Here is a 288,358-nt window from a genome sequence, read left to right on the forward strand (position 1 = left end):
GGGCTCTGGTGCTTGCTAAGATCACCCTTTGGATGTGTCACTTGTGGAGCTAATTGGATGGTGCTCTGCTGTGGTCTGAAGCCAACCTCCCAGTGTGTTGGTTCTGGAGCCTCTTGGGCGGGCAGTGCGGGTCCAGGTTACCCACTGCCTGTAATGGCCAGGTACTACCTGGTAGAAGCTACAAAGTGATCCGCAGTTGGTTACTTCCTGTGCTGGACCTGGAGGCATGTGGGAGAGGCCATGCTATGAACCGAGATGGCTGCCACCAGGACCGGGTCTGGGAAAGCCCTTCAAAAAGCCAGGACCTTCCTAGACCAGCTGTCTGTTCTCGTAATGTTCTACCACTGATAACACCTCCAGCAGTATAGAATTGGCTGTGGCAATGTTTCGATGAGTCCCCAGGGTGGAGTAAGCAGTGTTCACCACCCCAGTTCAGAATCAGATTTGGCCATGGGAGTTGGGGGAGTACTCAACATAAGAAAGATGGCACCATCCTGCCTCCTGCTGGGGAGCGGGCTCCCCCAGAGAAAATCCCAACTGTCCTCCAGCCCTCACTCTGCATCCACACACCCTAGTCTGTCCCTTGTATGCCTCTGATACCCCTTGAATCACTATCCCTCTGCCAGAGATCAGGGTGAGTGCCTGCTATTGAGTGAGTCTGTGTGGGTCCTTTAAGAAGACACCTGGGTTTCCCATAACCTTCCATCCAACCTGGATGGTTAAAATCCCCACTTTTTTTTTTTTTTTTTACAGCCAGATTTTGTGGGGGCTCCTGTTTCTAGCACCACTACTCTGGGCTGGAAAGCCTGCTGTTAGGCTGAGGTCCCTTGCTTCTCCCTGGAGACACTCTGTGGCTGAGGTAACCCTCTCAGTTTTCAACCACCACATGGAGGTTTGGAGCCAACTTGTTCCGCATCTCCGCCCCTCCTACCAGTCTGAAGACATGGCTTCTTCTTTATATCCTTAATTATAAAACTTCTGTTCAGCTAGACTTCAAGTTGTTCTCCAGATTGATTGTTCTATAATTTTGATGTGATCATGGGATGAGGCAAGCACAACACTTATCTGCTCCACCATCTTTGATCTCTTTCAAGTAAAATATTCAATGTTTTGCCTTCCATCTGTCTTTAACTTTTCATTTTCTTAAATTTACTTTTGCCATAATACATAATGATATTTTGATCCTGTTAATGTGCATAACAGTATAGAATATTCTAACAATATAGATTTATGCATATTATGTTTTTAGGCTAACAACTTAAAACTCACCAATCTTTAATTCATAAAGATAGACAGGTATATACTCTCACCCATATGCACACACACACAATTAGACAGCTGAGGATAAATCCTATTTCTATTTTGGATACACTAAAATTTTCAGCATTTTTTTCTAATAAATATACTTCTAAACCCTAGCCCATTTATTATACTTTGAGAGGGAGAATGAACAAAATAGGCACTTTTTTTTGGTGTTTGCTTTATACTGTGTAACTGTTTACAAAGCGATATTTCCAATTCTCCTGCTCTTCTGTCTATTCCGTGTTTCTTTTGTCTTTGATCAGAACTTCAATTGGAAGTTAAATAAAATTTTAACTTAACCCCCCTAACGTTTTTGGTACATTTTGGTGAACACAACAGATAATTAATGAGAGGGGGTGGGGGAAGGAGAGAAAGAGAAAGAGAGAGATTGAAAGGAAATGTCTGACAAATAGCTACATATCATATTCAAAAAACTGGGTTCAATTGTTATAATACACAAATCATGTCTGGGTGAGTGCCTGTAATTATGTGAAAGTGCCCCTGTTAATACACTTTGAAGATGTGATTGTTTCCTGCCCTTTGGTCAGACTTCTCAGACCCTGTATAAATAGTAAATACACATGTATAACAAATATACATTGTAAACGAATATTGAGCAATTCTGCAGTTCCAAAATTTCAGCTTCAGGATTAGGAATCTGTTAGCCACCTACTTGGATATAATACTGTATAATTGTTTATTTGTAAATTCAATTTCTAGCCATCTCTGAGTTTTTATTTCTTCATTCCTAAATTCAATCTCTCATATAAATATATTATTTTAGTATCTTTCAAGAGCAGTCTTTCCTCTTTATTCACTTTATCATCATCAAAGCCTAGAACTACATGAAAGAAAGCTACAATAATTTTTCAGATTTTCACTGACTCCACCTTCTCCCTTTCTCTCCCACACATTTAAATAAGCAAATATGCCAATTTTATCTAATCATTAACTGAAAGTATAAGGAAGGTCATGTCTTTGCTTCCCATGATCCTTTCATATACAGATTTCCAAGAAATCTAGGGAAGTGATACATCTCACTCTGTATTTACAAATATACCTTCTATTTCTTTGTGGTAGGAATCCTTCACTTTAACCAAGCTATTTAGTCTTTAAATAGTCCCCCACAATTTTCCTCAGGCCTTGAAGACTCTGCTGTCTTGTGTCTGTATGATTTAGAATGCCACAGCTCTTTCGCTTCAAAGTTTATTTAAATGTACTCTCTCCATACAAGATTTGGATTTCTGTGTAATCGATCAGGTCAGAGATGTCCAGTGGGTGGTGGGATGGGTGAGTTTCATACTACATATTCCTCTGGGGATCAGATTTTATTCAATGGTAGTACCTGACCGATCTCTCTCTCTACTCCATTAAATATGAGACCTGTTAATATACAATAATGTCGAAGCATTACTCATGAAAAGGCACTGGTCAGTTATATTATGTGAGGTATAAAATTTATTGATAACCACTGAAATAGGATATTTATGGAGAGCAGCATATCATACTTTGATTCCCTGATAATTGGCATAAGATATTTTGTTAGAAGGTATTTAAATAATATATTACAACTATTACCAAAACAATCAATATTCACTCTAGATTCAATTAATGTCTAAATATATGCGTCTAAAAATTGATAGTTTAAAAATTAGTAAGCAAATATGAATTGCCCATATACAAAGAATATATAATGTTTATGTATTAGTGGAAAACACCAATGTTTTAATATTACTTAATTTAATATTCAATGTGATATACAAAAGCCACATTTTCCTGCAGATAGAGTATAAACAAGAGCAATGCTTGTAAACACTGAAGCACCATTCAATTATATATTATACAGTAGTTTGGTGTACATTGTATAGTACTATGACACATGAAAGTCAACATTGCCCTGAACTTGTTGTGTTCAAATGTATATTAGAAAATGATACAAAATAAGGAATGAAATGTAAATCAAGGCATACAATATTATAGCAATATATTTTAGCATGCATAATGCCAATATGAGTTCTGATTTAGTCATCTCATGAAACTGCAGCATCAAATCTGTCATTTATATAAAATTCCCCAAAGGAAATTTAGATTTTATGGGAAATCGGGATGTGGTATCATTTATTTTGAATGATAAATAAAGCAATACTTGAGAACTGATAGAAGGTTGGCATTATTTTAGTGCAACATAGTTATATCTTTTAGCAGTCACTATGCAGTGATAGTGTCACACCAAAGCTTTCTGACCTGGGCAAAATCTATTTGTAGGTAACTTTTTTGGAACTTTTGTATGTGTTTGTATATGTGTGTATATTTGGTACCTAAGTCAAGAAACAATTCATTTAAATTTTAAAGGCTATCAAATAAAATATTTGCACTGACATTTAGTATATTTAAATTTAGACTATTATTTTAGTAAAAAATTAGCATAATTCAAGCCCACACATTTTAAATGAAAAACATATTCATTTATTTCCTACCTATAATTTTTTTAATGACCTTAGGTATCATGTATCATTGAAAGCATCAGTTACTTTTCAATAAATGCTACTGGAATAACAACTTAATGACATTATGGGAACAATAAGGCTTGACTTTATTATGAGTTTGTGTATATGCACATTTTCAAGTGGTTTTACATTGGGACTATATTTATGGATTAGGAGTCTGTAGATTTCCATGAAGAGATATCAGTTTTCTTGAAGGGGCCATTATGAAGAATTATGGTAATTTTCTGATTGTATTCAGATTATACGATCCACAGATGAACGTATCCTTGGATCTCTCAGTCTGGAGTATATAGCCCATCCTTAATGTTGTATAGTTTTTGACATCGTTGATGTTCCTATTTATTGATAAATAGAAAAGCATACCTGGCATTCCCAGTACATTTGTGATTTAGATGCTAAGAAACTGTCTTCTGGAATGAATAGACTTGATCAAATGGAAAAAATAAAATAAATGTACAATCATCTTAGATGCTAAATTCCAAATTGAATTACATTCTTTTGGAAAACTGTCATTTCAGCAAGTTCTGAGTATCAATACTGTTACAATTTCCTTGAATTGAATATGTACAAGAAACAATTTAGATAAGTTTTCAATTTGGTAGTCTTTGAATTAAATAAATGATCAAAATTAGACTGTATGGAGTGAAAAGTTTATTGAAACAGGGAACATTCATTTGTATATTTCATAGGTTACTTTGAGTTTTGGTTTATATTAGAACACTCCTATAGAGAAAAGAAAGCTGCTCTGATACAAATTGGCATTTTTTTTTTTTGTCATCATTCAATTGGGTATGATAAAGTAAACTAACCCTAAAAATAAAATAATCAACCACATCAGATAACACAATTAATTGAAGATGTCAGTTTGTTGTTTCTGATGAAGATTCTTTAATTTTCTTGCTTATTTTTTCAGCATTCATAATTGATTTGGAACTTAAAATGTCATTAACACATACTAATATTTAGTGTCCTAAAGATAGCAAAAACATTTTCTCTAGGTTTATTTATCACATTTTAAAAGTTACCAAGAAGATGGAAAAATAGATCTACATTGGTACTTTATAAAACATTGCTTTTTTTCCTATGACATCCAGTCTAGAAAAATATAATCAAAATATCTCTACTTTTAAAGTTAGATAATAGGCAGCTTAAGGAATTATACTGAAGAATGAGTGTTCAGGTTTATTAAACAGAAATTCCAGAATATAGATTTTTTATTTATTTTTTATTCTCATCTTTTCAACTCTAAAAATGAAACTTGTCCGGCTGGTCAAAAAAAATGTATTCAGATTATACGATAGTTTTTGTTTTTTTTCCAGGAAATGGAAAACATTTATAGTTTATGAATATTTCTCAAAATAATAGTTGTATGGAACACAAGCAAAAGCAAAAAAAAGTAATAGCTTCTACCAAACTAAATTAGAAATGTCCCCTCACCCAATAAATCTATTATATGGTAAATAAAAGGCTTTCTTCTAAGCAACAGATACATATGTAAGAAATATTGGTTTTTAAAAGTACATTGAAATGACACATTGCTTAAATGTTCTTACAAAGGTATTTGAAAAATCAAAATAATCTTTCTGAATACCTATTGTTTCTTTTTAAATTCATAAATAAAAGCAACTGTTTAAAACAGATTACTGTTATGTGTTTCATAGTGTAGCTACAAAGAAGACAGCATAAAACTATTCAGTAAATATTTAATCAGCCTTGGAAATTAGAATCATATGCAAGCCTGTTACATGGACCAAAAAGGTCAAATTCAAAACTAAAGCACACTTTCTATTTTTGTTGTTACAGAAGTATAACACAATTTTATTTCAATTTTTGAAAGGAAAAAAAATAATAATAGAGTAGGTTTTTTTCCAAATACTATATGTCAAGTTAAAATCCCAATGATGTAAGACCCCACACTTAAGCTGTGAGAGTGGACTTTCTATAATTATTTCCACTATTTAGCTCTCTGTGGCTTTTCTTCTTTGAATAAGACATAAGAGACAGGGATTTAACTCGGTAGCTTTTGGCAACATCAATGGAAACTGTGTTTTCCCCACATAAAGTTGGAAAGCAAGGACATGAAAACTTTCATCTCAATCTGATATTACTGTAATTATGGAAAATTAGGTCCAAGAACAGGTCAAAGTCAGTATTACCTTGTTCACTTTTTTAAAAGGATTCATAGAATTTCTTTTGTATTTTGGTAAAATATGTTGAAGTTTTTGAAATTGTGCATGACTTTCCAATAGCCTAAACTACCTTATCCTAGGATAAACTACCGTGTTTTCGACTTTTCTATTGAAAATTAAGAGGCAGTCTGAGAGCAGGATATTAAAAAAAAGGAGAAAATATGCTACTTTATCTGACAACTGTAAACAAATTTCAGAGTGATTATAAATTCAAATTACTAAGTCAATGTATCAGGTAGAAATACTTGCCAATGTGAGTGACAGAAAAAAAATCTTGATTAGCAGTAGTTTCACCAATTTCAGAGTTAAACAACTATGATACTGAATAAATTGTTCACAGTGCATATCTTAATCTTTCTCCATTGTATCAAGAGTGTAGAGTGTTTCTTCATACATGTGTGTCCATGATTGAAAGATGATTGCTTCAGTTCTAGTCATCCCATCCAAAATTGAAGCTAACGTAAAAGGGAAAGCGAAAAAAAAAATAAAAATGATCATGCTCCTTCATTTTGTCCTTTTTAATAAAGACAGCAAACACTTTCCTTGAAACTACTCTTCCCTAGTAGGTAAATATTTATAGTTTACTGGTGGACAGTGTTCAATATTTGAAAGACAGGCTGGTGATCTGAGTAAGGAGGTTTGTAATTACGTGTATCTGTTAGGGGTAGGAAAAAAAAAAGAGAAAGGTTTTGGGTTCTTAAACATTTGGTATGAATTACTTTTAATTTTGAGAGTTTGAGTCTCTTTCAACTGTGTACACAAAGTGGGGGGAAACACTCAATAAGCTCTTCTTACAAGTTTCTGAGTGTGTTAGACAGCATATTATCTGATCTTGAATTTGTCCCATTTCGATCAATAGGTGTTAATGTTATTCATATAGATTCTTTTATTCAGCCCAGTAATTTGAATTGAATGATATGATAATATACTCATGTTCTGATTCATCCACATTTTTTATCCAATATTATGTGCCTAGTTCTGTGATAGATGTCATAGTTTATTTGAAGAACCATTGACTTTCAATCTTTCAGGGAGATTTTATACAATTGAGGAAATAAAACTATTGTATAAATAAAATAGTGCATTAGTTGAAGTTAGCATAAGATGGAAGAATGAGAAAATACAATATAATTAACAAATGCTATGGATTTCTAGAGATGATACATATACATATTTGTCAATATGGTTGTGTTGAGCTATAAACACCAGAAGGTATTTGTGGAGCTAGAGGAAATGGAGGAAGGATATTCTGTGATGTGATAGATGATTTTATGGCATAATGTTAGCATTTCCTTAGCAAAAGTTTTAAGTTTGTCAGAGACAAGGAGGATACCCATCCAAGTCATCTATGGGGCATTTCAAAGTGACTTACCCTCTCCTCTTTGTAGAATGGAGAAGCATTTTTTGAATGAGATATTATTTAGTGTGGAGTTTGGCTACCTTTCAAGTCTGTATAGGAACAAAGAAATAACCACTCTCCTAGTTCATGGGAAATATTGAATTTTTGGAACAAGAACAATCATTTTAAGTGCTAGAATAGAAAGGGAAGTGTACTCTAACACAGGTATAAAGGCATGATGAACATTTAGAAAGTAATTAAAATAATGACAGATTAAATTAATATCTGGTAAAGTTGGTGATAGTTGAAAAGGAAAGGTAGGGAAATGTATGGGAAATATTCTCATAAATCTACATTCTAGGATTTCATAACATGCGATGGTGCTTGGCATTTAGTATTAGGTGTTCTGTAGTAGTGGCCTTAAAAAATATTTAAAATTGTTTGAAATGACAAACTCATGTTTTAGACTGGTTCAGGTACTGTTCTATAAAAGTTAAGGTGCAATTACAAACATATCTTTTTCTGTTCTTTATGAGCCAGATGTTTCTTTCAAACCACAATCATCTCTAGAACACAATGACATATCAACTTTTAGAATTTAATAGTTTATATTTTTAAAAATTAGTAGGGGTTAATCAGACAGTAGAGATAATCAAAGTCAATAATGGCTTTTGGTTCTGTATCAAAATATAGATACTTTGACCACATGCCGCAAATTTAATGAATAATTATAACAGACTACCAAGGATGACTGTGGGTTTTTCCTTTTATAATGTAAGCTTCCTAAGTAGAATATGCAGACATCGGGTGTACTAGAAACACTCGACAGTCACTGCAACAGAATATTTCATATGTTTACAGTTAAATAATCTCCTAATTGAGTATACCCATCCAATGCAGATTCTGAAATAAACTGAATTCCCAAATGCTTTCAAAATTAGAAATAGATTTCCCCTGTTGTTAATTGTAAAATAGATAATTTTAGTGAGTTTGCATTTTAGAGACTTAACAATTATAGATATAAAACAAAACAACACACACAAAAATCCTTTCTCTGACCCTCATTTTTCATTTTAATTCTGAATAAATAAAAGTAGAGGGATTAATTATTTAAAGATGGAATTTGAGTCAATAAGAAGAGACTAGGTCTTAATAATTATGTTAAGCTATGGCCATCCAAAACAGAAAAAGAAAAGCTATTGAAGGTAAAAGTTTTTAGTGTATTCAGAGACAGTTCAGTTCACCTGTATAAAGCAACTAGGGATCTTCTTTCATTTTATAGCCAAACAAAGGATAGGGAAATTAAACATGGGAGAAATTCCTATTTTATATTGAGCTCGATCGAATGAATGGATATTCATCCAACATATTTATTTGTATTCTAGGTGCTGTTAATATTGCTTGTTGGGTGCTAAAATAGTTAATATTCTAGGTGTTGGGAAGTTGAGGTGAACAAGACAGACATTCTAATTCTGAATGTGTTTACATTCTGAACAGCGTAGTTTAACTGGCAAGTGTTTTGCCTTCCAACAACAAATAAGAAACCATAGTCCCAGTAAATTTGACAGAAAGAATTATTTCCGATTGAGGTCAACTTTTAGAATGAATCCCATTGGGGGTAATAATGAATGATATATAGGTTCTGTGTTTCAATATTAAACAGTTTCCCTGACTGCAGCAACTAGGGATGTGTGATTGTGTAAGACTTGTATATCTATTCCTTATGTAGTCCATATTATTTCCTAACTTTTGATTTGCAGATAACTGTGGAGAGGTGCAGGGATTTTACCTGGAATACATTTTTTACTCATTTACTCATTAGCTTGTTCAGATTTTCAACAAGTATTTATGGATTGACTAATAAGTGCCAATGAGAGTTTAGTAACAGGAACCCATTGCTTTGTGAGACCTAGTGCAAAAGGTGTGGTGTTGTTTGAATTTAGATACATGGATTTTCAAACCATAGTTCTACAATTTACAAGCTGGTATTTATATCTTAGGGTAAGTTACCTAACATTTCTGTGTTCTCAATCTGTTCCATAGCATATTCACAGGATTATCAGCAGCCTTAAATGATAAGAAGTATACAGAGTATGTGAGAGAGCTCTCAGTATATGATAGGTGTTCCACAAATGTGTGAAATAATTCACTGTGGTAAGATTTATTTACAAAAACTACTTTATATCATGAGAAAGCACTAAAGAAAAATTTGATATAATTTCAGGCCCTGCTGCTTATTTGTGATGTAACTTTGCTCAGATCATTTACAATTTCTATGCCCTAATTCCTCATCTGTTAAATACAAAGTATAGCACCTATTCTCAGAAACTCCAATAGCTTTTGGAAGATCACCCTAGAAAAGGATGGCTGAAATGATTTACAAACAGTGAAACATTGTATAATTTTTAAAGCGTTATACATTTTGTTTGCTTTTTTCTTAGTATAGCCTTTCAAAGTTACATATTTCAATATTAAAACCATTTTCTTTATTTTATTTTTTCTCATTAACTTTGTCTTAATTCACATTCTCACCGTTTTATGCTGTGTTCTGTTTTGCATTGCTTTGTAATCTCTTTACTCTTTCATTTTTAAACTAGAACATATCTTCTTGATATCTCTATTGTTCAAAAGACAAAACACACAGGTACACACACACACACACACACACACACACACACACACACCGTAAATGCATAAGAAGCCTACCAGCATTCTCTTTCTCTGTTTTGTCACAGAAAATTAAGACTTATGCAGAAAATGGCAGCTATTTGTCACATTGATAATAATAGCTAACACTTAATTAACTCTTATTATGTGGTAAGCAGTATGCTAAATGCTTTTATTTGTGGGAATCTATAATTCTTACAGCAACCTTGTGAGGTTGAAGTTTAATCATTTAAATAACTTGGATGATAATTAGATCAGAAAGAGTCCAATTCTAATGATTCCAGAGTACAATGCTTAAATATTACAAAATATTTAGTTTTTAATGGAAAAATGTCAAAATCATAGAGTTGCCTTTAATTTGGCAAATTAAATTATAATAAAAGAACAGGAGGACAGTTTAATGGTACTTATTATTTTAACATGAGTTATTTTTATAAATGCATGGAATATATGATATGCACGCTATATTCTACATTTGCTATATATTCTTTATATTTACCCTTTCCTTTATTCTATCTTAGTTATGATGTTAGGTTTTCTAAAAATAACTTTATCTTTGTGGATACCACTCTGTAAGTGGTATAATTTACTGTTCATCGGCACACCAGAATAATGAACCCTGAAATCATTTTTTATTTGTATTTCTATTAATATATATGAGGATGGATTTGGATAAAAATACAAATAAAAATCAAATTTATCCTGAGGACAGTTTATTAGGGGTTGTTATGCAAATATTTATCAAATGACAGAATTATGTAAATAATCAATAATGTCAAGCAATTTCTAGGGTGGGATCAGCTCCCCTGTAAACCTATTTTACTGAGAAAAATTGCAAGGCTATCGTTTGATTTTCACTCACAGTAAACAAGACTTTTGTTTTAAAAGGTTTCATTCAAAAGTTCCCTGCACAGCAAAGTTCATGGCACTCAATTTATCTACCTAGAGAAGATGAAGGGCTTAACTGGTCCTGTGTGATTGGAAACTCTGGCTTTAGGGAGTCTCCCAGAAATACAGCCTGGTAAGCCACCCCTCTGACTCTCTCATTGTTATTATATAAATGCTATGATTTCTTTTTTCTAAAGAAAGAATGAAATTGGCTATTTTTACCTTGAGACAAAGCATTTTAGATGCGAACAATATTATTTTTTCTGTCAGAAAACATTTTATCTAAGCACATTGAGTACACTTCACTAAATCAGCACAAATGGTTACAAGAGCAAAGTCAAACATCTCTAAGTCTAGATTTTATTAAAAATAGGGCACGTTTTTGGAGGTGGAAATGTTATGTAGGCATATATAAGGGGGATGAATTTTGACAAAAAATAAATAAATAAAATCATGTAATACTTATTTTTCCAATATATGAAGTATCTAATTTTATGTCATGCTCTGTTATTATGGGTAATAGAACACTGAATAGTGTTGTTTTTTTTGTTTTTTGCTTTTTTTTTTCCTTTTTAACTACTGTATGAGTATATATACACACACAATAGAAACCCTAAGATATTCAAAATAACACGAACAGGCAATTGGCAGAAAAAAATCATATCATCAACAACTAGGCAATAAAATTGAACAAATATGAAAATTGAATAGCAATGAAAATTGAAACTAGACAGCTTCTAAGATTAGAATGCCAACAATTAACTTTTTTTTGGTAATCATCACTGTTGGTGAGAGTGTGTGGAAGAATGGAATTATATGCTTTATGGAGAGGGGATTAAAATCTGTGGAATATTTGGAAAGATAGTTTGTCACTAATTGCTGACAATTAAATACAAAAACCTTTGATTCTAGCAGCAGTAGAAATTTATTTTTCAAATATACAGTCAAATGCATACAAGTAAAATGTTTATATTTACATTCTGAAAATGTTAATATAAAAGTGGAAACAATCTAAATAGTTATAAATGAAGAGGTGGTTAAATGCATTATTTTGTAGTTATAAGGTATATTAATATATGACCATCAAAAGAATTAGACCCATATTTTCTAGTATTGGGTCTAGTATCTAATCTAGATTGCCAAGATATATGGAAAATTCAATAAAATACACAGCACTGTGAATATCATGATCTCCTATTTGTGAGGAAGTAATTTAAAAAATAATATATATAGATACTCTGAGTATTTCTGATGAGGGATTGAGGTATGTGATATGGAAAAATATTTATTTTAATGTATATGTGTTTGTTATTGTTGTTTTTTTGTTTTACATATTTGTATATAACTATAGAAGACTAAAACCAATTGTTTAAAAAAATTGATAACATATCTTGATGTGCAGAATTGAAAAGTGGTGATTTGAAGAAAGAGTTTAACTTTTCATATTATGCCATTTTGTATATTCTTCCAAGTATGATTTTAAAGTGAAAAAATATTACACTTAAAGTGAAAAAAAAATATTTTATTATTTCTAAATCTGAAATATATTAAAAATCGTTCTACTCAGTCAAATTGATAAATGAATTTATTTTTATTTTAAATGTTGTATGCTGGAATAAACCATCAATTACATTAAGTCCCCAATAGTTGTTTTATTTTTGTTTGTTTGTTGTTTAATTAGAACTTATTGGAGTGGCAATGGTTAGTAGAGGTATATAGGTTTCAGGTGTACAGTTCTGTAGTACATTATCTATATATATCACATTGTATGTTCACCACCCAGAACCAGTTCTCCTTCCATCATCATATATTTGATCCCATTTACCCTCATCTATCACACCCCTCCCCCATTACCCTCTGGTAACCACTAAATTATGCAAATAAAAACACAACAGTTTCATTAAAAAAAAAGGGATTCTTAATTTTGCTTCTACAAAGGAGTCACTACAGGACATTTTAAAAAATACAGACTGCTGGTTAGACTGAAGATATGCTATATGAACCTTTTTGATCATATGGCCTGAGTATCTGTCTCTTTATTGAATTCCTTGTACTAATTTTAAGAAGGAATTTAAGGAGCAGTCAGTGGACTCTCATTTAAAATGTCTTATTAAGAGATATTTCAGTTATTTTTTAGCTCTGTGATTCTCAAACTACTGTGGTAGTTTGTTTATTATACAGAATAATTGTTCAACTCCCATATGGACTGATTTATTTTATCTGTTAAGAATCATTGGAATCAGGGCGGTCGGTTAGCTCTGTTGATTAGAGTGTGGTGTTCTTAATAACAAGGTTACCGGTTCGATCCCCACATGGGCCACTGAGCTGTGCCCTTCACAACTAGATTGAAAGAACTACTTGACTTGGAGCAGATGGGTCCTGGAAAAACACACTTAAATAAATCGAAGTTTTTTTAAAAATCATTGGAATCTCTCATTTTAGTAATAACATAAAATGTAGAAATTGATTTTTATGCAGAATGTAATTTGCGTTATACCACGTAGCAGAAAGCTAAATTGTCAGTTTTTTTGCTAATAGAATTAGTACTATATTTGAGAATAGAATAACAAATTTGTATTGTATACAACTTTCACCTTGGACAGTATATATTTATTTCTTCTATATGTGAAATGTTACCATGGTATAAATAAAAACATATGAATGACTTTGATTTGTATTAAAGTTGTAGTGTAATTCACATCAAATCACATGACAAAACAGAGGACAGTATCACAGAATGGAGACAAATGAGTTTGCCCCCTTTTCTGTAAGCCAATCAAAGTTCTAGCTAGAAGACAAGAAGAGTGAGTCCCTACAGTACTGAGAAGGCACAAGAGAGAGAGTTATGCATATTATATATAATGTGATTAATATCTTATCACTGAAGGTCCTTGAAACTGACCAAATTACATTGGCATTTATCTTCATTATAGTTTGAGTTACATAAAGATGGAAAAGAGGAACTGTGTGTTCTCCCCATCACCAGATAGTTAGGTTAAAGTTTTAATATATTTGTATCACTTCTTCTTTATCTATGCAAACATAATTTAGAGTTTACATATGTAGATATATTGTTAAATATTAACTATTTTATATCATTACAAACATAATTGCAGTGAATTTACTTTGAAAGCAGTCAATATGAAAAACTCCATTTTTTACAATACACTAATGGGGAATCAACCACCTCCAACCTATTTAAACAAAGAAAATACAGGGAAACATCTCTTTTACATTGTCTTTGGCAATCGTTTTTTTTTTTTTTTTTTTTTAATATTTGACACCAAAAGCAAAGGCAAAAAACACAAAAATCACCAAGTGAGACTACATCAAACTAAAAACCTTCTGCACAGCAAAGGAAACAAATGAAAAGGCAACACTTGGAATGGGAGAAAATACTGGCAATCCATATATCTGAGGAGGAGTTAATGTACAGAATAAATAAGAAACTCATACAACTCAATAGCAAAATAAAAAGTGAATAAAAAATGGGCAATGGACCTAAATTAACATTTTTCTAAAGATGACATACAGATATCCAACAAGTACATAAAGTGGAGATGCTCTCCACTAACCATAACCACCATGAGATATCACCTCATATTTACTGATTTTTGCTTTTGTTGACTTTTCTTTTGGTGTCAATTCCAAAGAATCATTGTCAAGATCAATGTCAAGATTTTTTCTTGTTTTCTTCTAGGAGTTTTACAATTTCAGCTCCTATTTTGGTTCATAAATATTTGCAAATGTTGTACCCTCTTGATGAACTGACCCCTCTTTTGTTATATAATGGCCTCTTTATCTCTTGTAAAGGTAGAGGTTTTTACTCAAACTCTACTTTGACTGATATAAGAATAGCTACATGCCCTCTTTTGGTTTTCATTTGAATGGGGTATCTTTTTCATTCCCTTGAATTTTAGCTTCTGTGTTCTTAAACCAGAAGTGAGTCTATTATGGGCAGCATTTAGTTCAGTCTTTTATTTTTATTTTTTTATCCATTGTACCATTCCATTATTTTGATTGTACAATTTAGTCCATTTACATTTAAAGTAATATTAATAGGTAAGAGCTTACTTTTGCTATTTTATTATTTATTTTTTGGCTGTTTTGTTGATATTTTGTTTCTTACTTCCTCTGTTGACCATGAAGTTATCATTTTTACACAGATGTGAGGATTTATTTTCTTGCAGGTGAGAGCTGAGAGAAAAATTTCATAATCTTTTGGTGTTCTTTTTTTGTATTTCTGACTATGTTTTCTTTTAAGCCAAATGATACCTTAATTTTCACAGTTACCTACCAAATATCTTCATAATTTAGGAATGTAATAAACATAAACCTGTGAAATATTATCCTGGTAATTTTATGAAGTCAATATATTTTTTCCTAGTTGGTGTTAAAAACTGCAGTTCCAGAGTATATTGCTGAGAAATTTTTTTTTTTATTTTCTCTTTTACCACCTTTTATGGGTTGAATTGTGTCACCCAAAAAGATGTTGAAGTCTTATCTCCTGTATACCTTAATACCTACTGACCTTACTTGGAAATAGTGTCCTTATAGAGGTAATCAAGTTAAAATGATCTCATATGGGTGGACCCTGACCCAATATCATTATGATTTCAATGTTCTGTCCTCCAGAACTGTGAAAAAATATTTTTTCGTTATTTTAAGCTATCTGATTAGTGATACTGTTTAGGAAGTCCTAGAAATAAAAACACCATCTATAGCTTTCTTTTCTTCATAGACTGGCATCTGGATTCCCACCCATCTTTCTGTCTTGAAAGTATGCAGTACAGAGAAGTACTAGCTCCAAATTGATGTTGTATGAGAGATAATGATGGAAAGAAAGAAGCCAATACTGGTTCTTTTTACCTGCAAAGGCAGTTTCCACTTAGTAGATGTTTTATTTTCCTTCTTTGGGTGTTTAGAGGGTAAATGGAAAAGATAATTAATTGCCCATATTAATTTATAGTAATCACATTCAAAATCAGACAATTAATGTTTTAATTTGCTTAATATAGTATGATGTGGTATCAGAGAGACTTGGACATTTCGGTCTTGAAGTCCAAACAATACTGTGGACTCAGAAATGAGGTGTGATTTGACTTTAGTTCTAATATTCAACATCTGGTAAACTTTATTGAGGAAAAATATATTCTTGGATTATGATGAATGACTCATTATAAGAAGAATGTACCCTTGAAAGATATCCAGTGAGTTTCTGTGCCACTGAATATTACACAGAAGTGGCTACCTGTGGATCTTAGAATTGCTCAATACAATGGAACATGTTAATTAAGGCAGTCTCAATTCAATACACAAAAGCAAGTAAATTATAACTCAGTACAAGGTCAGCAAAAGGTTATTTTCTTGTTTTATACAATAATTCTACCTAAAAAAATGAATATCAAACTAAATTACTCTACGACAATTATAAAGTACAAATTCAGCCTAGAAATATGAGAACATTTATTTGGAATGTGGTTGTCCACACTGAAAAATAAGAGCATTTTATTTCTTTCTGTAGGGTCCAACAAAATTCACACTGATGTGCTGTAAAGAAAATGATTATATTGTATATACACTGATTATAAGGCAGGGTCTAAATGATGCTTGTATAAGTAATAATACTATTTAAAGGACAAAAAGAGATCACTCCTTGGGGGAAAATAGTCTCCAAATGGCTTATAGCATTTTACCTGGTAGGAATATTTAGTATCAGAACTTATCCATTCAACCTTAAGCTACAAATAATCAGTATATTTTTCTCTTTCTTAAGTTCTAGGTATTATTTCAAATCTTAAATAGTCTATTGCTATACTTTGACATATAATACAGTGTAGTAAAAAAAAAAAAAAAAAACACAAAACAAACACTACGACAAAGATACTAATGTGTGCCAAGAAATAAAGGAACCATGTCAGTGTCACAAAATAAGTGATTTTATAATTTGACTCCACTCCTATAATTTGATTGTACTCATACAGATATCTCTATATTTGGTTTTCATTGCTCCTTTGATTAAAAAAAACAAAAAAACAAGAAACTAGGGAGACAATGTTAATGATATGTGGTTTATGGAATGATATAATTGAAAATTAAATGTATGTATGACAAGCTTAATTTTAGTGATTTTCTTCACTTTTATAGATAACCTCATTATTAAAAAGGCATACATATTTGAAAATCTACAATATTAGTAGGTGAAATTCATGGCAGATATTGAGGTATATTGATGATAAATAACAGTCAAATTGTAGAGAGATATAAAGAGAAAAATTTTGTTGCATAAGACCTTTTTCCTTGTCATATGAGTGCATGAGTGTGCATGCGTATATGCATTTATAGATAAATTAGATAGATGATAGATAGATAGATAGATAGATAGATAGATAGATAGATAGATAAACAAAGAATAACTCTGATGAATGGTTTGGATATTTTATTTACTTTTGAAAGCCCCTTTCAATGGTTTCCAGGTAATAATAACAAGAGTAATACCAATACTAATGTTACCATTAATAGTTGATTAAAATGGATTGCTTATAGAAGTGTGGTTTGCCATAGAGCTTTTTGCTTCATATTCAGTTTCATTGAAAAAAAAAAATTAACAGGTATTTTTACTAGAACCTACTAAATGCAAGATACTGTCCTAAGAATCAGAGATTGGGGAATGAATGACAAGAAAAAGTTCTGCCTTCATGATATTTAAATGAAAGACAACATACTTGTTTATGTATGTTTTTAAAATATTTTGTAGGTTTTCACATACTCTGAACAAAGCCACTAAACAGATATAGATTTTTTTTTCTTTTGAATTTTAATTTGCTACATTCACCTCTAAAAATCAGTTTTTATCTACTTTGTGTAATTGGGAATCTGATTTCACTTTTATAACCTCCAAAATTTCCACACTATTTGGTCATCATTTAAATATCTTCTTTAAATTAATATGTACGTAAAACTGTATCCTTCAGTCATTTCTTTCTTCTTTGTTTTGTCCTATGTCTTCCAAGTTCTGAAAATAATTGACACCTTTTTAAAATTAAAAATAGCTCACAGACTCTACAAACAATCCAAATAAAACAGACAACAATAAATGCTTCTCAAAAGACATCTTAATGGAATATTTTCATTTGATTTAATATTATCGGTTTTTCTAACTCATGCCCCACCAGGTTTCCAGAATTCAGTGGTGTCTTTCATGTAGACCAATGAGATTTAGCTATGGAGTAATCACTCTAATTTTCCATAAGCTTAGAAAATGGCTCTAGACATACCATGTGGCTTATCTCTGGTAAAATTTTCTGGACCAGAAAAAAAGTGTTTCTTTCTTGTCCTGAATATATATTAATATGTATTATTGGAAAGCCCCCATGAAGCTCTCTCTCTAAGAACACAGGAATATAATTGAATAGTGAACTCATGTTCCTGAGTCCATTTTAAGACCCCTTCTTAAATCAGAGACAATGAAGACATCATAGTAAGTTCAAAGCTCAGAATGTTTTCCATTCTATGAGTCCTACAGAGTCACGCAAGTCAAATTTATCAGGGTATACACAAAATGATGTTTTCTCATACTGAAGTCTTCTGTTACACATAGATGGAAAAAACATATGGTTGTGTTCCTGACAATCCAATTTCAAGAAGTCAAGTCAGCATGCTTTGAGTATTTTTTTCTGTTTACAATATTCTGCAATCTCTATAAATAGATTTTGATTTGTCACATGTGAGTAGAGATTCCACCAATGGTGCAATGGGTTGAACACATCACTGCAATTGATCTATTCCATCTTAAGGAAAGCTTTGAAAATGGATTCATGACATATCATTGACATCAATGTTATTTTCTTTTTGGCTGAAGAGAACTATATTCTCCAACTCATAAAGATTTTGGCTTATTTGAATGTAATGGTTCCCCAGAGTCACTATATAATGTTACCTATTATGAAAAGTTTAAAATGAGGGCACACTCTTTGATATTTCTCTCTCTGAAATAGGAATTATACCACTTCACTTTGAAATCAGGCAAATTCCTGACAGCTCAGTGCGACAGTATATTAAGAGGTAACAGTGTGCATGACTCTGGGCCCAGCCCTTAAGAAAGTGACAGCTATGTGTCCTTTGCAATACTGATTTATGACACTCCATTTTAGAATTCAGCTTTCATATTGTAAGGAGCCAAAAGCCCATGAAGAGATTATACAGGTGCTGTGATAGCCAACACCATAAGAATGTCCATATAATAAGTAGCAGCTACCCCTATTTGAGTAGGTCCTCTTTAGCATCCACTCCTGAGGACACTTCAGATTATTGTAATACCTGACCACAACCACTTAATGCAATCCAAAGGAAAACCACATAGTTAAGTTCAGTCAACACATAGGAGCATGAATATAGCAAATCATTGTTTTAATCTACTGCATTTTTATGTGATTTATTTGCAGAAGTAAATAACTTTTAGGTTGGTGCAGAAGTAATTACAGTTTTTGCAATTGTTTTTAACCTCTTAAACCACATTTACTTTTGCACCAATGTAATAAAACTAAACCCTTCATATTTTAAAATATTTCCAGTCAGAGACTCTACCATTATGTTAGTAAAATTATTAAATCATCAGAATAAAACAAGAGACAGGAGAGTTTTTCTTCCATTCTGGTCTGTTTAGTTTCACTTTTCTAAGGTTTTGGGCTGCATTTATACCAAGTTATCAATTTTCCAAATGTGAGTATTTTGTTATTATTTATTTAATTCAACAACAACAACAACAAAAACAAAGGGTAGTTTATTTGTTTGTTTGTTTGTTTATTTATTTATTCATTTATTCTCTCAAACTCCTTAGTACTATGGTTCTAATAAGGTTAAATAAAGTAAAATAAAATAAATAGGCCACAGCTTGGATTTCACCCAATAAATTGTATGATTGCTCATCAAACTCTTCCATATCCTTACTTTAAATATCCAACTATGTCATAGAATATTTACCAAATTGGTTTTCTAATCCACATGACCCAAAGGCACTGCTTTTATCCTCTAGTCACTGCTGTTGTTGTTCTTTTTCTTCCCCTCCAAGCTGTGAACATTACTGGAGACCTTTTCACCTTCATTTGGATTACTAGTTAGGAATTTGATATGGAGATCTTCCACGCTCTCCACTCTCCCTGTATAGTGAATGAAAGCCTCTAGTTATCACGTACTGTGGCCAAAGAATTATCACTTCTCGAACCACAGAACACATCAAATGTTTGGCCTTTGAGACCACCCAGCAGCTGCCTCTGTCACTCTGTATTTACATTTGTTACAGCTGGAATATTTTGGAGATTAATTCAGCCAGTTTTTAAATGTTTCTCCAGTGATTTCGAGAAAACAGCCGTACAGAAAATTTATTTTCAATATAAGCATGGACTGCATTTCATACTCTTTAAACTTACACAATATATTAATTTGCGTATCGAGAGATATCATACTGTTTATGAAATGAGAAGCCTGCTTATCCTCTTGTAAAGCTCTAGAAAATCAATCATAATTGTCTTTTTTTCTGGAATGGAAATTATTTTTAAATATGTTTTTAAGTTTCAAGGTAGATCTAGTCCCATGACTTCTAAAGGGTGAAGCATCATTCATTCAGTCAACAAATAATGTATGTGCATGTATTGTGTGATGCACACTATCTATTAATAGGTTAGGGCCCATAGAAGCTACAACACCCATGCCATTATCAAAAGTCAGAAAATGAATGAAAAACACAGAAACAAACAAAATAATTTTATACTGTGATAAGCACTAATCAGGAAATAAACAAGGAATTTTATATACTGCATGCCAAAAAAAATGTATATACATGACATGTGTTCATCTTTTGTTATTGATATATATATTGAGTATTGCAATTTTAATACTTTTTTTTCTTTCTTAAAATATGTATAGATTTTTTTTGTTTTTGGCACCCTCTGTATAACAATGCGGTGATGAATGGATGGGCAGAGAATCCAAAATGTTGGTAGGGAGCCAGATATATTGGAGGTAAAAGGAGTTGCATTTTAGAAAGAATTAAAACAAGCTTTATCTATTTGAGCATTAAAATGTTAGGTAATGCAGGTAGAGTTTAATGTGAAAAGGAGAGTGTTTTGAAAATTGGAGAAGTGGGAAGAAGTTCAACCACATCATGAATTATATTCTATAGGGATATATTTATATTTTTTTCCACTGGGCTTCTAGGCAATTTAAGCACATAAATACTTTTTGAAACAAATCTTATGAGTTCATCCAAATCATATTGTCTACTTATTTGTTAGGCTGGAGTGTTTCTATTGTTACCTTATATAGATGATGGATACAGATGGTGATCGACAATAGACATATAAATAGATAGATGATGATAGATAGATAGATAGATAGATAGATAGATAGATAGATAGATAGATAGATAGATGATAGATAGATTGAGACAGAATGAAGCAGTGTCAGTTTTTTTTAAATTAAAGTTTTTTGGGGTGCCAATCATTAGTAAAGTTACATACATTTCAGGTGTGCAATTCTGTAATACTTCATCTATATACCACATTGTGTGCTCACCACCCAGAGTCAGTTCTCCTTCCATCATCGTATATAAGAAAAGATGAAATTTGCAACAACATGGGTGGGTCTTGAGATTATTATGCTAAGCGAAATAATTCAGACAGAAAAAATGCCACTCTTTCATAGTCAGTAAGATTGCAAGACTGCTTACGGAAGAGCCAAAATTTTATATTGCTGGTATAACTCCTAGAGAACTACTAGCACAGTGCTGAATATCTAATGGGTTCTCAATATTATTGACCAACTGACTAAACTGCATACATTTTTGCTAGTTTCATAGGCATCATTTTTTTTTTAATTTTTTTTTTAAATTTATTGGGTGACAATTGTTAGTAAAATTACATAGATTTCAGGTGTACAATTTTGTATTACATCATCTATAAATCCCATTGTGTGTTCACCACCCAGAGTCAGTTCTCCTTCCATCACCATATATTTGATCCCCCTTACCTTCATCTCCCACACCCCACCCCCTTTACCCTCTGGTAACCACTAAACTATTATCTGTGTCTATGAGTTTCTGTTTTTCATTTGTTTGTCTTGTTCTTTTGTTGTTTTTGGTTTATATACCACATATCAGTGAAATCACATGGTTCTCTGCTTTTTCTGTCTGACTTATTTCGCTCAGCATTACACTCTCAAGATCCATCCATGTTGTCACAAATGTTCCTATATCATCTTTTCTTACTGCCGAATAGTATTCCATTGTGTATATATACCACAACTTCTTTATCCATTCATCTATTGAAGGACATTTTGGTTGTTTCCATGTCTTGGCCATTGTAAACAAAGCTGCAGTGAACATTGGAGCACACGTGTCTTTATGTATAATAGAAAACCCTAGAGACTCCACCAAAAAGCTATTAGAAACAATCAACGAATACAGTAAAGTTGCTGGCTACAAAATCAACGTACAAAAGTCCATTGCTTTCCTATATACTAACAATGAAATCTCAGAAAAAGAAATACAAAAAACAATTCCTTTTGCAATTGCAGCAAAAAGAATAAAATACCTAGGAATAAACTTAACCAAGGATGTGAAAGACCTATATGCTGAAAACTATAAGACTTTTTTGAAAGAAATTGAAAAAGACACCAAGAAATGGAAAGACATTTCGTGCTCATGGATTGGAAGAATCAACATAGTTAAAAAGGCCATATTACCCAAAGCAATATACAGATTCAATGCAATCCCCATCAAAATCCCAATGGCATTTTTTAAAGAAACAGAACAAAAAATCATCAGATTTGTTTGGAACCACAAAAGACCCCGAATAGCATCATTATTTTTTAATAAATTATTTTAGACTGTCCATCATTCAACTCTCCTTCCAATTAAGTGAAGATCTATTTTGTGGGCAATCCTTTATTGATATATTCTTGGGAAAAGCTTCATACTCCCATTCAGGTAGAACCAACTAAAGATCATGTGATTTAGGTTCAGTCAATTGGATGTTTCCTTCAACTTCTAAGAGCTCTAATATGTGAAACAGCAAATAGGGACAATAGGGCTCAAATTCTTAACATCAACTGTTATAACAAGCTGGCCATTTCCCCCCTTTATTCTAGTTTACATTCATTCACTCCTTGGAGTGTTACCTGTTCTTCCCACACCATTGATTCTGCAGTATTGTCATTCCCCAGTATCCTAACAGTAAAGTTCATGCTGCTTAAGATTATTGACTTCTATGATATACTAGTTTATCCCACCCAAATAGACTAAATATATTTATATTATTTATTGTATTAACATTTATAGATTAGCATATAATATTATATATTATATTAACACAGGGATATTCATTAATATTTCCTGTGAAAAATGTCAATTTTCATATTGTAACATATTGGCAAAATAGGTTAATTAATGGCTCCTAGTGTGTCTTTACCAATATAGAATTACATTTTTCTAAAAAGACATATGTTTCTGCTGTAACAGACAAAATGTTCAATAGGTTTTCAAACTAAAGACTTACTTAAATAGATACTTCTGAAGTTCAAAGAAGCAAAACTTAATCCTCTACTAATCAAATATATATTTCTCGTTAAATATTTGCATGCATTTTGGTTTTGTTTACATTTAAAATGAAATATATGGGAGCCTCAATTGTCAATCAACTGAAAGAATGTATATCAATGCTGTGCTAAAGAAAGCATGAGCCTTTCATTTTGTCTACACCAATACGTCTTTTCTCTGACGTGTGTTTTTCACCTTATGAATTTCTTCATGCAAAATTCTCTCCCTCCTGTCTATACAGTTCCCCTCAAACCAGCTAGGAGCAGATCAGTTCTCATCTTCTCCTGTAGAGTTTTTTTGACAGCTAGAACTGAGTACTCTAAAGTCAGAACTCACTTGGCACTTTTAATTTTTCATGTCAGTTTGCAAGTATGATAAGGCTGGTATTTCTGAGTCACAGATAGAATACAAAGCCCAGCTTAAGGAAACATTATATCTTACACATTTTGGTTTCCCTTTGCAGTTTTCCCAAAGATTTAATACGGTTGTTGGAAAGATCTAGATAAAGAATAAGATATAAGGCTTAGAGGGAAAATATGAGGTATTTTGCGTGATGTTTTCACATAAGGGAGGAGACACTAGTTAGAAAAGACATTTTCTCTGAACTTCTAATCTGTGCAAATTTGCCCAGTGCTTCTGATAATCCTGGAACAGAAAGAGGATCTTGTTAAATTCATTAAGAAGTTTGCCTTTATTCCTCTCTCAGAGATTTTTATACAGTCTTCTGCCTCTCCTCATTGTTTTTAAAACTGACAAAGTGCTTGCCCATTTCCAGTGCAAATAATAGACTACAGGCCCCTTCCAATTCTGAGCAATGACTGAAAGAATCAAAAGTAACTTCATTGGTTTTCCAGCTTTTAGTAGGCCCAGGTTTCAGTCTTGCCTGAGGCCATTTCTAGACCAGGAAAATTTAGTGCTGTGTTTTGTCCACATTTAAGAGATTAAATAACTGTAGGTTCGTTCAAAGAAATACATATTGGCAGTGATTTCGTCTTTCTTTCTCTTTCTCTCTTTCTTTCTTTCTTTCTTTCTTTCTTTCTTTCTTTCTTTCTTTCTTTCTTTCTTTCTTTCTTTTTCTTTCTTTCGTTTGTTCGTTCATTCGTTTGTTCTTCCTTCCTTCCTTCCTTCCTTCCTTCCTTCCTTCCTTCCTTCCTTCCTTCCTTCCTTCCTTCCTTCCTTCCCTCCTTCCCTCCTTCCCTCCTTCCCTCCTTCCTTCCTCCCTTCCTTCTTTCTTTCTCCTTCTTTTTGTAATTATAGTTGGTATACAACCTTATATTAACTATACTAGTTTCAGATGTACAATATAGTGATTTGACACTTTAATGAGATGTGATCATCTCATTAATTCTAGTAATCAAATGTCACCATATAAACTTATTGCAATAGTACTGATTATATTGCCCTTCCCTTTTCACCCATTCCCCCCCATTCCTTCCCTTCAAGTAACCATCCTTTTGGTCTCTGTTACTATTATTTTGTGTATTTATTTTGTTTTGTTTTTAGATTCCAAATTTATGTGAAACCATATGGTATTTGTCTTTCTCTGTTGACTTATTTCACTTAACATAATACCTTGTAGATCCAACCATGTTGTTCACAAATGGTAAGATTTATTTTTTATTGTTACTTAATATTCCATTTTGTGTGTGTGCATATATATATATATATATATATATATATATATATATATATGGACACACATATTATATATCTATATCTATATTCTATATATTTATATATCTACATATCTATATGTCTATATGTCAATATATCTATATATATATAATCTTCTTTATACATTCATCTATCAGCAGCAGTGATTTTTGAAATTTTGTTTCATGGTGTATTACTGCACATTTTCTTATTTACCTTATAATTCTCCCTTGGCAATATCAAGTTGGGTGTCTGACATATTAAGAGGCAGACTGTAAAATAAGATCACTATTTGCACATACTACCTCTCTTTCCCACTTCCAAGCAGAACTTAACTTTCTGTGGTTAGGCTCTGCATTTTTTTGCCAGGTAGAAATAGTGAAGATATGTATGTTTATGGAGGTGACAAAGACCTGGGTGTGTTCTGGGAAACTTGAGATAATGAAAGATGCAAAAAAAATATGTGTATTAGTTTCCTAGAGCTGCTGTAACACAATACCATATACTAGGTGGCTTAAAACAACACAAATTTATTATTTTATGGTTCAGAAGACTATAAATCTAGATTTAAGGTGTTAGCAGGATCATATTCTCTCTAAAAGATCTAGGGAAGGCTATTTTCTTGCCTCTTTTCAGCTTCTATAGATGGCCAGCAAGCTGATATTCCTTAGTCTGTAGAGCCATTACTCAAATCTCAGCTTTCCTTGTCATACGGGGTTCTTCCTTGTATGTCTCTCCTAATGAGGACTAATGAGGACACAGTTTTATTGGATTTAAGGTCTACCTTAATGTAGTATGAACTCATCTGAACTAAATCCATCTGCAAAACTCTATGTCCAAATAGGGTTACATGCACAGATACAGGGGTTAGGACGTAACACATCTTGTAGGGGATACAATTTAACAAGCAACAATATGAAGGAAGAAAGGAAGGAAGGAAGGAAGTAAAGAAGGAAGGAAGGAAGGAAGGAAGGAAGGAAGGAAGGAAGGAAGGAAGGAAGGAAGGGGAAAGATGTTGCAGAAAGAAATGGAGAAAAATGTAAGAGCTTGTATAGTTTTAATTGTTGAGAATAGTTTTTAACTTGGATTGGTTTTGTTTGAGTCTTTTGGTGATGAAGAAGTCTTTTTAAGCAATTATAGTATATCACAGATGAGGAAAGAGGAGGATATAAATTCCTACCCTGGACTGTGATCTCCTAAAGAACAGGAAGTGAGTTTTTACTGCCCAATCCCTCAAGATATTGAATACCACCAATACTATATTATAATTAGAATAGAGAAAATAATTTTAAATGACAAAAATTTATGAGTTAATTGCTACACTGTTTATGAATATGTGCTATGTATTATAAATGGTATTCTCCTCTTTAAGTAAAGACTGGATTCGTTTTTTTCAATTTTCATGGCCAAACTATTTCTTTTAATGTCACTTCATAAAATTAGGTTGGAAGATGTCCAGAATTTTTAAAAATTACGTTAGCATGATGGTGCCAGAGAACATACACAAAAGAATTAAAACACGATTTGCATTTCTACCACTTAAACACAAATACTGTCTCAATTATATACTTGGTATAATATGGAATATACATATACATTAAAGTAGTAGTTTCAAGCTTATGATTTTATTGTTTTCTGAGTATAGCTATACATTTTAAATTAAACAAATTCCAGATTATTTTATGGCAAAATAAAATATAATTTTATGTCTTATTACTACTGTCAAAATTTAGGAACAACAGATTTGACTTCAAAGTTGCACAGTTTGGTTTTATTCTAGTTTTTAAAGTTTCTTATTTCAAGATTTTTTTTAATAACATACAACATATTCATTTAATCATCAAGTGAAGGAATGATATTTATAACTGATTTGAAATTCTGATATTATAGGTCATTTCCACAACAAAGATATTTAATTTATTTAACCATATAACATTCTATTTTTTATCTTTTTACATAAAGCAAGAAAGTTAAAGATGCTAACTGATCTTATTTTCAAGTTTAAAAAAACATGTCTACATCTATAGTTTTCAGTAGATGACATCTTACCTTATACTGTAGACATGCAGTTTTTCTTTAAACTGTTTGTTTGAGATAATTCACTTGAGATAACTGATTGTCAGGCAGTTTTAAAAAATAATACAGAGAGATCCCTTATATTCTTTACCTAGTTCCCTCTAAAGGTATTGTCATACCTTTATTGCAAAACCTATCATAACCAGGATAAGGATACTGGGATAAATCAAGATATAAAATATTTCCATCACCACAAGGACACTTTATATTACTCTTTATAATCACACTTCTCTTCCATCCCCACCCATTCCTTAAATTCTGGTGACCATTAATAAGTTTTCTATTTCTACAATTCTATCAGGTCAAGAATGTTATATAAGTGAAATCATACAAAAATGAAAGCTTTAGGGATTGGCTTTTTTCATTGAGCAGAATTCTCTGGAGATTCTGTCAGATTATAACTGTATCAATAGTTTGTTCTTATTTATTTCTGGGTAGTATTCCATGGTATGGCTGTAACACAGTTTGTTTAACCATTCGCCAGTTGCAGAGCATCTGGGTTGTTTGTAGGTTCAGCTATTAAGAAAAATGCTGCTGTAAATATTCTTCTACAGGTTTTGATGAGAATGTGAATTTCATTTTTCTGGGATAAATTACCAGGAGTGCAATTGCTGGACTGTATGGTAGTTGCATGTTTAGTTTTTTTCTCCTTTGTTTGTTTTTAAACTGTCAAACTCTTTATCAAAATGGTTTCACCACTTTACATTCCCATCAGAAATGTGTAAGTGATCAAGTTTCCACATTAATTCCTGCATTTGGCACTGTCACTATTTTATTTTAGCCATTGTGATAGGTATAGAATGACACTCCATTGTGATTTTCAATTTGCATTTCCCTAACAGCTAATAATGTTGCACATCTTTCCAGGTGTTTATTTTCTGGTGTGTATTCTATTCGATATTTTTTTTCCTGTTTTTGCCCATTTTTGAATTGTTTGTTTTTTCACTGTTGAGTTTGAAGAGTTCTTTATATATTCTGGAATATAGTCTTTTGTTGGATATGTTGCTTAAAAATATATTCTCTCACTCTGTAGAATCTTTCATTCCATGAACAGGGCATTACATATGCAAGCATTTTTAATGTTTATGCAGTGTAATTTATCAATGCTTTCCTTTTATGAGTTATGCTTTGGTCTCAATCTTAAGATTGTATTACTTGGCTCTAGACTCAAAAGTTTTGTCTCTTTTTTTTGTTTATTTGTTTTATAGCTTCATACTCTCATAGTTTTATAGTTTATATTTAAATCTATGATCCACTTTGAGATAATTTTGTATAAGGTATGATATTTGACAGAGGTTTGGTTTTGCTTTTTGGATTTTTTTTTTTTTTTTTTTTTTTTTCCCGATAGATATCCAGTTGCTCCACTTACTGAAATGGTTTTCCTTCCTCAATTGAATTTTATTTTTACCTCTGTCAAAAATTGGTTGAGAATATTGGTGGGAATATTTTTTCTGGATTCTTTGTTCTGTTTCATTGATCTGTTTCTACCCCTCTGCCAATACCACTTACTCTTTATTACTGGAACTACATAACAAATTTTGAAATTTAGTAGATTTCTATCGCCTGCTTTATATTTCTTTTTCAAAATTACTAATTACATTTATTTCTTTGTCTTTGTGCACAAAAAAAACCTTGTGGGGATTATGATAGCAATTGTGTTAAATCTGTATGTCAATTTGGAGAGAATCAACAGTTTTACTATATTGAATTTTTCAATCCATGAACACAATACGTCTCCCCATTTATTTATATCGTTGATTTCTTACATCTGCTTTATGCAGTTTGCAGCATACGGGCCCTATACAAAGTTTGTTTGATTTACATGTAAGTATTTCATTGTTTGTGTCATTGTAAATGGGATTAGATTTTTTAATGTTTATATACTAGCGTATATTTATAACGTTTTTCAAACATTAACGAATGTGGGTGACATCAGTAAGACGGTAGACTAGGAAGCTTCAGACCCTCATTCTACCAAAAAATTATTAAAGAAACAACTAAAGACTGCCTGAAATAACTTTATAGGGCCTCTGGAAATCAGTCAAAGATCTACAGCACCAAAAAAGTGCTCAATCAAGAAAAAACGACATTCAAACTGGTAGTAAATTTTGTGAGAATTTTATTCAAACTTGCCCAAAATCCTTCTTCAGTGTGGCATGACTTGGTTTGAGGGAATCAGTGGCCCTGTCCCCAGTCTCTGGTCATGAACTGGAAGAGCAGAGCAGACATAATTTGCAATATTATAACATGTCTAGGGCCTGCCTAATTGGTCTCTGTGTTACCTAACTCACAGTTCAGATGGCCGAAACCACTAGTGCTCAGGTCTCAAGCTATAAGAAGCAGCAAAAAGCAGTGGGCATCATTCAGAAAAATATCAGTGGAACTACAGACCGGCAAATGCTGTGGCTAGAGATTACTTAATGAGGGGTATAGTAAAACAGTTAAGGCTACAAAGAAAAGAAGGTGTTAGATTTCTAGGGAAATTGACATTTAGAAAGAAGCCCTGTAAACAGGGGCATTGTAAAAATGAGAGCTTGCGCGCGGCGCGCGCGCGCACACACACACACACACACACACACACACACACACACACACACTCAGGGGAGACACATTCTCAGAAAATACCTGAGAAGACTTAATTGTATTCCTCATTTAATTTAATCCTTATTCAAAGAAGCAGATACTGTTATATTCTGTACTTTATGCAAGAGGAAACTGAGACACAGATAATACTTAAGTAACTTGCTCAGTCACAGATATAGAAGCTTGCTGAGCTGGGTTTGAAGAGAGTGAGTGTCTCTCCAGAATCTGTGCCGCTGAGATCCATAATCAAACGCCTTTCTCTGAGATAAATCTTTGCTGTATCTTATCAATATGTTAAATTTTATGATTTTTTTTTTTAAATCATGGATTTTCAATCGTTAATGTTTTAAAGTGAAAAATCCTATGAAATTTTCAAACTCTTGTCAAGTTTTATCGTTTCCACAACACTTTCACGGTCCAAGCTTGAAGTGCTCTCCTTCCCAAAGATCATGCATCTGTTTACCTTATAGGACATAATGCGTTCTTGCTTATATTTTAGTGATTTATAACTTATATTCAGTAGTATTCAAAAATTGGGACTTGTTTGTACATTAATTTTCTTAACCCTACACGATTAGCAGTTATTAATTCTCCATCCTTATCCCAAATCTCATTCTTTACCTATACTGATGGGTTAACACATTCTTGTGATAAAATTTTGACTCTATGTTAATATCCTATTTACTTTTATTATACAACTTTTCCATTTTCTGTCAACTATGAAATATTATTTTAAATGAAATTTCTTAATGTTGGTAGGAATGCAGTGAATTTGACGAAGTTGTTGAATTGTTAATAGTTACTAACAAATAATTTAAGCAATACGCATAGGACCCCCTAATGTGTTGTGTATCTTTTAACCTGCTAATTTTAAATTTTGGTAATATTGCTAATTGTATTGCAGAACATTATCATAAAGATATGGGAAATACAAAAGAGTCTCCACATAGACGTATAAATTATAATATTATTTCTTAGTAGAAAACTGAAAACAACCAGAATATTGAATAGAAAAGAAATAACTTAGGTACTCCTCCTTTTTGTTAATCTGCTATTAAAAACATTGCTAACTTAGAGTCATTAATATCATACAAATATTAATATACTTTCCAAATAAAACTATACAAACCATTTTTTTTGACAGGCACTCAATAAATGTTTTTTCAGCTACTCAAAACTGTTTATAGGACAATTATTAAAAGTCAAATAAAATTGTGTTTTCTTAAGGATTATAGCTTTTGACTTGAATATTGACTTGATTCTCTCCTAGTGAGGTAAATTACCTTTTCCATGTAGATGTGTGTTATAGTATTTATTGAAATGTATATTTTTTCAAATTTCAATATTGAAAAAAAAAAAAAGAACATTATCTCTAATCCTCAAACAGTATCAGTAATACTGGAGATGGAGGGAAGGAATCAATGTTTTATATTGATATTTTTAGTCCCAGGAAGAAGTGGTCATATAAAATTTGTTGAATAAGTATATTTTGACTGAAATTAATTTAGTTATATGTTATAGAACTTTAATAAAGACATTTCTATGGGCTGTCTTAGGTTTCTGGAAAGTAATTAAACATTTCTCATGATAACTAATCTAATATTCACCAACAATATCCACCACAATCTATTAGTTCTCCTTTTTCACAACATTCATCTGCTCACTGTTATCAAAGGGCAACTATAATTATAATATTTATAATAGATATAGATGTAGATATATAGGTATATGTATATATCAACACTTTCTTTAACAGTATATACAAAATATAGGCCAATGTAAAATATGAACTACAGTTGACTTCTGAATGTGTCTCAACACAAATATCAGAAAAATACCTATTTCTAAAACCATCAGAAGATATTTAATTTAAGCAGGAATAACATGTTCATCATCTCAAGTATCTATTCTTATTTTCTGTAGACGTAAAGGACACAGAAGTAGTTGTTGGTAATGAACTCTGTTTATTCCCCTTCTATTTTCTGAAAGAGATTTTATAAAAATTGTATTGTTTCTTCCTTAAAACATGCATACAGTTTATAGCCATGTGCATCTCACATTTTCTTTGCGTGAAGAATTTGATTATGATTATTTTAATATAGAGATATTTAGATTTTCTATTTTTTCAATTTTGGTAAGTTGCGGTTTTTTAGGAATTATCTGTTTTATTCATTATTGAACTTATTTGTAAAAAGTTCATAATATTTTTCACTTTATTCTTTTAATGTCCATAAGGTCTTTGGTAATATCTACCCCCTCTTACATTTCCTATCCATGTTCTTTTCTCTCTATTTATGTATTTATTTATTTATTTATTTATTTATTTATTTATTTATTTATTTTTCTGAATCTCTTTAACAGGTTATTAAATTTTGTTAAACTTTTCAGAGTAGCACAATTTGTTTTTCCACATTCTCTCTAACACGTGGTATAGCCAATCTTTATAATTTCAGATATACTAGTGGGTAATGATAAGTAATTATTAAATATTTTTATGTTCATTTGCAATCCATATCTCCTTAGCAGTAAGTAATATTCAGTGAGAAAATAGCAGGAGTACATAAGCATGTTAATTTATTTAATAAGAAGAAATAATTTATGGCAACAAGTGGAAAGACAGATATTTAATACAGAAATATTATGTTTTTAAAATTCTCAACGGTCGAAGCAATAAATCATATTACTTAGAGAATGAGAGGGAGAGAGAGAAGATTGTATATGTAGATTTGTTGCTTTATTTAAATGCTAAAGGGAGGCTAACTAAATTACCTTGGTGTGGTATATTTGTATATGCTAAGAGATATATTTTAGTAATGGTTTTACACATTTGCATGACTAATTTACTATTCTTCTATCATCTTTTCAGAATAGTTTATCTGTGAAACCTTCATTATAATGAGTCTCTTACGCCTATTTTTTCCTTTACAAACAACTTCCCTAAAACTCTAAATTTATTTATTTCTAAAATATCAAACTTTATACAACTGGAGTGAATTTCAAATGCTTGTAACTTAAGAACAGTAGTTATTATTTTGTGCATGACAATGTTAATTAAGTTACTTTTTATCCTTAGGCCAGGATTGATTTCAGCCCAATGACTTTTAGAGTTTTACTCAAAACAGGCTTTTTCAGGACCACTCTGACAATTGCATTTTCTGTGGAGGTGAAAGGCAAGTCCCAAGAGTTCAGAAAATAAGTCTTCCTATCTAAATTGTGTTTCTGAGCCACTGAGAAAAATGAGCAACTGATGGGTCATGTGCCATGTTGATAGCAGGACTCACTTGGTTTCCCATTGCTCTCCACAGAGCTCTTAAATCTCATTCATTCTGAAGATCTGTGGAGAAGGCAGTAAGCTTGGCTGAGAGCAGCAGTGGTAATCAGAGGGCAAAAGGGAAAAGTCATACATTCTTTCATTGACATTTGATTTCCTGGCATATTGATGAATTGACTCAAATTAAGTAATGAATATCTATTCTTATCTCTTTCATCCTTATGCCTTCCTGATACATTTCTTTTTACATTTGGGTCTCTGTATGTTTGGTTTTTAGGCTTTTCACTGATCCAATTAAATCTTAGATAATAGGCTATCCTCTCCTTCATATAAAATTGTATATTGATATTAATGTTTCCTCTATTACTCTCTGTAGCAACACAGAAAAATTATAGTCTCTTATTCATGTAGAACATCTTAAATGATCCCAATGCAATGATCAAATTGCCCTCTAAGTTTTCCTGTGTTTTGTTTGTTTGTTTGCTTGTTTTTTAACTAAGATTGACTAGTTCCTTCAGATCTTAACTGGACATGTTTTTCTACGATCATGGTCACCTTCAACTGGGAATATTCTACTCGGTCAATGTCCCACTCCTGGTATATACAAAGGGTTAATTTTTTTCTCCATACTGTCACCATTACTTGTCATCTCTTGTGTTTTGGATAATATCCATTTTAACAAGTGTGAGGTACTATCTCACTGTGTTTTCTGAACATTAGGCGTGTTGAGCATCTTTTCATGTACCTGTTGGCCATTTGTAAGACTTCTTTGGATAAATGTCTATTCAGTTCTTCTGCCCATTTTAAAATCTGATTATTTGGTTTTGTAATTGCTTTGTACAAGTTGTTTATGCATTTTAGATATTTGCCTTTTATCAGGTATGTGATTTGCAAATATATCTCCCATTACATAGTTTCCTTATCATTTTATGGATTATTTCTTTTGCTGTGTAGAAGTATTTTTAGTTTAATGTGTAGCATTTATTGACTGTCTTTTTCTTCTGTTACTTTTATTTTTGCTTTTGGTGCTATATCCAAAAAAAATCATTGCCAAAACCAATCTTTTTTATATTTCTTTTCTAGGAGTTATGGTTTTAAGTTTGGTGTTTAAGTCTTCAATTCATTTTGACTTAATTATTGTGAGTTGTATAAGATAGTGTTCCAATATTGTTTTCCTGCATGTTGTTATCCAACTTTTCCAGCACCATATATTGATGAAACTATCCTTTACCCATTAAGTAGTTTTGGTTCCCTTGTCAAATATTAGTTATCCATATATTGGTGTGGGTTACTTTGGGCCTCATTTTCTGTTCTGTTGATCTATGTATGTATTTGTATGACAGTCCCATATTATTTTGATTACTATAAATTTGTACTATAGTTTGAAATAAGGAAGTGAGATGCTCCAACTTTGTTCTTCCTTCTCAGGGTCGTTTGTGGTTCTATACAAACTTTAGTGAACTGTTGGTAGGAGTGCAAATTAGTGGAGCCACTATGGCAAACAGTATTGATGTTCCTCAGAATATTAAAAATAGAACTACCCTATGTTCCAGCAATTCCACTGGTATTTATCGAAAGGAAATGAAAACAGGATCTTGAAGAGATAGCTGCACTCCCATGTTCATTGCACCATTATTCACAATAGCCAAGAAATGGAAACAACCTAAGTGTCCACAGATAGGTGAATGGATAAAGATGTGATATTATATATATATATATATATATATATATATATATCACAGGTGAATGGATAAAGATGTGATATATATATGTATATATATATGTATGTATATATAATATATGTATATATGTAATATATATAGATATAGAGATAGAAGTAGAGGTGGAGATACACACAAAATGGAATATTATTCAACTACGAGAAAAGGAAATTGTGCCATTTAAAAGAACAAGGATGGACCTTGTATTTAGCATCATGCTAAATACATTGTTTCAGACAGAGAAAGGCAATACTATATGATATCAATTATATGTATAATATGAAAAAAGTGCTGAAAACATAGAAACAGAGAGTAGAATGGTAGGCACTAGGGGGTATGAGGTTGAGGAAACGGAGAGTTATTTGTCAAAGAGTACAAACTTCCAATTAAAAGACAAATAAGGACTGCTGTACAACATGGTGATTATTGTTAACAATATTATGTAATGGAAGTTGCTGTAGAGAGTAGATCTTAAGTGTTCTCACCACGAAAAGTAAGTTATAATTATGTGATGAGATGGAGGTGTTAGATAAGGGTAAGAGAATAATCATTTTGCAATATATAAGTGTATCTAATTAACACATTGTACACCTTAAAATTACCCAATATATGTCAATTTTATCTCAATAAGAACTGGGAAATAAGTACTACATGGTGTGGTCAAGAAATATGGGGAGTGTTTAAATAAAAATATACATATATAATATATATGTGTGTATATTATATATTTATATATAATGTATATACATATATACATATATATTTATATATAATATATATACATATATAAATATGTGTTATACATATATAATATATATAATTACATTATACAGTTACATATAATTATATATAATATATAATTAAAAGACACATAGCCATTAATCCCCCTCAAAATACTCCCTCTCGCTTCAAACACACTTATCCCATCATTCTTGCAACTTTTGAAGCAGTTCTGGAAGTCCTCCTTCTTGAGTGTCTTTAGTTGCACTGTCATGGCTGCCTCGATGTCCTGAATCAATTCAAAACATTTACCTTTCATGGTCATTTTGACTTTGGGGAAGAGCCAGAAGTTGAACGATGCTAGATCAGGTGAATAAGGTAGATGAGGACACACCGTAATGTTTTTATTTGACAGAAATTGCCATACCAGAAATGATGTGTGACACAGAGTGTTGTAATGATGGAGGGTGATTTAAGGAACACTTCTGTCAACCATAGCTCACACCTGACTGCACCGAAGGAGCTGAAACTTGTCACACACTGTTATTAACGTTCAACATGCCGCTTCCCATTTTGAAGATTCCATTGGACGGCAGCAGGATTCACTGTAGGTTTTTTTTGTTTTTGTTTTTTTTTAATTTATTGGGGTGAGAATTGTTAGTAAAATTACATAGATTTCAGGTGTACAATTCTGTATTACATCATCTATAAATCCCATTGTGTGTTCATCACCCAGAGTCAGTTCTCCTTCCATCACCATATATTTGATCCCCCCTTACCCTCATCTCCCACCCCCCACCCCCCGCCCCCTCACTGTAGGTTTTTATCACACCTCATATATATGAAGTACCATGGAAATTTTCAGATATGTTCTTTCAAATGCCAGGTAAAAATAACAGATAAGGGGAAATAACACCACCAGTCAACATTTTAGAATTAAACAATCAAAAAAGACACTTAAGGATGATTAAGAATTGATGCATTTGTAGGGCATACTGATTCTTTAAAGCATTGTATTTCTGAGAAAGAAAACATCAGTGGGGACTGTCAGTGTCTGGGAATGCTATGTCAAGAAAATGGAGATGAGCTAGAACTTGAAATAAGAGTAGGTTTTATAAGTGACTTAAAATTCTGTTAAGTAATAAGGAAAGTTTTTTATTCCAAATAAAATCATCCTACTCCTTGTCCCTTCTGTTTGATGTTTGTACAGTGAAGGGTGATGAGGAGATCATGGATTGGCATGTGGCAGCACAGCAGGTGCTAAACAAACACAACACATTGTGTTCTTGCACTAAATATCATGAAAAAAACACCTTCTCCTACTTTCCATATGCATAGAAGTGTATTAAGTTATGACTTACCTCATTATACAATATAATAAATGAAGTCCTACATTTTAATTATATACAAGAATAAGTATACATACATATCTACATTAAATATAGCTTTGTAAGTTTTAATAAAATAATGAGCATAATAGGAAACTTTATAGTATGTTTTATAGTAAGTACGTAATTAGTCAAATAAATCGTCCTCAAAATTATTGTACATCATAAAGTTCGCTGTGATTTAAAAAAAAGAAGATATGTCAGTGGGTACTTGAATGTTCAAAAAATAGATGCAGGATGCACAATATATAAAAGTGCCATCATTTTAGTAAAAAAAAATCAATGAGCCCAAGGAAATCTAATGACAAAATATAAAAAATAGTGTTTATTATTCCGGAATTAGGACAAAAGTGACAGAAACCTAACATATTGGTTAAATAGTAAGAGATTCTGAGAATTATTATTTGGAAAAACCTATAAAGCAAGGAATGTACTACATATAATACAGGCAGTCATCTTTTGTCTAGAGACGGTGAGTAATGGTCTTGACTTGTCAGGTTGAATTATTCACATAGAAACTATCAAGACAATCAAAGAAAAGTCTTTAAATTATTCCTGTGAGTTAATGTTGGAGTTTATTTTGTTTAAGACACTGCTTGCAGCACATTGGGGATTTCATATCTCTAGAATATAAAGAAGCTTCTGACATTTTAGTCCTCTATTGCTACTTCACGTGTGCACACATTTCCAGAAGTGCCAAAATTTAGTCAAATGGCTGAAAATGATGAAGCAAGAGTGAAAGTACATGATCACCATCCCAAAGGGAGTTAAGTCTCTTTCTCACTGACATTTAGGCAATATGAACTTCAATATACTCAATGGGGAAAAAAATGACAATTTCTTGATTGATGAGGAGTTGGTGATGTGGAAATAACTGTGGCGAGCTCTGGACAATAATCGCAATATATTTCCTTCACAGCTAATATAGCTTCAATACCTGAAGCTATATTCAGGTTTTGTCATAGTAGAATAATTGCAGCATGGTTCTTGAATGATAGAACTTTAGTGGAAAGCCGTTAATATGAGCATTTGCTTGTTAAATTATTTTAATAATGTTTGCAATTTATGTATGTTTGCTGATAAGTAAAATGCTGTTTTCCTTATTTCTTTAATGGATATGTATTGACTCATCTTCCCCTCCCCATCACCACCCTATAGTTAGATTTTAATGATATATGTTATTTGCTTTTAGTTAAATTAAATCTAACAACAACAATAATAATAATAATAATAAACCTCTGGTCAAACTATTTCTGTGTTCCCTCTTTTAGATATTAGCCAATAATTATACAAGTATGTTCCGTTTACTTCACTGTGTTTTACTCTCTGGGTTTTTAAAACACTAAGGACTAATCAGAAATTAAAAGCGGCTGTAAACACTCAAGCTCAATTTTCTCAGACACCGAATTTAATGCAGTTAAAAATAACAGATAGTTTATTGTATTGGTCAACATTATGCTAGCAACTTCTAATTATTGGATGTAAATTTAGGGATAGCCCCCAACTTACATTTTTGTTATGTTCTAGAAGCTGCTGGCTAAGAGGTTTAACACTGAAGTGCAGATTTTTCATTTCATTCCTACTCAAAACCAAACAATAAAATGTGATTAGTTGTTAAGGCCAGCTCATAAATACTATTACCATGATGTTACAGAATAATATTATATAATGCAACATTTCCATTATTATTACACACAGCTCATAACCTGGAATCTAGGGAAAGTATATTCAGAATCTTATTGGCTAATGTAGGTCTATTTTCTCAAATTAAGCAGTGGGAATGGGAACTCCTTGGGTTGCTTTGGCAGTAGGAAAGTGATTCCAGAATGAGCTTCCCCAAGGTGACATCGTTAGGTGAACAGAGATTAGCCAGCAGTGTACTGAGGTTGCAAGAAGCCCACATAGCTTATTTATTAATTACACTTTAAAAAGGAAAATAAAGCTCTAAATGAGAAATTCTTAAATTTTACTATGTGTGACATCTCCTGCTGTTCTCTGGATACCTGGAACCACACTGTTGAGATCCAGCCTTTTCTAGAAAATGCCTCACATTCCAAATAACTATTGTTTCTTATTCATCTTACTATAATGAAACTGCCGTTCTTTCAGAGGAGATGCTTTAGGATAATATTTTGAAAAGAGATTGGTAAAATAAATTCACAAAAATATTTGAAGGCTAATGGTATATGCTTGTATTGTATACACTTTATGCTATATCTGCATTATAATTTCACAGCAGTGTTCTTGTAGAAGAACTTTTGTGAGCACCACTAAAATTGTACCATTAATATATGTGGCTCAGTTACGTGCAGGGTGCATTCTCGTCCCAAAATAATATAGGGTTATGCCTTGTAAAATAAAGAAAGAGAAAGTATTCAACACTATGATTTTAATGGTAATTGATAGAAATCTGTCTGTCTTGAAATAATGCCTTTAGTTACAGAAAAGCACAGTAGTTTGCTTATCTTGAATAAAATACACCCAATTATAAAAATAATGGAAATAAGATTGATTGTTTATTTTCTAAACAAGATGATGGAGTTGATAAAAAATAAAAATGTATTTTGTTTAGCATGTGTTTATAGCATGTAATCATTGCTGGCATTGAGTATTTAGTTTTTTGTGCTTTTCTTTTTGGATAGTGATTCTACATATAGAATTTCACCATATCCTCCAGCTCTTAGGTGGAAAGTAACATCTGTTGTCTCAATTAATAATCATTTTGAGTTTATTCATGTATTAACTTATTAATTGTGGATATGTCTGTTAACATAGTAATCAAGCATAAACTCTGAGAAGTGCTATCCTAGATAATGAGTAAGAAACATATATTTGAAATAATACTACTTATGAAATAAGAGCTAATATTTATATAGCACTTCATGTGCTTCTGGCACTACTCTATGTGCTTTAACATATTAACGTCTGGACTATTTACAACAATTCTGTGTTATAAATTCTACTGTTATTTCTATTTAACAGATGGAAAGTATGGAGCTGTTAAGTAACTTGGCCAAGATTACACAGCTAGTGAATGTAGAGGTGGGAGTATGTAACATGTTTTCCTTACCTAAAATATTTTCCAATTTTCAGGCACAGGAAAATATCCAGGACACTTCTGAAGTCATCTGTCTTAATTAAGAAGGTAAGCTGTCTTGAGGGATGATGTTCTTAAATACCTAAACACAAAGAAAACACATAGGCAGTCACAATGGTTTTTGGTAAGTTATGTGGTGAATGAAATAAGATGTTAGTGGAGGAAGTAACAGAAATATGGTAATTTGGTAAGAATGACATCTCTGCATATTTTCAAGGAGGGAGAATATAATTTGACTAACGTGTGAGGTATGCCTTGTCAGGCTACAATGACAACTTGCAGATATTCAGAGAAGAATTCATGGTAGCATGACTAAGTTAGAGACAAGTGGTAGGAAACAGAATAGAGAGAATCTACACGTGGTTTGTTAGATATTGGAAAAAATAGGCCAGTGAATAATGCCACACAGGCTTCTGGACTGGGCAGCAGAGTAGTAGCTGTTGATGATCACTCATTGGGACAAAATAAAGGGAAAAAACATCAGCACTAGCAAATTTGAGTTGGAGGGTAAATGACTGATTTAAGTTGTAATGTGGGGGATTTTATATATGTGACGGCATGGAGACAGGTTGGGTCCATTATGAATATTTTACTGTAATTAGTTTTTTTTTAATTATAATTTTTTTTAAAATCAGAATTCAAAGCAAAGTATTATAGGTATAGGTAATTTTATAAAAGTTCTTATCATTTATGTAACAAAAGGATGGTTTATTGGTTGTGTACTTAAAACATAAGTCTGCTTTTAATACATTTTTTAAAATGAATTTGTCCTATGTGACTTTTTAAAAAATAAACCTTGCAACAAAAGAGAATTCTATCAGTCTTCAGGAAAACGGTAGTATTTTCATCTTTTTAACTTCATTGAGTAGTCACATTTGTAGAAACTAATAATGTAAATCAATTGATATATTGGAAAATAAATAGAAATTAGAAAAGAGCATTTTCTCCTGCTATCTTACTGATCACCTGCTGCTAATAAGAATTTTTTTCTGAAATTGAAGTTAGCCTAATTTTGTCGGTTCAGAGTTTATACAAATTAATATATCTGTGCTTGTGCCACCAAAAAAATAAAAATAAAAATATCTGAGATGGTAAAGTTATTTCTACTTAAATCAAAATGTTCTCCTGATTTTAGAATTATGTAATTTTCTAATATTTATGTTGTGGCACATTTAGAAGCATCACCTGTAGCCCACATTTTACTATGTTCTGTATTTGGTATTTACTGTTAGCTTACGAAAGTATGGCGAGATATACATATCTGATCGTTGCACTTTAATAACTGTGAGCAGAATGAATGTTGTGAAAAAGGAAGGGGAAGTAACAGGTTATGATGAAATCTTGCATTCTATTATGGGGTGGTTATTACATTAGTTATCATAGGAAATGTTGAACACTTATCAGGAGCCTGAGGAAGCTCACAGATATTTCTTTTTTGAAGTCCTATAGCATATATCTAAATCAATACTGTCCAAAATGTAGTCATCCAACAACTTTTGCATGACCAATTTTTACCAGGAGTTGAAAATATCCTTGGAAAAAAGGGATTCCCTCCCTCCCGTACCTAATACCACAATGTAGTTTGAGAAAATTTTTCAAAAAAAAAAAAATGTTTAGAAAAAAATGTTTTTAGTTTATAATCAGAATTATAGTTTTATAGTTTAGCTCTTCTGATACTTTATATGAGATACTACCTCTGAAAAATAAATGTATTTTAACAAAGGTTTAATGCAGAAAATTGAAAATATAAATAATGTGTTATTTACCATGACTATTAATAGAAAATTAGAAAGTTGATTAATGACATTATAAACATGACCTTAATGAAGCTAATATTAAATAAAATATACAATTAGTTATTTTTCATTTGTTTGCCAAAAGAAATTCTCATGTGCTATAGGAAGTGTTGTAAAAACTCAGAAACCAAAATGATATATCGTCTGCTGTTGTAGGTTTAACATTTGAGTGGTGGAAGAGAGAGAGTATAATCTGATTTGTGTGTTTGGCCAGATCACTCTATTGATCTTCTACATTCCAACATTCCATTTGGCAGATGAAATTGAAAATGAGCATTCAAAATGATGCATTTTATTTTCAGTGCAAGTAGTCGTTAAAGCTAGAAGTCAGAATGCTAGCAGCTACTATATCCTAATAGCTGCACTGCAAAATATTGAAAGGAAATTCCACATTACCACATTCTGCATAGTGTCCAAAACAAGCAAAATATTTGATTTATGTATCTTCATACCAAAATACAAATAAGACCTAGTTCTCTACCGTTACATGGAGTTTACCATGTTTAGTCTGGCATAGTAATTTTATTTAAAGATATATTCACCTTTTAATTTCAACTCATAAAACCAAGGAATACATATTTATATAAAGCATTACAAATTGTGCCTAAGCAGCTTAGCTACTATGCACTATATTTTTCTACTTTGTCTTTTTTATACTTTACATTGACTAAAAAGTGAGGGTTTACACTGTCCTTTAAACTTTTCTGAATGTCTTGTTAGTCAAGGTTTTATTCATAATTAAGGAAAATGATAGTTTCCCAAAAAACAAAATTGCAGCATACTTACTTGTTACTGTATTTTATGTTATATCTTTCATAGAAGTCTCTTACATACTTGGCAGGAGAGGAACAAATTGTAATGATCATTTGAGTGTATATTTCCTTACCAAAGATATTTTTTTTCATTTTTCAAGCACAGTAAAATATGCAAGATACATTTGAAGTTATATAACAATAATTTGAAAGGGACTTTAAGTTTGCCATCTAGAGAAGTAATATATTTAGTTAAGATGGAATGTACAACTAACTTTAATTTTTTTTTGTATCTAGCATTTAGTTCTGCTACTGTTTCCTTTAATAAAAATCTGAAAAGGTATTTACCTTCTGTGTCTTACTTATTTACATTATCACAAAGAGCCTAATCAAGATGAGTTCTTGCCATTTGACTACCGCAGTTAAAGAATTAACTTTACCAAAAAGAGATAAGGTCTTTGCCTGCACTTTCTGGGAGGCAATCTCCCAACCCTTGGAATAGCCTGGCTGATAAAATATCTCTGTTAACCTGGGAGTTTTGGAACATGCCTGGTAGTCAATGCTGCCAGGAATTTACTGTGGAAGCTTTTGGACCAGAAGGTATCAGCTAGACCTCTGGAGAGTCTAGAGGCTAAGGTCAGCCACATGGGCAATCAGCCATGTCTACATGACTAAACCCCGATAAAACTGTAGATACCAGAACTTGGGTGACTTCCCTTGTTGGCCAAACTCCACGTATATTGTTATACATCTTTTCTGGGAGCTGTTAGCATTGTTCACAGCTCCACTAAAAGAGTACTGCTAGAACCTTCAAACTTCAAAATCTCCTAGACTCTATCCCATGCATGGCTGATTTTAATATGTATCTTTTTACTCTATTAAACAGTGACTGTGAGTATAACAGCTTTCAGGGAGTTCTGTGAATCTAAGTCAATTATCCAACTGGAGGGGGTTTTGGGGACCTCCAAACTTTGCAGAATTAAATATTAATCTTTAAAATTTGGTTTTGGGTAGAGCAAGAGTTAGGAACAGTTTCCGAGGACACGTATTATGGGTCTAGGGATATAGAGAAGCTGTCAAAAGTTTGTAAAGGTTAAATAAGTTAATGTTTTAAAACACTTAGCACAGTGCCTGGAGGAGATTAAGCACAACATAAATATTACCTCTTACCATCTTCATTCTTTGACATACAGATAAAAATCTTTTAAGTACAACTTTAATACAAGTGCTAATGAAAGGAATATATACACAGTCTGTCACGGTTATGATCCTAAGTGATTTTGGGTTGACTTTTGGCCAATTGCCATAGTTTCTCCACTCTTCAGTCTCCATTCACTCTCTAAATAAAGGGATTGAGTTTTCAGTCCTGGTTCTGTGTTCTAGAAACTCCTTTTCTGTTAATGTGATAAAGTTTCTGTTCTTAGGTTTGCTGGCCACCGACATGAGTTCATCTGCTTTCCCAGATCTTTTTCTCAAGTAATGAATGAAACATTATTTTTCAAAAATTATTTTCTGGCCTGCTGTTGGATAGTCTCAGGAACTTTTTATCTTGTATTTATATAAAAGTATATATTGATCTAATTTGTAAACAATTTTTGTGTAATGTATGTATTACATTCTCTCTCCAATCTATTAATATGTTTAAAATGCTTGATAATCTTTGTATAATTATTAAATTTAGCACCTAGAAATCTAGTGATGCTTCCTAAATTCTTATTTATAAAAGTGTCTTATGTATGTTCACGTTGTTTTATTTTGAAATAATTTTTTGCATAATTTTGTTTATTAATGATAGGGTCACTAATGCTCAGTTTTTTTCTTGAGGAAAATGTATTTTTATTGTTTCATGCATTTTCATTATATATTTACCATATTACCAAAATCTAATTTTTAATTACATTAGTCTAGATAATAGAGTGACAGATATTAGTATATTTTCTGACTTCTTGTCAAGTTATTTTAAAATATACTTTTTTTCCTCAAACAACACCTAACACATATGTATTTCACGAAACAAATTTTCAATTAATTACTGTCACTTAATATCAGTGGTCATTTTCTTTTCATATCTGAAAAAATATTTCTAATATGTTTTGTATTGAAAACCAGATAATGAATGAAACATACCATGCTTCTCAGGGGGGAAATATTTATTTATTAGATGTTATTAATAAATTATCTGCAATTTTTTTTCAAAAAATAGTTTATAGTTTGTTTCTGGTTATACATTTAAATTAATCTTAAATTCATTCATATAATGATATTTTGGTATATTTTTCCATTATCTATATTCTAGATCAGGATTTTGTGAATGAAAAAGGGCTATGCAGTAAATTTGACAAGCTCAGGGTGGCCACAAGGCAGGCCTGACAAACTCATGGACCTAATAAAACCACACAGGATGGTCTGATCAGAGATTGCTAACTGGCAGGTCACAGTGGGTAGTCAGTTTCCAGGCCTATTGCTTCATTAACAAAGGTCAGTCTTTAAGTGAGCCCAGTCCATTGCTTTTAAGTATCTAGGATCACATACCTTTGAAATGTCTGAGTAACTTTCTTTCCCTTCCCCTAGAGGGCACAACTGCAGACACCAGAGCACAAGGCCACAGAATTTCTCCTTGTCATCTTGTTTCCTACATACCATCTCGATGTGCTGTAAATTAACTATCCTGTACTCACCAATATAAAAGAAGCATGTTTCTTCATTCTTTCTTTTATTGAAATCTAGGACTTCCCTGTTATGCTTTCTCCTGCCTCCTTAATCTACCACCAGGAGATTTCATGCTCCTTACTATGTCTTCTACTTTGATTCTAGTGTATAAAATAAGCTGCAAAGCTATCATTCTCCAGAGCATTTGAGATCTTGCTCCCTACCACATGTTAGTTTCACTCAAATAAATTCATAAAAATTCTCTACAGGTTTGAATGTTTCTTATGTATACAAGTCATCAAACTTTTTTTTCTTCAAATGGCCATATAGTTATATTTTAGACATCTTGTTCTTATAGTCTCTGTTGCTAAATTAGCTCTGGCATTATAGTACAAAAGCAAGCATAGAAAATATGTAAATAAAAGGATATGGTTGTAACCAAATGAAACTATATTTAGGAAAATAGATGGTCAACCCATGGGCCACAGTTTACCAAACTCTGTTGTAGATTATTGATATATAAATGGATAAATCAGTTGATAGATTATCTGAATACAGTAACACACTATAATAAACTTCACCATTTTTATTGCTAAAACTTAATGTTCATATAATCATATTATCCCATAGAAACATTTGATTATTTAATATTTACTTATATAATCCTAGACTTATAAAACATTTTGTTTTGTTTTCTATGTAAATTTAAGAATAGAGAAAAATAAATGAAGAGCGCTTTAGGGGCATGTAGAACACTATCAGAAACTCTAAGGTATCTGTAACTGGAGTCTCAGAAAAGACACAATATTTGAAGAAATAATGGTTGAATTTATTCGCAAATAAAATGATAGATAAAAAATTTACAAATTAAAGAAGCCCAGCAAAACCCAAGTAGGAAAAACAAAAAAGCTTAACTTTAAGGCACTGAAAGCCAAAGATAAAGAGAAAATCAAAATTCATCTTAAAAACATCCAAAGGAAAACAGCATATTAGGAATAATGATTTACATGATCATTGACTCCTTATTAGAAGCAATGCAGATGATAGAACATAATTTTAAAGTTCCACCTAAATTGATTTGTACATGCACTGAGAATATCTTTTAAAACTAAAATTAATATAAATGTATTTTTCAGATAAAAGAAACAAAGACATTGCCAGAAAACCTGAACCTTAAAAAATGTTAAAATAATTTGTTTAAAAGGAAGGATAACGATATAAAATGGAATCTTAAATCTGGAAGAAGAATTAAAGAACAGAATAAATGATGATTAAAAACATATATTTTTCTCTTAATATTTTTAATAATAGATAATTGTTTTGAAGCAAAATTATATCATTGTCTTGTAGGATTTAAAATATGTAGTCATTAACATATGCATATATAATAACTGAAGTATAAAGGACTTGGGTTGGCTCTATTGTTACAGGTAGTCACAAGGTTTCCACATTTTACATCATATGTAAATGTTATTTCTAATAGACTGTGAAAACTTATGGAGATGTATTTTAATCTGTAAAGCAAGCCCTAAAAGTATGTGTAAATAGTTTTATCTAAAATGACCTTAGTTAAACTAAAATGAAAGTCTAAAATATATTCCAATAATCTGAAAGAAAGGAAGAAAAGAGGGACAGAAATAAAAGAGATAAATAAACAAAAATTAAAATAAAAGTCTAGAATTAAATTCAATCTTAACAATAATTGCAATATTAATGAACTAAACATACGAATTACATGGAATATATTGACAGAATGGGGAGAAATAATTCTACAAATTATGTATTTTAAATAAAGTTGCATAGATATATTGAAAGTAATTGGATAGAAAATGATATACCAACCATTTCAAACAATAGGAAGCATGAGTAGATTCTGTGTGAGATTAATATGAGGGGGGAAAATGTAGATTTTTAAGACACATATAACTACAAGAGATGAAGGGCAATATTATATCATGATGAAAAATGAATTTTTTAGAAAGACTAAATGATCAAAAATGTTAAATAACAGAACTTCTAAATATGTGAAACAAGACTGATAGACATAAAGGAAAAAATAGAATATATCATAAACAAAAAGTATGATATTAAACTTGATTTTCAGAAAAATGATAAAAACACCTAGAAAAAAATGTCAGTAAAAACACAGAATATATGAAAAATATTCTCAAGCATCTGGAATTAATTGTGATGTGTAGAAAACTGAACCTAACAACTTCAAAATATGCACTAATTTAAATTGCACATGGTACATTGAGCAAGCTATACCATTTGATCAAATAAATGTCTAATAATTTAAAAGGCTTAATTTATACAAAGTTTTTTGAGTGAAATATAATTATAGTAATCAATAACGTATCTCTGAAAACCAAAAAATTATGTGAGATTCAAAATACATATAAATCATTCTGAGACCAAAGAAGAATCTCTCACACATGTGCACACATATAGACTCATGCTCACATACACATTAAAATATTCTGAACTAGAAAGCATAACACATCAAAATCAGTGTAATGCAGCTATAAAAATAATTGAGGGGTACATTTATATGCCTAAATTTTATATTAGGTAAATGTATAGCTTTTAAAAAATGTATTTTTAAAAATTTTATTAAATGTATTGAGGTGACAATGGTTAATATAATTCTATAGATTTCTATATCCAGTCAAGATGGCAGATAGGTAAACATGGTGCTTACCTTCTCGCATGACCACATCAAAATTACAACTAAACTACGTAACAACCATCTTTGAGAATCACCTAATGTCTAGTTGAACTGAAGCCCTACAACTAAGAACATGCAGAAGAAGCCACCTTGAGACTGGTTATGGGAGAAAGCTGGAGAGTTATTCCCAAAGTGAACTCAGTGTGCCCAAGCTCAGCATTGACCTGAAAGAGAAGGCTGGCCCCACTCACATCTTCAAGATACAGAGCTTCGTACGTGTTAAATAAATCTATGTTATATCTACCCAGCACCAGCACACCAATTAATTCAAACAAAACATTGAAAATAAACATCAAGTGGATTGTTTCATTCCTTACAAACAAACATATATATATATTTCATGTGTACAATTTTATAATACATCATCTGTATATTGCATGTGTAAAGTAAATATATAGTTTTACACAAAGACTCCTAATATGATCCATGTAGATGAATTTCTAAGAATAGCCAAATTAATCTGTGCTGATAAATGCTCAGAATTGTTATTTTTCTCTGGGCAAATGCATATAGGAATTCAGAGAGAAGGGGCTAAGAAAGAGATTTCTTTTGTGATGGTCTTCTGTCTCTTGTTTGTAATTTTGATTGCAAATGTTATATCCATGAAGAATGACTATCCTGAAGGCCACTAAAAAAGATTCTTTCAAGCATGTTAAGTAAAACTATTGAGTCTAGAAAAATGCAGACTGAAATTTCAGAACATCTTGGAAATGATAAAAAAAAAAAAACAAACTGGAATTTGTGGGATAATAGTTATGAGAGAAAATTTATAGTAAAACGTTTTATATTAAAGAGGTCAATACAACAAAAATATCATTTATATTATTTTTTATTTACATTGAAGAGATACCACCTCACACCTGTTATAAGACCTATTATCAACAACACAATTAAAGTGTTGAAGAGGCTGTTGAGAAAAAGGAAACTGCATATACTACTGGTGGAAATGTAAACTGGTACAACCACCATGGAAAACACTATGGAGGTTCCTCAAAAAATTAACTAGAATTACTATATGGCCCAGCAATTCCCCTGCTATGTACCTACCCCAAAAATCTGAAAACATCTATCTATAAAGATATATGTTCCCCTATGTTCGCTGCTACATTATTCACAATGGCCAAAACATGGAAACAACCAAAGTGTCCTTTCATAGATGATTGGATAAGGAAGATGTGGTGCATACATACTCAGCCACAGGAAAGATGAAATACTGTCATTTGCAACAACATGTATTGACCTCTTTAATATAAAACGTTTTACTATAAATTTTCTCTCATAACTATTATCCCACAAATTCCAGTTGTTTTTTGTTTTTTGTTTTTTTTTTATCATTTCCAAGATGTTCTGAAATTTCAGTCTGTATTTTTCTAGACTCAATAGTTTTATTTAACATGCTTGAAAGAATCTTTTTTAGTGGCCTTCAGGATAGTCATTCTTCATGGATATAACATTTGCAATCAAAATTACAAACAAGAGACAGAAGACCTTCAGATTATCATGCTAAGAGAAGCAAGTCAGAAAAAGTCAAGAACTGTATGATTTCACTCACCTGTGGGATGTACAACTGAAAGCAACAAATGAACAAGACAGACAAACAAAAACTTATAGACACAGACTGTAGTTTAGTGGTTACCAGAGGGTAAAGAGGCTCAAATACTTGGTGATGAAAAAACTGATTCTGGGTGGAAAACACAAAATGCAATATATAGATAACTGTATTATAGAATTGTACACTTGAAACCTATGCAATTTTGCTAAACAATGTCACCCCAAAAACTTAATATAACATTTTTAAAACAGACTGTTTATCTATGTACAATGTATATATAGAGAGAAGAGGGTGGAGGGCACATGAAGAAAAGTCACACTTCTATGTTTTGTACAATTAGCTTTGGATGCATAGACATATTTTCCATATTTATAAAACAAAATTATATTAAAAGGGCAGATCCAAAAAATGTAAGAAATGTAAGTCAAATGAATTTAACTATTTGAGCTATTTGCATAGTTTATGTAGAGCAATATATTGAGGGATTTTAAAACAGGATAATCTGACTGATGGGGTATGTCTTAAAGAGAAAAAGAACGCAAAAAAAAAAAACTGTTTTCACTAATATAGTTGATATTATTATATTTATTCTGAAAATGGCATTTAGGATAAAGCAAATTATTAATCATGACTATGTTATTATGAATCAAGTTTTAAGCATAAAAGACACATATAAGTATAAAATTAAAAAGGAAAAATTTAGAATACTACATACAATCTGGAAATATCATAATGAACTTATGATTTATTTTCTTCTTAATATATGTATGTTGCATGTCTCTTTATTTTCTAGCTTTACCCCCTAAAAGGGAATAGAAACAATGATCAACTTGGTAGTGTGAATATCACTATTGACAGATTATGGTCTCTACATACTATTACTACTAATATGAATGAAGTACTCGGAGAAATATTGATTCCACTGATTTCTTGTTCAATGACAAGAAATACGCAAATGTTGTGTCATACCAGAAATGAAGGAAACTGTCAAATATTAAAGGTCACGTCAAGAAAATGTAGGGGCTATTCTGCATTTGCTCCCATTGGTCAAAAATGAGAAAATGTTTACCATCAATAAGCATAATAATTGTAAAGTATTGAAATATATTAACTACATTTGAATACAGGATATTGTATTTTGCAAAAATATATAGTAATAACACGTAGGTCACCTTTGACTAATTCTGGAAAGCAACTCCATATTCTGAATAGTGACAAGTGAAAAGGAATAAGCTTTTAATCTGCCTATGAGGTACAAACTCTGCCTCAGAGTAGTCAACTAATTTTTAAGGGAAAATGATCTTTACAGTATTTCAGCTAAACATGAAGAAGGGACAATAACGTTAGAATCTCAATGTTTTGCAATCCATAACAAAACGATGGAACTGGGTAGCTAAATTCATTATTTCATAATAGAATAAGAAAAAACAATGGTTGTCATTTATTTGCTTCCTTATGGAAGACTACACCACCTTTGTAGTAATTTTGGTAAAAATGAAACAATCAAAACCAGAATGAGATTATGTCTCTAGAGTTAACGTCCAGTTTAAGGAAAACACAGAGGACACCTCAATATCTTCAATGACAGTGCATGGAGATACTTAGCAAAATCACAGCTCAACGGGATGAATAGCCTACTTTCTTCAACAAACTTGCAAAATAATTAATAGAGAGGTAGGGACAATTTTAAATTAAAAGATTCAAGAGAAATACGAATGACAACTCATTTGCTTTTTTGTTTTGGTCTTTCCTGATTGAAACAAATGGTAAAAACAATTATAAGACAATTTGGGAAGTTCAAACACTCACTGGATATTTGATATTAGAAATATTGTTAATGTTTTAGGCATCACAATGGTTTTGGGCATGTGTATATTTCAATTAAAGAGCTATCTTAAAAGTACAATGATCTATAGATAAACACTAACTGATGCATAATATTGATGGCTTCCATAGACAAGTTTTATACTTACATACTTTTGCAACTTACGTTGGTAATCAGCTTTTATTTATTAACCAAAGATTTTTATTTTGTTTTACTGAAGTAATGATATTCAAATACAAAGATTGTATGGATAGTTAGATAAAGAGATGATAGTTGGGTGGAGGGATACATACATACATCCATACATACATAGAGGTGGTGATATGGATGTATAGATGCATGGACGGATGGATGAATTATTTAATACATGAAGATGAATGAGTAAGGTGAGAGAGAGACAGTGACAGAGAGAGATGAGGTGAAAGAGAGAAAGACAGGGGAAAGGACAGGAAGGAAAGGAAGGAGAGGAGAGAGAGTGTGAATGAACGTGCGTGTTAATGCACGAACACTGTTCCATAAACTTACTAGTCATCACAAGGTATTTTCCTATTTTACTGAGTGATTTAATTCCCCGCAACCCTTTTTTCCCTTTCCAATATTTCCACAAACATAATCCCAAAGGAGAAATTGCAAATACTTAGATCTCTAGTAAAGTTGTTCTTGCATTAGTATTTAGGTTAAATGATCGAAGTTGCTTCAGAAATAAGTAATTATGTGTAACATTAACATAAGTCTTTGAAAGGCAAATAGAATGACCTTTATTAAAGCTGAGAACAATGCAAAGATGAATAGCATGCAATTTCACATAGAAATAAAAATAACTGTTCTATGCAGAATAATGATAACTGAATAATGGGAAATGGTGGCATAATTTTACCTATATAAAATATATTCAAAACCAGTAAGAACTAGGCAATTAATTAATTTAGTTTTACCAAGATTTAATATACATTTATTCTTACCATGTGGAACATATTGTATAAAGATTTTATACTGAATAAATGATATTTATTAAGCCAGAAAGAAAAAAAGGGGGATTTATATCAAGTTTTAGCTACATTGTTTGAAATATACAAATATGAAGATTTTATCACTGAAAAAAACCTCAGTTGTGTTTCTTCATCAGGAACTACAATTGAGCCTAGAACTTTTTCACACCTCGATTAGAAACAAAACAAAACAAAACAAAAATGCAGAAAATAACATAAGTTGATTGGCTTCTGAGACAGCAAGAACTTTTTACAGAGACCTGTACAGCATCGCACCAATAGGGGTGATGCCTGGAAAGAGATTAATAGCTGTGTCTTGTTTTATGCAGGTTACCAATTTGTTAACTGGTCATACTATAAAGGGATAACTGGAAGGGGGACCAAATTGTGGGAATCCAAGAGTATGTGCAATGTACAACATGTTAAACATACACATGTGGCAGCACAACTGGTGCATCTAAAAGTTAAAACCAGTTCAAAGAGGTGATCTCAGGGTTATTCAAACAATTAAGGAAGGGAGAAGGAGGTCAGGGCATTGTAGGTTCACGTATAACATTTTTGGGAAAAGCCTTTTTTTTCCCTTTGAGCCCACAGTTAATTGTTTGCTCTGTAGAGATTCTCTGGAATCTTTAATGAGGTAATCTAGCTTCATTGCTGTATAAAATGATACTACTATTATCATTATTTACTTCTATATTTGGTTTATTTTATGAATTCTATTACTTTGTAACATCATGACTCAACCAAACATTTCTTAAGTAAAATAACTTAGACAATATATAATTTATTTGGTTATTTTGTATAGCTAAATATTAAGTCTGGCAAAAAAAAATCCCTGGTTATCATAGAATTGTTGGCAAAGTCATTACGGAAAAGAAATTGGTCCTTAATAAATGAAACCTGAATATATTTAATGAACAACAACAAAAGGAGTGTGTATTACTTTGCTGTATTAAAAATCACACTTTTGAGGAATTATAATGATATGATTCAAGGAAAGATACAAGATTCTAAAAAACCCCTTTTTTATTCCTATTTTTGATCTTCAGCTACTCAGCATGTGTTTCAGCTTAAGAAATAGCAATGTATCCACTAAGTGTATCTAGCTGTAGACTCATATGATTCTAACAAATTAGAACAGTAAGTGGAAATTCAATTAAAATATATATTTGATGATTTTTTTTCAATACTAGGCACTGTAATAACCTGTCTTTGTTTAGACATACTGTCCTTCCACAACCTTCTAAAAAGTACATAACACTGTACTATGTCTTTCAATTAAATTGTATTTTGTACTTTGAGAATTGTATTTTGAGAATTGTTTGGCATCTTCATGACACCTCATAGCCCACTATTCATGTGGAGTGAAAGCCACAGACCAATTCATTATTCCTTTTATAATTATTTTGCCATTTTCTCTGAAGACAATCTAATTGTAACTCAATGAGTTAATTCTGCTATTCATCCATTATACAATATAAATAAATGTCTATAATTTTTCCCTATTTTAAATCTAATGGTGTTCAAACTGTTTATAATTAGGGTCATCTATCAAGATTCAGTCAGTTTTAATTCATGTAACATTTCCAGTATAAAATGCGGGATCAATGCAATTTAATATTTATTTTTATATTATTTATTCTATTCTGGAAAGCTGCAACGTTTTCTTAAGGTTTACAAAAATTAACTCTCTAAGCTCAAGGTTCCATTGCTAAATAAACAGTAACTCTTACTGAAAAATATACTACCTTAAATTTTACTGAATATTCATGACAGACCATTATTTATGGAATTGATACATTGGAAACTTTAATTGTCCTCTTTTAGAACATTAAGTATGCCTGTAAGATCAATTCAAGAGAATAAAATAATACCTTTTAAATTTTAAACAATAAATATTCCTTCTGGAGTATCCATCTTCATTCTTAGGGGATCTGCCACGTTATTCTCTGCTCATCACAAGATAACTGTATCAATCTCTGTTTCACTCTTTTTTTCTCTCTCTTTCTCTTCTTTTTTCTCTTTTACCGCCCCCTCTTTCATGAGATTATAGGACATTCCATTTTGATACCAATTTTAAATCTTTTCCAACTCTTTAAACAATGGAAACTGTAAATTTAGAAAAGGGACACATCATTGTATACTGTTTTTTGTTGTTGTTGTTGTTGTTTTTATTTTTTTTAAGTAGAGACAGACATAACATTTCCTGGAGTTTTACTAAACATTTTCTTATCTCTGGATGTCTGTCTTAATCATCTGCATTAAAATATGTCTGTTATTAGATATTCCCAGGGGATTCCCAGACTGGATTGTTAAAATAAATGAATTATACAATTTAGATATTTCAATCAAGATTTATTTCTTGTTCCTTTATTGTTGCAAGATCAGGGTCTGCCAATTTTTAGGTTTCATAAATTTTAAGGCATTATTAGGCCTGGGAAAGGATAAAGGTATTTATCAATTTCGAAAGAGGTTCTTACCATTTTGGAGTTTCAAGAGTGCAATACACCTTTTAAAATCCTATGGAGTGTTACACTATAACTCTAATTATAAAATAAATCTTTGTATAGCTGTAAGAGCCTTCCGCAGCCTCAGTAGCCTTATTTTTATTTTGTTTTTTTCTAGGAGTATTAGTTTAGCATAATTGTCTGTTTTGCTCTAACAGGCTCTATCAGGCTTCTAACAAAACTACCAACAAAGTAAGTTGGATCAGTGTGCAGTGGAGAGATATTTCCAAATGTGTTTTTTTGTTGTTGTTGTTGCTGTTGTTGTTGTTGTTTTTAAATAATCTCTTTGTTTTACTACTACTTCCATCATTTGACTATCTTGTGCCCTCTAGGAGATCAACCAAACTCTAAGTATTTTCTTAGTGCCTTTTCTGAACGTTGTCTACCTTTATTATGAGAATTCTAAAAAATTTTCTCTGAAACTCTTCCAAGTTGATTAATGTGGTCAGTGTTGTGTCTTTGTGTGTGCCACTTTGATGCCTCTCCTTGGGACTGTATTCACAATTTTTTACACTGTTTTCCTCCTTATTAATTCTCCTGCAAATAACTTTCTCTCTCCTAGAAAATTAAGATTTCACATTCACATCTCTTCTTTTAACTTTTAAGAAGGTTCTTACTGAATTGTTCATTCTACATTAGGACTAGGGCATTCTAGTAGACCAGAGAGTATTTCATGTCTTCAGGCATATACATGAGAGGAAACCAAAACTAAAATTAAAATAAATAATTAAATGAGCACTAATAAATTCTTTAAATCCAAATATGAAATGTTGAGATAAATATGTTGTAAATTTGGTATTAGAGACTGTTGCAGACATAAACATTTGTAAATATCTAGCCCAACACCTCATTTTACAGAAGAAACTGGGATGTAAAAATCCAAGCAATTTTATTAAAATGATCTGAAACACAGAGATAACTATAGTAACAATATCAAAGGAAATTACCTTAATTACTTCTTTCGAAACTCATCCAAGCTTTCAAACTTCGAAGAAATCAAGAGTCTTTGATATTCATTAAGTTAAATGTTTGAATATTCCTATTCATTCAACAAATGTATGTCAAATACCCGCTATATACCTTACTGTATTTTTTGCAATGGGAATACAATGATGGGTTAAGACTTGCTCCCACTATTTCATGAATTACAGTAAAAGGTAGGAGGGTACATATAAAAGATATAATACAAAGTTTTACATTTATTAACTTATAAATGAATGATCTATTGCTTGAATATTAGTGTCAGTCAAAATCTTTATTGATAAACTTAATAACAAAGCATTTTTTAATTGCCATAGTATTTTAAACTTTAGATTTCTTATGGCATTCACCAAAACTTTCTGGAAAACATACAAATAAAATCTGTAGATATTTTAATGTGCTGGACTTTTTTATATTAATTTTGTAAGATATTCAGCTCACTACACTTTAAAAAATATTCTATGTTCTGTTACATATGTAGAATATATAGAAATCCTTAGGATGGCTGCTTAACGCAACAGCTAATAAGAAATTTACCATGTACATTCAAATGCATCTTATGAATAGAATATGCATAATGTTTGAACATATTTGAAAACACTTTAAGTAATTTACTTAAATTTCCCCTTTCATTGAAACAGTAGAAGATATTTTAGTAATTCTCTATCTAACACCTTTCTAGATTAGCTAATGCTCTTTCTCACTGTAAAATGTACTGACTGATTTCTATGATAACTTAAATGTTTGGCATTAGGAAGCTTCTCTTATATGCATTTTGATTCTTATCAGGTACAAAAATGTTCCAAAACCTGTTTAGGAAACATGGATTTGTGGTTTTATAAATAATGTTATTAAATATTATATTTACTGGTTCATATTAATGCAAATAGAATGTGCGAATCAAATGAAGTAAATAACAAAAACTGTGGGTGTAAACACATTAACCTTGAAATATTAACAAAATTTAAAACAAGCCTAGAAGGATTCTACATTTAAACTCTTGCAGAATTTTCTTTAAACTCTTTTTTCACTTCAAAGATACCCAGACAAAAATATGTATATGATACCTTAGGATGTGATAAGTTAAAGCTTGGCAATATAGAATTTGATTTAAAAAATCGCTTTTTTGAATATATATATATATATATATATATATATATATATATGTGTGTGTATATGTATATATGTATATATAATATATGCATATATATACACATCTACATATGTTTACATATACACACATACATATATGTATGTGTGTATATATATGTATATATATATATAGAGAGAGAAATATTTGAGTATATATATGTATATATATATATATGCATTTGAGTATACACAGATATATAAAGTGAAATAAATAAAATTTTGAGTATATATGTGCTATGCTTTTATTTGAAGACCTTTGCTCCACCTATATAATGTGTTAAATTAACATGTAACCAATTACTATATTACTTTAATTTCTATTTGTTTAATCTCATTTGTTTATTTGGTGACAATAGCAAATGTGTTGTTATCATTAGGAAGAAGAAACTTGGCTTTTCCACCCTATAATCTAATAGCTTAAATAGTTTTTGAAATTCACTACCACTCTTCTTTCAATAATTACTATTTTAACAAATGTATGTGGAACCTAAAACAAAGGGTTGAAAAGATTATTATGTTGTTCTCTACTTATGACAGGAAGGTCAACGTCTTTGCATCAACTGATTTTTTTTACATGTGGAATTCAGACTAATTTGACATTAGTTATTGCTAGTGCCAAATATAGTTATAAAACACTTCACACAAAAAAATGGAAACAAAAAAGATAAAATAAGTGCCAAAGTCATCTTCTTTACATTTCACATTTTGGATAATTTTGCAGGGACTGAAAATATTATCTCCTATATTTTAGTGACAACAGTTTTGAAGGGAAATTCTCTGATATTATTATTTTTTAATTTTTCCTTTTTTATGATACAGCTTCATATATGTATGCTTCAAAAGGAAAGAAAAGTTATGTGAGACAAATAAAAAAGCCATGGTCCCTGATTATCATTAACTCAGAAAACATCAAAGAATAATGATGATTGATGAGTATGAGAGCAGAACAATAAACACTTAGATACATTTTTCTCTATTTCAATGTTACATTGAAAAGATAGGTGAAATCAGGAAATTAAAAGTATAATTACTATATATCCCTCTATGCAGTGTGTAATAACAATAGATTGGAGTAAAGTGATTTTTTTCACATTAAGAGAGTCTAAATTTTTACGAATATTAAGGTAATTTTATTAACTATGCCTTCTATAGGTCGGAGGCAGTTCTGGGTAATGACAATATTATACAAAGACATAAACGTCATGGACTCTCAATGAGCTTCCAATTTATTAGGGTAGAGAGACTTGTTATAGCAGTTCTTCCACAAATTAAAAAAAAAAAAAAAGAGGGACTTTTTAAACTGACCAATGAAAAATGAGTCAGTTTGGAGGAGGCAATGGTCAGTGTGACAAGGCCAACAGCAGTGAAGTATTCTAATCAGATGTAATTCATGAGCTGATTCTCTGAGTCAAAAGAATGTCACATTAGGAGAAATAAAATAATAATTTTATAGTTGGATCATGGGGTGTCTCTGTGTGTGTGTGTGTGTGTACTTATGCACACACAGGTGTACACTCTTTTGTTTACAAGGCCTCACCTCAGGAAGGGTTTAGGAGCAACAATTTATTTAAAAAGAAAAGCCTGCGAAGGCATTTGTTTTACCTTTTTCATAAAATGAATAAATGTCAGTTTTTCCATATCAGAGTGTTGGCTGGGTCATGCTGATGAAGTAAAGCAACTCAAGTTTGTCTTCCCCAAATCTTTGTGGATAAATAGACTGGGCCAAGGCATCACGGCCCTTCAGATGCTTGTTTAAAAGGCTTGACTCTTAGGACATTGACAATAGAGAGGGTATGTAAATTTTTTTATAAGAGAAATTTTATGCAGTTTAGTGAGCAAGAGAAAAGCAATCCCTGACATCTGGGAGCTGGCTGGACATCTGGGACCCGATAGAGAGTTAGTTCTTAGTGTTCTCCTGTTGAACATAAATAATTTCACAGAATATCAACATCAATAAAGTCACTCTGACCATAATGGTTCAACACAAAAACAAGAGCTCTCTATGCTCATGTCTGAACACAGTCAGAGAACATTATTCAAACCATAAAAATGAACAGATATCTCCCTATTCTAGCTAAAACAGTGAATGCTGCCTTTTTAGCAATTACCGTGTTAGCTTCACTCTATTCTTCCGTCATTCCAGATTAGAAGATACACAGTCACAGAATTAAACCCACATCCTAACAGTGAAACCAATCCAATCCAAGGACAAAGCCTTGCTTCCTTAAGCTCTCCCTAAAATCACAGAATGAGTCCAAAACCCATAAGTACTTTCTAACACCCTCTTACTGGGATGTCCAAGAGTCCATTCTAGTGTGTGTGTGTGCTGTTCCTTCTTGTAACTGTAGCTGTGTTCCTGGTGGTTTTCAGCTACAAGCCATTGAAATTAGTGAGGTAATGTAGCTATGAAAATATTCAATCACTTATTTGATTTCTAAATTAAGTGTAATATAAGAATGAATATCATATTTGAACTTTCTCAGAGCAAACGTAAGGGGCAAAATTTATAAGACATATGGAATTTAGAGAAAAAAGTATTTTGATGAGTTACTGTTCTCTCTCTACTGGTCCTAGAAAAATGCATCTTCAAATTTCTTTTTTAAATAATTGCATCTCAAAAGTAGCAGATATATTGTTAAAAAGTAACATGATTTTTATTATGTTAATCACCATTAATGCTGTAGCACTCTTAGTTTTTAAGTACTTTCCAATTATGTTACTAGGCTCTTTGAAGGTATTTTAAAAGAATGAAGCTTTCTCTCAACATACTCAGTTATGTATTTATGAGTCCTGTTATATTTCCATAGTAGTGGTAAGAAGCAATGTTTAAAAATTTTTAATTTATTCTTTCATACCAATACTTTTAGATGCCTTAAATATTAATAGTAAGGAAATGCATCTTTCTATTGAATTGTGATTGAGATTAGGTGATGTTGAGAAATATAATTTAAAAGTTTCCATATTTATTAAATACAAATGTTATATCATTCATTGGTAGTTAATACTGGCTTATAATTTTTACATTTTATCACAGAAAACCAAAATATTGTTTAAAATATAAAAAAAAAATTATGTAGTTTTTAATTAGTTCTGCATTGGTAAATGTGTCTGTTTAGATTCTTCTATCTCAAAAAATAAATAAATAAACACCAGCTTTATTATTTATTTTGTTGAATTTCTATGCCTGAGTACTCATTGTTTTTTGTGTATTCTATGTAACAAAGAACATGGGTGTTGTGCCATGTAAAACAGAGCAATATACAACAATTTCATATAGAAGAATATCTCAAAATATTTAAGACATAAAATAATTGATATGAAGAATAATCAAAGGAATATTTTTGAATTTATCATTTTAAATGTTTACTTAGTCATCTTTTTTCCTTTTTTTTTTTTGCATTTTTGAATCGACTGTATTATAAATTTACCAGATGAATGTATTGGGCATACTATGCAAGAGTATTAGCATGTTAGTGAGTGTTCTTCTATGTATTTTACGATATGTGGATTCTAAGTAGGGCAGTGAAGACTGGTAGGAAAAAAAAAATCGATTCATTTGAAATATGGTGCTAGCAGAGAGCGCTACCAATATCCTGAATCACCAGACAGATGAACAAGTGGTTCCTAGAATAAATTAAACCTGAAACATTGCTGGAGGCAAAAGTGACAAAACTAAAGCTGTCCTACTTAGGCCACATCATGAGAAGGCAGGGTTCTTTGGAAAAGACAATGATGTTGGGTAAAATAGAAGGCTGGAAGAAAAGAGGAAGACCAAATATGAGTTGAACTGACTCCATAAAAGAAGCCAGAGACAGGAGTCTGCGGGAGCTGAACAGGGCTGTGAGGACAGGACACTGTGGACACAACTCATTCATAGGGTCACCAGGAGTCAGACCGACTCAATGGAACATAATAACAAGAGTTCTTCAGGGCAATAGAAAAAATAAAGTGTGTACATATATGTAAACAGATGTATTTTAAGGAATTGGCCCATTTGATTATGGAGGCTGGCAAATGTAAATTCTGTTGGATTTACAGAATTTACTGCAGACTGGAACTCAGGGAAGAATTGATTTTGCAGCTGAAGTCTGAAGGCAATCTGGAGGCAGAATTTCCCATTTGTCAAGGAGCCTCCATCTTTTCATATATTTAGATGAAACCCCTCACATTGTGGGAGGCAATCTGCTTTATTCAAAGTCTACATATTTAAATATTATTTTCATCTAAAATCTACCTTCAGAGCAACATCTCTACTGGGGTTTGACCAAATATCAGGGTATTGTGGCCTAGCCAAGTTGACACATTAAATTAACCCTCTCAATTTGTAATATAATTTACATATCATCAATATGTTGAATATTGAGGGTGCCAAAAAAATGTACACAAGTGGACACTTTGGTCAGCATTGCTCAAGCAGTAGCTTGCCTTAATCAGAAGTGTCTGGACACTGATGGTAACCACTTTGAGCAGCTCTTGTAATTGCAGAAGTCAAATGTGATTTGTCTTCATCTTTTGTAATCAGTATATTGACTATTACAATTTTAGTACACCTTTCCTTTCTTAAAATGTGTATACATTATTTTTTGGCATTCTCTGTATTTAATCCTCAAACTTTAAGTGGAGTAGTGCTGCATTTCTGATCTTTCCCCACAGAATTTTACTCGCTTTAGAAAAGAAAGAAATGTATCTCCTATCTTGAAATGAACTCTGAGTTAATTAAACTAATTATACTAAAGTACTACTGTGAATTTCTTGTGGAAAGGGTGTGATAGTAATATATTTTGTGATAAATATTTTGTTAGGCAGGTAGTATAACAGTGTGTGTTAGTAGATAGGTGTTTAAAAAATAGGGAAGTATTTCAAGCATTAATATCTGATTACAGGGAGAATAATTAAAGGTTAAGCTTTCCTCCAAAAAAACACTTGCTTTCTTGAGTGAAAAACAATTTTTTAATGAAAAAAAAAGCCTTGGAAAAATAAGAAAAATATTTTGTTCATGAAGATCTATTATAGCAATAAAAATGCAAATATTTGTTTTCTTAATAATTATATAAGTATAAAATAAACCATTAATTTTGAGGAAACGTCTAAACACCCTAAATGTTTGAGCATATTGTTCTTTCATGCAACATCAACTAACTAGTAGAATTAAGGTCTGGTTTCTTTTGCCCTCCTTTTTTTTTTTTTCTTTTCCCTCCCTCCTTCCCTTCTTTCCTTTCTTTCTCCTTTTTTCTTTCACAAGCATTGTGCATTCATTTTCATTTAAGACAATACAGAAGGTAACTTTAAAAAGAGTATCCAAAATTTAAAGTGAGAATCTATTTTCTTTATTATACCTATGCATATGTGGACAGAGTACCTAGTACTTACTTTTAACAAGGTTTTATTGCTTCTGTAGCTGAGTGAAATATTTAACACTTTTAATTGTTTCAGAGGCATGATATACTTCATAAGCAGTATATTTTATTTTATCCTAAATGCTTACGATCTAAAGAATGGACACGATTGTTTAAATTTTCAAGTGATTTTGTATTTAGTGTTTATTAGTTAGAAATCACTCTGTTATGACCAATGAAATTGGTAGCACAGCATACATATAATGAAAATTCCAATTTTGCTAGCTCTTACTCAAGCAGTATCTACACTGTTATTGCTGATGTCGGTAGGTCCAACTCATGAAATAGCACAACATAAGCTTCAAATACAAGGCAATGACACTTTTATAACTCATTAAATTTAATGGGAAGTGTGCACACATGTAACAAAGAGCAGAAATTTTAGCTAATAAATCTCCAAGATATTAACTTTTTCTTTTATATTTTTTTAACTCTACACAGACATTATTCTACATCTCAGCATCTTAGATGGTTAATGGATAGTTGGAAGAAGAAAAAAAATCTGCAAAATGTGTTATCAAATCACACATACACACATACCAAAAAACAAACATTGAGAAAGCACTATCTCATTAAAATGACTTATTAAAAAAGCTTTTGTTATTTTCCCTAGCAGTATTGGTGTTATGAAAATACCTTGCTAGGAATTCCTTGAGTTAGTGTTCTAGAGGACCCAATACATGTGGATGTCTGGTGATGGTTTTATATTTTAGATTGGCTTCATGTGTACATGTGTGAACAGAAATAGCAGAAACATATTTGTGGTAATATACCAAAAAAAAAGAAAAAGAAAAGAAAACAAAACAAAACTTTATTTCAAACAGTAAAGAGAGATACGCTTTATTTCCACAGTCTTTTTAAAATTTATGTTTCAGTTATAGTTGGGATACAGTATTGCATTAGTTTGAGGTGTACAACATAGTGAATAGACATTTATATACCTTACAAAGTATTCACCCCGATAAATCAAGTACCCATCTGGCACTATTACAATACTATTTACTAAATTTCCTATTCTGTACTTGACATCCCTGTGACTATTTTTATAAGTGGCAATTTGTACCTCTTAATCTCTTTTAACTTTTTCAACCATCCCCCCAAATTTCCTCCCATATGGTAACCATCAGTTCATTCTCTGTACTTATGAGTTTATTTCTGTTTTGTTTGTTCATTAATTTTATTTTTAGGTTCTGCATATAAAGAAAATCATATGGTATTTATCTTTCTCTGTCTGATTTATTTACTTAGCATAATACCCGTTAGGTTCATCTGAGTTGTCACAAATGGAAAGATTTCATTGTATTTTACAGCTGAGTGACGTTCCATTCTACATATATATAATGGAGGTATATATATATATATATATATATATATATATATATATATATATGCCTCCTTTTCTATTAATCTATTGAGGGACCCAGGTTACTTTCATTTTTTGGCTATTATAAATAATGCTGCAATGAGCATAGTGGTATCTATCTATCTATCTATCTATCTATCTATCTATCTATCTATCTTTTCAAATTAGTGTTTTGAATTTCTTCAGATAAATACCCAGAAGTGGAATTGCTGTGCCATATGGTAGTTCTACTATTGATTTGGGATGTGTGGCAGGGAACCTCCATACTGTTTTCCATAGTGGCTACAACAATTTACAATCCCACCTAGGCAATACACTCTTTGACATTGGTATCAGCAATTTTTTTAAAATGTGTCCACTAAGTTAAAGACATCACAAGCAAAAATAAACAAATGGGACTACATCAAACTAAACTACTTTTGTACCACAAAGAAAACAATCAACAAAACAGAAAAGCAACCTATTAAATGGGAAAATGTACATGTAAATCATATATATATATATATGATAAAAAGTTAATATCTAAAATATATAAAGAACTTATACAGCTCAACATCCAAAAAAAAAAAAAAAAAGGAAAAAGAAAAACCTAATTAAAAAAAGTGGGTAGAAGGCATGAATAGACATTTTTCCAAAGAGAATATAGAGATGGGCAACAGACACATGTAAAGATGCTCAACATCACTAATAATCAGGGGAATGCAAATGAATACCACAATTAAATATGCCCTCACACATGTCCAGAAGGCTATTATCAATACATCAACAAACAAAAGAACCCTGTCTCACAAATTCTTTATTTCTAGGTAGACCTAGAATATTCACTCTTACATTGAGGCTCATGCATAAACATGAAGGGTATTTGAATTCCCTAAAGTTATGTAGAAAGTTTTGATTCATATTTTTAATTTTTCTGGGTTTTGAGGGAGAACTGATGTTCAGACAAGGCACCCTCATTTGGTGTCTAGCCAAGCCAGCCATCCTTTCTGATGCGGTGAAGAAATCTTCATATTTTAAATATCACCCTGACATTTTCAATATCCATAGTCTTAACTATTTTCTTAAGAAGAGGTCAAATTCCCTCAAAAAGTTATTACAGTAGTACCTCAGTTTTTGAAAGTCTCCGCCGTAAATTTTATGGATCTATGGTATCATTAGATAGTAAAATTCATGCTAAATTGTTGTTTTAGGAGTTGATTTTAAAGGTCTGAGCCGGATTAATCCATTATGTATTACTTTCTATGGGGAAAACTGCACCTCAGATTTCAAACATTTCAGAACGCGAACGGTCTTCCAGAATGGATTGCATTCGAAAACCAAGGTACCACTCTGCTAATTCCCTCGGGATTTTCTTGAGAATGTCTGATTTTTATTTTTGGAGAGAGGAAATTCCTGAAATTTGCATATTTTCTACAAAACTATAGAAGACTCAGTATTAACTTACATTATTCCAGGTACTTAATATCATTTCAACACAAGACAGTTTCACCCCCTGTAATTCAACTCTTCAAGTCTGTACTTTGAATTAAAAAAACAACAACTCTTCGATAGAAACTAATGCTGTTTTCTTCCTTCCTTTCTCCTTTTCCCTTTTTCTTTATTTCTGTCTTTCTCTTTTTCCTTTTCTTTCTTTCTTTCTCTTTATTTCTCTCTTTCCCTCTTCCTTTCTTCTGCCTTTCTTTCATGCAGAATTTAATTAGATTACATTTGTCACAGTTAATAAACATACAAAGGTGGTTACTATATTCTATTATTTGCTAAGACAAATGAAGATATTATTATTACAAAATTAATATGTCCCAACTATAGGGCAAGCAAAACTATGTTAAATATCATTGTTTTCCAAAATACCCCAAACACAAAGCACCTACAATAAAGCATCATGCTAAGTATTTAATTTATAAAATGAGCTTCTAGCTTGTGTTTTAGTGAGAAATATTAAATCTTGAGACATCTTTGCCCAGACACCTTCAAAGAAATTTAATATGAGGAATATGCAATATGAAAAACATATAATATACTATAATAAAACAGAGGTCCAAACAATCAAGAAGTCTGTGTCATTTAAAATGTCCCTTTAAGGTTTGACCCTCTCCCTTGACCCAGGCATAAGATATCCACAAACAATTCAAGAACCCAAACTTCATCCGTGATGGGAGTAGAGGAGCAGTAGCATACTTGGCAAGTTATTGCATTAATAATTAACAGTGTCCCTTGTAATAAAGATTGTTATTTATTTTTTGATTTTAGTATTTCCTTATGAACTTTTTACTGATTTTCCCCAAATGCATTATAAAGACACAGTTTTTCTTCATGTTCCCCTCTTCTCTGAGGTCTCAAACTGAGTTTTCCTTATAAAATCAATAGAAGTGACTAGACAACGTAGAAACCTGGAGATTTAATAAAAACAAACAAACAAAGAGGAAGCAAGAAATGACCTCTCACAGGTGATTCTGAGACCCATTCTGAAACTCAGAATCACAGTTACTTTAATCTCTCTGTCCATCTCCAGGAATGAGAGAAAAGTCCATGATTAGTCAAGTTTGGGGGAATTTGGTAGGCAGTGTTTTCTATACTGCATCTGTTGATGCCACTTGAAGTTTCACTCCCTATTATGAGAGTGAATGCTTATGTCCCCCAAAACTTCATATGTTGAAACCCTGGCTTTACTCAGTGTAGCTGTACTTGAAGATGGAATCTCTAAGGTAGTAATTATGGTTAAATGAGCTCAGAAGAATGGGGCCCAGATCTGGTAGGATCAGTGACCTTATAAGAAGAGACACCAGCGATCTTGCTCGCTGTCTTTTGGGATGAACCTACGGAAGGTATTATGAGGACAAAACAGCTGTCTGTGAACCAAAAGAGAGGTTTCCTAAGAAACCAACCCCTGCTGGAAACTGCCTAGCCTCCAGAACTATGAGGAAATATATTTCTGTTGTTTAAGGCATGCAGTGGTATTTTGTTTGTTACGGCAGCCCGAGGAGACTAGTGTGTTTCCCCTACTCCAGGGAACAACTCCAAAATCGACTTCAGTACTTAAATTTTTTTCTTGTCTACTGTCTTCTGACTAACATCTGTTAGTACCAAGGCAGCCCTTCTACATCAGATCACGGTTTTATTTATACTTCTTCAATTGTCCAGAATTCTTCTGCTCACTCTGGACACCTACTAACTACCACCATTTCACTTGAATTGTTATATCAAATGGAAAATATAAAAGCTAAATCATGACTTTGGTGATATAGCGAGAAATTCTTGTTCCACAAGGTTAGGTTAGGAGAGCAATGACCAGAGATAAGAAATAGCATGGGGGCATTAGACAAAAAGGGAGGGCTAATGCACTTTATATGTATATGTATGAATTCTATTATATGCATTTTTGTTTGTTTTGTGAATGTTTTCTGTCTTGGGGTGAATCAAATTGCATTTAACAGTAGAGTTCAGTTATCCCTTTTACCTTGTGAGCGATGATGCCCTGAAGAAAGCAAATCGATTTTAATTCTGAATATGTGGTACTATTTAAAACATCAGTGGACTTTGATAGTTTTTATTTTAAGCCACTCTGAATTCTGACCCCATTCTGTCACTAGGCTGTTCTTCATTTCATATGCGTGCTGTATATTTGCAATTTTACATATTTTGAGATTCTTTCAAAGTTTTCTTTGGTTTCTTTAACATATTTGGTATATTAAAAATTTAAATTATTGTCATCTAACCAGAATGCTCACTGTATTCTTCTTTAACTGATCGTGAAGAAGCATAAAAAAATGATGACATTGATAATTTTAGTGATGTTTATTTCCTTTGAACTTTAATAAAATAGTTGAATGACATATGAAAGGAGGAGATACATAATGTGTAGGCTTTATGAAATGGAAAAATACAATAGAAATTTCTACTTCAGTTTTGTTTTAACTCTAAGTTGACAGTAGCCACTCCTCTACTTGTCTGTATATGGTTGTACAAATGACAAGTGCCTGGATACTATAAGCCTTTAATATAAACAATCACATTTCAAATTAGTTTGCATGGGTACTTTTAAAATTCAAATTACTTTTCACAGTTAAAAAGCAAAAAAGAATAGCTGAAAGATGTAGCCTGTCTTAGGAGTAAGGTAAATCTGCCTGGTTGAGAAAACTGTAAACACTTTCCTCAGGACCAAATGAGAGTCAGATAAACTTAGCGTTTAGGAAAGCAGAGAGTGCACTACTGTAACTTTGTGAGAGGAGCCATCTGCAAGAGAATTGGCCTTCTGTGTGTTCTCTCATTCCTACTTTACAACTTCATGTTCCCCTGAAGATCTGTTTGGAAAACTATGCAGATGTGGTCAAATTGATTTTACATTTATTTAGTAATTTACATCGTAGTGAATTTTTATTGTATTGTCTTATAAATTAGGCATGGGCAAATTGGTGAATAAAATGCATTCAGATTGAACTGTGCTCTCTGATATGCTTTTGTTTGCTTTCTAAGTCACTTTTAACAAAGAAAGTAGTACAGATAATAAAACAATAGGAATCTAAACTGAATAGTTTTATCCAAGTCACCATCAACCCAGAATTATGAGTCTGAAAATACTGTGAAATTTCTCTCTTTATATCTGCCACCCTGTTTTACTTATTTGAAAGAATGGAGAGTGGTTGTTGACCTAAATTTACTTACTCCATTCTCTGAAACTTGGCACCATACTCAATCCTGGTTTATATCACATTTTAGAAAAGAGTAACTGTGTGTTAATCTTGTTTAATGGCTGTAAGACCTGAAAATACAAAGAAACTAAAATGATCATTGATGTGATGTGTATAAAGGTGAATGGCATTTACTCTCAAATGTACTCACTGAACATAACATCTGAGATTGTTTGCTGTTTTCTAGTCCTGAGGTGCCTACATATATCTTTGTAGATTTGTTCAAGCCATGCCTTACCTAAAAATTACAAAGTTATTATTTTTCCCAGTGTGTAGCCAAAGACAAGATACAAACCATTCTCTCTGATCTTAAATTCATTTGGGTACATATCATGTAATTATTTTCTGTTTTCTGATTTACCAAAGACTTGTCATCCTACTTTATCCTTTCAGACCATTTTTCATCCCATTTTTTTCAAATAGGCAAAATGGGGGGGGAGGGGGAAGCATCCTATGCAATTATTAAAATTAGTTCCTGCCAACTTCTTATACGTCTCTTAACTCTGAATCATTTGGGTTCCTAATAATATTTCAAGTCCGTTCCTTTAGAGAATCTCACCACATTCTTAATTGTGATGAAGCCATTAACATAGAGATCGTTTTTTTGACAGATGAGATAAAATTGGTCTTGTCAACATCACAACTAAAAAATACTTTTAACCTTCTATGCCACAAAGATCTATCACTGAAAATAAAGCAGATTTTGCCTTAATTACAGGATAATTTTCAATTTGAAGCAAAAGGAAAAACACTTTGAACTCAATAATAGGCTTGTGTGTTGATAAGTTCAGCAAGTAACATATTAAAAGAAAAAAGAAATCAGTGCTCTCAATTTGGAAAAAATTAAAATAAGCAAAATGTCTTAGATTTTATAACATCTTAGACTAAGAACAATACCATGAGTTAATAACGTTCAAATAGTTATTCTAGATAAGAGGAATATTTTTAAAGCAATACTGAATATAATAAACTTCCTTCAATGGATCAAGTTAGGCTGTACACAAATAGCCTGTTTTTTTCTTTAGAGTACGAATGGATTTTTAAATATTTCTCTGGTACCTTGCCTTGGGCTTTCCTCAGAAAGAAAACTAAGCAGAAATTTCCTGAAGAGATTTGTAGTGAGATAGTGAGATGGAAGAATGGAAGTGACACTGAATAAAGCTAGTGCAAACAAAACTTTGATCTGCTATTTAAAGCTTCATGGATTCTAACCTTTTAAACTTGTATTTTGCGAGCACACAAATGACCTTTAAAACTAAGTGGTAAAGTCTATTAGATTCATTGTAGTTTGATACTGGTGGTGGGTGTTGGATTTTTTTTTTTTCTTGATATATCTTTAGAAATGCTTCTGTGTTCCAATAAATGGTGATTGATAAATAGCATTAAAAGAAAAGGGAAAGAGAACCTGGTCAGAAAAATATTTCCTGTCCATGCACGTTTTCATGTAAGCAAACAATTGAAGGAATTTTCCAGTGATACTTTAAAAAATGTATGCCTCACAATATTCAGAAGCAATGGTTCAACTCATCTCACTTAAGCTGTTTAGCATACAATTGAAGAGTGCAAGATCTAAATTTTGAGAGTACATGTGCCTCTTTCCCAACATGTGGCCTTGGAAAACTTAATTAGCCTTCCTAAGATTTCCTTTTGTAATGTACTAAATGAGGCCAAGACCAATACACCTGATAAGATTTTTTTCAGGCTAAAATAAGACAGTGTTTATAAACCAATTATTTTGGCGCCTGATTCATGCTCAGAACTCAATATATTTGAGTAATTATTATAGATATTATCAGGAAAATTTTTGTGCACATTGGTTTTATACCCTTTAATATTTCATAATTTCTGATATTTTGTAATTATTGACTTATTTTTATGTTTATGTATTTTCCTCTTTAATTACATTGTGAGAATTGCCTTTGGATTGATATCCTTCTGAGGAAGTAAACCCAATACAATGCACATAGTATGTATTCATTATTTGTCTACTATTATAATTTTATTAATACTGAAAATTATTGCCATTAAACAATTCAGTTATTGGCTACGAAAAGCATACATTTCCAGTACTCTTATTGATAGATTTGTCTTTGTCTTTTTTTTTTTTTTTTTCTCATAGCGTGGTTATTCACAGAAAAAGCTTACCTCTTGATCTCCACCTTCCAGTTCACAGGATAGGCAAATTCTCAGAAACTTTTCTCTCTCCTGCCATTTGGCCCTTGTTTATAGAAGCTCATTTTATCCACACATAAGTATTTTTACTATTTTTTTAATAACATCCTTGGTGCTTGTACTTTGTGACTCTTTGCTCTGTGCTTAAACTCAGTGCCCTTCTCCCACAAAAACGGAAATTCTACTTTAGAATAAAAATTATATAAGATGTATTACCACATCATATAATTTATTTTATATAAATTCAACCCTCTTGAAATGGAGCTCTCACAAAATGTAACATTAACATCTGGAATTTCAAGGAAATGACATGTAAGGAATTTTACCTCTCTGTGGTCAAAATTTTATAGGCCTAACAACATTTATATGGGATTATCAGTTTTTATATATTTTAATCATGCCATATCCTATAAAAACTATTATATAACGAAATATATATATATTTTAAATGACATATATATGCATATATACACATATATATGTGCATATACAAAATAATACATATATATTTTATATACATATATTATGCATATGTATAATATATGTATATAAATAGATATTATATTTGTATATACACATATATGTGCACATATATGTGTATATATGCATTTATATATCACAATAATGTTTTACGTGAATGTTCTTAAAAGACCCAGATAGGGTTTAAACAATCAAATATGAGTAGGCCATATTGAACATTCCTGGCTGTATTTAGTGATTGGTAGAAGTACATTTTTATTTTTAACTATTTATATTAGTAATGAAAGTGAATGCTTCCCATATTATGAATCACAGCACAAAGATAAGTGGTATTATTTATCTCTATTTTATTTTCACCAGGGAATTTGGGAAACAATGGAACCAGGCAAAGCATTTGAGGTAGAGGAACTAATTATAGTTATGGTTGGGATGTCTCTTCAGATGTCGCTGCTTATGAATGTCAAGAGAGGGATTAACATGGGAAAGCACAAATATGTATCTTTGGAACTGTAGGAAGATGGGGTGGAGAGAACTGAAAATTAAAAAGGTAAACATTAACAAGAAAAACCTGAAGATTTAGGAGGCAAGTCTAGTTATCATGTGTAAATATTAAATAGAGGAACAACTCTGTCCATAAACAGAGTTGTTGGAGAAAGTAGGTTTGAGAAAGTAAGTCCTAATACTAAAGTATTTGCCTATGTTTTTTATCTGTGATCCCACTGAAAGTGGGAAATTTAGAATAAAAAGATATTAATTGTAACTGAGAAGAAATCTAAGCACATTAGTGGGTCTCCTTTTGGATGACAGAGAGAGAGAGAGAGAGAGAGAGAGAGAGAGAGAGAGAGAGAGAGAGAGAGCTTCTCCCTGTGCCTCTTGTGTTTCTACAGGGACAAAAGATCACAGGTAGAAATGAACAGGGAGCCACAGTACACACGATGACTTTTCGTGGATGTGTTCACAACAAGAAGATCCTAGATGAGGCTGTGAAGTAAAGGGTTAGGATAAGACCTGAACTGTACACTTGATGAAAAACAAGAATGAATACAGAAACTTTTCAATAGAGAGACAGTACTTCCCACATACAAATCTACTAAAAAGACAAAATAGCTTAAGGCTATTTTATCACCAAAGCTATTTGTTTCTTCAGGAGTTATCTGAACTACAGATGATGTGTAACTCCAACGTACATTAGAGACTCAAAAGAAAGGAGAAAAAGTAAGGTTGTGTCAAGGTTACAGGTAACACAACATATATTTTTAAAGTATATTTAATATTATATGGGACCTAACTTGGAGAAAATATTAACAAAAATGTATACATAATATTAATTGTATTATTTTACCAAGATTTATTATGATTACTCTAAAATATTCTAAAATATTCTGTTTCGTTATGAAGTATTTTGAGAAAAAAAGTACTTTAGAGATAAAAAACTAAAATTTTCTTAAATGGTGATTTAATGATTATAATAAACTATTATCCACAGGTGGCAAAATATGGATTAAGGGATGCGAACATCTTAAAAGTTTAAAGGACTATTAAGTCTCATGCATCCAGTATCATTTAAGTTCTCAGTATTAGCATTACTTGGAAACTTAATAGAAATGCAAATTCTAGGGCCTGTCCTCAGATTTAGTGAATCAGATATTTTGGGGATAGGTTTCTGCAATTTGTGTTTCATCTAGCACTCCAGATCATTTTTATACATGTGAAACCTGAGGAACCACTAATCTGCCACTATTATACTTTAATTCGGGTTTCCAGGGAAAAACAAACAAACAGAAAAAAGAAAAAAAAAGCACACTTGAATTAGATTTTCAAAACAAATACAATTTTAGTATAAGCATGTCCCACATAGTGCATTTTTGTTATAGATCATTAGTTGTTTGTCTTAATTTCAAATTTAACCTAGTGTCTTATATCTTATATGGCAACATTAACTTAAATGGACAAGACTGGAGATAGATTGGTCGATGTAACCCTTTCATTTTAAACATGGAAATACTCAGGTTTAAAAAGATGTAATAAATGGCCATGTTTGTCCAAAGGACAGTGTGTAGCTCAGTACTCTTTTCACTACAACCTTTTGATATAGCCGAAACTCAGTGAAAAGTTGCCTTAGTCTCTGGACATAACAAAATGAAATAGACTGGGTGGCTTAAAGAACAGAAATTTATTTTCTCATAGATCTGGAGACTGAAAGTCTCAGATCAGGATGCCGGCACTTGGTTTCTGGTGAGAGTTCTTCCTGACCTGCAGATGGCCTCCTTCTTGCTGTGTTCTTACATGACAGAGTGAGAAAGAAAGCAGTCACTCTGTAGGGCCTCTTTTCATGAAGGCACTAATCCCATCAAGAGGGTCCCACATAACCTCATCTAAATGTGATTACTTCCCTAGAGCCCCGTCTCCAAATAGCATCTCATTGAGGGTTAGGACTTCAGCATATGAATTTGAGGGGTACACAATTCCGTCCATAGCAAGGATTATTCTGTATCATATAAATGTAAAATAATAAAATAACATAAATTGCAACTGCGCCTTAAAATATATATTTAGATATTTAATACAAATAAAATAAATATGGAAACTCCCGGTAAAATATAGTATTTTTCAGAAAAATTCTGGAGTTTTTTTATCTGCATTACCCATATTCATGAAGGTCTAAACTGTGCAACAGTCAATGAAGCCACATGATCCAGAGTGTATACTGAGCCTGCCTATCTTGTGTAGACCAAAGTGAATATCAACTAGCAAGCATTCCATTTTATTTTTTAATTAACAGACTATTTTTTGAACAGTTAGGTTTGCAGAAAGTACAGAGGTCGAGTGTATCTCCTTGCCTACCATCTCTGTTTCACTTATTATCAACATCTTTTTAAAATGAGTACACTTGCTAAAATTGATGAGCCAATATTGATATATTATTATTAAAGTCCCTAGTGTATGTTAATTAGGGTTTACTCTTTGCATTTTGTATTCTATGGATTTTTTTAACTGTATGTCAGGTGTCCACCATTACAGTATTATACATAATAACTTTCTTGCTCTAAACTCCCCTTTGCTATAGGATTCATTACTAAATCCTATGTTTTCATTGATTGCAAAATAAAGTCTTTACTGCAGATACCTAAAATGAATTATCTGAACAAAGAAAGAGAAACATCTTTAATTTCCACAGAAGCAATTTCTATAGTTGTATATTTATGATTGCATTCTTCTTTCTTTCTTTTTCAGTAAGCTTAAAGGTCTGAATTATAGGGACTTTAGAGATGATTTTTTTTTTATATCTCCTCAAATTCACCCTGAACACCACCAACTAAAAGTAAATGAAACATGGAAAATAAGAATAATTAGAAAGGACTCAAAGAAAATAAGAATCTTCTTTTGTGAGCCTCTTGGTAGCACTAAGTGACATAGAGGAAAAATGTATGTTTCCTTTCTAATAGCAAAGCAATTTTTTTTTTAAATTTTCTGTATTCAAACACTAGCATCTGGTTGGTTACATTTTAGCTAAATTTCAGGTTGTTAATAGTCAGTTCAAACAGCCACTTCAAAGATTTCTCTCTGCAGCCGTGTTTGATACTGGTATTTGTTCTTAGTCCTTTGTGGAGTGCATTAATTGGATAATTTTATACTAATTGAAACTGTTTGCCAAACAGTTACTTTGGCAATTTGGAATGGAAATCCTATTTTTGTCTTGCATGCAGGCTCAGTCTGGATCTGGGTAGGTGCAAGAAAACTGATAGGTATGCAATTTCCTCTTAACATTCCTTGTAATATCGTTTCCTCTTAATAACCTTTTAGCTTCATGGTTAATTATGTGCAAGCTGCATGCCTTGATAGATAATGGGAAATTTTATTTATAAAACTTTTAGAATTATTGTGCCTTTCTATTTCTGCTGGGTAGAAAGCTATATCTATTTGGGTCATTGTATTTTTTCTTTTGTTTTTTATTGGTTATTTAAATTCTAACACAAAATTTTTATTTCCTTTGTTTAATAAAAACATTGTCAAGTAAAAATAAGCTAACCTTATGAAGCACTCATTACTTTTCAAATATTGAAATCTAACGTGTTTTCCTAGAAAATTTGACCTGTGATTTGAATTAGTAAAAAGCATTTTAGTTAAACTACACAATGATATTCAGGAAACCATTCATGGACATTGAACAAGGAGGAAGTGTATAAGAATAAATTACTAAATATTACAAAATGTAGTGTCTTAAACAGTGTTAGGGTTGCTTCTACAGAGAATATAAAATGTTTCAAAGAAGTATGAAATAATTAGGAAATGTATCAAGAGTAATATATTAATACAGTATACAATTATAAACAATATGAATAAATTACAGGTAAGAAAGAGATGGGAAAGGAACACGAAATATGGAAACTTTACAAAAATTATAAGCATGTAACAATATTTCAAATCCTTTGAATCAGTGGTGATATAGCCAAAGAGAATCGAAACAACAAATTGATAACTGAAGTATGTGATAGAGAAAGGAGCAAATATAAAATGATCATGAATCACTTGAAACCCATCAATTCTCCAATGCTTCATAGTAAAGGACTTGGCCTGTTTTGTGATGAAACAGTGAACAATGAGATGGTCCCCAAATACTGGTGGATTGAAAAACTGACTTTAAGAAAAAAGAAAACTGACTCTAACCACTACCATTTTGGGTAGTGGTATATAGTTTTAACCCTTCCTGTTGGGAGGGTTTAATAACTGGGTTCATGTCTGTACCTTTGACTTTGTCATATTCCATATTTTACCAGTAACACATTAAACACATATGAAGCACACTCATTAATTTTTTAATTATGTCAATAAAAAATGGGGGAAATATATTAATATCAAAACCAATAACCAGAAGGATTATAACTAATTAGAAACAATGGTCAAAATATAACAAGATTAAATTACACAAGGAGAAATTTAATTTTCAATACTTGGGGAGGGAGAAAGCTAATGCTTCATTTATAGCTGCTATTTATAAAGTGTGTATCAAACTTTTAATTAGTCATAATTTTTCAATGATCTCAAAGTGAAATATAACCATAAAATAAGCTATTTTTATCTACATTGTCTGTTATATCCAGAGTTATAGATCTGCCTTTTCAGAACGTCATTTCATCTTATTTGAATCATTACGGTAAGTTTTTGACAGGGTACTTTTAAGAAGAATGTAGGAAATTCAAACACATTTACCCCATAGCAAGGGTAGTGATGCAATTCAAAAGCATGACTGATTAATAAAATTATAAGAATAAATAAAGTATTTTCAAAAGGAAATCCATTAGAGCAATGTTCAGATATTAAGTAATATCAAGCAGTTATTACACTTTCCTTTATAACAAGAGTAAGGTATAATAGAAACAATAACTGGAAGATATAGAAACAATCTCAACTCAACATCAACTATATGTCTCTAATACAATTGTGTAAATGTAGAATTTGCTATTAGAAGATACTCAAGAGTGGTTTGGAAAACCATCCTTCAGTTCAATAGAGGAGATAGAAATATGGTGGGAGAAGATACTCTGCATTTCCCTTCTAGTTCTAAAATAATATGACTGTATGCTAACTTGATAAAGTAGACCAGAAAATGCTGAGAGATCCAGCTCAAGATCTTAAACTAGGGAAATAAACCCTGAAGAAATAGGACATAAAATTGCTTCCCTAAAAAAACAAAAACAAAAAAATAACCTGTATCTAACATTATCAACAATAAATTAATAAAATTTCTGACAGTATAATTTTGTCACACTGACTCAAAACTTATAACAGGCATAAAAGAATATATGCTTAGTGAAAAATACGGTTGACTATATGAATGTTACCAAGATCAGTACGTATGGAATTATTAAAATCAAAACCCTTTATACCCAAAGCAGACATTGCATTTTCATGGTGGCCTTTTTATATTCTAAGGAGTTGATCTCTAAGCGCCCTGTGATTTTCACTGTTTTATGCTTCTGTGATCTTTTATCACTCTATGGTATAATAATTTAAAATAGAGTTCATTAAGAGAAACTCTTTTCTCAATAACGGTGTATTGAAGACTTGCATGTCCATTACCTGTGTCTGCTGACTCAACAAAACAACCAATTGAACATTTTGACTTTTCAGTTTTCAAGCAAATATTTGACATCATATTGGTAAAGTTTTAATCCCTTTGAATTAGTTTTCTTATCTCGAAGATTGCTGTTACCTATATGCCTTTTGGAAAGGTTCTAAGTAATAACAAAAAGTATATCTTATTGAAGTCTTTTGGAACAAGGAAGCATGTAGAAGATACTATTAATGACTTTTTTATTAATCCTCATACTTGTGTGAGGAGTATATCCTTGATATGCAGGTGAAAGAGGATTATATAGCCAAGCAGTGAGCCAGAGTGTTTCGATATAGCTTATGGAACTATGGCAAGAGTTTCTTTTCTGATTAGGTTTACTATTTGCTGAGAGTTGGTCTTTTTAGAAATAATCTCACAAACAGATTTAAGAATTATTTTTAGGAAAAATAAAAGTAAAAATACAGTAGTTCTCACTATAAGCCTATGAAACAAAGTTATAGTAACTCAAGGTCCATATAGTAAGTTAGCCTTAAATAATATGTGTGCCTTGATTGGGAAATGAGATATAAATAATTTAAACTTTGGAATCATTGTTTTTAGTTTTATAAATATATTTTAAATGTTGGTTAAAATACTTTAGGTATCCATATGTTCTTTTTAGTGTAAAATTAATATACATTTGCTATTAGATATTTGCAATTGACTTTTAAAATCAATTTTTAATTTCTGCATTTATTTTTTCTCTATTTAGCATAAACAATGTGAATGACATTTCTAGAGTTTTGAGATCGCATATGTTATTTACCCTCAAGTTGCTTAATATTTATTGAGATATTAATTTGAACTCTGAAATGTTTAAAACCAAGTAATTGATTATATTAACAGTCCCTGACCTACATATAGTTAGTTGTTCAGTTAAATCATGTGTTAAGCAATAATTTGATTTACAAGGTTATCGATTTTCTTTGTTAAGCAATCTTACTTAAAATAGAAGTGATAATAGAATAACATTTTTAGCAAATGATACATTTTAAATTAGTCAATTCATTTGACATCAGTGAATAATACTGTGATGCAGCTCATTCAAATTTAAAATTAGAAAATCATTTTTAAAGATTTTAAGTGGTTTGCCAAAATTCACATAGGTAATATATATGCAACTCAGTATTTTTTTTACTGCAAATACAAGGTTTCAGTCTCATGACTAAATCTCAAAGCTTTCCTCTTTGCTGTAGCAGCACTGGTTGCAGTCATAGCAGTTGTTCATAGTTTTTCAAAAGGGTAACCAGCCACATGAATGTTGGTGGATAATTGTAAATCAACACTAATTATAAAATACACCAAAGTTGTTCCTAATGACAATAGTCCCTGTGGTATTTCTTCAAACAATTTTGGCCTCTTAGATTTTACTTCTTAATACATGTTCTTCTCCCGCTATCACTTACATTTTGATGTTGGAAAGCCATCCTTGAGGGACTTTAGAGATGGCTAAAGTTACCTTGAGCTTGAATGGAAAAGAAGACTGCCTGGATTTAGTTTATTATGCATGTAATGCACCCCCCTAATCTGAGGTTCTTAAATAATTATCCAATAAAGTATAAAAATATCCTTAAACATTAAGCACAAATAATTATTTAAATAACAAACATTTCACAGCATCATTAAAGCAGGTTATGTCACATTGAATAAAAATCCATAACTATAAATTAATTTCAATGTATAACACAAGTATTTTTGCATTGCTAATTCTTGCTGTTCGTCTATTTTATAATTATCTCTTTACAAGTTCTACTAGAGATGTCTCCTTATATATTATACTATTATCCCAGGATCTATATTCAGAAAACCAAACTTTCTGCTTCAACACATTTGGCATGTGACCATCAGACTGATTGTCTTAGTTTTCACATGTCAATAACCTATGCAGTTTCAATATTTTTTTTAGAGGATGTTCTTGGTCTGTCTCGCAGATGCCCTCAATAGTCTGAGCCTGTATCATCGCACTGTTCTTCACAATTTGTCATCTTTTGGGAGAAAGAAGACCAGCTTCTCCTGAATACCTACCATTTCAAAGTAGTATCCTAGAAGTATTTATTTGCTTAATTTAATATTCTCAATGCCACAAGTGAGGTTAAGTTTAAGAATCATGCATTAAATATTAGAAAGTAAATTGAGGGTTTTCTTTTGTTTTGTTTGTTGTTATTGTTGTTGTTTTTACCAATTTCGCACTCTCAATAAAATTGTTCCCCTTTTCACAACTTTATATGTGTCCAGGACACTCTATAATTTCTCTAAATATTCAAATCATGTCCCTGCTTAAATTGTTATCTTATATCTGATTTGCTTATAAGATGTTTATAATTCAAAAAAGTGTGAATTTATTATCTGAAGTTATATTTCCCTTAAAATTCAAATTCATAAAATGTAAGTAAGGTGAGGGCATAGACATTGGTTTGTTCTTTATTGAATCCCTCAAACCTGGTACATACCTGGTATGGGAAGAATAGGTAATGTACATGTGTTGATGAAAGAGTTATTGTGTTTATATCGTTCTAACATTCCTATAAATGTTAATAATCTTTGCAAATCATGTACTATATTTTTAGTACCACGTTTCTAAATATCATAAAATAAACGTAATTTCGGAGGCAGTTTGAATGCTGACATTATGAACACGTGGACATAATAGAGGGCTAATCCTGTAGAGGGTTTTTATAAGAGTTTATTTGAGGCAAATTGATGATATATTCCAGGGAGCAAAATCTCCAATGCACCATAAAATAATACTTTTGCAGCTTCCTTTACGCACTTGAAATTAAGGAGGGAATTTCATAAGGAAGATTACATGCATGTGGCAGAAAGCAAGGAAGGGGGTTTAGATTACAGGATAGTTAACAAAATCCTGTGCTCTCCTGGGGATGGTTATTCTTATTTCAAAGGTGTGTTAACCTAGATGCACAAAAACAATGGACAGGGCTTGCTTAAGGGAAAGATAAACCTTTTACTAAAAAGTGCCTCCCAGGGGGTGACTCCCCACCATGACCTGCCCAGTTAGGAATTTATGATCAGATCACCCTGTGAGGTTACTTTCCATAGAACCCCTTTTTTCATCCACAAATAGCACATGACAAAATAGCTTTTCTCAACTTAAAAGCTCATCTTCAGCAATTGCTAGGTAGGGCATAGATGTATTTCAACTTTTAAAAATATTTGTTTCTGTTTTTTGTTTCTATTTTACTAAAAACAAACTACAAACTCAGAACTTGAAGGAAAGACAATTTAAGGCTGGGAAGATGCCATTTTAAAAATCTATTCTTAAAAAAAGTGTTCCACCTGTTTACTGGTGAGAACTGAAATTTTATATTATGTCAGAGTCTCCTAAGTATTGAATATGTAAACAAAGAAAAGGTGCTTCTGAGGTACATAGATTTAGGTTAATACACAGATACATGTAAAGTTTAGTATTTCTTTCAAATTCTTCATGCAAGTGTATAAGAGCCTGGGCTAAAATTCCTTGGAAGTCAACATTTTAAACAGATAGCTGAACAGGATGGATCTTCATAAACAGTAGTTTTTAAAATTCCCATATCATTTCCTTACCAAAATTCTGTACATATGAGGTTTATTTTTGTTTAGTTGAACTAAATACTAAAGATATCCCTATTTTCTATCCTTTCAACTTTTCTTACAAGTTTAATTTTTTCTTACTCAACTCTGGAATTTCTCTTTATTTCTGGAAGACAGGAGCTTCTACTATTTTGTGGGACTCAGAATGTAGCAGACTCACAGAATTAAAATGAGTCATTAGAGCAGAGTAGTGAAGATCATGATTCTTGGATTGAAGTAGATTAGGTTTGTGGTGATTTCACAATGTATCAACAGTATAACCATGAATGAGTTAGTTAACCTTTCTGACTATTGATCTTGGTACAATTCTTTAAAAATAACTTTTTATTAAAAAAATTGAATAAGTAAACCTAAAATCCTATTATGGAGATTAAAATATGTAATTAATTTAAAGCAGCAGCTAGAATCTAATTAATGTTTATTAGTGTTAGATTTAGTATATTATTTGCTAGAATATCTTGGGGAAGAAAATGTTTTAATATTGGTAAATTGGAGGCAATTGCATTATTTTAAATTATCTCACAACTGTTGCTATTTCTTTAGAATGTTAAATTACCATTGATACACAAGTCAACATACTTCCCCATCATTTACATTTTTATTTGCAAATTCTTTTGAGTATTACTATTATTTTGATGTCCAAAATATATTAAAAACTTAGATTCCTTAAATGTGAGTTTTTGTATTAAAAAATAAAATTCTAATACGTGTCAAGTGATAGAAAAACATAATTGGAAAGTAAGATCCTATATTTAGAAATTGCTTTTGCAGAAATATTTTCAGTATATATCAAGTGAAACACATATCAAGCAATGTAATAAAGCTGGTCAGAAAATAAGATTCTATAGTCTGAAACTGATTTTACCAAAATATTTCAGGGAAATAGTTTCATAAAATAATATTCAACTCAATCAAAACCATGCAAGCACATAAAAGACTGAAAAATATTAAATTTTGTGAGATTCAGTGTTCTCAAAAACTTAAAATACACAGATGGCCAAAGTACACATGATCTTTGGGTAGTCTTGCTCCCTAATGCCTCTGGGTGTGCTGTGCTTTGTTTGTCAGAATGGTGTCAAGTCTGTTAGAACAGCTTGGCCCATTTTGACAGAATTTCTTCCTAAATTAAGACAGCAAGATCAAGCTTGTGATTTAGTGGGGGAAACTTGGATTTTATCACCAGCTCTCATTGAACAAAAGTTATTTCTCAGTGCATAATTTGCATTTCCTTTTCTATTTCAAAATGTGTAATTGTTTTCAATGTTTCATTTGAAATCTTAACCACGCTTTTTATTTAACCTTTAAAAAAAATTGATAGTGCACAAATAGTGAAAACAATGTGACTAAATTTACTTTTTCATCAGACCTATGCGCTTCAGATCAGAGAAAATTAGATTTGAATTCTGCTTCTACCAATTCACACCTGCATGGTTTTATTACATATTCTTTGAAAAGAGTATTCAATTAAACTCAAAATATTATGAGTTTTTGTCAATATTGCAGAACCCAACTGAAAGTTATTTACCAGCATGCTTAGAAATTGCTTAACAAATTGGGTTTATGTCTGCACAGATTGCTGTTGTTTCTGTTATTTATTGTAATTATGGATAGACTGAAGTCTCTAGTAAGAATCCTATTTATCATATTTGGTTCATAGAGAACTGATGACGACCTGAGTGTACTGAAAAAAGAACTAGAGTTAAATTAAACTGATACTTAAAGAATATCTACTGTATACACACCCAATGTTATGCATTATGTACATATTACATCATTAAAATGGTCACCATCTTACAGATGGGAACCATAAGGTCAAATATTAAATTTTCGTTCAGTTTTTGTACTCATAGAAAATAGTCAACCCAGCATTTGAACCTAGGCCTGTCTCCAAAACTGCCTCAGATGTCCCATTGTGTTTGGATTCATAGTTATTCTGAATTCAATTAATACTTCTGTATTTTAGGAAATTATACTCCCTCTAGGATCATATTAAGTATGATATCATTAATTTATAGTCAAAAGTAATTTCTTAAAAATAACTCAATATTTGACATTTGATTATGTCAATATTGCAAGAGGGATTAATTCTATTAACATTAATGAATTTTGTGCTAGAATTGTTTACTGATAAAATATTCTATGTAACCTTGACTATCTTTTTTCACATATTGTTAATCATTTTACCAAATTTGTTTCATAAGTAAATATAAATCACATTTAAAATCCAGCTTGAACAACAAAGAACAGTCTGAATAATTCACAAGGCATATAAATCACTAAAACTACGACTAAAATAATATCTGGCACTAGTGATTTCAAGTCATTTGTGTGAAAGTTGAATTTCTAAATCTTATTTAAAAATAAAAATAAAATAAATAAATAAAAATGTGATGCTTTATGTATAACAGCATGACACTAGGTATTATAAAACAGATCACATTAGTTTCCTATTTATATACATTAATGATAATTAACAATACAAATTGAGGTCTGATAAATTTCATTCTGTGCTATATCCTTACATTACAAATTACTGATCAACAGATTTGATGAGATAAAAATTTAAGTTAACTTTTGAGTCATCAGTTAAGTAAGCTAGGTAATGAAGAACTACATGTACAGCAAAGAAATCACTGACCCAAAGTAAAAGAATACAATAAAGACTTTTAGAATATAGTTATTAGTGCAGTATTTTATATTCCTCTTAAAGCATGTTTTCATTTTTTAGCTGTGATTGTGTGTGTATGTGTGTGTGTATGCACAGACACAATGTTGTAAGAAATGTAAGAATATCTCCGTATACTCATTATTAATGCTACTTTTTTATTAATTTTCTTTATATGATTTCTGCATTCCATACAAAATATTTAGAGATGGACTACACTTTGCAGGAGTTTTACACTGTTAAAAGTTAACATGCAACAGTGAAAATATATTTGTCTTTGCTGAAGTCACATTGTACATGGAAATGCCTGGGTTTCCTTTTTAAGGGAAATTATTTGCATGTGTTCTAAAGATTTTACAATCTAACAGAGAAAAAACTAAGTGTTTGCAATGCATCCAGAGTCACTTATGTTGTCTAGTATGTACCCTTTCTAAAGGCATTAATAATGTATTGAACCAGTAGTGTGCTACTAGGGATTGCAAACCACATTTGTGTCCCAGAATGCATTCCTCCCAGATACCTGCATGGCTCACTTCATTCAAGTCTCTCCTTGAATGGAATATTATCATTTAAGCTTTTTGTGAATACTCCCTAATCTTGTTTTATTTTTTGTTGTAACTTTATACAAACTGACACAATGTGTACTTTGTTATTGTTGCTGATGATGTTTTAGGTTTGCTTTTTATCAAGTTCTCTCACTAGAGTGTGAATCCACAAGAGTGGAGACTTTGTTTTTGTTCACTCCTCTCTCCCAGCACCTGCTACAGTTATGCACTCAACAACGTTTGTTGACTGTTGAATGACAAGACAAAAGAAATGTAAAACAAACCCAAAAGGTATCTAAATAACACATAAATATAGGTACTAAAAAATTCTTTGAATAGAAGGAAGCATTTAATAAAAGACAAAAATCATTATTATAATTACAATGTTTGCCATGAAAGTGATAACTTTAATTCTCACCTTCACAGTCTTTGTTTCTCTTAGAATTCTGTGATATTAAGAACACTGAAAATACACTTTTGTTACAATCTACACTTGGCAGTGAGTGTAGATTTCAGCACATAAAAAACACAAAGCAAGTGAGGGAGAGGAAGACTCTGGATTTGGCATTATCCTCACTGGTGTATAGGACAGATGCTGGGGAAGAGGCCTGGATGCAGAGCCATGCCTCCAAAGTGTATGTTGGGTTTTTGAAAGGCTGGACAGATATAGGTGGGATTCTAAAAGGAGATAGCATTTGGCTGATCAATTAGTTATCAATCAATTAATCAATTAATTTATGCACATTCTACTGATTATTCTACTATTAAGTAAGGCACATTCTACTATTATGCCTTTCAGATCATTAATATATCCCTTCTCTCAGCTATCTCTATGTCCATAAGTATGTTAGCTTAGTATGGACTCTCAACTAGATGGATACAGTTCACTTTTATATGGTCTCCCCATTTAGCCTTATAATCCTCTTTATACCTGCTGCTCTGCTTCCAGAATGATCTTTCTTATATTTAAAACACATATTGTCACTTCAGTATTCAAGATTCCGCAAAACATCCATCAGTACAGATGTTATTACAATTTCTGTGGTTGGTTGGTGGTGATTGTCTGTCTCCAGCCACCTAGAATATACATTCTGAAAGGGAAAGGATTTTTTTTTTTTTTTTTGCTGTTTTGTTTCCTGATGCAACCCCACTAAATATATGCTCAATAAATATTTGTGGAATGAATAACAATAAATACTCAAATAATTGCTTCTAGTGTTTCATTTAGTTCTGATTAAGCCTAGGTTAATAAGCCTGGCAGTGACTTCTAACACTGTTGTGTCTTCTATAACTACTCTCCCAGCTGCTTTTACCTCATGTCTTCTCCCCTTAATCAAAGTGCATCTTCCTTGTCCGTCTGCACCTCCCTAAGCCACTCCACATGCAAATCAACATTGATAACACTAGCCCACTCCCTTCCTCTCCCTCCAAGAATGATACCCTCTTATGAACATCTGTTATTTAGTAAGCACACATAAGCCATAACATTTAGTATCATTTCGGAAGTAGCAAGTAATTGAATACTGCGGGAGCTTAAACAAACGGAAGAGAGAAGGAAGACAAAACTATACAATTATGACAGATCTTGTGCATTCTATTAGAGGTGGGAGAGAGCAGGGAAGCAGCGCACAGATGCCGTGTTGAGATAGGGCTGCAATCATTATCACAGTCTCCTGAATGACTTCCTTGCATCACACACACTGTCTTCCTTACCGTGTATGCCTTTATTCCTTTACTGGTTCTCTTTGTCAAAAGTTTTACCTGTTCAAAAAGGACCTTTCAAATGTTAAACAGATTTTAAAATATCGACAGGTATTTCATACCCATTAAATGAATGGGAGGGAGAGTTGTAAAAACACTTAAGCTTTTTCTGCCTCAACTGGATTTGGTCCACACTGGGAATTAATATTGTAGGTGTCTGTTTCCTTTCTGTACCCAGCTGTGAGCAGTTAGGAAAACAAAGGCAGGAGATAAGGTGTAGGTTGATATAGCATGCAGTAGTCCTCATTATTCGCAGTTTTACTTTCTGAGGTTTCAGTTACCCGCCATCAACCACAGTCCAAAAATATTAACTAGAAAATCCTAGAAATAAAGTACTCATAAGTTTTAAATTGCGGGTGTTTCTCAGTAGTGTGATGAACTGTCACACCGTCCTGATCCATCCCGCCCAGAACATGAATCATCCCCTTTTCTGGGGTATCCATGCAATGTCCTCACCTGTTAGTCACTGAGTAGCTGCGTGGCTATTAGATCTACTGTCAAGGTGTTGCAGCGCTTACATGCACGTAACCCTTATTTTACTTAATAGTGGCCTCAAATTTCAAGAGTAGTGATGATAACCATTTAGATATTCCAAAGAGAAGCCATAAAGTGCTCCCTTTAAGTTAAGAGTTATGTATGTGTAGGAAAACACATAATGTGTATAGGCTTTGGTACTATCTGCAGTTTCAGGCATCCACTGTGGGTCTTGGAATGCATACCCAGTGGACAACTTTGCCTTGTTTGAAATTCATAACATTTAAATCACTTTGATACCTATCACCCTCTGGAAAAATACTGATTCAGTTCAATTCACATCAACTCATATAAACTCATGATCATATTCAAGACAACTGAGAGGTATGAACAAAGATACCTGACAGGCAGAACCAGTGACACAAACGCCTCAGTCAAGTTGAGGGGCATGTTTCCACTGAGAGGAGAGAACAAGAAAGAGAAACAGGGAAAGTAGTATGGAAATAGGATCAGAAAGAAGTTGGCATTGAAATGGAAATGAAATCTTACTATTTGCAACAACATGGATGGACCTAGAGGGTATTATGCTAAGTGAAATAAGTCACAGAAAGCCAAATACCATATGATCTCACTTGCATGTGGAATCTAAAGAACAAAACAAATGAACAAACAAAACAGAAACAGAATCATAAATACAGAGACAAACTGATGGTTGCCAGATGGGAGGGGGGCTGGGTGAAAAAGGTGAAGAGATTAAAAAAATACAAATTGATAGTCACAAAATAGTCACAGGGATGTAAAGTGCAGCACAGGGAATACAGTAAATAATATATATATATATATATATATATATATATATATATATATATATATATATATATATATATATTAATAACTAGGTATAGTGCCAGGTAAGTATTAAACTAATTGGGAAGATCATTTTAGAAATTTATAAATATTGAACCAATATGCTATACATCTGAAACTAATATAAAATAATGTTGAATGTCAAGTGTAATTGGAAAAAAAATAATCAATCAATCATTAATTAATGTGCAGAAGTCCCATGGGGACTTTCACCTATTTTGTGGTTCTTTTCTAAGGCTGGCCCTAATATAACACGATTTAGACTTTGCTCAGTGTAAGAAGGAAAGGATGAATTTTTCAGACAGAGATTTTCACTTAACCTACCTGAAAGTTTGACACATGATTCTGTATTCTATACATGATATGTTGATTTGAAGATAATTTTTTATTTCCCCAGTGATTTCACTAACAATTAAAGGAATACAAAATTTTCTTTGCCAGAAAGAGAGGAAACTTCATATTTCTCCTATATTTTTTAAATGAAAGGGGGATCAAACTGGGATTGAACTTAATTGAAAGATGATATATTGATATATGTGAGCGGAATGAGGATAGTGCGAAAGGCGATGGCACGTGTGCCATAAAAGAATGACCTATTAGGACTTCCAGCCAGATAATCCTACCATTAAAGAATAAGCTTGTCTGAATGCTGTGTGTGTATGTGCTATCTAGCCAAAATAATGCTATTGAAGTTTTTGCAGTAGTTGACAGTTTTCTGATCTATTGCCTTTGTCATAGGAACGAAGCCCTGGCAGAAACATTTGGCCACTTTTTCAAATCCTTACATGTGAGGGATGTACTAAATGACTAAAGGACAAATGTAGTCCTGCTTAGTGCAAAAACGATGTTACTGTGCAATTGAAGGCAGTTATTAATTTATTTTTAGTTGGATGCTTATGCCAGAGAGCTCTATTTATGCAGGCCATTCAAGGAGAGTGAGAGAAATTGCTCAGCCTGAAGGAACATCACAGTGAAATCTTTCTTAAACAAGATCTGTTCTTGCATACAACACACTGTCACTTTCACAAGCTGACATTCAGGGGGGAAAAAAAAGATTAAAAAAATGTAACAAATTTCTTTAAGCTTTTCTCCAAATATTTTAAATTAAAGAGTAAAAATGAGAATAATTTTCCACCTTCCCACCTTATTTCTCCTCATGTCCACAGGAGAAGGACTTGGAAATATGTCTTGCTTCTATACAAGGTATCATTCTTATACTTAACAGGCTTGGATTGCTTATATGCCTTTGAGCTTTTTAAGTATTGAATAATTAAAATATGCATTGACATTTTTTGGCATTCAAATGTATATTTAAAATCACAGCTTTATCCGTTTTAAATAGCTTAGATAATAATCATCCCTGATGAAAGAGTTATTCTACCACAATCTGCTTTATTGTACTCTAATTTGAATGTAGGAAAACTAATTTCTAGACTATAAACTGTTTTCATGTAAAGTTACATATTTAGAACAACATGTTGGAAATATACGATACTTTTACAGTAAGTGAATAATGAATCCTAAATCTGTAGCTTAACCATGCCAGTTTTACAGACTCTCATACTGTTTTGGGTTTTTGTTGTCTTTTGTTATGTTTTGAAGTGTTCATAGTGAATTTTAGGCAAAATTCTCAGAAATAATACAATATTCTTATGTATCAGAAGTGTTTTTATTTCCATGTTGGTTAAGTCTAGATAGTATACACCAAGGGCTTTCCTCGTCTCTAATTCTGAGGTGATGGTGATGTTTCAGTAAAAACTAAAATTTGTATAAAATATTCTTTAGAGGAATATGTATTTCATTATGCATTACTAAACACTCTTATTTCATGTTAAGTATCATAGAATTATTAGTCATGAAAATTATGTTGTCTTAAAATTTATGAGTAAATTTTTCAATATATGTCAAGATAATATGATTATTTAAAAAAGTCAAATTTATTTAGAAATACCCCAATCATTTTCTACTTGAGCAGAAGCTTGTGCATTCTAGCCATTAGGGCAATGTCTTATGTTTTCAATGAGATGTAATTTCTATATGTGCGTCAAAACATAAAAATGTTGAAATTTTACATGAAGTTCTAGGCACATGATGTAACTAAGTAAAATTCAACACAGTGTTTTGTTCTAAGGAAGATGGTTTGCTTTATGGTAAGCAAGCATATCTAAATTTGGTCCAAGAAAGAGAATCCATCCACATCTGAGATGTGAGCGAAGTGAAATAATTTGTTCAATCATTGTAATATGATTAGAAAAGGTAAACTTATTTCAAAACTTAAAACAAAGTTAATTTAAATGTTAATTTTAAAGACTTTTAAAATTCAACATGAACAAAATGATATGAGAAAATTAGGAAATATAATTTCAAAGACAGAGGAAATGGAGTAAATAATGTGAAGAATATGAGCATAACAAAGAGTAAGAGTGAACCTTGGGAGGAGAAGGTGGCAAAAAAAGGCAGTCTTAATGGCGTCTAAAACCTGCATATAATTTCCACAATTTATCTCTGATAATCAATACCTCAAGCTTTAGTGCTTCTTTCTGGACTATTTTATCAGCAAATTCTCTGTGACTTTTTAATTTAATTTAATTTTATATTTATTATTATTATTGCTATTATTAGTATTATTTATTTGTTTATTTATTTATTTATTTTTTGAGGGTATTCCTGTTAGAAAGTAAGAGGCTTGCTTGGAAGTAGAAAAGTTCCGCTAGTAACAGCATAGTACCTGGAGCCAGAAGACGAGGGGTAAGGGGAGTTGAGCAGAGAACAAAAAACCCAGCAGACTCAAGGAAGAGAGGTATTTGCATAATTTCCCCAGTTTTATAGTGAAAATATGAGGCAACCAGAGATTTTTAATTGGATGCATTGAGGAGACATTTCAAAGTACCTGTATTTCCTGAAACTATATTGCTATTATTTTATTCAAGATTAAGAGGTCCGTTCAAGTTAGTAGCAGTGTAGACAAGGTGCTGAAAAGTTGGTCCTAAGAGGAAAAGGGGGAACAAGGCGTGACTGAAACTGAGGCTGATCACTTTACCGCTGTCGTTGTTATGAAGATTATATACTATGTTATAGGTAATATAATCTGGCTATATTTAAAGATCAAACATAGGTTTGCTTTAAAATTTGTCTTCAAGAAGGACTTTATTTCCAGCTTGCATGATAAAATGACTCTATTGGCAAGGCAGAATAGAATATAAGCTCCAAAAATCTTAAGTCACATCCATATTTGCATTTTTTTTCCAACAAAGATATGTAAAATACTCTGTGAAACCCTCCTGCATTAGCTCAGCAAGGGATGAAGAAAAATTCGAACACACAGAAAATACCACGTATTGAATTGCTTTTGCCAATGGTGTACAAATGTAATAAATACAAAAATTACATAGCCAAAATAATGCCTGTGGTTTCTCTCAGAATGTGAGGTGGCAAGTTTGTAAAAACAAAATTGTTTTAATTCCACTCGGTCAAGTAAGGTCAAGGTGAGAAAAAAAAATAAATGTAACTTTCTTTTTTTTTACGTTTAATTTTAATATACTTTCTCATTTCATTTTCTTTTCCTTTTGTGTGTTCTTTGTGCTTATAAAAGATCGTGGTCAAGTAATTAATTTTTAGTATTAGTATTTTCACAAAGATGTGAAGTTCTTTGCTTTGTTTCCTCTGATCTCTAAATGCTCACCTTGCATTTAGATTCTACCCTATTTATTTGGAGTCAATAATGCAACTCCAAGGGTTGTGAGCACTAGAATATTACCTTTGTGCACTAATTAATTGAATATGATAATGAGGGCATGACTACAAAGTCAAAGTAGGAGAAAATGAGAAATAAGGCAATTGATTTACCAGTGCATAAAGAGTGAAAACAGATTTTATTATCTCTAAAACAATACTTTTGAATAGTTATATTTTTACATATATAGTCATATGTTCATATTTTAATAGACATATACTATGAGAAGAGTCTATTTTATTTTAGCTTTTTAAAGTAAAAAAAAAGTGATAATGCCTTAAACCTAAGATATGAAGCTAAACTGTGTGACTATTGTATTAATTTTTCTTTTGAATTACTGTTAGAAAGATTAATTTGTCTCTAACATATTTTGTAAGCTTTAAATTTGTTTCTTGAACATATATAAGGCATATTTTGTATCCAAATCTTTATGTTATGAACTACAGTGGAGAGAGTTTCTTGAATATTTCCACTATAATTTAAGAGCAAAAAAAAAAATTGTATCATTAAGAAACAGCTGTTAATAATTATACAATGATTATTGCAGACAATGCAATTGCTCTAAAAATTACTAATAATCAATAGTCAATCATAAATGAGAGATTTTGTTTGTATTTTTCATGAAACAGTTATTATCTGCTTAGTTTAAAAGGTCTCTGCTCACCCTATTCAACTCACAAAAATAAAATTGGTGACATTTAAAAAATAAATAGATAAGTAAATATCTTTTTTTTGCTTGATGCTTGATAATTTTCCTCATATTTTAGGCCTTTTTTCATGCAAAGTTGAAATAGGTCCATAAAATACATAAACTGTATTGAGAAAATGTGTATTATTGATATCTCCACACAAAGCGGATTAAGAAAAAAGAGGAAATTTGTGAAGTTGGCATTTAGTATCATTATATCAAAAAAATTGCTATTGTATTCAAAGATGTGGTCTACTACAAAGCTTTTCCCCAAAATGTTACTCTGGCCACTTTCAAAGGGAGAATATTACATTATTTAGAAAACTGAACTGATGAAGTATGGCATTTTCTCTGGTCTTATTAAATGTAAAAATCATGGGGTATTGTTGCTAATATAAATTTTTTGGCATTTGCATGTTAATTGGTAAAGTTGTTTTTTTTCTATTTTTTAAAAAATCATCTAAGGAAATATTCTTTCACCAAGTGTAGCTGCTCCCAACATAAGGAGGATAGTGTGAAGAAATTTAATTTTAAATTCAGACAATTTCCTGATAATGCTTGGTTAGATAAGAATGGGATCAGCCATTAAATCTAGAAATATTCCTATAAGAAGTAAGGATATTATATCATTTTGGGTTTTCACCAGATATATTTGTTATATAATGATATATCTATCATCTATCTATCTATCTATCTATCTATCTATCTATCTATCTATCTATCTATCTATCTATCTATCTATCTGTCTGTCTAACTATCTATACCTATCCATCCATCCCCTTTACAATACCACACAATTTAATTATCTGCTTCCCTATTTACAGCTATTGTTAAAAATAATCCCTTTTGTACCCCTTCAAGTACCTTAATTAATATGACTCATTTTCTCTATTTCGTTATCTAATTTTTCTCAACTACTGGCCTCCTCAAGTCAGGTTATTTTCCATTCCTAAATCAATCGGAGTATTTCCAGTCTCACTGTTGTGATTTAAAATACAAGTGACAATCACTGTGACAAACATTTTTATTTTAGTAACTGATAGATAAAAAGTAGCTCTTACTTTCTCCTAATTCAACCATGATTTTAAGAAGAAATAATCTAAGAGTGTCTTCTTTCCATATTTTTCTACTTAGTCAAGTATGTATAAACTGATTTTTCCAGTAAAGATTAATATAACATTAATATTTCAGAACAAGCTTAGCCTAATGCAGTAACTTGGGGCTTCTCCATCTAAAGCAGTGATTCATAAAATGTAATGTACATTTGAATCATCTGGGAGTGCTTGTTAAACATGCATCTTCTTGGATCTACCTCCATATTCATTGAAGCAGAATTTCTGGGGGATTTCTTTTTTTATGCGGATAAATATGGATCATGCTCTGGCAAAGACTTAGCAAGCTGAATGAAAGTGGTACCCTCTTAAAAACTGCAAATTTAAATTCCTTCTGTCTTCTTTGAAATTCATCTTAAAATTCACAGAGTGCAATAAAATTAGACATTTTTATTTTCTATAAAAAGGGAACTAACATTTGTCAAAAGCTGGAAATTCAAAGAGTAGGATTCAAATGCAGATCTGTCTGGCTCCAAAATTTGTTCACTTTCTGCGACAATATGGACATCAATTTTAGTTTAAGAGTTACTTGTATGAATATATGAATTACTTTGGTATTTTTCATTGCATAATCATACAGGGTAAAAAGCAAAAATATGTGGAATTACATTTTTTACCTACATTTAAGCTGCAACTTTGATTATTTTGAAAATAATGTGAATGAAATCTTACCTTCTTATGCTACAAAACCACTATGATTTTATATTTTAATTTTCTTAACATTTTCCTTTCTTTGAATTAATTATTTTCCTATTTTTCCTAATGGTTTACTGTTTAAAACCCATTCTGTGCCTTATGTCCTTCCTTGATTTTACACACCTTTGTTCTAGAACTTTAATCTCATACCTCTACAACACACTGCTTCAAAAAAAAAACAAAAACAACAACAACAAATAAATGTGTGAAAAAATACTGCAAGGCACTTTTTTAAAGTACTTTATTTTAAAAGAGTTGCAAAAATAATGTGAAAACTTCCATATGCCCTTTACCTCTGCATTTCACAATTGCTGGTATTTTATTACACTACTTTCACAGTCTCTCTCTCTCTCTCTCTCTCTCTCTCTCTCTCTCTCTCTCTCTCTCTCTCTCCATATGCTCTGGATGAGTAAGTTATACATGCCTATGCAGTCAGAGTGAAATTATCAAAATCAGAAAATTAATATAATTATATAATCTATAGGCATTCTAATTTCATCAATTGTCCCACTGGAAGCAAACTATTAGGTTGGTGCAAAAGTAATTGCGGTTTTAGCAATTATCTTTAACCTTTTAAACCGCAATTACTTTTGCACCAACCTAATAATTTACTAGAACCCAATTATGGATTATCTGTCTTTTAGGCTCCCTAATTTGGAAACATTTCTTGGTTTTTCTTGGTCTTTCGGGACTTTGGCATTTTGAAGAGGAAAGGACAACTGCATACTGTGTTTCAGGAAAGTAAGACCTCGCTGGACAAGAAGCTCTAATGCATCTTTTGGAGCAAAAATTAATATAAGACCCGGTCTTATTTTACTATAATATAAGACCAAATCTATAATATAATATAATATAATATAATATAATATAATATAATATAATATAATATAATATAATATAATATAATATAATATAATATAATATATACCAGGTCTTATATTAATTTTTACTCCAAAAGATGTATTAGAATTGATTGTGTTGCTAGGTCTTATTTTTGGGGAAACACAGTAGATTGTCCCATAATGTGATTCATCATGGTTATACATTCAGCTTCTGCTTTCATGGGAGAAATTCCATAGAAAAACTGTTCAGTTTTCAATGATTCATAACAAGAAAATATGATGGAGATTCACCCTATTACTGATGATGTTAACTTTTGTAACTTGGTATAGGTGGGTTTATTTCATGTTCCTCCATTGTAAAGTTAGTTACTATTTTTCCCTTGAAGTACCTTGTGAGACATACTTTTTAAAAATATATTCTCATTTTCATGTTCATTATTCTTTCGCCCATAATATATGAGTGATTGATGCCTGTAATAATTATTACTATTCATTAATGATCTTGCCAGAAAATAATTATTATGAAAGTCAAGTGGGTATTTAATAATTGCATCATTTATTTTACATTTATTACTTGGAAATCAGCTGTAAATTAGAGCCTTCTCTCCTCTATTATCTATCTGTCTATTATCTATCTATCTATGTAGCTATGTATCTATCTATCTACTATTTTTATTCATAATTGTATGATTGCATGGATTCTCATTTTATTCAGTGGGTTATAAAATATTTTGAGTCTTGTATTAAGACAATAGAAGAACTATTTAAAACATTTAGTATTTCATTTCTTACATTTGGCACCTGATACATTTGGAATGTATGTATGGTGAGATGTATGGTTTTAATACTTATATTCTATTTGTCCAAAACACTCTCCAGTTGTTCCCGCACCATTACTTAAAAGTTCATCTTCCTGCCATGATTAGAGATTCACATTTAACATATATCCTCTATTATGAAAATGTAATCATATATATATATATACACATACATATGTATATATACATATATATGTATATATATGGATACATATATATGTAATACACATGTTATATGTATGAATATATATATGAATACATATATATGTATGTATATACATATATATGTATTCATAAGACCTGACATATTTTCATTTGTCTTCCGTATCTTAATTGTATTTTGTCTTCTTAAGCAGTACAGTGATAGTCCTTGAATTTCCTTTACCTAGGAGAGGGATGCTATATTATTAAGAGTAGGGATATTCTTCTAAATTGTGAATTACCACTTTCATCCGCAAAAGAAGCATGCTTTGAATGAAAAAAGCTATTTCATTTGAATTACACTTTTCTGGTACAAGAATCTAAACTACATCTTTATTGTTTCTATTCCCCCTGGTATATCTTTTGCAATCTCGATTTTTAACCTTCTGTTAAATACTCTATGTCTTCTATGAAGCAAATAGTTGAATCATTTTTTTGTAAATCAAATTAGAAATACTTGTATAATAAATGACTTGCACATTTATTGATGAGTTTGCTAAGCTTAGTCTCAATTTTGCCATATATACATTTTTTCATTTTTCTTTTTTTATTGAAGTTTATTGGGGTGACAACTGTTAGTATAGTTACATAAGTTTCAGGTGTACAATTCTGTAATACATCATGTATATATGACATTTTGTGTTCAGCACCCACATTCAGTTCTCCTTCCATCATCATAAAAACATTTATTCATAAAGATGTGTGTACTTCTATGTTAATTGCAGATTTATTTACAGTGGTCAAGACATGGAAACTACCAAAGTGACCTTTCATAGATGATTGGATAAAGAAGACAAGGCATATATACACAATGGAATACTATTCAGCAGTAAGAAAAGATGAAACAGGACTATTTGTGACAACTTGGATGGCTCTTGAGATTATTATGTTAAACAAAATAAGTCAGACAGAAAAGTCGAGCACCATATGATTTCACTGATATGTGTGATATAAAACTGAAAACAACAAAGGAAAAAGACAAAGAAATGAAAAAACAAAAACTCATATAAATTTTTAATCTTACGTGGTATGTTGTATTTTCCATGTTTCTTTGTTCCCGCAGTATATGTTCATTGTTCTTTAACTTTATTTAACTTTTTAAGGAATGGTTGCATTTTTTTCACACATAAAATGAAGTATTAAATATTCAATTAACAGTACCTAATATGTATATTTTTTAATTTATTGGGGTGACAATTGTTAGTAAAATTACATAGATTTCAGGTGTACAATTCTGTATTACATCATCTATAAATCCCATTGTGTGTTCACCACCCAGAGTCAGTTCTCCTTCCATCACCATGTATTTGATCCCCCTTACCCTCATCTCCCACCCCCCACCCCCCTTAACCTCTGGTAACCACTAAACTATTGTCTGTATCTATGAGTTTCTGTTTCTCATTAGTTTGTCTTGTTCTTTTGTTGTTTTTGGTTTATATACCACATATCAGTGAAATCACATGGTCCTCTGCTTTTTCTGTCTGACTTATTTCGCTCAGCATTACACTCTCAAGATCCATCCATGTTGTCACAAATGTTCCTATATCATCTTTTCTTACTGCCGAATAGTATTCCATTGTGTATATATACCACAACTTCTTTATCCATTCATCTATCGAAGGACATTTTGGTTGTTTCCATGTCTTGGCCACCGTAAACAAAGCTGCAATGAACATTGGAGCACACGTGTCTTTATGTATAAATGTTTTCAGATTTTTGGGTAGATACCCAGGAGAGGGATTGCTGGGTCATATGGAAATTATATTCGTAATTTTTTGAGGAACCTCCACACTGCCTTCCATAACGGCTGCACCAGTCTGCATTCCCACCAACAGTGTATGAGGGTTCCTTTTTCTCCACAGCCTCTCCAACACTTGTTACTATTTGTCTTGTTGATGATAGCCATTCTGACTGGGGTGAGGTGATATCTCATTGTGGTTTTGATTTGCATTTCTCTGATGATTAGTGATGTTGAGCATTTTTTCATATGTCTGTTTGCCATTTGTATGCCCTCTTTGGAGAAATGTCTCTTCAAGTCCTCTGCCCATTTTTCAATTGGGTTGTTTGTTTTTTTGTTGTTGAGTTGCATGAGTTCCTTGTATATTCTGGATATTAGCCTCTTATCGGAGGCACTATTTGCAAAAATCTTTTCCCATTCAGTTGGTGGCCTCTTTATTTTGTCGATGGTTTCTTTTGCTGTGCAGAAGCTTTTAAGTTTCATATAGTCCCATTCGTTTATTTTAGCTTTTACTTCCATTGCCTTTGGAGTCAAATTCATAAAATGCTCTTTGAACCCAAGGTCCATGATTTTAGTGCCTATGTTTTCTTCTATGCAGTTTACTGTGTTAGGTCTTATGGTTAAGTATTTGATCCATTTTGAATTAACCTTGGTACATGGTGACAAATAGCAGTCCAGTTTCATTCTTTTGCACGTGGCTATCCAATTCTGCCAGCACCATTTATTGAAGAGGCTGTCTTTCCTCCATTGTATGTTTTTAGCTTCTCTGTCAAAAATTATCTGTCCATATTTATGTGGTTTTATTTCTGGGTTCTCAATTCTATTCCATTGGTCTATGTGTCTATCTTTCTGCCAATACCATGCTGTTTTGATTATTGTAGCCCTATAGTACAATCCAAAGTCAGGAAATGTGATACCTCCATTATTGTTCTTTTTCTTAAGACTGCTTTGGCTATTCGGGGTCATTTGTGGTTCCAAACAAATCTGATGATTTTTTTGTTCTATTTCTTTAAAATATGCCATTGGGATTTTGATGGGGATTGCATTGAATCTGTATATTGCTTTGGGTAATATGGCCATTTTAACTATGTTGATTCTTCCAATCCATGAGCACGGAATGTCTTTCCATTTCTTTGTGTCTTCTTCAATTTCTTTCAAAAATGTCTTATAGTTTTCAGCATACAGGTCTTTCACATCCTTGGTTAAGTTTATTCCTAGGAATTTTATTATGTTTGCTGCAATTGCAAAAGGAATTGTTTTTTGCATTTCTTTTTCTGAGATTTCATTGTTAGTATATAGGAAAGCAATGGACTTTTGTACGTTGATTTTGTAGCAAGCAAATTTACTGTATTCGTTGATTGTTTCTAATAGCTTTTTGGTGGAGTCTTTAGGGTTTTCTATATATAGCATCATGTCATCTGCAAAGAGTGATAATTTAACTTATTCATTCCCATTTGGATGCCTTTTATTTATTTCTCTTGCCTGATTGCTCTGGCAAGGACTTCCAACACTATGTTGAAAAGCAGAGGTAATAGGGGACAGCCCAGTCGTGTTCCTGAATGTAGAGCAAATGGCTTCAGTTTTTCACCATTAATTATGAGATAAGCAGAGGGTGTGTCATATATGGCCTTTATTATGTTAAGGTATTTTCCTTCTATACCTATTTTATTAAGTGTTTTAATCGTAAGTGGATGTTGTATCTTGTCAAATGCTTTTTCTGCATCAATTGATATAATCATATGATTTTTCTCCTTTATTTTGTTTATGTGATGTATCACATTGATGGATTTGCGTATGTTAAACCATCCTTGTGCCCTGGGGATGAACCCCACTTGGTCGTGATGAATAATCTTTTTAATGCATTGTTGTATTTGATTTGCTAGAATTTTGTTTAGGATTTTTGCATCGGTATTCATCAGAGATATTGGTCTGTAGTTTTCTTTTTTTGTGCTGTCCTTACCAGGTTTTGGTATCAGGGTAATGTTGACCTCATAAAATGAGTTAGGGGGTACTGTCTCTTCTTCAATTTTTTGGAAGAGTTTGAGCAGGATTGGTATTAGATCCTCTTTGAAGGTTTGGTAGAATTCACTAGTGAAGCCATCTGGTCCTGGACTTTTGCTTTTGGGAAGGTTTTGGATGACTGATTCAATTTCGTTACTGGTGATCAGTCTGTTTAGATTTTCCAGTTCTTCATGGTTCAGCCTTGGAAGGCTATATGTTTCTAAGAACTTGTCCATTTCTTCTAGGCTGTTGAATTTGGTGGCATATAGTCCTTCATAGTATTCTTGGATGATCCTTTGTATTTCCGTGGTGTCCGTGATAACTTCCCCTTTTTCGTTTCTGATTTTGTTAATTATTGTCTTCTCTCTTTTTATCTTAGTAAGTCTAGCCAAGGGTTTGTCAATTTTGTTAATCTTTTCAAAGAACCAGCTCTTTGTCACATTAATTTTTTCTATTGTCTTTTTGTTCTCTATTTCATTTAGTTCTGCTCTAATTTTTGTTATTCCCTTTCTTCTGCTGACCTTGGGTTTTACTTGTTCTTCTTTTTCTAGTTCTTTAAGGTGTAACATGAGGTTATTTATTTGGGAGTTTTCTTGTTTCTTGAGATAGGCCTGTAATGAGATAAATTTCCCTCTTAAAACTGCTTTCGCTGCATCCCAAAAATTTTGGTAGGATGTATTTTCATTGTCATTTGTTTCTATGTATCTTTTGATCTCTCCTCTAACTTCTTCTTTGACCCAGTCCTTCTTTAAAAGTATGTTATTTAATCTCCATGTATTTGTGTTTTTTCCCGCTTTCTTTTTGCAGTTGATATCAAATTTCAAAGCCTTGTGATCAGAGAATATGCTTGGTATGATTTCAATCTTCTTAAATTTGTTGAGACTGATTTTATGTCCCAATATATGGTCTATCCTTGAGAATGTTCCGTGTACACTAGAAAAGAAAGTATAGTCTGATGTTTTAGGATGAAGAGCTCTATAAATGTCAATTATGTCCATTTCATCTAATGTGTCATTTAGGGCTACTATTTCATTATTTATTTTCTGTTTGGATGATCTATCCATAGCTGTCAATGATGTATTTAAGTCCCCTAGTATAATTGTGTTTTGGTCAATTTCTCCCTTTAATTCTGTTCATAGTTGCTTGGTATATTTCGGTACTCCCTGATTGGGGCATAAATATTGATGACTGTTATGCCTTTTTGTTGTACAGTCCCCTTCACCATTATGAAATGTCCATCTTTGTCTCTTGTTATCTTTTTCACCTTGAAGTCTGTTTCATCTGATATCATTATGGCTACACCTGATTTTCTCTGGGTACCATTTGCTTGGAGTGTCAATTTCCACTCTTTCACTTGGAGTCTATGCTTGTCCTTGTAGCTGAGATGTGTCTCTTGGAGACAGCATATGGTTGGGTTTAGTTTTTTGATCCAATCTGCTACTCTGTGCCTTTTTATTGGTGAGTTCAGTCCATTTACATTTAGGGTGATTATTGATATGTGAGGATTTCCTGTCATTCTGCCTTTAGTTTTCTGGTAAGGCTGTGTCTCCATTGTTTCTTTGCCTTTTTGTTGTTGTCTATTATTTCTGTGTGGTGGTATTCTATGATGTTTCCCTCTGTTTCTTCTTTTATTTCAGTATATATTTCAGTTCTGGATTTTTTTTGAGTGGTTTCCCTTAAGTTTATGTAAAAGAAAGTTTGATATTTAGAGTATTCCATTTTCTTCAGCACTCTTACTTTCTCCATTCCCATATTCCGGTTCAGGCCTTTACTCTCCCCCTTTTTGAGTTTTGGTTGCCACAAATTTTTCCTGTTGATGGTGGTCGAATAGCCTCCTTTAGTATTTCTTATAGTGCAGGTCGTGTATTAGAAAATTCCCTCAGCTTCTGTATGTCTGGAAAGGTCTTTATTCCTCCTTCATATCTAAAGGATATCTTTGCTGGATATATTATTCTTGGCTCATGATTTCTCTCTTTCAATAGTTTGAATATTTGGTTCCACTCCCTCCTGGCTTATAGAGTTTCTGCTGAAAAATCTGATGATAATCTAATGGGCTTTCCTTTGTAAGTTACTGTCTTCTTTTCCCTGGCTGCCTTGAGGATTCTTTCTTTGTCGTTGATTTTAGATAGCTTCAATACAATGTGCCTTTGAGAAGGCCTGTTGGGATTGAGGTAATTTTAGGTGTTCTATTTGCTTCTTGGATTCGAGGGTCCAGTTCTGTCCACAAGTTTGGGAAGTTCTCATCGACAATTTGTTTGAATATATTCTCTGTTCCCTTCTCTCTTTCTTCTCCTTCTGGTATGCCCATTATTCTTATATTGCTCTTTCTGATGGAGTCTGTAAGTTCTTGTAGAGTTCTTTCATTTCTTTTAAGTCTCAAATCTCTTTCTTCTTCCTTCCGTGTCATTTCCAGGTTTCTATCTTCTATGTCACTGATTCTTTCCTCCATCTGGTCAACACTACTACCTACGCTGGCTATTTCATTCTTCATTTCTTCTATTGAGATCTTATTCTCCAGAAATTCTATTTGGTTCTTTTTTAAAATTTCAATCTCTTTCGTAAAATGCTCATGCTCTTCTTTGATTGTGTTTCTGAGTTCATTAACTGCCTATCTGTGTTTTCTTGCATCTCGTTGAGTTTTTTCAGAACTGCAATCTTGAATTCTCTGTCATTTAAGTCACATATTTCTGTATCTTTAAGTGCCTTTTTGGAGACTTTTCACTTTCTTTCTGAGCTGTCTTATTGCCTCGGTTATTCATGGCAATTACTGATTTATTATTTCTCTTGCTAGACATCTACAAGAGTGGCTTCTTCAACAGTTTGATAGGAAGAGGTCTTTTTTTGTTTTCCAGTACTTGTTTACCAACAAGTACTGTTTTATTTTCTCTCCGACTGCAGCCTTTTTTTCCTCTCTCACACGGTAGTGCTATGTTTTCTCTGCACTATTCTAGCTTCTCACATAATAGGGGGATTCCCTGGGAGATGGGCTTCTCCTCTGTTAATAGTTTGCCTGGGTCACAGGGCGCAGTGTCCCTGTGGGTATGCAGAGAACTTTTGAAGTTCCAAAGCTCTTACTGCATCAGGTTCAGAGCCCATATGTTTCAGCAGTTTTGTTTACTCCTGCAGGGATCCATGCACATAGGTGGGGCCAGGGGCGGGATGAGTTGTGAGAGGTGGCCCAGAGCAATGGCAGCGACCACCACCACAGCTGATCTTGCTTCCACAGCTCTCTCCCCTTTGCCGGAACTAGTTGGGCTGAGAATCTTTGTCTGCAGTCCACAGTTGTCAGAACAGCAAATATTCTGTTCTTTTGATTTGACACTGCTACTGTTCTGTTTCTAGCACCGGGCCGGTGGTGGTGGGGTGAGCTCTGGGAGGGTAAGGGAGGGGTGTCTAGTCTCAGTGCCTAAGGCTTCCATTCTCTGTTCAGCAGTGAGGGCTTAAACCACCGTTTTCAGCCTCTTCCTTCACTCTTTTCTCCGAGGTCTCTGCCGTGAGCTTTGGGTTCAGCCGTGTTATATGCTGCCCCCTCAGCCCTTTGGGCCATAAGTGGAGCCCTAGCAGTCTGAGTTCTTCCCTCTCCCGCAGGTGTGGTAGTTCCGGGAAGCAGCGATCTCGGAGCACTGAGCTAGGTCTGCTTCCTGAGCTCGCTCGGCTCTGTCTCCGCGCCTCTCCCTTCCCTCCTCCCTCGCTTGTGCGATTCGCCCACCTTTAGGTGAATTCAGTAGTGGGCCTCTTCGTCCTGCCTGCCTGCTGTGCAGGGAGTCTTTTGTGGAGTTATAGTTGTTTCATTTGTTGTAAATTCTAAGGGAGATTTACAGAGGCTCACCTCACGCTGCCATTTTGATGACGTCTTTGGAAAGCTCTTTATCTTTCCTTCTATTATAAATGATAGTCTTGCTGGGTAGAGTTACCTTGGTTGTACGTCCTTGCTTTTCATCACATTGAATATTTTGTGCCAATTCCTTCTGACCTGCAAAGTTTCTGTTCAGAAATCAGCTGACAATCTTGTGGGGCTTCCCGTATAAGTTACTAGTTGTCTTTCAGGATTCACTGTTTGTCTTTAACCTTTGCCATTTTAATTATAATGTGAATTGGTTGGGCCTGTTTTGGATCTACTTTGGGATTTTCTTCACTTCCAGGACTTGTATGTCTATTTCCTTTGCCAGGTTGGAAAAGTTTTTAGTCATTAGTTCTTCGAATAGGTTCTCAATCCCTTGCTTTCTCTCTTCTCCTTCTGGTAGCCCTGCAATGCAAATTTTGTTATGCTTGATGTTGTCTGAAAGGTCTCTTAAACTATCCTCATTTTTTCAGATTCTTTTTTTTCCTTTTTGCTGTTCTGATTGTAGTTTTTATGCTACCTTCTCTTCCAAATTATTCATTTGATCCTCGCCTTCATCTAGTCTGCTGGTGGTACCATTTAGTGCACTCTTCATTTCAATTATTGTTTTCTTCACTTTTGACTGGTTCTTTTTTATGGTTTCTGTGTCCTTTTTCATTCTTGCTATCTGTTTGTTTACGTTCTCATTAAGTTCCTTGAGCATCCTTATAACCAGTATTTTGAACTATGTCTCTGGTAGGTTGCTTGACGCCATTTTGTTTAGTTCTTTTACTGAAGTTTTCTCTTGTTTTTTTATTTGGGATGTATTTATTTGTTTCATCATTTTGGCTGCCTCTCTGTGTTTGTTTCTATGTATGAGATGGACCTGCTATGTCTCTCAGTCTTGACCAAGTAGCCTTATGTAGTAGGTGTCCTTTGGGGCCTAGAGGCATAGTCTCCTTGGTCACCAGCCCTGGGTGCTCCAGAAGTGCCTCTTGCGTAGGTTGTGTGTGCCCTCCTGTTGTTATGTTTGAGCCTTGACTGCTGTTGACATATCAGTGAATGGGATTGACTCTCAGACTGGCTGTGGGGTTTAGCCACATCCACAGAATATGGGTGCTGTGCAAGGTGCTTATCTTACTGAGTAGGATCCACCTCAGGGGGCTCTGGTGCTTTTAGAAACAACACTTTGTATATGCCACTTGTTTGGCTAATCGGGGTGGTGCCCTGCTGTGGTGTGAGGCTCACCTTCAGGTATATTGATTCTGGGATCTCTTGGGAGGGGCTCTTGTGCAGGCCCATGTCACTCACTGCCTGTGACCAGCCTATACTACTTGTAGGAACGACAATGTGATCTGTGCTTTTTCACCATCTTTGGCTAACCTGGAGGCCCATGGAGGAGGCCTTTTTGCAAATTGGGGATGGCTGCCTCCAGTACTGGGTCTGGGGTAGCTCTGCAAAAAGCCAGGGCACTTTGAGGCCTGCTGCCACCTGCCTGCTCCCTTAAGGTTCAGCCCCTGATAAAGTCTCCTATGGTACCCTAGTTCGGTTAAGCAGTGTGTCAGGGAGCCACTAGAATGTGAAGAATTTTAGTCAATAGGTTCATGTAAATTCTGATTTGGTGCCAGTGCAGGACCTGTAGCTACTCAGCAAATGTCTACGAGCACACTGAGGACAGTCACTACCCGCCTGGTGCAGACAGACTTCCATAGTTTTCCACAGGTGGGGCTGCCTGCTCTCAGAGAAAGTGCACCTGGCCTGTAGAGTCTGGTACCTAGTTTCAATTAATTTCAATCCTGAAACTGCTTTCAAGTGATCTGGACTACCAGTGCTTAAGCAGATTGTAGATAAAAAATATATATTCTCAAAAGGAAAATATCATCCAAACCTCAGTTTTTGCTATAATTTTAACACTATGTCTGATAAATCAAAACTGGCACAAGAATAAAAATATCATATGAATGAAAAACAGAGAAATCACAGGTAATAGAGATTCATAGGAGAGTTACATGATTGGTTAATTAGATGGAACATAATTTTAATATGTGCAAAGATGCAAAAGATTGAGAAAGTTGGTAGAGAATCAGAAGATACAAAAAAGTGAATCAAAATTCTACAACTGAAAAATTCAGAACTCAGTGAAGGTATTTGTCAGCTGATTAGAGCTGGCTGAAGAGAACATTAGTGAATTAAAAAATGTCACTAGAAAATAATCATAATAAAATCCAGAAACACAAAAAAATGAAAAATACTAATGGAAACATAATAAATGTAATATACATGAATAATAGACTGAGAGAACTTGTGTATGTGGAGAAAAATATAGATAGAGATAGATAGGTAGATAGATAGATAGATAGATAGATAGATAGATAGATAGATAGATAGATAGCATAAAAATATTCAGAAACAATAGTTGAGAATTTTCAAAAAATTATGAACGACAAATCCTTAAACTCATGGACAGTAAAAAAATAATAATGAGAATAAGAAAATATTTTGACCTAATGATAGTTGAATATTTTTTAAAGGGTTATGGTACCTTCTTGCAGGAATATTGATACCCTTAAATGTACATATTAAAAAAAATAGTTGAAAGGATGAAAATAACTGGACTGATTTTCTCTCCAGATAGTAGGAATAAAGAATAAATTTAACCCAAAGAAAAACATAATAGAAAGGAAGAGAGAACAATAAAAACTAATTAATGCAATTTTTTTGTTGTTGATGACATTCATGAAAGAGATTATGACAATAAACTAGACTGAAAAAGTCAAAATTTGGTATTTTCAAAATACTAATAAAATTGGTAAGATTGCCAACAGCCAAAGTAGATGTTAATGAACAATATCAAAACAAAGAAGGGGTTATTACTACTACATCTTCCTGATACTGAAAAGACCAAAAACAATATTAAAGGAAATTGTGCAAATATTATTGAAAATTCAGATTAAATGAATGTATTACTGAAAAAATACCAAGACTAGCACTCAAAAATATATAATCCTGTGTATTACAAAATGAAATATTTAATAAAAATTCTTCCACAAAGGAAACATCAAGTACAGATGGCTTTACTGATAACTTCTATAAAGCAGTAGGAATTCATTATTGTCAATGTTATGCAAACATATGCAAATAAGGGGTAAATATGGAGCTCCTCCTAGTTCGTTTTATGAGTCCAGAAAAACCTTGATTAAAAAACTTGGCAATGATATTTTGAGAGAAGATAATTATATATCAGTTGTATTCATGAATAAATGTTAGATAAATGTTAATACATATAAAAATACCTCATGACCAGATTTGATTTATTTTGTTATTAAAAATACTTTAAAATTTCAATAGATCTAATTCACCATGTTTGCATTGTAAAGCAAAATAACATGTTTATTTTGAAAAATGATATGTAAGAAAGATGGACCTGAACTGGGATTAAGAACAAACTGGAACCCACTTTATCTGTCACCACATCCAAATTTCCAACTTTGATGATATGAATTATCTTCAGGAGAAACTGGGCCCCATCATCATGGAGCAAAACATGCACCTGGCCAAAGAGTCAGGCTTGTTGTATGCCATGGTGCTCATTTGCTCCAGGGATCAATAATCAAATACTAGAGATGCCATTGATTATTGTTCACTTTTAAATTAATATATACTATTTACATTTTCTCTAAATGTTATTTGGGCCCCAGACTCATTTTCTTCCCTAGTTCCTGCACTAAATTTGAATATCTAAGCCTTCTCAATTTTTAGTAGAATTTATTGAAGATGAGGAGGGTATATGTGGAACCAATTGATTTAGAGCCATGTCTTTGTTCACCTAATTCTAACATGATAATAAGGGGATTAAAATGGTAAAACCCACCAGGAAAACAAAACAGATGTTAACAAATGAATGTAAGATAGAAAAACAGATGGAGTAGGTAAAAGTTTTGAAATAGAATTGAGAAATCTGCAGCTCAGCATATAGTACTGTGATAAGAATAGGCCAAAACTGTCATTCTGACTGATCGACTCCAAATTCAAATACCAACTATAAGTAGCGATACATCAGAATAAAAAAATTAGGATTAATTTAAAATTGTCCTTAACGTTAGTCAAGTCCAAACCTCTTTGCACCTCTACACACAGCAACCATATATTTTTCAACAAGCCAGAACATTTAGAAAATTTTGTTTATCCAAAAGAAAAGTCTACACTATGCTAAACTCCAGGGGCTCTCCAGTGTCAGCAGTAGTTCTCTGTGTTCACTTGAATGAGATTTCAGATACGGTAAAGGCTAGAATGAGGCAATGAAGCACCTATGGTACAATATGTAATAAGGTAATCACTTTCAGGTTCACACAAGTGCAAGTTTCTTATGATTAGTATGTACATGCTATTACTTTTTACATCATTTTGTTTACATACCATATGCATACATCTTGCTTATTCAGTCAATCTTTCACTTTTAATGGAAGTATTTAGATTCTTTGTTTTATGTAATTATTGATTGTTGGATTTATTTTACCATTTTTTTCTCCTCTGTTTTTTGTATTTTTTTGTACTATCCCCCCTTCTTCTGGTTAATAAAATATTTTTAAAATCTCTCCAATATACATTTATTTGCTGTTAAAAATATGACAGGTGTTTTCTGGATACTTAAAAAGAAAAACATACACAAAATATATTCTCTACAATTGCAAGGTTTTCAGACTGTATCAGCATTGAAATGCAGAGTGTTATGTAACTAGAAGAGGGATGTTTAATTAACCTTTCATGAAATGAGTGAAAAGTAAAAGAAAAAAGACCTTCTGTTCAGAGTGATGTCTAAGGGTAAACTTGAAGATTAAATATGAATAGTTAGATGAAGATCCTTAAGAATATAAGAAACAACATGAGTAAGCATTGTTCCTTTTGTTGTCCCTCTTTATGCTTCCATATTTTTTTTTCTGAATGAGGTTGTGTGGTTTTATATTGTCCAATCTCAGACACTCAGCACATGCATTTTGTAATTTATCATTTGATTATTCTTTTAAACTTTCTCATTATTGAAGTCAAAGAAGTTATAATTTATCTTATTATTGTTACAATTCTGTGCCCATTTTTTAATGGGCTTATTTTTTTGAGCAGTTTTAGATTCACAGCAAAATTGAGCAGAAGACAGGGAGATTTCCTGTATACTCTCTGCCTCAACACATGTATACTTTTCTCCATTATCAACATCCCTGAACAGAGTGGTACATTTGTTACAGTTTATGAACTTACAATGACACATCATCATCACCCAAAGTCCATAGTTTACCTTAGGGTACAGACAGATTTACAATATGTATCCACCATTATAGTATCATATAGAGTAGTTTCATTATGCCTATTTTTTAATCTTTATTTACCAATTACTTTGTTCTAAATTTATACCCTTTGCACTTGCCATTCCTTCTCCTTATAATTTTCTTAAACTACATATGGACAATAAGAGCTCAGGTTAAATGTGAAGTGTTCAAATAAATACTTCCTAGACACAAAATTTAAATATTCTCTAATCCAGCCAACCCTTGTTCAAATTACCTTCAAAGCATATATTACTATTCAGTATCCTTGTCTTTTGTTTGTGTCTTTACTATCAATCTCTGTAAACACACACATATACAAACACACACACAAACATGCACACACACACACACACACACACACACACACACACACACACGGTCCATAACAGCAGGTACATTGTATTAGTTATTCATTTCCTTTACTCAGACGCTAGATCCCTGAGACCTCCCAAGATCTGAAAGAATGATTCTATTCAATTATATGTATACTGAGAGCAAAAACTTCACTTACATTTTCTGAATTCTATCCATTAGAAATCTGTCTCAAAGTTAGTCTATAATTTGGCCCTCATTTACTTAGTTCCAAATAAAACTTTCAACAGTTTTATATTTAAGAATAATTATTACATTAATATTTTTTGAGTGCTTACTCTCTACATGACACTATACTGACTTCCAACAAGCATGTGTAACACATATTACTCTTACATTGTACAACCATGGCTGTTAAAGATACCTGTGTTATAAAGGTGTTTTTGAAAAGTGAAACAGAATTATTTGAATATATGCACTATACAACTTAGTGTTTCAGAGTTCTGTACCAAAGATGTTTCCAGTCATTATAGTATATTTACACAAATTTCAGTGCCATAAAGATTACAATGAAGCACAAACTCATCCCACAGAACATATGGGAGAGATTTAATCTCCTCATCACGCTTAAAATACTATATATGTTAAAGCACAGTAAACTAATGTTTAGATACCTGTGAAATTTGAAATTTGAGTACACTTTTTAAAATATGTATTTGAGATGTAAATCTTATTCCACAACCAGAATTCAACTGCCCAGATACTAAATGCTAGCCTATGTTTGTAATAGGAAAAAAACTGTGAGTAGCCAAAATGTTATCACCTATTCACTGGATGAACCAATATATATATTTTTATGTCCATATACTGAAACAGTACTCAGGAATGAAAAGGAACAGACAACTGATATAGGCAATAACATGAATCAATATCAACACCTTTGTATCTCTGAAAGAAGCCATATACATATACAGTAGGGTACACACTGGGGAATTGCATTTAAGTCATTCTTTAGAGAAGGAACTCTTCATCTGTAGTGCTAGAAAGCAGATCAGACATTGCCTACCCCTGAGATTTCGGTATAGGGATTGATTGGACCAGGGTATGAGAAATCTTTTGCAGATGACTGAAATATTCGAAATCTTTATTTTGAAAATTTTTGCATGAATGTATGCATTTTTCAAAACTAATCAAACTATAGAATTAAAATTGTGCCTTGTATGTAAAGCGAAAAAATAATAAGTTGCTTAAAAAACATGTTAACATATCATACACACATCGAAATAGCTAAAGTTAAAGGGAATTAAAATATAAAACAAATGAGATTCTCATAGATTTTTGGTGAAAGTACAAATCAGTATAGGCAATACAGAACTGTTTGGCTATATCTAATACAGCTGAAATGTGAGTACCCTATGACTTAATATACGTATTTCCCAAATATATACCCAATAGAAATAAGTGTATATATTCACCAAAGGACATATAAAAGGATGTTAATTGCACCACTAACTGCATTTGCTAAAATCTAGATACAAACTAAATCTACATTAATTTTTAAGTAATAAATGAGTTGTGGTATATTCAATGGAATTTAATGTCATATTTTACCATTTTAATACCATATTTAATACCATATTACAACTCAAATAAACAAATCAATTCTACCCAACAGGATATATGAATATCACAAGCATAATGGTGACTGACAAAAAGTCAGAAACAAAATGATAAAAAATATGTATTCAATTTATATAAAGCTTAAAAACTATTCATATTAATCTGAATAGTTGTTATACACAGTAGAAGATAAGTGACTGAAAATGGTCACAGGGACAATTTCTAGATGTTTCTTCTGACTGGACTTAAACAGTGCATTCATTTCTTGGCGATTCATAGAGATGTACACTTAGTATTAGCTGTGTATTTTCTATATGTATATTATACTTCATACTTCAGTAAAAACTTTACTTAAAACAAGTTAGCAGTGCTTTAAACATTCAAGGGAAAGTAAATCACTATAGATCACTGTTTTTTTTTACAAAGATGGTTTAATAATCCTACTAAGTCCATATCTTGATGTACTTTATTTTCCAAAGTATTTAAAGAAAAATTAGTAAATATCACTCCATAAAAATTTTAAAACACATTATTTGGGAATCTTCTAAGTTAAAGTTACATTTGTTTATAACTGCCAAATTTTAAAAAGTTAGTCATAGTTTAATAGTTAATATTTATTTAGATATTAAATAGGCAATGCATTTAAAAATATTATTATGAAAAATATTATTTTCTAAAAAAGACTTGTAAATATACACTATAAATTGCTGTTCTAAAATATTTTTCTATTATCTTGTCTTAAATAGCATATATGCATGTAACACTACATATTTCATTTAGAATTTAGTCTACCACATCATTCTCCAAATACAAATATTTTTGTTATTATTATGATTATGATTATTATTGTTTTTATTATTATTGATAATAAAGAGAGCCATGTAGCCTATTATGCACACTGTTTGCATTAATTGTCAGGAAATAGTGTTACAAATCACAAATTATTAAAATAAATTCTAAAAAAGAACTTAATCCTTGCATGGGCAAGTGAGAAGCACAAGCATTTTTCTAAAATTTATTGTTCAAAAATAGATGATATTTTAGATGGGAAATGTGTACTCCATGATCAGTCCCTTGAAATGTCCCTGCTGTGCTAAATGTTAAATGTATCTGATAATGTGATTATAATGAGTCTCATGTAGACTTTTCCAGTTATCTATTCCTAAGATCATACAGAAAGTGATGACATATCTGGCAAGAGAAGACCATACTTTCCTGTTGGTTATAATATTGAACAGTTCTAACTAACATGTTTTCTTTAAGAGAATAATAAGGAATGAAGATAATGGAATATTTTACTAAGTTACAATTGACATTTAATATATAAGAATTTGTTAAAGTGTTAACCTGGAAATACTCTGGGTTGTTTGATTTATACTATTAAATGTGCTATGATTGTTCTTAAATGAAAATATTTTTTGAAAGATAGAAAAACTCAATCTGTTGACCATTATTATACCAGTCTTTGCCACAAACCTGTGTATACCTATTCTTATACTGAAAAGTGCAAAATTATTGAAACAAATTTTATTAATAAAAATTACTTTAAATAATAAACCATATTTACTTTCACTATATCACAGTAATTTTTATAACTTTCATTAAAAAATCCTCATAATAATTTGGACATAATCAAAATCTGGAGAATTCCAAACAAACCTAGTAGTTTATATTGCTTTTTTTTGCATAAGGTGAAAAAGTATTTTGTGTTACTCAGTGACTTTCCAGAAAACCCCAATATATTTTGAATGTAAATCTTTTAACAGTTTGATTTATCAGAATTCATACTTGTCCCTGAAGAAGACAAGTTAAATATAAGTCATTGGAATAGAATCTCTACAGGAATAACAAAGGTAAGTTATTTTGCCTACTTCGTAACTAATATGGCAACAGGACATTTAACATAAAAATAAAGAAAAGTTAACATAATAATCATTGAGAATTTTCTTCTTCCTGAAATGAAGAATCCTGGTTGTTAATTTCAAATATTGTAGAAGACAAACATTAAACAAAAATAATTTACATGATAATTGAACATATTTGTACAAATAGCATTTTTGTTCTTCAAACTATTTTTCAAAACTGAATGAAGATAAGCACTAAAAATACTTCAGTTTATGAGGTATGATCAAAAAATATGATGAATGTTTAAATTTACAAAATGTATTATAGTAAAAGACACATTGGCATTAATCCCCCTCAAAATACTCCCCCTCACTTAGAACACACTTATCCCATCATTTTTGCCACTTTCTGAAGCAGTTCTGGAAGTCCTCTTTCATGAGTCTCTTTACTTCATTCGCCATCATGACAACACTTCATATCACAGATTGTTTCAGGTACAGCAATTTCTTTCTAACGAAAAATTAAGGTGTGTCCTCATCTATTTTATTCACCAGATCTGGCACCCTGCGACTTCTGGCTCTTCCCCAAAGTCAAAATGACCATGAAAGGAACACGTTTTGAAACAATTTAGGACATCAAGGCAGCCATGACAGTGCAACTAAAGACACAAAAGAGGACTTCCAGAACTGCTTCAGAAAGTGGCAATAACAGTGGAATAAGTGTGTTTGAAGCAAGGGGGAGTATTTTGAGGGGGATTAATGGCAATGTGTCTTTTACTGTAATATTTTTTATCACACCTCGTATAATAGCATCAAAAATAATTAAGCATATACATAACAAATTTAAGAAAAGAAGTGTAAAGGTATGCTGAAATATACAAAATTTTCAAAATCAAACATCTAAATCAGTGGAAAGATTTCTTGTATTCATGGAGCGGAAAACTTAATATTGATTAGGTGGCAATATTCCTCCTTTTACATAAAACAAAATGTATGTCATATCTGAAAATGTTGAAAAAAGTAAGATAAAATAAATGTTTTTTGGCTCTTCTAATTACAAAATTATCAGAGAAATCTAATGTGTCCATTGATTATGTTAACTAGAAATAATACCCCACGGCTTTCTCTGTACGTATGAATTCAATTTTAAAGACTTAAATTTTAAAAAGTAAGTGCTGAAATTGCTGTTTTCCTTATCTTGCAACTTAAGAACTAGAGTTACAAAGTTAACTTAGAGCTGCAGTACAACAGAAACCTTTTTCAGAAGAGTCAAATCATTTAATGTACTGAGTGTTCCTCCACTCTGGTGAGATATAGATATAGTGGACATGAATATTAATAGCCACTATTTGAAAATTAGCACATAATCTCCCAAAATATTTTTAGAGATTTTATAATTTGAAGAATTTATTTTAGGTTAGGCGTATATAGACTTGATATTGCTATATGGTGCATATGAATATGATGACATATATTTTTTACAAGCAATTAATATCCAAGTTTTCAAAGAGAAAGAGTAAAAGGGGAAGCTGGAAAAAGACAGATTTGAAAGAAAAAAAAAAGCACTGTAAAAGGCTAATTCCCTTTGCAAAAATCGTTTGCTAAGATGCCAACAATTTCATCACACAAATTTGAGAGTCACTGTGGCCAGTTTCCAGTGGTATTTGTTAAAAGTGTCTTAGGCTCCTGACAATTCCATCAGAGCCATACAAACAACTACAACTATATTAACCACTGAAATATGGAAACAAATATTCCCTGTGTTAATCAGTGATCTCTCCTCTAGGCAGTCAGGATAGAGAATGTCCAAATGGACTCAGGGCAAAGTGGTTGCTTCAGAGAGACATGAAGACTTAACAAGACCTATATACCTACTATATCCCTGAGAAAAAGGAACTGTGATATACAATCAATGGTATTGTCTAGCTCTATGAAAATTATAACTATCAGCACAATGAAACCATAGAACAAAAAGATACTTAACAACATATAAAATGAATATAAAGGAAAATAAAAAGTGTCTCGCAAAGCAGAGGCTCATCTATTGAGCTCTCTGAAGACCCTAATCAAAGAAATAACCTCAAAAGTGTCTTATAAATTCTCAGTGAACAAAATGAATTCTGCTAATTTAGGATTTAGGAATATAAGTATCACATAGTATTCAAATTGCCTTGACTTACTCATTTGACATGAATGGACCAAAATAAGTTGAACCATGAATTAAAAACAAAAACAAACAAATAAGCAAAACCATTAACCAAGGACACAGACTGTTCTGTTCATAAGGGAATCACAAGGTTTTTTTTGGGCAAACATTTTCAAGTTAATATCTATATAGACTCTCCAAATTGTCAAATCATGTATCAAAACACACTTAAAAACAAAGCTGCATTAATTTTTGCTTGGGCAAGGTAGAAACAGATAAAAATTTAGCCACTCATCAAGCACAGGAAAAGACAGGATTTTTGGATTTGGAGGAAAAATAGAGGTTAGGTAAAATATAAATGAAACAGTGTTTTGATTGGCTCAGAAAAAAAAAAAAAGCAGGGCTGTATGAATGAAGATTAATCTGAAACCTAGGCTGAAAGTAGACTCAGTTAAGATAAAGGTGGGTTTCATGTTGAGTCTCAAAATTCTTTCTCTGTATCATTTCACCTGCTTAGATTCAAGTTTCTTTTACTGTAGTCAAAGTGATTAATTTTAGATGAGTTTTTCAAAACTATGTCCCTGATGTTAGTTAATCAAAGTAATTTTAACTGGTTGCCGTCTACTTAAATTCTAAGTTCAAATTGGAACTATGTTCATCAAAATCTTTGTATTTTGTTGGTGTGTCTTCTTGATATTGACTTCTGGCTGTATGTTTAAATATTCCTGTAATATTCACAGGAATTCTGAGGGCACTTGTACTCAGTGTACAATTTCATTTAGGCTGACATTAGGTAAGTAAAGTTCTGTGTGTTTGATTGTTTGTTTTTCTCCACAAAGGCCTGTCTCAAGAAAAATTTAATACAAATAAGATTTAAAATTTTAGGTTTATTAACACTGTAGCAATTACTACTGTGGGATTTAACAGTGAAGTATCATGTTCCACAACAACTCAGGTTTTGGGCATACTATTTTACTTTTTATCTGTTTGGTCATTATTTTCTTAAATTGCATTTAGTAAGTACTGTTCTTTCGCCTTTCCCTTTTAACTTTTTTAGCATTTGTTTTTTCTCTGAAACTCCTATCCTTGTTTATCATTAACTCATTGTAGGGAGGGCTTCCTCATTAATATCTTTTTTTTTTTTAAACTCACAGTGGGAAGCTTACCTTTGATGGAACATGATAAAATTTGCTTAACAGAGTCAATAAAAATAGAAATATTTGGATCAGTTGGGTTAGAATCTACTCTGTTCCTGAGAGCCAAGAAGGGATCAATTATGATGCTAATCCCTGATGTGAATGTAGAAATAAGTCCAAAGAAGCCTATAGCAACTCAGTGGCAAAAAGCCCATCATTTGTTTCTTCACATTTTTTCTTATTTTAAATATGTATCATTTTCATAAAGCTTTATCATTATTATCAGTTCCACACATTTGTCTTCCTCACTGAGTCTGCTTCTATTTCATTTGTTTCCATTTTTGAGGGGGTTTTGATTCATTCACTTATTTCTTCATTTGTGTTTCTTTATTTACCGCTGTATGTTGAAAGTCTAGGACCGTTCAAGACACATAGTAGGTGTCTGATATTCAATAGACAGTTATGTATTTTTTTAATAAAAACAGCATGGGTTTTCTGGAAAATAAAGGAAAGCAGAAAGTTTGTTTCCAGAGATAGAGTAGAAAGACCAGGAGTTTTGAAGTTAGATAATCTCTGATGAATCTTCCTCAATCCTTTTGTTCCTCATTTGCAAAACAGGAAATGATATATATCATGCATGAATTTCATGTAAGTCAAATGAAATGACATATAAAATATAGCTGATAAACTGGTATATTGTGCTTAGTAAATTTGGCAATGAACAACACAACGATAATTACAATAACAGCAAGATACAATATAAGTTACCCATACTTCCAATGCTTAAATGCAACATTTTAGTGTTTCCATCTCTATTATTTTTTTTTCTACAATAGATGTTTTTTCTTGGCAAAGATAATGTCCTAAGGAAATATCCTTCACTTTAACTTTTAAGTATAGCCTCAAGATTATTTTCTAGTACTCAAGATATACACTTTAAAAATCTTGTTGGAAATATTTATTTCCAATTTTTATTATGAAAGAAGTAAGATTTTTATGAAAAAATATTTTTATAGCAAAGCTTATATATGCTTGTTTTTTTGCCACATGTGCAGTTTTAACTATCATTATTTGAAAATATTTTCCTAATGAACAAATTTGTATTACTCAATTTTTGAGTATTTTGAAAATATTTCAGATATTAACGCTCTTTTGTATTGTCTCTTTTGTGAATATCCTTTTCATGTTTTATGCCAAAAGTTTTTTTCTGATTTATTTATATGTGCCCATTATATTAATATCAATATGTTGTCATAATCTGATTAAAATAATTTTCAGTTTATTAAATGTACTTTAATTGTATTTTCAATATTTAGAAATTTAAATTATATGCAATTATAATTATTCATAATTGTTATTATTTTTGCTTATGTGTGCCTTGGCATTTAAATGTCCAAAGTACATACCTATTCAAATAAATTTCAGGCTTTCTAAAATTTAACTTTCTAACATACTTGAAATGTATTTTGATGTGTAACATGAAGAAAAGATCTAATTTGTTTACTTTCCCTTTAAAAAATTATGTTAATGTTGACAGGTCATAGTTCAAATGTCATCTCTTTAAATATAGTTTTCTCTAATGGTTTTTAGTATAACTTTACATGACAGTTAAATATTTAATCATAGGTTTATTTTGATTTATAGAATAAGGTGAAGATCTATTTTCATTATCTTTATAATTATTATTTTTCCATGCCATTTTTGCCATCCATTCTTTAATTTTTAGGATCGTATATGGAACATGATATAGATATTTGATGCATTTTTATATCCACTTTTTAGTTTAGTGTCCGCAAATTGTAAAAATAATAATTACAATAACTAAACAATGGGAGATTGTAATAGTTTCGCTTATTCAACTGTGAAGCTATCAAATTAGACTCCTTGTAAAATGTACTCCCATTATCCTGATCAAAAAGGCTCAAAATACAGGAGACATTTTTGACTTATCTTTTTGCTCATTATCTACATTCATACAGTTTTTAAAAGTTTAAGTTCTTCATAAACAATATTTTTCAAATTGATCAATAAATTCTATCCTCTTTATGACCTCTGATTTAGATTTTCATGTCTCATCAGAAAAAGAATAATACAGCTTCTTACTTTTTGCCCAATATCTTTTCTTTCCTTTATCCAGTTCTTCATTCTCAATGTGGTTACTTTTTACTTTTAACATAAATTTCTGATTATATTCTTCCTTCATTGAAATGTATGAACTGGTGCTGTGCTACTCAGTGAATTTATGTCAAGTTTTAAAAAATTGTTCCATACACATCTCAACCCTCACTCCCAATAGGCCACACACTATTGATGCAGTATTAACTTCCATTATGCCCTCAAACTGATTTTTCTCTTTGTCCTTCATTGTTTTAAAACTTTTATGCCTTCTCATTTTCTGTTCCTATAATGAGTTCTCTTTATCTGTTTAATCCCAATATATTATGTTCTAAAGATTTTCCTAAACCAGTTATAATAACCTCTTTTAAGATACTCCATAGCATATTGTATCTATTTCATCGTATCATTATTACTTTGGGTTGTTTTGTGGGCACTAGATATCTGTCTTTGGGGTATAGCACTGAACTTTGGTCATTTTATATAGTAAAGCATCTTTATAATTGCATTATAATATGTTCAGTAAAGTATATGTATATATATGTATATATTTATATTATATATATTTAGCATATATATATTTTTTATTTAGTATATATTTATATACTTTCCAAAATCATATTATTTTTGTTTTACTTTAATAAAGTCTCTGTTGTTCTTTAAAACAAAATTGAAAATTTGTTATAGTACTCAGTGTTCTAATTTTGAGAAAAAAATAAATAAATGAAATGATATTTGTGATGATTATAAAATTTTAGAATTTCTACCAATAATGCAGCAAAAGTATTTAAACAAACAAATAAGGGAAAGTAAACAGTAGGTGGAGGTATTCTAACTGTTAATAAAGTGCGTGGCCTATTTGAGGATTGTTTGAAGCAATGGTATAAATTTTTCATATACATTTTCAGGATAAAAAGCAAGGCACTTGATTATTTTAGCCCTGATTAGTAATAGTAAAGCTCATTTCAGTGATATAAACAAAGGAGTTTCTATAAGGAAAATTAAGAAAATAAGTGAAGAAAAGCAAATAAATTGTAAAAGCATGTCAAGGGAAAGGAGAGATGAATCAACAGAGCATAAAGGAGTTAAAGACTGTGAAAATACTCTCTATGATATTATGATAATGGATACATGGCATTATACATTTGTCCAAACCCATAGAATGTACAGCACCAAGAGTAAACACTAAGGTAAACTACGCACTTCAAATGATTATGATGTGTCAATGTAGGTTCATCCATGGTAAAAAATCTGCCATTCTGGTGAGTGATGTCAATAATGAGCGAGGCTATGTATGTACGGCATGCATAGGGGGAATATAGGACATTTCCCTACTTCTCTTCTCTAAAAAAAAATGTCTTTAATGAAAAAAACAAAATGTATGTCTGAATAAAGGATCTCAAAAACCAAATAGCTCTCATAATAAAATATTGCTACTGACAGTGAATCAGAGCGAACACATTCCTTTATAAATATGTAAATATTTATAAATTGCATTTGACCTTTAAGTAATAAAATTTATTTTTGATAATTTACAGATGTGGTCAAAATATGTTTTTGAAATGTCACACCATGAAGAAACTAAATCTGATATTCAAAAATGTTGAGATAAATATGCACATAACTTGAAATTATTTCAATGTGATTATAACAAGGTGGTCAAATATGTGTACTATTGCCATTCTAGGTCTATACATTATAATTGTTTCTGCTTCACTTTTGTTAGAAATGTTTTTTGCATAATATATACTATTAGCTTCTGGTTCTCAACAGTCAAATAGTTCCATCAGTATGTTTTACTATGCAATATATCAAGGAAAGCTGATTCATACCAATGATGATTCATTTCCATTTAATAGTATTACGGTTATATAAAATATGTAGTTCAAGTTAAATGTCATATTCTTTCAATTTCTAATCTCTAAAAAGCATCTTATTGAAATTATAATAAAAAATGAATTATATTTTCAAAAACTCAAAGAAAGAAAATGTATATCAATATAATGATTTTCAATAATTCAGTACACACAAAAAGAGAGTCTTGGGGATGCAACCTAGAAAGGAAAGCCTTGTAATCCAGATAGATCCCTAGAGTGTTTGCAATGCAAATAAAAGCAGAGTCATAGGGAGACTCTCAGTACAGAGTCCTGAGGGAGAAGTCGTGAAAAGTAGGACAGAAATCAATTAAAGAACTGAATAAAACCTCCTCTTCAATCTTAGTCTGGTATTTTCCTCTTAAATTAACACCATATGCCTGACTACTTCTAAAGATAATTTATCAGTCTTCCTCAAAAGGGTCAACAATCCAATTTTTTGCTGGTATCCTAGGGTTCAAGGATCCCTGTTCAGACTTTTATTTGTCCACACAACCTAAAGTGAAGTCTGTTCATTAATATTGCCCAATTTGTGGCTCAGGTACCTCTGCAATTCGGTAGAAATTATTTGCTCTTTGAAATACATGATGCTGTATCATTTACATATACATATATATGTATATTATATATATATTTATACGTATATATACACACATATACGTATATATACAAATATATATACACATATATATGTGCATATATATAATTTAAAAAACCATGACCCCTACATTAAACAACACATGCAAATAAATAGTTTGAGATTACTATTTGATCTATTGCAAATGTTAAGATAATATTCTAACAGAAAGAAAAGAAAGTAGAATGTCTTCATGACTTATGTCTAAAACAAAACACAAAAATCACTAACCATATAATAAGAGATTGAGCCTTATTACAATTTTGGAGTTCTCTTCATCAAATCAAGCAGTTAACTGGGAGAAGGTATGTGTACATCAATAACCAACCAAAACTCACATCCAGAATATACACTGTATACATATTTCTTTATCTATCCTTATATCAAAATCACACTGTCTTAATTGCTTAATCTTTACATGAAGTCTTGATACAATGATTTCTCAAATTTGTTTTTTAAGATTGTTGGGTATTATGAGGCCTTTGCATTTTCCAAGTAAATTTTAGAATCAACTTGTTAATATCTACACCACCAACAACAAAATATCTGGGGACTATAATTGGATTTATATTGACTTTACACGACAATTTGAGGTGAGGTGACACCTTGATACTGAGAGTGATTCCAAAGTAACAGACTCTTAGGATGAATTTTCTTAATTGATTCTTGGGTTTTTGGAATTAGTTCTGTAACCTGGTTATATTTAAAGGTTCTAATGATTCTGTTTCAGGTAGTGAGGAGAGCATGGATAGTCCATGGTGTCATGTGCAATAGAGAAATCCAAAATCTTACCACCGGATACACCAGATCAAATTTTATAAGAGCAACTTCTGCCTCTGAAATGCCATCAGAGCTACAACAATAATGCTTCCTTGGGTCTCCTAACAACCTGCTCTGCAGATTTCCAATTGACAGCCCCCTACAAGCATGTGAGTCTATTCTTTAAAATCAAAATTCTCTGTCTCTCTGTCTCTCTGTCTCTCTGTCTCTCTGTCTCTCTGTCTCTCTGTCTCTCTGTCTCTCTGTCTCTGTCTCTCTGTCTCTGTCTCTGTCTCTCTCTCTCTCTCTCTCTCTCTCTCTCTCTCTCTCAGTCTGTTTCTTCCTCTTAATATATATAAGATTTATATATAAATACAATGGTTAGAAGCAAATAATTTATATGTATATTTGCTTCTATTTCTCTTGAGAACCCTAACACAGAATTTCTATTTTCCAATCCATAAATACATGAATCCAATATCTCTTCATTTCTGTAGATCTTCCTTAATTTTTCTCCAAAACTTTACAGTTTTAGTTTAGAGATCTAGAACATCTTTGTTAGTTCTTTTTATATAAATGATACCTTTCTGATTGTTAGCTTTTAATATAAAGAAAGGCAAATGTTTCATATACTGCTCAGAGACTTTGCTAAATTGACATATTAATTTTAAAAGTTTGAATTATTTTGTTACAAAATTATGTCATTTCTAATGAAAGCTTAAATATTCATTCTTCTTTTTCAATTTTTACACTTTTTTTCTTCTTCTTCCCTTAATGGACATTCAATATAATTTGAATAAAAATAATGATGATCAACATCTTCTCGTGTTCATGAACTCAGGTGGATAGTGTTCAATATTTTACAAGTATAATGTTGACTATAGGTTACTCACATATTCATATCCTTTATCCAATTAAGGTGTAACATTTCATTCCTAAACTTTTATATAATTTATTTTACGACCAATTGTTTATTTTGGTAAACAGCTTTTCTGTATGTTTTTTTTTTTTCATTTATTCTATTGATGGGATTAATTGCCTTTATTTATTTTTATTGTTTTTTTCTGTATGTTTGAATTTGATTTCCAATTCTTTTGTTCAGAATTATTGCGACTACTTTATGGGAGTGAGTTATAATTTTGCTTTTTCCCAATGTCCTTTTCAGGTTTGACTTATGGGGCCTGAATTCTGCCTGGCTTCATAAAAGGAGGTAGAAACTAGTTTTTATTTATGTCCTAGAAAAGATTGTTGTTTAAGATTGAGATTACTTAGTCCTCAAATGTTAAGAAAAATTGACCCGTAAAGACTTCTGGGCCTGTAATTGCTTTGTGGAAGGTTTCAGATATAAATCAAATTTCTATAAAAGATATGTCACTATTTAGTTTTTTTATTTCCTTATGTGTAGTTTGGTAATTTGTATTTTTTAAGGATTTTTTTTTCCCATGTAAAATGTGAAATTTATTGGATGAAGTTGATCATCAGATATTCTTACTATCTTTTTAACATCTGCAACTCCATTTTGATAGCTCTTTTTATTTCTAATATTGGTAGTTTGTGGTCTCTCTCTCTCTCTCTCTCTCTCTCTCTCTCTCTCTCTCTCTCTCATCTTAAGTAATCTTCTAGAGCTTTATTATATATTTATTTTCTTTGAAAATCAACTTCCTGATTTCTGAACCTTTACTTATAGGTTTACTTTCCTTTTCTTCATCCTACTTTCTTTGATTTTATTATGCTATTTAATTCATTTTTTCACATTGTTTTTCTACCTATCCTCATTTTTTTTTAATTAAAATTTATTCAGGTAACAATGGTTAGTAAAATTACATAGGTTTCAAGTGTACAATTCTGTAATACATCATCTGTATATCTCATTGTGTGTTCACCATCAGAGTCAGTTGTCCTCCCATCACCATATATTTTACCTCATTTACCTTCATTTCTAACACAGCTATCAAAGCTCTAAATTTGCTTGAATACTGCTATAGCTACATTGCACGTTTTAATGTTATGTTTTCACTATTATCTAGTTTAAACTATTTTCTAATACCCATTGCAAATCTTTCTTCATCCTTTCACTGTTTAGGTTCCTGGAAAATAAATCTTAAATCATTGTTGACAGTATTTGCATTTTATACACACACATTTAAATATAGTGTTGTTGCTTAGCAGTTTTTTTGTATTTTGTTTTGTTTTTAATTTTATACAGTTGAAATCATATCCTGGATTAGTTCTACATAGTAAACAATGAATATGTTTATGTTTACAGTTGCATTATAGGAAAACATAATTATATGTATATTGAGTTTGTGTTACACTAGATATCAAAAACACTTTTTCATGAAATCATCAATTTTTTGAAAGTTTTAAGTGCTATATTCATGTCATTCACATTTTTAAAGATTTTTTTAATGAAAATGCAGCTAATATACGACATTATATCAGTTTCAGGTGTACACTATAGTTGTTCTACCTTTATATACCTGAAAAATTGATCACCATAAGTCTAGCAACCATCTGACACCATGCTATGCTATCAAATATTATTGACGATATTCCCCACTCTGTACATTACATCCCCATGACTATTTTGTAACTACCAATTTGCATTTATTAATCTCTTCACCTTTTTCACCCTGTCTGAAACTCCCTGACCATCTATCACTCCAATATAGTACCCATCTGACAGCATACATAGTTATTACAATATTTTTGACTATATTCCTTATGCTATACCCTACATCCCGTGTAACAATAATAAAAAAAAAAATTTACTTCTTTATCCCTTCCCGTTTTTCACTGATCTTCTAAAGGCCCCTCCCATATGGCAACCATCAAAATGGTCTCTGTGTTTGTGAGTGTGTTTCTGTTTTGTTTGTTTGTTTGTTTCATTCTTTAGATTTCAGGTATAAGAGAAATCACATTGCGCTGTCTTTCTCTGTCTTTCAGCACAACACCCTCCAGTTCCATCCATGCAGCTGCAGGTGAAAAGAATTAATTCCCTTCTTTGGCCAAGCAATATTCCATTGTATATATGTACCACCTCTTCTTTATCTTCTTCCGTCGAGAGACACCCAGGCTGCCTCCACATTTTGGCCATTGTACATAATGCTGCAATGAATATATGGATACAAAAGTCCCCTCTAAAAAGCGCTTTCAATTTCTTCAGATAAATACTCAGAAGTGGAATTACCGGGTCGTTCTTTGTCTGTTGTTGTAACCTTTGTTTTAAAGTCTATTTTGTCTGGTAAAAGTATTGCTACCCCAGCTTCCCCCCCTCCCAACTTTCATGAAATAAGTCTTCCCATACCTTTGCTTTCAGTCTGTGTGTGTCTTTCAAACTTAAGTGAGTCTCTTGTAGGCAGCATATGTAAGGGTTTTGTTTTCTTATCCCTACAGTCATCCTATGTTTTTGATTGGAGCATTTAATCAATTTACATTTAAAGTAATTGTTGACAGATATGCAGTTATTGCCATTTTATTATTCATATTTTTTATCTTTTTTTTATTATTTTCATCTTACGTCCCTTTAACATTCCTTGTCATGTTGGTTTGGTGGTGCTGAAGTCCTTTAGTTTTTTCTTGGTCAGGAAGCTCTTTTTCTGTCCTTCAATTTTAAATGATAGCCTTGCTGAGTAAAGTAGTCTTGGTTATATTAATAGATCCTTTCTTTTCATCACTTTGAATATTTTGTGTCAATCCCTTCTGGCCTGCAAAGTTTCTGTTCAGAAATCAGCTGACAATCTTAAAGGAGCTCCCTTATAAGTTACTAGTTGCCTTTCTCTTACTGCTTGTAGGATTCACTATTTGTCTTTAACCTTTACTATTTTAATTATGATGTGTCTTGGTGTGGGCCTGTTTGGTTTCATTCTCTTTGGTACTCTCGGTGCTTCCCGGACTTTTATGTCTATTTCCTTTGTCAGGTTAGGCAAGTTTTCAATCCTTATTTCTTCTAATAGGTTCTCAATCCCTCATTTTGTCTCTTCTCCGTCTGGTAGCCCTGCAAATGCAAATGTTGTTACGCTGGAAGTTGTCCCAGAGGTCTCAAACTATCTTCATTTTTTAAATTATTTTTCCCTTTTGCAGTTCCAATTGGGTGTTTTCTATTACCTTGTCTTCCAAATCTATCCTCTGCTTCATCTAGACTGCTGTTGATTTCTTCTAGTGCATTCTTCATTTCAGTTATTGTGTTTTTCATTTCTGACTAGTTCTTTTTCTTGGTTTCTATGTCCTTTTTTATGCTTGCTATCCTTTGATTGAAGTTCTCTCTAAGTTCCTTGAGAATCCTTATAACCAGTGTTTTGAACTCCATTAATTTAGTTCTTTTTTCTGGATTTTTCTCCTGTTCCTTCATTTGGGATGTATTTCTTTTTGTCCTTATTTTGGCTGTCTCTCTCTGTTTCTTTCTATGTATTAGGTAGTGTTGCTATGTCTCGCATTCTTGCCAGGTGTCCTTAGGCAGTAGGTGCCCTGTGGGGCCCCGTGGCACAGTATGCCTGCTCACCTGTACTGGGTACTCCAGGAGTGTCCCTTGTGTGTGTTGTGTGCTCTCCTGTTGTATTTGAGCCTTGATTGGTATTGGCATGTCAGTGAGACTGACCCTCAGGCTGCCTGGTTTTTGGGTTGTGATACGTCCACAGCTTACAGGACACTGTATAGGGAGTTTATCACAGAGAATGGGATTTGCCGCAGAGGGTTCTGGTGCCTATTGATGCCACCCTTTTAGTGTGCCACTTGTGAGGCTAACTGGGTGGTGCTCTGCTGTGGTCAGGAGACAACCTTCAATTCTGTTGGTTTTGGGGCCTCTTGGGAGGGCTTCCATGCTGGCCCAGGTCAGCCACTGCCTGTGCCCATGTGAGGACTACCTTGTAGGAGCTACAAAGTGATCCACAGTTTGTCACTGCCTGTCCTGTACCTGAGGGGTGCACAGGAGAGGCCATACTATGAACTGAGGATGACCTCCACCATGCGAGGTCTTGGGTAGCTCTACAAACAGCCAGGACACTCCAAGGCCAGCTGCCAGATGCTGGCTCCCTTAAGGTTCAGCCTGTGATAAAGCTCATATGGTATGGTCTTGGGTGTGGTGGGGCCTCAGTAAGTCACCAGGGTGGAGCAAGAGGAGCTCACAAGGCCAATTCAGATTCAGATTTGGTCACAGGCATAGGCATGGCCATGAGAAAGGGCGACACACAGGAAAAATGGTGCCCATCTGCTGGCTGCACTGAAGGAGGACCCCACAAAGGGAAAATGGCAACTATCCTACAGCCCTTGCCTGAAGTCACACACCTCTGTCTGACCCTGTATGTCTGCAATGCCACCTCCTATCCCAAGTCACTGTCCCTCTGCCAGAGCCCAATGTGAGTGGCTGGGAGTGAGTCTGGGTGGGCCCTTTAAGAAGACATCTGGGTTTCCTACAACTTTCCATCCCACCTATACTGTTGGGGTGCCTACTGTTTGTCACAGTCAGGTATTGTGGGGGCTCCTCGTTCCAGCACCAGTACTCCAGGCTGGAGAGTCTGGTGTGAGTCTGGGGTTCCTTGCTCCTCTGCGGGGAACCCCTACACCTGAGATATTCCTCCCAAATTTTATCTGCCGCACAAAGATTTGGGACCAGCCTGTTTGCCGTATCCACCCCCACTACCAGTCTCAACATGGGTTTTTTTGTTGTATCCTTAGTTATAAAGCTTCCATTCAGCTAGACTTCAGATGACTCTCCAGGTTGATTATTCTATAATTTTGTTGTAATTTTGTTGTGTTCACGGGATGAGACAAGCACAGCATTTATCTACTTCATCTTGGATGCCTCTCCACAATCATCAATTTTTATTAATACTAAATTCACACTGAAAGAAGCGTTATGTGTTTTGTCCCTCAGTAAAAAAAAAAAAAAAGTGTAGAATCAAATATTAGCAATAGTTTTAGTGTCTTATATTAAAAAAAAAAACTTGTGTAACAAGGAATCTAAAATGTTCTGTTTTACCATTGACTAGAATTGTAAATCATTTCTTATATATTGAGAAAACTAAGTTCATTTCTCCTTTCCTGTACATTTGTTTTCTAGATATTTAGATGATTGACAGGTGTGCAAGTGTACTGAGAAACACTGTGATAAGTTTTCGCAACCCAGGAGGTATGGCTATGCAAATACTAGCAGATGGCTATGTAAATGTAAATGTACTTGTTATACTAAAGCTTGACATAGTGGCACATTTAATTACTTTTAAATATATTAATATTCTTTCCAGAAAATTTATATTAAGAAATGATTAAGAGGATTTTCATCTATTGCAGAATTCTTACCTGTTAGTCAGGTTGATGGGTATTGTGAAATCGTGGGAGAAGATTTAATAGTCAAAGATTTCAATCTCTGAGAGGATTACATGGCAGATGGCAATGTAAAGAAACTACTCAACTATCTGAGTGCTATGTTTACTTAGCCATCTGCTGGGTATTCATTCCCCTGGGCTTCAAATTTTACTTGGAGGCTAGGAAGTGTGCCTACAGAATCAAAGTGTTGTGGGGTCCAAGAACTAATATATATATATATAAATAACACACACACACACACACACACACACACACCACACACACGTATATTACATAGAGAGTGCCAAAAAAAGTATACATATTTTAAAAAAGAAAAAATCTATTGAAATTGTAATACTCAATATATACCAATAACGAAAGATAAATACAAGTCATGTTTGACTTCTGCAATTACAAGAGGTGCTCAAAGAGGTTACCATCAGCGTCCAGACATTTCCAATTAGTTGACCAAAGTGTCCACTTGTATACATTTTTTGATACCCCAAATATATATGTAGTTCATATATATATATATATATATATATATACACACACACACATACATATATATGCATATGTATGCACATATACATACATGTATACACACATATGCGTGTATATATGTATATATACATGTATACATATTTACATGTATACATGTGTATATATACATGTATATATATATTTAGGAAAGCATTTTGCTGTTATGTAGCTTGTTTTTAATTTTAAGTAGTGTTGTAAGACATTTTGTTGAATATTCTAAATAGAAGCATACAGGTGTTATTTAGTCTTTCAACTGAAAACCTTGAACAAGAATCCACCAATATTTAATCTTAGTCCAGTTAATTTTTTGCAATGTATTTAAGATTCTTTTTGAAAAGTAATGTTTTATTGATAAATATATTATTAGTTGCATATTTGTAAAGCAGCATATTTAAATAATAAAGTAGTAAAACTAATTTATAAGGAGAAATTAAGACAATATTTTGAGGCGTAATTCTAATGTTTATTCAGATTTTTTTTTTTAATTTGCTATATTTTTGTTTGATTTTTACTTTACTTTTCTTCCTTATTGAGTTTTTTGAGTGAAACAAAAGTCCAGTTATCAACCACTTGGGTGACTACTATATTATTTATATTGGAAAATATTTATTCAAATGCATGTATTCTGGAAAATAGAAATCTATAAATGTATATTGACCTTAGTGTTAAAAGAATACTCAAAAATACCTGTGACCCTTGTCAAAGTGTACAAACTCTCACCTGTAGTAATTGAGTTAAAGTTTCCTGTCATTACCATAGTGTTAACAAGTGATTCTTGTTACATAAATTTTTGTTCTTTATGAATGAGAATTTTCCTGATATAAATGAAATACTAGAAAGTTATTTCAAATTATAAAAATCACTATTAAAATTTTATGACTGAAATTGTCATGTAACTAAAGTAAAACAGGTAGTTGTGGGACATACTGTATTTTGAGACAGGCATTTTCACCAATGATAACTATCAAGAACAACAAACACTCCCTGAGAAAAAGACAGTATGTGCTCTGTGAAATTCAGAACGATAACCTCTGCAAACCTTCAGGATCCTGATAAATTGAGATGCCCAGGGATCAGTCAGGTTTTATTTCCAGGGCAATAGATGAGTTATTACCAGGGTCTTGGATGAGTTGAATAAAATGAACACTAACATTTAATAGCTATATAAGAGATTTAATATGTAGGTTTCAAAAGTAGCTTGCACATCTTGCTCTTCTGTTGACAGTTTGAGTAAAAAATTGTATTCAATTTTCTTACTTGGATATTTTGTATAAACACTTCTTGATGTACACATGTCTAAAGCTATTTTCTAATAGAAAATCATCTTTACTGAAGCTTTTATGGGTTTATTTTCCAGGACATCTCTGAGGATCAAAACCCTCTAGTTTAGCCATTTATACCAAGTAATTAATACTCTACTGATCTTTGTTAAAGAATTAGTTCCCATTAGTAGGGCAATCCAAAAGAAATTTGTCTTGACCTTAAACTGTGATCTCATATAATAATGTTGCTTGGAGAAATAGGATTGTTTATGTGACATAGAGGGAAAATTACATGTGTTAACAAGTAACAGACTTAAGTAGTTTTCTTTATCCCTGCTGTAGTTAAAATGCATGTAATAAATGTGCTTTAAAATCAAGTAAATTATTTTATTGTTCATTAAGTCATGAAGTATGAAATACATGAAGATATCATTCTTAATTAGATATCTGGTGTGTTCATTTACAAAACTGTATTGGTCTTTAACAGTTCTTGATTACTATATGTTATCAATGTTTCATAATATTTTCTAGGAAATCTATGTTTTTCTCTTCTCATAGAAGTTGCAGTGTGTTTTAAATAGATTTGTAATACATTTTATACAATATTATTTATAGATACTCAAGTCAACTCAATTGACTTGTTTAATTATTCCACTGGAAAGCTGCAACTAGAAATCAGCAACATTTAATCTTTGCTAATTTATCTGCAAGTACAATTAAATGTTTGTGTGTATTTTAAAAAAGAGCATTTTAGAGATGAATATATATGTATATATATATATGTATATGTACACATATATACATATATATACACACATAATATTTTTATATATATTAGATTTAGAAGATAAAACTAATTTAGAAGATAACATTAAGACATTAAACCAGAAAAGATGAAGCACATAATATTGTCTTTTTTGTTTGCTTGTTTACTTTTTTATTTGTTTTTATTTCACTGCATTCCCAGGTTGATTTTTTCAAATAACTCCACATTTTGTAACCATCTACTCAGGTGCTTACTACATTATCAGTATTGTGTATGCTAATACGACTAGTACCATGTGTTTATACTTTAATATTGAATACAATATCAGTGATAGTAATATGCCTCACTTTCCTGACTATATATGAAATTTCTAGACATGCCCAATCAATGCCTTTTCCCAACATTCAGTGTAAGTCCAGATATATAGTATGTGCTCAATAAAGTATTTATTGAATTGAATTGTTTATGATGATAGGTATATAATGTCTCTTCATTAGCCATTCTCCCCAATAATTTGAAAATTTCACAGCTGCTTAAGCAATTAAAACAAGTAGGACAAAACTACGTTTAACAACATTGTCATTATTGTAGTTACTCTTGGGCAGGGAGATAGTCAAGACTCCAGGTTAGTCTAAATGACACATATTGTGCAAGTGGCATTCATGAGTAGGAAAGTTCTTACATCCAAATTTATTCTACTTATTTTCGTCAAATATTAAAATACTGAAGGACCCTATAGACGTCTCCTCTTGTATTTTCTTTTTGAAAATTTTAGGCTAATCTGAATATATGGTAGATCCTGAGTATCAAAATAACTATTTTAACTGAAAGATGACAGTCTAGATATACAAACGACTTGTGAAGGCAAATAAGGTAAAGGAACTAAATTATTGAGGGCCCAGAGGCATCAGACCTTACTTCTTTAGTTTCCAGCACTACATTTGAGGAAGCAAAAGAGAGCTATGATTAAAGTGAATGAGCAATTCACTTTTCCTAATTTCTTAAAAACCTAACACAATATTAAAACACAAAAATGATTACAGTTTATAGTAGACATTCCTAGACATACAATGATTTTTGTTGTTGTTATTAATAACATGGAATTCAAATAGCTGTACAGTCAATTTTATACTTACGCTTTTAACCAAAATTGTATATTGAAGAAGGAAAGACATGTCCTGTCCATGTATTTTAAATGATAATTATCTGAATATATGACTCCCATATTATTAAATCTCGTGTATTGTCTTTCTATGTTATTCCTCTGAAATTTATACAACATTATATGCCTTTTCAATGATGATTTAAAAGCTAGAACTGTTTATATTCTATCATCTGAAAATGTGAATTTTTACCACTGTAGATTGCCCATTTGTACAAATCTCTTTTCAGAGATAATTGAACCCAACTTTGATATTTGACATTTCATTTCCGAGAGGATATAACCTTTATCCTTTGCGCTATGGCAGGTTGAAGGTGATACATATGACAACCTATTCCTTATCTTAGATGAAATAGGAAACTACAAGTTCAATTTCAAGGTGACTGTGCATAAGGGATATTTCACTCTGTTAGGGAACAGTGAGATTAAAAAGTTATTGAATAAAAAGTGTCCATCGAGCTTCCTTTTTCTCAAATTTTAGTCTTGTGTCAAAAAAAGGAAGTTTTATGAAACACAAATTGGAAACAATTTTAGCTATAGATGGACTAAAATTATCAATGTAAAACTACTTAATAACGGGGGTAAATCCAGGTCTTTGGAGATTTTCTTTAAAAAATTAACAGAATGTAAATTACAAAATTAAATATGAATATGAATATTTACTTAAAATGAGATTATATAGCACAATAAATTACAAATGTTAAAACTGTTGCAAATACCACACACCTCACAAAATCAATAAATGTGAGATATGTAGCTTATTTAATAGTTTTCTATATCTTTAAAATATATTTTTACTATTTTGATTAAATATTAGATATATTTTCCTATAGTATGATTGATAAAAATGTTTCTATTATAAATAAATTAGAAAAAATATTTCATCCTCACAACACCTTATTAATAATTTAATGCAAATTGGTAAGGTTTATGCAAATTTGGAAAAATTCTATAAAGTTCCTTTCATACACAGGCTATATTTGGCAAATTTTTCCTCTTCTGTTTTCTAATTTCCTACATTTCAAATCTCATCTCTCTTCCACAACTTGCATTCTTTACGTCCTGAGAAGTAACATCACCATTTTTGTATTTTCCTGAGTGGTAAGGATTAATTTGTCCAACATTCATCCTCTTTAGGCTTGACTATAAGGAAGGAACTAGACTCTTACAAAGATCCTAGGAAACCACCCAGTCCTTGTTAATTATGACATATAGACATTGGTATCTCTAACCAACATTTTGTCAACAATTATGCCAGGAGATAATTCTACCACTTCTTTGCCAGGATATTTACAAGACACCAACCATTGATCACAAAACAGGAGTGGTACCACAACCCCATATTAAGTTTGCAGGGTGGGGGACAGCTGAGTTTCTACAAGGCTGTATTGCTCTTGCATCCTTACCCAGGCTCTGAAGAACAAGAAAGGCTAATGCTTCCCAATCATGTTATTTAAAATGCATAAGTCCCAATGTTTGAGATCACTCTCCCACAGCTCCAAATTGGTATGACCAAGAGTGTGTTAACTGCTACTGATTGTACATCATAAATTTTCTCCAGGTCATCAGGTACATTTGCTGCGTGTCCATCAGGTCATGTTTAAATCATGTCTATTATTTCAACATTGTCTTTGGTAAATTGGAAAGAAGAAAGAATCTTCAAAGTTAGTGGTAAGTAACAGCTTTGCATACAAAATAAACTTTTTTTTTTATAAAGAGCTCAACATTTTTGTATTAAAACAATATAATATGAAATAATTGTCAAGTAATTCTTCTATGTAAATATTGAATTCTGAATGAATTTGTTCAATCAGAGAATTTATTTATTCATTCAAATATTATTTCCTGGGCATCATGGTAGGTACTGTAATATCAACAAATGTCTTGCTTTCTTGAACTTTGATTTTATTTGAAGGATACAGAAAATAAATAAATGTGTGATATGGATTGCTATGAAGTTAAATGAAGCAGGATAAAGAGATAGAATAGGGTAGAATAATTACTGGAGCTTATATAAACTAACAATAGTGTTGAAAGTAACTCATATTTAAAGTGATTAGTTTAACTGTAAATATAAAATTAACAGTTCTGGCCAAAGTTGCTAGTTTTTCCACTGGCAAAATTAAAGTGTTTCATGAGGTAAACCTTTGGTTCCCAAAGTGCGTGTTTGTGTGTGTATGTGTGTGTGTGTGTGTGTGTGTGTGTGTGTTTTACTTGCCTTTTCTTTTTATTGTGATGTAATTGACATATAACATTACTTTCAGTTGTACAACATAATGATTCGATATTTGTATATATTGAAAAATGATCACCACAATGAAATCTAGTTAATAGCCATCACCAAACATATTTTCAAAAATTAGTTTTTTGCCTAAATTGATTTTAATTTCATATTTTGACCACCAGCTTTAGAAGATAGAAATGTATTTTGGGACATGCTCTTTTAATATTAAACATAGGAAGCATAATTCAATAATACATTTGTTTGCTATAAATGTAGATTTTCAATAATAATTCAAATATAATTTTTAAATATCTGTAAAAAAGCAGGGAAGATATCAGAATACTTTTGAAAGGCATTTTTCAAGTTTGTAATAGTAGAGCTTTATTTGGTCTTTTTCTATTTTCTTTCAAAGCGGTTTAATGCATTCAAATAGTTTCTGCATATTCTATGTCTTTCCCACATCATTAGTCTAGAGCTACTGCTGAGAAGTAGCATTACAATATCAGCTTCCACTGAGAGGCTATTTACACCACTGGAAAGTATGGAAATTCGGAGATGGTGACAGGTATTTATAAAAACTCTCTTGAATTATCACGTTTACCTGGTTGGCGATGCTGGACCAAAATAGTGCCCTCAATGTTAAAAACAGTATTTAATGATTCATTAGACCCATACTATCAATTGAAATATAGTCGACCAATTGTCAATATAAGAAAATATTGAGATAAAAGTAGAGAGGTAAATATTGGGAGAATGTGAGGGGAGTATGTATGGGAGAATGCATTTCTATCACATTTAATTTGCAATTTCAGAAATGAGGTTGATTAAGGAAACAATAAGGCTAATAACCTGGGAATTTCTATAAAATATTACTTTAGATTATTAATTTTAAGTCCCTCTATGTCTATTTTAGAAGAAAGGAAACAATGATAATTATAGCTAAATAATAGTAATTCTTAGAAGAAACTGTCTCTTGCAAAGAAAAAAAATCCCCTTAAGAGAAATGAATTTGGACAATGTAAAAAATATTAATCTATTTAAAGGCCCCTGGGAGGTAACTGGAAGAAGACTGCACCTTAATAATTTTTATTGTGTTTAAATAAACAATATAAAAAAATAAACAATATAAAATAATGATCAGGAAATGTACAGCTAAAATCACTGACATAATTCTTATAACATGCAGATCACAAACTCATCGAAGGTCCTACTTCACTTAGAATTATAATAGTTGATATACCGTCCAGTATTTATGGAGAATTTATAAAAAACCACAAGAGAGCATACATGGCTTAAAGTTTACAAATACAATCATATACAAGTGAAGTCATTGCTACATATGTTATAATCCTTTGCAATTTGGATTTTTTTAAACGACAGTATGCAATGACTTGTATGTATAATACTTAGCAGAACCTTGTAACAAACAATGCCTACTTGTCCAAATGTAACATTTTCAGTGTTACATGAATCGAAACATAAGCCATCAAAGTTACTGACATCATGATATTTGTCAAATGAGTAAACTGAGTTAGCATTGTCTAGATGTTGTGTCCAGAAATTATGCAGCTCTCTTTAGATATCAAGCTCAAAAGGGTCAGATCAGCATCATCCTAAATTCCAGAGATTCATTGATTCTCCAGATTTAACAAGAGGGCAAATGACCTTGAGAGGCTAGGCAGTTCGGAATCCATCAGGGTGAAGTTCGGCATGTCTAGGGCTTCTTAGCTTCTGACATCAAGTGCTCACCTCCAGGATCAGATTGTTAAATTGGTTTTGAAAATTAGAAAATCAATCAGATAAATCTAGACTCGTGGTTGTCTATATATTCTTCTGTGTTGTTTGGTTTTGTTGAGGGAGATACTGGTTTTTGACCTCAACAAACTTTCTTATATTTCCTCATATGCTTGTCAGAAAAAATTTGTCAGATTCTGCAACTATCTTTCTCTCAGGTTGTATTGCACATGTCCTAATTCCCTGGGATAGCCGTATTCATTTCTGTTGTTGTTATCAATCTTATGTCTAACAAATACAGTATTTCTAGAAGATGCTACACTAGGCATTCTATGTCTTTCACTCAGCATAAATCAATGTACTGCACCATTCAGGATACTGTCCATTTGCACACTTTGGCGGGAGCATTATTATTTGCAACTGTAAGTATACTAGATTCCTTAATGAAATGACTTTTCTGATGTCAACAGAAACATATTTAAACTAGAGTAAGAAAATCTGCTTAAATGCCTGAAAATATAAGAAAGTTTATTTTTGGAAAAAAAAAATTGTATTAAAGTGAAATGTTTAAGTGTTTATATTTTTAGAAAGCCAAAAAATTGATTTGATTGACTGGTTTTACATTTCACAATGAATACCTTAGGGACTTGTATTTCTTTATTACTTATGAGATTTTATTTTTACACTTTGACAGCTCTCACTCCCTTGTTTTACAGAGTTAAATTTCCTCTCATTTTTATCAGCAAACTTGCCTTCTCACCAGCATTAAATTTTACTCTTTCCAATATGATCTCTATCTATCCAATCATAGAATGCTACAAAGACCTGTGAGAATATCCTTATGCTTTGTGTCTGAAGGCACTGGTCAGTTGAATTATTTTTATCCCTCTGTACTAGAAATAGGATAAATTATCTGGAAAACTGAGCTAAAATACAGTTTATGGTGAATCATTCTTTCACATGAAATTGTATGAAGATCTCCCTTGTTTATGGTGGCAGTTAATGCACATAAAATGGACTGTGACCTGGTCTTGGACTCAATATATTTGCACTTTAAAAAAATATCCAAAGGCATATAATTAATATCCACTGCTTTTATGTCCCACAATTTGAAAGCTCTTGGCACATAACAGAAATGACTTTGAAAAATGGTTTCAGTACTTGGACAGATGATACAGAAGATTTCAAGGACTAACTTTCAAGGACTACCTTCTAAATAGTTACCAACCTCCCCACCCCCCAGGTCAGGCCTTCATAATAAAATCACAAATGTAAATGTCACACTTCTTTTTTTTTTTTTTTTTTTTTTTTCCCAAATGAATTCCAGGAGCTTTGGCAAAATTATTGAGATGATTCTTACTCAATCTTTTAGCATCTCTATGGATATGAATTCTTTCATTCATTTTTTTGCAGGTAGTTAAGGTTGTTTTAGCCTGTATGTTTAAATAAAGTCCTTTTCACAGCTTTTAGGAATGTTTTAGGAATGCTTATTTAATGGGGCTTCAGAGCTCAGTTTCCTGGGGTCCTGCCTTTTCTATATATTCTTCATTTCTTTACTGAAGAATTGAGTAGGTCTCATTATAATGGCATTATAAAAAATAATATTTCTGTCACAATGCAACCTTCTTAAGAGCAATGCATTATTCAACCTTATTCAATAAAATACAACATAATATGGGATGTCTGTGAAACCAGTATCCATATTAGAATAATTTTTAGAAAAAAAAATACAAGAGAAATTCTTCCTAAACTTAAACTTGTTTGAAAAATATAATAATAATAAAGCAAAACAAAACAGAACAAACAAAATCCTGAAACCTAATGTCAAAGCCTGAGTTTAAGAAACTAAAAGACACCTTTTTTTTCATTGATAATGATTAACAGCAATTTATCTTCACCCAGCATTCAACAGACTGGAAGGTTGGCTTCCCAAACGGTGGCGTTCAGATCTCAGCAACATAGTCATAGAAAGTAAAAGGGACCATAAAGGGACATGAATGCCATTTATAAAGAGTTTGTGACTGCTGTCAACTCTACTGAACGATGCAGATATTCTCTCAGAAATAAGTGGCTTTCTAGCAACACTGACATATTTGTATTCACCTTTTTGACAAAAATAGTAAATTGGTTACTGTGGTGAAGAGCCCAGCACAGTGCGACCACATCCTGTTGTTCTTTACAAATAATTGCATGATGATATAAAGCACTCCCAAGTGGAAGGAAGTCCACTTAGGCTGCAGTGAAGCTACAAGGCTGGTCCATTCTGGCTTCTAAATTTCCAGGGGGTAAAAAATGACGTATTACCGAGGGAAAATGCATAATAATTTTAATATATTAATTTGTGAGCCTTTTCACATATAAAAGTGGAATTGTTTTCTCTTTTTCCTACCTGACAAAGGGATTGTGACTTAGATAACATTTAAAAAAGAAGCAGACTAAACACATTCAGGTGCTCACATGCGTGCGTGCGTACACACACACACACACAAACACACACACACACACACAATTGAAATATTTGTTTTTTGCAACTTTCCATACATAACAATACATGGCATCTGAAAAACAATTCAAATTTAAGACACGAATCAAATAATTTTATTTAATTTAACCAACTTCAAAAACATATTTGAATTAAGGTCCGGTTTTGGAAAGAGAGGTAAACATTTTAAACACACATACACACTCGTGCACACATGCCCCCACACAGGACAGCCTTTCAAAATGAAAATAAAAACAGACAAAGTAAATAAGCCCAAAGATTGGAAGGAGCCTATAGCATAAACTCCATATGAGCAGGGACTTTGGTTTGTTCTTTACTGTATGCTCAAGACTTTAAACAGGCACATGGTTAATATATATTTGGTGAATGAAGGAATAGGATAGAAAGCAGGAACTATCACATACAATGACCTACTACCTGTAATGGGCTAAGTACTGTGTATGGTCCATATTACTCTCGTTTTGAAAAGTACTAGAAAATAGTAGTTTTTCAGATAGAAATAAGGAATGCATAGGATATGTAATACTTCAGAAAACTAAACTCTGAAATTTCTATTATATGCAGTTCTGAAAGCCTTGAAAAGGTTTTATTTAACTATACCAACTGAACACTCTTAACCATTTGCAACATAAGAATAATCAACAATACTCTAATTTTTTAATGATATAACAACAATTTTATCAAATTTACTTTGTTTACAAACAAATAGGCAATCAAATGTTTCATTTGGTTTATCAAGTTCATTAATGTCCTCAATATTCACATGATTTATAATATTGATGAATATTAATAAAGTATTTTTCAATTTGAAAATATGTTATTAGATGCAATATGAGGGTCAGATTTGCTCAATTGAGGTGGAGGAAAAATTTATTTTACCATATGATGTCTTATGAAGTAATAGCAAAATATGAAATTCTATGTAGATTGTATTAACATTACAGAGACTGTAGCCAAATATTTGTGATCATAAAACATTGCCTTGAATATTTTTAAAATTTAATTTAATTTTATTGTTAGTTTCAGGTGTTTGAATATTTGTTTTGTTTTGTTTTTAAATTCATATTTGTATGAATTTACTAAAGCAAGTATTCAAATCTGTATAATCAAATTTTCCCAATTTGAAATGTCCTATGTGGATTGAATTAATAGCCCAAACTTTGTTTCACTCTTTCACTTTGACTCCAGGCTTAGCTTTGGGACATGCTTTGGAAATGGAATAGTCACAGACTTAGCACCAGAGAAGGCACACGACAGCACTGGCTTGTGCTTGCTTGCTTTCTTGTGTGTCTGCCATTTCTTCGAATACATACTCAGGCTAGCATGCTGGGGGTTAAGGTATGGAAATATCAAAGTCAAGTTGCCTCAGTTGTCCATCCAATGCCAGTATAGGTCCACTAACAGCCAAACATGTGAAAATCCTGGCCAAGATGAGGATTTAACCAACCATCCCAGATAAATTATATATATATATATATATATATATATATATATATATATATATATATATATATATAAATTATATATATAAAATAGGATAGAAATATATATCCTATATATCCTATAATATATATCCTACATATCCTATATATCCTGTAATAGGATAGATAGATAGATGATAGATAGATAGATAGATAGATAGATAGATAGATAGATAGATAGTTAGTTCTTGTTATGTCTCTCTATAGAATCAACGGGTAATGGATATCAAAGTAACCACACAAAAGAAGTTATGGTATTAATTTTATTTGCATGCTTCTTCATCCTTTCAGGAAGTTGCTAACCTTACATTACTAAATCATCAGTACAGCATTAAAGAGCTTGGCAGTAATTAATTCAAGTTTGATTCATTTCTATTAAAATATCTGAAAAGACTGCACTAGTGAAGTGAATTGGTAGTGTCCTTTCTGTGTCCTCATGGTGAACCAAAATTTGACCTCATCAAGTATTCTACTGATATCCCAGATAAATTCTCTGAAGTATTTTCCCTGTGGATTTATCTTTAGTTTGTTCTCTAAGACCTTTTAGGAATTCATTAGCAAAGAAGACAAAAATCTGCCTATTTTCACTTGTGGTGTGTGAGTTTATCCTGGTAATTTCTGACCCCTTAAACTCTGAATTCACGAAAAACTAAAAAGACTTAAATAAAAGCCCCCCCCTTCGTTTCCAAGGTTATAAAATATAAAAAGCTATCTTGAAGCAGTATAAGTAGGTCACTATAATGTTCTCCTAATATATATATATATATATATATATATATATATATATATATATATATTTCTGAGTTTCATAATTAATACTATTTCCTAAACTTGAAATTTTGAAAATATGGGTGCATTTTTCCTCAAATAGTCAGGTTCAATGAAATGGCCTAGTAATGTAATATAACTAAATTCTGAACAATTTGCATCAATTTATTAAAAAATATAAACTTATGAATTTGCTAGTATATATATGTGTGTGTGTGTGTGTGTGTTCTATATAACGGGGTATTGTAGATTGAAAAATGCCTTCCAAATATGTCCACATCATAATCCATTTGACCTGTGAATGTTATCTATATGGCATGAAAAAGACTCTGTAAATGTGATTAAGTTAAGGATCTTACAGACCGGAGGTTATCCATTACCACAGTGCATCTGATGTAATCATGAGACTCCATATAGAAGGGATGCAGAAGGGTCAGAATCAGAGGCAATGGATATGTAACAGAAATACAGATTGGACTGATGCACTTTGAAGATGGAGGAAAGGCCCACAATCCCGGAAATACAGACAGCCACTAGATGATGAAAAAGGTAAGGAAATAACTTCTTTCATCAGAACCTCCAGAAGAAAACCATCATTGTGAATTGTTGAGATTTTACCCCTGTGAAATCAGTTTGGTTCTTCTGACCTCCTGACTGGTGAGAGAATATGTTTGTGATCTTGTAATCCACTAAATTTGCAATGATTTAATTTGTTACAGTACAAATAACAAACTGATACATGGGGCTAGTGAGCTTATAAATCGATCACCTGCTGTTTTATGGCAGTGTTTAATTTTATGTGTTTGTTATTTTCTCAGGCCTTGATTGCCTCTGCTTCTAATATTCCAGCATCAAGTGCACAAATGTCTGGACTTGATACCCATTTCCTTTTAGTCTTTATACTTACAAGCTGATAAATACAATTCAGCATCTCCTCATAAGGCTGGAGCACGCAGACATAACAATTGAGTCTGCTCCAAATATGGATCTCAAAGCTGCAAATGCTGTTACTTAGAATTCTCCAAGAAGTAGAGTGAGAGAACATCATTAGTCTCCCTGTGAATAACCTTACTGTTTAGGTATGCCACTGATTATAGTAGTTGAAAAATTATTTCCTTATTATTCAGGTGTTGTTCCAATTATTTTATGTATGTACATATTTCCCATCTGTCCACATTTGCCATGAATTTGCTATGAATTCTACAAATTTTTCTACACAGTGTATGAAGCAACATTTTCTATTGCCTTTAATGCATGTAATCATTATTCAAATCACTTCTCTTGATCTTACTATGCTGTTATTTAGCAAATAATCCTGTGTTCTTCTACAATATAAAATATTTTATGCATTTTGAACATTTGTCTTCTTACCCCCCTTTTGTTTTACTGAACCATAGTTAACAGCTTTCAGACTGAACTCATTAGGTTCTGTCCTCCCATACTCTTGTAATGCCCTTTGTTCTTCAAAAAACTTTCAAACTTAACTATTTCCTTTATTTTTTTTCAGCAGAGCAAAGTCTGTACAAAACTGTATATTAGGAAAAATGTGGCTTTATGTTTTTATAGCTTTCTAGTCAGTAAGACGTTACAGTTTTCTTCCTAATACTTACGTCTACTTTCTTTTATGCCTATCTTTGACTTCATTCCAAAATTTCCCAATGTTTATATAAATTTTGAGAAAGATTTGAGTTGGTCTCTAATAATCTATGCTGGTGGCAGAAAACCAGGGGGGATCTCCCCAGGAGTCATTACAATTTAAAGAGAAAAATTCAATCATAAACTTTTTTGAAGTTGAAATAATAAAACTTTATAACTAATCACATGTGATAAAGAGATTAGTTTGCATATTTTTTTCTGTCTCAAAATCTTATACTTTTTCAAAAGTTCATGTAATTGAACTTGTTCCCTATTTGGTAGCCTAAAATAATTTGGGTCTATGAAAATTCTCTCAAATGGGCTGCATGTATACAAGTGAAAAAAATATTTTCACTGCACATAATGATTAATATAAAGTCACTGCATGGAAATGCCTTTAGGTGAAAACAAAACATTGTCCTTTATCTTGTGTGTAATACTAAGCATGCACACAGAACTAAATTGCCTATTTATACACTTATTTTATGTGATTTTCCTTGATTTTTTTTTTTTTTTTTTTTTTTTTTTTTTTTTTGTACTTCGTCAATTTTCTAATTCATTGAATGCAGATAAATTTATCAGGGTTTTTCCAAAATGCTCATTAATGAATCACAAATAAAAATTCCATATGAAGTTTAAAACTCATAACTAGTGTTGACACTTTGCTTTTTTGAAGTGTTTTATAATTTCTGACAAGACACTATAGCATCTTTGGTAACCAAGAGTACCAATATTTCTACATTGCAAATTTGCTGGTGGAAAAGGGAAACCCTTCCTGACATATTCTAGTTTTTCCTGACAAAAGATACTGTGACTCAGTACCTGTCTTTCTAGAATGTTCCATTTATTGATGTTAGTTAATTACTCTTTGGTGCCAGTCAAATCACATAAATGGTAACATCAGTGGAGCAGCAGCTCTTACAGAGATTACAGTTGCAGACTTGGTAAGAATAAGAAGCATTTATGTTCTGGATCAAAGAAAATTTTCTGTGGTTGAAAATCAGTACTCAAGTATAATGACAAAACAAGGATTTAGGGATTGTGTATAACACATGCTGAGATGCATTTGAATATTTACTCAAAAGATATATTCGTGGCATAAATATTTGTATGTGTATATATACATGTATCTGTGTGTGAATATACGTATATTTGTGTGAGTGTATACGAGTATGTATACTTATATGCATATGTATGTATATATAACCTGTCTTGATCCCTACAAAATAGTAGTCTAAAATCTAAACATTTTTGTTTTATATAAATTGTATTCAGGGTTGACATTTCATCAAACTTGGAATATTCTTTTCTATGTACTGACACTCAATAGAATCTTGTTATCAATTCCTCTAGGCCTCTGTTTTGCTTACACTAGTGCCATCTGTTAAGAGTTTGTTTATAGTTTCAAGGTTTGGTGCAAAGGTCCTTAAAACAAGGATGGCTTTTTATGAAGGCAAAGAGGAAAGAGGAAATTAGAGATATAGCAAGGTTATAGTTTTGGTTGATGCTGTTGCTCTTATTAAAGAAATATTAAGTTGGCTCAAAAAGAATGGGGAGAAAGGATTTATGACTATAAATAAAATACAGTGACCACTTACTTACTCAACCACTCTTCTGTTCTCTTTAGACCAAAATTCCTGAAAGATGTGATCTTGCTGTTCATAGAGTTCTTCCTGTTGAATATAGGATTAGGTGAAACTGGAGTTTAGTAAAGTTAGGGTCAACGGTATGGGTGATTTAAAGAAGTGTGTTATTGATCTTTTGCATTGTTTCGTAGTCTCTATTTTATTTATTTCCTCTCTGATCTTTATTATTTCCTTCTTTGTACTCACTTTGGGCTTTGCTATTCTTTTCCCAGTTCCCTTAGGTGTAAAATTATACTGTTTTATTTGAGATTTTTCCTGTTTTTTTTAGATAGGCCTCTATTCTTATGAATTTCTCTCTTATCAGGGGTTCACTTCATAAATTATATAAATGCCTAATCCCTATACTGTACACTTGAAACTAAATAAACTAATATTGAATGTCAACTATAATTTTAAAAATATATAGTCATGGGATGTAAAATACAGCATAGGAAATATAATCAATAGTATTGTAATAACTATATACGGTATCAGATGGGTAGTAGACCTGTTGGGATTATCACTTTGAGAGATGTATAAATGTTTAATCACTATATTGTTTTGTACACCTGAAACTAATAATAATAATAATAATAATAATAATAATAATAAGTGTGTTATTGGGTGGAGATCATTAAGAAGGAAGCCTGGAAATACATTTTCCTAGTTTCAGAATAATGTTTCTGAATTTAGAAATACATGTTCTTCTTTCACAGTAAATGATTCTGAAATGAATACATATTCAAAGATACATCACAATGTGTCTTTGGCCTGTGGATACAATAATGAAATAATATAAATTGTAATATTATACATTTTATGACCCTATGTCCTTACTCTTTGTAAGTAAGCCACTATCTACCTTTTCAGATGCTAGTATAATCATCTAGCCTTAGACAATAAATTATATACATTTTCACCTATGAAACATTCTTGCTGAAAATTATTTTTCATTACACCAATTTGTACTTTTTTAGTGTGCTTAGAATTTAGCAGTCATATACTTAGAGCATTATTAATAGATTACGGCTCATAAGAATATGTTAAAATTATAGATCACACATAATAATGCATTGAATGAATTATGTTTATTTAGATTGGAATAAATTACCAGTTTTACAAATCTTATGTCATGAAATATCCTTAAGGATATCCTTAAGCATACCCTGTTGAAACTATTTAACATGCAAAATATGTGACCTAGAAATTCTGGTTTTTAAAGTGCTTCAGTTTTTAATGCCACATAATAAATGCTGGCCTAATAATTAACACTTACATATTTCTTTTGCACTGAGATTAAAAATAACAGAAATTTGTGTTCACTCTATTTAACATATGTTGAACTGTTAGCTATTTGGATATTTCACATCTTAAAAACATGACACAAAGAAGCAATGCAATGATGTAGTTTGGAGCATCATCTTTGACAGCAGGCTACTTGGGTTGAAGTCCTGACACTGCCACTTAACAGCAGGATGACCTTGCAATTGTAGATAATAAAACCTAAGCCAAAGTTTATTATAAGAAAGAGATTATATGTGAAGTTCTTAGAAATAGTGACCAAGAAAAAAACTCTGTTAGTTTGTTATTATTACGTATTACTTTCTTAGTAACATTTTTCACCATTTTCATATTATATATTTTATTTCAATTTTTTTCTAAATTTGCATCTTATATTATTACTCCATGATCTTACTTAGGTTGCTGAGACATGCTGTTAATGGTTGCTTATTAACTATTCCCAAACTCAGATAGCACCAATTGAGGTTGTAACGGTTAACCATTGGCTGGCTAGGACCTGCCTGATTAGAGCATTTAAAATACCATCGCTCATGAACCATTGATCATAAGTATAAACAGCAGCACTTTAGTGTAGCTCTGTTAACAGACCATGGCTGAATTATCTCTTATGTTACTGTGTTTACCCGAAAAAAGGACTGGGTCTTATATGAAGGTTTGCTCCAAAATATGCATTAGGGCTTATGTTCAGCAGATGTCATCTTGAAAAATCATGCTAGGGCTTATTTTCCAGTTTGGTCTTATTTTTGGGGAAATACAGTAGCAGACCATGAAGGGAAGCTTACTGATCCACTCTAATGAGGGTACCTTTATTATTTAAAACAAAACAAAGAAAGAAAAAAAAAAACAGGTGAGGTATAGTAGCATCCACAGAACTAAATAACATTTTAATTCTTCATAAATCTAATGATCGTCAATGTAGGTGTGCTATCTAAATTTACTTGCTGGAGGTAAGTAGATGATACATCACTATGACACTATGACATTGATTAGGAAAGCCCATTTGATTTTTCCTCTTTTGCTGTTTTTAATAGCCTTTATAGACTTTCTATAACGTGTCTTTCTTATTGCTAGTATACACATATTAATTCTTCATGGGTCAAGGCATACACAGTTGGAAGAGACACTGCTTTCCAATAAAAGTGTGGCTTTGGAATGGAGAGCAGAATACTATCACAGATTCTTTATGTAATTGTAATGAAGGATATATGGTAAAAACAACATGTAGACTTTTAATTAGCCCATTTAACTTTTACTAAAATTCTACTGGTACAATTACTCTGACTTTTGTTATTATTATTCATGCTTATAGACTTTGAAAACTGTATTCCTCTTTTTCTACTAAAATATTTTAAAATCAGGTGTTCTATTTGTGTGTCCTAAGATTTAACAACAAAAATTTGTTTTTGTAGATAAGCTTATATTAGTTCTCTTCCCAAATGAGAAAAGAAAGACATAATACTACTTTTTTTTTAATTAGTTTCAGGAGCACAAAACAACGTAATACTTAGACGTTTATCATTTATATCCCTCACACTGTGTGTACCCCCATCCTCCCATCCACTAACCCTCTGACGTCGCACACAGCCATTACATTTCTATTCCTAATGCTATACTCCACTTCTTGTAAGTATATACATACATATATACTACAAGTTTATATGTATGTATATATATAAACTTGTAGTTGACATACATTATTGTTCAGCTTCAGCTTCAGGTGTACAGTGAAGTGATCAGGCATCTACATCATCCCTGAGGTGGTCTACCTAATGAGACAAGTGTCCATCGGATACCCTACAAAATCTTTACAACATTATTGATTACATCCCCCAAATTAATTTTCAAAACCCGGTGGCAATCTTGTGGTTACTGACTGTTTTCTAATCCCCTCACCTTCCCCCTTATCCACCCCCCCCTTTCTATCTAGCAACCCTCAGTTTTTCCTCTGTCTCCAAACCTGTTTCTGATTAGTTCATTCACTTATTCTTTTCTTTAGATTCCACATATAAGTGAGATCATATGGTATTTGTCTTTCTCTCTCTGTCTGACTTATTTCACTTAACATAATGTTCTCTAGGTCCATCCATGTTGTTGCAAATGGTAAGATTTCTTTCTTCTTTATGGCTGCATAATACTCCATTGTATAAATGTACCACAGTTTCTTAATCCAGTCATCTACCGATGGGCATTTCGGTTGTTTCCATGTCTTGGCTATTGTGTATACTGCTGCAATAAACATAGGAGTGCATAAAGTTTTTTGAATTAGAATTTTGGATTTCTCTGGATAGATACCTAGGAGTGGAATTACTGGATAATAAGGTAGTTCCATTTTCAGATTTTTGAGATATCTCCATACTGTTTTCCATAGTGGCTGCACCAATCTGCAATCCCACCAACAATGCACAAGGATTCCCTTTTCTCCACATCCGCACCAGCACTTGTTGTTTGTTGATTTATTGAAGACAGCCATTTTGACTGGGGTGAGGTGGTATCTCATTGTGGTTTTTATTTGCATTTCTCTGATGGTTAGTGAGGTTGAGCATTTTTTCATGTGTCTGTCTGCTATCTGTACCTCCTTTTTAGAAAAATATCTCTTCATGCCCTCTGCCCATTTTTTAATTTGGTTGATTGTTTTTCTGGAGTTGAGTTGAGTGATTTTGTTTATAAATTTGTGATATTAACCCCTTATCAGATACATCATTGGCAAATATATTTTCCCATTCAGTAGGCTCCCTTTTTGTTTTATTGATGGTTCCCTTTGCTGTGAAAAAACTTTTTAGTTTGATATAATCCCACATATTTATTTTTTCTCTTACTTCCCTTGCATGAGGGGATATATCAGTAAAAATCTTACTCCGGATAGTATCTGTGAAGTTTCTTCCTATATTTTCTTTTAGGAATTGTATGACTTCAGATCTTACATTTAAATCTTTAAGTCATTTTGAATTTATTTTTGTATATGGTGTAAGGAGGTGGTCCAGCTTCATTTTTTGCATGTGTCTGTCCAGGTTTCCCAGCACCATTTATTGAATAGACTGTCTTTACACAAACGTACATTCTTTCTTCCATTGTCATAGATTAAATGGCCATATAGGCATGGATTTATTTTTGGACTTTCTATTCTGTTCCATTGATCTATGTGTCTGTTTTTATGCCAGTACCATGCTGTTTTGATTACTCTAGCTTTGTAGTATAATTTGATGTCAGGTATCATTATACCTCCCACTTTGTTCTTATTTCTCAAGATTGCAGAGGCTATCCGGGATCTTTTAAGGTCCCATATAAATTTTAGGATTATATGTTCAATTTTGTGAAAAAACATCATTGGTAGTTTGATAAGAATTACGTTGAATATGTATATTGCCTTAGGCAATATGGACATTTTAACTGTATTAATTCTTCCTATCCATGAACATGGTATGTGTTTCCATCTATTTGTATCTTCTTTCATATCTTTCATCAGTGTCTTATTATTTTCTGAGTACAGATATTTAACTTTTTTGGTTAAATTTATTCCCAGGTATTTTATAGTCTTTGAAGCAATTGTAAATGGGATTTTTTTTTAAATTTCTCCTTCTGATGTTTTATTATTGGAATATACAAATGCAATGGATTTCTGAATATTAATTTTGTATCCTGGCACTTCACTAAATTCATCTATCAGCTCTAATAGTTTCTTGGTGGAGTCTTTTGTGTTCTCTCTATATAGTACCATGTCATCTGCATATAATGACAATTTTACTTCCTCCTTACCGATTTGGATGCCTTTTATTTCTTTTTCTTGTCTGATTGCTGTGGCTAGAACTTCCAGCACTATGTTGAATAGAAGTGGAGAAAGTGGGCAACCTTGCCTTATTCCTGATCTTAAGGGGAATGGTTTTAACTTTTCCCCACTGAGTATGATTTTAGCTGTGGGTTTATCATATATGACCTTTATTATGTTGAGATATGATCCCTCTATTCCCACTTTCTTAAGGGTTTTTTTTTATCATAAATGGCTGCTGGATTTTATCAAATGATTTTTCTGCATCTATTGATATGATCATGTGATTTTTATTTTTCATTTTGTTAATGTGGTGTGTCACATTAATTGATTTGCGGATGTTGAACTACCCTTGCATACCAGGGATGAATCCCACTTGATCATGGTGTATGATCTTTTTAATGTACTGCTGAATTCTGTTCACTAATATTTTGTTGAGGATTTTTGCATCTATATTCATTAGAGATATTGGCCTGTAGTTTTCTTTTTTTTGTGGTGTCTTTGTCTGATTTTGGGATGAAGGTGATAGTGGCTTCGTAAAAAGTGTTTGGGAGCCTCCCCTCCTTCTGGATTTTTTGGAAGAGATTGAGGAGAATAGGTGATAATTCTTTTTTGAACGTTTTGTAAAATTCACCTGTAAAGCCATCTGGTCCAGGGCTTTTGTTTGTTGGGAGATTGTTGATTACTGATTCAATTTCCCTGGTGGTAATCAGTCTATTCAGGTTTTCTGTTTCTTCTTGAGTTAGGCTTGGAAGGTTGTACACCTCTAGAAAATTGTCCGTTTCTTCCAGATTGTCAAATTTGTTGGCATATGGTTGCTCACAGTAATTTCTTAATTTTTTTTTTTTTGTATTTTTGTGGTGTCTGTTGTCACTTCTCCTCTTTCATTTCTGGTTTTATTAATTTGGGTCCTCTCTTTCTTTTTTTTAATGAATCTGGCTAAAGGTTTGTCGATTTTGTTTATCTTCTCTAAGAACCAACTCTTGGATTCATTGAACTTTTGTATTGTTTTTCTGGTTTCTATTTCATTTATTTCCGCTCTCATCTTTATTATCTCATTCCTTGTACTCCCTTTGGGCTTATTTTGCTGTTTTTTTTTTTTTTTCTTTCTTTCCAGATCCCTTAAGTGTGAAGATAAACTGTTGATTAGCGATTTTTCTTGTTTCTTTAGGTAGGCCTGCAATGCTATGAATTTCCCTCTTACGACTGTTTTCGCTGCATCCCATAGATTTTGGGTCATTGTGTTTTCATTTTCGTTTGTCTCGAGATATCTTTTGATTTCTTCCTTGACCTCCTGATTGACCCATTCATTATTTAGTAACATGTTTTTCAGCCTCCATGAATTGGTGTGTCTTCCAGTTTTCTTCCTGTAGTTCATTTTTAATTTCATAGCACTGTGGTCAGAGAAGACAATTGGTATGATTTCAATTTTCTTAAATTTATCAAGACTTGTTTTGTGGCCTAACATATGGTCTATCTTGGAAAATGTTCCATATGCGCTTGAGAAGAACGTTTATTCTGCAGCTTTGGGGTGAAATGCTCTGAAAATACCGATTAAATCCAAGTGGTCCATTGTGTCATTTAAGGCTGTTGTTTCCATATTGATTTTCTGTCTGGAAGACCTGTCCTTGTTGTCAGAGGTGTGTTGAAGTCCCCTACTATGATAGTGTTACTGTTGATCTCTGTCTTTATGTCAGTAAATATCTGTTTTATATATTTGGGTGCTTCTATGTTGGGTGCGTAGATGTTTAGCAGGGTTATGTCCACTTGTCAGATTGATCCTTTTATTATTATATAGTGCCCATCTTTGTCTTTTAATATGTTCTTCATTTTAAAGTCTATTTTGTCAGATACAAGTATTGCAACTCCAGCTTTTTTCTCATTTCCATTTGCATGAAATACCTTACTCCAACCCTTCACTTTCAGCCTGTATGTGTCTTTTGATCTGCGGTGAGTCTCTTGTATACAGCATATACAAGGGTTTTGCTTTCTTATCCACTCAGACACCCTATGTCTCTTGATTGGAGCATTTAATCTGTTTACATTTAAAGTGATTATTGATAGGTACATAGTTATTGCCATTTTTAAATTTGTAGTTAGATTGTTTTCATCTTTCTTCTGTTTACAGAAGTCCTTTTAGTATTTGTTGCAATGCTGGCTTGGTGGTGATAGATTCCTTTAGCTTATTCTTTTCTGGGCAGCTCTTTATCTCTCCATCAACTTTAAATGATAGCCTTGCTGGATAAAGCAATCTAGGTTGTAGGCCTTTGTTTTCCATCACTTTGAGTATCTCTGCCACTCCCTCCTGGCCTTCAATGTTTCTGTAGAAAGGTCGTTTGATAGTCTTATTGGAGTTCCCTTGTATGTAACCCTCTGTCTTTCTCTTGCTGCTTTTAGGATTCTCTCTTTATCTTTAACCTTTGCCATTTTAATTATAATGTGTCTTGGTGTGGACCTGCTTGGGTTTATCCTGGTTGGAACTCTCTGCACTTCCCGGGCTTGTATGTTGGTTTCCTTCATCAGGTTAGGGAAGTTTTCAGTCATTATTACTTCAAATATGTTCTCAATCCCTTGCTTCTTCTCTTCACCTTCTGGTATTCCTATGATGTGCATGTTGTTGTGCTTGATGTTATCCCAGAGGTCTCTTAAACCATCTTCATTGTTTTTTATTCCTTTTTCTTTCTGTTGTTCTGTTTGGGTGATCTCTGCTAACTTGTGTTATAAGTCACTGATTCGATCCTCTGCTTCATCTAAACTGCTGTTAATTCCTTCAAGTGAGTTTTTTATTTCAGTAATTGTGTTCTTTAGTTCTAACTAGTTGTTCATTATGATTTCTATACCCTTCTTTATGTCATCTCTAAGCTCCTTAAACATTCTTATCATCAGTGTTCTGAACTCTGTCTCTGATAGGTTGGTTACCTCTGTTTCGTTTGGTTCCATTTCTGGACGTTTCTTCTGTTCTTTTATTTGGGACATGTTCTTTTGTTTCCCCATTCTGGCTGACTCTCTGTGTTTGCTTCAATGTATGAGGTAGATCCCCTAGAGTTCTTAGTTCTTGCTGGGTTATTTTATGTAGTATGTGTCCTTTATATTTGACTTGCACTACTTTCTTCTCCTCTGCATGTGCTCCAAAGGTGACTCTTGTGCTGTGTATATTGTCCTGTTAAAGAAGATCTTTAATTGCTTTACGCTTGTGAGTAGGTGGGTTTAACTCCTAGGCTGACTATTTTTGAGACTTGGTTCTGCCCACCACAGGGTGTTCTGCTGCATAAAGGTTGACCACTTAAATGTGGTTTGGCCTCTATGGGCTCTTGTGCCTGTAGAGAATGCCCTCTGGGTGTGTCACTTGTAGGTCAAACCCAGTAGTACTCTGGTTTGGTCTGGAGTTGGCCTCTGGGTGTGTTGACTCTTGTGTCTTTTAAGTTGGGTCTTGGTAGGGCAATTTCAGAACAAAGCAAGTCACCAAGCACAACAACAACAACAACAAAGAAAAAATCAAATACATTCACATGTAAAAACAACCAACAACCCACACTCAACACAGGCAAAGATATCAAAGGTATAAAGACAAAACAAACAACAACAAAAAAAGCAACGCCAGTCTTGGCTTAAGCCCACCAAGTAATCTCCAGGTTGTTTTCTGCTCTACCAAAGAGTCCTTGGTGTATTGTGCAGGCAGAGCCGATCACCGGGTGTCCAGAGTGATGTTGGGACTGCAGATTTAGATGTGAGGGGCTGAGGGGTCTGGATGGTAGATTTTACAAAGTCAGTGCAGTTTCTGCTCTTGCCTGCACATATGCGCACTGAGAGTAGCACCACCAGCCCTGTGCCCAGTTCTCCTGAGTCTTAGGGCACTTCTTCCGTGTGTGTGTGTGTGTGTGTGTGTGTGTGTGTGTGTGTGGTGGGCGGGAGATTTCTGAGCTCCTGAAAGCCCAGAGCTATGTCTGCCGCTTACTGCTGATCCCTGGGAGTGCCTCCACTGTTGTAATTGCCCTGCCCCAGGCAGACCAGAAAGGGTGGGGGTTGGAGATGGAGGGGTCTCCTCTCTCCCAGCCCACCCATGTCACACTCTTCCCACAGGCCAGAAAAGGTGGTGGCTGGGGGTGGAGGGGTCTCTTCTCTCCTAGCCCAGCAAAAATCACACTTTTCCCAGTCTCTTCCCTGGATCAGAGCTGCACACCTGTCTTCCCAGAGCCTGAGCACGACAGCTGTTCTGTAATCTGACACTACTCCTCAGTTCAGGGGCCAGTTTAAGTCTCTGGAAGGGCAGGTATAGGATTGGTAGAGTGGGGGGAGGGGCCCAGGTATGGAGTTTGTGTCCTTTGTCCAACCTAGGGCCCAGCTGGAGGTCTCAGGTGAGGTTATTGCCTCAAATGCTGGATATGCTGCCCCCTCGGCAGGAGAGATCAGCTGTGGGATGCAGGGAAAGAGCCCACCTCCTGGCTCTTGTGTTCTCTGTTCTGTCCTGGGATCCCCTGCATCTCTGCAGCTATGGATGCCAGCCGTGTTTCCACCGCCACAGATGCGGGCCATGTCTCCACTCCTCTCCCTTCCCTATTCCCCTGCTCCCCTCCCCAATTTGCCCACCTTGAAATAATCCTTGCACGAGTCTCTTAGCTGTTCTGCATGATGAACAGAGAGTCGTTTGATGGGTTATAGATGTCCTGTTTGTGATAAGATCCGGAGGAGAACTCAAAAAGTGCACCCCACTGCCGCCCTTCCTATGATGTTGTACATTTTTATAATACTGTTTTAAAAGCTATACACTTAGTTTGCTGAACTGTCCTTCCTTCTGTCAATATTTTAATTGGTGTAATAAATGCCGCATGTAATAGTAGATAACTTTTTGTACAATGTTCTTTCTTCAAACAAAGAAAAACAAAAGGCCCCATAATTATACAGGTAAGTTTCCTCATTTTCACCTGTAAGCAATTTTAATATCTCACTGTTCTAGATGAAGTAGTAAATTAAAAAGTATTTTGCATGTTGCAAATGTTTTCAATTGGTATGCCAAAGTTCTCTCATGCTTCTAAAACCTTCCCAAGTGACCAACAGATTTTGACGATTATAGTTATGTCTGACAAACAGCAGATTAAATAGAGGAAGCCAAGATATGCAATGATAGTGATATTATAAATTGTTCCAAATATGAGTCTAGTGGTGCATAATCACCTCACTGGCTCCAAATAATTAACAAGTCCCTTTTGGATGCATGGACATTGCCTCATGAACACATATTGGAATGTTTAATCATGGCAGTACTGTTCAATTCAATAGTGATTTGGTACTGAAGTGATTGAATAAAGAGTGCACTATCTGTAGATATTTATAAAAGCTGAAAATCATTGCTATAATGAGTTATTGATTCAATTATAATACTTTTGGCTTCTTCTACATTCATTCCTCCAAAAATACTAAATTCCTACAGTGATTTGAAATCTCAAAAGATGTTACTTACACAAAATATTTAAGTGCCACTTCTTCATTCCATGGTGTGTGCATGTGAATCTGCCTGTGATAAAGCAACCTCAAAACAGCTCTAAATACAACACACAAACAGGCTAATTACTATAAATGTATTAGGGGACTTACACATAAACACACAGGCAGTTAGGTGAAAAAAATATGTACTGGTGGTTGTTTGTAACCCAGAAGGCATGATACCGTAAGACATTCACATTGCTTGGTGTGTACTGGTGGATACAATAAGGGTATGTATGGGTGTACATTAAAGAGATTATAGTTTCTTCAAAACATGGGTTACGGTCATTCTCCAGCCCAGGAAAAGAGGTATGAGTCAACCATTGAAATATGTCAGAGTCTGTCAGGTGGAAATAAAGGCAATGGTATCTTTTATTTTGCCTTTAAAGTAAATAAAAAAAATAAATCTGAAAGTGATTCTAGGTATCATATAGGTTATAAATAAATATGTGAAGAAAAGTAGAATCTGGCAGTTTTACTTTTTATTCCCCCCACCCAAAACACACACACACACACACACACACACACACGCACACACACATTCACATCCACATAAAAAAAACTAGAAACAAAAGCCACAAACACATACATACAACTATTTAAAGAGCCTCTAAGCTTTGAGACCAGAATGAGTTGGAATGAAAAGTGGCAAAAATCCTGGTGAGAATCATTGTGAGAGAGGCATGCAATTCCTACTCCAATCCTGGAGTTGAAATCCACAAGGATATTAGATAATTTTCAAGGAAGTTTGGAGATTCAGGGACAGAAGAAACTTGGATCCAATTTACTTTCTGTAATTCTGAGCAATAGCCTCCTTCCAGGCCTTCTGCACTTCACAATGGTGTGAGAACAATAGAATAGCGATGGTTGTGTCACACATAACTCAGCCAGAGTGGCAATTCATCACACTATGGAAAGACTACTGAGTTTCTGGTGTTCCTCTAAAGAGCGGAGAGAGTGACCATATTTTCCTGTGCTACCATAGCAGCACACAGAGGAACTGGGAGAGATAGGTGGCAAATTTGAGAGGTGTCATGACTGTGCAAGTGTGTGCTGCCAGGAGATGCAGAATGGAAGGTAAAATTAAAGGTAAGGTGAGGTTGAGAGCATCACAGAGCTGGATTGTGCAGTGAGGTGAGGAGAGAAATAAGAATTAGATACAGCCATGTGTACATTTGATGTGATGTAAGTTTGGAACATTGTAGATTTTCAAACACCAGGCACATCTACCTTATGTTATAATGCAAACTTGGACAAAGGAAGAAAAAAAACATAGAACTTTGAAATTTAGATAAAATGTTTCACATTGAGGGAAAGTTCTGTTGTTTATTTAAGCGTAATGTTTAGGAGACTTGCATTTAAATTTAAAATATAGAAGAGAAACCAAAATGTGTTCTTTAAAATGTAAGTTATATATGGAGAACTGAAATGGTGAGAGAAGTCAGAATACCAATATTGTTGATACTAAAAAGGGCTATCAGCAATAAACTGGTAAGAATGTAAGTTAATCAATAAAATATATTTAAATGCAAATGGGTCATTAAGTTATATTTTGTGTGGTTTAGCTTGTATATTATAAGTAAAGCAATATTAATGCAGCCATTAGAATAAAAAAGGAATAACATGATGATACTTACAAAAAGTATCTTATTAGAAATTAAGTTGTATGGCATCCATATTATGGAAAATATTTTAAATGAGTCTAGATGCTATTCTATTGAGCTTAGTTCTCAATTATCTTATTTCCCTTTAGTTACTTTCTATAGGGGTCACTGAAACAATTATTTATTTTCGTGATCTGTCCATGCGTACTCAGTTGTTTCAGTTGTTGTTGACCATATTGATAATTATTTGAGTTTCAACAAGTACTATGTCTTCTTATTTTTCTGCTAAATGATTGCTTTTGTGTCATTTAGTCAGAAATCAGCTGCACAGCAGGATGTAAAACTCTAGAGATTTTACATTTAAGAACTATAAGAAGATTGCTCCAGAGTTTTGTTATTAATAAAACCAGATTACATCAAGAGAAAAGACCTCAATCCTAACATGAAGAGTTTGCAGGACCAGATATGGGATGATAACTGAATTATCTGTTTTTTCCATGAGATTTTGTATTATATACAAAACCAGAAGATATTTAAATATGTAAGTTATATTCTTTTTTGAGAGGCCAATATGTGAATCCAATTATATTCTTTGTAGTGAAAGTATTCAATAATATATAATGAAAAGTGGTCTCTTTCCATCATGGTTCAAGAGCTAACTTCCTCTGTTCTTCCAGTTAGTTAAATTATACGAAAATAAGGCAATTTCAGAGTATGTTAGAATCCATTATCTATAACAGCCTGTGAGTCCTAATAATAATATTAATTTTATTTTGGTTGGCTGGCTTCAGATAGTCCTCTATTTACGCTCTCTCCTTGGACAGGACACTCCCTTCCATTGACAGGACATGGGCCAAGGCATAAAAGTTTTACAAAGCTGGAAGTTTTTCTTGGAGGTCATATATCCATTATTAACACTTTAAAAACTTATTCTAGTCATTCTTGCTAGTAAAAATTTAATGGTTCCATGTTAAATAAACATTTCAAATAAATCTAATTAGTTTTTCAATTTTCTTATTTAAAGTTATTTAACAATATGATGGAGTATCCTAGTCTGTTCAGACTGCTGTAACAAAATATCAGAGACTGGGTAGCTTATACAAAACAGAAATTTATGTTACAGTTCTGGAGGTTGACAAGTCCAATATCAAGGCACTGGTAGATTTGGTGGTTGGAGGAAGCCTATTTTCTGGTTCACAAATGGTATTTTTTTGCTGTGTCTTCACATGCTGAAAAAGGTAAGGCATTCCTGTGGGTCTATTTTATAAGAGCACAAATTCCATGGGTGTTCTACACCCATGACCTCAACAGCACCCAAAGGCTACTTCCTAATACCATCACATCAGACATTAGGTTTCAAAGTACCATTTTGGGGAGGCTCAAAAATTCAGACCATTACAAAAGGCTTTATGAAAATTTTGATTCATTAATATCCAAAGTATTTGGTTTTAAAATGTGAATGTGCATGATACTGGTTACCATGATCAACTCTGATAGTAAATAAACCTGAACAAACTGTTAAAATGCAAATTTTTGTTTCAGGTCATGCTAAATAAGGCATAATGAAATGCAAACCATTAACAAACAGTGTATGATTATTTTGCTGGTAGCCCATTGGAATTACACAAACTACACTCTCAAACGTTAGGCTTTCAACCAGAGAACAACGCACTACAAGCACAGTACAAGGGATAATATTTTCTACAACAGTGTTCATAATGTGCCTGAAGTTTTTCTGATTTCTATTGTAACAGGATATTATGGTAGCTGAGTCAGTAGTTTGAGATGACGATTAGAACCTTTGTGAGATTTGCTCCTATTATTATTGCCAATGTTTGTGGGGCCATTAGTCCATGGGTTCCAAGGTCTAGTCTTCGATTTTATGTGGAAACAATTGATTTTGTTATTCTTAGAGAAACAGGTTTAGAACAACTGGTTATTGCTTAATTAATAAAGACATTAGTAAATACTCTTTTTGAGAGCTTATTTTCTTATTTTCTTGAGAGCTTATTTCTACATTCCCTGTGTTCAAATATATGTATTTTAATTCATCCCTAATTTATGTTTTCCTTACTAGATTGCTTACATTGCATCTTAATCAATTAACAAAACTTCTTAAAACTGGAAAGTCTGTTTCTATTTTTGCCACTAGACTTACTTTTTTTCTTGATTAGAGTTATTTTATCACCAAGCTAAGAATTTACCTTTGCCTTCCCAGGACAGGATAACAACGGTGATACTGCCACAATTCTGCCCTTGGCTACATTAACTGAGGACTGTTACCATGTTGGAAGATCAGAGTTACAGAAGTAAATTCATATCACCTTATTGCCAAGACTGGTAGGAGATATCGTGTGGTTGTACAATGATTTTTACCAAAACAACAAACAAACACCAAGGTAAATAACTTTGGAGACACAATAGAGTCAGGTGATTACAATCGAGATGAAAACAAAATTTGGAAACAATTACTGCTGTGAGCATGAACTGGTTAGTGGTGCCCCCGTTATCATAAGAAATCCCCTTTCTGCTACTAACAGACAAGGGGGGAAAGCGAAGGGCTAGCATATTAACTATCTGATGGCTTATTCCTGTAAGTGAATTATATTATAAGATTCTTCATGTCTGGAATGCTAAATATTATTTAAAGTCAAGGATGGGAAGTAGAAGTTTTAAGAATTTTATGTCCTATGATTTAGAGCTACCATGCTTCACAACTGCAAATTCTAGAAATTATTTTTTAAGAGTATCTATATGCTTGTTTTAGAAATAATTGCATATCTGCTGAAAATAAATCATACACACACAATAAGTAGGCTTGTTGCCATAGTAAATACAGTGAAAATGACAGTTGCTTTTTAGAAACAGTTGATATCTTCTCATAGAGTTTAAAACAAGTTTTCTCCAAAATTTTTAGAAATGTCATTAAATTAAAAATGATGTTATAAGTAAAGTGTAGATGTACCACTAACAATTATTTAAAATTCTAATATAAAAGGTATTATGAATATTTTATTGGAGTGGTTTTAAAAATCAAGGTTATTAAAATATTGCTGTAAATAAGAATATAATATTCCTGATGTATTAAGGATTATTGTTTTTATAATTTGAGAATTTTGTTTTGAACAGTTATGAACTAGTTAAAATAAATTGTGATTGGACTGTATTCTGCTGATTTTATCTTGAACACAGGCTTTGACTACCTATTTGAACAATAGAAATATATTTAAAATTTTCTATTGTCAATCTTTAAATTTTTATTTATTGAATACATTGATATTAGACATTAGTTTGAATGTTTTATATTACCCTATAATATAAAGTCATTTTTATTCACAAAACAATTTTTGGTATTATATACGGTCAAAGTATAATAGTTTAAACATCATTAAAACACATTGTCTATAGTTTCAAGTAATTCTCTTGATTGAAAGTTAGTTTTCAGTTGAAGAATCACTTAGCGTTATATTTTAAGATTGAATAGATGATTCCCTTTTTTTTTTTTAACAGAAAAGTACTACCTACCCTTCTGTTCTCTTTTAGCCCACTGTTATGGATTCTCTAAGCCCACTCTTATAGAATGAACATTTGTGTCTCCCCCAAAATTCATGTTGAAATTCTAGCCCACAATGAGATGGAATTAGGAGGTGGGGACTTTAGGAGGTGATTAGGTCATAAGGGTGGAGCTCTCGTGAGTAAGAAGAGTGGCCTTATGAGAGGAGACCAGAGAGTTTACTCTCCCTTTCTACAATCTCCACCATGCTAGGGCACAACTGGAAGTCAGCGAATTGTAAACCAGGAAGAGTGATCCCACCAGGCACTGCTGGCATCTTGATTCTGGACTTTTCTGTCTCCAGAACTATGAGAAATGCATTTCTTTTATTTAAGCCATCCAGTTTATGGTGTTCTGTTATAGCAGTCTGAACTGACTAAGCCACCAACAGAGTAGGATTTACATTTATATAGATTGATGGGGTGGAAAAGACTTGTTCTGCCTTCTCTAATATCTTGAATATGGGCATATAAAAGATAATATTATTTTTTCATTATATAAAATCATATCACATAAAACTTATCCCTTTTAAGTTATATTCAATTTGAATACTATTTAAGCCACTAGTCAAGTAGTACATAATATTGAACATTTTCTTATATAAAAAGAAAGTTTACATTTGAAGAACACTGGACTGATGAATCATTATAATTTGGAAATAAAAATTGTGTGTGTGTGTGTGTTTGCAAGAATATTTTGATATAGTAAAAGTTCTCAACTCTGACGAAAAAATTACCTTGCTGGCAATCCACCTTTGGGGCTTTAATGTAGAGGGGTGATGACTGAGAATTGATGTAATTTACTACAACTCCAAAGATTTTATTGTTCATTGAGGGTTAAGTACCACTTGCCTACTAATGTGTAGATAGCAGCACAAGATTAGTTAATAATCCCTTCTCCCTCTGGTAAGAAGAAGGGAGAACAGAACGGGGGGAGAGAGAAAGAGAGAGAGAGAAAGCGAAAGAAAGCTGGTTTCTCTCCTTTAGCAAAAACACCACACTTACTTGCTCCTTGCTCTACTCAGGAAAAAGTCTTGAGAGTGAGGGAAATTATTTGGGAGTCAAAATCTATTTTGGGCCATTCCCTTTCTGCCCATCTGAGTGAAACCTCATGTCCCACCACTTCCAATATATTTGGTAACTTGAGGTGCTTTACACAATGGGCTGCCACAATTGCTTTATATACTCTCCATTTCCTATATGAGCAATTTAGATTCACTCTTCAAATCCGTCTGCCATTAGACAGAAAAGTAATAAAGATTTGGCATCAGCAATAAATTGTGTTTCTCTTTACAGGGAGCACTAACATGTTTATTCTAAGATGTAATAATAATTGTTAAGCCATTTTCTTTAATGTGAAGTTCTAGGTGGTATAATGCCAGGATAAAAGTGTATAGTCAGAAGTATGGAATTATTACATATGCTTCGGTGAAACTGCATTTAATTTTATACTAATACTCCAGATTTACTACTTTATGCAGAGGCTCTGGCAAGATTTTTGGCATGTTTATATATGATGCTAGATTCAAATTTGCAGCTATTAAGTTTGAAAGGGTAGTAATGCAATTAATAGATCTATCAATAAAGACTGTCAATACCAACTCTATATCTGATTATATTGTATCATTAAAAAACTCCTAAGTACTCTTAACAAATATTTCTTGCTTTTAGATGGAGAATGTGTGATTAATGTTTTGACATGATGCATCTTATTTTTGAGGAGATGACACATATAAATTGTGGCCTCAGAAATAACTGGAACAGATTGGGCTGCCATTTTTCCTTTTCTAACTTTTCCCTTCGGAAAAGAGAACCACTACCACTCGGAAGGCACTGCCCCTCAAACATATTTTGGGAAGCATAGCTGAGAAGTGAAATAGGTCACTGTGTGGTAGACCTGTAGCTACACCTCCCAAATTGTCTTTTCAGGAAGGGTTAAGCTGCTAGATTCTATGTGTGTGGAGAGAGGGGTGCTCATCAGGCAGCCTCCAACCTCTCCGTCTCCTCACATATGGTCCCTGGGAGGGTTCTAAACTATAGCTAATGAGGGAAAGAAAGGAAAGAGTTTAGAAAAAGAGAGTAATGGTAAGACTGTGATTCTGATCTGCAAAAATCTTTATTTATGGAAGAGACAAGATGCCAAAGCCTGTCCCCAGATGGTACATTGGTATAATTCTGAGCTTAAATGTCATTTATGTAGGTAAAGAGAAGTTTTACAGTTGAATATGTTGGAAATCTTGAATACCAAAATGAAGCTGTATTTTCAATCTAAATAGTCTTCTAAACATTTATTTAAAAGACTACCAAAATAAGCCGTGCACCTGAAAAATTTTTATCTGGTTACAAAAGAGAAACACTTTATACTGAATATTTTTTAAAGGATGGTGGGGGAAAAAAAATACGGGTGCTTTGGTTATGCCATGAATCATACTTCAAGATATGCATTAATTATACATTTTATGTATAATAATAAGCTTTATGTAATATATGACTATATATTATTTTTTTATAATTGTAAAGTCAAGTATGGAAACAACATGAGGGCTAAGGCTTTTCACTGTTCCATTCAATGCTATAATGCCAGTGTCTGAAATAGAGTCTAACACATTAGATATTTAATAACTATTTTTGAGTGATTGAATGAATGAACCAAATACTTATTTGGAGCAGGATACTTAGCATATCTTTCTACCTGAATATCAAAAACTATTCTATATCCAAGATGTTCTTATTTAATGCAAAACATGCTATAACATGTATAATCCTTTTGTTTTTCAATTTGCTTAAATTGTTTTCTCTATCTTAACAAATCTTTCTTCTCTTTGACTATCCAAACTCTTTTTGCTGATCCAGTCTCTATATCTGCAACTCAAACTACCTTTGACACCCATTAGTCTTCTAGCTCCTTTTTTAAAAATTAATTTTGGCAACATTGCACATTTGCTCCAAACCACGTAATACATTATAATGCTTTACTCTTATCTAATTATTCAATAATATTCTTAAATGTACTTTATTATATTACAAGACTTTTGAATGTTTTTAGTATGTCTTTGTCGTGTGGGGTGACCTGCGGAGTCTCAGCTCCCACTCCCCAATAAGAACACAGGATGTGGCTAGGCCTAAAAGGAACACCCATGGAACCATTGGTAGGGGAGTCATACCACTATAGTCTCACTGGAGGCTGGAGCCACACGACATGTAACCTGCTATCCCTTTTTCTGCCTGCCAACCGACTGACTCCCCAACCAACACAGCTGTGGCAATTGGCTAACTGGTTACAGCTGATGGCCAACCAGCCACAGCTCACGGCCATCGACTACCCGAGCCAGCACCCCTCCACGTGAGGCCGAGAGCCTGGAAACTGCCCTCTGGGGCTCTGTCCCCACAGTCTTGTAATTTTCTGTTGTTGTTGCCTTCTGTATCAGATATTATCGTTGTTTTAAAACATATCTGGTCAACCTCCTGTGAGTTCACAGTACAGCTATGGAGTGCAGACAGCCTCCCCCATCAAGCACATTTGCCTCTCTCCTTCTGACTTCTGTGCTACTCTGCCTGCAGTCTTTCTTGAGAATTTTGGGAGTCTGCTTAACCCTCATGCACACCAGTTCCTCAACTGGGGACAGCAGGATTTGTCAGATACAGCTTCATATCCCATCAATACAATTCTGAGATGTGCTGCACAAATGGTCCCCAGCAGGATTGAGCTCCAGTTACTAATACTGATAAGTTTTTCATTAGTACATTCTTTGTTGGCTAGTCTCTCTTTGTCTCAATTTTCTATTCTCACTTATATTTCCTGGTATCACCTCCCAAATAAACTACCTGCCCTCAATTTATTGAATGAGGATGTGCTTTCTAGAGAATCCAAAGTAGGACAAGGTATTCTTTTTTCCTCTATCACTTTTTCTTTCAGAATTCAGATTAACTATAATGGTAAGAATAATAGTCCCCAAAAGGTATCCATGTCATAATTTTCAGAATCTGTTACATCATGTGGTAAAAGGGATTTTCCCAATATGATTAAGTTAAAGATCTTGAGATGAGAATATCTTGGATTATCCAGGTGGGTCCTCCTTAAGAGTCAGAGAGAGAAAAGATAATGGAAGCAGGGGCCAGACAGGAGAGAAGATGATACACTGGTTTTGAAGATGGTAGATCTTCTATATCTTCCAGCCTTGGCCGGGTGGCCTTATGTAGCAGGTACCCTGTGTGATCCAGTGTCACAGTTTCCCTGATCACCTGCGCTGGGTTCTCCAGTAGTGTCCTTTGTGTGGGTTGTGTGTGGTGTCCTATTATAGTTGAGCCTTGATTGCTATTGGCATGTCAGTGGGTGGGATTGGCTTTCAGGATGATTGGCTGTGTGGTTTGGACATGTCCACAGCTTATGGTCTCCTGTGTGAGGGGCTTACCCCACTGAGTGGGATTTGCTCCAGTGGGCGCTGGTGCCTGTTGAGACTGCCCTTTGTGTGTACCACTTTTGAGGATAATTAGGCAGCTCTCTGCTGTGGTCTGTAGCCAACCTCCAGGTATGATTTTTCTAGGGCCTCTTGGGAGGAGATCTGGCACAGGCCCAGGTACCCCATTGCCTGTGGCCAGCCAGGGACTACCTGGTAAAAAATATAAAGCAATCTGTTTTTTCTGTTTGTTTGTTTGCTTGTTTATCTGTTTGCTTGTTTTTTTCTGCCTGTGCTAAACCTGGAGCAATGTGGGAGAGGTCACACTGAGAACTAAGGATGGCTATTACCAGGACCAGTCTGGCGTAACTTTGCAAAAAGCCTGGACACCCTGAGGCCTGCTGCCACCTACCGGCTCCCTTCAGTTTCAGCCCCTGATAAAGCCTTGTGCGTTCCCTGAGCTGGGTAAGGCAGGGTGTCAGGGAATCACTAGAGTGGGAAGAGTGATGCTTACCAGTTTGATGTGGGTTACCAGTTTAAGGTAAATTCTGGTTTGGTGTCAATGCTGAGCCTGGATCTACTCAACAAAAGTCTTAGAGCACACTGAGGCCAGTCACTGCCCACTTGGGGTCCGTGAACTGCTATCGCTTTTTCAAGAAAGAATGCAATGCTGGAGGGTCTGGCTGCTCTTGGAGGAAGTGTGTCCAGCTGTGTGAAAGTTGGGTAGGGCGGGTCCCAGTGAGTCAGCAGAGCAGAGTAATGGAGCTCACCAGACCAATCTGTTTCAGCTTTGGCCTGAGGGGGCGGGCTCAACAGAGGAAAGATTTTGCCTGCCCTTGCCTGCCAGCTACATGGGAGGAGAAACTCTTTCTGGGAAAATGCTGACTGTCTTCCAGTCCTTCGTCTGAAGGCACACACCTCAGTGTGCCCCCGTGTGTCTCCAAGAATTCCTGAGTCACTGCCCCTCCAATGGAGCCCAAAGTGAGTGCTGGTGAGTGAGTGAGTCTGTGCATGAGCCATTTCAGAGGGCATCTGTGTTCCCATCCCACCCAAATGATCAGAATCCCCACTGTTTTTCACAACCAGATGCAGTGGAAACCCCTCTTCCCAGCACCGTTACTCTGGGCTGGGGAACCTGATGCAGGGGCTGGGGTCCCTCACTCTTCTGGGGGGAGTCTCTGTGGCCAAAATATTCCTCCTGATTTTCAACCACCACAGGGAGGTTTGGGGCCCTTTCTCTGTGTCTGCCCCTCCTACCAGTCTTGATGTGGCGTCTTTGCATTTTCAGTTATAGGACTTTTGTTTGGCTAGACTTCAGATGGTTCTCCAGGTCGATTGTTCTATAATTTAGTTGTAATTTTAATGTATTCATGGAAGGACACAGGCACAGTGTTTATCTAGTCTGCCATCTTGGAGCTCTCCGCATTTATCCTGGTGTGGAATTTATACTTTGCATATTTGTTTGGAGGGCATGACTGTCAGGTTACTGAATAAAAAATGTCTAATAAAATGCAAACAACTCTGCTAAAAATAGGGGAGGAAGAGGCCAACAATTAATTGTTATAATCTTGGTATAAATCAGAAATCAAAGAGCCCAAGCTGCTTCTCACAGCCTCTTTACAACTAAAAAGTAGTGGTCTAAAGATGTGAGACTTATGTGGGTCACAGGCAAGAGAATAAGAATCTAGATATTTGATGTTCAACCAATCAAAGTTGTCCAATATCTCTGAAATATATATCATATGAGCCAATAATGCTCTTTGTTGGAAAAGCCAGTTTAATTTCTGGTTTCTGAAGCCAAAAGCACTCTGATAGATATAACAAAAATGTCTTCTTAATGGATAATTATACTTATATGTGCTTTTTGTGAAAGTCATGAACTAATATAGCAAAATATATTAATTAGAGAAGTACTTATAATTTAGCATTTATAATGCTAAAAATGGGAATTTGTTCACAAGTTATAGTATGATGTACTATTATGAACTATTATATATCAGGTAAAAATAATGGTGTATAACTATACTACTTACAGTGAAAAATTAAGTGGAATAAATGATGCATAAAATGTGTAGAGAGTGATTACATTTGAATCAATTAAAAACCACTTTTTCATAAGCATATAAATGTATATAAATAACTTAAAAGGATAGTAACTGTACTCTTAATGGTGTTAGCCTGCAGAGGGAAAAATATTGGTTTTAGCATAGAGTAAGGACTTTAAAATACCTTACTAACATACTGTAATTGTGTAAAGTTTTGTTAATTTTTAAGTAAGTATGAATTTGTGGAATATTTGTGCCCATGAAAAAAGTTAAGTGATTATTAAATCTTAGCAATTAATTGTCAGGTGACATTACATTTTTTTAAAATATTTTGTTGACAATACAATAGGCCCTAGATTGTAAAGTAGTTTAATCCTGAAAATACTGGTGACCAGATACTACTCACAGTTTGAAGCATGATGAATGGTTTCCTACTATGAGTTTAAAAGGTAATTTAGATCATTTTTGCCACAGAGAAAGAAATAGCAAGTGATAGTTATAAATCTTATGTCATAAATCTTATGACAATTTGGGGTCAAGGGAATATATTTTAATTCTAAAATTTATTGTTAGGAGAATGTGAAGCATGGCAAGCAACAATTCTAAGTAAAGTGTTAACCATCCTATTTTTCTTTATAAAGGAAAATGTTTGTTTATAATATTAATGCGGCCAAAATATATGTATTGGGTTCCTACAATGTGCCAGGGATTGTGCTGAATTTAAAAATAGTTTATACCATCTTTTGAATAGATTTATTATAAATATCATATTTTATGGTTTACTCAACTGGCTTGATGTGATCAGAGTTACAAATATATACTTTGAGATTCAAATATGTCTCGTTTTAAATGTATATATACTAAATTAGTAATTTTAATAACAATGTATGAGCTAAAGGATTATATAATACTATGAAGGAAAATACATAATTGAGCCATATGTTAATTTAAAGCCAGATAATTTAGAAAAAAAAAAAAAAGATACATCCAGTATACCCATACCACTTTGTTTTGGGTGGTCATTAGTTATTGATTTTATTTCTTAAATTTTCCAAATTTTAAATCACACATATACATTTGAATGAATGTATATATGTGAATATGTATGTGAATGGATGAATCTCTTAGAAATATAGTAAGGGCATATATATTTGAAATCAGACTGCTTTAATACAGTATGAAATATATATTCACATATATGTATGTATTAGAGATTCATTCACATAAAATCATGTAACCGTTTAATTTCTATACTGTATTCTGATGATACTACAAAAATTCTTCAAGCATTTTATGAAAGTGGCTATTGACAATATAAAAGTTCTACTAGTATAATTTAATAAGAGTCATTTATAAATTTAATGTGATATTTAGGTGTCATATGATCATATATTTTAAAGTAAACTTATGTTTATATTACCAAATATAAAAGTTATTTATGTAGCCTTTTTTCTAACCTTCATATATTACAATTGGGAAGACTCAAACTTACACTTGAGGAAGTACCAAATAAAAGCATTCAAAATTAACCTAAACCTGACCACAGCATTTTTCTGAATAATAAATCCATACTATGCCCACTTACAATGGTTAAAACATAAAGTATAATTAATAATATAATTTAAAGGATTTAAATTATTAAAGTACAAAATGAAACATTTTTAATTTTGCAATGAGTAAGACATAGCTTTATTTTTCTCTCTAAGCACAATAAATCATTTTTAGACTAGACATTTTAAAAACTTCTTAATAAACTCAAATTCCATTTACTATGACAAAAAAAAAATCATGATATTATGGTATTTATTGTTTCTGCAGTTTTTACCTTAAGAATTTTTTCTTAAAAAGCTTTTATTCTTAAAATGATGTATATTGCTAAGCCACAAAAGTCCAATGTACCATAAACCAGCCTGATTTCAATTGGGACTGAATGGTTCATAAGCTTCAGAGTCGGCTCAACCCAGGCTCAAACATCACCATGTTGAGGAACTGTACTGGATGAGTGAATCGAGTAAAGTTCAGAGGGTTAGTTTGATTAAAATAAATTGTCTACCACAAAGGCCACTGATTTTCCCAATGGGTACTGCTACACCCTCTGAAAAAAATTAAATTTACAATCCATATCTATTACATTTGTCAGGAAATAGTAAGGCACATCAGCTATAAAGGTAAATTGCAAATGTTTTATTGTTTTTGATAATATTGTGGCAATCTTATTATAATAATATTACTCTGTATTATACATATATGTTTTATATCCATGTATATTTGTATCCACACATATTTGTATGTTTATCTTTTCTACTAAACTGTGAAACGCCTGAAGAAAGATGCTCTTGTAGTTGAAACATAATACATGGGAAAAAAAAGGAAGCATCCAGAGAATATTAGCTTAATTTATGATGGCGAACAGATAAATAATCCTGCAAGGAATATTTTGGAAAGTCACTGAATATTCATAGCTTATTAAAGTCTATGTAGATAAAACTTCTTAGAAAGTATATACGTAAAATAGCTGGGGCTATGCTTAACTCTGAAACATATGGGGAAACTGCAATTGTATCTATGCAAGCTGTTCATTCTATTAAGTAATTTAATTTAACTAAAAATATAGAGTTATGAGATATAGGACAAATTTGTCATCCACCTTCCAATAGAACTTTGGTGAAAACATAAGAGAAATATAAAAATGTGGAGAGACATGCATTGGTGTTGGAAAATAAGAAAAGTAATTTAGCACTCTATGAAATATTTTGAGTCTTGTTGCTAGATATAACGTAGAAGGGACACAGTGATTCTTCCTGCAGAGAAAGCTACTCAGTTTTGCAATGAAAAATGTAGCAGAACTAAGGGGTAAGTTCTGGAATCAAGAGTGATTATGGATCTGAACATTCTATTTGGCAGGTCATTCAAAGGATTCAGAAACACCAGTAGGAATCCGTACATCCACACAGAATAGAAATTTGCAAAAAAAGCAAAACCACTAACACAAAATGATATATGCACCCTATGTTCATTGCATCATTATTTACATTAGTCAAGATACAGAAACAACCTAAGTGTCCATCAATGGATGAATGGATAAAGAAAATGTATTATATGTATACATTTATACACACACAGAGGGTGCCAAAGAAAATGGGTACACATTTTAAGAACAAATAAACTGTATTGCAATTGTAATACTCAATATATACTGATAACAAAAGATGAATACAAGTCACATTTAACTTATGCAATTACAAGAGGTGCTTAAAGTGGTTACCATAAGCGTAATTTTAGTAGTTTTTTTCATTTCTTAAAATGTGTATACATTTTTTGGCCCTCTCTGTCTCTCTCTCTCCCTCTCATTATTATTATTATTATTATTATTCAGCCAGAAAAATAATGAAATGTTACATTTTAGACAACATGGGTGGACCTTGAGTGCATTATGCTAACTGAAATAAGTAAGACATAATATATGATCTCACTATTATGTGGAATCTAAACAAATAATAAATAAAAACCAACCAAGCTAGAGACATAGAGAATAGATTGATGATTGTGAGAGGTGGGGGTTGGGCCAAATGGATCAAGGAGGTCAAAAGGCACAAACTCCAGTTATAAAATCAATTAAGTCATGAGAGTAATGTATAACATGATGACTACAGTTAATAATGCTGAATTACATATTTAAAAGTAGCTAAGGTCTTAAAAGTTCTCATCACAAGGAAAAATAATATAACTATGAATTTTGATGGATGTTAACTTGTGTGATCATTTTCCAACATTTATAAATACTGAATCATTATGTTGTACAACTAAAACTGATATAATGTTATATGTCCATTAAATATCAGTAATGGAAAAAAGAAGAGAAATCTGCATAACTTCTGCTATTAAGAGAGGACTTGGCCATGAAATAAGAAATTTTAGCTTTGGCAATGAAGCCTAACACAGACCAAAGATATACTGAAATGAGGGTCAAACACAATACTGGATATAGAAATTTGGTTTTGATTATGTTAACTTCACACACACGCACACACACACACACACACACACACACACACACACACACACTCAATTTATGTTCCAGAAAGAGGCTTTAAATCATACATTGGAAGACAAGAAATATATATGCATAGGATTTTTGAGCCAATGTCATCATTGAATAAACCAATATTCATTCAAAGATGAATAAAGAAAGAGAAACAAACAAATAAAAACAAAACTGAGAGTCAGTATAATTTCTTGTTTAATCAGATCTGATTTTGAAATACAGACTTGTATTAAGTTCTAGAATTGTTATATTGTTACTGGGTGACCTTAGTCCAAATAGTCAAAGTTTCTTACACTTTCCTAATCTCTAAAATTATTACAGTATTTATTATGTTATTGCTATGAGAATGTATTTAATAATAAGTGATATATGTCACAAAATCTAAGACATAAAAATATCACAATATATATGGGCTTATAAACACAATCTTAAATACACAATTTAAGCCTACATAAAGTTTTATGCTCAAATACAACATTAAATTTTCTACTCATGATTTAGAGAAAGAACGTATCTAGAAAATTTACTTTCAGTTTTTAAAGTAAGTTTTTGACATCATTTAACCAATAAAGTTAAAGAAATTGCAGATCGTTTAATACGTGATAAACATGAGGTGATGAAGCAAAATATTTGGGAGTCATAGGTTATAATTAAGTTAAATAAAAACGCTAAGAAATTAAACATAGCATAATAAAAATATCAGAGACAGTTTTGGAAACATGGAGGAAAAACAGAGGGTTGCTAGAGGGGCGGGGGTGTGGGGATAAGGGGAAGGTGAGAGGTTTTGAAAAATAGTTGGTAACCACAAGATGGTCATGGGGGTTTGAAAATTAATTTGGGGAACATACAGAGGGATAGTGGATGGGGGTAGGGGGGTTCACACAGTGTGAGGGATATAAATGATAAACGTCTAAGTTTTGCTTTGTCTTGTGCACCTGAAACTAATTAAAAATAAATTAATTAATTAAAATGGAAAAAAAAAAATCCCAAGATTACGCTAAAACCTCATTTGCAGTTTATACTACTTGTGTGTTTTCTGTGCAATATCATATAATAAAATCTGGCCTAAAAAAAAAACACACAAAAAAAACAAACTTCCAATTTTAAATGTCAAATAGGCAAAACTATTTTTTTTAATTTATTGGGGTGACAATTGTTAGTAAAATTACATAGATTTCAGGTGTACAATTCTGTATTACATCATCTATAAATCCCATTGCGTGTTCAATAATTGCCTATATCTGGGAATGATATCAGCAAGATGATGGAGTAGGCACCAACAAGTATTTATCTGCAGACAAAAACATCGAAAAATTAACATAAACTCTCAAAACAAATTTTGTGAGAACTCAGGAAACAGTCAAAAGTTTATACTAGCCAAGTGAATTCTAAATTTTAAAAAAATCCAGTTTAAATATAGTAACAAAGTTTTGTGTCATTTTTATTATTTATTTATTTATTTTTATTGGAGAATATTGGAGGACAGTGTGTTTCTCCAGGGTCCACCAGCTCCAAGTCAAGTTGTTGTCCTTCAACTAGTTGTGGAGGGTGCAGCTCCAATTCCAGTAGCCGTTTTCAATCTTAGACGCAGGGGGCACAGCCCACCATTCCATATGGGAATTGAACCGGCAACCTTGTTGTTAAGAGCTCACTCTCTAACCAACTGAGCCATCTGGCCGCCCCTTGTGGCATTTTTAGATGCTCTTCCCACACATCTCCCTTGCCTATTGGCAGTTTTGAAGGTGCTAACCCATATTTGTGATATGGGACACTGGTCCCTTCAGACAGCAGAGTAGACCTTATTCACAATTGCTGTGCATGTATGCTAACTTATGTATGAGTTACTAGAAGGACTCATACATGATGCTCATCTTGTTTTACTTAACACAGAAGTCACCCTGTCCAGAGAAGCAGTGAGTACTCAAACACCTTGCAAGCAAATTAACAACCTTCAGAAAACCTAAGACTGGAGAGCCTAAGACTTGAAAGGAAAAGCTAGAGAGTTTCTTCGGGAAACTAGGGCATTCAAAATAATCCATGCACATGGGAGACTGTAGAAATCCACACACTGTCTTACGACAAGGCACATGCTGAGAAAAGACCAGAGTTGCCCTAAGTTTTCACCTCAGGCTGGTCACAAGGCTCAGTGCAAGCCTAGATAAGTGCTGAAGGTGGCACCTAGCACAGAGCCAATCTGCAAAGGCTGAGAGAAGTTCGCTTGTTGGTTTAGCTCTTCATATTCAAGAAAATCTCTGTCAAAACACCAACTGAAAACAAACTAAGAACAGAGACTTACGTGACCAATCAATAAGAAATAGATTTTTTTAAATAGTTTAGAAAACTCACCAAATAGATTAACACAGCCTTAAAGAATTAACACACACACACACACACACACACACACCAAAACAACAACAACAAAAAAAAAACTGGGAAGAGGTAAATATGACTTCCAGAGTTACCACATTATAATAATTAAATGCATAGTTTTCAACAAAATATCACAAAGTACACCAACAAAAACAAGACAATATGGTCCATTCACAAAATCCTAATAGATCAATGGGGATTATTCTCAGGAAGCCCAGGAAATACACTTATTAGACAAAGTCTTTAAGTCAACTGTGTTATATATGCTCAAATGACTAAAGTAAAATATAGAAAAAGATCTAAAGGAAGCCAGGAGAACAATGTATAAACAATAGAATATATCATGTAAGAGGAAGGGATTATAAAAAAAGAAACAAACAGAAATTCTGAAGTTGAGGAGTATAATAACTGAAATGAGGAATATACTAGAGGTGTTCAACATCAGATTTCATCAAGCAGAGGACAGAATCAGACAGTTTGAAGAAGAACTCTTGAAACTAACCAGTCTATGGAGAAAAAAAAACCAAAAAACAAAAAAAACAAAAACAAAAAAACTGTGAAAAGAAGTAAGCAGGGCCTAAGAGACTAGTAAGACAACATCAAGCAGATTGACTATGGATCATGGAAGTCCCAGAAATAGAAGAGAGATAAAAAAATAAATAAATAAAAATGATAATAATAAAAAAGAATACTTGAGGGAATGAAGATAAAGGACTTCCCAAATTTGCTGAAAAATATGAATCTATAAGAAGTCCGCAAAGTGAAAGTGGGATATGCAAAGGAGTCCACATTGAAACACATTATGATCAAACTTTTGAAAGAAAAAGACAAAGAAAGAATCTTAAAAACAGTGAGAGAAAAGTATCTTGTTATATCCACAGAATCATCCATAATATTAATACCCAATTTCATACCAGAAGTCATAGAAGCCAGAAGGCAGTGGAATGACATATTTAAAGTGTTGAAAGGAGAAGAAGAACAGGGAAGAGGAGAAGGAAGAGAAAGAGGAGAAAGAGGAGGAGGAGGAGGAGGAAGAGGAGGAGAAACTCCCAACAAATAATTCTGTATCAGGGAAAATTGTTCTTCATAAATGAGGGAGATACAAAGATAGTTTTAAACTAAAAAAAAAAAAAAGACAAAAAAAAAAAAAAGAAAAAGAAAGAAAGAAAGAAACAAAGAATGAAAGAAAGCTGAAATAGTCTGTAACTGCTTAATATGCCATAAAATATATAGATATCTGGTAAATATAACTATATGTACAAATATAAATTCGAGTAATACAAATTTTTATAATTCGACTTTATTTCCTACATGATTAAAAAAAGAAAACATGGCTAAATATTTTCATAAATGTGAGTTGTGGAATGCAATGTAAAAATGTTATTAATGACAATAATATAAAAAGGCAGGATCTGTTTATCAGCAGAGCTTTTGCATTTTGGGGGTAGTGAAAGTACTGTGTATTATACCATAATGAAGGATACATGTCATTATACATTTTTCCTAACCTATAGCATGCATAACATGAAGAATAGATCATAAAATAATATACTAACTTTGGATGATTATAATGTGTCATTGTAGGCTAATTAATTACAACAAATGTACCACTCTGGTTGGGGATGTTGATTATGGGGAAGGCAGGGGCTTTATGGGAAATCTCTGTAACTTCCACTCAATGTTGTTGTTAATCTAAAACTGCCTAAAAACATAAAATTTTATTTTTTTTAAAAAAAGTATATGACTAGAATTGGAAAAATATCTGAATCTAGATGAAGAAAAATAAAATCATGCATTTAGATAAAAGTAAATAAGTGGAAATGGTTCACTTCAAAAAGAAAGAAATGCAAAAGATGACAGCAATGGAGGAAATGAGTGACCAAAGAGACATGGTAAATGCAGGGGTGGGGGGAAAGAAAAGAAAAATGCCAGAATAAGTCTCTCCTCATAAAGTATTTTAACTTCAATGGCTTAAAATCTCCAATCAAAAGATTGAAATTGGAATAGAGAATAAAAACAACCCAATCCACCTACATACTATCTAACAAGTCTCACTTTAGATCCAAAGACAAATAGAATGAATGTGATAGATGGAAAAACACATTCCATACAAATAGCAATCAAAAAAGAGCTGGGTAGCTATAATAACATCAGTTAAATAGAGTTTAAGTCAAAAGCTGTCCAAAAAAACAGTGTATGCTAATAAAGGGGTCAATTTATTAAGAAGAAAAAACAATTATAAACATTTATAAACAAAAAAAAAGAGTCACAAAATATATGAAGCAAACATTTACAAAGGTAAAGGGAGAAACAACTCGTTCTACATTAATAATTGGAGACTTCAATACACCATTTTCAATGATGGACAGAAAAAGCAGACAGATGATCAACAAGGAAATAGAGGACTCGAATAACACTTTAAAGCAACTAGACCTAATAAACGTATACAGAACATTTCATCCAACAACAGTAGACTGTACATCTTTCTCAAATGCAAATAGAATGTTCCAGGATAGACCACATTAGGCCAAAGAACAAGTCTCAATATTTTAGTTTGTTTGTTTTAAATTGAGATAATACGAAATCTTTTATTCTACTACAGTGGAATGAAGATAAAAATATATAATGGAAGAAAAACTGGAAAATTCACAAATCTGTGAAAATGAAACCACAAACTCTTAAAACTCAAAAAGTCAAAGAAAAATTACGACAGAAATTAGAAAATTCTTAGAGACAAAAACACAACATATCAAAACATATGGTGAAAAGGAGAATCTCTGGGTTCTCAATTCTATTCCATTGGTCTATGTGTCTGTTTTCTGCCAATACCATGCTGTTTTGATTATTGAGGCCCTGTAGTACAAGCCAAAGTCAGGAAGTGTGATACCTCCATTATAGTTCTTTTTTCTTAAGATTGCTTTGGCTATTCGGGGTCTTTTGTGGTTCCAAACAAATCTGATGATTTTTTGTTCTATTTCTTTAAAATATGCCATTGGGATTTTGATTGGGATTGCATTGAATCTGTATATTGCTTTGGGTATTATGGCCATTTTAACTATGTTGATTCTGTCACCCCAATAAATTTAATTAAAAAAAAAAAGGAGAATCATGCTCTGAGAAATATAATGAAAAACATAATTTAAAAAATCTCAAATTAATAACCTAATTTTATCTTTGATGGATTAGAAAAAGAGCAAACTAAACCAAAAGCTAGCAATAGGAAGGAAATAGTAAAGATTTGAGCAGAGATAAATCAAACATAGACTAGAGAAACAATAAAAAGATTCAACAAAATCAAACTTTGGTCTTTGAAAAATTTAAGATAATTAACATACTTTTAGCTACATTGACAACAATATAAAAGAAAGAAGATATACAAAACTAAAATAAAAAAACAAAAGTGGGGACATTACTGTTACCATTACAATGGTAAAAGGGTTTATTAGAGAACACTATGAACAATTATATACCAACACATTAGGTAACACCAAAAACTGTACAAATTCTTTGAAATACATAAGTTGTCTAAACTGACTGAAGAAGAAATATCTCAACAGAACTATAACAAATAAATAAATTGTTAGTAAACAAAAACCTTCCAATAAAGAAAACCTCAGGACAAGTTGACTTCACTGGTGACTTATTTCAAACATTAAAGGTTAATTATTTCCAATATTTCTCGTACTCTCTTTAAAAGTGAAGAGGAGGAAATACTTCCTAATGCACTCTGTGAGAAAAGATAACACAAGAAAAGAAAATTACAAGTCAATAAATATATGCCTTATGAATACAGAACCTCAACAAAATTCAACTAACTGAACCTAACACTATATTAAACAAATTTTACAATATTGCTAGGTTTAATTTATTATCGGAATGCAAGAGTATTCAAAATAATAAAATCAGTGTAATTGATCATATTATTAGAACAACAACAAGAAAGAACCCACATCATCTCAGGTCATGCACAAAGGACATTCAACAAAATCAATTTTAATGATAAAATCCACTTTCATGACAAAAATATCCAGAAAACTAGGAATGGAAGGGGACTTCCTCAACATAATTAAGGGTATGAAAAACCCACGGCTATTATCATACTAAAAAATGAGACTTTCTGAATTGTTATTAGAATTACTTTTTAACAGGGAAAGTCAGTATAATTGTAGTACATGGTTTGACTGCCATAACAAAAGTAACATAAACTGTGTGTCTTAACCAATAAAGGAGGCTATAGGGTCAACATTAAGGTTTTGGCAAATTTGGTTCCTTCTGAGAGCTGTATGAGAATCTTTTTCATGCTTCTCATGTAGTTTATCTTCTTTTCAGGCAATCTGTGGTGTTCTTTGAAATGCAAAACATCACGCCCATCTGTGCCTTTACCTTCACATGACATTCTTTGTGTGTGCATGTGTATGTCCAAATTTCTGCTTTTCATAAGGACACCTGTCATATTGAATTAGGGGCTCACCCTATACCAGTTTTACCTCATCTTCACCAATTAAATGTGTAATGACCTTATTTCCGAAGGTCACAGTTAGGTACTCAGGTTTTGGACTTCAACCTATAATTCTGGAAAGACAAAATTCAATCCCTAAGAGTCTGCCCTTTGCCCTTCCAAGTCCATGTCCTTCCCATATTCAAGATACATTTACCCCAGCCAAACAATGTCAAAAGTCTTAATAATTACAGCATCAATTTTTAAGTCCGAATTCTCATCTAAGTATCATCAACTCACGGACCATAAAAAGTAGCATGTGATCTAAGATAGTACAATCACATTCCATATCCTGAAAACTTTAACCATCTGTTGAAACGTCAAAGAAGGAAGGCAGCTAATGTTGGGTTGTTCAATGGCACAGCATTAAGAGTTCTTTCTCGCTTTGTTTTCACTGAGATCAATAGACCTGGGTTAGATCCTGTTCTTCCTGAGATGAGGCATACCAAATTTTTATTCAGCTTGTTTTGTTATTTAATGTCCTTTTGCTAAATCACAAATTCATGTTACATTTAGTAAATGAATGTTTTTGTTGTTTGTGATTGAAAAATCTTAAGAGAAACGTGAAGAATATAATAAGGAAAAATATAGGCTTTCAGAAAAGTCAAAAACAAGCAGATTTAAAGTTATGTATTTATTGATCAATAAATAAGGGTGAATGAATTATAATCACAAAGAAGGCTCAGGAATAGTGGAAATTTTCCATGCTTAAGATATTAACTGAGATTGCAGGCATCTTTTATTATAATTCCCAATAAATTATTATTTCCATCTATGTGTACCATTTTCATACCTGTTTCAGAGTAAGCTAAATCAGAGCTCAAAAATTTGTGATTAATGAGGAATAAACTATTGACATGTATTTATCAATATGCCATACCAAAGTTAAACTATCTGTATTGACTTCATTGGATGAAATCTTAATTCACCTCAAATAAATATAATGTTGGTATATAATACTTAATAAGAACAGTGAGGGTGATTTACAATTGAATTATATCAATAGCATTTAAAAAAAAATAACAGAGTACGATGAATATATAGATTTAAATAAAAGGATAAATTTCATGGATAGAAACCTATCCCAAAGAAGCACTTTGATGATAACCATAAGGTTTATGATCGATGCGATGATGAAGATGATAGCTATGATGATCATTGTTGAAATTAACTATATTTACAATGTTCCTGGAGTCTACTAAGTCATTTATGTGTTTAATCATAATAAAAGTGCTACAGTATGGGAAATCACCTTTTTGGAGAACTTAAATGCAGACCAGAAAATCATAAAGTCTTGCCGGGACTTAATTCCACAACACAAAGTATCAGTCCTTATTATCTCCCTCTCTAAAATTATGCTTCATCTTGGAAACTGGTCTTAGTTATATAGACAGTCATGCAAAATAAAAATATTTATGGGTAAATAAACCAGTTTGAACTTTATAGATTTGCTTTAGTTAGATCCTAAAAGTTCAATGTGATGATTTTCACTTAACTCAGAAATGTAACACAGTAGACAAACTGTTGAATTTTGCATGAGATAAAACATAATTTTGCTTTCCTAAGCCATACCTATGCATATAGTTAAGTTTTTCAGGTAATTACTTCCAGGTGCTTGCCTATAGGAATTCACTGCAATGCAATGAAATCAGAGTAATAAACTCATCAACAAAAATTAACCCATAGGCATGTTACAGAAACGTGTATATTTAAATAGCATGAGTATTATAATTTGTGGATTCTAGATGTTTATATTCATGATGAAGATAATCTCCTCCTAGCTAATTAGGAAGATCTACATACAACTAAGTATGTTTGGTGTTATCTTAAGCTCATTAGACTATTACATATGCCCAATTTTTAAATGGGTCATTTAGATTTTTATTCTTAACTATACAGAAATCTTTATGATTTTATTGTCCCATGGTTGTAGTTAAGTAAAACACAATTTAACTTCCTCTTTACTATGTCTTCTCCTTGATTACATTTCTATAAACTGTCAGGACATTTAAAATTAAATATTAAAATTAATTTTGGTAAAGAGACATAAAACACTTTCTGCAATCTTTCTATTTTAGCATTTTCTTTTTTTTTCACAAACAATTCTATCTTAGGTTGTTGAGTTGCTTTATATAAGAAAGATAAATTTCCATTCATTTCAAATTATTAGCTTTGGTACTTAGTGTTGTTGCATTTGAAAATATTGAAAAAAATTCAAAATATTTATGGGTAAATAAACCAGTAAGACTGTACTAAATTAAATAAAAAATAAATAATAAAACTGAGTGATTACTGCTATGATAAATATAGACTTTTCCCAAATGTAGTGTGAAATTAGAATACTCATATTAAAGTAATATCCTGAAATTTAAGTTGTATGTACATATAAAAAGATGTTATTAAACATGAAATTCTGAGGATTATAAGTCTATAGAAACTTTACACTGACATTTATGTTAAAATAAAATAAATCATTTTCAGCCATGTAAACTCTAAGTAAATAATTGTAAAAATATATATAAATAAGAATCAAATAAAATTATATATTTGTGTGTATATACTCATATATCGATTTGTAAAAATTCCTTAGTCAGATATTTTCGAATTATGTTCTATTTTTATTCAAGTTGCTTGAAAGTTCTTATAAAATAGCATTATTGAGGCACACTCAGATAGGTAGGCCACTTTAGTGGAGATGTTTTCCTTTATTTCCCCTAGCTCTTCCTTTCTCCATTTAACAGGCAGTAAAGAGCATTAAAAAGGACGAGGAGTGATTAGTGGAATGCAATCCCTCCGGAAAACTTGGAAGGAATGACAATGACATGCTATAAACACAAATGATCCTCAAATTCTCTCTCCTAGGGGAAAAAAAAAAAAAAAAAGAAAGAAAGAAAAGACGCTTGTAAATGTGTATAAAGTATCTCAGGAAAAAAATATAGAATTTTCTAAATTTCAAGCAAGTGAAAGGTTAGATGAAGTTAGGCATTGAATTACAGTAGAGTTGGGGAAAATATTTTGATTCCACCTGTGCCTGTGAGAAGTACATGACACATCAGAGCCCACCCTAAGTGAACATGGTGGTTTTCATGACTATTGTTCTAGGAAAAAAGATTAAGGCTACCATAGAGAGGACACTATTTTGTGATTCGTGAGTATCAGTTACTATTGATGCAAACAAAAGCAATGCATCACTAATTTGCATGTCATCCCTGTAAAGTGGCCATGCTAATCTCCTCTGTATCATTCCAATTTAGTTCCATTATTTATAAAATGCTTTGAAAAATAATGAATTAAATAGAAAAGCTAAGCATATACCGAGAAACTTTCAATAATTACAAGTTAGACTTGAAAAAGCAAACTAATAGAATTTCTAGAAATGTACTATATAACCATTAAAAAAAATCAATAGATAGGTGAAAAAAGATGAAGATGGATCTGATGATCTGGAAGAAGTATATGAAAAATTCATTCATAAAACAGCATTAAAAGCTGAGAATATACAAAAGCACAAAAGAGAAGTTAAAAATAAAGAAGAAAGAATCAGAAGTGTTATCATGCATCTAATTGGAGGCTCAGAGGGGGAAAAAGAGTGAGAAAAATGGAGACCAAAAAAAAACTGAAGAAATATGATTATGGATTTCCAGAACTAAAGAAGAAGGAGAAGGAGAAGGAGAAGGAGAAGGAGAAGGAGAAGGAGAAGGAGAAGGAGAAGGAGAAGGAGAAGGAGAAGGAGAAGGAGAAGAAGAAATGACTCTACAGATCAAAAAAATCCCATATCACAGGCAGAATAAAAATAAATAAATACCGATGATTAATTCCTGTTTTCTGAGACTTCTGAAACTAAAGACCATTTAAGACATTTTTTTTTTTAAATCAGTCAGAGGTATAGGCACAATAATTTAAAAAAAATTATTGTTGCAATAACAGAATGTGTGGCAACAACAGCAAAAATGAAAGCCAAAATATAGTGAAATAACATTTATAAAGTGAGGACATAGGAACAATATTTAACTTATAATTGTGTATCCAGCAAATTCATGTTTCAAAAATAAATGCAATTCATTTTGGATAAAGTTTTAGTTTTATAAATGAGTAAAATATAGAAATCTGCTGTACATCATTGCACCTATAATTAATACTATATTGTACACTGAAAATTTGTTTAAGATAAAGCTCATATTAAGTGTTCTTAACACAATAAAAATAAATAAATGCAATATAAAAACAATTACAATGTATAAAATTTATCACTGAAAAGTCTGCTCTAAATGAACTGTGAAAGGATATACATCAAGTGATCTAAAATTGAAGGAGATATCATTTAAAATGCTTTTGTTTGGTTGTTTTAAATTGCATTAGTAGGATCTAGCTGTTGAGGGTAAAAAAACAAAGGTCAGAATCAAGAGATTTAACGTGTGTGTATGTGTTTGTGTGTGTGTGTGTGTGTGTGTGTGTGTGTGTTTGTGTGTGTGTGAAGGGAAAATTAGAGCTGAGTCACTTTGGTAAGTTAAGTATCTATGGTAGGATAGTGTGACTTCTTCTTCCAGTAATAGTTGAGTAGTATCCTACTGGACTGACTCTTCCATAAATATCATCTGTAACTTCTGAACTTAACAGAAAAAGCAATTATCTGAAGGTAGTGGAGACTGAAGAGGAACAGTTATATTCTGGTAGGAATTTCACTTAAAGAGCGGGGGATACATAAAAGGTAAGTGTACCTTTGCATCGCTTCTAAGATAGGAGAAGGTAGTCACTGCAGAGTTATGAGATGGAGAAACTGCAAACTTTCTCTGTGTGAATAGGAGGCTGTATTTGGAGCAATAGTGGCCGCTGGAGATGGAGGAGCATACAAAAATAGAAAAACCCAAGAGAGTATCCCAAATTCTGTCTGACAACATCTCTGTTGATCACTGAAGCACATAGTATGAGAAAACAAAAAAACAAAAACAAAAAACTCAGCTAAAGATAAAAAACACCTGAAGTTTGATGCTGCGTCCCAAGAAAGTTTGTAGTTCATGTCTAACAAAGTGAATTGCATGCTAAAACATAAGAAACATCAATAATTACAAGAAAATAACAACTTGGAGTCTCCACAACATAATATTTAAAACATCCAAGATATAATCCAAGATAATTTGTTATTTGAAGAACAAGATAAATGAGGCCATTTCTAAAGACAAAAGACTGTTAATATGTACAACCTCAGGATGACCAAGATAAGGAGTATAATGTAAAATTAAAATGTTTTTAAAGTGTGTCCTCAAGGAATGAAAAGATAGGATTTCTCAATAGAGAAATAAAACTATAAAAATACCCAAATCAAAATTTCTGAAATTAAAAAAGGAACCGAAAATATGTATTATATATACCTACAATAGAATTGTGATGAAGCAATATAACTAGTGAAATTGAAGATAGTTCAATAAATACTATTCAATATGAGAAACAGAGCAAAACATTCAAAATATGAACAGAATCAAAGAAGTGTTAGCTATTATAAAAGAGTCTAAAAATGTTATTGACATTTTAGGAGAAGGGATAGAAAAGTATAAGGAAAGTAATTGTTTATTAAAAATTACAAAATTAACAAATTTGACAAATGGTATAAATTTACATATGTAGATGTTCAATAAACACCAAGAAAGCTAAACATATTTTCAAAAGTTGTGCCAACTCAAAATTAGATTCAAGCTCTTGAAAGTCAAAAGTAAATCATCATTTTTAAAAGCAGCAACAGAAAAAAATGTCGTTTTGACTATTGTAGGTACATGTTTCCTATTACACACTGATTAACAAAGTTGAAGTATCAACACTATCTAATTTTGTTTTATTATAAAAAAAGAAGTCAGATTAGACTAATAGTCCAATGGAATAAAACAGAGAGTCAGGTAATAGAAAAACGTAATGGAAAACTGATTTAATACAAGGTGCAAATGCATTTCAGTAGAGATTAGATAATTTTTTAAATTGTGTTGGGACAATTAGACAGCTATACACACAATAAAAGGAATTTCAATCCATACATTGCATCTATACAGATAATGAGTCAGATTTGATCATAGATCCAAATGTAAATTTTAAAACTATAAAATTTCTTGAACAGAACATAAAAGAGAACTTGTGATTTTGACTAGGCAAAACTTTCTTAGATATGATTTAAAAACTTTCTTACAAAAATATGATTTGTAAGAGACCAAGTTGATAAATTGGATTTGATAAAAATAAATAAAACTTTCTGATCTTCAAAAGACACTTTTAAGACAATGAAAAGCAAGCCACAAGCTTGTAGAATATATTTGTAAATTATATGTCCGATAAAGCGCATGTACTTTAACTATATAAAAACTTCTTACTACTCAGTAACAAAACAAAAAAAAATCACCCAACTGAAATATTGAACAAAGATTTGAATAGACATTTTACTATAGAAGATATATGGGTACAAATATTTACAAGAAAATATGCTCAGTTTAATTAATAATTAGAAAATGCAGATTAACCCACAGTGAGATAAAACTTCTTACCTATTAGAATATCTAAAATTTAAAATACTGTACTGGTGGCAAGGATTGGGAAGAATTGTAACCTTCATACAGGACTAGTGAGAATGTAATATACATGTAATGTAGACATATATGCATATTTCTTTATTTATTTACACAGACTGGTATATTATGAAGTAATACAAATGAATGTATTATAGATACATGCATTAATCTATATGAGTTGTAGTAATAAATTCTGACAGAACAATGCAAATTATTTGTAATAATTTAACAATAATCATTGTCGTCGTCGTCGTCGTCGTCATCGTCGTCGTCGTCGTCGTCATCATCATCATCATCATCATCATCATATGGTAAGGCATTGTATGGCCAGTAGAGCAAATTTCAAGTTTGAATTGTTAATTAAACTTACTAGACACAATATGCAAGCCCAGCACAAACTTTATTTACCTTTGGAAAATAATATAGCATCATTCACAGCAGCAAGATCTCAGAAGCTTTCATCACTTAGATGTAACTTCTGATGTTCCCAAACATATAAGGTGATTTTTTTTTTCTTTTTCAGGATGATGAAAACATAAGTCACAAGCACAAAGAAGCTGAAAAGGTTAGATTGCTTCAGCTAACCTTGCAAGTCACCAGCACTGGAGGGGTGTAGGCTCTGCTCCCATTCTTTAGCACATCTGAGGTCCACAATTGTATGGCAAATAATCCCAATTACAGCATTCTAAGAGGCATTGCAGTACTAATTAATTAGTACATAGAAATCCCAGCTAAACCCTCCCAATGGATACATACCTTTGGGTGATTCCCTAAGAAATTTGATTAAGATTTAACTTTCTTCAAACATCCCTGAAGCATCAAAGGAAACAATCAGATCAGAGTTGTTAACTATTTAAACAACAGCCAAGCACCAAAAAAAGAAACACAACTTTAGAAGTGATAGGAATAAAACACCTGATTGAGAATTGCAGTTACCTCTGAAAGGGAGGCAAGCCAAGAGGATGAATCGAAGAGGACATAAAAATAGAAATCAAGAGTTTTGGTAACATTCTAGTTCTTGCATGGCTGGTTAATTCATGAGTGTAAGTTATAAGAATAAATACAAAATTAATGAATGAAAACTTGTAAGTATATATAAAATATAAAAATGAGGGAGAGTCAGACACAAATTAATACTCAAGATTAATTGAATTTTGCATGCCTGAAATTTTTAATAATGAGAGCACTTCGTCTTTCTTGATGAAGTATTTCGGAAAAAGACTAGAGACAATGTCCTACTAAATATTGCTTTGCAGAAATAGATCTATATATACTGAGGCATACCAATACAATGTATACACTTTGCTCAAGCAGTAGTTCCCAGTAATCAGAAGTGTCTGGTCACTGATGGTAACCACTTTGAGCTCCTCTTCTAATTGCGGAAGTCAAACGTGACTAGTATTCATCTTTTGTTATTGGTATATATTGAATATTACAAGTTTAATAGTTTTTTTTTTCTTTCTTAAAATGTGTATATATATATATTTTTGGCACCCTTTGTATGCAGAGTATATGTTATCTCATCAGCAACATTTCAGCTACTGGAAAGATTTTTTACCCCTTTTTGTTGTTGTTGTTGTTGTTTTTTTTCTCCCTAATTACCCAGTTAGCTGGAATTTTTAATAGATGGGAAGTCCAATAATAGAAAATGTAAGCAATTTTATTTTTTTCATCTAACTTTTAAATAATTGACTGTTATATACTACTAATAGTATTTAATGAGTGATTACTTTATTATAGGCAGTATACATGGGTTATGCTTTCATTTTCATTATATATGAAATGGAAATTTAAATCTTCAATTTCACACAAAGAAATTTAAGTTAAATTAGGTAACACAATAAATGAAATTATTCACAAAGCTTGAAGTTGTCAGGAATTTATCTCATTCAATTTTACTGATAAATTCGTATTATCATGACAAATTGAACTTAACTAATTCTGGTCAAACTCTGATATCTTACCTTGGTGGTGGAGACATAAATAAGAAATTTATCTATGATCTCTTATTCTGCTCGTGCTTGAACCTGTATGTACAACTTCCATACAGATTATTGTTGAAAACACTGAACTTTATGACATAGCAGGGTGCTGAGACAACCTAGCTCATGAAGGCAGCTCTGGCCATATGGACCTTTCATGTCTTGCGTTTAGGAGCCATGTCCTCCAGGGCCTGATAGGATGCCAGGAGCTGAATTTAGAAAGATAGATACTTCTCTGTCACACACAGCATAGCTTTTTTCTAGACCTCTGGGGTTCTGCCGCGTGATTCTTATTGGGCTTGTCAAAAACTCTGTGCAGCATGTTTTTCCACCTTAGATATCTCTAGTAATATACAGTCTACTGGGTCGTATGGTTCCATTGGCAGGTCTACACTTGCAGTCCTTGCTGGAACTGTGGGCTCCACTCCCTCGTAGCCTTTTCTCTACTTAAGTAAATGGGACTGAGCATATTATTGTTATGAATTTGTCAAATTAACATTTATTAAGTGAAGCATGGGGTGCTGGGTGGTGAGCAATGGTTGAACAACAGGTCACAAAAGGAATTGAAATAGAGACATTTATTACTCACAGTCCTGGAGGAAGTAACCCATTTGCCTTGAGGGACTACAGGGGAGGTCAAGGCAGGGTTCGGACAGAGAGAAAGGCAAGACCTTGAGTACATGACTTTATTAGAGTCCATGGGTGGAGTGATTTAGGTTCTCTGGCTGAGACCAGATTGGTCAATTCAAACCAAATCAGTAGAATTTTGATAAGCCACACTGGGTCTAATCTAAGGGGAGCACCAGGGGAAGCAAGGGAGACTCTTCATTAAAAGGCTTGTTAGAGAAGTCCTATCAGGAACTCACAGTCGCTTATCACTCTGCAAGCTGTTCTCTGGGACACTGAGCTTGCAAGAAGAGGATACGTTCAGTTTAAGGTCCAAACAAAATGGATACCGAGGCAGCAATCCCATGAAGAAGCTTAGAAAAAATATGGATATGCTGCTTCTAAAACCAAAAGAGGCCTACGGAACATAGTGCTTCCTTTTTAATAATGGCAATTTTAAGAGACAATAATTTTGCCTTTGCTTTGGACTGTCAAGCATGCTTCAGACCACTGGTTCCCTAAAAATGTCCCTAATGCCATTGGTCCTTAAAACACTTTGGAGATTATTTGTCTTATAAAGTCTTCAAAATACTTGCCAATCCTTACTCATTCAGTATGATTAACATGATGCCATCATGACAGTTGGCCAATACTTTGTCTCTGAATTGTCAAGACTGTCCACTTTCCTTAGAGCCATTTTATGATAGAGGGCATGAAAATTAAAACCTAGGTGCATAATCCAGAATGTGTACTGCTGTCCAGCTCACATAAATGAAAATTATAGAATTTTTCATAAGGCTAAAAATAATGTGCTTGGATTGATTTTACTCTCTCTAGTAAGACATCACACATGTCACACACAGTCTTAATGGGGGCTACTAATTTACCATAGTCTGGATCATTGTCATGATCCAGAAACCATTAAGTTTTTGTAAAGACAAGCCTAGTGAATTATGTGGGATAAGCTGGGGACTGCCACCCCGGCATTCTTTATGTTTTTAAATTCTCTGCCATTAAATAACCTCTGCTATTCTCCCTGCATGTGATTTTTTTTTTTTAATGCATTATCTTGAGTAAGGACGAGCATGAGAAAAAGTGTTTAGAACCTTCTATATGGACTTCTCTGTGCATTGTTTTCTTATTTTATAAGATTAGGAACAAAGATGGACATTCTGCCAACTACTAAGTATATATACTCTCATTGTAAATTCTGGGGAAAGGAAATGACCAAGGGGTGGATCTGTGTTTTATAAACTGAACCTTGACTAGGAAGCCATGTGCTCCCAGAATGAGCAAGGTGAAACTTTAAGTCCCTGAGAATCAATATCAATATTAGCTATCTGTCAAATTATTCTGAACTGTCTATGTATTCTCCTATCCCCAATGTATGTCTATTGGAATAAATGTGTATAGTACCCTTTGAGGAAACATAAACTTGCTGTTGTACTGTAAGGGTCCTTCTCCATGGAGAATGGCCCTCTCAGACCAAGACTGCCAAGTGAAAATTATCTCAAGTTCTAAAACTAGGCAAGGAATTATGAACAATTGAATGGGAGCAGTTGCCTTTAGCCTTCTGATATTCTGTCCTTGACTAGCTAAATACATTAAGTGATGGATTTTTTGACTGTCTATCAATGTTGGTCCTAAAAATTATGTGGTATATTAATTATCTATAAAGCTCTCAGAGTCAGACCCCTTTGGCTATCAGTCTGACATTGGCAATTTAGTGCTATAATTGTACTTACATTGCTTCTGATGTTTAGATGCTCCTACTTGATCTTTATTATATCAGAATCTTATTATCTCCATTGGTATGGGAAGCCCATTCCTGTAAAAGGACTTTCTACTGTCAGCCCTGGCCATCACTGATTTTCCTTTAGTGATGCTGACACCCGTATTATAATAATTTCTCCTATCACATTGGTAAGTGGAGTGTTTTTCAGGTCTTCTCATAGTGTTTAGTCGGATATTAAGTGTTATTATTTGAATTATGTCCCTTCCAAATGCATATGTTGAAATGCACCCCCATGTAACTCAGAATATAACATATTTTAAAAACAGAGTTATCACTCATGTAATTAGTTAAGATTTGGTTATAGTGGAAAAGGGTTGCCCTCTCATCCAATGAAACTTCAGCCTTTATAAAAAAGACAAATTTGGAGTTAGGCACACACGGAGAGAATTTCATGTGAAGATAAAGGCAGAAATTGGGGTCATGCTTCTACAAACTAAGAAATGCCCCAAGTTTTAGGGTACTACCAGAAGCTAGGTGAGAGGCATGGGATAGTAATTCTCTCATAGCCTTCAGGAGAAACCAACCTTACTAACACCTTCATCTTGGATTTTTAACATCCAGACCTGTGGGAAAATCAATGTTCGTTGTTTAAGCCAACCAGTTTGTGGTTCTAAAGGCAGCCATAAAAAATTAATATAGGGTGGTAGATGAGGGTAAACGGGATCAAATATATGGTGATGGAAGGAGAACTGACTCTGGGTGGTGAATACACAATGTGACATTATTATTGAGTATTATTTTTAAACATTTCAAGTCACAAAAATGTCTAATCATATTTTCCATTTGTATTTAATTGTTACAGAATTATACACCTGAAATCTATGTAACTTTACTAACCATTGTCACCCCAATAAACTTTAATAAAAATAAAAAAAGGAAAACTAATACAGTACATTTTCTCTATAATATTTCCCATCTGACACTCTCATTATTTTTTTATCCCTTCCTCAACTGACCTAGTGGAAGTTCTGAGCTTTTTATTTCACTTATTCTGGGCCACTACTTTACCCAACTTTCTAAAAGCCATCCTAACAACATGAGAGCACGCTCCTCTGGCTTCCTTGTCAGGGTTACACTTTGTTGCACATGTCAATTAATCATTTTATATTCTGGCTCCCTTTATATACTACTTTCAGGATATGGAATCTTATTTTTTTTCCAGCTCTTGCTGGCTCATGGTGGTTAGATCTTTTAATTCTTTTGGTAAACAGTCCCTTTCCTTCCATTGCAGGCCCAGCCTATATGTGATCAGATTATATTTTTAATTTACTCTCCTTATTGTTCTGATCACCAGGAAAGAAGTTGGGGTAGATTCTGAGTCCAGAGATTGGAAGGGGGGCATGTTTAGTTTTATAAGGCAAAAACATTTTAATTATTTTGAATCAATGAGGGAATAGAGTGAATGGGTTCCTGAATGGGTTACTGAATGGGTTACTGACGCCACATACTCTTCAGGGATCTGAGGATTCATGATTTTTTAGAGCTTTGACTGGAATATCCAATCCTAAATCTCACTGTTCCAAATCCTCTCAATTAGTGTGGTACATTTTCTGGAGTTGAAAATTTAGCTTTTTATGGAGATTTTCTTCAATAAAATAAAAATCTGGTCCTGATCCTCAGCATGAGCAGCCTTTTACCTGTTGGAGATGAGTGATTCTTTACACGCTACCAAGGAAATCCTGTGGTTTTTATACTTCACCTAAAATAGATGTTAAATCTCCCTCAGCCTTACATATCTTTCTCCAATTGTTTGATTACTTTCAGCAATAGTCATTTGATTTCACAGTCATTATACTTACTCCCTCTCATGATCCTCTTAAATGCTTACGATACTGTATCTATCAGAACATTTCCCTTTATCAGTATCCTGTGTCATTCATGATGCATTTATAAAATAAGACTTAGACTGATTTAAGAGAAAATGTTTGAAAAAAATAATAAAATACCAAAATGAATTGAAAGATGCCATCACCCTTACGGCAACTCTATTATTGAGTATTATTTTTAAACATTTCAAGTCACAAAAATGTCTAATCATATTTTCCATTTGTATTTAATTGTTAAGAAATGTGTTTTTGCAACAAAAGCTTTTAATAAATTATTGTAATATAGATACACTAAAGACACAAAATAAATGAATATTCTGTAGCTAATTATTGAGGGTGGGGGCAGAGAAAACTGTGAAATTGGAAATTGCTTAATAAAGATATGCTAGTTTTTGTCTAAGTCATTTAAAAATTGGGGGGTATTCCATAGAGCAGTTTTTTTAAAAAATGTAACAACTGTGACTTAATAAAGTGTTTCCTGCATCCAAATAAATCAAAATGAGGAAGAATGAAAGAAAGAAGAAAATCAAATTAAAATATATATATATATATATATATATATATATATATATAATCTTGAAACAAAAGTGGAAACACAACATACCAAAACTTATAGCATAAAAGAAAAAGAGTTCGGAGAGGGACGCTTATAGCAATATTAAGAAAAAAGAAAGATCTCAAACAAACTATCTTTACATCTCAAGGAACTAAGAAAAGAAGAATAAACTAAGCCCAAATTTAGAGGAAGAAAGAAAATAAGGAAGATCAAAACAAAATAAATAAAATAAAGACTTGATAAATAATGAGGAAGATAAACAAAATCTAAGTTTCTTGAAAAGATAGACAAAATTGACTAACCTTTAACTAGACTAAGTATGAAAATAAAGAGAAGACACAAAATCAGAAGAGAAAGAATAGACATTACAACTGATAGCCCAGAAATGCAAAAAAAAAAAAAATATTGTAAGACTAATATTAAAAATTGTATACCAACAAATGTGATAACGTAGAAGAAATGGATAAATTCCTAGTTACATACATCCTTCTAAGACTGAATCCTGAAGAAGTAGAAAATCTGAACGTACCAATAACAAGTAAGGACTTAAATCAGTAATCAAAAACCTCCCAACAAATTAAAGACCAGGACCAGATGGCTTCACTAGTTAATTCTACCAACATTTAAAATAGACTTAATACCAATCCTTCTCAAACTCTTCTAAAACTTTAGGAGAGAAAGTAACACTTTCAAACTCATATTATGAGGTCAGCATTACCCTGATACCAAAGTCATACAAGGAAACTACAAGAAAAGAAAATTATAGGCCAAAATCCTTACTAAGCATATATACAAAAATCCTCAGCAAATCTAAACCAACAGCACATTAAAAGGATCATACAGCATGATCAAATAAGATTTCCCCCCAGGGACTTCAAAAAAGTGGTTCAGCTGAACCATTAAAATATTAGTAATTTTTTTTTCAAAATTTACTACAATAACTTTATCTTTTTTCTTTTTAACTTGTTTTTTTTTTCAGTTACACTTGACATTGAATATTATTGTACATTAGTTTCAGGTGTAAAGCATAGTGGTTAGTAAATATAGCTTAGGCAGTGATCTCCCTGATTAGTACCCACCTGGCAGTATACATAGTTGTTGCACCATTATTCACCATATTCTCTATGCTGCCATCCCCGTGAATATTTTGTAACTACCAATTTGTATTTCTCAATCCCTTCACCTTTTTCTCCCATATCCCCAACCTCTTCCCCTCTGGCAACCATCAGTTTGTTCTTTGCATCTAAGAGTCTGTTTCTTTCTGGGTGTTTGTTTGTACTTTAGATTCCACATACAAGTGAGATCATAAGGTGTTTGTCTTTCTCAGTATGACATAGTTCACTTATCATAATACCCTCTACATCCATCCATGTTTTTGCAAATGGTAAGATTTAATTTTATTTTATGGCTAATATCCCATTGTACCAATTCTTTATCCAACCATCTATTGATGGACATTTAATTTGCTTCCATATTTTGGCTATTATAAATAGTGCTGCAATGCATATAGGGGTGCATATATCTTTCAAATAGTGTTTTGGATTTCTTCAGCTAAATACCCAGGAGTGGAAATGTTGGGTCATAAGGTAGTTCTATTTTTAATATTTTGAAGAACCTCCATACTGTTTTTCATAGTGGACACACCACCTTGCAATCCCATCAACAGTGTATGAGGGTTACCTTTCTCCATGTCCTTGCCAAAACTTGTTTGTTCATTTATGGATGATAGCCATCCTGACAGGTGTGAGGTGATATCTCATTGTGGCTTAAATTTGCATTTATCTGATGATTGGTGACATTAAGCTTCTTTTTGTATGTCTATTGGCCAGGTGTATGCACTCTTTAGAGATATGTCTACTCAGGTCATTAGGACCTTTTTTACTTGGATTGTCTTTTGTTTGTTTGTTTGCTTTATTTGGTGTTGAGTTATATGTTTTCTTAATACATTTTGGATATTAACCCCTCATCAGATATATCATTGGCAATTATCTTCTCCCATTCAGTAACCTGCCTTTTCCTTTTGTTGGTGGATTCTTTTGCTGTGCGAAAATGTTTTGTTTGATGTAGTCCCATTTATTCATTTTTCTTTTATTTCCTTTGTACAAGGAGATATATCCATACAAATATTACTAAGAGCAATGTCTGAGAGTTACTGCCTATATCTTCTTCTAGGATTTAATGTTGTTAGGTCTCACATTGAAGTATTTAATCTATTTTGAGTTTATTCTTGTACATTGTGTTAAAAAGGTGGTCCAGTTTAATTTTTCTGCATGTAACTGTCCAGTTTTTCTAACACCATTTATTGAATAGACTGTCTTTACCTCACTCTGTACTCTTGCCTCCTTTGTCATAGATTAAATGATTATATAGGAATGGGTTTATTTCTGGGTTCTCTATTCACTTCCATTGATTTATATCTGTTTTTATGGCAATACCATGCTGTTTTGATTATTATAGCTTTGTAGTATAGTTTGCTATCAGCTAGTACAATACCTCCATTTTTATTTATTTTTTATCTTTCTCAAGATCACTGTGGCTTTTCAGGGTCTTTTATGGTTCCATATAAATTTTAAAATTATTTGTTCTCATTCTATGAAAAATGCCATTGGTAGTCTGATAGGGATTGCATTGCATCTAAAGATTGCTTTGAGTAGTATGGACATTTTAATTATATGAATTCTTCCTATTGTTGTGCATAGCATATGCTTCCATTTATTTGCATCTTCTTCAATTTCTTTCTTCAGTGTCTTTTTGTTTTCCAAATACAGTTCTTTTATCTTCTTGGTAAAATGTATTCCTAGGTTTTTTGTTTTTTTTTTTTATTTTATGCAATTGTAAATGGTATATTTTCTTAACTTTTCTTTCTACAAGTTCACTATTGCTATGTAAAAATGAAACTGATTTCTGAATATTAATTTTGTATCCTACTTTACTGAATTAATCAGTTCTGATAGCTGTGTGTGTGTGTGTGTGTGTGTGTGTAATCTTTAGAGTTCTCTATGTATAGTATATGTCATCTGCAAATAGTGACAATTTTACCTCTTTTCCAATTTGAATGATTATTTCTTTTTATTGTGTTATTGCTGTGCCTAGAAATTCTAATGCTATATTGAATAAAAATGGAGAAAGTGGGAACCCTTGTCTTTTTCCTGATTTTAAGGAGAATGATTTTCCCCATTTAGTATGATGTTAGCTACAGGTTTGACGAATATGACCTTATTATATTGAGGTATGTTCCTTTTCTTCCAATTTTGCTGATAGTTTTTATATAAATGAACACTGGATTTTGCCAAATGTTTCTTCTGCAACTATTGATGTGATCATATAATGTTTATCTTTCATTTTGTTTATGTGGAGTGATTTGCATTTATTGAGTCAATCTTGCCTCCCAGAAATATATCCCACTTGACCATGATATACAAACTTTTTAATGTAATGCTAAATTTGGTTTTTAATATTTTGTTGAGGATCTTTTCATCTATATTCATCAGGAATATCAGTTTATAATTTTCAGTTTTTGTAATGCCTTTTTCTGTTTTTGGAATCAGTGTAATATTGACATTGTAAAATGAAATAAGGAGCTTTCCCTCCCCTTGAATTTTTTTGGAATAGTTTGAGAAGGATCAGTATTAATTCTTTTTTGAATGTCGTTAACATTCACCTGTGAAGCCATCCAGTGCAGGGATTTTCTTTGTTGGGAGTTTTTTTTTTATTATTGATTCAATTTTCTTAGTAGTAATCAGTTGGTTCAAACTGATTCTTCTTGATTCAGTCTTGGAAGATTGTATGTTTCTAGGAATTTATCCATTTCTTCCAGATTGTCCAATTCATTGGCATATAATGGTTCATAATATTTGTGTATAATCCTTTGTATTTCTGTGGTGTTAGTGTAACTTCTCTTTCATTTCTGATTTTATTTATTTGTATCATCTTTTTCTTTTCTCCCTTGATGAGTCTGGTTAAAGGTTTATTAATTTTATTTATCTTTTCATAGAATCAGCTCTTAGTTTCATTGATCTTTTGTATTTTGTTTTTTAGACTCTATTTTATTTATTTCTGCTCCAATCTTTATTGTTTCCTTCCTTCTACTTTGAGCTTTGTTTGCTGTTCTTTTTCTGTTTCCTTTAAGTATAAGGTTAGATTGTTTATTTGAGATTTTTCTTGTTTCTTGAGGTCAGTCTGTGTTGTTTTGAATTTCCCTCTTAGGGGTGCTTTCAGTGTGTCCTACAGATTTTGTGTCATTTTGTTTCCATTTTCATTTGTCTCAATGTGTCTTTTTATTTCTACCTTAATCTGGTTGAAGAGTCATTCATTAATTAGTCTTTTTTCTTAAATTTTATTTTATTAAATTTTTTGTTAAGCTGATTATCATTCATTAATTAGTAACATATTATTTTGCCTCAATGTGCTTATGTGACTTTCTTTTAATTGATTTCTAGTTTCATACCATTGTGGTCAGAAAAGACTCTTGATATGATTTCAGTCTTCTTAAATTTATTGAGATTGGTTTTGTGGCCTAACATGTGGTCTACCTTGGAAAATGTTCCACGTTCACTTGAAAAGAATGTTTATTCTGCTGCTTTGGGGTGAAATGCTCTAAAAATATCAGTTAAATCCATCTGGTCTATGTGTCATTTAAGGCCACTGTTTCCTTATTAATTTTCTGTCTGATAGATATGTCCATTGGTGTGATTATGGTATTAAACTACCCTACTATGGTTGTATTACTGTCGAGCTCTCCCTTTATTTTGATCAATATTTACTTTACACATTTATTGCATTGTGCTTATACATTTATACATATAAAATAATCACCTATACTGGGTGCATGAAAGTTTATAAGAATTATACCCTCTTGTTGGATTGATCCCTTTATCATTATGAAATGTTCTTCTTTGTCTCTTATTATAGCATTTGTCTTGAAGTCTATTTTCTCTGATATAACTATTGTTACTGCAGCTTTTTTTTTTTTTTTTTCATTTCTATTCACATGAAATGTCGTTTCCATCCTTTTCCTTTCAGTCTCTGTGTGTCTTTTTAACTGAAGTGGGTCTCTTATAGACAGCATATGTATGAGTCTTGTTTTCTTATCCATTCATGTATCCTATTCTTTTTATTGGAGCATTTAATCCATTTTCCTATAAAGTGATTATTGATAGGTACATAGATATTACCATTTTATTATTCATCATTATTTTTCTCCCCCAACACACTCCCTTCTTCATCTTCTTAAAGGAGTCCCTTTAATGTTTCATGTAATACTGGTTTGATGGTGATAAATTCCTTTAATTGTTTCTTGTCTGGAAAGCTCTTTATCTCTCCCTCAGTTTTAAATGACAGCTTACCTGGATAGTTTCTTGGTTGTAGGTCCCTACTTTTCATTACTTTGAATGTGTCATGCCAATCCCTTCTTGCCTACAAAGTTTCTGTTGAGAAATCACCTGACAGTTTCATGGGATCTCCCGTGTAAGTAATTTGTTGTCTTTCTTTTGCTGCTTTTAGGATTCTCTCTTTCTCTTTATACTTTGCCATTTTAATGATAGTGTTTCTTGAAGTGGTCATGTTTGACTCATTTTGTTTGGCACTCTCTGTGCTTCCTGGGGTTGTATGTCTATTTCCTTCAACAGGTTAGGGAAATTTTCCGTCATTATTTCTTCAGACAGGTTCTCAATATCATGCTTTCTCTCTTCTCCTTCTGGTACCCCTAAGATGTGAATGTTGTTACACTTAATGTTATCCTAGAAGTTTCTTAAACTATCCCCCTTTTCTCTCTCTCTCTCTCTCTCTCTCTCTCTCTCTCTCTCTCTCTCTCTCTCTCTCTCTTCTGATTGGGTCTTTTCTGCTACTTTGTCTTTCAGCTTGCTAATTCGATCTTCTCCATCTAGTCCTCTGCTGATTCCTCCTAGTGCGTTCCTCATTTCAGTCATCGTATTCTTCACTTCTGACTGGTTCTATAACATGGCTTCCATATCTTTATTATGCTTACTATCTGTTTGTTGAAGTTCTCACAAAGTATCTTGAGTATACCATGTTTTGAATTTTGTATCTGGTAGGTTGCTTGCCTCCATTTTGTTTAGTTCTTCTTTTGGAGTTTTCTCCTGCTCTTTCATTTGGGAATAATTTCCTTTTTCCCCCTTATTTTGGCTGCTTCTCTATATTTGTTTCTATGTACTAGGTATATCTGCTATGTCTCCCAGGCATGCTGAGTGGCAAATATAGTAGGTGTCACGTGGGGCCCCATCACTGTCTCCTTGGTCACCCACACTGGGTGACCCAGGAGTGTCCCTGTGTGGGTTCTATGTGCTCTTCTGTTAAAATTGAGCCTTGATTGCTAGTGGCACATCAGTGGCTGAAATTGTCCTTCAGGCTGGCTTGCTGTGGGGTTTGACCACATCACAGTTTACAGGATGCTGTGCAGGAGGCTTACCCCATGGTGTGGGATCTGCCTCAGCAGGCTCTGGTGCCTGTTGAGACTGCCTTTTGGTTGTGCCACTTGTAGGGATAATTGGGTGATACTCTTCTGTGGACTGAAGCCACCTCCCAGATATATTGGTTCTAGGGCCTCTCTGGAGGGGCTGTGTTGCAGGTCCAGGTCAACCACAGTCTGTGACCAGCTGGGGAATACCTGGTATGGGCTACAAAGCGACCCACAGTTGGTTGCTGCATTTGCTAGACCTGGAGGGATGTGGGAGAGACCATTCTGCGATCTGAGGACAGCTGCCACCAGTACCAGTCCTGGGGTAGCTCCAAAAAAGCCCAGGACACGCTGAGACCCAATACTTCCTTCTAGCTAAGGTTCAGTTGCTGGTAAAGCCTCATGTGGTACACAATTTGGGTGAGGCATGGTCTCAGGGTGTCACCCGGGAGGGATGAATGGTGTTCACCAGGTTAATGTAAATTCTGGTTTGGTGCTGGTCCTAAACCTGGAGATACTCAGTGGAAGTCTCACAGCACACTGAGGACAACTGCCGACCCCTCCTCCCACCCTGAGAGTTGTCCAAGAAAGAATGCAATGTGGGTTCAAATGGTGCTCACAGAGAAAGTGCCTTCTGGGTTGGACAAATTGGGTGGGGTGTGGTCTCAGGGAGTTACCAGAGTGGAGCAAGCAGAGCTCACCTGGTCAAATCAGATTCAGATTTGGCTGTGTGAGGGTGAGCTCAACACAGGAAAGATAGCACCCACCTTATGGCTGCTCAGGACGAGGACCCCACACAAGTAAATGTCAACTGCCCCTTCACCCAAGACCACATGGCTCAATCTTTCCCTATATCTGTACAAAATCCCTGAGTCACTGTTCCTCTACCTGAGCCCAGGGTGAGGGCCTGTGAGTGATTGAGTCTCTGTGTGGGCCCTTTAGGAGGATGTCTGGGTTTCCCACAGCCTTCATTTCCATCCTGATGATCAGAATCTCCACTAGATTTCACAGTCAGATTTTGTGGGAGCTCCACTTCCCAGAACCAATTCTCCAGGCTGAGATATCCCTCCCTATTCTCAACTGCCACATGAAGGTTTTGGGCTGACTCCTTCCATGTCTCCGCCCCTCCTATCAGTCTGTATGTAGCTTCTTCTCTATATCCTTAGTTATATAACTTCTGTTCAGCTAGACTTCAGATGGTCCTCCAGGTTGATTATTCTATAATTTAGGTGTAATTTTAACGTGTTTACCAGAGGTGACAAGCATAGCCTTTATCTATTCTGCAGTCTTGGGTCTTCTCCAGCAATATTTTTTTTCATATTAGCAGGTCAATATTCTTTGATAAAAAAATATTTTTTGTTGTTTATTTGTCATATATATTTAATTTCTCTTAAATTATATTATTTTATAACAGCATATTTATTTTTGTTAATATGGAAATGCCATAAAGATAATAGCTATTACTTTTCTATCATATATACAAATATGTTTTTGATACTTAGGTTAATTTATCTTTTGCTACTTTTACTATCATATTATGTTTTTAACATACACACTTTTTATATTAAATGTGTTCATGAAAGCATAATAAATATCTGCAATCACAATAATACTAACTGGTTGATCTTTAGGTTGCTTGTCACAAATATATAGTTATTATGTCACACAACATTCTTGCCATTAAGATCACAGTGCTTTGTTTTGCCTGGCTTGCAATAAACTGATTGTTAGCAAATTATTTTCTATACAAGAAGGTTCTTCTGTCTTTTGAATGAGGCTCATTTTGGAGCTAATATGTATATCTCTTGAGATATATATATGTGTGTGTGTGTGTGTGTGTGTGTGTGTGTGTGTGTGTGTAAGTGTGTTTGTATGTTATTTGCCATGAAGAATCTTCTAGGCCATTCTTAACTCCTAAGTTTCAACTAGATGATAATTAATATTCTTTCTGAAGAATAAAATTAAGACTTTAAACAAATGTGTGAACATTGTGAGAGAGAAAAAGAAACCTTTATCTTATATTAATTTTTAAAAAATTTGATGTGGACATTAAAAATATATCAGCAAATTATGATTATATGAACTAATCATCAATTGTAAGTCAACAAGACAATTCATTTCTATGCCTACTGACATCGAATATCATGTTCTCTTAAGTATAAAGTAAGTAATATTTCTAGATATTTTAAAATATATTAATTTATTTTTTAACGTATTACTTTGAACCTAATAGTTTCTATACTTCCCACTGTAAACACTATACATTCTAAGTTTTTTGTAGATACCATTCAAATGTAGTTCTGAAATCACCCAGCAAGCATTTTGAACTCCTCCACACCTCCATACATGCAAACAATCCTAATGTGTATGAGAGAGGCTTCCCACAGTGCTCTGAGTAATTGAGAACCACGGTCCTACATGATCAATTGATTTTTACAAATACAGATGCAAAAATCATAACTGATGCCTTTAAGTATATTTTTTTCTTTTATAATGTTAGCAGAGATTGATGATAGACTGCTTTCCTGTTAAATAGTACATAGGAATGGTTTTGGTTTCATAGATTTTTCCTAATCCCTCTTTTTTAGAATTGCTTATGATACTATTAAATTGTGGCTAAAACTGTACTACGTTGTAGTACATAGCCAAAGCATATTTTCCATTGATTCATTATTCTTCTACTTCATAAACATCTCTGTAAGTAAAGAAGATAGGTATCTTCAATAAACTTGATGGAGGAAATGAAATGTTTCTCTTTAATCTTTAGGCTTTATGAAACACCTAACAAAGAGCTTGTATGTACTAAAAAGCAAGAATTATCGAATATTTAGTTCTTTTGGTCAAGATTTCTCTGGTTTCCATATATATAATACATTCTTCACTCACTGTAGAATACCTCAATTGGAAATTTGAACAATGATGAGTTATATAACATCAAAAAATGCAGAACTTTAAAAATATTCATTTAAATAATGTGTTTATATCTGTTTCACCAAATGCTGAGAAACTTTACTTATACTTATAATTTATACATTTTTATTTTATATTTACATATTATTTATATTTATACCTGTATATTTTTATATATTTTATGCATAAAGTTATATTTGTAAAAAATCTTTAATGAACCTTCATATATTTTCCTGGATATAAAGTTATAGGATAAAAATTATTTTCCTTTGACTCCATTGATGTTATTATATTGTGCTCTGGCCTCCAACCCTGCTTACGATAGCTTGTCTGTCATCTTATTTTACCTTTTCGTATAGTTGATTTTTTTTTATTAGTTTTATTGAGTTGTAAATTACCCTGAGTATATAATTTACTCTTTTTAATCTGCCATTTAATAAGTTTTACCAAACTTATATAGTAATTTAACCATCACCACAATACAGATATAGAAACTTTTCATTACTCAAATAACCATTTATAGCCAACACTACACCCCAAAACCCCATGGAAATAGTTGATTTGTATTCTATCCACACAGTTATTTTTTTTTTCAGTAAGTCAACTAAAGAGAAGAATGTAAAATGCAATTGAGTTTGACTTCTTTTACTCATTATAGTGCATTTAAGAATCATCCACGGTATTGTGTATATAATCTGTTGGTTCATTTTTACTGCCAAGCAGTATTGCATTGTATAAAGATATTATAGTTTGTTTATTTATTCACCAATTAAATATTTTATCATTCCCGATTTTTACTGATTATAAAACAACCACTCTAAATATTTGCGTAAAAGTTTTAGTGTGAACACACACTTTTATTTCTGTTGGAGAAATTCCTTAGAATGAGATTTCTGGGTTATATGGCAAATGTACATATAGATTTATAAGTTATTCAATTGTTTTGAAATGTGACTTCACCTCTTAAAAATGTATTCTCTCCAGAAATGTATGAGCGTTTCAGTTAATATTCACATTCTCACCAGCACCTTGTCAATTTTTCTTTTAGTTTATCCATTAGAAAGGTCTAGTTACTCATATTAATATTGAGGAATACACTTAACTTTTGTATAATGGCATTATAATGTGACTTTACTAAATTCATTTATAAATTAAAATAATTTTTTGCTTATGTGTTACAAAAGTTACATGTAGACAGCTGTTTCTTTTGTTGCAGCTTTTTTCACTCTTTTTGAATCTTGAAGTGTTTTTTCTTTTGTTACCTTATCACACTCATGAGAATCTGAAGTTATTGATTCTGAGGACTGACAATGGACATTCTGGCTTTATCATTGATTGTAAGGACAAAGCATTAGTCTTTGTCCATCATTAAGAATGATGTTATCTGTAGAGACATTTTGTTTGTTTGTTTGTAATTGCCTCTATTGCATTAAAGAAGTTCCATTTTATTCTGAATTTGCTGAGCTTTTTTGATGATTAATGAATGTTGAGTATTGCAAGTGTTTGTCTGCATCTATTGATGCTTTACATGTCTCCCAAATTTCGATTATTTTCATTGTCATACAATTGAAAATATTTTTCCGTTTCACTTATAAGTTTGTATTTGATCTATGGGTTATTTTGAAGTATGATTAATTTCCAAACATTTGTGATTATCAAGATTATCTTTTTAGTAGTGCTTTCTAGCTTAATTACATGTGATCAAAAATATTACTTGTATAATTTTAAGTGTTTTTGCTTGTTTGTTTGTTAAGATGTATTTATCACATAGAATATGAGCAACCTGGGTCAATTATGCACACTTGAAGAGAGCATGTATTCTGTTGTTCGGTAGGGTTTTCTATAAATATCAACTAAATCTACTGATGAGCTTGTCTAAGGCATGCTTGTGTTTGTTTCTATGTTTGTTTGTTTGTTTGAGTAGAGGTTTGTTTTCCTCTAACCTTCTTCCAGCTACAGCAGTCTTCACTTTGGCTCTGACCTGACAGCATTTCTCCCCCTCCTCCAGTAGATTAAGGCTTTTGATTCATAATGGATAAGAGACTGTGTGGGGCACTGTGTATTTCTTGTAGCAAAGACTGTTTCCTTTTTTTAGGACTGCATCACCTAGTGAACCCTCCCAGTCTATGCTCAGTTCTCTAATCCCTTTTGTGAGCACCAGGTAGATGTCCACAGAGAAGAATGATTTTGTATCTATGGTTCCAAGTGCTTCTATACTCTTATGCTAGCCCACACTTGGCTATTAATAATTGATGAATATTTTAACTGTATTCACTTGACCCACTTTTTTTTAATGATCTGGAGTCAAGCGCAGCTGAACCAAGCCCAGATACAGAAAAACTATAGATATTGGAGCCTATGAATATAAGCATAAGTGATTGTTATTTCAAGACATGGAGTTTTGGTGTGATTTACACAATGTTATTGTAGCAATGACTTATTGTTGCAGCAAACAGATCTAAAGAAAAAATAGTAACTCTGAACTGTTATCTTTATCTAGAGACTGTTTATGTTTCTTTTGGAAGACTGGTAGAAAATGCATATATTATCTCAATCCAGCCTGATTTGCTTGAACTTTTAAGCTATAGGTTTGCAGAAGCTTACCTCAATGCTAGAGATTTTTCTTAGGGCTCATTATTTCTAGGTAATTGTTTTCTTCCTGCCAAGAAAAATTACCAAATCTCTCTCTCTCTCTCTCTCTCTCTCTCTCTCTCTCTCTCTCTCTCTCTGTCTCTCTCTCTCTGTCTCTCTCTGTCTCTCTGTCTCTCTCTCTCTCTCTCTCTCTCTCTCTCTCTCCCCCCTAATATACAACTACTTCTTTGTGGTGGATTCTTTTTTTTAGCACTGCCTCCTTTAAACACACACACACACACACACACACACACACACACACACACAGAGATTTAGAGGTGACAAATGCCTTTGGAAAATTGTGTTCTGAATGATGGATCTGTTGGCCTACAGTTCTCTTTCCTGTGTGATCTTGAGCCTCAGATCCTTGCTATAGTGCTAGTCCTAAATTTCAACTTAGGTCTCCCCAGGCCTAAATTCTAGGTTGCTGTTTCCTATTTCACCATTGTGGCCTATACAATAACTGGCAGATACTCGACAAAAGAAAAATCAGCAGGAAAAAATGTAAAATTCATCTCATTTAGTTTCCCATATATTTAGGTCCTGTGAGTTCTCTTTCCTTCTGTTGCCTTTCACAGCCAATGATGGGCTATTTGTTGTCATAAATAATAACAGTGATAAAGATAATAATAACAACAATAATCTAGCTTGTTAGGTGTTCTGAGTAGAAGGATTAGTTTGATATGAGCTACCCTGTTATAGCTGAAGATAAACATCTGGTTTTCCTTTTTAGGTAACTTTACTTTCATCCTTGTGGCAAATAGACTTTTGTCACTTTTTCAAGATGTACTGTGGTGTCAGTATACTCAATCAAGTTGAGAATTTATTTTTATTTATCTTGGTTGGAAATCAGCATGTGCTTTTTACTGAAGAATACATGTCTTCAATTACAGAAACTTGTTAGTGATTATTTTCAATATTTCTTATTGCCATGTAATCATTTTATTCCATTAGAACTATATTTGGATCTGTTATATAGTTTATCTGTGTCTTCTCCATGCTTGATGCATCTTATGATCCATAATGTTTATATAAATCACTGTTGCCAATGTTGGGGATAAGAATCTCTGAGAAAGCTTTATGTTTATTTGGATAAGTTGGCTAGAGTAGTACAGTGCCTAATATATTAAAGTATGTAATGTGTGTGTATGTGTATGTGAACATGCACTATAATATTTAGTAGGATGGTTAAACACGTGTAACAAAAGAATCCAACTGATACAAGAGCTTGCCATGTTTGGATGCCACAAAAGAGACAAAGGCAGCATCTACATAAAGACAACAGAAAAGTTTGGCAAGGAAAACAAAACCACAGATGGTTGTGGGTGGCAGTCTCTTAGCAGCAGAAACAGATTTTCTTGAGAAAACATTTCATCAAAACTTTGCTTTGAACCAGTCTGTTCTGCCATATTGAGAACAATCTTCAGGAAAAAAAAAAAAATCTTGTTAACATATAGACAGAAGCAGCTGGAGACTGTTTATGTGGTGGTTATACTCTAAAGATGGAGAGAAGATAAATGTGGAGTACTAATATCATTTCCATCATGGGGTCTTAAATAGGGGCAGACCTTAGCAAAATAGCACCACAGCTACAGTAATTTCAGTGACCACAGCTTCTCTGCTGATGTCCTATCATCCCTTCAGTTGTTCTCATTTGTTCTAATCCCCAGAACAATTCATTGTCTCCAACCCTCCATGTAGGGTCCACAGCTATAAAATTCACACTGACAAGCTTTTGTGTTTACTTCCTTTATGAGGTCTTGGCATTTGAAATAAGGTAAATTCTTATACTATTATAATTGAATGAATCCCACTGATTCAATTAAGAAAATCAGAAATTAGCCAAATAAATTATTTTTTTACTCTTAGAAATACAATACCATTGATAATGTTTTATTATATAATGCTTGTTCTGACTGTAGACCTTGTTACAATTTATTATTTAGCCATTATAGGAAGCTGTGCATAACATTATCAACAGTTGGGAAATAAGAGCTCACTGACTATTAAATGTGGGCTGTAATTATCAGACAATATTCCTTGCATGCTGTCTTGCTTTCAGACTGATCTGTTTTTAGAGTGCACCATTTTCAATTTGATTGAAGTAATAGATCAATGTATCATAGTTGTTAAGAGTATGGATCCCTTCCTAGGTGAATTCTCTAAACCTCAATTTGCTTACATAAAATAAATATATATTTTCCATCTCATAAAGTTTTATATAAGGAAAAATTAGGAAACATATATAAAGCACCTAATAATAACACCAGACTCTAATTAAGTACTCAATAAATGTTAGCTAACATGGCTAATATTCTTTAACTGTAAGCTAACATTCTTAAAGTAATGAATCATAAACATTTGTTGTTATAAACAGAATAATAGTATTTCCAATATCAAGTTATTGAACATGATGAATATTTTCCATCAATTACTGATATGATCAATTCCTTTTTAATGGTTTAAATATATGCAAGTAGATGTCTTTTCTTAATACATTTTATAAGTACAGCATATCTCAGTGTTTCTATTTATTTGAAGAAATTATTTTCATTTACAAATATATCCCTTAGTATTAGACCTATTTTGAATTTTGTGCTTAAGAAATTCAATTCTAGTTTAGAAAACTATGCCATGAACAATTTTTATTTTATTTAATATTTTCCTTTACAGTCTTTACCTGGAGCATACACCTTAAATATATCAATTATAATAAAAAAGCTATTAAAAACACATGCACATTTACCAAGTTGTTTATATTTATTTGATAAAATGTGGAGGAGACAAAGAAGTGAAAACTGGTATTTATAGTCACAGACTTTAGAATGCTTTAAAATACTTGCTTTATACTTAAGATTATAATAACATTAAAAAGTTATCATCAATAACCAAATTTAACAACACACACGCAAAACAGAAAAGATTCATCAAAGTTATTAATAACTGACAGAAATGAATTGTGACTAAATACCAGCAGAGTCAGCTCAGTGGGATACAGGTAGAGGAGAGTCCTTGTCCAGAGGAAAAATTGCACAGGCTTTAGAAAGAGTGCTTCCCTTAGAAATGAAGCTGACAGAGGTAAGCAAAACATTGAACAAGCTGAGAGAAGGCAGTGTACGAATCTAAAGACTGGGGGAGAACATTCAGGAAGTTTTTGTTACTGCTACAGGCAGAGATAGGAAAAAGCATTGAAAAAAGCACACTCTTGTCCTTGAACACTACTCTTCCTTAGCCAGTGTCCTAAAGAAAAGGAAAAAAAAACAAAATACAAAACAAAACAGATTTTCAGTTTAAAGAAATAAACAAATGTAATTTAAAAATAAAATTATAATTCAGCTCAAAATTTTAAGGGAATATTACTTATATTTTCTTTTCTATTCCAACTGTGTGGAAAATTACTATTTCCAAAAACACACAATACCCTCCAAAATATCTTTGTTCTTTGAGGATAAATGATTACCTGCTCATATGGTCCTCATACTTCATTTAAATGTGTTTTTTTTTATTATTATAACATCTGATAATACTTCAGCTACCTCAGTATATACTATCGATATGTTCCTATGATATAACATTTAGTTTTCTTTTCTTTTTGTTGATTTTCTTGAAGGTTAAATGTAAAATGCTGTGCTGGTTGACCACTATATGGAGGAGTTAAAGCCTTTTTTAAAACAATCTAATTCTGTGACCTAAGCTATCTGAAAAGAGAATAAGAGAAATAGGAAAACATGTATCAAACATAAACTTTCCCAATAACAGCAGCCCTGAAAAACAGAGTGCCTATTAGAAAGCATGTGTGTTTATAATTTGCTGGTGAAGAATTAATATATATTATCTCTGGCTTCCTATGGAAGTAAAATGAAGCCACATATGGCATTATATTTAAAACAGAAATGTAGGAGATTTGGTTTTAGAAAGCAAAATTCCATTTACCTAGGTGATAGTTTCAAAATTACTTTTGCCCCTCACCTTTTGAATTCTGACACAATATCCTGGCACATTATTTATTGACAAAATGAAGAACTTTCTTTCACCAATTATGCCAAACACAACTAGGAAATTACCGAAACATATTTTTGAGATAATGATCACTGAAACTGTGTAACTGTTATGCAAAAATCAGGAACAGGGAAAAGGAAGGAAGGAAAAAAAGGAAGGGAAAAGGCAAATCTGAGGAAAAAAAGAAACCTGAGTGTCACTAGTCAAATAAAAAAATTAAAAATAGAATGAAAAGACATCACTCTTACCAAATTACTAACTTTATGAGTCTTCCACAACAATGGAAATAAAAAGATAACTACTTGATGTTAGAAAGCACAAAAAGTTCAGGTCTTGTTATTTCCATCAAACATTTCCTTGTCTAATCATTAATGGCAAAATGCTGGTAATGAAAGAGAAGTAAGCCAAGTGACAGCTTTCCTTATGTTCACTCAGCAAATACATGCTTAGTCGTTTTATACCATCTGGTACACAAGTGTTAGAGCACTGAATGACTGGTGGAAAAATCAGTGGTGGGATATGAGTGGGGAGAGTCCACTAAAAATAAAAGGTTTCTAACTGTGACAAGAGATACAAACAAAGGTCCTGAGTGGTCATTCCCCATGAAGTACAGGCAGCTAAGAGAGAAATTGGAGTCAATGGGAACTTAGAATTGATAATCTAGGTTGGAGGCCCAACTGCTACGTCCTTTAGTCTGCTATACTTTAAGAAATAAACAAGCACTGTAAAAATAACACTTGGATGAAAACCAACCTTTCTTCCAACACACACAAATCAATATTGTTTGAAAAGGAGGAATTGTTGTTGAGAGCTCTGTCATAAGGAGGGAAATGCTGTTGGTGCATGTGTGACTATTTTGGTTTGTTTTAATAGTTTAATTGGAGTTAATTATGGCAGGTATTAACACATGATCCTGCTTTAATCTGAATAACTTCTCTGCTACTTGAAAAATTCTTTTCAAAAATGGTGTTTTAGCTATGCTTCATAGTAGATAGCATGACAAGAAATGATTGGGAGCAAGGAGGTCAAACAAATGGTGCAAATTAAAAATATCAGAGGAAGATAATAAGCTATATGACTTAATAAAATATACATTCCACATTCCAGTGAGTTAGTATAATTTTTGGAGCGTCTTCTTGTGGTGATGGTGCTACATCACAGTGCAGAAATGGCAATTTCACAGACTTAAAGCAATACATTAAATCTAAATTACATTATGACATGTGTATGTTGTTTTTAATTTTTTTACCATTTTATGTGCTCAGTTTTATTTCCCACTAAACTCCAAAATGAATCTTATATTACAACTAAGCTAGTTTTTGTTCATTTATTTTACATAGTTTACATATATTCAGTTGGTACAAAAAATAATTGTGTTTTTTGCATTTATTTTTAACCTTTTAAACCACAATTACTTTTGCACCAATGTAATAGAAGCTACCTTTTGTTTGTATAATGTCCTCTTCTCTGTCTATCCTCATTCAGCATTTCTCCAAGTGTGACTTCCTCAGGAATGTTTACCTAATGATGGCTCCTGATAAAGAGCATTTCCATTAAATGACTATCTGGAATATGAATGTAGCTTAGTGTCATGTTCTCTAATGGTATCAGCATAATTTGGCATACTTATCCTTTTTTTTTAATAGTTTTATTTTATTTTTTCATATTACATTTTTTCTAAAATTTTTGAGTAAACAGTCTGCCCAAGTGGGTTATAAATTATTTTTGAGCAGGGAATATAACACTAGCAGACACAAATTCATTTATTTTATGAGAAATGTAGAAACCATTCTAATTAAACAGAATTCCTCTCTGTTTAATTAATGTGAGATTCAGCACAGAAATTTGGTGCTTCAAAACCATTGAATAGGCTAGAGGACTGAAGTCAAAAATGGATGCCACCAACTCCCAGCTTTATCAATAGCTTTCAGAGAATCAGAAAAGTATTCCTCTCATTCAGATAAGAAATTGCAGGATTTCACTACTGTTGTGATTCAGATGGGGGCACTTCAAAGCCATTGCAGAAATTCTATCTCCTAAACTCATCCCCTGGTTGATAATCCTGGGGGAAGAATAAGGTATCCTCTATCTTTCTTCTAACTTCCAGACCTCACATGATTTCATATCATTGGTGGAATGAAAATGAGATGCCTCTGTAGGCAAAAAAGTATGGGTAATATAGTTCCTGGACTTACAGGTCCAGCAATAGAAGGGAGAGTATAATATGAGAAGTACATTTAAGAAAATTTTCTGAATTGTACTCAGCTGTTGGCTGTATTTTTGAATTGGGAATGTGTCTTAATTCTTTCAAGTCCTTTATCTCACAAACATCTTTTCAATAAATTAGTTAGCTCTTACAAATGAACTATTTTAAGATTAAAACTACTATTTAGCTGTATCAATAAGATTCTCCCAATTAGAGATATCTGATAAAACTATGGAGTTTTGTGGGTTCCTGTATAGATAGAATGACCAAACTGCTTCTCAGATAAAACAGCTGGTGACAGAAATACACAAAATGATACTAGTAAGAGATAGATACATGATTCTCACAGGTAGATGGGATTATGGGCAGTGAGTTACTGAACCTGAAGTTTTATGATGCATCAAAATGTTTAAAGGTTACTTTAAAAGCACAATCAACTATACTGCCTTACCCAAAGCTCTCACACTGCCTGAGTCTCCTATAACCTTAACACCACCTTGGGGGAAATGATGAGTCAGGTTCAAGTTGAGGTTTTCCATCAGTTCAGTGGAATGGCAGCCCAAAATGAATCTTTACACGAAGTACAGAGTTCTGTAAAGTTGTATTTATGCCATATTCAAGCATAAATTAAGATTAGTATTCTTAGAGAAATATATTATATGTTGATTTGATTTTGAGTTTATGAAGTTGAAGGAAGAATTTCATGGGCTTCTACATTTATATTTTCATGTGTGAAAATATCTGTGTTTAAAAAGTAAAAGTTCACCCCAATAAATTTAATTTAAAAAAAAAGAAAAAGAAAAAAAAAAGTAAAGGTAAAAATGCATCTCTAAGAAAGGTATGGTAGACTGCTACTGACACAGCTTTGGAGAACAGGTTAATCTTTATTCTTCTGATATAGGATTATTACGTATAACCATAGCTATACGAGTTCTGACACTTAAGTTCGCAAACTTGTTGTGACTATATCGCTAACCATTTTTGATATCAGAGGGATTATTCATTATGAAGTTATACCAACTGGTCAAACAGTTAACCAAGTTTACTATTTAGAAGTACTGAAAAGGCTGCATGAAAAAGTTAGACGACCTGAAAGTTTTGCCACTAATTCATGACCCTTGCATCACGACAATGCACAAGCTCACATGGCACTGTCTGTGGGGGGATTTTTAGGCAATAAACAAATGACTGTATTGGAACATCCTCCCTATTCACCTGATCTGGCCCCCACTGACTTCTATATTTACCTGAAGATAAAGGAAATGTTGAAAGGAAGACATTTTGATGACTTTCAGGATATCAAGGGTAATATGATGACAGCATCTGATGGCCATTTGAGAAAAAGAGTTCCAAAATTGCTTTGAAGGGTGGACTAGGCACTGGTATAGGTGCATAGCTTCCCAAGGGGAGTGCTTCAAAAGTGACCATAGTGATATTCAGCAATGAGGTATATGGCACTTTTTCTAGGATGAGTCCACGAACTTAATTGTCTGAACTTGTAGGTATAATTATAAGTCCTACCTAAGTCTCTCATTCGTATGCCCCTCCTAGCTGGCCATAGTGGTGGTGTCACCATTCTAAGGTGTTTTTGATCAACATTTCACTAGCCTATTAGGGAATATTACACTGGGAATTGTTTTCAGATTTCATTATAGATATTAAAATAATTATGATATTCATTTATATGTAACCTCACTTTTAGTCTAATTTTCTGTTAGGAATATTTGTTATATGAACCGTAGAGTAACTTTTAGTTATTCTCAATCTGTGGCCATTCACACCTCAATCAAACGCATCAGCAATAACAAAGGTTAGTACAAGTTTAAATAGAAGAAAATGATAATTTACAATGTTCCCTAGACATCGGTAACAAGTTGTGCCTTTAAAATATATGTAAAGTATTCCACATTTTTTCTACATGTAACTCAGACCTTATATCCTTGTAGATAATTTGCATTTTACATTTTATCATTATGTTAAATATATATATTTTATATGGAAATTAGTTTATTTATATATACATGTATATGTTCTACATAAACATTACAATTATGGTATAGTGTTCATTAATATCATGCTTTTAAAATAGGCCATTTTTGTATGTATTATTTTCACATATTAAAATATCAAATCAGGAGCTTTGATGGGTCTGAGATTTTACCCTAATTATAAGCTCAAAATTTAGGTAGTCTGTCACAGTTTCATAGGCCCTGACAGACAAACATGAAGCCTTTGGGTCCGAGACCAAAGATAGCCTATTAAACAGAGCAGTGGTTTTGAATAACATCTTGCATTAGTTCTTCAAGACCTAATTCTCCCATCGTGGCACATTGAAGACTGAATGTCCTGTGCATACAGTAGGGTGCATTATAGAAGAAAAACCCTATGAATAAGAAACCCTGTTCATAAACTTGTCTGTTTCTCCCAATCTAGAGAAATGCATGATCTCAAAACCCCAGAACACAATTTAACATAGCTTTGGAAAGAGGGAGATGACTCTATCTTTGCTATCTGGAAATGTAAGTAAATCAGCTTCAGTAGGAGCCACTGCGTCTATTTTTCCAACTCTATGCACTTATACAAGCACAAACAGAAGAAAAGTTAGTCTTAAAAATAATTTGCTGTTGATATTTAATTATGTAGAAGCATGAGAGATCCATGACCAATTGTCTCCCAATAACACATACACACACAAAAAAACATTAAATTCATCACACTAATTGTTGACATGAATACTAAAAATATATGAGTACAAAAAATACACATAAACTTAAATATAACTTTTCGTTGTGCCAAAGTAGTTGTAACAGGTCTTTCTGTAATGAACTTGAGTATAAGGAGGGCATATATATAGTAGTTTATTAATTAACTTTAATACATAAATTAATTATAAAATGCATTTATTAAGAAAAAACTTAGAACATTTGTTTTCTAAATCTTAGCAAAATGTATACACCTTTTTAAATTATACTTATATTTATGATGAGATAAGAGGCTAACGATCTAAAAGTAGAAATGGTCATTCAGTATATTTTGTAAAATAACCTCTGTTGTTGATATAAAAGTATGATGCAATATTGTTATATATAAAACTATCTATTTTGATTTTAAATACCAATCGACAATTTTCAGTTATATGACTAGATTGGCAAACATTTTAAATAAGATAAAACATACTGTGAAATCAGTATTTATAATGATTGTAGGTTGAATGTTCAAATTATAAACCTCAGCTGACAGAAAAATAACTGATTTGAATATGAGATTTGAAATTCTTTGTATTAAGAATTTTCTCATCGATTTTTTTTTTATGGAAAAACAGACACTCCCATATTAGACGTGATTTTAATTCAATATTGTTATTACTAATTATATCTTATGGAGTATATTTTCCATATAAATAGCACATTTTTTAGAAATGCAGAAAAGATATTTTTTTAAAAAATTTATAAAATATTTATGTCTGAGATGGAAGGTGATTTAATTTTAGTTATACTTTCTGCCTTCTCCTTAAAGTTTTCAGCCTACTAGCTTTAGGAATAAGAAGGAAATTATATTACTAGTGGGTCTATGACAGCACTTTAGACATAAATTAATAAAGGAAATTTATTGTACTTGGTGTTTGACAATAGAGAATATTCATAATGAATTTATTCACAGAAATAAACACAGTTATTCAATTATGTTTTATTAGTAATTTGTGATTGGCAGGGATTCCATAGTATATAGGAAATTCCTTTATAATACTCTTGATAAATGCATACTGTTGTATTTGCCTGACTGGTTTACTCCAGAGGTAGAGAATTCATCACTTTCATTGGGAAACAGGAATTCTTCAACTGCTGCATAATTTCAACTGACATATTTTTGGTGTCATATGTGCTGATATTTGGTGGTACTATATAACTTCTATAAACAATTTTAATTTATAGTCATATACTCATTTTTTTGTAAATAAACAAGAGAATGATTTAATATTATCCAATTAGTAACAGACCCATTACAGATTTTAAACTTCTTATTTCCAGTGTTTGTCTTCTTCTTTGTACCACCCAATACGATTAAAAAATCTAATATACATCTGTTACTACTTTTGCTATGGGTCTAGCAAGCACTGAAAATCCAGGATAGATGCCAATTTAAAATATAAAGAAAACATTTCTAAAAGGGAAATGGTGAATAAATCAAGCCTTTATTTACCTTGAACTTGATTTATCACCTCAAGTAGGACAAAAGCATTTATTTGTAAGTGTATGATTGAGAAACTTACAGGTTTAAGGCTTTAGTGTTTTAAAGGAAAGACTTGTTTGGCATAGTATAAAAGTTTTTTTTCAAAAATTTATAAATGCCTTCATTTTGCTCACAAATTTTGTTTTGAAAAGTCAGAATACTAATATTAATATGGTAAACTCAATTGTGTTATTATGTGCATTATATATTCATTTTCTGAAAATAAATAAAAATGTCTTCAAATTAGGTTACCAACAACCTATAGGAGGAATTGTTTACATTCTTTATTCTCCATAGTTTCTTGCTCAAAGCAGAATTACCAGTTTGTATCTCAATAACCTCAAGTGAGAATTCATATCTGAGAGTCTTTTATTGCACCTGAACAGTGTGAATAGGCAGCCTGGATAGATGTTTTCTTCTGGACCTGCTGTTCTCCATATGCTTCTTTGCTAGGATCAAATTCCTGTTGCGGGGATTATCATCTGTTGCCAAGATATCGAGAATGAGTAGATGATTCTAATCAACCCTAAACACTTTATAACCCATTTTCATCTGCAAAACTGACCAGAAGACAGTATTTCACTATAAAGTAATATTCAAAATGTAAAATATGTACAGGTTTATTTTGTGAATTCTTATTCAAAGTTGCTCACAGCAATTGTTTAGAACTTCAATTCTCATAGTTTTCACCTAAATCATAATTATTTCCCATGCTATTAGAATCAGTTAGTGTCCTATTCCATTCGGCATTATATTCCTAAATCTAAATGATCAGTCATACAGATTATTAAGGCAATTATAAAAATTAATTCTGTACATTTGCCGTAAGTTATTATTTTAATGAATATATTTGTCTCTTTGAAATCCAGTGGGCTAAACAATTTTCCAGGTCAGCTTAAGTACCTTAACAAAATCTACTGAATAAGTAACATTAAATCACGTCGTTAGTATAAATGCACAAATTTGGAAAGGTCAGGGAACAGAGCTACACTTTGAAAGCACTAAACAGAGCTGGGTAAGCATTGGAGCAGAACAAAATGATGCTGAGACAGAGTGAGCAAAGCTCAGCTAGATTAGAAGCCCAGCTAAGCTAACAGAGAACAGTTCTGTGCACAAAAGAAGAGTAGCAACTCTAGGGAAAGCTTAGAGGCTGATAACAAAATTCACTATAAGTTCCTCCACCTACAAATGGACCTTAGCTACTTGAATTCCATCAGTGAAATGTCTACACATACAGAACGGCATTGCTGCAATATAATAGTGATGGGTTAATACGGGACAAAATCAGTAGGCTATTTTTAATCACACTATTGTTCTCTCACTTAATTTGTTTGTTTGTTTTTCAAAAAATAAGTGTTTGAGAATTCCACTTCCAATTATAATAGACTAAGTGCTACTTGATCAGCCCTAAAACTAGACAAGTTTTAAAACAGACCAAATATATGAGTCAGCTCTTTTTAGGCATTGGAAAACAAGAAGTTCAAGTCTATAATTTGTGATAAGAGGAACATTCATGTGGTGAACTACATGATCAAATCTTGCTGAAACTACATTGAGCTAGTCAAAAATATCATGGTGATTCCCTGAAGACAATGATCAGTTAATCAGAAGCATTTGAAACTCAGGACAGGTCCTTAGAGAGGAAGTATCTATGTAAGTGGGGGGTGAGGGTCTCAAAACTCATTGTGAGAGTTCCCTTATGAATCTGTGGATGACAGGAAGGCTGCATATGCACACAGCAAAGGCGCAAGGTTTATCAGAGAGAGTAGCCATTTATCAAGTCTACTATAGGTTTGAGAGACAAGCAAGTACACTAGAGACCAAACACTGTTGGGAGAGTTAAGAATTTTAGTTCATGCAGAGTGCAGAAATTTGTTTATCACAAAATGCAACTGGGATAGACACCAGGATTACATGTAAGAATCACAATGGCTACACATGAGAGCAATTCATCTTTTAGATCTACTCTAACAAAGTCAAAACCCAGGGATTTGCAAGATCTTTACAGAGTGAAGAGATTGGAGTTTGTCATCCTGACTTAGAAGAGCTCTGAAAACACCTTGGAATCTGCCCTAACAAATTCTAAATTTAAGTATACAAAAGGTCAAGATGATTAGCCAGGAATTCAACTATCTTCTATAACCAAAATCAACACAACACAGGTAACAGTGAGATAGCACAATCTGGAGTCTGTACTATAACTAATTTCTTATACAAAGCACATATGACCCCCTGCACAACAGCTCTTTCGTTGTAGTCAAGCCAGTCCTCACCACAAATCAGTCAGAATGTCAATCCCTTGCATTAACATACAAACAGCAATCAAATCTCAACAGCAACAGGAGGGCACACACAAACCAGACAAGGGACACACTTGGAGCACCTAGCTCTGGTGACAAGCAAGACTACACCACTGAGTCCCACAGGACACCTACTGTATAAGGCCACTCCACCAAGACCTGGAAGTATAGCAGCCCTACATAGAAACAAAAATGGGGAGGCAGCCAAAATGTAGAGACAAAGAAACATGTCCCAGATACAATTATAGTACAAAGCTCCAGGAAAAGAACTAAACAAAATGTAGACAAGCAATCTGCCATGGAGTTACAAACACTGGTTATAATGAAGCTCAGTGATCTCACAGACCACTTCAACAAAGAGATAGAAAACATAAATGTGGAAAAAGGAAACTTAAAAAAAAGAACCAGTCAAAAATAAACACTTCAATAACTGAAATTAAGATTACATTAGAGGAAATCAACAGTAGCTTAGATGAAGCAGAGGAGTGAATCATCAATTTAGAAGATAAGATGGCAGACAACACTCAGTCAGAACAGCAAAAAGAAAAAGAAAAAAAATATATCCAAAAGAAGAAAAAATTCTGATAGTTTAATGGGCCTCTGTACAACATTATGTGTACCAACATTTCCATCATAGGGGTACCAGAAGGAGAAGATAGAGAGCAAGGAACTGAAAATCTATTTGAAGAAATAATGACTAAAAACTTCTCTATGTTGGCAAAGGAAATAGATATACAAACCCAGGAAGTGTAGAGAGCCTCCAACAAGAAGAACCCAAAGAGGACCACACCAAAACACAATATAATTAAAATGCTAAATATCAAAGACAAAGAAAGAATCTTAAAAGCAGCAAGAGAAAAGCAGTTCCTTACCTTCAAGAGAGCTCCCATAAGATTGTCAGCTGATTTCTCAACAGAAAATTTTCAGGCCAGAAGGAATTAGCAGGACATATTCAAAGTGATGAAAAGTAGGGACCTACAACCAAGATTACTGTACCCAGCAAAGCTATCATTTAGAATTGAAGGACAGAATGAGAGCTTCCCAGAGAAGAAAAAATTAAAGGAGTTCCTCACCGCAAAACCATTTTCACAAGGAATGTTAGAGGAATGTCAAGATGAAAAAAAGAAAGAAAAAGGATAAAAATATGAATAATAAAATGGCATTAAATACATATCTATCAGCAATTACTTTAAATGTAAACTGAATGTTCCAATCAAAAAATAGTGTCACTGAATGGATAACATAACAAGATCCTTACATATGCTGGCTACAAGAGATTCACTTCAGTCAAAAGACACACGCAGACTGAAAGTAAAGGGATGGAAAAAGATATTTCATGAAAATGGAAGTAAGAACAAAATGTAAGGTAGCAATACTTATACCAGGCAAAACAGACTGTACAACAAAGCACTAACAAAGAAGGACCCAGTAATTTCACTTCTGGGTAATTATCTGAAGAAACCAAAACTCTATGTCAAGGGAATATTTGTACCCATATATTCATTACAGCATTGTTTACAATGGCCAAGATATGGAGGCAGCCTTGGTGTCTGCGACTGATTAATGGATAAAGAGTAGGTGGCACATATATGCAATCGAATATTACTCAGCCATTAAAAAGAATAAAATCTTGCCATCTGTGACAAGATGGATGGACCTAGAAGATATTGTGCTGAGTGTAGTAAGTCAGAGATAGCTAAAGAGAAATGTCATATGATTTCACTTATAGTGGAATATAAAGAACAAAATAAACAAACAAACAAAACAGAAAAAAAACTCATAGCTACAGAGAACATTTTGATACTTGTCAGACTATAGGGGGTGTTGGGAATGGATGACAAAGGTGAAGGGATTAAGAAGTACAAATTTGTTGTTACACAGTAGTCATGGGGATATAGGGTATAGCATAAGGAATATAGTCAATAATATTGTAATAACTATGTATGGTGTTACATGGATACTAGACTTCTAGAGGTGATAGATGGGGGGTTGGGTGATAGGTTGTAAAAGATTAAGGCATTAAGAAGTGCAAATAGGTTGTTACAAAATAGTCATGGGGATGTAAAGTTCAGCACAGGAAATATGGTCAAAAATATGGTAATAACTGTGCGTAGTGTCAGGTGGATACTAGACTACTCAGGGGGATCACTTTTTTGAATTATATAAATGTCAAACCACTATTCTGTACACCTGAAATTACTAGAAAATAATATTGAATGTCAACTGTAATTGGTACATTTAAAAAGGGGGGGTGGGAGGGGAATAAGAGGTCCAAATTTCCAGGTAGAAAACACATAAGTCATGGGGATGTAATTTACAGCATAGGGAACATAGTTAATAATATTGTGATAGCGTGGTATAGTTGTCTGATGGAAGCTGGACTTAGGGTGATCACTTTTTTAGGTAAATAAATGTTGAATAACTATGGTGTGTCCCTGAAACTAATATAATATTGTATGTTATCTATATTTTAATACAAAACCTTAAAAATATTTAGTGTTTTATGAAAAAGCACACAAATTATTTTAAATTCTATCTCAGAATGAGTCATAGCATTTAAAGATTTTTTAAAATTTCTTTATATATATTTTTTTAATTTAACAAGAACTGGTATTAATTCTCCAATAAATGTAAAACATGCCATGAAAATTTAGTTCTTCCAATTAAGTTTTTAATCAGCAAAATTTTAACATTAAAGACTACTTAAATGTTGAAGTGAAATTAACAAAATTCATAATTTAAAGTGAAAAATAGAACTAAAGAAACAGTTATATTAACAAAACAGGACATTTAATTCTAAGTACATTCATAATCAAGATAAATTGGGTGATAGGTTGTAAAAGGTTAAGGCATTAAGAAGTGCAAATAGGTTGTTAGGTTTTAATATCTTCTTCACTAGATATTGTGATGAGGAAAAACAGTGAGAGTCAATACCTTCTTGAAAGAAATTCTAAGCATCAATCCTCTTTCTTATGGGGGTTCTTTGGAGTGTGTCAGGCCAGAGCATGTTAAGGCATAGAATATTTATGTAATTTTTCTCACCTTAAGGAATATACTCTTTATGTATTTGTTTGTTTTTAAGAGAAAAAAATAGTGATATGTTGGAGATGCCATGAGAAAGAAAATTATTGGTATCAGGTCTGATCCAAATTGATTACACACAGATAATCATAATTTTATCATTACCCAGATCCTTTCTCTTCTTAAGTCAGTTTAGAGACTATCTATCCTTATAAAGCCTTAGACAGTGATGGAGGTAGGCATTGTTCTCACACTCCACTCCAAAGGGTTTCCAACACATGCATTCATCCTCCAGAATAGTTTTAGGTAAATACAACTTTCCCCACTTTGTCATATTTCACATGATTTTGGTCTGGGGGCACATTAGCCCTTATTATAGATAAGCACTAGACACTTACAATGATGTGCATTTCCTTGAAACCAGCTGTGAGTAATATGACAGCCAATGTTAACCAAGGAGAAAGGAACTAACACCAATGTAGATACACTAGATGCATCTGGGAGGACAAAGGGGTCTACAATTCAAGAAGAACATGCTTGAGAAGCAAAGCAGTTCAAGGTCCTGTTTCTCATAAGATCCAGGCAGAGACAGAGTAACAAAGATTATGAGTGAAGTAAATGGAAAATATAATAATTCAGTATATATCTTTTCTATCTAGATTAATTTTTAATAAAGTGCACACATTAGCTACATTAATTAAATGTTTTATTACAGCTTTTAGGTAAAATTACCTCTTCTAAATTTTGGATATTTCAGGCTGGTTTTGGAACGTGTTTTAATATTATTTTAGCTTTATACTCATGTACTTGATTTTGTTTTTTATTAAATTTAATTAAACAAATTTCTTGACTTTGAAAACTCTTTGTATCTCTAAATGAATGAGTATAAATAACTGTTTTAGTTCTTTTAATAGTTTTTTTTAAAAGCCTAATAAACAAAAATACCCAATTGCCTATTGAAAATAAAGGCATTTTCTTCAAAAATAAATACAATAAATGTTCTAATTAGCTAGGAAAGATTGTCTTTAATTTCAGAGTTTACTTAGAAGGTTCATAAGGAATTGCAAAAAATTTAGTTATTATCCAAGATTTAACAGAGACAACACAAGTCTTTGATTTCAGGAAGATTCCATATGTATTTCTATATATATATGTATGTATGTAAATACAAATGCAGGCATACCTTGGAAATATTATGGTTAAGTTTCAAACCACCACAATAAAGCAAATATTACAATAAAATAAATCACATTGTTTAGCTTCTCAGTGCATATAAATGTTATGTTTGTACTATACTATAGCCTATTAATTGTTCAATAGATTATAACTAAAAACAACCAATGGAGATACCTTAATTTGAAAATACTTTATTACTAAAACATGTTAACCATCATCTGAGCCTTCAGCAAGTCATAATCATTTTGCTTGTGGAGGGTCTTGACTGGGTGTTGATGGCTGCTGACTGATCAGGGTGGTAGTTGCTAGAAGTTGGGGTGGCTGTGGCAACCTCTCAAAATAAAATGCAATTAACTTTATACTGCATTGATTGACTCTTCCTTTCATGAACAATTTCTCTGCATCATGTGATGCTGTGTGATAGCATTTTACTCAAAGTAGAACTTCATTCAAAAGTTGAGTCAATCCTCTCAAACCCTGCCAGTGCTTTATCAACTAAGTTTGTGTAATATTCTAAAGCCTTTGTTGTCATTTCAACAATCTTCAAAATGTTTTTACCAGGAACACATATAGAGAAACAAAGTGAGCAAATGCTGTTGAAAAAATGACACTGATTGACTGGGTAGATGCAGGGTTGCCACAAATTTTAAAATTGTAAAAAACACAAAGCATAATAAAGTAAGTATGCTTATATATATATATACACATATGTTCATTGGTTGCACATGTATTTATGTTGGTAAATATTATATATACATATACATATTTTATGAACTCTATTTTGCCATGTGTTTTTGACCCAAACTTTCAGGGGGAAAAATTGTTTTAATTTTTTAATTCAAATTTTTATTTGTTTAAATTTAGGTCATTGATTTATGTATTATAAAGGAAATTTAGCATTTATTCTTTTAAATATTTTGGTACAAGACATTTTATATGACAAATAATTACAAAACACAAGAACAGATACAAGGCACAAGATATTTTGCATACCGGTGACATATTTACAATATTTACGCATCATAGAAGGTGAAGAATTCTTCATCGTTACAAGTTCATTGTAAGTTCAACAAAACTGATTATTATATTCCAGGGTATTATTTTGCATATGGATATCTTTATTGATTTCTAGAGTTACACTTTTAACTTATAAGCATAAATTTAAAAAATTAAAAACATTTATATAGATACAGAATTAGTACTACCCATGCATAATGCACATCCTTAGTTTTCTCTCACAAATTTGGGCCAAAAAAGCACATTATACACGGCAAAATATAGTTTATTATGTGAGAAACAATCACTTTTTAAATTTGAAAGAAAGTTAATATAGAGGATTTGAAATGATGTAATAGAAATGTGAAATGACAGAATAAGAAACTCTTTCTTGTCTCTGACTGTGTAAATAAGGTAAAGGCAGTGGATTCAACCAGTGCAGTAAATATATATATATATATATATATATATATATATATATATATATATATATAAAGATACTTTAAGGCAGCATACATATATCTACTGGGTTTCACAAAGGATGATGAGTTTAGCAGAAGTTTGACCATGAAATAAAATGGCATAAAAGAAAGAGAAAAACAAATCTCTACTTCCTAAAATCAGAATAATCTTTTATATTTTTTACATAAAAATAAACCTTAATTTCTCATATCAACATACATAAGTGCTATAGTCATTGCAGCTGTGTGGGCATCTGTAAAAATAAAGAAAATAAATCACAGATATTTTTAATGAAGTAAGCTGTCAGACAGGCATGACTCTCAATAGCGCTTAACAAGGAAGAGATTTTCTTTGCTCTTTAAGCTTGAAAAAGCAAGGCATGTTTAATGGCTCCGTAGGGATGATAGTTTGTTTTCAAATCTGCTTAGCAAAATGTTGGCTTTGAAGATTTTCTTTTTTTATGTTCTGAGATTGGAATTTTGGAGTTCTTGTTTCTAGTACCTTTTTTTTTTTTAATAATCAAAAGTTAAACATAAAGTGTATAAAGGAATAAAGAATAGTTCTGTTTGAAAGCAAAGAGAAGTCCTAACAAAATATACAAAACAAACATGATGCCTTTGTTTAAAACATTATCTAGTATTAACAGCAAGAATAAATTATGCCAAGTATTCAACACTTCTTCTTGATAGTTCAGTAGGTTTTTATTTTCAAGCAGATCTTTGCAATGTGTTTGCATTATAAACAATACTGAGATAAAAGATTTTGATGAATGTTAGAACCTGCTGATTTCGGTTCCACTTTGACAAATGGATACACAAACATAAATACATATCAGTTACAGTCCCTGATAATGTTTCAATAAAGGAACAATATGGAGATTTTTTGACTAAGTAGATACATCAAATTGTCTGAAGTTTTCTTGTTTCTCCTTCTATGAGCTTAAAAGGTTGTTATAATTGTAGATCATGTCAGAAAAACATTAGGAGACATTTATATAAACCAAAGTATTAGAGTCATAATTTATTGTATCATCCTAAAAATTACACATTTCTAGATGACTGTTTTCAAAAGTAACTATGTTTTAACATAGTGGGAAACAGTTGGTTAATATATGATTCAAATGCTTTATTATTTAAAAATTAATTAAAGCAGCAGGTTTCATTTACTCTAAAATGTGCAACCTTGAAAAATTATACACAACATATTCAAATTACTAGAAAGAGATAAAAGATATTTTTTATTCATCACACTTTAATCCAAATTATGCCAGTAATTTCACTAGTTTTTCATCCTGGTATTTAAAATCTATTATCAACTTCCAAAAAGTAGATCTCAAGGATTAGGATATAAGAATCATTAATTCTATACTCTCTTGCTATTGATAATTCTCAAAATCTCAGGGAAAAATAAAGACCTTTAGAATAGTAGCATTTTCCCTGAATTTACATAAAAAGAAATCAGAAATAATGCTGGTATTATAGTTCTCGCCTTGCATCATTTTGCACAGTACACCCTGCTTTAAAAAACAATTAAATACTTAATCATTGCATTGTGTTTATTTTAATACATATGCTCCCTTACTATCACTTACTCTATCAGTGATCCACATAGCTTGTTATCTTTCTACATTTCAAAACAAAATGTGTAAATCTGTTAGACTCAGGCATTATTTTATTTCACCCCACCAAATACATAATATACATCAGATATTCTGATTTGCCTCAAATTTTGTGACCCTTTTATTAGGCTTCCATAATGGGTAAATATACAAAATATTGACTCTGTATTATAAACAAACAAACAAACAAACAAAAAATGATTTCTAATTTCAGCTCATAGAGAGCTGGAAGAAGTAGTTCATATCCATATGGGGGGTTGGGGGGGAAGCAGAAACGGGAAGATTATGACTATTCATGAACTTCTAAGAAAACTCAGGTCCCAGGAAAGAGTCATAATTAAACCTAGAGGCATACAACCTGAACATTTACTTAAATGAGACAATTGTCACTGTAACCAATATAACCTAATAGGATATTAGATCATTCATGATGACAAGTTTCGGGGCTACCATGAAAGTGTAAAGCTTCTGGGTATAGAAGTCACAGGACAGTCCCCGCCCAATTATAGGTTTTTCATCCAGGAACTCACTAGGCTCTTGCAAGCGCAGGTTAAGTAGAATATGAAGAAGATATCCCACTTAGTTCAGGCTAGTGGGGTAACTAAGTACAGGTTAGCAGCCACTGTGAACTCCTGCCAAACCCCTTTCCACCAGCTCCCCTATAGAACAAGAGAGTTATTTGTATGATAAAGGATACCAAGTCCTGTGGTTCACTGCAATGTTGGAATACCATCACAGCTCGAGAAGAAAGGAAGGGCACTATTGATCCATCTAACCTACCTCACCTAAGTAACAAAATAATCAATCCTCAGAAGGAAGAACTTCAAACTATAATGCAGAAAGCCTGAGGTTTACCTGCTACACATGGGGGAAAGAATGGGGCAGAGGGGACATCCGTACTTGGGTAAGAGGCAGAGATACTTGCAAAGGTCAAAACTCATATGCAAATCCTCGTACCTTTCAAACACAAAATTAATGATTATATCATGAACCACCCCCAAGCCTGTCACCATGTGAAAGAGCCCTGAATAAAATTGACAGTGGGATGTGGGATATAGCTGGGAGAGCAGTCAGAAAAAGGCTCTCTCTGGGAAGCAACCCAAAGAGAAAACCCAAAGTCAAGCAGAAGGAAAACCACGAGATACTCTCAGCGGAATTTGAAATTGTTTGTGCATAGAGGAAATTATATATAATTTATAATACATAATTATAATTATACATATATATAATTTCCCCTATATAATATATATGCTACTTATATATGTACATAAACTATACTGTATTATTTCTTATGAACATAGAACCAAACATTTCTAATAAAATATTAGAACATTAAATTCAGCAATATTACAAAAAGGATAATAAATCACAACAAATTGAGTATCTTCCTGAGAATACAACTCTGGTTGAACATTTGAAAATAAATCTTATAATAATTAACAGACCAAATAAGAAAAAAAAACTGATTATATCAATATATGTCAAAAATGCATTCCGAAAAATGCAAAATCAGTTCATGTTAAAAAAAATCTCAGAAAACTGGAAGTACATGTACTTAACCTAATAAATCATATCTAGGAAAAGCCTACAGATATCATCATACTTAATGGTAAGAGATTGAATAACTTCATTCTAGGAGTTCAAGTATTTAAGAGTTGCTTTGTGGTATTCCGTGATCTCTGTTTCTGCCATTTGACTATTGGAATTGAAAGCTGATTGGAAGGTGTCATAAAATCAAAGTAACATGAAATGTAGCAATGCATTGCTCACTGATGTCCTAGAGAAACATTTGGAGACAGAGGAGAGCAGACATTTTGAGTATGAATACAAACATGTATTCCATTACGCCTCCCATAATTTAAGGTTATATATTCCAGCAGCATAATTCAGCATATCTTTACCAATATAGAAGTTTTCATTTAATTATTAAAATGTTTAAGACACACTTTGTTAATAATTTGGTTTCACACTCGGCCCTCTATTGAAAATGATCAATGGAATAGAATTGAGAACCCAGAAATAAACCCACATAAATATGGACAGATAATTTTCGACAAAGAAGCCAAAAACATACATGGAGAAAAGACAGCCTCTTTAATAAATGGTTCTAGGAGAATTGGAAAGCCATGTGCAAAAGAATGAAACTACACTGCTGTCACCATGTACCAAAATTAACTCAAAATGGATCAAAGACCTAAGCATAAGACTTGAAACAATAAACTGCATAGAAGAAAACATAGGTGCTAAACTTATGGACCTTGGGTTCAAAGATGTTTTTATGAATTTGACTCCAAAGGCAAGGGAAGTAAAAGCTAAAATAAATGAATGGGACTATATCAAACTAAAAAGCTTCTGCACACAAAAAACTATCAACAAAATAAAGAGGCAACCAACCAAATGGGAGAAGACTTTTGCAAACAACGCCTCTGATAAGGGGCTGATATCCAAAACTCAATAACAAAAAAACAGACAATCCAATTAAAAAATGGGCCAAGAACCTGAATAGACATTTCTCCAAAGAGCACATACACATAACCAATAGACATACAAAAAGAAAAATGCTCAACATCACTAATTATCGGAGAAATGCAAATAAAAACCACAATGAGGTATCACCTCACACTAGTTAGAATGGCTATCATGAACAAGACAAATAATAACAGGTGTTGGAGAGGCCTCAGAGAAAAAGGAACCCTCATACACTGTTGGTGGGAATGCAGACTGGTGAAACTGCTATGTAAGGCAGTGTGGAGACTCAAAAATTTAAGACTAAAATTACCATATGACCCAGCAATCCCTCTCCTGGGTATCTACACCCAAAATCTGAAAACATTTATCCATAAAGGTATATGTGCTTCTATGTTCACTGCAGCTTTATTTACAGTGGCCAAGACATGGAAGCAGCCAAAGTGTCCTTTGATAGATGAATGGATAAAGAAGATGTGGTATGGAATACTACTCTGCCATAAAAAAAGATGAAATAATGTCATTCAAGACAACATGGATGGATCTTGAGATTATTATTCTAAGCAAAATAGGTCATACAGAAAAAGTAAAGAACCATATAATTTCACTGATATGTAGTATATAAAACCGAAAACAACAAAGGAACAAGACAAACAAATGAAGAAGCAAAAACTTATAGACATGGACAATAATTTAGTGGTTACCAGAGGGTGAGGGGGGAGAGGATGGTAAATGAGGGTAAAAGGGATCAAATATATGGTGATGGAAAGAGAACTGACTCTGGGTGATGAACACAGATATATGTGATATATATAGATGATGTAGTACAGAATTGTACATCTGAAACCTATATAACTTCACTAACTATTGTCACTCCAATAATCTCTAATTAAAAAATAAAATAAAATAAAAAACTAACAAACAAACAAACAAACAAAAAACAAGGTTTTTATTTGCAACGTTATTACAGTATTCCATTTTGCCTTAACTCTTGCCCCATATATACTGGCTTTCAGAGTCATGGGTTTTGTTTTGTTTTGTTTTTCCTTATATAGTACCTCAATTTTACATATTTGAAATGTCGGTAAGTGTAAAACATATTATGACAAATATTTTCATCTAAACATTTATATTTCATAAATAGTTTGCAATTGCCTCACATTGTTCACTAAGAATTGTGACCTAACTAGGGTGTCAGATATTCTTTTAGACAATGTGTTTTCAGAAAAATACTGAAGGTAAGAGGCAGTTAGAACAGCAAAACTAATTTATTCATTTAGCTTATTTAAAATGTACACATTGCCCAAAGCCAGTAGCATAATATACAGAACATAAATTACAACACTTTAGCTTAATGTAGTGCCTGAATGGAAGAAATAAATACTAACAGGAATGGCATACATGGAAACAATAGGCAAGAAAATAACAGTAAAAAGCCATTCTGATATAATGCTCACTTTGTCAGGAAATTGGTTAAATTACAGTAATAGTTTATAGGCACAGTTCAGCATTGGGAGGTAGACATGGATTTTCAGCAAAAGAAGCGCAATTGATCTTACTGTTTATTCATGTTGCTTAAGGACTATTGTGAAATACGAACTACTCAGCTATCAAATTATATGTGAATTAAAACTAATTATCCTATTAAATATATCTTGTATTAATATGAAGAACAGAATAAATGCAATTAAATACATTACTTAAATAAATAACCCCCGTACAAATTGGCTATTATTAAAAAAGGAATTCCAGAGAAGTGGCTAGCTAATTTTTTCCATAAAATCTTTTTGTGATATTTCTCAGTAGGATTTATTCTACTTTATGTTTCTGTGTTATTCCTACTGAAACACTTGCTTTCAAATTTCCAATGTAACAATAATATCATAAACTTAACAAAAAGAAAAGAAAGAAACTCACAGTGTTTTCGTGGGTTTATGATATAAACTTTGTAAAAAGTTGAATGGTAGGCCCAAAAGATATGTCTAAGTTCTAAGATGACCAATGAATGTTACCTTATATGAAGAAGAAAAAAGGTTTTGTATATGTAATTAATTAGTTAAGGATTTTGAGACATGAGATAATCTTGAATTGTTTGGGTGGGCCCTTAAATTCAATAAGTTGTGTCCTCATAGGAGTATAGCACAGGTTGATCACACAACTGGAAGAGGAAAAGATACATCCACAAAGGAGAAGGTGATAGGGAGAAAGAGGAAAAGATTAGAGTCTGTAGCTACCAGCTAAGAAACACTAAAAACCATCAGCTACCACCCATAGCTATGAGAAAAGCATGAAACACATTTTCCTCCAAAGCCTCAAGTGAGAGTATGGTAGTCTTGATACACTGGTTTGAATTTCTCAGCTCCAAAACTATAAAAGAATACATCTGTTGAAGCTATTCAATTCATGCTAGTGTTTTTTTGGTTGTTGTTTTTTGTTTTTTTGTTTTGTTGATTTGTTGTCTTTTTTTAACAGTAAGCAGAAACTCTTTTCATTTGTTATTTAAGTTCTTCATGTGGATGGAAAATTGGAAGGATTTACAATTTATTCTTAGTTGCATTTCCAAATCAGTGGAATACCAAAATATTTTATATGTTCCTGTGTACTCCTATCATACATTCCCATTTTTCAGTGCTTCTTAGAACACTACAATGAAATTAAATAGCATTTTGAATTATTTGAAAACGTCTACTCATAGTAAAGTATGAGACAGCTTGAATGCAAAGTGATGGAAATAAATTTCACGAAATTAATAATGAAGATGAAATCATATAGCTACATTAACATAAAAAATTAATTGTAAAGCCATAGGCATTAGTCAGCATAAAGAAGACACCATTATAATGACAAAAAGGAGGAAACTGAACTTGGATGAACCTAGCAAAATATCCTAAACATGTGGAATAATACTTGTCAGAATTATTATACAAGAAAAATTGACAGATACTGACAAATTTTAAAACATCATTTCAATTGTCCTCCTACAAGTTCTCCTCAACTACTTGCATTGAATTTTCTAATACATGTGGTACAAGTTTATACATATGAGTATTGCCTTTGTCTGTTATCACGGTGAACTAATAACTTCAGCCATTTTTGGTTAGATTTTTCTAGGATACCACAATAATTGTATTTCAGCCATAAAGGGGATATCAGTAAACTCACTAATCTTCCCTTTGCAGTTTCATGAGGTGAGTTGTGATATTGCAGAACTGAAGTAACTTGGTGTCGAAAAGAAATAGCATGCCATTGTGACTGTATGTGTTTTGAAATAGCAATGATTAAAGCATTACAACATTTTGCCATTTTTATTAATGCAATTTATTTTATACCCTATTTAGTTTATATATATGTATATATACATACACACATGCATATATATTTATATATATACATATATACACATATATTTACATATATTTACATATATATATACATATATATATATTTATATATATATATATAAATAATTACAGTCAGACAGAGATCAATTACACTGGCTGAGAATCTGAAAACTTTCCACATATGAAACCTTTATGTTATTGAGTTTGCATATTTTAATTATTTACAAGTTCTATTCTGAATGATAAAATGTAATGAATATTTATTTTGATAAACAAAAATGGTTGAGTTCACCAAGTGCAAGTACTGCACTAAACACTAAAACCAAAGAAACAAATTAGGGAGGGAATTCCTTTTAAACTGTTTAAAATATGAAAGAGTTGATATATGAAAGTAAAATTTAATGCAATTTATAACAATTTTAGTTAGAATTGAGTAAGAGCTAGTAATGTATAGTTTAATTTACAAAATCTTTTCTTTGAAGGTTCATGAAAACAATATTACATACCCAAATTTCCAATAGCCCTAAAAGTAAGTAATTTTAAGCATATTTCTTTAGTCATCTTTCTAATCTCTATACCAGTAAATAATATTCACTTTTAGCTATATCAAGATGGTGTCAAGATTTGGCAATTAAGAAAATAAATGTTTATGGCTTCCTTGTTTAAAATTATCTGCCCGTATATACGTGGGTTTATTTCTTGGTTCTCAGTTCTTTTCCATTGGTCTGTGTGTCTGTTTTTCTGCCAATACCATGCTGTTTTGAATATTGTCACTTTGTAGTATAAACAAGTCTGGCAGTATAATATTTCTGGCCTTGTTCTTTTGTCTCAAGATTGCTTTGTCTATTTGGGGTCTCTTGTGATTCCACACAAATCTGATGATTTTTTTGTTCTATTTCTTGAAGAAAATGCCATCGAGATTTTGATGGGATTGCATTGAGTCTGTATTTTTGCTTGGGTAATATGGCCATTTTAACTATGGTTACAAAAATATCTTTCCATTTCTTTTTGTCTTCTTTTTAATTTCTTTTAATAATGTCTTACAATTTTCAGTGAAAAGGTCCTTCACTCTCTTTGTTAAGCTTATTCCTAGGTATTCTTTTTTGTTGAAATTTGAAATGGAATTTTTTTTCATTTCTTTTTCTGAAATATCATTGTTAGTAAACAGGTATAAAATGGATTTTTGTACATTGATTTGTATCTTGCAAATACTGTATTTGTTTATTTTTTCTAATAGTTTTTTGTTGGAATCTTTAGGGTTCTCTATATAAAGAATCATGTCATCTGCAAAAAGTGACAATTTGATATATTTATTCCCAATTTGGATGCCTTTTATTTCTTTCTCTTGCCTGATTGCCTGGTTGGGACTTTCAACACTATGTTGAATAACAGTGGTGAGAGGGGGCATCCTTGTCCTTTTCCTGACTTAGAGGCAAAGCTTTCAGGTTTTTACCAGTGAGTATGATGTTAGTTAAGGATCTGTCATAATGGCCTTTATCATATAGAATTTCTATCCTTCCATACTGATTTTATTAAATGTTTTAATTAGAAAAGGATGTGGCATTTTGTCAATGTTTTTTTCTGTATCTAAATGTATGATCATATGATTTTTATCCTTTATTTTGTTTATGTGTGTATCACAATGATTTGTTTGCATATGCTTAACATTTTGTGACTCTGGAATGAACCCCACTTGATCATGATGTATAATCATTTTAATTTGTTGTTTCCTCTTCAATAAATGGCGCTAGAAGAATTGGAAAGCCATGTGCAAACGATGAAACTACATTGCTATCTGTCACCATTCACCAACATTTAACTCAAAATGGATCAAACACGTAAACATAAGACCTGAAACAATGAATTTCATTGAAGAAAACATATGTACTAAGCTTATGGACGTTGGGTTTAGAGAGGATTTTATTTTTTTGACTGTAAAGGCAGGAGTAGTCAGAGCAAAATTTGATGTATGGGACTATATCAAACTAAAAACCTTCCGCACAGCAAAAGAAGCCATCAGCAAAACAAAGAGGCAACAAATCAAATGGAAGATATTTGTAAATAACACATCTGATAGGGGATTAATATCCAAAATATATACTCATGCAATTCAATGACAACAACAAAAAATCCAATTAAAAAAATGGGCAAAGGACCTGAACAGACACTTCTCCCAAGAAGACAAGCAAATGGCCAATGGATAAAATGATCAACTTCACTAGCTATTAGGTAAATGTAAATCAAAACCACAATAAGATATCACCTCACACCTGCTATAATGGCTATGATCAGCAAGTCAAATAATAATTTTGGAGATGCTGTGGAGAAAAAGGAACCCTCACACACTGCTGGTGGGGATGTAAATTAGTACAGCTACTCTGGAGGCTACTTAAAAAAGTAAGAGTAGAATTACCATATGACCCAGCAATCTGTCTTCTGGATATCTACCAAAAAAAAATCTGAAAATATTTATCTATAAAGATATATGTTCTCTGATGTTCATTGCAGCTTTATTTATGGTGACCAAGACATGGAAACAACCAAGATGCCCTTCAATAGATGATTGAGTAAAGAAGATGTGGTACATATATACAATGGAATATTACTCAACCATACGAAAATATGAAATACTGCCATTTGCAACATGTGTGGATCTTGATATTATCAGCTAAGCAAAATAAGTCAGACAGAAAAAATCGAGAACCATAAGATTTCACTCATATGTGAGATATAAATCTGAAAGCAACAGACAAACAAACAAAAACTCATAAACGTAGGCAGTAGTATAGTGGTCACCACAGGGGAACGGGGGAGAGGGATGGCTGACAAGGATGCTGGGCGTCAAATATATGATAATAGAAGGAGAATTAACCTTGGGTGGTGAACACACAAGGCAATATATGGATGATGTATTATAAAATTGTACACTTGAATCCTGTGTAATTTTACTAACCAGTGCCACTCCAATAAATTAAATTAAAAAATTTTTAAAGAAAATAAATGTGGAAAATTATGAAAAGTGCTTATAAAATAAAGAAAAAACAACAACACATGAGATACTAATTAATGGATTTCATCAATCTGGATAAAAATGTATCTTCCCATTATTTAAATTGGTCTTCAATAATCTCCTATTCAACTGCTTTATCAAGGACTCCTATATTAATAAAGCATACATATTTACTCAGATTATTTAAGTTTTCTTTGTGTCTTTTTCAGTACAGCATGAAAAACCATTGCCAGATTACTATTAAGGACTGAATGTTTTTTACTGATGACTGAATCAAAAGAAGAGATGATAGTTGACTGTTTATTAATATTGTCCCAATGATTAGTAAAACATTGTAAGCCCTTAGCTGAATGACTGTTGGTGATTATGAGGCAATTCTGATATACATAGAGAAATAAATCCAGTACTCAAAAATCAATACTCAGGGAAAGCTTCCCTGCATTCATAATTAAATTTGAGTAATCATCAAAAATGTAAACATGGTAAATGATTGAGCTTCATAAGACCCATAGTAGCTCTACATATGGGCATACTACATTGATATTTCTCCCTTTGATCTAATTAGTAGAATGAAAAGAAACATAATAGAACAATGAAATTTGAAAATTCTCACTATTCTTTGAATATATTTGGTCATTTAAAGGTGAGTTTATATTAAAACAAATAACTGTATTCTAAGAAAACAACAAGGAAATAGAACTAACTAAGGTAATACATTTCGAGTTAAAGGCTAAGTCATAAAATCTAAAGCTGGGTCTACTTTCATGGGAGAACAAGATTCATTAGTTCTTTAACGTTAGGCCACTCACTAAAATTAAAGGAGCCATCCAATGACTTTCACTTCACCATGAGAATCAGGACTTAAATGTTTTTGTTGTTGTTATTGAAATTGTAATAATTAGCATTCATTGCTATGCTTATAAAAAAAAAAAAAAAAACTTAAAAGGCAAATACTTTTTATTTAATATTTTTATATTACTAGAAGTATAATAGTTACCTGTCTCTCTGTCTCTCTGTCTCTCTGTCTCTCTGTCTCTCTGTCTCTCTCTCTCTCTCTCTCTCTCTCTCTCTCTATATATATATATATATATATATATATATATATATATACACTTTAGACAAAATTTTCTCAGTCAGGCACATCCACATCATTTAGGTAAACTATGCTAATGATGCTGAAATTAAAAACAAAATCAACATATTCATTAATTTGGTTAAGATTTTTTAAATGAAAAAGCCCTAACTTAATCAAATTCAACTTTACTATTAAAATTATATTTTAATCAATGATGCTTATCACGACTACATCATATACATTTTGATCAGGAAGGGTAGAATATATCTGAGGTACATTTATTGGGGATCCACGAAATTTATGCATATCAAGCAGAAAATGTGATGGAATATTCTAATTTTGTTAAACACACACACACACACACACACACACACACACACACACACACACACACAGACCCTTACCTCAAAAGTGAGAATTTCCCTTAGTTCAGATGCACAAAAATATAATTTTAAATAATATTTAAGAATAAATATTAATTTAATACAGAATGTTATAATTTCAAGTCTAACTTTATATTCAGCAATCAGCTCACTCATTTTTCAATTAGTTGAAGTTACACAATTTCATTTAATATTTGAATTATTCAGTTTAATTAAAGTAACAAATTCAGAGTTAAATGTGCTCAAAGGGGTAGAAAAATTAATTGGAACTTAGAATGTAGCATTTAAAAAGCTAGGTCCTTTAGCAACCTGGAACTTCAAAATATTTGAGTTAGAATTAGAAAAGTTACTCATTTGAAACTCAACAAGTATGCCAATGTTACAAATATTAAATAAACAATATTGTTAATACATGACTTGATAATTGTATAGTTTATCTTATTTGTTTGCATAGTGAAAGTCACAGGGATGATATAATGCAACTAAAATAGCTGCCATACAAATATTATAGCACTGTAAGCTATTTTTAAAAGGAATAATAAAATATTACTTTTATTTTAAAATATATTTACAGATCAAACTGTCCAATATATAAAAGTGTCCACCACTTAAAATAACAACGAAAGCACAAATATAACATTTCAGAACACTTGTGGAATACTTAAAAATCATTGTGCTAGACATTTCACAAGTATTATATCCTTTTTGTGTTTCAATAACTTGATTAAATATATATTATTAGTTCTAATTTTTAAATGATATACTGATATCATCATAAACCATTAGCTAAAAATTTTATATTGTAAAGGATGCCTGTTACTTGTTATTTGACATTAACAACAGCCTCAGGTAGAGCGCATAGGTGCCGGTGCACTAATTTTGGAGATCAAGAGACTAAGGATGGAGAAAATGGAAATGCCTTGCTTATGTACATATAATACATCAAACTATCTAAACGTAAAAATCTGGCTTTATAATTCATATTCCCTTGCTTTTATCAATGAGTAGGACATATTTAGGGTAGAATTTACTGTTGATTATTAGTAAGGATGATTATTAATAATGAAACATATAACTCCTAGTCTGCAAAAGGGAAATAACTTTATTTTTATTAATTTATATTTATTATCATTTCATTTTCAATATGTTGTATTCATACAAATATCTGTTTTAATACTTGCTTTTATGACAAATGGATTTATTATTATTATTATTATTATTTTGACTAGTATTATGCTGAGTCCGTATGTTGAACTTGTGAAAACATGTCTCTTTTTTTCACTTATTACTCTCAGGAATTAGAAGGCATTGTATAATCAATCTATTTATTTAATGGTTTACTGTGTCATTGTTACCATCTTCATACCTCATATTAATAGAGCTAATAAAAACTGTTTTGTCAATAATATCCTTTATAATCTTTACCTTTATAAAATTATGAAAATACAGTAATTGTACGAGTAATGTTTTTGCCTGTTTTTGTTAATTTTCTATTGTCTATATTTATGCACTATACAAAATTATTTTAATAGTCTGTCAATTTATGATAATATCTACTTTTTGTCTTCTGAAAATAAAAGTATCATGTTAATTACATTGTTTATAGTGAGGTAACCATGACTCTATTTCTTGTCAATAGATATTAAAAAGAAAATCTGTATTAAAAAAAACCACTTTTTAATGCTTTCATGTGATTATCCTCAGAATACCATTTGTACGTGTAAATGACTCTAGAATTTGACTTGTCTCTAATGTATAACTCTATGAAAAATCATTTTGGGTGGTTGGCAAATTGTTACTTAAGTGGAATTTAGGGGAAGTAATCAGGTTGCAATAGAGGGAGGAGGGCATTACCTGAGTTTGTCAAGCATTTTATAAAATATTGAGAACTACTGTCAATGGTTTTTATGAAAAGTGGAAGGGGAACTTCTAAAATTGCGACGTAGTCAATAAGACACCTTTCCATTGCAAATTAATTGTTGTAATAATACTGCCACTGATTATGGTATATCTGGGTATTTGTATGCCTAATGCACTATTACCACAGAAGCAGAAATAATTATCTATCCTTAGCAAATCTAAAATTGAAAAGCAATGTTAATGGGCAAGTCATAACCATATAGGATGAAGTTACCTGCAGTCTACTCCAACAACCGTCTACAAGTTTCAGATAGAATAAAGAGATAATTCATTCTTTTGAAGATTCCCTTTTGTTTCCATATGAAAATGGACAAAAGTTAACTAAGTACTTTATCCTCCCTCTTTTCCCCATAAGATGTGCTTTCAGTGCTTCTAAGAATTAAATGAGAGCAAAAGTAGATATAACTAGAAGCTTATTAAAATTTCATGTTCAGAGTAATCCCATTTATCTAGAGTTTAAATGAAATAGGAAAAATATAAAAGATAAATTCAAAGCAAGCAAAAGAGAAAGGCTTATGCAAATAAAACAGAATAATATCACATATTTAACTTTTCTTACTGTAAAGACTAAGTTTGGCTGCCAAAACTATTTCATTTATCTGGTGAGAGACAGTTGATGAGTTAAATAGAAAGGGCCCTATCTTTAATATTAGCAGGCTTTTTGCTATTGCATATTCTTAGTTACAGTTAAAAGATCCACTTCCCTAGATTTGGTGTTCATAAATTTAAAAGCTTGATGTTGTAGTTTATCCTTATAATTTAAATGAGATATAATAATTGAAATAGCATGAATTATTGGACGTAATATGTGCTCCAAACTTAAATCAGGATCTCTCTACCATGTGCATGATCATGACCCTTGCTGTGAGAAAGAACAGATGGAAGTCTTTATTATTCCTTCTAACAACAATGTCCGAATGTCTCTTTGACTAATAAGAACATAAAGCATAATTGCAAAAGGAATTAAACATGTTTAGATAGTTGTTTTCATTCATTTAAATTAAACACTTTTCCTCATTACTCTCACTTTCTCCAGGTAAATCTCTAACATCCCTAGATTACAGATCACGAAAGGTAAGAGCACATGGCATTAATCTTCACTATCAAATCAATTTGTACCATTGTGTACATATGTGAAGGAAAAGAAAAATGGATGCAATATTTTCAAATGGAAGCATTAAAAAAGATATTGCACAATAATTCAGAGTGTTGGTGAATTATCTCCCCCACCCCAATTTATGAACATATTCCAGAGCAAACATTTCAAAGGTAAATTACATTTTAGAGCAATAGTGATCAACTGTGCTGTCTTTTACAGGTGTGCAATCAAACAGTGATCGCACAATATAATGTTAGATCTAGTAAGTACATTAGTTAGAGAGATGTGTAGAAAACAGAACTTGAGCTGAGCAAGTTATATAATGTGGTATAGTGAGAAAGGGGCTTAAAGTACTAAACAAAATTTATCAAGTTTATCAACAAATAACAGTGCTCATCTTTTAGCCAGAACATATGATTGTGGTCAGGACTGTAAAATTGCCTTCTCAAAAAGCTGTAGAATACTGAAGTTGATAAAGAAAAGAATGGATACCCGAGAACATTTGTGACTTTCAGTTGTAATTATCATTCATTTTAGTATTATTTTGAGTCATTTAGTTGCTTTAGAGATGATAAAATAGTTCTAGTATTTGAAATTGTACTATGAAGACAAAAAAGGGGTGACAAACTGATTTAGGATCTGTGAAATTCAGCTTGATTTTCGACATATATTTTATAGACATGTAATCCAGTCATAGTCTCTTGTATACAATTGCATGAATACGGACTTATTTTGGAGGTTACAGAAAGTCTAACATTAAATGGCTAAATAAATCACATTTACTTAAAACTGTAGCTTAAAGCCCAGACACCAGCCATGCCATTAGGACTTACTTTTTCTACCCCTTGTATCTCTGTGTCTTCTCTTTACACTCATACTAGTTCTTGCAACATCACTAAGATTCACTTGCATTCTAACATCACATTTCTCCCCCAGAGATTCCAGCAAAAAACTTTGTATTTCTTTTGGCTCTGCTTGAGTTACATGACTTTACCCATTTTTAAAAAAATATTTGAAAGAGATGTCAGAAGCTTGTATTCATGCTATGATATATTTGGAACAACTTTTAATAGTTATTTATAAAAATAAAGTTTAATGCAAATGTTATACATGTTTTCAATAAGTCATAAGCAGTTGGTTTATGAATAAAATTGAAGTTGAAGGGGTAAATGGGCTTCTTTTTCAAGTCTAATATAGGTTAATATTTTTCTTCATTTAAATATAGGTCTTCACTTGATAAGGGTTTTTCTTTATTTTCATTGCAGATATGCAATTTTCCAGAATATTACAAATTAAAAGGACCTGGTATATAAAATGGAATTGAAGAATCATTTTACTTAAAAACTACTTTTTACTAAATTTTAAAATTTGTATGCTGATAGGATTTTATGGATCATGACTATTTTCTTAATATTCTGTCCATGCAGGTTTTAGTTATGAAATGAGAATATTACTTTATTGGAAATTATTTTTATATTATTTTAATGTTGTATATACAGTTTTGTTCATCATTTAAAGTGTTACTTCCATTCATCACTATTTGCAGAAAACAACTACAAGTAGTTTAACTCTACTAACTAGATAATTACTATTTAACACTGACCTGCCTTCTTTTCATTAAGCACCTACTCATTTTCTTAATGAGAATAGCAGGATTGAAATTAAAGTTGCAAGCTTCTTAAATAATTAATGTACTAGTGCAATGAATTAAAACTAAATAAAATAGCATAGCAAATATGTCTTTTTGAACTCTCAGTGGATCATGTTTTTTCTACATTATAAAATTTAGGAAAAGACATAATTTTTCAAATTTCACCCATCTTTTAAGTAACATATTATTTGTTTTTCTTACATATTAGTGAAGGAACAATTAAATGATAAGTCAAACATCATTATATATAATTTTTGCTCCATATATATACATATGTATATATGATATGTATATTATATATAATATTTTGCCCTTTAGGCTAGCAGTAGCACTTCTTTCCTGCACCAAAATAATTTAGATGAGATAATTTCTCCTTTTCTTTTGTAACGGATGCATGCTTTGAGTGCCTTTAACTCAAAGAATGGTTTATATAATGGCAAAGTAAGCTTTTGTAAAACCTAGAAACCTATCATAATTAAGCAATTTCTGCATGTTAAAAAGACATCTAGTTTATAATCCTTGTGCTATGCGTAGTGAAACAAAATGCATAGAAATTTACAGCCCATGCTTAGTTTTCAATGTGGTATTGTAATATGCTGTTAACCGATTTTCAAATTTTCCATATAAATGTATGGATATACACACACTTACACACATATATACATACATACACATATAGTGCTTTGTTATTGTAATTTTTGTTTTTTCCAGATCCATACTCTGGTTGCCACTCGTGACTTTGCAAGAAGATTTGTACTTTACAAAGCTTCTGACCTTTACTCCAATCACAGTGGGCAGACTTCCACAGTCATTAAGACAGCAAGAAGATAGATTGAACAAGTTTCTGTAGTGAGCAATATATTTATCAGCCAATTTCCATCTTTCTCACCACTTTCCTTGCATAAGAATATTACTGGATTGAATAATATGGGAAATCTTTTGTAATCAAATGCTGTGTTTCCCCGAAAATAAGATTTAGCCAGACAATAAGCTCTAATGCATCTTTTGGAGCAAAAATTAATATAAGACCCGGTATTAGATTAGATTAGATTAAATAAGACCTGATATTATATTCCCAATCTTATTTTGCTATAATATATTAATATCTTATATTATAGACCCAGTCTTATTTTACTATAATATAAGGTATTAATATACTATCATAAAATAAGACTAGGTCTTATAATAATTTTTGCTCCAAAAGATGCATTAGAGCTGATTGACTGGCTAGGTCTTATTTTTGGGGAAACACGGTACTAGCAATATTAAACAGCTACAATATTCCTGTCATAAAAAAAGTCTATGATCAAACATAAATTATAGGTTTTTGCACTGCAAATCACTATACAGTGAGAAATTCATATTTCATATGTGCATCCATATAAGAAAAAAAACATCTGTGTATTTAGTTATACAATAAAGATTTGAGTAAGGTAAGAAACTAACCTATGTAGGACTCATCTGCAACTAGCATATAAACAACAATGTGAAAGAACAAAATTCATCTGAGTAAATTAGAAGATCTAATTGACTTTACTAAGTGATGCTTGAATCAGGCAGCATCCCATCTAGCAAGTAGAAGACTGCTCCGAGGAGGTGTACAAAAGGGAAAGTTTTTATAAGAAGAGTATGGCAGAGTAGTTATTAGCAAAAGAAAAAAAAAAGATTATTTACAGAACAGGACTTCTTGTGGAAGGAAGGGAAAAGAAGAGTTTCATCATGAAGGTTGCCTCTTCTTCCTTTGGGGGAAGAATGGAATGAGCCCATGTGATAGATTACCTCATTTGTGTTGACTGGAAAATTCCAGACTGGATGGTTAAGATTGCATTTCTGGTGAAGGTCAAAACTGCAATTAAGTCTGGTATTAAGTCTAGTTGTTGTTGTTTTTGTTTTGTTTTGTTTTGTTTTGTTTTAAATCATGGGCTTTAGAATATATAACACCATTTTGGGACTGTAGTTTTCTCTTTAACAAAATCAATAAGTAAAATTGGGCCAAGACATGGAAACAAACAAAATGTCCTTCGATAGATTATTGGGCAAAGATGTGCTAAATATATACAATGGACTATTACTCACCTATAAGAAAAGATGTCATACTGCCATTTGCGACAACATGGATGGATCTTGAGATTATCATGCTAATTGAAATAAGTTAGAAAAAGTTGAGAACCATATTACCTCACTGATATGTGGGATGTAAAACTGAAAACAACACATGAACAAGGCAAGCAAAGAAAAAAAAACAAAACACACACAAACAGTTGAGTGGTAACCAGAGGAGGAGGTGGGTGGTAGCAGAGAGGAAAGGAGGTAGTGATGAAAAGAGAATTGACTCTGAGTAATGAACATACAATGCAATATATAGATGATGCATTATAGAATTGTATACTTAAAACCTGTATAATTTTACTAACCAATGTCACCACAATAAATTTGATTAAAAAAAAGAAAACACAACTTAAGGGACTTACCCAATGCTTTACTAGAGGAAATTTGATGTGGGATTTTTCATCCTCACCATCACCATCTAAAATTTAATTCAGTGGACCACAAGTGGGCACAAAATGTGGGTAGGACTTGTCCTAATTTCAACGTAATAGCTGAAGGCTTTGCCCATTTTTTTTCATTATATTTGAAGTAATGCACCTTACATTTTAAGTAAATTAATATTTTTTTCTACTTACCACAACATCCTCAGTACATTTTTCCAAGGGGAAAAATACTGTTGTTTTGTTGCTATTGTTGTTGTTGTTATTGTTTTTTAAGTGAAAGAAACAAAAATTTCTACTCTGGAGTTTTCATTTAGCAAAGTGAACAAGAAGAGTTTTACCTGAAAATCAATTCGTGAATAAAGTGTCTTCTACACTTGAAGATAATGTTACATATGTTTTACCAATAACATGCTTCTCAATACTAAGTGTTAAAATTCTCACATATTTGATAAAACTAAATTTGAAATGTTCAAAACTCTGTTCGGTTTAATTTTGGAAAACTGTTTTTAAATTCTATTTTTTTCTCAATAAATCAGCAGAAGATTTCATGCAATTTATATTTCACATGTTGGATGATTACTTTCCCTTTTGCCTTCTTATGTAAAATCATTTTTAAAGTGACAATTGCCATGGTGACAGTAATATTGGCAATATCAGCCAAAATATTTTTTAAGTTAGAAATGTGTCCAGAACTATCTGCAAAGTCATTACAGACAGTTTTACTATATACTTGTTCATATTCTTTAGATTTTTTTTCTGATGCTGAAACACAAAATTTCACTAAAATATAGTGGTTCCAATAATTTCTTACCTGATAAATATGACATGCTATAAAATTGACTGTAGAGATTTAGAAAAGTTCTGCATTTTATCTGTCTCTCTCTTTTTTTCTCCCTTGTGGCTACTTTACTGAGATAAAACCTTCAATTTTCATATGCACATTATGTATTTTTTTATCAGTGAAATCAATTTTAAACTATAAATCTTATTTTTTATCATTGTATGCTTAATGAAAATTCAGTAGCAGTGTACAATTAGATGAGGCTTCAACTGAATATTTTAAAGTACTTAATTATTAAATTTGCATACACACATACATACACATCCTTAAAATTTAAGTTATTTTAGACAACATATTATCAAATCAATTATGAAAAACGTAAATTCAGCAAAATTTCATCATTTATACATTAGAGCAATCACATAATTGAAATTAGGTGTTATTCTTCTCTAAAATGGTTTGGATTTTAAAATAACCAATTTTTTTGGAAATATTTTTTGAAAAATCTTTTAAAAATTTCTTCTCAGAATAATATAACATCTGCTATACTTTTTCCTCTAGCAATTAAAATTCAATTATATTACAAAATCTCATAATTAATGATCCATATTATCAAGGAGCAATATTTCTTAACTGGAAAGTATAAACATTTGTGAGGGGAGAAGTGGTGGTAGTGGAATATCCCCAATATTTCTGTTACTTTTAGTTACAGGCTTGAGAAGAGATTAAATAAAATATTTATTTTTCAGTTTCTAAACTTGAGGATATAGCAATAGAAATCTCCAACACTAAAAACAATGAGGCAACAAAGAGTGAAAAAAAAAAAAAAACAGAAAAGAATATCTATGAGCTGTGGTACAACTACAAAATATATTACATACATGTAGCAGGATTATCACAAGAAAATAAAGCAAGAGACAAGAAATATTTGAAATAATAATGACTGGACTGAGAGTTTCTCCAGTTTAATGTCAAATATGAAACCACAGATCCAGGAAACACAGATCTCACAGGGCAAGATAAATGCCCCCAAAACTGCACCAGAATATCAAATTTTTAAAAAAGGACAAAATCCTGAAAGCATTCTGAAAGGTAAAACAAAAGAGCTACAGAGGAAAAAAAGATGAGATTTACAGAACTTCTACTCAAAAACCATGCATATTAGGAAAGAGTGGAATGAAATGTTTAAAGAGCTGGGAGAAAAAAACAAAAAAAAAAAACACCAACCTAGAATTCTGTTCCCTGAAAAATTATCCTTTAAACGTCCAGAATACTTTTTCAGACAAATAATTGAGTTTTATTTATTTATTTATTTGTTTATTTGTTTATTTATTTTGCCAGAAGACCTGCTGTGAGATAAATGTTAAAGTTCTCCCAATTAAAAGAAAATAACGTACATCAGAAACTCAGACAATCAAAGAGCATCAAATAAAGAATAAAGAATAGAAGAGCATCAAAGATTAAATAAGTGAAAGTAAAATAAAACCTTTATTTGTCTACTTTTAATTCAGCTAACAGATCATAGTTGTTTTTTTTCAAAATAATGATACCAAATGCATTCAAATATGTATTTTATATACAATATATTATATATTTACATTTACAGTGGTACCTCCGTTTTTGAATGTCTCTGTTGATGAACATTTTGGTTTACAAACGCCATAAATTTGATGGATCTATGGTACGATTAGATAGTAAAATTCATGCTAAATTTACAGTTTTAGGGGTTGAATTTAAATGTCTGGAATGGATTAATCCATTTTGCATTACTTTCTATGGGAAAACCGGGCCTCAGTTTTCGAACATTTCTGAACTCAAATGGTCTTCTGGAACGGATTATGTTCGAAAACCAAGGTACCACTGTATATGCACCGATATATATGTGAAATGAATAACAATGATATAAGGATTGGGAGAAAAAGAATAAGAATCATTTTGTTATTATACGGTACTCACATTATTATCTAAGAAGCATTGTAGTGTTATTTGAAAGTGGGCTTGTGATATTTGTAAATGTATTTGAAAAATCTAGGACAATCACTAAATACGTAAATAAAGAAACATAACTGGTGTGCTAAGAAAGAATATAAAATTCAATCACATGAATTGCTCAATCAAATACACAAAAGGCAGAAAGAGTGGAAGACAAAGAGGAACAAAAATCAAGGGTAACAAATAGAAAACAATAACAAATATGGTAAATATTAATCCAAGTATATCAATAATGTTGAACATCAATGTTATAACACACCAATTAAAAGGTAGAGAATATCAGAGTGGATCAAGAAATAAAACCCAAATACATATTTTATACAAGAAACCTAAGACTGAGGTTTCAAACCAAGGAAGTTATCAGGGATACAAAGGGACATAACAAAATGATAAAAAAAAAAAAAAAAAAAAAAAGGTTAATTATCCTAGAGAATAACTACTCTTAAAATATATGTGACTAACAACAGAACATCAAACTTCATAAAACATGAAAACCGATAGAAGAAAGGAAAAATAGATGAATTCATTATTGCAATGGGAGACTTCAACACCCATCTTTCATAAATGGAGACGTCTAGAAGGCAGAAAATCAGTATGTAGAATAACTCAACACCACCAATGTACTAGATACAACTGACATTTGTACTATTTCATATGATAGCAGAATACACATTCTTCTCAAGATCACATGGAAAAGTCATAAATATAGACCACATTCTGAGCCATAAATTCACTTTAACAAATTTAAAATAATAGGAATTATACAATATCTACTCTCACTCCACAATCGAATTAAAACAAAAAGATAACTTGAAAATCCCAACTTTATGTGTATTTTAAACAACTCACTTTCTAGATTACACATGGTTCAAAGAAGAAACATAAAGAAAACATTTTAAACATATTTTGAACTAATAAAAACACAACATTAAAATTTGTGGGATGCAGCACCAACAGTGCTTGGGGAAATTTGTAGCATTGAATGTGAATATTACTAAAGAAGAAACAGCTGATCAATAATCTAAGTTTCCACCTTAGGAAACTAGGGAAGTAGGAAGAAGTTAAGTCCAAGTAGAATGAAAAAGAATAAATAAATGATAGTGAAAACAGTAAATCAGTAGAGAAAATCAATGAAACCAAAAGCTGTTATTTGAAAAGTCCAATAAAATTGGTAAGCCTAGAGCCATGCTAACAACAACAACAAAAACAAACAAATAAACAAACAAACAAAACAAAACAAAACAAAAACACACAAAAAAACAAACAATTAAGCAAAAAACATGGAATACTAATATCAGAAATGAAATGAATGGAGAACATCACTACGGATACCATGGACATTAAAAGAATAATAAAGAATTACTGCAAACAGCTCTGTGACTGCATATTTAATAACTTGCATGAAATGGATGAATTCCTTGAAAAACACAATCTTCTCAACCTTACACAAGAAGTAATAGATAATCTGAATAGATTTATATCTATTAAATGAATCAAATAAAAATTAACAACCTTCAAAACAAAACACCCAGCCCCGGATGGATTCACTGGTGAATTCTAACAATCAACAATCTCTTCCAGAGGATAGAAGCAAAGGAAGTACTTCCTAACTTATTCTATCAAGCCAGCATCATCTTAATATCAAAACCAGACAAAGACATTTCAAGAAAAAGAGAACTACAAACTAATATTTCTCATCAACATAGATGCAAAAATCCTCAACAAAATATTTGCAAATTGAATCCAACAATGTATAAAATTTTTATAAAGCATGACCAAGTGGGATTTATCCCAGGTATGCATACTGATTCAACATTTGAAAATCAATTAATGTCGTACACCACATCAAGAGGCTAAAGAATAATCATATGACCGTGAAAATAGAAGCCACAGAAACATTTGACAATATCCAACAACCATTTATGAAAAAAATTCTCAGTAAACCTGAAATAGTGGGGAACTTTCTCAACTGATAAAGAATATTGACAAAAATGACAGCTAATATCATGCTATCTGATGACACACGGTAAGCTTTCCCACTAAGATGAAAAACACAGCAAGGATGGCTCCTTTCATGAATCTTATTCAACATCATACTTAAGGTCCTGGTTAATTCAATAAGTCAAGACAAGAAAAGACTAGACAACATGAGACAAGAGAAGGTGTGCTGATTAGGAAAAAAGAAAACCATCTTTGTTTTCAAGTGACATGATCGAATATGTATGAAATCAGAAAGAAACAACAAACTACTGGAACTTAAAAGAAATTATAACAATGTTGCAGGATGCATGGTGAATATACAAAAGCCATCAATTTTTTTGTATACCAGTAATGAACAAGTAGAATTTGACATTAAAAGCACTACAATTTGTATTAGCACATCCCCAAAATAAAATAGGTGCACTATCTATATGAGAAAAATTACTAGATGTATTTAAAATAGTCAAATAACTAAATAAATGAAGAGTTATTTCATGTTTATGGATAGGAAGACTCAATATTGTCAAGATGTCAATTCTTCCCAACTTCAGCTAGATTTAAGAGAGTTCTAATAAAAATCCCAGAAACAAAATTTGTAGATTTTGATAAACTCATTTCCAAGTATACATGGAAAGACAAAAGACCCAGAATAACCAACACAATACTGAAGAACAAAGTTGGAGGTCTGATCCTACCCAAATTCAAGACTTACTATAAAGCTACAGTAATCAACACAGTGTGGTGTTGGTGAAAGAACAGACAAATAGATCAAAGGAACAGAATTGAGAGTTTAGAAACAGGCCCACATAAATATAATCAGTTGATCTTTGACAAAAGAGCAAAAGCAATACAATGAAGCAAAGATAGTCTTTTTAGTAAATGGTGCTGGAACAATTAAACATCCGTGTGCAAATAATAATAGTAATCTACATGCAGATATTACATTCCACACACACACGCACACACACACACACACAAACACACAAAACACAAAATGGATCGTAGACCTAAATGTAAAACATAAAACTATAAACCCCCTCGAAGATAACAGAAAATGTGGATTACTTTGGATTTAGCAATTACTTTTTAGATAAGACATCAAAGTCGTGATCCATGAGAGAAAGAATTAATAAACTCGACTTCATTAAAATTACAAATTTCTACTCTGTGAAAGACACTGTCAAGAAAATGAAAACACAACCCACAGACTGAAAGAAAATACGTGCAAAAGACGTATCGAATAGAAAACTATTATCTGTAATGTAAAGTAACGCTTAAAATTCAACAGTAGGAAAACAAACAACTTGATTAAAAATGGGTCAAGGACCTTAACAGATACTTCACCAAAGAAGATACACAGATGGCAAATAAACATACAAAAAGATGTTCTACATCATGTGCCATTAGAGAAATACAAATTAAAGCAACAACGAGATACCACTATACCCCTAAAGAATGGCCAAAATCCAAAACACTGACAACATCAAATGCTGGTGAGAACGTGGACCAAGAGGAAGTCTCATTCATTACAGGTGGGAATGCAAAATGTACACCCACTTTGGAAGTCAGTTTGGTGGTTTCTTACAAATTAAACATACTCTTTTCATACAGTCCAGCAGTTGTGCTCCTTAGTATTTACCCAAAGGAGTTAAAAACTTATGTCTACACATAAACCTGCACAGGAATGTTTATAGCAACTTTATTCTTAATTTTCAAACCTTGGAAACAGCCAAGATGTCCTTCAGTAGGTAAATGGATCAATAAACTGTGGTACATCCAGATGGTGGCATATTATTCAGTGCTAATAAGAAATGAGTTCAAGATATGGGAAAACATGGAGGACTCACATGCATACTACTAAGTGAAAGAAGCCAATCTGAAAAGGCCACACAATATATGATTCTAACTATGTCGTTCTGATAAAGGCACAACTACAGTGGTTGCCAGGGGCAGGGAGGGGAGGGATGAATTGATGGAGAACTGAGGGTTTTAAAGCAGTGAAAATATTCCGTGTAATAGAATGATGGCTACATGTCATTACTAATTTGCCCAAACCCATAGAATGTACAACACCAAGAATGAAACCTAATTTAATCTATCAAATTGGGAATGATAACGATGTGTCAATATAGCTTCAGTTGTAACAAATACCACTTTGGTGAGGAGTGTTAATAATGAGGAAGGCTGTGCACATGTTGGCTTGGGTTATATGGAATATCTCTGTACCTTCCAAACCCCAAACTGCTCTTGAAACAAAATAAAGCTATTCTCTGAGATAATTCAAGTTTAAACATCAATTCTAGGGGCGCTGAATGCTCACCTGTCTCTCTGATGAGATTCCAGCTGCCGTGCCTGTGCAGGGTAGGAATAATTCATGGACTACAGAGTGAGAAACTTTCTTAGGTAGGAAACACACTTTGAAATGGAGATTTGTATGCAGGAACTTAATGAGGGAAGTGCTGTCTGGGTAAAAAACTGTAAGGGATTGATGGAATCAGGATTAGGCAGAGGGAAAAATTGAACTTGATCGAGCAGCAACTGAGACTTCAGAAAATCCACAGAGATCACTGCAGAGTTGTTCCAATTGCGACAACTCTGCAGAGAACCCCAAGAGTCAGAGCTGTATCTTTGAATTCCCACTTCAACCAGACTTCAGGTGCAGGCTGCCTGTGGTGAGGAGAGTAAGGTTGAGTGAGTCTGTTATTTTCAATCATGTGCAATTCAATATTTTATTGGTCTTTTATAATTCTGCATATTTTTGTGAGTGAGACACTAATTCCTCTTTGTTCCTCATTATCTTTTCAAGAATGTTTCTATAATAAACATACTTGGAAGACAGAGATAGTATCTTCCTCTACAGCAAAGGGCAGGGATGCTTACTGTTCAGTACAATAAAGATAATGCCTCCAGCTAGAGCCAGGGGCACGCATGCTACTGTTTATTATAAAAAATTCAAATTATCTTAGTTAAATGTCCCTCTTGTGTGATACAATCCAATACAGATATGCATATCATCTTTCACCCTATATGTGACCCTTTGGGAAATGGTGCTGATATACTGATTACAGCCATTGCACTGAGTAATGAAGTGTTTGTTGTACCTCAGTCGGGAGTCTTGTCTCTTCTACTAGCGTCCATGAAACTGTGGCAGACCAACTCAGTAGTTTGCAAGTAGAATAAAATCTCAGATCCTTTACAGTTCTTGACAGTCATTAGCAGCAATCATATTTTCAGCAGCTGGGAAGAGTGCTTTGATCCAGAAAGGAGGACCTGAGCAGCGCATCTTGACACACATTCAAAGAACCGTGGGAAATCTTCAAAGAAATGTCCAAGGAAGAATCAAGATTTGGGATTCAGTCTGATGGAATGAAAAAGCACCCATACATAGAGAGATTATAGACAGAGATAGATTAGATAGATGATAGATAGATAGATAGATAGATAGATAGATAGATAGATAGATAGATAGATAACATAGAGAAATATTCTAAAAAACTTTGGTATATAGCATTGGAAAGCAAATCATTAAGACAAAAGGAAGAATTAGAACTTCAAGTGATTATACATGTATATATATATATATAATATATATATACACACATATATGTATACATATATATATATATATATATATATATATATATAATGTGATAAAGTTATGTTGGGGAATGGTTTTGTGTAGAAAATTCTGGAATTCCTTAAGCTCATGACAAATATTGTGGAGCCACGTGCTCTCTGAGAATAATGCAATCTTTTAGAATACTTTGAAGTTATGATATATAATTAACCCTAACATATAAATAAGAAATACTTTTTTTAGCAGGAAATTGTGACAAAATTTTTCAGATGTACATAATCTTGAAAGCAGTGGTATAACAAGCAGAAATAAAGAAAGCAAACAAAACACTGAAGAAATTGTATGGCCTAGCTGACTTTTTTCTATACACATGGTACAGACCTCAATTATTTAATTTCAGCAGTGATATACTACTTAATTTATAAAGCAACAATGTTATTTTGAAAATAATTTGATAACTATCGAATTATCTCAAAACAGTTATTTTTCAGATTTAAATACACTTTTTTTTTTTTCCTCACTTTCATTTAAGAACTTTCTAGTTGCCAGTGCTCTACTTGATGTAAGCTGTAAATGGGAAAATGTGGCATGAAGCTCTCTGAAACTATGGTTTTAGATGAGGAAACGATCCATTATCATTCCATGTGAAAAACACACTAAGATATACTGGAACATGATGGAAAAGGATTAGCTGTGCTGAGACACCTTATATGCAGATATATACAATGATTTACACATAATCAAAATATTAAACAATTATAATATATTTAACCAATTAAAAATAATTATATAGATAACAAAGGGGATGCTAGAAAAGGGATTAGCTATAGTAATATACATTACTATTTTAAGAAACTATTTTAATCTCACTGTTTCTCTATTTGCAATAAACAATTTGGGTTTGTTGAACTTTTTCATTGAATCTTTAAAGAAGTTGAGATATTAATTAACATTTATTTAATATCTAAGAATGGTACACTTGAAAAACACTAGTCATTGAAATGGTGGTTTTCTTTTTAAAACAGATAAAGGTCTTGGTTTTAATTATGGATCTTATGTCTTCAGGGATAGTGAAGAAATTAACAAGGGCTCAGAGATGAAGAGGAGAATTGATAACAAATAACTCAGGATTACAAAGCAATCCTAATTTCAAATTCCAAAGCCATGTGCTCTGGAGGTTAGTGGCGTTTCAAGTAAATTTAGTCTTGAGACGTTTGTTGTTGTTGTTACAGATATTGTTTTATTTGAAAACACTCTGCACTGATAATATCAGTAACTCCATCTCTTTTCAGTTACATTGAATGTTTGAATTTAAGCCATGTTCTCTGAGGTAAAGGGTCAGCAGTTTTATCCACTAAACCACCAAACCCCTCATTTCTAGTACTTCGAGTCCTGGTATGTCTTTGTGACAGAAGCCACTCATGAGGAATTATGCACTGTGCCTGAGGGTGAAGAAGTAAAAGAAAGACAACCTTATTATGAGTACATGTGCTGCAGCCCCACAGATTTTGACCTTCACAATGACACAAACGCAAAATGAATGCAAAAGTGCTCCACTGCTGTTAACTGTTGTAACAAGACAATGGTTAGTAACTCTAAAAAAGTAGGGGGTGACTTTATCAATACAAACAGAATGAAAACAACTTTAGTACTGGTCTGAGAACAATAAAAAGAAACACAAAGATACATAACTTTAAAAACTGAGGGTCAAGGAGATACTAAGGATATGGAATATGAAGTGGTTGGTAATAATGTTTCACATTGTCTGATATTGTTTTTCTCTCATCAATGGTTAAGTGGTCATTAAAACTGCTTTTCTCATTTTGAAAAGAAAGAAGATTATTATTCCCCAAATAAAAACCCATGGACACGATACTTTTCAGATTATTTTTTTAAGTATATTCTGATTGGAAAATAAGTATATCAAGGTTTAACCAACAACAACAAAAAATAATGAATATATGAGCAAATACAGAAAACAACACTAATTTAATTATATTTTGATAATGAATTAAGATGGAGATGGGGTGGGAGAGGATTATTAAAACATGCTAGGAAAAACCAAAATGATGCAAAAAGTTCCATGTTGGGCAAACAGTATTTGTACCGCAGGCTTAAAACCGAAATATCTCAAATGTTGAACTTTAAGTAAAAAATATTGCAATATCTCTGTCTTTTAATTTTTATTAATAGATTACACTAGACCCATATTCTCATTAACAGAAAGTTGTCTCCTTTACCCTGTTGTCTCACAGCTTTGCCAAAGCTTCTTGGCTTGTGTCTTGTGCACATTTTAATGTAAAGTGGTTTAATTCTCTTTTCAAATGCCAGGGAGGAGAAAGCAGTGTAAACCCCACTGCAACTATTGCCTTTCAAGCTGTCAGACTCCTCAGCAGCAGCATCCAATTACATTACTTATGGTAGTATCTCAAAGATGTATTTTCCTCTCAAAATATTTTTAAAAATGAACAAATCAAAACCATCAATATACATTAAATAGTTCCGGAAAAATCCAACACATAACCGAAATTAAATTAATATATATATTTTTAATTTTGTGTATGTTTTTATTATTATATTTATCAAGACTACAAATGATTCTTACTTTTTTAGTTTTAAATTAAAACGATAATAATACAGAAGGTGCCAAAAAATGTATATACCTTTTTAAAAAGGAAAAAAAAAAAACTGTATTAAAATTACGTTGATAGTAACCACTTTGAGAACCTCTTGTAATTGCAGAAGTCAAACGTGACTTGCATTCATCTTTTACTATCCGTACATATTGAGCATTACCACTTTAATATTTTTTTTCCTGTCTTAAAACATGTATACTTTTGAGGGGACACACTCTGTATTTAAATTTAGCATAATTTTAAATTGTACTTTATCATAATTGGTTAATGAAATTTTTAATCATTTAAAATCATACTCATTAGGAGGAGGAATTATTTTTTCTCGTAGGTCAGAATCCATGATCATTTTTATTGACTTAATATATATCAATTATGTTGTCATAAATACAGGAAATTTATATCTATAAATTTAAAAGGTATATATTAATGCTAGGACATAATTTCAGGAGAGATTTTTAAAAACTTCTATTTAAATTTGTACAAATGTATTATTTTTCTGTTCACTCTTTAGAAGACATAAAACAGGGATATTTCTTCACACTTACCATATAATGGCTCAAAATGTAGTTTTAAAGAACAAAACAAAACATAGAAGTAGCTTGACCAGAGTAATCTAGAATAAATATCAGAAGATAAGCAATGAATGTAGATAATTTTTCTTGTTTATTTTTGTTTTTGTTGTTGTTGTTGTTATTAATCTTCCATTATTCTGTATCAAAGTCAAACATACTGCATTCTATGAGTTGAGTAGGATGATGGGTCGACATACCTCTCCACAATATTTGTATCTTTATACAAACAGTATTTCCCACATTTTTTCATGAATGCTAGATAAAAAAAAAATAATAATGCTGCATAAAATAACTATATCACATCTTTTGGAAGTGGTTTCCAACCTTTAACCTGGAACCAGAATTAGCTGAAAGACGGGAAAACACAGACTTTTGAGTTCCATGTACAGAGTGTATGATTCAGTTGATCTGAGCAAGGGTCCAAGAACTTGCATTTCTCAAGTATACCTAGTGACCTAGTGATAGTAACATCGCTAGTAATGAGACTTCATTTTAAGAAACACTACCCTTAGGAATTTGTGTTTTTAACAAATTTTCAGGTAATTCTGGTAATCAGCCAAGATTAAGAAACACTATTATATGGTGGAGCTCTAGCTAACTTCTTGATTTCCAAGCTTTTATGTGTGGTAGCATCTCAGTCTAGCCTGCCCTACTACCACATTTCTTCCTGCCACAATCCGATTCATATTTGAAAATAATATTTCTGTGACACATAATTCAAGACAATAAAAAAATTGGCATTTGAAAGAGTTCCTTCTTTTCACATGATATGAAAAGTTTTGCAGTTTCATGATACTATATACCATTTTTTGTTTATCATACTGTCTTGTTTCTTAGATTGTGAGTTACAGAGGTAAATGCCTGCAAGGACAAAAAAGACAAATGAGATTTATGGGTTGGATGAAAACTCTGGTGAACAAGACAGCCCATGCCCTATCTAAATGGAAAAACACAATACTCTCCAATTAACTATTACTGTAAGAGAATATGGGCCCAATATTAACAAACAATGAGTTGTGTGTGTTTTTTTGTGTGTGTTTTTCCCAAGGAATCAAATCTAGATGTGTGTGTTTGAGGGTAGGGGTGTAAAAGCAGGCATTTAATATTAATATTAAGTGAATGAATAAATAATATAGTCACAAGTTTTATCTAATAATCTATGATTTTCCTAAATGTTAATTTAGACTAGTTTCAGATCTACAGAAAAGTTGTAAAAATAAGACAAAGTTCCCATATGCCCCTCATCGGTTTTATTTTCAACATTTTATATTTTCATGGTATATTTGTCAGAAAGCAAGAGCCAAACTTGGTACATTACAATTAACTAAACTCCACAAATTTATTCAGATATCACTAATTTTTTTCCTAATGTTCTTGTTCTGTTCCAGGAACCCATCCTGACAGATTATATTTAATGTTATGCCTCTTTAGTCTTCTTTTGGCTGTGATGTTTCTCAGAATTTCCTTGTTTTTGATGATACCTTAACACTTTCAAAGAGTACTGGAAAGGTATTCTGTACAGCACTTTTTCTCCTGGGGTTTAAACTATGTAGGGTTATGTAATTTGAAAGGAATTCCACAGAGGTAAAGTACCATGCTCATCACATTACCTGGTAGTATGTGCTATCAATAGGGCTTATCAATGATGACATAACTCGCACTTACCCCAAGCAGTGTTTGCCAGGTTTTGCCAAAGTAAAATTACTCCTGCCCCCTTTTAAAGTAAGTCGCTAAGTAGAACCCATACTCACAAAGGGGCGAAGCAGTTCCATTTTCTTGAGGAGAGATTATCTTCATAAATTATCTGGATTCATCTAGAGAAATTAACTATTCTCTCTCTAACAATAATCTCTTTTAATAAAAAAATAAAAAGAAGAAAGAAAGTATTGTTCAATTTAACACAATGTGACACTTGAAGAGAAAGTATACTATCTTCATTTTGTTCTAATGGAGCAATCTTTATAATTAAAATATTGCTTTCCAAATTCAGGTTCCCTGCAACATCTTTTACAAAGGCAGCTTCTAAAATTGGGTGCCTATTGATGAAATATCGTAATCAGAAATAACGTAGATATTATAGAGGAAGGAGCACAAGGCTGAATGCGTTTGTAAAGCAAATCTTCTCTGGGATAAAGCAGGATAATGTAAGGGTGTAAAGAGCAGGTACTATCCAAGGGCAAGAATAAACAATGCACCTTGTGTTTGATTGATTCAGACCTCCGTATTATATAAAAAACTCAAATAGCTCACCATATTTTTAGATTTTCTTTGCTATGGCCAACAAAGAAACAAAGAATAATAAGGAGAATAATAGAATTTTAGACCAGGAAACAGCTTAGCCATCATTAATTTAATAACCTCATTTCATATAAGGAACTGGTTAACCTGAAAATGTTGAAAGACTTGTATTGTGGTATACAGCTATTTAAGGAATAAATAGCATTATCCCTCATTTTTCTGACTCCCAAGTCAGTGCTTTATTATCAAACTCTATTTTACTGTGAAGAATCAGAGAAAAATTAACCTTTACTTGGAGAGAATACTGAACTGCTCAGTTCTTTGTTTGTTGCTTCTTGTTCTGGTTTGTATTACTCTGATGTTGACTCGGCTAAGGCTGAGAGTGTTTTTTCCATGAATCCCCTTTTCTGGATTTTGGATTCCAGATGGCAAAGGTTACAACTTACATGAGATTTGGAAGGTTTGAAAAAAAAAAAGAAAAAAAGTCCCCAAGAGCTGGAAATTCCCATTCCCATAGACTTTGCTAGGAGATCCCTCTTTCCATTGTACTTCAGTTGTTAGATGTGCTTCATTTCTTGGATTTTCTTGCAGCATATATGTATATATACACACACATATACATATATATATACATATATATGCATATATATGTATATGTTTTTTAATTGTTTTTTTTTTCTCAAACTATTCCCACACTCACTCATTTGGATGAGGTCTAATTTAGATAACATATTCTGATTCCCTTAGTGCTTAATAACTCTATTGTCTTCCATTTTTATTGAGATGTAATTGATATACAACACTGCATAAGTTTAGGGTGTATGGCCTAATGACTTGACATTATATTGCAAAATGATCACCACAATAAGTTTACTTAACATCCATCACTTCATATAGTTAATTTTCCCCTTGTAATGAGAACTTTTAGGATATACTCTTTTAGCAATTTTAAATATACCGGCAATCTACCATTGTTATCTATAGTCTTATACATTACATCCTCAGTACTTATTTTTGGAATAACTGAAAGTTTGTACCTTTTGATCACGTTCATCTAAAAACTCTGTTTTCTTTGCTGACATCTAGTGTGTTTTTCTTCCCCCCTTTTGTTTTGTTTTGTTTATGATTAACCCCTCTAAATAAAGGAAAACCAGAAACATGCCTTTTGGAAATAAGGAGCTTTACTATAAATAGGATAATGAAAAATAAAAAACGAGAGAAAATACTATCTAACTTATTACGTCAATCTGTTCAAGCTGCCATGACAAAATACTATAGACCAGGGATGTCTAAAATTTTTTCAACGTTTTTCACCAAGGGCCATATGCAGTAAAATACACAAACAGCCGGGCCACTCACTCGAGGTGAAGTACGTATTGACTCACCTGCTTTATTTAAGTAAACCAAATATATTTTTGGAATTTGCTGCGGGCCAATAAAAAATGGATTGCGGGCCTCAGTTGGCCCGCGGGCCGCAGTTTGGATACCACTGCTATAGACTGAGTGGTTTAAACAACTGAAAATTATTTCTCACAGTTCTGGAAGCTAGCAGTCCAAGATCAAGGTGCCAGCATAATCGGTGTCTGGTGACAGCTCTCTTCCTGGCTTGCAGATGGCCATCTTATTGTTGTGTCATTATGTGGCATTCCTAGGTGTATTCTCTGAGAAAGAGAGAGTGAGCTTTCTGATACTTTTCTTATAAGTATACTAATCTTATCGGATTAGACCCTCATCTGAATTACTTTTTTAGAATTTCCATTTCCAAATACAGCCACACTGGGTTTTAGGGATTCAACAGATGGATTTTGTGGGAAGACAAGCATTCAGTTCATAACATTAGTTAAGCAAATAAAAATAATAAAAATAAACTTATAAATATATATAAAATATTTTAAAAAATAGAGGATCATTGATTTGAATTTTTGAAAACAGATATTCCTCATGTTAACCTCAAATGTATGTCAATATAACTTCTTAAGGATTAATTGAGGATTTTTAATGAAATGCATATTTCCAGATATATTGAATCAAAATCTCTAGGGAGCAGTTCAAGAAGACATATTATGACAAAGCTTCCTGAATGATTCTTAAGACAACCAATTTATAAATAGTTGGTTAAAAACACAAAACTCAATTCATTGATAGTCTATATTAGTCACATTATAGGAAACATTAAAAGGCCATGCTTTACCTTAATTTGAAAATATTGATCAGCAGCCCCTGCTATGGACATGGGAAGTTATAGATATGGAAGATATGGCATAGGTGTGTCACCCTTGTTAAAGGTTAAAAAAGGAAGATGTGTAAGATTTATATACTCCTCTAACTGAATATGATGTGTCCTTTAAGTTTTTAAAGTTTACTTAAAAATCAATTTAAAGAAGTTTGAAATCTATTGTGAACATTTATAGCAAAAGCTAAACCAAATATTCTATAAATGTCAAATGTAATTAAAATTTTGTTATACATAGAGGAAAAGATCAAGAATATAATAAAGATTAAATAATGGGAGATGTTTTCTTAAATAATACAAGAAACTATGAAAATTAAATTCTTTCAATATTTAGGTATTCTTTTTTAATAGAGAAAAAGAAATGTAGCAGTTTTAGGGAAATAATTAACCCCTAGAATTAATGTGTTGACAAAATAAAACTACACCTTTCTTTAAATTAATTTTTAAAAGCACAACTAATTGGGACAGAATTATTTGTCTTAGAAAAAATAACTGTATAGTGAATTAATGGTTTAAAAATGCATGAAAGGTTATTACAGAGAGAATATTGAATAGTTGTTTCTGTCTCAAGTTATGACATAACAATATTAACCACTAAAGGAGAAATCTAAATACTCAAAGTGAACATATCACCAAATATACTGCTTTGCGGGGTGATAAAAAGGAAGAGACAACTCGGCTTTTGATTTTAAAAATGTAGGAGTTAAATGTAGGATAATACAGTGGAAATAGACTAGAGATAGATAGCATCAGTTAGCGCTGAAAAAATGATTTAAAGAAATAGGTTAAAGTGAACAATGTTACAAGCAATTAAAAAAAAGTAGAACTTTATTAAAGCAAATAGTGTTTCAGCCAAATTAATCTTTTTAAATTTTTTTTCCAAAGGGCTGTAATCCTCTTTTTATTACTAGTGTTAATATTTGAGAGCAGGCAATGTAAATAAAATGTTATGAAGATACTTCAGGATTATCAGAATGGGGACCAGGTGTGGAAGTTAATATTCTGCTATTAAGACAGCAGCCTGGTCCAGTGATTTAGAATTTTAAAATTCATCACTTTGTTCATTATTTACACATGTCCATTGGCAGCTTGCCAATCATAATATATTCACAAAGACAAAAGCCATATAATTAGCTGTGGATGACCTGTTTTGGCTGAAAAGCTCTCTGCAATACATCAAAAATGTTATTTTGAAGGAAATATTTTGATAAAAAATTTGTTAGGATAGATATAACTGTCACTAATAAACTTATGTCCATATCGAATTGTGCTCATGTGCTCTTTCCAAAATTATTTGTTTGTTGTTATAATGACATTGGCTGACTTGGGGGATGTAAATTGCTTTCTATATAATGTTTGCTAATACCATAGGAAAAGATATTTGCTATGTGCCTCAAAATAAAGAATAACGGTGCTGACTTTTCAGTAACTTAACAGTTGACTATATTTTCCCATTTTGTTTTATGTGCATTTTGAATTGCATATGCACTATAGTTCATAGTTGATTTTAGCACAGGAATCCAGATGTTCCTGACACATCTGTTTCTGTACCTTTGTATAAATGAACTTCAAAATGATATTAGCAACACCAGGGACTGCATTAGTCACGATAAAAAGTACATATTTTTGTGTTGTCTACATAGGGATCATCTATGTGTAAAGTAGATGTTGAGTAGCTAGTCGTTTTTCATGTGTCCTTGCAATGCAATTATTTACATACTACTGATTTGCTATGCCTGGCCATCTGGTTATGGAAGAAATGAAATGCTGCAGTTACTTTTCTTTCTTTTCTTTTTTTCTTACCTATGTTTAAAAGGACTTACTAAATGTTATCAATACAAAATGCTCTATGATCATTTATGTTAATAACCTACAAAAATATTTTTTGTTCTTTTACTTACTGTTGCATGATACATTTCTAACTTTACGTACCATTTGCTTTTTAACTGACTTTATAAAATGGTACAATTAAATATAATGTATTGACTTTTTATAGATGTTATATGCAACACATTATTTATGAATAGCTATGTGAAACAATAGAGCTACACCACCTGTTCTTTTACCAGTAAAGATGTAGCCTAGTCGTTAAAAGCTTAGGCAGAGCAGTCAGTATTTTGTAGCAAGAATAGCTGTTGGATTTGTTGACTGCTAAGCTTAGGCAAGATATAAATTCCAATTGCCCTGTCTGTAAAGTTAGGATAATTGTGGTATTAATTCATAGAACTGTTGTGAGGACTATATTAGATAACTTATTAAGAGAATTTAGCATAGCATTAACTATATAACATAGTTTTTTTTTAAAGTATAAACATTCAGGTTAGAATGATTAAATAGAGAGTAATTAAAATATTTTATATGTATGTATTGCATTGTGTGTTCACCACCCAGGTCAGTTTTCCTTCCATCACCATATATTTGTCCTCCTTTGCACTCTCCTACCACCTCTTCTCCTCCCTTACTCTCTGGTAACCACTAAAATGTTTTCTGTATCTATGAGTTTTTTGCTTGTTTTGTTTAATTGTTGCTTTCACTTTTACATCCCACATATGAATGAATTCATGTGGTTCTTGACTTTTTCTGTCTGATTTATTGTGCTTAGCATGATAATTTCAAGATCCATCCAAGTTGTCGCAAATGGCATAAAACTAGTGTTTCATCTTTTCTTATAGCCAAGTAATATTCCATTGTATATATGTACCACATCTTCTTTATCTAATCATCTCCCGAAGGAGACTTCGATTGTTTCCATGTCTCGACCACTGTGAATAATGCTGCAACGAACATAGGGGTGCATATATCTTTACGGATAAATGTTTTCAGAGTTTTTGGGTAGATAACCAAAAGAGGGATTGCTGGTTGTACAGTAATTCTATTCATAATTTTTTGAGGAACCTCCATACTGTTCTCCATAGTGGCTATACCAACTTACATTCCCACCAACAGTGTATGAGGGTTTTTCTTTCTCCAAGTCTCTCCAACCCTTGTTATTATTTGTCTTGTTGATATTAGCCACTTCCACATTCAGTAAAAGAGAGGAAGGAGTTCAGTAGATGCAATTGATTTTAAAAAGCATAATACCTCACTATAATTTACGAATATTTAAGAATAGTGCTATCTATCCTAAAGTTTTCAATACTGAAAAGATATCAGTTTAATACAAGTGTAAGAATAGTTGATTTTCTTTTGATTTGTGCAAGTATGTTATGTGTTGTATTCCCCATGTTTTCTGTATTTACTTAAAGCACTTAGAGAATTGTAAACAAAATAAGAGAGTTGATAATTAAATTACAATTATCATTATTATAATTTTTATTATTATTAATTATCATCAACTTCATCATGCTAGGGGATCTCACATTTCCTGATATGAATAAAAAGTAAGATTGGAGGACATCTGGTATTTGTGTTGACCTAAGGAGTTGTAGCTTAAACTCCAACTTCATTTTTTGACCACACTATATTTAATTAATGTTCTTATATAAATTTTCATAGGGATGTGTGCTTTAAAAACAAAAAACAAAAAAAAAATACTTGCCACTGCAAAGTTGTTTACAAAGTGCTTATACCAATGATTAAGATTTTGTGTTTCCAAACATCCTTGCCAGTAATTAGTGTTTTAATGTTTGGCTAATCTGATGATATAAAAACGCCAACTCATTGTTTCAACATGAATTTTCCTGCAAATTGATAAAAGTTTAGCAACTTCCCATGGAATGTATATATTGTAATCTCAGAATGTGCTTTTATTGGTTAAGAGTGGAAGCTTTACTAAGTATAAACATCAGCTGCATACTAGCTACATAGACCTCAGGATATCACTTACATTTTCTGCTCCTAAATTTCCTTCTGTAAAATGGGAATAATAATAATCACAGGGTTACTGTAACAATAGTGAGCATTTATAATGGAATCTGGCACAAAATAAGCGTTCAAAATATTAAGTCATGGTTGCATTCATACCTGTTTTGGGGCGTTTTCCTTATTAGAGCACAAGACATCATATAAGCAAATATATGTCAATACAACACTTTTAATTATAAAAATTGCAACCATTTTGTCTTGTTTTGTGGATTTTATATTTACGTATTATACGGTTTCAATTCCACAGAGAAATTTTCTAGTTAGATGAAATATTGGCCTTTTTTCTTAATTTTAGAAATTTTCTCAGTCTCGGGGCATAAGGAAAATCTCATATATCTTCTCTGCTAAAGGTAAAAAAATATATATTTAAATCATTGTTATTACTGTCTTAATGTCTGGAGTACATAGAAGAATTCAGATGTTTACAAATGACTAACAAATGATTTTAGAATTTTTACAAATAATTCAAATTTTATCAATATTTTGTAATGACTCTCTGAAATATAGCTAATTTATATGTCTGAGAATGGGTATCTGTTCTGTCCATTCTGTCTTCAAGTCATAGTTTAGATTTTATAGATCCAATAGAAAAAAATGAAACTATTACAATACTAGGATTTCCCTTCTGTAAAGAAGGGATGTTTATCAATGCATTATGTTCGGGTTTTTTGTCCAATAATATTAGTAATATTAGTAATTTCTATATATCTCTAGTATTGCTATTGTTAAATTTCCTCTTAATTTGTTTGTGTTATGATGCTAATGTAAATGAGATTTTCCCCTACATTTTAATTGATAAATATTGGTACATATTAATGTTATAAATTTGTTACATAACACAGACTTCAGACAATCATGTTAATTATGTATAAGAAAAATTATGACTGTTTATTCCAAGTTTTATGCTCTTTCCCTTCTTATATTTGACCTATTGCTGTGGCCTATAAATCCAGTATAATATTAAATACAATTGGTGATAGGAGGCATCATATTTGGTCAAAAAGCATAGAACACTCCATATGGAATTTTATATATGTTTTTGTTTTTAAAACACTGGGAGTTCTCAAATGACAAAATGGAGAAACCTGTCTAGGAGGTACAAAAATGTCTGGGTAACACCCAGATTATCGAACTTGTTAATGGTGCAGGCATGAAATCCAAGAGAATGCATCTACACTTTCCCGGTTAGAAACAGTGTCAGTCTGTTCTGAATTCATCATAAAATCACTGCCTCTACTAGGACTTGAACTGCACAGATTATACATGTTCTTCTCAAGATGCTGGAGTTTGGAATCTCCCAGTCACTTGCGGCCATAACCGTAATCACAGACAATTGCTCCTCCTTTCCTCCTGCCTTTTGATCTCCAATCACTGTTTCCAAGTGCTAGAACTTTGGGCAGTTTATTGGGAAGGGATTCGAGGAAATGTAATTTGTGGATTCTAAATCATAGAAATACAGAGACGAGTACAGTGTACACAAGTAAGGTGGTTCAACTCAGTGACAAAAGCTAAATAATTCATTCATGACCTTTGAGGGTTAAGGATATTCTCTGCTAGTAGTTCGTTCTGAGTTTGTCTTTTTGTTTTTGTTTTTCAAATCATGGATACATGTTGAATGATAACAAATATTTTCCTTTTAGTGAACAAATATAAAACTTTTCATATAGTGTTTTATTCTCAATTAATCTGTCACTACGATGAATTACTTGAAAAGATATTCTGATGTCGAAGCATCCTTTCACTCTTTAAATAAATCTACATGATAATTATGTATAATTTTTTATAGTACTATGAGTTTTCAGTATTTTAATTAGTAATTTTGCATAATTGTTCACAAGTGAGAGTATTCTATAAATTATTTTCATTTTACTAATTTTCTGCCATACATGAATTAACAATTTACTAGGTTAGTAGACTGTATGGGATGTCTTCTCCAGTTTTATTATTCTCCAGAGCAGTTTTATGACATGTGAATTACATATACATTAAATGTTTTTGAATGAAGCTTAAGTTCTATTGATCCTGTTTTCCTGGAGTAAAACATAGATAGTGAGACATTTGATTAACATTTTAAAGTCTTTAAATTTCACTCCTAATTTTTTTGCATGTGTTTATCTGCATATATACATATATCTCATCAACTTTTAAAATTTGCCTTGTTAATGATTTTATTGTATTTTTCAAAGACTTTTGTTATTCGTTCGATCTGCTCCTTTTATGGTACGTTCTATTTAATTTATTTACGCTATATCTTTGTTACTCCCCACTTCTAATATACTTAGTTTTTCTGTTATTCATTACCATTTTTAGTAGAATGCTTAACTAAATCATTATTAATATTTCTTGTGTGTGCACATGTGCTTTTCAGAACATTTAAAGCTCCAAACCTTTTGTATCAGAAATTTTTGTATCGTATTTATAGTATCATTCTTCAGCCACATTTTCATGTACTATGTATTACTGTCAGTCATGATCATGTCATATTGGAGAATTTCTAGTATACGTAAAAAAAAGTTTTGGGTGCTGCTAAAGTTTATAGGAATAGCCTGAAATTTAAATAATGGCATGACCAAAATGTAAATTCTGCAATATGACTTAATTTCAAAGATTGCTTAGAATGCAGTTTTTTTAATAACTCTCAAATACTATCTTAATGGTATCCTTAAATACATAACTAAACTACAATTTTTATCCTGATGATTTTCATGTTTTCAAATATATATATCTCTATTATTTTCCTTTTTTCCATCATATCTAATTTTAGTGATTTATTTTAGGAACGTAGAAAAATTTAGTGACAATAGGGGAATTTTACTTGAATCTAAAGAATGAAAAGGACCCCAACACTCTCATGTCTCTAATTTTCCAAATATGATAATACTACACTGTGTCTTACATGGTAATTTTCTTCCTGAAGATTATAGCAGTTATCATAATTCTTAGATTAAATACCATAGAGGAAAAGCCAATATCATAAGGTTTATGGTGACTTGAGGTCTGTTCCAAGATCCTCAGATAAGGAATGATGTGGAATGTGTACTTAGCTCATTAATTAAAAAGGATATGAAAGATGTGAATTTAGATACAATGTTTTAAAGGCAAATATAGATGTTTGAACTTTTTTTTATTATACTACCACATGAAATTATCGATTGATCAATATCACTTTATTGCAGAGAAATACATTTATTCTTGAAGTTCTCCTTTGCTAACCTGGGAAACTACTCTCAACTTACAATATCAGGTTATCTCTTGATAAACATTAAAAATAAACAGCATTTCACAAGCTCCATTACATAGTTGAAAATGAAAAAAAATATTTGAAATTAAATGAAAAATATTGATAATATAGTTGTAACTCTATTTTCCTTTGGCTCCGTAAGTCATTATTTCCTTTAATGTATAAGAATAAATTCATGTTCCACAAAGCTAGTGGATATTTATTTTTACTGTCTATATATATATATAAAAAAGAACTTGACCAGTATATTTAAAAAGTCATGATTACATAAACGTATATGATACTACGTAAGTAAGATTTTCAATGCTAATTTAACATCAGAAATGCTGCCTTTTATTTCACTTGCGAGTGTATGACAAACTGGAGGTAGCTGAGGCTGGAGGGAAGGGCTTTTAAGTGTTCCTTTTTATCCCGAATTGGCAAAGCATGCAAATTAGGACTATTCTCTATTTTTTTACCTATGAAATGTGCTACTACATCAAATATTATTTGTCTTTTTCTGCTCTATATGTTCTATCTACCCCTAAGTCAACCTAGAACTTCTGGAGAAAAAAAAAAAAAAAATCAATAGAATGACATATTGTTGAAACCAAATTTTCTTTAATAAAGCTGGGTGTAGAGACGCATGAAATGATGGGATGAGGAGGAAAGAGATTTTTAAAATATTTCTTTTAATTATTAGTAAGATTCTAAGTGAAACAATGGTTTTATAAATCAGAATAAAATATTGCAGAATGTAGTTCTAACCAGAAGTCGCATTTCAATTGTAGCTGTGGATAAAATTCCTGTATAATCTACGGATTTCAAAGGAATAATGAAAAAAAAATATTGTCAGTTACTATGATTTGTCTGCTTCAGAGAGAATTATAAGCTAATTTAAATGAGTCCAATGAACCATCCTATATGGGGAAGAATCCGATTTCATCAAAATGGATTCAGCCTGTGTCATGCTGTGTTTGGTTGTGTCCCAAGTCACAGCCCGCTGGGAGTGGCAGTCCCTGCCATCAATGTCTGTCAGAGAGCAGACACTTCTCTCTTTGTATTATCAAGGAGCTCCAGGCTCCTGTGCCGGCCAGACCTCAGTGAAATGCTGACAGTGAGTTGCTGCACAGAGAGACCAGTGAGAGGCTTTCACTCTGCATTTAAAGGGCCCAAGAGCTGCAGGGAGACTGTGTTCCTGCCTCTTCTAAGTAGCATGTATGAAGAGATATCTGATTTAGCAGCTCTGACAGCCCACAGGAAATTTGATCCAGACAGGAACAGAATGTGAAATAACAGGAGCTCTCATCCTTGAGTTTAAGAAAGAGGAGGGAAGAATAAGAATTCTGAGTGCCTCTGACAAACTTGCCATTATGTGGATACATTAAAAACATACTTTCATTTAATTTCCCAAAACAACACACATGCTTGTCAAAATTAAATACTGTACTTTCAGCCATCTAATAAATAAGTAGTTGTGGGGGCGGGGGCAAATCTTATAATCTGAATTGAAGGAGCCATTAAAACACAGTGATGAAAAGTGTGGGCTTTGAAAACCTGCACTTGGGTTCAAAAGTTGTTTCCACTCCTTCCTAATGGTGAGAATTTGGATACGTTTTCTAAATGTTTTGTGCCTTAGTTTCCTCTCTACAAAACGTAAGTAGTGTTCACATGACAGAACTGTGAGGTGAAAATAAGATTATCTCTATTAATTGCTTAGACAAATATCTGTTTAGTAGTGCCCCAGCAAATGTTTAATATTATCTTTCGGTGATCATCAAAATCTATGCTCATTCTAAAATGTCAGTCAGCTTCCTGTACTTGAATGTGATCATCATAATACACATTGAAATATGCTTTTTAATGTTTCTCTATATAAAATTCAATCATATCATCTTGATTATAGTTATGATCTGAATCAATTTGTATATTTGTTAAAACTCAACTTATTTTATCCCTATCACTTAAAAGAAACTCTTTGAAAACTTATAAGTAATACATTATTGGAAAAGGAAAACTGAATCTGTAACTTTGTAGCTTCAGAAATTGTGATTAAAGAGCAATGAAGATACAGGAAAAACAATTTTAATAAGTACAAAATAATAGTGTATTAAGAGAAACACAGATAAAATGCTTCAGAGATGAATTTATACACTATCATTTGAATGCCTCACAGGTATCTTTAATTTAACATATTAAAAAGAAAACTACTTACTTCCCCATCCTTATTGCAAATTGACTCTTCAGTGTTTCTTGTATTTCCTGTTAAATGACATGGATCAGTAATCTCTTAATTGATGTGTTGTTGTTCAAACCAGATCTTTGTGAATTATATAGTATTAGACAAATATATCTTTAAATGTACTTATTTATATATAGAAGCATATATTCAACAAATATTGTGGGGATAAGGGGAAGGTGAGAGGTTTAGAAAATAGTCGGTAACCACAAGATGGCCACGGGGTTTTGAAAATTAATTTGGGGAATGTACAGAGGGATAGTGGATGGGTGGAGGGGGGTTAACACAGTGTGAGGGATATAAATGATAAACGTCTAAGTTTTGCTTTGTCTTGTGCAACTGAAACTAATAAAAAAAATAGTTAAAAAAAATAAAAAAACAAACAAATATTTAACTAATGCCTATCATAGGCATTCATTTTTTAACTCTATAAACAATGGTAAACAAACAGAAATTATTCTACCCATAATGAGTTTACAATCTTTGCAGAAGTAAAGACAAATCCATGCAAAATACACCTTAAAATTCTGATAGTACTTACTATAAAGAAACACAGTAACAGAACAAAACAAAACAAAAAGGAGCAATGGAGATATTTGTTGGAAATTCAGGGGAAACATCTGAGTGCTGTTTCTTCAGTCTGAAACACACTTTCCCAGATATTTATATTGTTGTCTCTCTCAATTCTTCAGTACTCTGTTCCATGTTTTCTCTCTGGTTATCTATATGAAATATCAACCTTCTTCCAATATGAAAAGGGTTGGATTTAGCTTACTTTGGTTATTTTTTTATATTAATACATATCAACAACTGACTTATGGCAAGTTTACTTATATATTTATTTATTTTCTCTATCCCTCACCAGAATGAAGATCTGTAAAACAGGGATTATCTCTTGTTTATTGTTTCATCCCAGAGCTGAGAAAAACCAGAGACATCCTAGGTACTCAGTAAATATTGTTAAATAAATGAACAAGACACTTTTGCCTGTAGGCCCCAGGAATAAGGAGAGGCTAAACTGTTAGAAGTGGGAGGAGGCGAAAACTTATTAGCAGAGGAGCACAATATTTAAAGGTGGTGATATGGTAAATAACCTGACAGTTTGGAAAAAAAAGAAAGGAGTCAGCATACCAGGGATACAGTGAAAAGAAGAAACATGGCTCAAGAGATATTGGAAATACAGTGACAATTCTTTCAGGACTTTTTAAAGAATGTTTAGAATTCATTTTAGGTGCAACATAAATCCATTAAAGTGACTATCTTGAAAGTGTGTTAATATAATCCCATTTATTCAGTGTTTATTTAGTGTGGTTCCTTCTTAAGAATTTTTGTAAATTTTACACATTAAAAAATTTTATTGAGGTATAATTCTATAAAATATGATGTGCCAATTGTAATTATTTACATATAAGAATTCTAATAACTGTATAAAATTGTACAGTTACAAAGCTAATCAAGATATCAAATCCAGACTGGAACAGAATGTGAAATAACAGGAGCTCTCATCCTTGAATTTAAGAAAGAGGAGGGAAGAATACGAATTTTGAGTGCCTCTGACAAACCTGCCATTATGTGGATGCATTAAAAACAACATTCATGTTTTTCGAAATTAAATAATGTACTTTCAGCCATCTAATAAATAAGTAGTTGGGGCCAGGGGCAAATCTTACAATCTGAATTGAAGGAGCCATTAAAACACAGTGATGAAAAGTGTGGGCTTTGAAAACCTGCACTTGGGTTCAAAAGTTGTTTCCACTCCTTCCTAATGGTGAGAATTTGGACAAGTTTTCTAAATGTTTTGTGCCGTAGTTTCCCCTCTGCAAAAGTCACTCCAAAAAGTAAGTTGGTATTCCTTTCCAGACAGTCCACAATTGCCAATCTAAGGCAATTGTTGATGGACTTGTGTCACAATAGATTTATTTTTTCTATTCATGATTTATTTTTCAATAAATGGAATTATACCCAATAAACTCATTTGTGTCTGTCTTCCTCGCTCATGATAATATTTTTCAGTCATCCATATTGTTGAGCCATTAGTCGTCCATTTATTATTATTGCTGAATTGTATATCATTTCACTAGTACACCAGGATGTTTTTCTTTTTTCACCATTCACTGGTTGTTTGGGTTGTTTGTAATTCAGGGTTACTGTGGGGGCAGAGCCCCAGAAAGCAGTTTACAGGCTCTCGGCCTCACGTGGAAAGGTGCTGGCTCGGGTGGTGGATGGCCGTCGGCTGTGGCTGATTGGCCGTCGGCTGTGGCCGGTTAGCCGATTGGCCGCTGGTATAACTGCTGCGGCTACGGAGGAGAGCCGAGGATTGCCGAGGATTGCCGAGGAGCCGAGGAGAGCAGAAGAGAGCAGAGGAACAGAGTCGAGGAGATTGGAGGAGAGTCGTGGGTCAGTTGGCGGAAAGGCGGACGGCAGGTCACGCGTCGGGTGGGCCCATCCTCCAGTGAGACCATAGTGGTATGACTCCCCTACCTATGGCTCCGTGAGTGTTCCTTTTTGGCCTCACCATATCCTGCGTTCTTGTGTGGGGAGCGGGAGCAGAGACCCCGCAGGCTGCCCCGCCTGAAAAATGGCGCAGCGAGCAGGGTACCCCGCACGACAGTTAGTTAGAATGAACCTGCAATAAACATCAACAAATATTTGTGTGGATAGTTTAAACAGATATTTCACTACTCTTGGGTAGTGAAGGACTGGAACAGCTAAGTCATTCAATAAATGCATTTTTAAGGTTATAGAAATTACCATAAAATTCTCTAAAGTAGTCTTATCATTTCACATTTTCACCAGCATTCTGTGAGATTTTAGTTTGTCCATATGCTGAGCAATTCTTGGTAATTCTAGAAATTCTAATTAGCACATAGTCACATATCATTATTGTTTAAATTTTTATTTTCCTGATGTGTAATGATGTTTATTATCCTTCATGTGCTTATGGACTATCATTCGTGCATCTTCTTTCATGAAGAGTCCGTACAAGCCTTTTGCACATTTTTAAAGGGGGATGTTTATCATATTCTTAAATTTTAAGTGTTCTTCATGTTTTCTAGATACAGGCTCCTTTTCGTATATTTCTATCACAAATGCTTTTGGCCAGTCTGAAGTTTCCTTTATCACTTCCTTAATATTTAAAAATATGATTTTTTTTTAATTTTATTAAATTAAAAAATCACCTTTTAACTAGTTTAACTTTCTTACTGCCTAAGGTATCTTTGCCTATTTTAAGAAATAAGTTGTTTTAGGACATTTATCTAATTTCCCAATATTTATAGAATGTATATGATTTATATGAATTTCCAATTCAATTATTTGGTTCTCAGGAAATATACTCTATGATTTCAATTCATTTGCATTTCTTCAGGTTTGTTTTATGGCTTTCTATTGTCTCTGTGTGTAAATAGTTCATGTGCATGTCAATAGAATGTGTACTATGGTTTTTGGTTGTAATTCTCTAAAATATCAATTAGGTCAGGTGTGCTATTAATATTGTTCAACGTTTCTATATCCTTAGTGAATTTTGCCCGTTGCACTCTTTATCAATTGCTAATAGAAGAATACTAACATATCCAATTATGATTGAGGGTTTGTCTATTTCTTCTTTCAGATTCCTCAACGTTTTCTTCATATATTTTTTAAGGTTTGTTATTTTTGCCATATACATTTTGAATTACTGTGTATGCTTAATGAGTTGAATCTTTTATTATTAAAAATATCCTTTTGTCTTTAGTAATATTCCTTTTTTGAGTCATTTTTTCTATTAATATAGCCATTTCAGCCTTCTTATAATTAGTATTTGTATATAATTAATTCTATCTTCTGTTACCTAAGCACAGCTGAGAGGCTTTGCTTTTTTTTTTTTTTTTTACACTGTTGTGCGTTTTTAGTCTTCTACTTAGAGAATTTCATTTACATATAATGTAATTACAAGTATAGTTGATATACTGGACTGAATATTTTCCCCTACAAATTTATACCCACTTGAAACCTGTGGATATGACCTTATTTACAAGTAGGGTCTTGTTTGGTACTCTCTGCACTTCCTGGGCTTCACCATTTTAGGGAAGTTTTCTGTCATCATTTCTTCAAATAGGTTTTCAATGCCTTGCCCTCTCTCTTCGCCTTCTGGTAACCCTATGATGCAAATGTTGGTATGCTTGATGTTATCCTAGAGCTCCCTTAAACTATCCTCAATTTTCAGATTCTTTTTTACTTCTTGCTGTTTTTGTTGGGTGTTTTCTACTATCTTATCTTCCAAATCACTGATTCAAGTCTCTGCTTCATTTAATCTGTTGATTTCTTCTACTGTATTTTTCATTTCTCACTGGTTCTTTTTTTATGTTTTCTGTCTCCATTTTTATGTTTTCTATCTCTTGGTTGAAGTTCTCCCTGAGATCACTGAGCATACCAGTGTTTTGAACTTTGTGTCTGATAGATTGGTTATCTCCTTTTTGTTTAGATTTTGTTTTTCTGTAGCTTTGTTCTCTTCTTTCATTTGGGACATGCTTCTTTGTCTCCTCATTTGGCTGCCTGCCTGTGTTTGTTTCTATGTAGGGCTGCTATGTCTCTCAATCTTAAAGGAGTGGCCTTATTTAGTAGGTCCCCTGTGGGACCTAATGGCACATTCTCCCTGGTCACTTGAGCTGGGTACTCTAGGTTTGTGCCTTGTGTGGGTTATGTGTGCCCTCCTGTTGTTGTTGAGACTTGATTGCTGTCTACATGTCAATAGGAGGGATTGACCCTCAGTCTGATTGGTTGTGAGGACTGACCATAACTACAATAGAGGACCTATTGTGAAGGGGCTGACTATACAGAGTAGGGTTCAAGTTAGCGTGGCACTGGTGCCTGCCCAATATGCCCTTTGGGTATGACTATATAGATGTGGTTGGGTAGTGTTATGGTGTGGTCTGAAGCTGGCCACCAGATGTGTTGGTTCAGGGACCTCTTGGGGGAGGGTGGGTTCTGTTGCAGGCCAAGGTCAGTCATTGCCTGTGCCCAGCCCAGGGCCATTTGGTATGAGCTACAAAGTGATCTGCAGATGGTTGACACTTTTGATGTGTTTGGAGGAAACTAGGAGAGGCTAAGCTATGAACTGAGGCTAGCTGTAGCTACTGCTGGGCTTGGGGCTACTTAGTCAGAGGTAAAGGCAAACAAAGCCTAGATGATGCTTGTTTGGGGTTTGTGAACCTTTGAGAGATTTAGAAAAGTCTGCAGCATGAGGCAAGATATGAAGGCAACCTAGATGTCCATCAGTGAATGAATGGATAAAGGGGAAGTGGTACATATATACAGCCATAATAAACAATGAAATCTTGGCATCTGTAATAACATAGATAGGCCTAGAGTATATTATTCTAAGTGGAGTAATTCAGACAGATAAAAACAAATGCCATGTAATTTCACTTATATGTGAAATCTAGAGCAGGGTATAAACAAACAAACTTTATAGGAACAAGCTCATTGATACAGAGAGCATTTTGATGGTTGTCAGTTGGGGAGTGGAGGGATTGGTGAAGTGGGGGAAGGGATTAAGAAGTACAAATTGGTAGTTACAAAATATTCATGAGGATGTAGAGTATACCATAAGGAATATAGTCAGTAATGTTGTAATAACTCTGTATGGTGTCTGATGGGCACTGGATTTATAATATTGTATCTCAACTGTATTTTTAAAAATTAAATATATATATATATATATATATATATATATATATATATGAAAGTAATTTATAAAAAAGAAAAGGAGGAAAAATAAAAAGAAATAGGGTCTTTGCAGATGTAACGAAGTTAAGATAAACTCATGCATTAGGGTGAGCCCTACATTCAATATGCATTAGGGTGAGCCCTACATTCAATATGACTGGTGTCCTTGTAAGAAGAGGAAAATTTGGACACAGAGACACAATCACACAGAGGAAGATGGCCATGTGAGATGGAGGTGGAGTCTGTAGTTATCGTCCCATGAGCCAAGGAATTGTTGTGACCACCAGAACCAGGAAGAGGAAAAGAAGGATTCTTCCCTAGAGACTCTGGAGGGAGCAGGGCTGAGCCAACCCATTGGCTTTAGACCTCCAGTCACCAGCATTGTGAGAGAATACATTTCTTTTGTTTTGAGCTACCCATTTCGTGGTAATTTGTTACAGCAGCTATAAAAAATGAACATAATTGGTTTTAATCCTACCGTATTTCTCTTTTGTGTATATGAGTTTTCTTCCCTTTTTCTTTGATTTAGTTTGTGCTTTGTATTCATTTCTGTCTCTTCATTTGGCTTACTAGTTGTATATATCTATATTTTCCAATATGCATCTTTTGTTTCATTTTACAATATTTAACTTTAGTTTATTAGAATCTACTTTTATTTCAAATGTACTCTCATTTCTCCATTTCTAGTCCTCCACATTATTATTAGTAGTATTATCATTATTATTATTATTATTATTATTATTATTATTATTTTGGCTTGAAAATCTGTTTTATTAAAAATATAGCTAACATACAATATTAAATTAGTTTCAGAGGTACAACATAGTTATTCGACATTTATATGCCTAAAAAAGTGATCATCATGATAAATCCAGCAACCATCGAACACAGTACCATGCTATCCCAATATTATTGAGTATATTCCCTATGCTGTACATTACATCACCATGACTTATTTGTTTCATACTAGAAATTTTGACCTCTTATTTCCCTTCCCCTCCCCCCTTTTTAAATTTATTAATTACAATTGACATTCAATATTATTCTATATTAATTTCAGGTATACAGCATAGTGGTTAGACATTTATATAATTTAAGAAGTTACCCGCTGTCTAGTCTAGTATGGACCTGGCACTATACATAGTTATTACCATATCATTGACTACATTCCCTATGCTTTGCTTTACATTCCCATGATTATTTTGTAACTACCTATTTGTACTTTTTGATCCCTTCACCTTTTTCACCCTTCTCCATGCCCCTTCCATCTATCACCCCAATAAATCTAGTGCCTATGTGACACCATACCTAGTAATTACAATATTATTGACTATATTCCTTACACTATACTCTACATCCCCTTAACTACTTTGTAACAACCAATTTGTACTTTTTAGTCCCTTCCCCTCGTTTCGCCCACACCCCCAAACCCCTTCCTATCTGGCAACCATCAAAATGTTTTCTGTATCTATAAGTTTGTTTCCATTTTGTTTGTTATTTTGTTCTTAAATTGCACATATAATTGAAATTACATTGCATCTGTCTTTGTGATATAGTCCACTCAGTACAACACCCTCTAGATTCATCCATTTAACTACTGATGGCCAAGAACCCATTCCCTTCCATGACCAAGCAATATTCCATTTTATATATGTACCATTTCCTCTTTATCCATTCTTCCATCAAAAGACACTGAGGCTGCCTTCACATCTTGGCCATTGTAAACAATGTTGCAATGAACATATGGATGCACATATCCTCTCAAAGTAGCATTTTGGGTATCCTCAGATAAATACCCAGAATTTTGATTACTGGGTCCTCCATCCATTGCTTCTTCTTGCAGCCTTTGTTTAAAGTCTGTTTTGTCTGGTGTAAGTATTGCTACCGCAGCTTTTTTATTCTTTTTTTTTTTTTTCAATTTCCATTTTCATGAAATATCTTTTTCCATCCCTTTACTTTCAGTCTATGTATGTCTTTCACTTTGAAGTGAGTCTTGTAGACAGCATATATAAGGGTATTTTCTTATCCATTCATCCCTCCTATGTCTTTTGATTGGATAATTTATTCCATTTACATTGAAAGTAATTGATAGATATGTACCTATTGCTATTTTAATATTCATATATATATATATATATATATATATATATATATATATATATTCATATTCATCTTAAAGAAGTCCTCTAACGTTCCCTGCAATACTGATTTGGTGGTGATCAACTCCTTTAGCTTTTTCTTTTCTGAGAATCTCTTTATCTGTCCATCGATTTAAATGATAGCCTTACTGGGTAGAGTAACCTTGGATGTAGGTGCTTTGCTTTTCGTCATGTTGAATATATTGTGGTACTCCTTTCTGGCCTGCAAAGTTTCTGTTATGAAATCAACTGACAATCTTATGGGGACTCCCCTATAAATTACTAGTTACCTTTCTCCTGCTGCTTTTAGAATATTCTCTTTGTCTTTAATGCTTGCCATTTTAATTATACTATGTCTCAGTGTGGGCCTGTTGGGTTCATCGTGTTTGGGACTCTCTGAGCTTCCTAGACTTGTATGTCTATTTTCTTTGCCAGGTTAAAAAATATTTCAGTCATTATTTCTTCAAATTCATTCTCAAGCTCTTATTTTCTCTCTTCTTCTTCTGATACCCCTATGATGCAAATGTTGTTCCAGAAATCTCTTAAACTGTTCTAATTTTTTCAGATCCTTTTTTTCTTTTTGATGTTCTGATTGGTTATTTTCTGCTACGTTGTTTTCTAAATCACTGATTTGATTCTCCGCTTCATCTACTCTGCTGGTGATTGCTTCTAGTGCTTTCTTCATTTCAGTTACTCTATTCTTCATTTCTGATTTTTTTTTTTTATGGTTTCTATGTCATTTTTTATGCTTGCTATCTTTGTTGAGGTTCTCACTAAATTCCTTGAGCTTCCACATAACCATTGTTTTGAATCTGTCTCAGGTATGTTGCTTGTCGCAATTTCATTTAGTTCATTTTCTGGAGTTTTCTCCTGTTTTTTCATTTGGGATGCATTTCTTTGTTTCCTCATTTTGGCTGCCTCTCTGTGTTTCTTTTTATATATTGGATAGATGTGCTAGTCTCCCAGTCTCGGCCAGGTGGCCTTATGTAGTAGGTGACCTGTGGGGCCCAGTGGGACAGTCTCCCTGCTTGCTTGAGCCAGGTGCTCCAGGAGTGTCCCTTGTGTGTGTTGTGTGTGGCCTCCTGTTATAGCTGAGCCTTGATTATTATTGGCATGTGAGTGGGTGGGATTGACCCTCAGGGTGATTGGCTGTGGAGTTTGGCCACATCCAGAGCTTATGGGCTGCTGTGCGGGAGGCTTACCCCATTGAGTGGGATTCGCCCCAATGGACTCTGGTGTCTGTTGAGACCACTCTTTGTGTGTGCCACTTGAGGGGCTAACTGGGTGGTGCTCTGCTATTTTCTGAAGCCAACCTCCAAGTATGTTGGTTCTGGGGCCTCTTGGGAGAGACTGCAGTGTAGTAGGTCAGGCACTGCCTGTAACTAGCCAGGGGCTACCTGGTAGAAGCTACAACATGATCTGCATTTCTCTACCTATGATAAACCAGGAGGTGTGTGGAAGAGGCCATGCTGTGAACCGAGGACAGCTGCCACCAAAACCTTTTAGCTCCACAAAAAGCCAAGACACCTGGAGGACTGCTGCCACCTGCTGGCTCCCTTAAGGTCTAGCCTCTGATAAAGCCTCATGCAGTATATGAATTGGGGGATGCAGGGTCTCAGGGAGTCACTAATGTGGAAAGAGTTGTGGTCACAGGTTAATGTAGATTTTATTTTCCTGCCAGTACTGAGCCTGGAGTGACTTAGCAAAAGTCTCAGAGCACACAGAGTCCAGTTGCCATCCACCTGGAGCCCATGGATTCTGACAGTTTTCCAAGAAAGAGTGCAATGCGGGAGGGGCTGGCTCCTCAGGGAGAAAGTACCTTCAGGTGGTACGTGAGTTGGATGCACTGGGGTCCCAGCTGAGTGAGCAGGGTGGAGCAGCAGAGCTCACCAGGCCAATCTGGTTCAGATTTGACCTCTGGGGTCAGGCTTAATGCAGGAAAGATGACACCTGCCCCAGCCTGTCAGCTGCACTGGAGGCGAAACTCTTTCTGGGAAAATGCTGACTATCCTTAAGTCCTCCCCCTGAAGGCACACAGCTCAGTCTACCCCCCTGCATGTCTCTGAGGCTCCCCGAGTCATGTCCTTCAGACAGAGCTCAAGGTGAGTGCCTAAGAGTGAGTGAACCTGTGCACAGGTCCTTTAAGAGGACATCTGGGTTTCCCTCAGCCTTCTGTCCCACCCAAATGCTTGGAATCCCCATTGTTTTTCACAATCTGATGTTGTGGTGTTCCCTCTTTCTGGCACCAGTACTCTGGGATGCAGAGCTTAATGTTGGGGGCTAAGGTCTCTCATTCCTCTAGGGGGAAACTCCACAGCTGAGATATATTTTCTGGTTCTCAACCACCACAGGGAAGTTTGGGGCTTGTTTTGCATCTCCACTTCTCCTACCAGTATCGATGTGGCTTCTCCTTTATATTTTCAGTTATAGGACTTCTGTTTGGCTAGACATTAGATGGTTCTTCAGGTTGATTGTTCTGTAATTCAGTTGTAATTTTTTAGTTGTAATTTTTTAGTTTAGTTGTAACTTAGTTGTAGTTCTGTAATTTTAGTTGTAATGTTTATCTACTCCACCATCTTGGATCTCTCCTGGATTCTGCATTATTTTTAATATATTCTAATTCTACATATTTTATAAACTTCATAATGCATTCTTATTATTATTAGTCCTTTTCAATTCTAGATATTATGTTAGATTATTTTTATGTTTTTATATTTTTCTCTTGCTATGCCCTATTTTCAAGGTATTATAACCTTAATGTCCATTATTTCTTTAAACATAGTTTGTTTTAATATAAAATTTATTTATAATATCTGAGTCAAAGGCTTTGTTTGATAAATCTAAATGTGGATCCACTCAGGGTCAGTTTCAATTCAATATATTTGTCCTGAATATATGCCATGCTTTCTTATTTCTTTGCATATCTTATAGTTTTTGAAAACAAGACATTTTAGATATTATTTTGTAGCAAGTCTGGATTTTGCTACTGCTCCTCCCTTCAGGGTAGTTGTTGCTTTTTACTTATTTATTTTAATTTTATTAATTTATTTATGGATTATTTATCTATTTCATTAACTTGCCTGGTCTTAATCTTTAGAATGTGTTTCTGCTGAGATGTATTACTAGTTATATCATTTCTGTTTTTTCTTCTTATACTTTTTAATCTGACTTGCTTGGTGTCACTATTGTATGCATAGCTTAGTGGTTAACCCAGAATGGTAAAGAAGTTGTGCTTAAACAGCTTGAATTTATAAGGCTTCCAATCTCTGCTAATAAATCTGTATGGGAGCTAGAGACCATATTTGATGTTGAGGCCATTTTCAACACTTGCTCAACTTTTACTGCCCCCTGGCTCTCCCTAATCTCTCCTGCACACGTACTTATACATAGCTTCCCATTCAGCCAGGGAAATGTGAAACATTCTCTACAATTTAAAAGATTCCCTATTAAGTTTCTGGCTAAATTATCACTGTCCATTCTTATCCAAGGGTAGCAGAGTCATGGGGTATCTCCATTGTTTCCTACAGAGTTTGCTACACTTACTGATGATAAATCAGTATCTGGATATACGTTCAAACATGCGTATTCATCTTCTAATCCAAATCAATTCTGCTCCTTGGCAGTGAGGCTGTTTTCTTTCTTTCTTCTCCAGATAAATATAGTAATATTACAAGCTTATAGCTTGACAGGTCAGGTGTTGGTGGGAGGGGGTACATAAGAATGGCCTCAAGCACAAAGGCTACTTTTCTTACCCATTATTATTATTATTATTATTATTATTATTACTATTGTGTTTTTTTGTTTTTTGTTTTTTTGAATAAACACTTACCAATTTGTAGTGTGACTTTTCTCAATTCCCAGAGAAAGAAAATTGTGGGAATTTTTTGGAGTATATTTTCCAGCTTTTAACTTGTATTCTTGTTATTTAATGGAGATATTTTGCCAATCTCTTCATTCCATGATAGCTGGAAATTAAGTCTATTTGATACTACTTTAAAATATATCATTTAAACATTTCTTTTAAAAATTACTTTATGTGGATGCTATTTGGAAATACCATTGTTTTTTAAATACATAAATTAAGTTGTTGAATTCACTTTTTAATTCTAATATTTTTTTCCTATAGGTTTTTCCAGATTGTGTACCTGTACATCATTTGACTATAAATAATGACAAATTTATTTCACTTGTATCTTATTTCCAGCATTATGCTTTTTCTCTCTTTTTGCATTTTTTTTCTTTTGGATCATTTAAGACTTCAAGTATGATTATGAATTTAAATAGTGGTAACAAATATCATTGTCTTACTCTGATTCTTGGGGGGAAGGATTAAATATATTTAATTGGATTAAGACTGATGCTTCTCTTTCTAGTTTGCATGTGTTTTATCTTGTTCATTTAATTTATGTTGAACTTTACAAAATGCTTATATCATCTATTGAGAAAGACAGTTTTTTTCTTTTATTCTATAGACAGATTTATTTGGTTGATATTATTGAAAATGATATTACATTTCTCAAGTAATTCCAACTTGTTTATGAATTATTGGACATCTTATAATTTGCTTGGTTAGAATCTTTAATTTATTATTATTATTTAAATTTCAGATTCAGTGTTAATAAAAGAGATGGTCCTCAAATCTTTTTTATTAATTCATTCATTCATTTATTTATTTATTTATTTATTTTTTAATTAAAGTTTATTTGGGTGACAGTTGTTACTAAAGTTACATAGATTTCAGGTGTACAATTCTGTATTACATCATCTATAAATTCCATTGCGTGTTCACTACCCAAAGCCCAGAGTTGGTTCTCCTTCCATCACCGTATATTTGATCCCTTTTTCCCTCATCTACCAACCCTCCCACCCTTACCTTTTGGTAACCACTAAACTATGGTCTGTGTCTATGATTTTTTGTTTCTCATTTGTTTGTCTTGTTCTTTTGTTGTTTTTGGTTCATATACCACATATCAGTGAAATCATATGGTTCTCTGCTTTTTCTGTCTGACTTATTTCGCTTAGCATTATAATCTCAAGATCCATCCATGTTGTCACAAATGGTCCTATTTAATCTTTTCTTACTGCCCAATAGTATTCCATTGTGTGTATATACCACAACTTCTTTATCCATTCATCTATTTTGTTTATTTTACAGTTTTGGTATCAAAATTATACTGGTCTCATAAAATAGTGGTAAAATGGTGATATAAGAATTATCAAACACTAGTATAAACTTTTTCCTAAATGAAGGGATGAATTCAATCAAACAAACCATCTGGACTTGGAGATTTCTTTGTGATAAATTTTGCAATTGAAGTTTCTTTACTTTATTGAGTATAAAATTATACTGGATTTCTATTGTATCAGTTTTGATAAATTGTGGTGTTTTTTTTTAATAAATGTTTTCTTTTTCATCTAAGTTTATTTGATAAAATTGTTCATAAATACTCATTATCTGTTTAACATTTAACACATAGTAGGTACTTAAAAATGTTGACTTTTGCTCAGAAAGGTATTGATGTTTATTAATCTGAATTTTTAAAATTCATTATTTGTTCCAGATATAACAATGGGTTCCCAAGAAATGGATGAAACACACACAAAAAATATGTTATAAGGGGTTTGTTTCTCTGAGAGTGACTCATGTTTGTAATTATAACTTTATTTAAATATTTCCTTATAAAGTTACAAATGTATTAATATGTAAGGTATTGAGGCATTACTGTTATTTGCATCTTAAACCAAGTTTTCTGTAGATAAGTAAATAATTTCTAAAACATATTAGCTACATTATTAATATAGTTTTAATGAAACAACATTTTTATTATACTGTTTTATTTGAACTAATTTCAAATTCCCATCTGGATACATTATTGGTCCTCAATAAGGATGATTTAATTAATTCAACCTCATTTTTCTGTTGCTTAGAATCAATATTTGCTTATCAATAGTTATATAAAAAATTGAAAACATATTTCACAATTGAATTTACTGATGAGTCATCAAATGATGTTTCCTAATTAGTATTATATAGGGATTTATCAAGCAAGATACCTTTTTCCACCTCACATGAGTTTTCTGAAATTGCATCTTATTAATATTCAGATTGTTTTATAATAAACAACTGAGTCTCAGGCAGATTTTTACAGAATGGAGTAAATATTAACCAAAATATATTCTTAAAACCTTGGGGAGCATTGAACTCATTATATAATGTGTACTTTATAATTAATAGAGACCAAGTTTAAGATGATGGTATGCCCTGTAGAATACGTTCACTCACTTCCTATATGGTTTTCACCTACACATCAGCTTTGAAACACAAGCAATTAAACATTTTACCTCACCTCAGCAAAATTACAAATTACTACGAAACTTAGAGACTTCCTAGGCTACCCACAGGTAGCTGAAATTATAATTTTGCAAACTTTGAATGACAAACTTACATTCCAAATCCTTTTTTCTTCACAGTATAAAAAGCAAAGAGAAATCCAATTTTGTTAATCAATTGTATGTCATCTCAAAATATTGAGACGCATCAGCAGACTATTTAATATCAAAATAATATTAAGAATTTTATTATATTTCATATAAAAATTACAAGCACATCAAAATATTCTCTGCTTCTTCTATTATAATTTCCCCTAACATTTACCTATATCAGGGTATTCAAATATAGTTTTTAATTTTTTCATATGTGAGAGTGTGTGTATTCTTTTATTATTTTTTTCTGAATATTTCTTTGGAAAGAATATAACTCTTTTTAATCTCTCTTTATAAGGACCATAAGCTAATTTATATCAATTAGGTTAAAAAAAGCAAATGTATATGTCTCTTTAAGATCACATTAAATTAGCCATTATGTTGCCTATCAAATAGGTGACTTCTTACAATGAACATGATGTACTTGGTGTACCCTAAGAAGCAAAATTGCTTCTATAAATTGAACAAGTATTTCCAAGCCCAAACTGCAATAAAAAATCTCTATATTTACCTCAAACATTCTCAACATTCCTGATCCTGATATCAGTTTTCATGTTAATATTCATAATATAGTAAGCATTTAGCAGTTGACTGAAGACAAGTTTAAAAGTCTGCTAGTGTTTATATTACCATTTATCTTGGAATATTTTGGCACTTTGTGCTACACATTTTACATTTTAATTGCATTTCACATTCTGCTATACATGACCAATTTAATTGTATTTTCACAGAAATACAGAGGGTGCCAAAAAAATGGATACACATTTTAAGAAAGAAAAAAAAAAACTATTAAAATTGTAATATTTAATATATACCAATAATAAAAGATGAATCCAAGTCACATTTGACTTCTGCAATTATAAGAGGTGCTCAAAGTGGTTACCATCAGCATCCAGACACTTCTGATTACCGCGAACTACTGCTTGAGCGACGTTAACCAAAGTGTCCACTTGTATACATTTTTTTCGCACCCCCGATATTATATAGTTGATTCAGATTTATAATAAGAGGATTTGCAAATGCCTACACCCATAAATCATTGCTGCTGCCTCTTTTCTTTGTACTTACTCGTCATGACAATAGCACCTTTTATCACACTTATGAAAGCCATATAAATACAAACCAAACAAACAAGCAAAACAAAACAAAACAAAACAAATTGCTTTTAAAGAATCAATGGTTAATAAATGAAAGAAAAAATATATCAATGATCATGAAAAGCAAATTTGACAATATTTCTCAAAGGGTGGATATTAGCTCCTCTTTTATCAAAATTCTCTGTAGTGATTGTTAAAATGCAGATTCCTAGGCTCTTATTCAGATCTATTAAACCAGATTCTCTAAGAGTACAGCATCAGGATATAGTAAAGTTTCAGCTAAAACCCCATTGATATTAACACACAGAAAATTTAATAAGTGGATTTAGCAAACTGGACTTAGTCCCATGAATCTGCGTTACAAACAAACATTTACTTATTTTAATGATATTGTTTGTTCAGCAAATAGTTTCCTAAGTGTTGAACTCAGGAAAATTGACAGGCTCAAAATCCTAATTTTGGAAATGTAGAAGTAATTTTAGAAAATGACCTTCTTGGAGTGATAAGGTTGGCGTTGATGCGATGTTATATATGGTGTTAGGTGAGGTTTCTTTGTCACTAAAAAGTGAATATTGAAACTTGGAAGACTTGCATTAACAGAGGGTGGATTCATAAATAGTTTTAATCTTTTGCCTTAATTCGGCCTGATGAGAAAATTAAACTTTTTGTAATATTCTAGTAAAATAGGACCTCCTTTCCCAGTTTTCCAGACCTTTTTCATTTTGTAGAAAAATGAAAAATTATTGTATTCCAGAAATAAAAAGGGAACTGCTGCTAGTAAAGAAAATAAGCTACTAGGAGTTCTAGATCATAGGAACTAGATTTTTAAAAACAATGTGAAGACAGGGGTTAAGAACATAAGTTTAATATGAGGCTAGAAGCTGGAGATTATTTGCATAAAGCAAGTAGCTAAATGCATTGCTCCATCATCTATATGGGATCCCATCTTTTGATAGACAGCCCAAAAAGAGCTATGGATAAGGTTAGAGCTTACATTATATTTTCTATCACTGGGTAACAAATTACCTGAAAACTTAATGGCTTAAAACCACAATAAGCATCTCACAGTTTCTGAGGGTCAGGAAATTATAAGTGGTTTAGCTGGATCATAGTGGCCCCGGATTTCTTATGTGGTGTATTAGGTAATGTTCTCCAGAAAAACAGAACTGGTGGAATATATGTAGTTTATTATAAGAACTGGCTCATGTGGTTAAAGAAGTCAAGAAGGTCCCTGATCTGCCATCTACAAACTCTAAAACCAGGAAAACTAGTGATATATTTCAGTTTGAGCCCGAAAGCTTGAGACTAAGAAGTGGGGTGTGGGAACTGATTGTGTAAAGTCCTGATGTGAGCCCAACAACCCGAGAACCAGGAGCACCAATATCCAAGAGCAGGACAAGATGGATATCTCAGCTCAAGCAGAGAGAATGTGGATTCACCCTTTCTTCACCTCTTTATTCTGGTTGGACTCTGGACAGATTGGATGATGTTCACCTGCACTGGGAAGGGCCATCTGCTTTACTTAGTTCCCAAGTTTGAATGCTAATCTCTTTCTGAAACACCCTCATAGACACACCTAGAAATAATGTTTTACCAGCTATCTAGGCATCACTTAACCCACTCAAGTTGACACATAAAACTAACCATCATATGTGTTTAAAAGTCAGATGTACAGAATGGATTCATTTGAAGCTTCGACTGGGGTGAAACAAACTGAATGCTCTACTGTTAGTCTTCCTACCACTTCCCCATACCAACAGCCTCAAATCAGAGCATCCATGAAGCCTTCCCTTTTTTTCACTATGAAGCTTTCCCTCTCCTCTGCTTGCCTTTGAGTCTCTGTCAAAATAGAAGTGACAATGGCTGATGTCCTTGCTATTAGCAAACTCTGAGTAGTCTTTCATTTTTCTCATTTGAATGGTCTTCATTTATTTCCATTTTACCCAATTTCCCACTTTCTGAATATGATGATTCTTTTTTTCTGTCAACTTGGCTGGACCACAGTGCCCAGATATTTGGTCAAATATTTATCTTGATTTTTCTGTGAAGGTGTTTATTTATTTAATTTTAATGAGATTAAAATTTAAATTGATAGAATTTGAGTAAAGCAGATTACCCTTCATAAAGTGGTTGGTCCTCATTCACACAGTTAAAGGCTTTAGAAGCACAAAGACTAAACTTCCCCATGCAAGAAGGGGTTCTGCCAGCAGATGGCATCCAGAGTTGAACAAAAACAGAAACCTCAGAGTCCCCAGCTGGCTGGCCTTCTCTGCTGATTTTTCACTTGCCAGTCTCCATAAGCTCATGAGAAATTCCTAAAAATAAACCTCTCTTTTATATACATACACATCCTATTGCTTTTGTTTCCTTTGAGAATCTTGATTAATATATTGAACCAATCACCGCACAATTTACCATTCTGGAATGTAAGCTCTATGAAGGAAGGCTTTGAGTAATTTTTCTTTACTGATATATTCCAAGTGCTAAAAATTATGCCTGGCACATATTCGATAGACAATGTTGAATACATGAGTAACAATCTCCTAGAATACATGTTAGGTTTGCATCTTTCAGCAATATTGAGTGATGATAGAGAACAACTAAAAAGAAACAGAGAGACAGAAACAGGAAGAAACAGATTATGTGCACACACACGGGGGGGGGGGGGAGAGAGAGAGAGAGAGAGAGAGAGAGAGCGCTCATACCAGATAATCTCTAAACTTTGAACACCTAGGTCTTGACTCTAAGAAATAATCAAGTAGTAGCTACTGAATATTGCCTAGGCTTACCACTGCTCTCTGTTAAACTGGAAACAAAATAGAAAGGAAACCAACATCATATCCCCTATTAATGTAATTTCATGAACACATTTTATCTCAATTTATTTCATGGCATTCAGATGCTAAGTGCAGTTTGAAGCATACTCTACCCTCCCATAAATTATACAGTAAATCATCACTTGGTAATGGGCTCTTTACTTGCCATGCTGATTTCCTTAAGTGTTCCACTCTGAGGTCTCTGTCATGGCCATATGCTTTTCTTTCCATTCACGTATTTGAATATAGAGCCATACTGATAGCTTCAAGATTTTTTTCTCCTTTTTTTTTTATGTACCCTGGGTTATTCAAAATTGTTTCCTCAGATCAAGAACAGAATGAAAACCTTTCACGTAAAACCAACATGTAGCAAACTTTTTTTTCTTTCTTTTATCACTCCTGCTAAGATTTATTTGAAAAAGATTTTCCTGGAAAAGATGAAAGTATGACAACTTTTGAATCAAAAATGCCTTGAAAAGTAGAAACATAGTTCAAGAAAATGTGGTTCAAATTTTAAGAACTTTGACACATTAAAATGTGTATTTTATCTGCTTTTCTCTTTTTTTCTTTCTTTTTTTTTTTTTAACTCTCTGGCTCTTTTATTTTGATATAGGTACCGTATATGTGGAGTTAGATACGATGGAAGATAAATCATGTTTCACAAATACGTATCAGTTAAAGTTGTACTGCTTTAGACTGTTATACTGTTATTTTCTCTCATCTTCCTCAGAAATACTCATCACAATTAGTTCATTTGCATTGTGACAACTAAATCCCTGGGCAATCTTGAGCTGCTGTCTGGGCAAATGTTTCTCCATGCTGCTAATTCCATGTACTGTTCTCTGGCCTATTCTCAGTTGTTCAATTTCCCATGCCCCAAATTTTAGTTTCCACTTTTCAAAGGTTCCTAACATTCTTTAAAGTAGGTTCCTAAGAGAAAATGTTTTCTACTTTAAAATGTTGTCAATTGTCAAATATCACATCTAGTCATAATTTCCAGTTACTAGAGGAAGTTATGACTTGAACTATGGAAGATGGGATGTAGGACGTATACCTAATTCTGTGTTTTTTAATAAAACATGATTTTTCCTGTATTTTCCTTTTAAATTATTTTTAACACTAAGAGGACAATTTAAATAATTGTTATGAGTAATTTTTAAGAATTTACAAGAAATGTCCCTCTGTGGTCTTGGAGATCAAGGGTATAAGAATGTTTCTTAAGCAACCAACTGAGAATAGAGAAAACAGCTTTATTACAAAAGTTCACACTTCTACATGGGATTTATTCATTTGCCCAGAGGCTTGAGCAAATATCTGTAACAGTTGCTTATCAACATGTTTTAGCTTTATGGTAAAATATTTTACATTGAAATGAAAATATGCTTCCAATAAATTTTAATGTATATTGCTAACAAAAATTGAAATTTAATAATAAAGTCATCATTTTTCAGCAGAGGGGTAGATTTTTTAATGTTTCACAAATAAAATAAATTGATTATTGGGCAAATTATTTAAAGAGTAGAATGATTTATTTGAAATTTCCAGGAAAAAGAGACCTTTTATTGAAGCATATTTTTAAAGTAACTTTTCAAACTTCAAACAATTCATCCCCTTTAGGAAATATTTCTAAAATATAACTGCAATAGTCTACCTACTTAACCAAAGTATCTGCATATCTTATATTCCTTCCTACATGAATTCTTATATCATTTTGAGCATTCTTTTGACAAAACATGAAAAATTGATGTCATCAAGAAATAATAAAATGTTTTGAACTGCTTGGCTATGATTTGATAAAACTAATCAGACTTCCCCTTCCCGTCCCCTGCCTCTCCCCCCTTATTCAGTGCTAGACTACTAACAAATCTCTATAACATCCTCTGGTACCATTAATACCTTTGAAAGTCCAGATATTCTTGATCTATCAAATCACCATGAAGGTTTTTAAAACTGCATATTCATGTACCCATAATCAAAATGTATCATTAGTAAGATTAACATGGGCTAGTCACTCTTTAATACTGTCTCTAAAACCACGCAACAAAGTGTCTTCTTTAGCCAGCTTCAGAAACAATTATTCTAACTATTACCATCTCCTCTGATGTGGGCTGGAAACTAGGATGATATCAAGTCATATGTATTTCTCACGACTAGCCTGAAAGAGACCAACAGTGTGATTTCAGAACAAACATCTTCATTTTGAAATGTACATTGGAATTTTATCCCACCGTAATTTTCCCTATTTCCTGGACGTGTTAGTATGAGTTGTATTGAGGAGGGGAAAACAAATATTCCTTTTTTAGTTTTCTTTAATCATGTTAGGCAGTAGACTTAGTATCTTCTTATCTTAAAGCTGTGAGGTGTTTCATTACCTGCCACATATCTCTTGTGATGATCCTTTTATTTTTATGCTACTATGTCTGTTGAGAGTACTAGAGGAGAGTACTCCTCTTTGTTTGTGGATGCTGCCACTGCTTCTTTGTTAAATGTTGTCAACCCTCAGGTCATTCTCACTAGGTTCCCCACCAGGGAGACCACAGGCATGAGATCAGGACATGTACTATTAGCTTCAGATTCAAGATGGCACCAGATGACTGCACATTCTTTCCAAGAGATGCAGCACCATGGTCTGTCTCCCCTTGGCCCTGTATTTTTCTATTTGGAAATGCCCTTTCATGTTATAAGAATCACAGGCTAAATAATTCAGTAAGCCATTATATTAGTCTAAAGGACAGGTCAGCTAGAGACTGGTCATTAGGGGAACTATTTACGTGTCTCAAAGTTGTTGCCTTTTTTTAGAGTGTTATTGTTACAAAGCTAGTTGGTTAGAAATCTGACTTTAAGACATATTAAAATATTATACATTATTAGTCTAAAGTTACAGTTTTGATCGCTGTGCCTATTTTTAAATTGTATACATTTTAAGCATATATGCTTGATGCAATTTCTCATATATACATGAGATTGTGAATTTTCTGATGAAGTCTACATTGTATATATCTTTGTAATTCAGCATCTTGCCACAGGGTATATTATTATTAATAGTATATATGGTTGTTGGATAAATCTATTGTGTTGATGATTATTTTTACTTTATATATTTAAAATATGAGATTCTCTTTTAAAAGGATCAAATTGCAAAGTCATTTTAAGTAAAAAGTATTTATTATGAATTATTGTATTACATATGTTATTGATGGTGATATACTACTGAATGAGAATATTATTCTCCCATGGAGCTGGCATTCAATGAGGGACAAGAGAAGTCATACATAATCAAATAAAGAATATGTGATTTAAGGTAGAGATTCATTTTTTGAAGAAAAATAAAACAGAGTAACGGAATCATGAATACCTTGGGGACAGGGAGTAACAAGGTTCTCTCTCAACCTTGAGGAATGGAGAAAGTAAATAATACATGAATGTCTGTGGGAAAGACGTCTAGGAAAGAAAACAAGACAGGAAAACTCTTTAAAAAAGAAAGAAACAAACAAACAAACAAATAAATAACAACAAAATTCAATATGACTTGAGCAGAAATGAGTACTAAGTAAAAGGGAAGCATGGGATTACAGAGAACCATGAAAAATATTCACATACAACTTTACAGGCCATATGAGGGTTTTCTATTTCATTCTAAGGAAAAAGTTATGGCTGGGATGGGAAATGCAAATAAATGAAGTTTGTTTTTGTTTTCTGTTTTTAATAATACATGAAAACTATTAAATATATTTAGAAAAGAGCTGACACAAAAACGAGAGTTTTAAGAAACTGAAAAGTACAAAGTTGATGCAAAGGAAATTAGCTTAGGAAAGTAGATCTCTTCTATATAAGCGGAAGAGAGAAAGAGTGGTGTGTGTGTAAGTGTAATGGCATGTTTGTTGATAAGCTCATAGAGATGCACTGTTCAGATCTGTTTGAAGGAAGCATTGATAGTCACAGCTGTCTTCTGATTCAGCTGTGGTCTCAGCTACAGAGAGCCACATTGCTCCAGTTAATGGCCTTCCCAGGACACACACGGTGACTGACTGAGGTTGAGGTATATATTTTTTCAATGTTGGACAGCTCTGATGTGGTATATACATTCCAGAGTTCTCTATGAGATTATCTAAGATCACAGTTCTACTTCTCTCTCTGCTCACTCTAGCTTCCCCCGCCCCTTCCTTCAACAGATGTTTATCTCTAATAGATACCCACCAAGACAAATGTCACAGAGAACCTAATCAGTGACAGAAAACTGAAAAAAAAGTGTTTCTCTGATAGATTTGCATAAGTATAGGAGTGGTAAGTTCTAAGTGCATGTAGATGTTTGAAATAGTTGGAAAAAAAAAAAATAAATGGGTCTAAGAATAGTCTAAGGAAACAGAATTGCTGAGATCATAAACCAAGACTACTCTGGACACTCCTTTCTGTAGAGAGTTTCTTTCTCTTGGTTATTTTGGAAACACATTTATGGCTTTCCTTCTGTCTCACACTCCTTCTCAGTCTCCTCTAATGATCCTTTTTCTTATCCTTATCCTGTTAAATTTAATGTTCATCAGAGTTTGTCTTTCCGTACTTCATGCATTTTCCTGAATAGGCTCATCTATCCCTATGCTTCAGTTAGGCTCTGTATATTGATGAATCTCCAAACACTTTCTGCAGCCCATGACACTTTGTCAAACATATGACAATATATCCAATAGCATACACAGGTACCCCACACCCAGCATACACAAAATTTAGCCACTTGTTTTTGCTTTTCTTTTGTTTAGAAAAAGTTGTTTCTCTAATTTTTAACATTGCATTTCATAACTTACACAGGTTTTTAAAAAAAATTTAAATGAAGACAATTTTCTATATTTCTTCTTTTCTTGATTATTAAATATTGCCACCTTTATAGCCTAAATAATATTTGAACCCATCTAATGTACCCTCATTTATGGCCTCCAATATGCGTGACCTACATTATCGCAATACCTCGAAAATTGGTCTCTTCAACTTTAGTCTTTTTTCCCTCCCGTCTGCATTTTTTAAAAAAATTAAAAGATATAATTTCATTAGATCTTCATTAAGCTGTTAGAATTGAAAAACCAGACATAAGTTAAAAACAAACAAACGCTCTAGAAAAAGATCCTGAAAGGCATTTCCTTCGTAGGACAAACAGTCAAGGAATAGCATGTAAATAAGTTGGTTTGTCTGTACCACACCAGGAAGTTACGTTTCCGCATGGGCAGCTATACAAGCTCTGTGCTTCTTTCAGTTAACATCATCCAGACCTGGTATAGATCTAACTCATGGTTTATTATATAGGATGCCTTGGCCTATACAGGAAAGCTGGAAACATGTTTTTCCTCATGGTGTGAGGAAATGAAATAAATAAATAAATAATAAATAAAACTTTGAGAAGCTGCCATTTGAGGTGCTGGCTTTCTTATACTTATGCAGTATACAATAAGACAGTAATTAGAAAATATTCAAATGTGAAAAGATTTTTTTGTACCCCACCAAAAACACTTCTTCCTGAAAGAAATTGGATTCTTGGTTGCAATACCAGGTGCTCAGAAAGCTCACTGATCAGGTTAAAATCAAACAAACAAAATAATTTTAAAAACCTGAGATAAATTGTTGTGCAATGTGGAGTTCTCAGTCTCCTTTGTGTAGAAAATAAAATGTGTCTGGTACTAAAGTCTACAACCTACAATAGGGACCCTCAGGTACTACAATGTGACTTCTCTGTTTGACATCATAAGAATAACAAATACCTGTTTGTTTGTTTTTCTAGAGCTATGTGTTGGTGAAGATTGGCTAGTACTGAATCCAATCTGGTTTTTGAAAGCATATCTGAATGCCTCTTCTGCTTCAAATACCTCAGGGCTTTCACATTGCCTTTATAATAATTCTAAATTTTAAATGTCTTAATATGGTTCACATGGCCTTTTAATATCTAGCTCTTGCTTAATTCCCTGTCTCATCTTTTGCCATCTAACATCTTTATCTACAAACTACCCCAATCCAGAAATTCTAGGTTTTAATTATACTTGAAGAGATTGTTTATGCAATGTTCTCATGAAACTTTGAGTCTTTCATTGTGTATCAAGTATCTTTCCACAATAATGCTGTGCCACAAGAGCCACAAATTCAGAAGTTTATTCTTAGGCTTTGAAACCTACTGGAATGTGCCCTGCTATCAAATCTGAAATTGTTTAGGGTTAATGATCTCTTTCTTCCTTCCATTTCTCCCTTTTGGAATAGGAATGTCTATAACTGCTATCCTATCCCTGTCCCACCATTGTATTTTAGAAACACATAACTTGTTTTCTAGTTTCACAAATTGGCAGATGGGGAAGGTCCCCCTCACCCCCCAGGATGAATCATACACAATTTCACACATATCTAATTTAAGTGATTTAAATCATGAGATTTGAGATGTTTGATTTGATGATATTTAGATGAGATCTTGGAATTGAGTTGATGATATAATCAGTTAAGACATTTGGGAATGTTGTGATGTGATAAATGTATTTTGCATGTGTCACGGTTGTGAACTTTTTAGACCAAAGGAAAGACTGAGATACA

At 32.5% G+C, this 288,358-nt stretch overlaps 1 pseudogene; it reads right to left on the reverse strand.

Moving 5' to 3' along the window:
- Positions 1–178,686: 178,686 nt before the first annotated feature.
- LOC141568040 (U6 spliceosomal RNA) lies at positions 178,687–178,799 on the reverse strand (annotated as a pseudogene).
- Positions 178,800–288,358: the final 109,559 nt, after the last annotated feature.

Source organism: Rhinolophus sinicus, chromosome 17 (assembly GCF_057876585.1).
Source record: "Rhinolophus sinicus isolate RSI-liver-muscle chromosome 17, RSI-T2T, whole genome shotgun sequence".
NCBI lineage: Eukaryota > Metazoa > Chordata > Mammalia > Chiroptera > Rhinolophidae > Rhinolophus > Rhinolophus sinicus.